Below are 286123 nucleotides of genomic sequence, written 5' to 3' on the forward strand. Positions count from 1 at the left end.
ACATTAACACTTAATGACGAATAGGAATGAGTCACATATCCCATATGAAGGCAAAGCAGAGGCTATAAATTATGTTTTTGCACTTCTAAAATGCTTTCTTTATCTTGAGCTGCTACCCATGTTCACCATAGGCCTTGGTCTATCTCTAGTTGCTCATTTGTGTGTATGCTATAGTATACTATACACAATTGTCAAGGAACATATGTTGGTGTGGATGTTTTCTGTTTGAAGGTCATTTAGGTGTATGAGATATTCCTTTCCTGTTGCACTTGCACCCATATACAGTCAGTGTCATTAATTAATTGTATTGGCTCCAGAGAACTGGTTTCTGCAGACAACCCCATAGATGCATTTATATTGTACAGCAGATGTTGGCAGTTGGACATGCGCTTTGCAGAAGGCAAGTTTTCACTCAGAAGATGAATCGATGGAAACTCCAGAGTTCAGCAAAGGAAATTCTCATTTTAGTGCCTCATTAGTTTGGAGAATGTAAGAGCTTTAAAATAGCCTTTGTGACTCTGAGTACATATTAAATCAATTGCCCTTTGTATAATGTTCTGCCACTGTTATGCCTTTTTGTACATTTATTCTTTGTTGAACCCTTCCACGAAAAGTCAAATAAATGATCTCAGATTTTTTTTTCCTCATCTCTTCCTTCATACAATTCATTTTAGTCAGTGATTAAGTTCCTACCAATGCATCACTCTTTTGTGTGGATTGCTCAATGACATCTTGCTGCTGATAAATCCATACTTTGTTAACGCTTAAAGAATTTCCCTATTTTTTCAGATTGGATCCAACAGATCTATCCCAGCCATCAATATGCTCTAAGAGGACATACAATATATTTTTATCATTCAGTAGGCATATATGCTCTAATATATATTAGCTTTGGGCACAGTACGCCTGTTAGCCTGTAGCCCATACTGAATGCTGTAGTTATGTCAACCCTACCCAAAACTAAAATTAGTGAAAGAAAGTGTAATCCTGTGCAAGTTTCTAATTATAATTATTTATTAGAAATTTTCGGAGAAAATATTTATTTGAAAATGATTTGCAAATACAGTTATTTAAAGCATTTTTAGTCCCTTTTTAATCTCTGCCCTGGTGGTACTGACTTTTAAAATAAAAATATATAGGTCAGATAGATTGAGATTTGGGGGTAAGTTGTACAGTATTTACTGTTCTTGATACTCCTGAAATGGCAGATACATGGCTGCTGATAACAGCCCTGGTCATATGTTGGCAAGGCCGTCATAAGGGGGGCACAGGGGTGACTGCCATCACTTGAGAAGAACAAAGAAGCCACATCGGAAAAGAACGAAGAAGCCATCGCTGTAGAAGAACAAAGAAGACTGATCGCCGAGGAGGATGAAGGCCACCGGCCTAACTTTAAAGGTTAAGTTCCACGGAACACCAATGTTGTTTTTTTAACCCCCTGGCCACCAATTTATCCAGTAGGTATCCCTGACACCAACTTGCAGGGGGCACCAATAGTTTTTTAAAACTTGTAGGGGACACGGACACCAATATATTTTTTTCAACTAGTAGGGGCCCTGGCACCAATGTTTTTTTAATGTGTAGGGGGGCCTGGCACCAATGTTTTTTTATGTGTAGGAGGCCCTGGCACAAATTGTTTTTTTTTAACTTGTAGGGGACCCTGGCACCACAGTAGAGACAGTAGACCCAGCAACTGATCTCTCGATATATCCTTTTTTTCTTTTTAAAGATATAGACATTTTCAGTATAGGTTTTTTGATTGTATCTGCTTGGAATATTCTCAACTATTTAAAACAAATTTATTTATTTTTTTAAAATAATAGGAAATAATGTTATAGCTTTGGCTGTATGTTTTAGTCTCATATACCTCCACGCTAAGTCAAATATGTCTTTGCTTGAAATGGTTTCCAGAAAGATCCCATAGGAAATAAACAACTAATTTGTAAAGAAAGATATAGGTATCAGCCCTGAGATATACCGAGACATCCTCCCACTACAGAGACAAGATAATGACTACGATTATTTATGAAAATTGTGTGAAAGCACTGCATTATCTGTAAATCCCCTGTACAGCAATTCACTTTTGATTTTGCAGCCTAATTTCTTTTAAGTGCCTTTCTTTACTCATTGCAGAGGGCCAAGAGTTTAGTTCTTTTAGTTTAGTGTCTTGTATTGTGGGGATGTGCTTACCAGGTACAGCTGAAAAGTAACATTTAAATATTCAGTAAAAACAGATTGTTTCTACTAAAACACAGGCAGAAATAGATTCATGTCAAGGAAATAGGAATTAAAACTTTCAATTCCCCTATGGCTGTGGTTTCCAAACTGGGGCCAATAGGCAACAGTGACTGTCTGGAATCCTCCTAATCTGTAAATTACAACGGGAAAAAATGGCACACGTACAAATTGCATGTGCATCGGCCAATTTTTGATTGCTGCTTTGATGTCCATATTAGCAACCCGGAAACAAGCATTCACATGGCAAGGTTTGCCAGAAACCTTTGCTATTTTGTATTCTAAATATCTAGGCCCAGATTTGTGGGCAGGCCACAAAGGCCCGGGCCTAGGGCGGCAAATGGCTGGGGGCAGCATGGTGGCCGCATCTAAACTGGGAACTGGGTGGGAGATGTTATTGTTTGAATCTCCCTCCCGCCAAGTGCCCAACAATTGCGTGACACAAGAGATATGAGTGCAGGGGTAGGAGGTGCGAGCGCAGGGGGGTTTGAGTGGGTCGGGGGCGTGTGTGCCGTGATGTGCAACCAGGGGGGAGGTGCATGCTGAGTGCAAGCAGCCTAGAGGCGTGAGATTTTTTAATTGAGCCCTGTAAATATCCCCACAGATTTTTCTATACTTTGCAAACCAGGCCTGTTCCTCTTCTTTAAGATTAGCCCAGGGTACTTTTCTTCGGAGCGTCACACTATTGTTCTGGTGTCCCAGGCACCCCCTGCTCAAGCATGGCAAAGTGCATGATGCACAGAACCAAATTTTGGTAGTGCAGATGTGCCCAACTTCAGTTGGTGCAGGTGATGCATGGGAAACCAGAAAAAGACTGGGACACCAGGAGCCCACCAAAAAACTTTAGATCAGGGGACCACCCAAAAACCTTAGACCAGGGGCCCACTCTCAGTGCTATTATTCTTCCTCTCCTCACTCAACCTCTATTCTCCTAATCTCTTTTCTTTACATACTATAATCTATTATTCCATGTATTTAGCCTCTTTGTTCTTATTGAAATAGGGAATGGCCATGAAATAGGCCAAATGTTTAGCAGCATAAGGGCCCACTGACACCTGGGCCCGTCGGCATTTTCCCTGGTATCCCGGTGGGCCAGTCCAACACTGGCATTGCAAATATATCCTGGGCTGATGCATCTTTTAAAGAAAGGAGCGCCGGCTTGGGTAGGAAGTAAGTGCATTGATACTTCCCAGTGATTCAACTTTTCACTCTACTTAAAGGGATACTGTCATGGGAAAAAAATTTTTTCAAAATGAATCAGTTAATAGTGCTGCTTCAGCAGAATTCTGCACTGAAATCCATTTCTCAAAAGAGCAAACAGATTTTTTTATACTCAATTTTGAAATCTGACATGGGGCTAGACATATTGTCAATTTCCCAGCTGCCCCTGGTCATGTGACTTGTGCTTTGATAAACTTCAATCACTCTTTACTGCTGTACTGCAAGTTGGAGTGATATCATCCCCCCCCCCCCCCCCCCAGCAGCCAAATAGAAGGACAATGGGAAGGTAACCAGATAGCAGCTCCCTAACACAAGATAACAGCTGCCTGGTAGATCTAAGAACAACACTCAATAGTAAAAACCCATGTACCACTGAGACTCCAGTTACATTGAGAAGGAAAAACAGCAGCCTGCCAGAAAGCATTTCTCTCCTAAAGTGCAGGCACAAGTCACATGACCAGGGGCAGCTGGGAAAATGACAAAATGTCTAGCCCCATGTCAGATTTCAAAATTGAATATAAAAAAATCTGTTTGCTCTTTTGATAAATGGATTTCAGTGCAGAATTCTGCTGGAGTAGCACTATTAACTGATGCGTTTTGAAAAAAACATGTTTTCCGATGACAGGATCCCTTTAAATTTTCCATGGATTTCTAAAATATTTAACAAAACTGATTCAATACTCATATTTCCTACAATTTCTCAGAGGAGGTACGGGTGCATAAGCCTACCATGTGTTCCAGACATTGACCAAAGGGCTAAAGAACAAATTAGCCCAATTTAGACCCCAATTATGCGTTTAAATCATACAAGGTGAAGTTGCCAAACAAGTGGATCTAGTCTATCTTAACAATAGACAATGCTCAACTAACCATTGTGTTTCTTCAAATATATACTGAAATAAAATTACAGAACTAGTAGTTGTGATTGGTTACTGCAAAATGCAACCTCAAAACATCTACATTTCAAAATCTAAATAGATAATTCCTGAGATTAGGTAAAACGATCTGAAAAATGTTATTGAAGAGGGTTTTCCATTCAATCCATTCTACTTCTCTACAGTATTTGTAAAGAGGATTTCTATTTAATTCTAAATGAATGAATTCTAATTTGTTTTAAATGGCACCTTTTATTCTAGTACAAGAAAACATCCACTGTCTCACATGACACATTGTTATTCTCAAATTTCATCAATCCTTGCACCGTACAAAGTCCCCATTATGAAAAGCTTTGGAATTAAGGTAACTTCTCCCAATGGTGTATTATTGTATGGTCCCCTGTCAGTAACTATGAATAGCTCTAGCACCTTACTTAGAATAATCAATGGGTCACCGTATTTATGAATAGACAAAATGACAAATCCGAGATCTCAGTTTGGATGCATAAAAGACACAACGGTTTAAATGAATGCATGAGGCAACTAATTAGGATTCTCTACAAGGAAAAATGCTTATTAACAGGCAAAAACATTTGCTTTGTCAAAATCACAATTTATAATGAATCACACTTCAGGCACAATTCTGTAACACTGTTTATACCATGACTAGCACGAATATAGTTAGAATGTGCATCTACAAATAATATTGACAGCAAGAATAACTCTTATGGACTATGTTACTCAATTTACAGACACCACTTTGTGGGCGAATTCTTGTCTGATGGTATCATTTAAAGGAACAGTAACACCAAAAAATGAAAGTGTTAAAAGCTGTTTGTTTGCTTCAGAAACTCTACTATAGTTTATATAAACAAGCTGCTGTGTAGCCATGGGGGCAGCCATTCAAGATGGAAAAAAGGAGAAAAGGCACAAGATACACAGCACATAACAGATAAGCCCTGTCACATATCTGTTATCTGCTGTGTATCCTGTGCCTTTTCTCCTTTTTCCAGCTTGAATGGCTGCCCCCATGGCTACACAGCAGCTTGTTTATAAAACTACAGTAGTTTTTCTAAAGAAAACACATAACTTTTACCAGTATAGAGCAACACTACATTGTATTAGAATTACTTTGATACACTTTCAGTTTTTGGTATTACTGTTCCTTTAACTGGGAGAAGCAACTGATCCGCTTTTGCAACACATAGGGGGGAATTCACAAAAGTGTCGGTAAAATAAGTAAACCAGAAGTGGCGGTCGACAAATTTGTAAAATGTCGTATGAGCGGCAAATTCACAAAGGCAGATGTTACCATCTCTGAATGTCTCGTAAGTCTGTCAATTTTCTAAAATGTCGTATATCTTTTCATCGTACAAACGACATTTACCAAGACTTTTCAAAAGACAATTTGACAGACATTTTCGTTTTGGAGAGCCTAAAGTGTCTGAAAAATTGTCGGTAAAAAAAATGAGTTTACAAGTAATTCTTAAAAATGTCGGGAAAAGTGGCGCCGAAAAAACCACGCCCACTTTTAACGACACTAATTCAAAAGTGTCGTACATGTCGGAAAATTGGCGGAGAAATGCTCTGTGAATTTGTCGGCTGTTGCTACGACACTTTCTACGACATTTTAAAGACATTTTTTCGTTCCCGACACTTTTGTGAATTCCCCCCATAGTGATGAGCGAATCGGTCCTGTTTCGCTTCTCTGCACAGTTCGCTAAACTGTTTAGTCACGAATATTTTGTCTCTCGTCATTTTTGTAACAAACTAAAACAGAGTTTTTTTGGCACCTTGTTTCTGCTTTGGGCTACCAATATATATTGGGAGGGCAAAATCACAGGCATTTTTCACTGCTACACACGTCCTACATTGATAGAGGACCTCCTCCATGTTGCCAATTTTTTAAAAACATTTGTGTTATTTTTGACATCACCTCTGGTCAACTGGAAATGGTATCTACTACTACACTAAGTAACTGTTCAACTAAAATGTACCATCTATAGTTTATACATTACTATTAGCTTACAAACACAAGCACATCTAATAACAAATCTGAGAACCAACCGATAATGTCTGGGTGCTTTGTATCCCACATTAAAAAGAATACCTTATATCTACATGTATGTCCTTATATAGACAGTGGGACAGCTCAGATGCCTTTGGTTGATGTGAAAGGAGAGGGTAAAGGATAAAATGACGTATGCTATTTTTATTGCGCATCTTTTTGTTTTGATGTGCTAAGCAAAATGAGCAGCACTCAGTGGGGCAAATTTACTAAAGGGCGAAGTGACTAACACTGGTCAAAATTCGCCAGCGTGACGTCATTTTGTAACTTCGCTGATTTACTAACGGTCGCTGGCGTAACTTCGCTAGCGAAGGAGATATAGTCTAGTGGTACTTCGCTCCCTAACGCAGACGAACTACGCAAATTCACGAAGATGCGGATTTTACTGAACGTTACCTCTTGCCCCAGACTTGCCTTCGCCACCTCAGACCAGGCGAAGTGCAATAGAGTAGATTGGAGTTCCTAAAAAAATAGTTGAAAATGTTACTAAGTCCCAAAAAAACGCTGGCGTCTTTTCCTTTTTTCAGGGTGATAGGCTGCAAAAGAGCGCAATATTGTTTTGGGGTAACTGGCTTCCCCTCTACATTTCCTAACATATGGCACATAAAAAGTATTGCCACCTTTTCTGGAAAAAAATACCGGCCTTCCTATATATTTATCTTTTTTCCCTATTAATAACATTGGGATCAACCATAATTTTTACCTGCCAGGCTGGTGAAATACCGGCCAGACCCTACACATAAACTATACACTGGGCTCATGTATAGGGTAATACAACAACTTTATTTTATTTTATTAAGGTTTCCCGGGCTTGTGTAATGTAATGTATTTGCTGCAACATATACGTCCATTGTACTTTAACTTCACGCCGTATGCTAATTAGGCAACGCTAGCGCAACTTTGCTTTGCTTGGTGCAGTAACAATAGCCAACTCCACCAGCGAATTAGCATTGTCCTGGCGAATCTATGCCTGGCGAAATGTTGCGCTGTGAGCGAAGCCGTCGCAAGCAAATTTTCGGAGGTTACAGAATTTGCCCCAGTGTCTCGTGTGAAACCTGGAACTTCACGGCAAACCTGTACATGACAACATTTTTTGCTCATCACTATCAGCACATATGGATAAACAAATGGTTCTGACCTGACTAGCTGGGCTGTGTCTTAAAGGTTTGGATCACCCAGAGAAAATGACAAGCATGTATTGGCCAACAAGTCTGTAATCTGTAAGCTCACTGAGAATGACTTTGCAATTGTTCTATACATGTACAGTAATGATGGCCAGTTAATGTGTACAAATTGGCTGACCATCTAACTATGTACAGGTAAGTGGGAACTACATGTACGAGAACTTTTATGACACAAGTAAGGAGAAGTCCAGGGGAGTAGTACTGGCTATGGAAAGTCTAGTTTTGCGGATGTTAAATTGGTTATGACCCCCACCCCCCACCTGGGCCATGACAACAGACACTACCCAATGCTCACTAGGCCATACCTCCTTCTAGTTTCATCCTTGAGAATAATTAAGCAATGGGAGGTAATAAGGTAACATGCAACCATTCCTCCTGGAGCAGCAGCAGCAGCAAGCCTATAATATCATCATAGAAACAAGGGTGAGATATAAAAGAAATTTACAACTGACCGATCAGTTCACCGTTGTGGAGAGCTCAATAGAGAAAAAAGCACCTTTATTATTGTGGTGTCAGGTGCTGTACTGGAGAACCCATTACCTGCAGCACACTGTGTGAGTTGAATTGGTGCACCACTTTAACTCATATAGGGGTCATGTAATAAAAGGCACTAATTTTGCCCAGGAGCATAACCCATATCAATCAGCAAGTAGAATTTGCTGGTCACCTGTTTAAAAGCTTATTGGTTTCTATGGGTTACTGCTACTGGGCAAACTTAGTACATATGGGGTTTAGTGTGCTGCTGTAAATTCTTTTTTGATCAGATTTTATGATGACTATAGATTCTGCCATTTCAACTCTTATCTATAAAAATGTCACTGTTAAAAAACTGTGAAATCTACTTCCAGTCACATATTACAACTGAATATAATTGATACCCCACATATTAGTAAAAATGGCATAAAAATGAAATGAAACGTAAATACGGTAAGCTAGGATTTCTGCAGCTGTAACAAATTCTCCAAATCATGCCTTCAGTTTTTATTGTATTTTCCCATTTCCCACAATTATAGTGATTGCATAACAATTGCCCATCTTTTGAAAATAAAGGATTAATTAATATATGTAAATATATTACTTCTTGAATACAGGAGGCAGGGTCTCTTCAGTGGCAGCAGGTCTCCTCTTTAGCAGTATCAGGAAGATGATATGATGCAGTGTGTTAATATTATTCCACTCAAGGTTTTGTTACTGTCTGCTTAATGTTCATCACAAGTGGAGAGCCAATGAGCAGCATAAGGGAGAGCCAATGAGCAGCATGTATTCATTGTATCCCAGTAGCCAAATACCTGCCACAGAATGTAGGGTAGTGTCCATACTAATACAAGTAATAACCAGTAATCTCATTCTGGTCCTAAATTGAACAACTGTTTGGGTACTCATGGGTAAGTGCTACTAATCCAACCAGTTTAGGGATCTGAACATTGCCTTCTTTCAAGTGCCGAAAATAGACAAATCCTCTTATTTAATCCTAAAATACCAGCTCCCAATAACACGTATATTTCATGGGTGCATTTGAATCACTGAACAATCTGTAGTCTTTGTAGTCTCTGCCTTTCTACTAAGCTGAGCCTTGAGGCACCAACAGAAAAACGATTCAGCCAGGTGCAATAGGGATGTGAAATGAAAAAGAACTCAAGCAAGAATCTATGACACCATAAATGTTATTTCCAGCCCTGTCTCTAGGTTACAACATATAAGGCCCCCAGCACAAGGCAGATTTTGTGGATTATAGAATGACAGGATCATTGTACTGTGAGCTAAATTACACAGCTCAGTGTGAATATCCAGGCTGTGCATTTTTCATTGATTTGTGCTGGAATCCATTTGAGAAAAAGAAAAAAAAAAGCAGCAATCTGGCTGTTGTGTACTTTGCACTGATGTAATAAATGGAGTTCCAAACCCTGCTAGATACTCCAGGAGACCATAATAGGTCTTATTTACAAATACAGTGTAATATGTAAAGCTCAAACTGTGAACAAAAGTTGGTAGGTTTATTGCCCACATTGCAGTGGGTTTTTTCCAGAATTAAAGGGTAAATGTGCTAAGTTGTGGCTACTACAACATGCTTGTGATGCTCCAATAATAGCGCAAATTAGGTTCTGTATTTTTAAGCCAGATGAAAGTTGGAGTGCCCCTTTTCCACAGCTTTTGTGGGAACTGTGCGCACTGGAATTGACACACATGCTCCTATATTGATGCATGCGCGCCGCACCTATAAGAGAAATTAATGTTTCAGGGTCTCTAGAAGGGAAGCTCACTTACACTGTACTTTCCACTCAATAGACTTTAAGGATCATTTACTTATGCAATTGCGCTACAAGATTTTGGGAGTCAAGCTTAGAAAAAATTCTGTAATGTGTGTGTGCATCTAATCATCTTGCATCAAGAGAAGCTAAAGGACTCATAAAATGCTATAAAACTTAGTTATGCATCTGCCATTCTTCAGAATAGTTATTATCCATATAGACTGAGCTATACCTAATGACCTATATGAAAGGAAATTTCTATGCAAGAACACAATAAATCATGTCCTTAATTATGTTGCCCCTAAGATATTGCACCTTACATATACAATGTATATATTGTGTAGGGCTGGCCAGATATGGCATGACTTTGACATAGTTGGCCAGCTTAAATATATAAATATTGCAATATATGGACAAAAAAAATTCTGTTTTATTTAAAGGGTAAGGCATTTTTTAGTAGCTGTATGTACAAAATGTCTCAATGTCTTATTATATCGATAATGGATTGAGTGCAGTGTATTTGTCTATATGGTTTTAAAAATTAGTGGTGAACACAACTTTCCTTAGATATAGATATATATATATATATATATATATATATACACACATATATAAATATATTTTTTGTCTACAATAACTTCAACAGTGAGTCATGAAATAAATGAACTGGAAGAAAAAAAAAGACTTCTGGACAGCAGACAAGCCAATACAGATGCAAGCAAACATCGCACACACCCAGAGAGGCCTATGCAAACACAGCCAGGTAATCTTGTGCACACAAAGGATCCTAGAAGTGTAAAATTTCGCACATAAATTAAATAAGAGACATAAAGCTTTGCAGCAGAGTTGCCGCTAAGATAATATACAAAACCTAGAAACACCATAAATCACAAAAGTAGCTCTAGAATCTTTGATTTTACCAAACTGGGTGCTGCTAAGCTAAAAAGCATAAAGTGGAGCAACCAATCATATCTATTCATATCCATTATCCATCCAAAAAAAAAGGATAATGCCCAGTCATAAATCCCAGCCAAGAAATACAGATACAGGTATTACAGCATGCATTACTGGTGCCACCCAAAAGGTAGATCATGATCTACACCACGGTGGCCAACAGACCTGAACAGTAATGAGATAACCCAAGTTCCATTACATATGCCATCATGATTCAGGCATACACTGGACAGCAACAGCTTTCTAGGACATGAACTTAGCATTCACAATGGCCTTGATCCTCATTCATTTGGCTCCGTGATTGGGTCCAGCCAGGGGGAAAGGGGATGGTACTGGCGGGTGAGCAGGCCTTAGTCAGTAGAGCCCATGAAAACTGGGGTTTTTTCCTGGTATCCCATCAGCCCATTTGTCCATTGTGTGTACTGTAAATATAGTTACAGTTTCAGTTGCCGTCTTAATAATACATTTATTTCTATATGTTGGGGGCAAAGCACCTGCTTAATAATGTCTGCAGGGTGGTTAAAGGGGGTTCCAATTCTAAGGAGGCCCCGAACTGGTTGATCGTGAATAAATCAGCCACTAAGGGCTAACTGGCAAAAAGTTACCTTTTTGGCTGTATTTTGCAAGTAGAATGTATCAAAAAGTTCAAAAATTTTGCATTTGAGCTCCTTTAAACAAAACAATTGTCCTAAAATGTTTTCTGCTGCATCTAACCATGGGAATCACCTGAAAGCACCAGCTCTAAGTATGCGATTACTGGCAGTTTTACACCTCTGGGAAAGTTGGATTGGTTAAGGCACAATGCATTCATCGGTTGCCCCCCATATTCCACACTACATTTGGGAAGGGTTCTTAATTCTACACAAAAACAAGCTGAATGTTAGAGGTCCTTGAAAACATCTGCTTTATAGGGTCTTCCTGTTTCCAACGCGTAACTTTGCATAAATGTACACACACACACATCTTATTTGAATTATTCTCGTAAAGACTACATCAAACTTTTTCCCAGTTTAGTTGGCCTTTGACCAATGATGCAGAAGATGCATTTCTTGTAGTAACTGGACAGAGCCTTTTTAATGCAATTTGGGTTGTCACGCTGAACAGGGTGGTCTTTAAGAAAATTCACTACATATCTATTGAATGCTTCATACGTTTGTGTAGAATTTGTGTAGAATTACAGCAAAACTAAATAAAATAACTTAAGTTCCGATACAGTTGCAAGTATATTTTATATATAGATATATATATAGTCCACTTGCATGGTACACGCCAGTAAACACTTGTTTATACCAAGGTGCTGTCCCAAAACGTTGACAATAAATTTTTAACTTTTTTCACTGCATTATGAGTCCAGGAGTGCATTAATTTTTGCTTTTCATTTTTGCAGTACTTATACCATACTTGCATTTCATTTTTGCAGTACATATACTATATAAATTAATATGCTGGCTGATTTCAGCCATACTGCAGGCAGTAGCCTACTCTCTTTTCCTCATTCAGAAGTCTTGAGTTGAAGCAGCACAAACAGACTTTGGCGGATTTCGACTCAAAATGCAGAGACTTGCGGTTCTTCACCAAAATCCATTGAGTCTTTTTGTGCCGCTTCTGATTCAACACTTCTGAATGCAGAAGAGAGAGGAGGCTACTGCCCACAGTAGGGCTGAAATCAGCCAGCGTATTTTAGCTAGCTAATTTTGGCCCACGTGTGGCCCAAGCTTTAAGGGCTCATACTCACAGCATTTGTAAGCACATTTGTAAGCACATACCATTCCATGTTCTGCAGTTCAGTATATTCACAGCAACCCTCAAGTTAATTGATTTGATTGCAGCAAATTACTACCCTCAGTGGAAGCATTCTTCATGCAGTCTGTATTGAGTATCAGGTGTCAATAACTCACTTTATAAATTAAGATTATGTAAGGGATCCAACAGGCTAAGGAAGTTACTGGTAACTGTAACCTGTGTAGTGTGTGAGAAAGTATCCTTTATTGTCCCAGGGCTCTAGTTGTCCATAGCCTGTATAATAGGAGGGAGCACATAACACTTCCTCCCTTTCTGGACTCCATCCTAGCAGAGGGTGGATATGGACCAGAGGTGGAGGTAGGCCTCAGTGAAGGACTCCAGTTCAGGCTTAAGGTAAATTTAGATAAGTCAACAAAGGGACCTATTGAGCAAGTATGTAGACAGTGGATAGTAAAATTCCATCATAACACTTAGGAGCGGTGAGTTAGATAGATCAGTTATAAAAGGAGCATTGGCTCCACCAAGGAGAAGTTGTGTTGGCGTTACTCTCCCAGGTGATACCTTCTCGACTGGAAAGGGACTTTGGCTTGTTTTACTTCCTGAGAGATTTCCACTGAAGGGGATCTGGACCATTAAAAGATATTTCTCTGCTGTCTCCTACAGGTAATGGTACAAGGTTTTCTTACTTGCTCAACTGTTACTATGCCACTCACTTTACTATTGATTGTACTAATGAAGTACATGTGATTCTATTATGAAAAAAAACCCTATTAATGGTTAAGAATTACCGGCACCTACTCCTTGTCTCAAGCATTTGTATGTTGAGAGTTACAGTAAGTTCATCCCTCTTCCTCCAACAACATTGCAAGGGCCTAGCTGAGCGAGAGGGTCACAGAACAACCTGTTCTACTGGTCAGCAGCTGAGGTATTGGGAGGGATCTCATCCAACTTCCCCTTGTATCCATTACAATTGAATAATTGGCAGGTCAGAATTTAGTGTGATTACATCCCATTACTTTTCTTTGCACTTTTATAAATAGTTAAACATATATAAAGTTAGAAATTCACATTTTTAAATGATTTGCTTGTAAGGAAAAAGTTCAACGTTTGACACACAATAGGGCATCGTTTGGCAATTCTGCTTTCCTTGCCAGAGCTTCTGACACAATACATCTGGCTCAGTGTGAAATGACAATGTGCCGCAGGATAAGACTAGTGAGTCCTTTCCCAGATAGTGAGGAGAGTGCAGTAGGACCTGGTGGAATCTGTCCTTTCCTACAGAGGGAGTGTATTAATAAGTGTGTAGAAGTTTTGTTTCTTTTCGCTCACTCTACTCTCTAGAACATGTGCACAGACACAGGGCACAACCTTGGGTTAGATCTGATCTTGCCACGCTAAGAAGGCACCGGTGCTGCTCTGAATTGCCCAGAAGAAGAAAAACACATTCCTGCCCTCACATGGTTAAACCTGCAAGAAAGGGAAACTTAACTGCAGAACTGGATGTTGCTGGCTTTTGGCAGGGCAGCTGCACTGGAACTGGTGTCAGGCTTACAAGAAGAATTGAGCCTGTCTGGTTAATACCCCCAAGGGATGACTGAGTAGGATGCAGGGGAAGAGTCCCTTATTGCTGCATATGCACCCTAGAAGTTAGTATGCCTGGCTGGAGAAGTTGGAGCACCAGAGATAAAGTTACTCTGCCTGCACTGTCTCTGCTATGATTGTCTGTCTAGTACTTTATCTGCATTACCTCTTCCTGGCTGCTGTAGCCCAGTCCATACCTGATGCAGGTAAGTCCCACATAATTATCAATTATTATTATTATTATTAAATAAGCGTCCTTATTTACACAATTTCCTATTCTGGTCGGCACAGACAGCGTACAGCTGAATGTGTCTTCTACCTACCCAGCTCAGATGCATAGAAAGAGGTTGTTGATAGAATGTGAAATATGAGCTTGGCAAATATTTTCAGGAGTTTGAAGAACAAATAAAAGCTGAGTATCGATGGGCCTTTTCACTACATAGGAAAACAGTGATATATTTTTCTGCCAGTCTTCCTTAGTCCTTTTTTCTCAATTCTTCTCAGGATAAATTGACATACAAATTGAGGTTTCACTGCATATTTGTAAAATGCTTTATATTAAATGCATTTTGCAACCCGGTTGGTGAAAAGATCTGATTTATTTCAAATGTACAGGCAGAAGTTCCCTTGTGGCAGTGTTCAGTTTATTTGCTACACTTCTTATATGTTTATCTTGGTGCCAAATCTGTTTCAGTTCAGGTTTGCTGACTCCAGAAGGCACTGGACTCTTTAAAACTGCCACTTCAATGTAGAAGCAACACATTAGTTTAGGTGCTACAGTGATACATTCCATTACTTTGAATGTAAAATTGTTAATGTGCAGTGAACCAGAACATAAAAATCACCCAAAACTATCTCTAAAGGATGCCAAATGCATGGTGAGACACATGTTTCTAGGGATAATCCTGGGTTTTGCCTCTGGGGCTAATTTTCCAACATAGATGCTTATTCAGATGCCCAAAACATCCAAGCCAATTGCTTCAATATTATAACTTGTAGCACAGTAGCACATACCTCCCAACTGTCCCTTTTTTGGAGGGACAGTCCCTCTTTTGACAGCTCAACCCACTGTCCCTCATTTGTACTGGAAAGTCCCTCTTTTCTCTGCACTGAACAGCCAGAAAAAGAAACAAAGTTTCTCACTTAATTGGCTTTTAGCAGAGAGCCCAGAACAGCTAACAGGTGCAAATAAGATACTTTGTAACAATTTTGAGACACAAAAACACAGTTTAGATAAGGAGAAATATTTTCAAACTTTCATAACCTGCCAAATTTTGTAAAACAAACATGGTAATTAGGGGGTGTGGCCACATAAAGGGTGTGGTCAAAAAAATTGCTGCACTACGTGTGGAAAACATTTGTTGTCCCTCTTTTTACTTCCAAAATGTTGGGAGGTATGCAGCAGCAGACTAATCAAAACAAATTGATGAATCTTTGCTACTGGTGTTAGTAAACTTTATGCATATAAATAAGTTTCCAGTGTCTGCAGGAAGCAGTAGAAGGTGCAGCAAGGAGAGAGCTAACTATAGTGGCAATGTGATAAAAGTCTCTAGAAAGTGACTGTGGCATTGCAGGTATAGTAGGGAGAGATGGTGCCTATAGTAACAGTGGGATAATAGTCTCTGGGAAGGGAGTGTGACTGTGGGATAGCAGGTATAGTAGGGAGAGATGGTGTCTATAGTAACAGTGGGATAATAGTCTCTGGGAAAGGAGTGTGACTGTGGGATAGCAGGTATAGTAGGGAGAGATGGTGCCTATAGTAACAGTGGGATAATAGTCTCTGGGAAGGGAGTGTGACTGTGGGATAGCAGGTATAGTAGGGAGAGATTGTGCCTATAGTAACAGTGGGATAATAGTCTCTGGGAAGGGAGTGTGACTGTGGGATAGCAGGTATAGTAGGGAGAGATTGTGCCTATAGTAACAGTGGGATAATAGCCTCTGGGAAAGGACTGTGGCTATGGGATAGCAGGTATAGTAGGGAGAGATGGTGCCTATAGTAACAGTGGATAATAGTCTCTGGGAAGGGAGTGTGACTGTGGGATAACAGGTATAGTAGGGTGAGATGGTGCCTATAGTAGCAGTGGTATAATAGTCTCTGGGAATGGACTGTGGCTATGGGATAGCAGGTATAGTAGGGAGAGATGGTGCCTATAGTAACAGTGGATAATAGTCTCTGGGAAGGGAGTGTGACTGTGGGATAACAGGTATAGTAGGGTGAGATGGAGCCTATAGTAGCAGTGGGATAATAGTCTCTGAAAAGGGACTGCAGCTGTTTGGTAGCAGGTATATCATTTAGAAATTATGCCTGTAGTGCAGTGGAGACAATAACTTCTGGGAAAGTATTGTCGCTGTTGGTTGCAGAAATAGTAGGGTGAGATTGGGAAAAGCCTCTGGTTGGGCAATGTGACTTTGCGATAGCAGGTATATTAAAATTTTAATTATGAAATGAGGTACAAACTGTACAGTGGCGGAACTACCGGGGGAGCAGGGGGTGCGAGCGGGCCAGGGCCCCCCGGCAGTCCGCTCACCGCTGAAAATGTTGGCAAATGCGGCGGTACGGAGGGGGGCGGGGCCCGGCTTGCGCGTCACGCACCAGGGCCGGTCCCCCTCAACGAACGCTACTGAAACTGTAATAAACACACACTGCCTGATTTCTTCAAACCCCTGGCCTTTCCCCTACCACTGCCCCATTCCAAGTATGTGATGCGGGATCTCTTGTTTTGCAAAATATGGGATCAATGAGAGAAACAGGGAGAGTGGATGTGGGATATTAGGGTGAGCAGGTTGTTATAGTAGCAATGAGGGTCACAGAAACTGGGATAGGACAGCACCTGTGTAATAAGAGGTATAACAGTGAGATGGAAACAGCAACACTTTATGACAGTATTGCTCACCCTGTAGCCCTTCAGGTGTTGTTAAAATATAACAACATTGAATGAGGAATCAGAAAGCTGCAGTTGAAGAACAACTGAAGGGCTACAGGCTAATAAATATACATAATGGGCCTGCCACTCCTTTCCCCAAACCTCTTCACCACTAATGACATCCCTGGTGCTGCCTTTCCTTAGACTCACGCATGGACTTCAATTTTCAGGCGCAGAGCAAGGTTGTCTTATAAGAGAAAAAAGGCTTATCAACACAGAGCAGTGTACCATCTGTAATCATATACTTGAGGAGTTTCATCCGGAAACTTCTAGCAATCTTTCTGTTACTAAGTGCCATATACTTCAGGGAGTAGCTTTACAAAGTCCACCATGTGCAAACAAGGTATGAAAACTCAGCTTCAGATTGTCCTGGGAGTCTGCATTTCCTGCTGTAACTTATACAGTATGAGGCTTCTTTTCTTTCTTTCTTTCTTTCTTTCTTTCTTTCTTTCTTTCTTTCTTTCTTTCTTTTCTTTTCTTTTCTTTCGTTCTTTCTTTCTTTCTTTCTTTCCTGTAAATTAGAAATCCACCCTCGCCCTTGGCATATAAAGCAAAAAATAAATATCTTGAGCTTTATCATGAGGCATGAATCCTAGAATTTGCCTCTGTGTTCCGTCCACAGCATATCTCCCAACTGTCCCATTTTCTGCAGGACAGTCCAGATTTTGACAGCTCAGCCTGCAGTCCTGACTTTTTATTAAAAAGTCCCAAGTTTCTCTTTGATCTCCTGCACTGACACCAAAAAAAGTTTCTGAAATGTACTTAAAATATGAGCCTTTTTTGGCAGAGCCCAGAAAACTCAGATACAGATACATTTGTAACAATTTAAGCTAAGCAAAGAAACAATTGTAACTATTTAAAATAAGCTGGTCTCTTGTGGAAACTGAAACTGACAGCTTAAAGGCCAAGTTCACCTCCATTAGCAAAACTGGCTCTAGAACTCCCAGAAATGTGTTCGAACTTTCATCACCTGCCAAATTGTGTAAAATGGACATGGGAATTAGGGGGTTGGGCCATGAAATGGGCTTGGTCAAAAAAATTGTCACTCATAGCTCAGATCTTTTTGTCCCTCTCTCCATTTTTCAAATGTTGGAAGGTATGGTACACCGGCAGACAGAACCGGGTAACAGAATATATTCATGGAGTACATGAGGATAATTCTAGGTCCAAAGCAGTGGCTACTTTCTTACATCATCATAAATAACTGATCCACTAAATGTCTGTGAAATGATCTAGGTGTGAAAGAAAAGATGACTTGTCTCCCAGGGGGCTGCTATGTTTGCATCCAGCAGTATCATATGTTGGTCCAGTCTTTACAAAGTGGCATGAAGGTTTGTCTTTTGTTTGGCAGTTCAAATGCTGCTATTAGTGCCAATTTATATTCCAACTGCATTGAATTCAAAGCAGCAAGTATACACTGGTTTATAGCAGCTGCCTTTGATCCTGCAGGTGTATATTCATTATCAGTGTTTTTTTTTATAGTGGAAGATGTCTCATACAGATTAGTTTTACAAGTGTCTGATACGCACACACAGACATACGCATACATATGTTTATATGATATCTGTTTATATATGTGTTTATCTTTGATCACATAAGCCCAACTGAATGATCATACATAAAAGAGAAGTAGGACATGTAGAGTCTACTGAATGAGCGTTATGGCAAGCAGCAAGGCACTGGTTGGCCCTGGACAAAGATCCCATTTGTGCACCCTAACAAATTTGTCTCAGTACTGCCCTGACCCAACTTAATTAACACACATGTTCATGCCGCCCAACATTTGAAAATAGAAAGTGGGATTGGCAACAATAATGGACAAAATCACACTCCTTTTTAACATCAATAGATTTCAAGCATCAGGAGCAGCGTCAAACAGTGGGGTGCTGGGCTGCCACCTAAGGGGCTAGCATACACCCCAGGCCAGGCCCCATCCCACATGCATTTCCCCTCCACTTCTGGGCTACCACCCCAGCCTCAACCCCCCCTCCACCTCTGGGGCCTCTGCCCCAACCACAACCCCCCGCCCCGCCCCCCTCCTGTGCACACCTTAATTTATCTTGTTGCAGCCTTGATCTGAACTGGGGTGGAGGTAAGGGTGCAGCACCCAGGGAGGGGAACTGCTCTCTGTGTCCCGGCAACCCAGTCCAACCCTGATCAGGAGTAAATAGGCACCAGGGTCACCAATATTTTAAAACACTATGGACCCCACATTTTAATTGCATATTGTAGCCCCCGGCCTCATCTTGGCCCCTGGAGAATCTCTCTAATCCCTTTCCCCACCCTGTTGCTATTGGGTGTCACCTCCATTCTTAGGGCTCTTATACACTGGCTTTTTTAAAGTGTTTGAAGCATGTTCAGGATGCAGGTTTAAGCACACCTAAGGGCTCTTACTGACGAGCGTTTTTACCTGCGTTCCATTTTTCTGCGTTTGGTTTTTCTGCGTTCAGCCGCAGGGGAGCGCAGGAATAGACGCATTACATTTTTTCCAATGGAGCTGTACTCACACAGGCGCGTGTAGGCGCCGAACGCAGGGAAAATGCAGCATGTTGCGTCGGCTGAACGCAGAAAAACAGAACGCAGGGGAGCGCAGGGGAGGTAAAAACGCTCGTCAGTAAGAGCCTTAAATGCACCAGCTAATTTATTCCATTATATTCTGCCTGGTTCCACTCATCATAGCTTATTGCATTCACATTTCATTGAGTTTTTAGACATCTTGTGCTTGACACTCGTTCTGAAGACAATAGAATAGAGAGTTGTAATTGGAACTGACATAAATGCTCATAGGCGTGTTTAAAAAACACATATACCGTAAGCTCAACAAATGTATTTTTCCAGTCTCAGCATTCATTTGTAATCTCATAAAAAACGCCCATGTGTAAGGGTTATTAACTATAGATAAACTGATGGGATTCAAGACAACATGGCGTTACTAAGACGATCATGGCAAACAAATATAATTGACTTTGTAGGAGTGGTAATTGGTCTTCGCATGTATCTAATCTGGACTTCTGTAAATATCTCTGCACTGTTCTACATAAGGAGTTAATGTTTAAATTGCAGCTCATTAGGAATGGATTTTAGAGCTGTGAAACACTGGCAATGACTGTGGGTTGATTCCTACTGACAACACAAGTAAGGGTAGAACTCCACAGGCTATCAGTCCCGATGCGAAAAAACGCAGGCGTCAAGTTAGATGCGACGGAAATAAGGTAAGAGATGGAAATGTCGGATGAAGTCACAGCATTCATCCGACATGACACGAATGTAGGAAATAAGGTAAGGAACATCCGATGTTCCTTACCTTATTTCCGTTGCATCCCACTTGATGCCTGCGTTTTTGCGCAGCACGTCGGATCATGCCGAAATCACCCGTGGAGTTCTACCCTAACCCACAGCTCATGATTAAATTTGAATGTGAAAAATCTGACCACTCAATTATTCCCAATTCTTCTCTGCCAGATATAAGTTCAGTGTGCCATCAGCCTTAAAATTATTATCTACATTGAAAAAGCTGTGTTTGTTTGGCTGGATGACCTGGGGTTTGAGTAAGTTAAAAATATTACTAACGAATAATTGCTGTTTATTAAGTTACACAATATTTAGGGGCAAACACTGTCTTTTATCAAGTGATTAGTTACATAGTTAAATCGGGTTGAAAAGAGACAAAGTCCATCAAATTCAACCCCTCCATATGAAAACCCAATATCCGAACACACACACCCCTCCATACTTTCACATAAATTACAGTATATATACCCATATCTATACTAACTATAGAGTTTAGTATCACAATCGCCTTTGATATTATGTCTGTCCAAAAAATCATCCAAGCCACTGTTAAAAGCATTAACTGAATCAGCCATCACAACATCACCCGGCAGTGCATTCCACAACCTCACTGTCCTGACTGTGAAGAACCCTCTACGTTGCTTCAAATGAAAGTTCTTTTCTTCTAGTCTAAAGGGGAGGCCTCTGGTACGGTGATCCTCTTTATGGGTATAAAAGTCCCCTGCTATTTGTCGTCCATCCCTCTAACCAGTTTAGTTGCACGTCTCATAATAATAATCCCAAAACTGCACTGCATAGTCCAGATGAGGCCTTACCAAGGACCTATAAAGAGGCATAATTATATTTTCATCCATTGGGTTTATGCCATTTTTTATGCAAGACAGAACTGTATTTGCTTTAGTGGCCACAGAATGACACTGCCCAGAATTAGACAACTTTGTTGGAAAACAACAGATATTGTTCCAGTGGCTGTCACTTAATGCAGGGAGGGTCTATTGTTGCTTAGCAATGTGATGTCATGTTTGACCTGTAACCCTGTGTGTTTTTCGTCTTCCTCTTCCTGTGTATGCTCTCTATGAAAAGTTGAGAAACTCGCCTCAGGCGGCAACGCTGGAGAGGTATCCAGGGGCGGCAATTGCGCTCTTCGTATTAGTGTTCCTGCCGGCGAGGGGGGGCGGCATTGATATATTGCACTGCTCTGCCCGTCCTTACGGTTTTTGCGAGTTCGCAGTGTGAATAAGTTTTCGTAAATGGTGCACAAACGAGACGGGAGTTGTTGCGGTTGTTGTGCGCGAAAATAGCATTGACAGTAACTTAAATTTGCAGTTTGCAAAACTGTTTTGCGAATATTTTATCCACCACCAAAGTTGTGGGGTAATTGTATTTACTAGATACTGTTGAACACAAGGCTATGTTCAGACTGTATATATTGATGTATTTAACGTATTTTTTCTCTATGAATTATTTATTTATTTAGTATATTGTAATTTTAATTGATTATGTTTACTCACCCCACAACACTATGACGTCACCACTTCCTGTTTCCCGGCACTGGGGGTTTAAATGGTTGGCATTTGTTTATGTGTGCACTATGAGAAAGGCTAGAGTGCTAGCCGAAACATTAGTCGTTTTTTTGATTGAATAAAACACTTAGGGGCCCATTCACTAAGCTCGAGTGAAGGAATAGAGGTATATAGAGGAAAAATAGTTCGAATTTCGAATGTTTTTTTTGGCTACTTCGACCTTCGACTACGACCTTCGACTTCGAATCGAACTATTCGAACTAAAAATCATTCGAATACTCGATAATCGAAGTACTGTCTCTTTAAAAAAAACTTCGACCCCCTAGTTCGCCACCTAAAACCTACCGAGGCCAATATTAGCCTATGGGGAAGGTCCCCATAGGCTTTACAAGGTGTTTCTGATCGAAGGATAATCCTTCGATCGATGGATTAAAATCCTTCGAATCGTTCGATTCGAAGGATTTAATCGTTCGATTAGAAGGATTTAATCGTTCGATCGAAGGATATAATCGTATATATATCTATAAGAACCAACATTCCTGTAGGGGCACATTTAGATGTCTATATAAGAATATTTTATGGTCCCCAAGCTTTTTAGCCATGAGCCATATTCAGATGTACAAAGGAGTTGGAGAACAACAAAAGCATAAAACATTTTTCTGGGTGGTGCAAAGAAAGGGCTGTTATTGAACATTTGGTAGACCCTATGTAGACCGTCAGCCTACAGGAGCCTCTGTTTGGTGGTACACCTGGTTTTATGCAACCAAAACCAAGAATTCAAAAATAAGCACCTGCTTTAGGCCACTGGGAGCAACAGCCATGGGGTTGGGGATCAACAACATATTGCTCTCGAGCCACTGGTTGGGGATCACTGGTCTACCAGATGCATTGGTCCCACACAGCCTCTCCCTTCAGGGTATCCTATGTTGTTTGTCTCTAAAATAAACTATGGAGAGGCTATCCTGAAAACTGAATGTAGAGAAGCTGCACAAAGAAGAAAATACATTTTGCATGTAGCAATCTCTATGTGCATTGCTCTAACACATAAAAGGTGCTCTAGGCACTTTCCTGCTGTAGCAGAACAGAAGCAACTTGAACTGATTAGTTTATTGGCCATAGTTTGCTTTAACACCACACTCTACTATGCTGCTTTTATAAACTCCGTGATGTGATTGCATTCTTTGTCACTAGCAGTTCTTTAGCTCCTTGGTGATATTGCATAGGAATTTGCTGCTGTGACCAAAGTACATTTCAAAATAAATCAGGAGTATTGACAGTGGTTTACTAGCACAGCTAGCTGGCACCTAGACAAAGACCAAAGATCCTCTGCACACAACCTACAGTATATTAAGGAGATTAGACATTTTGAGCATTAAGCTACTTAAAATGCCCTTCCCTTTAAACAAAATAGGGATTTTTTTGTCCATATATTTGCAATATATTCAAGTGGCCAACTACTGTATGCCTGTCATCCCTGATTTGGCCAGTCCTTCACTCGCTTTCATCTGGTCCATTAAGAATTGTATTATTTTTTATGTGAACGATATCAGAGATTCATAATGTAGATGTGTAGCGTTTTGTTTTTTTATCTTCCTTTAGTCATGTAGTCCTGTGGCAGTCCCCATTTGTCATTTTCAACTAAAAGCTCAATTAAGACTAAAATGGTTAGGGATTTCCTATTTTTAAAATGTTTTTATATCCAATTAGAAGATTGCTGTTTCAACAGGAATTTGAGCCACTTGACTATAGGTAGAGACACTTTTCATGTCAGCGGAAAATGCTTCTATAAGCTAAAATGCTTCTAGGCATGGAATGTTGATTGTGTCTCTGTAAGTAAAGTTATTAGGAGAGAAATTCCTTGGCAGCCATGCTTTGTGGGAAGGCAAGATTTATTATTTTGTCACACAAATATAAAACTATTGCTGGGTTAATGTATAGCCCACAGGTTAAATGCATTTGTCTTTGTAACTTCCAAGCAGTGGATTGCCAAGCAAGAGTGAAAGCTCATACTCCCAAAATGTGCCTTGCCCACATATCTGCTGATTCCATTTCAGAGAGATTATCTTGTCACTGATACTTTCTCTTAACATAGTAACATAGTAACATAGTAAGTAAGGTTGAAAAAAGACTCATGTCCATCGAGTTCAACCTTTTTTTTCTTTTTTTTTTTCTTTTTATTAACTACCTATCTGCCAGTTGATCCAGAGGAAGGCAAAAAAACCATCTGAAGCCTCTCCAGTTTTCCTCAGAGGGGGTAAAATTCCTTCCTGACTCCAAAATGTCAATCGGACCAGTCCCTGGATCAACTTGGACTATGAGCTATTTCTCATAACCCTGTATTCCCTCACTTGCTAAAAAGCCATCCAACCCCTTCTTAAAGCTATCTAATGTATCAGCCTGTACAACTGATTCAGGGAGAGAATTCCACATCTTCACAGCTCTCACTGTAAAAAACCCCTTCCGAATATTTAGGCGGAACCTCTTTTCTTCTAATCGGAATGGGTGACCTCGTGTCAGCTGGAAAGACCTACTGGTAAATAAAGCATTAGAGAGATTATTATATGATCCCCTTATATATTTATACATAGTTATCATATCACCCCTTAAGCACCTCTTCTCCAGCGTGAACATCCCCAATTTGGCCAGTCTTTCCTCATAGCTAAGATTTTCAATACCTTTTACCAGCTTAGTTGCCCTTCTCTGTACCCTCTCTAATACAATAATGTCATGTTTGAGTGATGGAGACCAAAACTGTATGGTATATTCTAGATGGGGCCTTACAAGTGCTCTATACAGTGGAAGAATGACCCCCTCCTCCCGTGACTCTATGCCCCTTTTAATACAGCTCAAGACCTTATTTGCCGTTGATGCTGCTGACTGGCATTGCTTGCTACAGCCAAGTTTATCATCTACAAGGACTCCAAGGTCCTTTTCCATAATGGACTTGCCTAGTGCAGTCCCATTAAGGGTATAAGTGGCTTGGATATTTTTACATCCCAGGTGCATGACTTTACATTTATCAACATTGAATCTCATTTGCCACTTAGCTGCCCAGATTGCCAGTTTGTCAAGATCATGTTGCAAGGATGCCACATCCTGGATGGAATTAATTGGGCTGATAATTTTGTGTCATCTGCAAACACTGATACATTACTTACAACACCCTCCCCTAAATCATTAATGAACAAGTTAAATAAAAGTTGACCCAATACTGAGCCCTGGGGGACCCCACTAAGAACCTTACTCCAAGTAGAGAATGTCCCATTAACAACCACCCTCTGTACCCGATCCTGTAGCCAGTTTCCTATCCACGTGCAAATGACTTCATAAAGCCCAACAGACCTTAGTTTAGAAAGCAGTCGTTTGTGGGGCACAGTATCAAACGCTTTGGCAAAATACAATTAGATCACATCTACTGCCCCCCCCACTGTCCAGAATCTTACATACCACATCATAAAATGCAATCAAATTCGTCTGACATGACCTATCCTTCATAAAGCCATGCTGATTGTTGCTCATAATGCCATTAATTAGGACAAAATTTTGAATGTGATCCCTTAACAAGCCTTCAAATAATTTGCCCATCACAGATGTCAAGCTTACTGGCCTATAATTGCCAGGCTGAGATCGTAATCCCTTTTTAAATATTGGAATAACATCAGCTTTTCTCCAATCCATAGGCACCATACCAGATGACAGTGAATCTGAGAAAATCAGAAATAAGGGCTGGTCTAAAACTGAACTAAGCTCTCTTAGAACCCGGGGGTGTATGCCATCAGGCCCTGGAGCCTTGTTTACATTAATTTGTATTAAAGCTTTTTGAATCATATCCTGAATCAGCCACTGACTAGATTGAGCTGAACCATTCGTGCAGTTATTAAGTGAGCCTGTGAACCCAGACTCCTCTATTGTATACACTGAAGAAAAGAACTGATTAAACACATTTACCTTTTCTGTATCTGTTACAACCATACTGGTACCATTATTTAATGGAGCAACACTCTCAACCTGCATCTTTTTACTATTAATATACTAAAAAAACTTTTTAGGGTTAGTTTTCACCTCCACTGCAATTAACTCTTCATTCCTTTTCTTAGCCTTCCGGATTGCTAATTTACAACATTTATTACAGTGTTTATATTCATTAAATGCAGCTTCTGTCCCTACAGATTTGTAGTCTTGGTAACACATTAACCCAGACAGTTTGGTTTTAATAAATAAGAAAATGCGGCTCCAGTCAGGTACTTGGTACACACGGGATTAAGGCTTTCTACACACAGGATTAGGGCAGAGACACACGCTCAGATTCGGGTAGATTAGTCACCCCAGGGACAAATCTCCTCCTCTTTGGGGCGACTTATCTCCCCCAACTGCTTCCCGCCGGCTAGAATGTAAATAGCCGGCAGGATTGCAATCGGTGCGCTTCATTTTCCAAAGTCGTCTGAAGTTGCCTCACGAGGGCAACTTTGGAAAACGAAGCGATCTGAGTGCCATCCCGCCTGTGATTTACATTCTAGCTGGCGGGAGGTAGTTCGAGGAGATAAATCGCCCCGAAAAAAAGCTGATTTATTGATGGGCGACTAAATCTCCCCAAATCTTAGCATGTGTCTCTGCCCTTAAGGCTCTCTGGGCTCCAGATACTTGGAAAACAATTTATTAGAAGAGCTGTTTGCTAGTAATGGGGAGTGCTTTGGATATATATATATATATATATATATATATATAAATCATATCTTTTTTTAGACATGCAAGGTGTATAACTGTATATATCTGTATACCCCACCCTTATACTGGGAACAACTTTTCCTGAATCTGACATTATATAACCAAATATATTAGTATATATTGTATGGATGTGATAGGGACGTTAAATTGAAATCTCCACTAGGCAGAACCGAATGAATGTAAAATGCTGAATTCATAAAGGATAATGATAATGGCTTGTATACATATCCCATGAATATCCTGAGTACAGGGTACAGGAGATGGTTTTTAGACTTTCTGCCTTTTGACTAAGATGTGCTCAACAACTGGAACTACAAGTCTATTAGATACTTACAAACAAATGAATTATTTGTTAATTTAATTCTGTTCTTGATTAGGCTTTGTGTCCACTTAATTCCTTACCTTATGCATTTCCAATAGTCATTCCTTTTTTTTTGTCTGACTAATCATACCCATTTGGCTTTGATCACCAATCTCTGCTTTGGTCCTTCATACTCAGAATTGTTCTCTTGCTCCCTTGGATTATCAGGAATAGATTAATGAAAAGGAGAAAATAAGTTGAGTCAAAAACTATCAATTGTGATGTGGGGCACCAAACATTAATCTTTAATGAGAAACACACTTTTGTTGAGGTCTGTTAGGTCTTGAGTCTTAACTAATGCTGCTGACCGTTGCCTGTATACTTCCCAGTCAATAAACTATGCTGCATGGTTGTAATGCCAAAACTATAGCCCCCAGCTATTGTGGATTATAGGTTCCAGCAGAAAGATTTTTCAACCCCTCTTAAAATAAAATAAGATTTAGATAACTTGTATAGATTATCTATAAAGGAACGTGACAAAAAACACTGAAAATGCCTTCTAGATCTCTTTCTAGTTTCCTTGGTACAGCTGGAGAAAATTTTGTACATTTTATAGAAGTTAGTGCTGTTCAACTTTTTAGCTGTAATTGGCAAATTATTACTCATACTGTATATTCAAAGGCTAGATTATAGTAAAACGACTGAGGGAAATAAAAATTTCTTGGGAAGCCATGGAGCATCAAGTTAAATAGGCCTATGTTTATGGTCTAATGGGTCCTTGTGAAGAATAAAACTGGGTAGACAACACTACATGTCTCTGCTGACCATCACATCTGTTCTTTGCGCTTCATTATTATTACCATTATCAATGACATTATGATTATTATTAATAATAAAAATTAATTGGTATTGTACTAAATTACTATTGTATTTCAGATTTTGGACTGATTCTGTACAATTATTATTATGTTATCCAGAATGCTGGGGGCCTGGGGTTTTCTGGATAAACTATCTTTCCGTAGTCTGGACCATCATACCTTAAATTTACTAGAAAATAATGTAAACATTAAATAAACTTATTAGGCTGTTTTTGTTTCTAATAAGGATTAATTATATCTTAGCTTGGATGAAGTACAAGGTATAATTTTTAAATATTTGGATTATTTGTGGGGATGCACTGAATCCACTATTTTGGATTCTGGCGAATCCGCAAATCCTTCGCGAAAGATTCGGCCAAATACCGAACCGAATTCACAATTTCGCTCCCTGTCCCTAATTTGCATATGCAAATTAGGATTCCAATTCGGTTCGACCGGGCAGATCCAAATCCTGCTGAAAAAGGCCAAATCCTGGCCGAATCCCGAACGGAATTCCGGATTCAGTGCATCTCTAATTATTTGTTTATAATGGAGCCTATAGGACACAAACTTTCTGTAATTCTGAGCTTTCTGGATAATGGGTTTCCAGATAATGGAACCCATACCTGTATTATTATTATTATTTTAAATAATAATAATAATAACTTGGTATTATAGTTAATTGATATTTTATTTTAGACCTTGGACTGATTTAATGTCAGCTTGAAATTTATCTGTTTTGCTTTAGAGTTCATTCGGTTTAGAGTTCATTTCCTGAGGCTTTCCTGTGATCCCAGAGTTTGTACACATGTCCTCCATCACTTTTGATGGGAAACCAAAACATGTAGATAGGAAACTTGCTTTTTTATAAACACAGAGGTTTTTATATGCCCCAGTAGACACTAAACAAGATTATAGGAACTTCCTTACCAATTGGGATACCAAAAGCTCCCTTATGCTTCTGCAATATGAAAAAGCCATAAATTAGTTTGGCTCCTTTCTCCATATCTATCCCTACACTTAAAAAGCAGACACAGATAATAGGAATAAGTATATAGATAATTTAATTATCTTACAGTCCCATTAATTAATACCATTCTCTGCAGGGGAAAAAAGTAAATAGTAATTTGCTATGGCTAAACATAAAATGCACCAAATTCAGCCTTTTTTTTAATTAGGCGGAATACCAAGTCCTCCACAAATCATGCACCCAATACCAAAATGAATATGATTCCAGGTATGCATTTTCAATTTAGGGGAAATCAGTCAAATAAAAGCCCCAAAAACAGAGACCATATTTTTCCAATTCATATTTTTACTTAATTCCCCCTGCCACCCAAAATCGAATTGAACTGAACCTTGGATTTGATGCATCCTTAAGCTAAACTACAACTTCCTCATCCCATAGTTGCCTTTAGCTGGGAAGTTTGCAAGCAGAATTTAGAAAACAGAGGAAGAGGCATACAGTATATTGGAATACTTTGCAGTAGGGTATAGAAAGACATGCTTCATTGCATCCCAAGAAGGCAGTTGTGATAACAACATACTTGTAATAAAGAAACATCTGGACAGAATGGCACATGCCCATTTACATACAATGACCTTCGCATGGCCTTGCATTGAAGAGGTTAACTCTGCCAGCCGTTGTATCATCAGCCTCACAGACGTGCTTTGTATTCTGGGCTTGCCAGCACAAGCAGTGACTGAAGGGTACTTTTCACTTATAATGAAAAAAATGTTGCTGGCATTTGCCACTGTTCCGAAAAGGCCAGATGCTTTTCACATGGAGAGCTTTAAAAACTGTCTGTTGGGATGACATCTCATTTATAATAAATAAGGCTCTGTCGAAAGACCTATAGGAATCACAATTTAAATAAAGAATTGCAGCAATAACTCCATACAAGGCAATATTTTTAAATATGTATTCATTTGTAACTCTATATTGTCAATATAGCCAACTAACTAATTTTTAATGAATGTGCAGCACACCACCACCAATTAATCAAAAATTAATTGAACGCTTTAGTATTTTTTTTCCATATCTTTAGACAGACAGAGAATATGTTTATGGCATACTAAATTAAAGACAAATAATGTCCTCCAGTGTTTGTTTTTATATGCAGTATTGCGTTCTCCTGCGTGGACCTGTCAACCAGACATAAACAACTGTATAATAAATGTCTTTTTCAAATTAAACATGAAACCCAAAATGTTTTCTTTATTAAAATATCCATATTTCTTATAACAAATTTAAAAGTCTCCACTGTCACGCATATATTGCTTGCCCCTCCTCTATGGAGGGGTAATTAATTTCATTTTTCATTTGCACTTTCTAGTTGTCACTGTACTCCCCACATTTCCCCTCCCTCCTCACTATCTAATTAGGTAGCCAGTGCATGGGCAGGGGTATCAGGTCCCCAATTCTGATAAACAAGATTTTGGCATGATGCAAAGCTTACCTTAATAACAGTTTCTACAAAATGGCACCTGCCTTTTTGCTGTTATTGTGAATTCCAAGACTAAAAAAACAGTATTTAAATAATTCTTATGCTGTAAGTTTATTTTGCTTAACTAACATCATGAAGTAGGATTTGGAATTATTTCTTAAGGTGACAGGTCCCCTTTCAAATAGACAAATGGCATCATGTATTTGTATGTATTTTAGTAATACTGATTGTCTAGATGACCAATCGATTAATACGTAGATAATGCAGTTGAGTTGTAGCCTGACTTTAGTGTCATGGCCAGTGGTGTAATTATATAGGAAGCAGACCCCACAGTCACAGGTTGGACCATGGGATCATGGGATCTACTTTCTCTATAGTTGTTAGAAATTCCACTCACCAGGCGCTCTCTTACCTACCCCAGTGCGAACAGGCGGAAAGCAGGAGACGCAAGCGGGCTCGCAGGTGGAAGGAGGTTCAAGAATGGGCTGCTGTGCATGCTGAGCTACATAGTAAGTTAGGTTGAAAAAATATACATGTCCATCAGGTTCAACCTTTTACCTTTTTTTAACCTGCCTAACTGCTAGTTGATCCAGAGGAAGGCAAAAAAAAACCCCATCAGAAGCCTCAGAGGGGAAAAAATTCCTTCCTGGCTCTAAAATACCGTAAGACTAGTCCCTGGATCAACTTGTACTATGAGCTATTTCCCATAACCCTGTATTCCCTCACTTGCTAAAAAGCCATCCAACCCCCTTCTTAAAGCTATCTAATGTATCAGCCTGTACCACTGATTCAGGGAGAGAATTCCACATCTTCACAGCTCTCACTGTAAAAAAACCCTTCTGAATATTTAGGTGGAACCTCTTTTCTTCTAATCGGAATGGGTGACCTTGTGTCAGCTGGAAAGATCTACTGGTAAATAAAGCATTAGAGAGATCTTATACTGTAAGTGAAGTTTTTGTTGCTTAACTAACATCATGAATTTAAGCAAAATAAAGAGATGATTTTTTTTTACAGGGGCAGGGCTGGCACATTCCTATTACACTGCTGGTCAGGGCAGCTGGGCAATACATATTAGGTTCATTGAAAATCACAAGGTGCAGTGCAAAGTGATGGGAAGAACAGTAGCTCAGATCTGGGCTCCTGTTATTTCAACTGGTGCACTGTCTATAAGAAGTATCTACGTTCTCCCTGTGTGTGTGTGGGTGTCTGGTTGGGTAGCCTTAGAGCTGCCCATATATCGTTTTCACAGTTTTTTCTGCATCAAGTTCTCCGTCGTAATTTCCAATATTAATCAATATCGGCTTCTTGTGAGGGCAGCCATTTGGCTTCCATTGCACTGCAGGCTTTATCCAATTAGCTCACCAGAAAGCCTGTTTTACTCTTTTCTTTGTGAACCAGATGAGTCTGTTCATACAATGCAATTAGAGAGCAGTTAGAATTGCAGCATAATATTGCTGCTTTCTTGGCAGTTGCTTCTTTTAGTATTTTTTTAACTGCACATCGGACTGATATGTGCTTATATTGTATATAATTGCATGATGTGACTAGTCATATCCAATTTTCAGTTTTGACACATGCTGACAGGTTAAAATATGGATTGAAAATATGGCCTTAGGCACATGACTATAAAGTTAAGTGGCAGTGACAGGTATGTACCAAACACAGGGGGCCTCCTGTATTAAAGGATTTTATCAACAGGTGAAAAAAAACTACTTTTAAAATTAAAACATTTTTGGGAAAGAAGTGTTCCTTAAAGCATTTATCACTTCCAAGGTGCCCTGAGTCACTGGTGCCATTGAAACTATAGGAAGCTTGTTTTGGGTATGCTAAAAAAGAGGGGACATTGACTGTGAAATCCTGCTCCTTCCGCTGTAAGATCTGGGACATGTGCACCAGGACCCAAATGTAATTATTGGTAAGTTCTATCCATACCTGTTGGACCATTGCACAAAACTGGTGCCCATAGACCTCTAGCTGTGCCCCTGGTTGTACCCCTCCAACAGTTATCCTCCCCTATCCATCCCCTCCTGGGATCATGACCATAAATCATTTTTTTAAATGATCCTTATGAATGCTAGATATAAGTTTATAAGTATACTTAAATATAAGTATCAGTAAAGACACTGTCATACCCTAAAAGGATGTTTATGACCAGCTGCCATGTTCCAGGTGGGTAAGGGCAAGAAAAGAGATCCATTTATTTTAAAGCAGATTTTCAAGCTCTTAAATGGGGAAAAAAATGTTGTGAGTGGGTGATGAACAAATGTCACAGATATTGCCATGATAATAGCCACCCAGCTGTGTGCTTGTGTTGATACCCTCAGACCATTTGTTGTCAAACAGAGGAATTTAAAGGGATCCTGTCATCGGAAAACATGTTTTTTTCAAAATGCATCAGTAAATAGTGCTGCTCCAGCAGAATTCTGCACTGAAATCCATTTCTCAAAAGAGCAAACAGATTTTTTTATATTCAGTTTTGAAATCTGACATGGGGCTAGACATTTTGTCAATTTCCCAGCTGCCCCAAGTCATGTGACTTGTGCTCTGATAAACTTCAATTACTCTTTACTGCTGTACTGCAAGTTGGAGTGATATCACCCCCTCCCTTTCCCCCCAGCAGCCAAACAAAAGAACATTGGGAAGGTAACCAGATAACAGCTCCCTAACACAAGATAATAGCTGCCTGGTAGATCTAAGAACAACACTCAATAGTAAAACCCATGTCCCACTGAGACATATTCAGTTACATTGAGAAGGAAAAACAGCAGCCTGCCAGAAAGCATTTCTCTCCTAAAGTGCAGGCACAAGTCACATGACCAGGGGCAGCTGGGAAATTGACAAAATGTCTAGCCCCATGTCAGATTTCAAAATTGAATATAAAAAAATCTGTTTGCTCTTTTGAGAAATGGATTTCAGTGCAGAATTCTGCTGGAGCAGCACTATTAACTGATGCGTTTTGAAAAAAACATGTTTTCCGATGACAGGATCCCTTTAAATTCCTCTGTTTGACAACAAATGGGCTGAGGGTATCAACACAAGCACACAGCTGGGTGGCTATTATCATGGCAATATCTGTGACATTTGTTCATCACCCACTTATAGTTTATCCTGGGAGACTGGACCATTTTACTGAAATACGTGTAACCATTACATGGTTTATGTATTGGAGATATTAAGCCACATACAAACAACATATGATGGGTATTCCTGGAAAACACTTGACTGTGTTAGACTGGAAACTGAAAGCTTGGCTGTCACATGGTACACAATGCAAGTATTTGTAATTCCCTTCAGTCAGGAATGTGCAAATGGATAAATAATGTCACATACAATATAAGCAGTTGTTTGGATTTCCAGAGACATCTATAGGAGTAGTTATTTCTGTAGAGACACTGACTGACGGTAAACACCCAGGCTATGACAAGAATACTCATCATAGATATTCATTTAACGTGCACAAATACTGAGCCTTTCAGCAGCAGTGGCGCCCAGACAACTTGGGAATGGACTAATCTCTTATGGGGCAGGACCAAAGTCTCCAGGAATAAATTAAGTCTTCCAGGGGTCTCTAAATATATCAGCTGAAGATAGCAGAGAATAGTAAATGTAACAGTATTGCTTATACTATACACTATATATTCATTAAAATCAATATACGTATATTTACACACAACTAACTTGTCACCAGTAAAGATTTTGTTACTTATGGAAAAATGGCGTGCAGTCTATTATATGAGATTATTTACACGCCTATTCATTCATTCATTATATAATATAAGGGATATTTTGGGGATTAGTTGCAATAAGATTGGGCTTTACCATAGTTTTTTTTTTTCTTTGAGCAAGATTGTTTAGTACTCACCAGGCTTTCCCGTTTTCCATTCCTTGGGGACTAAATGTTCCTGTTGTTGTTTATGTCCTGCAGTAATAACTGTGAATGAGTTATGGGTTTGTGACACAGTAAAGTCAACATTCCTTGTGGGCATGAAGCTTTTTCTCTGGTTACCTTAGTAATGATTAACTTGTAGAGTGTATTTCCCTCATAAATTAGCTCAGGCTAATTTGCATAGGGGGGGGGAAATTATAAAGTTGAATAGACGTAAGATTGAGGAAGATATATACACTCCAATGCACTTCACCTGGTTTGAGCTGGCGAAGGCAAGGTTGGCGAAAGAGGTAACGTTCAGTAAAATCCACATCTTCGTGAATTTGCGGAGTAACGTCCATTCGCCAGAGGGAAAAGTCGCCTGGCGATAGAGTATGAATGACCGCAAGTGTCTGTCTCTTTTGCTAGCAAAGTTACGCCTGCGCCCATTAGTAAATCGCTGAAGTGCCTGAAAGTGGTAACGCTGAAGAATCGTCGCCAGCCTTAGTCACTTTGCCCTTTAGTGAATCAGCCCCATGATGTTTAGAAATTGCCAAAAAGGTATAATGTCTGTCTCCATCTTGATATAGATGTTCTTTGTACTACACAGGATAATAATGAATGTACAATCTGCAAGTGCATAACTTGCGGGAAGCAGGGCTCGGGGCCCGTTGATCTGTACCAATGTACCTATATTAAAATAGACAAACTTCTTCTTTACATATTCTGTCACCTGAGAACCTTGCATTAACCTCTATGCTCATTGCTGTCCCCTGTTCAACCTCACCCAAAATTTCCTGCTGTCCACTGTACAACTGGGCAGTGCCTGCATTCTGCAGTATAGTACCACTAGGAATGTGCACTATATAAAACAGGTTTCAATAACATGTCAGGACAGAAAGTGTATGAACTACTCTGTGCCCCTTTTTAACAGACAAGTGTATGAGTTCTCCAGGCTTTTCAGTAGTGGGTTAAAGAATGTTACAAATGTTACAGCACGCTCCACTGAATTGAATGAAGCGGCACTGATGCTAGACAATGTTGTATTTGCCGGTCATGTTGTAACAGTTACACTCCCTAACATGTGTCATTCATTCATAAGAGGAGCCCTATCCCCCATCCACTTGCAAAATTGTAGAAATATTGTTACAATCTGCTAATTTTCCATGTTCTGAACATTTTACAAAGTTAGGTTACGAGTCATTGAGTTAAGTCTAACCATTCAGATAAGCTGCAGGTTGCCAGAATCTCTCAAAGATGGATAAGCACAACACAATTATAAAGCATGATCCAACCAACACCACTGTAGTTGTGAAGTTGTGCCAGTTTTCTGTCCATGGTAAAAACATGCAAATGATGTTGTGAGATCTAGACTTATGATAGACTTATGATAGCTTAGAACTGTTAAAGGGCAAGTAAAGTCTAAAATAGAATAAGGCTAGAAATGCTGTATTTTGTATACTAAACATAAGCATAAACTTACTGTACCACAAGCCTAATCAAACAAATGATTTATGCTTTCAAAGTTGGCAACAGGGGGCTGTCATCTTGTAACTTTGTTAAACATATTTGCAAGACAAAGACTATGCACATGCTCAGTGTGCTCTGGGCTGCTTAGGGATCGTCATAAACAAAGCTGCTTGAGTTCTGCATGGCTGGTAATTAAGGCGGGGGCTCCCCCTGCTGTTCATAAGTATGATTGTTTCCCTGCTCAGCAGTTAGGGACCATCTGACAATTCCCATCCACAGCAGTAAATGAAGGGAGAATTTCACTGCATACAGTCAGGTTTCTTATAAAAACGCTAAACATTTTTTAATTAAAGTATATTGGAGATAGGTTTCTTTTTCATTTAAGAAAGTAAAAATGGGATTTTATTTGTTTGCCTTTCCTTGTCCTTTAACTGTTGATGGAAGTCACAGTTTTTTAAGGAAAATAAGTCTTGAATTAAATTAAGTAAAATATAACAAGGCTGATATTCAGTCTGTATATAAATCATCAACCACAAGGCAGTCTCGATAGCCTTTTGGATAAATCGTGAATAAATGTTCAGTAGAAAGGCATATTATTCATACAAGAAACCATTGCCAACAATCTGCTGGTTGTTTTTTCTTCCTTTTCCTTATATTCGGTTTGTGCTGTTTCTACAACAGTACAGTACTAGGTACTTGCCATCCAAGAAACATTAATTATCTTTTAAATGCCCTATTGCTCACCTGTGTCATATTGTTTAGTTACGTGCTTCATTTTCCAAAGCACTGATCTGGAACAGAACACAATGGAACTTCTATCACTTCTATATGCTCTTCGTGTACACCAAATATTGCAGTTAAACTAATTGATAAAGCATTGGAGCATGGCGCATTTCTACGCTGTCTGAGTACAAATTGAGTTCCTGTAGGAAGAGGTCCAAAACCTTCTCCCTTCTCTGGATCCCTGTCTGGGTGCAGTCACAATGCAATTAACTGCTAGCTAATGTTTCCTAACTCCATCTGGGTGCATGCAGACAGCATTTAAAGGGGCAGTATACCCTCTTGTTCAACATGAGCTCAGTGAATAGAGCTTGTGCTGAACATTTTGACTATTGTTTTCTTATTTTTAAAGCTAAACAAGACACTTAGGTAAAACCGAAGCTACTCTTTGTGTGGTTGCTGTAAAGTAGATATTTATATAGCCAGTGCACAGGTAATCCCCATGTGTAATGGACTTTTGCTTAAGTGCGTATTGCTGTTTGCTTGCTTTCAAACCCTAAATGGGTGCAGATACAATGTATGTGATGGCCCAATTGCTGTTCAGCACCACTGTATTCATGAAGGACCACAGGAGGACGGCACGTATGAGTAACCCCTCCTGCCCCCTACATATACCTTAATGAAAGATGCAGGCCACCCTCTCCTTACTGTCTGTCCTATGGCTTGTGTCCCCAACACTATGCTCTGCACCTTTTTTTATATTCAGCTTGAGGTGCAGAGGGCAACCAGACCTGCGGAAGAAGTGCTTCTTGCATGAGCACCAAGAGGCACACTTTTATGCCCTTTAGTGCTCTTGCACTTTTTCATGGGTCTCTGTAAAAATGGCCCCTAATGAATACATAATGATAGCCATGCTTACTAACCTTGAGAATAATTATTTATAAAAAAAAAAAATGCGGGCTTACATATTAACTGTGCATGAAATAGCAATCAAAAACCCTGAAAGCTATTTCTGGGCATTAGGGTTCTGTATTAGTTTGTTATCTAGAGTGCTCACTAAAAGCATTTCAGTTATGGAGAGGCAGAAGAAAGGGATGTCTGTGCTGTCAAGTACAATCAATATTTATACATTATTTATGTTAGTAGTTTGTAAAGAATGGCCGCTCTTTCCTAACACTTCTTACTAAGTGCAGCCTTTAGTTCTTTACTCTCCTTTGTCAGAGCCAGTTCATATTTTTGAATAGTGAAGACAAATCACCTGCCTTGGGCTGTTTAATTTTCAACCCTCCAGTTGGTTTGAGCCAACACCTTTAGGATGTCAGGGAGATGCCAGAAGTTGCCATTCAATAGCTGGAAAGGCACAGAATGGACAGATTTATGTGATTATTCTTTGCCCTAAATAAGGCCTGTATTTTCTCTATCCAGGCAAGATGTGTTGGCATTACATTTTACTAGGCTTCCTATTCACTTTACTTGCATAAAAGGAGATGTCTCATAAGAATTTTCTCAACATATAAAATTCTTTCCCAAAAAGACCATAGTGATCCACTCCTTCCATGCATAATACGGCAAAAGGCCTTCCTTCCTACAGTGCTTCAATTTATTAAAATAAAAATACTAAATACTGAGAGACAGGTACATACTATTAGTCCTATGGGAAACATCATTTTGGAATATATTTCATTTTTTATCATGTTCTTTATCTCCTGAAAATCCCTGGGGAAGAACGTAAAATATTTTTTCTTCATTAAACCTGGCTACACCCAGGCTGGTATCAGATTAGGTCATTTTCAACCAAACAGGCATAACTCTGGGCTGTTTGATCATGATGCTCTATGGAGCATATGCTAAATGGGGCTGTACCAGTGCTTTGTATAGTGGAAGAATTTTCCTGCCATGAATCTATACCCCTGTTAATGCTAAACACAACCTTGTTTGCCGTTACAGCTGCTGACTGGTATTGCTTGCTACAGCCATGTTTATTATCCGCAACCCCTAAGCCTTTTCCCATCAAGGATTTGTCTAATTTAGCATCATTAAGGTTATAGGTTGCTTGCTTATTTTAATGTCCAATTCATAACCTAAGCATCATGGAATTTCACCTATCATATAGCTCTCAGTTTGCCTAGATCTTCCTGCAAGAAAGTCACATCCTGAATGGCCTTGTTATTGAATTGTGTCATTAGCAAACACATGCACAGCTTACAATGCCTTCCCCCAAGTCATTAAGAGACAGATGAAATAAAATGCTACCCAATAGGGAACCCTTTGGGACCCCTCTAAGAAACTTACTCCAAGTAGAATATGTACCATTGACAGCCACCTTCTATACATGATCATTTAGCCAGTTTCCTAACCATGTACAAAAACATTACCAAGACCAACAGATTTTATTCTACAAAGCAGGCACTTTATCGCTATGGCAAAGCATCTAATGCAACCCCTCTGTCTATTTTCCTATTTACAGTATCCTAAAAACGTCAATTTGTTTGTCATGCCATTATTTTTAAGGTAGAAATACAACTGCCAACATTCTCCTTCCATCTTAAAGTGGACCTGTCACCCAGACACAAAAATCTGTATAATAAAAGTCCTTTTCAAATTAACCATGAAATCCAATTTCTATTTTTTATTAAAGCATTCATAGCTGTTGTAAGCTCATTTAAAAATTTCAGCTGTCAATCAAATATTGTCTGCCCCTCCTCTATGCCTTAGGGATAGAGGTGGGGCATACAATTACTTTCACTTTCCATTCAGCACTTCCTAGATGTCACTGCTCTCCCCACATTCCCCTGTTCTCTTCACCATTTAATTGTGTAGCCAGGACATGGGGATGGACATCGGGTCCCCCATTCTGGTGCACAAACAAGATTCTGAGATGATACAAGGCTTGTCTTAATAACAGTGTCCACAAAATGGCTCCTGCCTGCTTGCTATAATTCTGAATTCCCAGACTGAAGGAAACAAGATTAAAATAATTTATATAGTGTCATTAAAGTTAATTTTGCTTGACAAATGTGATAAAATAGGATTTTGAATAATTTTTTTGGGTGACGGGTCCCCTTTAACTATTTGTGGGATCCTGGGAAGATTTTGCCTCACCCCCATTTGTCAATTAGAACTATCAGTGATTGATATAAAACTAAATTATGAATATGATTTTATATCAGCATTAATGATCTGTATCTGTGCAGGTAGTGTGCATGTTCAGAGTATGTGAAAGGTTAGCTATTGATTTTTCCTTTGAATGTCCCTTGGAGTAAGAAACTGTACATACACCAAAGAGACACATATAAATATGTCATTAGAAGTTCCCTTTTATTTCTGATCTGGCAGAAGTCTTTATAGAGCACATACAGCATTCAGTCTGTCTTTATCTGTCTTATAAAGAATGCAGCCTTCACATGCTGTAGCTGTGCAACTTATACTGGGGGAAATGACAGGTTAAGCTGTTGGCTTAGCTAACCATACATGTCACTAGGCATAAATAAGCAGTTAATATAGTGTGACTTTCATGGGGGATTGCATGTAGACAGGTTAATGCACATTAACATGTCAAGCTCAGTCTCCATCATGGAAGCTCTTACCACTACCGGTTTCTTGACCATAGTTGAGCCCTAAGATCTGAGCAGACTCATAAAAAGAACATATTTTTGCATAAATGGTTCATTGTACCTATGGTCCCCTTCTTAACTTGAGCGTTTCTTCCCATACACAAGCAGGCTGTAACTGCTGATTTGGCTTTTTTTTTTATTTTTTTGACCAAACTGGCTGTTGTTCATACAATATATGGGACCAAACAGTTGCCATCTGGAGGTCAGAGACATCAGTCTGACTAGGTTTAAAATCTTGCCATGCAAGTACTGAATTTAGCCATGGAAGTGTCTGGCTCCTCTGCATGGCACCTCTCTCAGCTTCTAGTATTGGGCCTGGGACCAAATTATCAGACCAGCCTGTGTCTTATGTTTCATTGTATGATCAGCTTACATGCAAGTCATGTTCTTGCACAGAGGAGTTGTTGTTATTCTATCTTTTTACTACAGATTTTAGGTTGGGACCAGATGTGTGTGTAGCTTAGCGTCTAGCTTTAAGAAATCAGATCATTAAACCACCAATGTTGGCCTTTGGCTAAATCTCCATGCATGATATTCCTGTTATCAATTTACAATTTGTAACATCTGTTGTTATTAAAAAAAAAAAAAGTGCATCCCTTGTAAACTGCAGTATTTGCTGTAGACGCTTTCCCTTCAACTTCCCACTCTTATCCATAATCACAGCTGTCATTTCTTCCCGAGGAACAACACAAAGTTTTCTTTATCTTTTAAAATAGATGCACTATAATAAAACACATCTAAGTAAAATCACCACAGGCAAACTTTGGACCACCTGGCAAGGAAATTTGAACAGGATATCAAAGAATCCATTGTGAAGACCTTCTGGCGTGTACAACTGTGCAGCGTGATAAAGAAAAACATGCAGACAAGTGAAGAATATTAAATATTTCTATTAACAGGACTGTTTTTAGAGAATGAGGCATTAGTAGCTGTCAAGGAAGAGCGGGGCTCTCATCTATGGGAAATGTATGCAAATGTGCTTTTGCACAGTTTACAGTTTGCATCCTTATTGTTGCATATAGTAGGTCTATTCGTCCTAGTTTCTTAGTGGCAAGAATAGGGATTGAGGCACAAGGTCCTCTAGATAATTACAGGTATCAGACCTATTATCCAAAATATCTTTAAAAAAAAAAAAAAAGGATATATTATGGAATGTATACAGGTTATCTCTTCTCAGTAAAAATGACTAATATTCGTAGTTGCGCCATGCGTAACTTCGCCGCACTTCGCCACACTTCACCAGCGCTTCGCAAATTCACTAAAATCCGAAGTTGCGCTCAGGGGTAGCGTAAGGTTGTGAAGTTGCGCTAGCGTTGATTCGCTAAGCGAAGCGAAGTTACACTAGAGATGGTTAATTTGCATACGGCGCCAAATTCAAATTTCAATGGAGGAATACGTATCAGCACTACAAATGCCTAGAAAACCTTCAAAACATCAAATAAAATTTTTATTTTGCCCTCCACATGTGCCCACTGTATAGTTAAGTTGCCATGAGTCAGGAAATGTAGGGGGCGAAGGAGGGGAGCCCCAAAAAAATTTGCGATCTTTTTCAGCCTATCACCCATAATGTAGAAAACACGCCAGCGTTTTTTGGGACTTAGAAAAAATTTTGACTTTTTTTGAAGAAATCCCTATCTACTCTATTGCGCTTCGCCTGGTCTGAGGTGGCGAAGGAAGTCTAGCGTAAAAGGTAGCGTTCAGTACACTGCGCGCATTAGTGAATTTGCGTAGTTACGTCCGTAGCGATAATTCGCCAGGCGTAAGGGTGCGAAGTAACACTAGCAAATCTACGCCAGCGTGCGTTAGTGAATTTGCGCAGTAACAAAAATGCCAAACGCTAGCGAAGTAACGCTAGCATTCGGCGCTTCGTCGCTTAGTGAATTTGCCCCGATTGCTCACTATGGGCTCAGCTCAGTGTCATGGGCTATTTACAAATTTTCATATTCTACCTTGTTTCAACATCTGCCTGTACTAATTCAGTATCTGAGCAAATTACGAGGAATACTCAGCTGGGAAACCATGATGACATTATTACAGAGTTTAGAAGCGGATTAATTAGTGTAGAAATTGAGAAAAGAAAACCTTTTCTTTATCTGTTATCATATTTGGCTTGACATTTTGAGGATGTAATACAGGTATGGGACCTATTGTCCAGAATGTCAAGATCTGGGGTTTCTGGATTAGGGATCTTTTTGTAATTTTGTTCTTCATACCATAAATCTATTAAGAAAATCATTAAGACATTAAGGGAGTTATTTATCATTAATATCCGAAATTCGAATAATCCGTAGTTTTCAGACTAAAAAAAAAAACTTCGAATTTTTCGGAAATTTATTAAAGCCTGATGGTCTTAAAAATCAGACTCTGAAAATCCGGCATCTCAAAGCTCTCGAGGTCCTGTATAAGTCAATGGGGAAGGTCCCAGTGTCTGTGCTGCTGTTTGTGCTGATATACAATAATGTCGGGGATTTTGGACCAAGAAGGCTGAAAAATTAGTAAAAATTCGTACTTTTCAGGCAAAGCCCCGAAGTTTTCGGATTTTTGTCAGACCCAATTTTTTCAGACTTTTTAATGATAAATAAGGTCCATTCAGGCAGTTGGAGTTGATCAGATTTGTATGTTAGAAATACTCGGACCTTGATAAATAACCCCCTAAATAAACCCAATAGGCTAGTTTTGCTTCCAATAAGGATTAATTATATCTAAGTGTGGATCAAGTTGAAGGTACTGTTTTATTAATACAGAGAAAAGGGAAATCATCATCATAAAATGGAGTCTATGAGAGACATCCTTTCCATAATTTGGAGCTTTCTGGATAACAGGTTTCTGGATAAGGATCCCATACCTGTAATTCGATTAATGTTTTCTAGCCCTCTGAGTGCCACCTTGTTGTTAGGCAGCATTCTTCTAGAATACAATGTGTAAGCAGCTAGTCTCAGGTTTCCTAAGGAAATCTACATTAAGTCATAAACTAGGACAGCCAGTTCCAAAGTGCCTCTGGGATCAAAATTCCCCTCTCCTGGATTAATTATAGAGTCCTGCCTGTCTGTTAAGCTTAAAGGGGGGGGGGTTACTGTCAATTAAAGATTAATATAATGTAAATATTTTAAAACAATTCATAAGTTGTTTTTGAATTATTTAACCTTTTTTTGAGGTTATTTTCCCTTCATTTTGTCTTCCGAATGATGTTATGGTAAATCTGCTTCCGCAGACGCAGGTTGAATATCACTTTTCAAAATTCTGTTTTCTCAACCAGTGACATGTGTCTGAGAGGTAGGGAGTGGGTCCCCCTGCCAATGTGCACCAGCCCACTCTTGTTAGACAAACACATCAAGAGACCTCCCCAGGCTCTACTGCTTAATCCACTGATGGATCCTCCCATGGCTGCTTCTCATTTTTTTGCCAGGTTTCCTGGGTGTGTCAAAAAAGGGCCCTTCAGGATAAGTTTTTATAAATATATATATCTACTATTACCTTGTACCCGGGAGTGTGTATATATATATATATATATATATATATATATATATATATAATATTCGAAAGGGACCCACACTCTGGTTTCTTCAAAAATATAAAGTAGTTTATTTAAACATCACAGTGCTTCCAACGTTTCGACCCCCTCGGGGTCTTTATCAAGGACCCCGAGGGGGGTCGAAATGTTGGAAGCACTGTGATGTTTAAATAAACTACTTTATATTTTTGAAGAAACCAGAGTGTGGGTCCCTTTTGAATATTTATGTACATTGATTTGTCCGAGCACCGGGGAAGTAAAAACACGGGACGAAGAGCGGGTACTATCTACATTGCGGGGAGCACTCAAGGAACTTTATAAAAAAAAGGTATTTATTAAGTCAAAATTTCAGTTCCACGTTCTCTGGGGGGGAACCAAAATGTTGACGTAATAAATACCTTTATTTATAAAGTAGTTCCTTGAGTGCTGCCTTTGTTGCCTTAAATACATAAAGGTATGGGGCCTGTTATCCAGAAAACTGTGACCTCGGCCTTTCCAGATAACTGATCTTTCCATAATTTGGATCTTCATACCTTAAATCTACTAGAAAAACATGTAAACACTAAATAAACCCAATAGGCTGTTTTTACTTCCAATAAGGATTAATTATATCTTAGTTTGTATCAAGTACAAGGTACTGTTTTATTATTACAGAGGAAAAGGAAATAATTTTTCAAATTAATTTTCTAAATTAAATTGTTCCCTCTACTAGTTTCATGAGATACAGCTCTTAAATTACTCACTGGTGAATACTTTGGCATTGAAACATAGTTGCAAATTTACCACCTAAAATGACAAGATTGTAATTCATGTCGCAGTGGCATTAAACATTAAAGTGTTCATATTATTGATTTTTCTTTATTTATATCGTGCCAACTAGGGATGCACCGAATCCACTATTTTGGATTTTGCATATGCAAATTAGGGGTTGGAAGGGGAAAATATTTTTTACTTCCTTGTTTTGTGACCAAAAAGTCACGCAATTTCCCTCCCCACCCCTAATTTGCATATGCAAATTAGGATTCGGATTCTATTCGGCCGAATCCTGGATTCGGTGCATCCCTAGTGCCAACACATGTACATAGTGCTTAACAGGGAATTCTCATGATTTGCATGAGCCAACAATTTAAGGTCCTGATTGTATTCACAGAACACATGCCCATTCTAGGATTTATTGTATCAGGAGCCCATTAACCTGCCTGTATGTTTTTGTAGTTTTAAGTTCTTAAATGTTATCCCTTAATGCACTACCACACATTTTGCCTTTCTCAACACGGCCCTTCACTGGCCTCCCTTCATTATATCTGAGTGATTGACCACAAAAATGTTGAGCTTTGTGGCAGCAAGGTTAGTCTGCCACTCAGGACCGCCATCAGAAATCACAGGGCCCCATACGACAAAATTTCCTGGGCCCACTGCAAGCCCCATCTACAGGTCCGCCCTCCCCACCACACAGGTTTGCCCCCCCCACAGAGTAAAAAAACAAAAAATATATTGGTGGTTTGGGTTCCCACATGTTAATAAAAAAATAAAAAGATATTGGTGGTCAGGGCCCCCCATTAAAAAAACATTTTTGGCCAGGGCCCCTCATTAAAAAATATTGGTGGCTAGACCCCACATGAGAAAAAAAAATTGGTAGCCAAAATTGGTGGCCAGCCCCCCCCCCACATTATAAGAAAATTGGTGGCCAGGGCCCCTTAAACGTCCATGCCTTCCCGAAGTCAGCAGCGCTCAGAAAGATGGGGGGCCCGGCTCAAGTAAGTGTGGCGTGGCCGGGCCCCCCTTACCCTCGGGCCCCCTACAACTCTCCCCCCTGTCCCCCCCTGATGGCTGCCCTGCTGCCACTGCTCCAGTATGGTGGTTTGTCAAGGTTTCTTTTCAGGTGCAGTAACATTTGACTTCCAAGCAGCACCTGTGCCAAAGCCCTTATGTCAACCCATTACACATAAAATTATTTCTTTGATGCAGAAGCTGTAATTATATTGGAGTGTGTAATTAGCTGTTCCAATTAGCTGTTCCCTGATGAAGGAAATCCTTCATATGTTCCATGAACAATCCTCTATCATTCATTTTGAGTCTAATTGATTTTTGTAAATAAATAAGGGGGTTTATGGTGTAGGTTTTGCTTGATTCTACCATGACACCAGTAATTATCTCTGTGAAATTCAGGAAATTGGACATGGTGGTTGCTTGCAAAGTTAGGCTGGAGAAAAATCATATTTTCTAAAGCTTCAGGCATCTCTGCAGAGTGTCCACATCTTATAAAAGTTGAGCAGGTGTTATTATTGATGTTTCATCACATTCAGTTTATCAGGTGTATATTGGGTATGAGCTGCTATTTTAATAGATTCATTTCCCCCCCTTCGCTTCAGTAGAGGCCCCTGTGCGCAAAAAAAAAAAGATGCCATCAGATTGAACTTAAGAACCGAGCGAGCCTGTCCCATCTGTTATGTCTTTCAGTGACAAAATGTGCTACGATTGATTGAAGCTTAATGAACTGGAATTCAGTCTCTAATATCCTCATGCTATTTCAGCTGTAATGGAAGCTGCTTTTTTTAAAAAAAAAAAAAAAATAAGGTTAAATAGACAGTGAGGAATGCCACTTTCTGGGGAAAATGTTGTCCTTCCTATACCTGATATCTATCGTTTCTATTAATAATATTGAAAGCAAGTATCAGTTTAATTCTCTGGCCAACAGTCTTTAGGGGGCAAGCCTATAGACAGTAAGCAGAAGAGAATACATGTGCAGTAATATATGGGGCATATTTAAAAAATATTAATTTGTATTATTAATTAATGTCATTCCACTTATATAAAGGAAGTGTAGCATTTATCAAAGAAATTTGTGGACAATTTTCAATCGCCTCTTTTATGAACAAGCCCCAGAATTAGGAACTGCAGAGAAATTAGCACTGTCTGCAGCATGCTATAAATTGGGGGGCCTTATTTATCAAAATCTGAATTTTTCTGAATATTTAAATTAAAAAATGTCAGGCTAAACTAGAATTCATGATTGGACCTTATTTATTTAAAAAAAAAACACACAATTTAATCAGATCAGGGACATACTCAATAAAATCGAGTGGAAATTCAATTTCCGAATCGGTCGATTTTTTCTGGCTTTTTCCCAAAACGCCCCGAATTTTTCAGATTTTTGCCTGAAAAAGTACAGACCACAGAAACTTCTGAAATGCCATCTGTACCTGTACCAGACATGTCATCCCTTAAAGTTCATATATATATACTATTTTCACTATTAAACTTGCAGGATGTGTACTTTTATACATATTTTTTAAATTATATGCACTTTGGGGTCAACTTAATGTCATAGGCTTTTACCACACATACAATGCAGGCAGTGTGTTACCCTTGCATGTCAGCTATGAAAATTTGTATCCACTACAATCAATTTGTGGGACACGATTTGTGGCATTCATATTTAGACATTTGAAGAGAAGGGTCATATGACGTTCCTTTGGTCAGTAGGTAGCAGAGCAACATTTCACTTTGATTTTAGATGGAGCACTGACCCACACTGTGAGTAATAATGATGAGTAATACAGAAGTACTCAGATAGTGATAGTAACTTAATATGGCCACACATAGGGGCAAATTTACTTACCTTCAAGTTGCGCCAGCGTTTGCTTTCGCCAGGGCACCGCTAATTCACTAAAATCCGAAGTTGCGCTCAGGGAGGCGAAAGGTAGCGAAGTTGCACTAGCATTAATTCGTCAAGCAAAGCAAAGTTACGCTAGCGATGCCTAATTTGCATACGGCGCCAAGTTAAAGTACAATGGACGTATTTGTAGCAGCAAATACATTACACTACACAAGCCTGGGAAAGCTTCATAACATAAAATAGAGTTGTTATTTTGTCCTATACATGTGCCCACTGTATAGTTTATGTGCCATATGTTAGGAAATGTAGGGGGGAAGGAGGGTACCCCAAAAAAAATTACGATCTTTTTCAGCCCATCACCCTTAAAAAAGTAAAAGACGCCAGAGTTTATTGGGACTTTGAACCAAGCCCTATCTACTCTATTGCACTTCGCCTGGTCTGAGGTAGCCAAAGCAAGTCTGGCGCAAGAGGTAACATTCAGTAAAATGCGCAAGTTAGTGAATTATCGTAGTTACGTCCCTTCGCCATATTGCAACTTCGCCTGGCGTAAGGGTGCGAAGTAGTGCTAGAGTAGGTCCACTTCGCTAGCGAATTTACGCCAGCACCCGTTAGTAAATCAGCAAAGTAACTAAATGACATCACGCTGGCGAATTTTCACTAGTTCTAAATCGATACATTTAGTTGATACATTTCTTAACTTTGTCCCTGCTGAGCAGAATCCCTGAGTGTGAAGAAAACTTACCCAGGTGGGGTTCGGCAGGGACGCCCGCCTTCTGCCCCTTCTGCGCTGGTCTCTTAGGGCGTGTGCGGCGCGCCTCCTTGTAATTTAAAGGCATGGGCGCACTGGCGTGATTATGCCAGCGCGCAATGGCGCGAAATTCAAATGGTATTCAAAGGTACATTTTCTTACACACTGTCCGTGATAGGATCTTGTTCCTGGTGCCTTCTGAGCCTTGTGCTATTGTTCCTGATCCCTGCTCTGATTCTGATTCCTTGTTGTGACCCTGCCTGGCTTTTTGACGATCCTGTTTTCTGTAACCTGACCCTGGCTTGACATTCGACTCCGATTCCTGCTTAATACTTCTATTTGACTACCTGGTTTGACTCCTGCCTGCCTGATTATATTTGCTCTCAGCCTGCCCCGACCCGGCCTGATCTGACTAGGATTCTTCTATACGCCTTGAACTGTGACCTTCTGCCCAAACACTCTAGTTTACAGTTGTGCCCCCCTGCTTGTCTAGAACCCCTCGCCTTGTACCCCTCGTTTTAAGACCTGGTGGCATCTGAGTAGCTGAGGGCTCTTCCCGAAGCCAAAGGCAGCTGCTACAGGCAGAAGCACGAGCCGAGACCAGGGTGCCTGGCATCGGTTCTAGATTTAGAGTGCCAACCGTTACACTGAGTTTCATTAAAGGCAGCTGTTAGAATTGATACAATAGTTGCCAATATTCAGCAGATACTGCTGAGAAATGTATCAACTAATTGTATTAACTAAATGTAGCAAATTGTAACAGTTCAGATGCTCCTGGATCACTGAGCTGCCAGACTGAAACACCAGAGACATGAACATTAATCTTTAAACTTATATTTTGGGAGAACAGTAAAAAATAAAAGATGGAAAGCAATTGGAAAAAAAGTATTTCTTTATGGTGAACAATCTAAACAAACTGAAACAACTAAATTGAAAAAGTGTTTGAAAGGTTAACAACCCTTTTTAAACGGAAGAAGTAATCTTGGATGAGTAGCTACAAGTAAAAAATGTGTTATGGGCTAGGGATGTCGCGGACTGTTCGCCCGCGAACTAGTTCGCGCGAACATCGGGTGTTCGCGTCCGCCGGATGTTCGCGAACATCGCGCGACGTTCGCCAATTTGGGTTCGCCATAGATGGCGCTTATTTTTGACCTCTCACCCCAGACCAGCAGATACATGGCAGCCAATCAGGAAGCTCTCCCTCCTGGACCACCCCCACACCCCCTGTACCACTCCCCTTCCATATATAAACTGAAGCCCTGCAGCGTTTTTTCATTCTGCCTGTGTGTGCTTGGAAGAGCTAGTGTAGGGAGAGAGCTGTTAGTGATTTGAGGGACAGTTGATAGTAACTTTGCTGGCTAGTAATCTACTTGATACTGCTCTGTATTGTAGGGACAGAACTCTGCAGGGATTTGAGGGACATTTTAGGTTAGGTAGCTTTGCTGGCTAGTAATCTACCTTCTACTGCAGTGCTCTGTATGTAGCTGCTGTGGGCACTGCTGCTGATCTCTCATCTGCTGACTGCTGCCTGTAACCCAATAGTCCTTGTAAGGACTGCTTTTATTTTCTTTTTTGTTTTTTTACTTTGCTAGTTGCTACTATAAGAGCCCAGTGCTATTAGTCTAGCTGTGTTGGGGTGGGGAGTGGGACTGGTGTGCTGCTCCTAGTAGTTCAGCACCAACCAGAGTAATTTTTTTTTTTTAAATATTTATATATTTTTTTTTATTTTACTTATCTCACTGTTCTTTAACGTGTCCAGTGCTGTTTGCTGTTCTTCATAGTAGTGCACCAATAGTAGTGCACTTGCAGGCATTATTTGCCCAGTGTGTTCTTCAAACAACTGCCACTTAGCTGTGTGAGCTTGTTCACATTCTGTCTTAATATCAATAATAATACCGTCTCCAGAAACACCACCTGAGTGACGTTTTTCAAGCAGCAATAATATATTCCGTATCCACTGCTGTAGTGTATACGTTGACCTTGCAGGCATTGCTTGCCCAGTGTGTTCTTCATTTTTCAAACAACGGCCACCTAGCTGTGTGAGCTTGTTCACATTCTGTCTTAATATCAATAATAATACCGTTATTGGCAGAAGAAGATGAAGGAGATGAGGACGTTACACCAGATATAATTCTGGCAGACAACACAACAGAGATGGACATAATGAGTGATGAGGAGGTCCCCGCTGCTGCTTCCTTCTGTGAGCTGTTAGAAGAAATTGATGCATCTGAGGAGAATGATGATGAGGAGATTGATGTTTTGTGGGTGCCCAGTAGAAGAGAGCAAGAGGAGGATAGTTCAGATGGAGAGACGGAGAGTCAGAGAGGCAGGAGGAGAATAAGACTTAGAAGAAGCAGGGAGGACAGCTCGCAGGGAACAGTAGGGCAACAACATGTATCGCCACCTGTGGTCAGCCGGCCAACGCACCCGCCATTGCCGCCAACTTCTACTGTTACCGCCAGATTGCCAGCTTCAAATAGGTCAGCAGTGTGGGATTTTTTTAATGTGTGTGCCTCTGACAAAAGCGTTGTAATTTGCAATGAGTGCAGTCAGAAACTGAGTCTTGGGAAGCCCAACACCCACATAGGTACAACTTCTATGCGAAGGCACATGAACGGCAAGCACAAAGCACTATGGGAGCAACACCTCAAAGGCAGCAGACAAACTAAAAGCCACCCTCCTTCTGGTCCAGCATCTTACTGCTCTACCTCTGCTGTCCTTGACCCGTCTGAACCACCCTCCACTCCGCCTTCCACCTTGACCACCAGTTCCCAGTCATCTGCCCCAGCCAAGTTTCTGTGAGGGCCATGTTTGAGCGTAAGAAGCTAATGTCTGCGAGTCACCCCCTTGCCCGGCGTCTGACAGCTGGCTTGTCTGCACTCTTAGCCCGCCAGCTTTTACCATACCAGCTGGTGGACTCTGAGGCCTTCCGCAAATTTGTAGCAATTGGGACACCGCAGTGGAAGGTACCCAGCCGCAATTTTTTCTCCAAGAAGGGAATACCACACCTGTACCACCATGTGCAGAGCCAAGTCACCGCATCTCTGTCACTTAGTGTTGGGGCAAAGATCCATATGACTAATGACGCATGGTCCTCCAAGCATGGTCAGGGCAGGTATGTCACCTACACTGCCCACTGGTGAACTTGCTTATGGCTGGGAAGCAGGGAATGCGTGGCTCAACAACAACAGTGGAGTTGGTGTCACCGCCACGGATTGCACGCGGTTCTGCCACCACCTCTACTCCTCCTTCGCTCTCTACCTCGTCTTCTTCCTCTGCTTCCTCCTCCTCTGCTGCTGGGTCCTCCTCCTCCACACCTGTGCACCCCCAGCTCCCCTAGGCTATTCGACGTGCCAGGTACGCCGTTGTCATGCTGTCTTGGGGATGACGTGCCTGGAAAGCAGAAACCATACCGGATCTGTACTCCTGTCATCTCTGCAGTCACAGACCGATCGGTGGCTGACCCCACACCAACTGAAGATCGGAAAAGTGGTGTGTGACAACGGAAGCAATCTGTTGGCAGCACTGAGACTGGGCAATTTAACACATGTGCCCTGCATGGCACATGTTCTGAATTTAATAGTCCAACATTTTATCTCGAAGTACCCAGGATTCCAGGACATTCTCAGGCAGTCCAGGAAGGTGTCGGCCCATTTCAGACGTTCCTAAACAGCCATGGCACGCCTTGCTGACATTCAGCAGCGGTACAACATGCCAGTCAGGCGTTTAATTTGCGACAGCCAGACTCGCTGGAATTCAACGCTCCTCATGTTTGAACGTCTGCTGCAACAACAAAGAGCCGTCAATGAATACCTGTTTGAACTGGGTGGTAGGACTGGATCTGCAGAGCTGGGGATTTTTTTCCCACGTTACTGGGTGCTTATGCGCGATGCCTGCAGGCTCATGCGCCCTTTTGAAGAGGTTACAAACATGGTCAGTCGCACCGAAGGCACCATCAGCGACCTAATACCCTTTGCTTTCTTCCTGGAGTGTGCCGTGCGACGAGTGACAGATGAGGCTGTAGACCAGCGTGACGAGGAGCAGGAAGCGCACGATTTCTGGTCGGAATCACCAGAACGAGCCCAGGCACCTGCTGCAACACAGGGAGAGGTGTCAGAAGTGGAGTCAGAGGAGGAAGGTGGCTTTGTGGAGGAGGAGGACCAACAGGAGCAGGCTTCCCAGGGGGCTTGTGGTGACCGTTTGGGGACCCCTGGTCTTGTACGTGGCTGGGGGGAGGAGACCGTGGATGATGTAGTCCTTGATAACGAGGAAGCGGAGATGGATACCTCTGCATCCAACCTTGTGAGAATGGGGTCTTTCATGCTGTCATGCCTGTTGAAGGACCCCCGTATCAAGAGGCTTAAGGAGAAGGACCTGTACTGGGTCGCAACGCTACTAGACCCTCGGTACAAGCATAAAGTGGCAGAAATGTTACCAACGTACCACAAGTCTGAAAGGATGCTGCATTTACAAACCAGCCTGCAAAACATGTTGTACAATGCTTTTAAGGGTGATGTCACTTCAGGAACTCATCAACATTCCAGGGGCAGAGGTGCCAGTAATCCTGCCATGAGCGCACCTGCAAGGACAAAGCACTTTGGCCACTCTGTAACGTCAGACATGCAAATGTTTTTCAGTCCAAGGCAGCGCCAGAACCCTTCGGGATCCACCCTCAAAGAACGCCTCGACCGGCAGGTAGCGGACTACCTGGCATTAACTGCAGATATCGACACTCTGAGGAGCGATGAACCCCTGGACTACTGGGTGCGCAGGCTTGATCTGTGGCCAGAGCTGTCACAATTTGCCATGAACCTCTTGTCTTGCCCCACCTCAAGTGTCCTCTCAGAAAGGACCTTCAGTGCAGCAGGAGGGATTGTAACTGAGAAGAGAACTCGCCTAGGTCACAAAAGTGTGGATTACCTGACCTTTATTAAAATGAACGAGGCATGGATCTCGGAGGGTTACTGCACGCCGGAAGACTTGTTCTGACTCCCCATGCAGCTGTCCTTCTCTGCACGCCGCATGACTCCACACACAGCTGTCCTTTAGCGTCCTCCTCCCTCCGCCACCATTACAAACTAGGGTGCAAACCCTACTGGTTTGGTTTCATTTGAATCAAAACTTTTTGGACAGGTAAATCCTGAGTTTTTCTGGCCTCTGTGCTTCAGTGGCTGCGACAAAAAAAATGACTATTTTTAGCATTTATATGGCATATTTTTTCTGGCCTCTGTGCTTCAGTGGCTGCGACCAAAAAAAATTCATATTTTCAGCATTTATATGGCATATTTTTTCTGGCCTCTGTGCTTCAGTGGCTGCGACAAAAAAAATGACTATTTTTAGCATTTATATGGCATATTTTTTCTGGCCTATGTGCTTCAGTGGCTGCGACCAAAAAAAATTGATATTTTCAGCATTTATATGGCATATTTTTTCTGGCCTCTGTGCTTCAGTGGCTGCGACAAAAAAAATGACTATTTTTAGCATTTATATGGCATATTTTTTCTGGCCTCTGTGCTTCAGTGGCTGCGACCAAAAAAAATTCATATTTTCAGCATTTATATGGCATATTTTTTCTGGCCTCTGTGCTTCATTGGCTGCGACAAAAAAAAAAGACTATTTTTAGCATTTATATGGCATATTTTTTCTGGCCTCTGTGCTTCAGTGGCTGCGACCAAAAAAAATTCATATTTTCAGCATTTATATGGCATATTTTTTCTGGCCTCTGTGCTTCAGTGGCTGTGACAAAATTTTTTTATATTTTTAGCATTCATATGGCATATTTTTTCTGGCCTCTGTGCTTCAGTGGCTGCGACAAAAAAAAAATCATATTTTCAGCATTTATATGGCATATTTTTTCTGGCCTCTGTGCTTCAGTGGCTGCGACAAAAAAAAATTATATTTTTAGCATTCATAAAATATGGCATATTTTTTCTGGCCTCTGTGCTTCAGTGGCTGCGACAAAATTTTTTTATATTTTTAGCATTCATATGGCATATTTTTTCTGGCCTCTGTGCTTCAGTGGCTGCGACAAAAAAAACATAATTTTTCAGGAAAGTACACATGCCTAATTTTTCAGGGTTCTGCAACAGTGGCAAAATCGCATCTTTTATGGTCACCGCAGGTGATCAATAAAGTAGACCAAAACTGGGCCCACACTGCAGAATCAGTGTTTTTTGGTTCACTTCACTGTACATTGAATTACCTCTGCCTGACCGTGCACGTGCGCACAAGCACGGTGACTGCTAAACACACCACTACAGAAATATTGCCACCAACAGGACGAACATCCTGGAGGTGACAAGCAACTAGTAATTAAAAACTATTATTTGCTCACTTGACGGTATCATTCATGAAAGCTCTTTGCGTTTTTTTGCGTTGCAGTAAGCGCCGCGTTTTGTCTTTGCGTGTGAACAGGCTGTAACCTTTACACGACTTGATTGGCATGTAGACGCTGGACGTTTTAAAGCAGTTTATTACACAAGTTTAGAAATGTAGTGTGATTTCTGCCCTTTACAGCACAAAATGCAGCGCTGTGTCAACAATGTATTTTTTTGATACATTTTTGCCCTTGATCCCCCTCTGGCATGCCACTGTCCAGGTCGTTGCACCCTTTAAACAACTTTAAAATCATTTTTCTGGCCAGAAATGACTTTTCTAGCTTTTAAAATTCGCCTTCCCATTGAAGTCTATGGGGTTCGCGACGTTCGCGAACCGTTCGCATTTTTGACGCAAGTTCGCGAATATGTTCGCAAACATTTTTTCCGACGTTCGCTACATCCCTATTATGGGCACAACAAATATTAGGATAGATTTTGCAATAGTTTATGGCTAGAAAGCCACAAAGTGATGCATTTTTATGCCATTGGGGTGAACCACAACAAAACTGGAAATTATGGGCATTAAAAGAGCATAATATCCTACATGGTGTATTGCTTCAAAATCTAAATTTAATTTGGGACAATTTTAATCCTTAGTCCAAAACAGATGTTGCAGCCTACTCCGACGGTCAAGGATCGCTCAGTTCAGCTTAAGTTCAAAAAATATATTCGCCTTTATTGTTACGTTTGATAAAAAATAAAACACAGTATCCAAGGTCTAACGTGTTTCATAACAACGTACTTCCTCAGAGACCTCAGCAAGTACATTGTTACGAAACGTGTTAGACCTTGGATACTGTGTTTTATTTTTTCTCAAATGTAACAATAAAGGCGAATATATTTTTTGAACTTGAGCTGAACTGAGCGATTCTTGACTGTCGGAGTGCACTGCAACACCTGTTTTGGACTTTGTGATTTGACTGCCTCCCTTAGGGACAGACTCAGGGCAGCAGCATCCAGCTCAAACTACATATCGGGTAAGCCAACAAATCTTTAATTCCGTCAGTGAATGATTTATAAGCAGGCCAATGTGAGGGTGAATTAATTTTGGAACATTTGTGCAGGGCTCGGGGCTACTGTATATGCACCCGGGCCACGGATTAAACAGTGAGACCCAAAGGTTGAGTTAATAATAATTATCAGTGGGAGCCTGGTACATAAAGAAAATAGAAACCCGCAAAAGAGTGCTGGATATTTATGTGTATAAACAATTTTAATCCTTCCCTTGTATGTACATTATCGTTAAATGTGCATAAATCCCTAGCAATGTTATATTACTGGTCTATTGGTTTTGCAGTTAATGCAATTTTCTTTTTTTTTTCTACATTTTAGACCACGCCGGCTTTGTTCCTGACTCAGAAGGTGACCTTATCTTCCTCTTAGACAGTTCAGGAAGTGTTTCATATTATGAGTTTGCCAAGGTCAGAGAGTTTATTGGTAACCTCCTGCGACCATTCAACTTTGGCCCAAAAGATGTGCAAGCCAGCATTGTGCATATCAGCACCAAACCTGTTCTGGAATTCCCCTTCAATCAATATGCTTCTAGCCAAGAGATCCAAAGAGCCATACAGAATATCAAGCAGCAAATGGGAGACACGAATACAGGCAAAGCTCTTTCTTACATAAAGGAGAACCTCTTTGAAGAGAGGAGCGGGTCTAGGGCAGAGGTTCCAAAGGTCATGGTGTGGGTTACAGATGGCTTGTCCACTGATGACATTTCTCAACCCATGCAGCTCTTGAAGGATATGGGTGTTACAGTATTTATTGTAAGCACCGGCAGAGGGAACTATTTGGAGCTGTCAGCAGCAGCCAGCAAACCATCTGACACTCATCTTCACTTTGTAGATGTTGACGACCTTCATATAATTACCAAGGAGCTTCGAGACTCTATCATTGGTATGTTGGTAGCTTCTCCACCTGGCAGCAGCCCTATTTATATCAAGCATGGATATGTAGAACTGTTCAGTATAATCTGAGTGCACAACTTCACTGCTGCTTTCTGCTTTAGTTAGGTTTTCCACCTTCTTCCATTTAGGAGTTGTAAAGCCGTATAGCCCTTGTTTAAGGTCCGGATCACTGTGCTGTGAAACAAATATCTCTACACAGAACAGGTCAAAGCAGTCAAAGCCATTCTGATGAACTGACACAGAAATTGAATTGGATAAATGTGACCATCTGGCAAAACGTCCTTGACTGTCTGGAAAAAAAAGTTTTGTTAATTGGGGAAAAATATTTTACTGCATGGGTTTCTTCAGAACTCCACAGGTTGATATTGTATAAATCAGCCCCTGTTTGTAGGCCTACTTCTATATTCATGGGTGTAGGATACTACAAATAATTCCATAGAGTGGTCATTACCGTATGTATATGGAGAGACCATATAGTCCAATGATTCTCCACCATATGAGTTCATAGAGGGATGTTGGGAGTTTGGATGAAACCTGTCCATATTCTAATGCTTTGCAGGGTTTTCCAGAGCCACAGTTTGTGTACATATCTTTTGGCAAGTTAATTATAGTTTGAATGCGCTTTGGGTTCTAGGTATGACTCAATGATGTAAGATTACATTTTATATTTAGGATTCAGTGACTCAGTAAAACAAGCTTCTCCTTGCTAGATATAGCTTCTGTTTTATAGTACTAACTGATAAGCACATAGCTGTGACATAGCAAACATAAATCTACTTCTGAGTGACTGAGATGTGATATGCCCCAGCCTGAATCTGAAATTCCTGCTCTAATGACCCATTACATTACACCATTAGGGAATAGCTGTGGGAACCAGCTCTCTGTTGGGTCTGAATAAGGGTCCTTTGCTCTAAACACCAGCATTCTGGGCAGGCATGATACTGAATTCCTGTAACAAGACTCAAATTAGCAGGTCTTGTGGCATTGGCATCAAAGCTTTTTATCTTCTCTGCTGGCACAGGGACATTTCCATGAATTCTACTACAAATAAAGACATTGGTTGTATATTCAGAGAGTTTCTAGTGCCAAGGAATGCAATTGGTCAGGCTGTCTGCCATCTCTTATGACAAGATGTCCTAATCATGTCTGGAATCTGTCTGATGACTTACTAGAATAAAGAGACAGAGATTTCACAAGAGAAAGAGTAAAGAAACGAGAAAAAAAGGAGGGAGGAGGTTGAGCAAGTCAGAAAGGGCATACCTCCCAACATTTTGGAAATAGAAAGAGTGACAAAAAGACCACGCCCATTTTTGTGGCCACACCCTATAATTACCATGTCCATTTTACAAAATTTAGCAGGTTATGAAAGTTTGAACCCATTTCTATGGTTTTTAGGTGTTATTACAGTTTTGCTAATGAAGGTGAATTACTGATAGACTCAGTTTTCCCCAAGAGACCTGCTTATCTTCAGGGTCGGAACTAGGGGTAGGCAGAGTAGGCACGTGCCTAGGGCGCAAAGCTGGGGGGGCACCAGGCAAATACCTTCTCTGTCGCCTACCCCAAGTCCAGTTCCCTTCTCTGCCCGACTCTCTGTACTTTCTATTGCTTTTTTATCGATTCTGTGCATGCGCGTGAATACCAATTCAAGCATGTGTACGCAAATCCGCGCATGCACACGCGCCGCGACTGGCCGGCTTGCCTAGGGCGCCTGCCCAGCGTGGCCTGGCTCTGCTTATCTTAAATAGTTGATGAAATTAGGGATGCACCGAATCCACTATTTTGGATTTGGTCGAACCCCCGAATCCTTCTCGAAAGATTCGGCCGATTACCGAACCAAATCCTAATTTGCATATGTAAATTAGGGGTGGAAGGGGAAAACATTTTTTACTTCCTTGTTTTGTGACAAAAAGTCACACAATTTCCCTCCCCGCCCCCAATTTGCATATTTAATGGGGCATAAGTTAATTGGGAGCACAAGCCTACTGACCATTTTGTTGTCTGAGGGTTTTTATTTTGCTTTCATTTGTTAAAGCATAATTTCTTAACATTAAAATAACAGCACCACCTGTTAAAACCCCGTATATCAGCCCTAAATCAGTCTGCAGTTTTACTTTGAATTCATTGTATTTTGTAATTTTTTGCTTCCTCAGCTGACAGTTTTAAAATTCTGTTGTTATCCAATGACCCCCTGTGATTAGGCAGTGGTTTGACCCATTGCATCTCTTGTCTTTTTGATCTTGCCATGTATTCCAGTAAACATATTGCACAGCATACATTAAGGGGCAGATTTATCAAGGGTCGAAGTACAAAAAACTTCGAAATTCGACCATCGATTTGAAAAACTTCGAATTCGCATATCGAATTCGAAGTTTTTTCACTGAATTTGGCAATCGTACTATCGAATAAAAATCGTTCGATAGAATGATTAAATCGTTCGAATCTAACGATTTTAGCGTACGATCGAAGGATTTATATGCGATGTGTGAAGACTTTAAAAAAGTTTGTAGAAGGTCCCAATAGGCTAACATAGCAATTCGGCAAGTTTAATTTGGTGAAGTATTGAAGTCAAAGTTTTTTTTAAAGAGACAGTACTTCGATTATCGAAAGGTCGAATATTCGAACGATTTTTACTTTGAATCAAAGTCGAAGTAAATTCAAAGTAGTATCCTATTCAATGGTCGAAGTATCCAAAAAAATACTTTGAATTTCGTATTGTTTTACTTCGAAAATTCCCTCGAATTCACTTAGACCCTTGATAAATCTGCCCCTAAAAGTCAGAATCCCAGAAAGGTAAAGTCAAGGCACTGGCACAATGGTATATTTGTTGCATTGCCATAAGTTCTATGTTACCTGGTACTTAAAGAATCATGGAACTCATTGGAAGAGACAGAGCCTAAATAGAACGGTTAGTAATACAAAATAATCAAGGGAAACTTAATAATCTGCTTGTTGCCAGGAAAAGTTCATGTTCAGGAGAGGAGAAAAAAATGGGTAGACTAGAGGCAAATCATCTATTTTCAGAAAAATCAGCTTTACAGAAGAAAGATGAAGTTACATAAACAATGTAAAAATCAATGAAAATGTAAATATCAGTGAAGACAAGACACAAGCAGATATCAAAAGAGAAATGGAAGAAGCTAGGAAAACAAAACATTAAACAGAACAACAATTAATATGCATAGATGAAAAGGTTCTAAACTAAAATAAGTAGAATTAAAAAAACACAAATTAAATAAGCAATATTTTATGTAAATGTTCTTTGTTCGATATATAGGTCTCATCATCTGTAATAAAACTGCTGCTCGATAAGTAGGACCAGATGAATTTCAAACAAAAATGCACTGCTGCCATCTAGTGGGCACAAATGTTATTTGCACAGATGCAATGTTGAGGTCGATCTTACTGTTATTATTATTCCTAAAGGGAAAATACAAGCATAAATACTTGTAGTAGCCACATCAGATTATTTTCTATTCTTTATTGAGGTGTGTGTGTATGTCACTCTTTCTATTTGATCAACAAGCCTAAAAAAAGGCTGCATCACCCTTTATAAGGATTACAGTTACAAAGCAGTGTATATTTCTCTAGTTAACAATCAGTGCTATGTGTTTTATTTGGTATCTTTCTCCCTTCACAGAATTGATACGAGCAAGGCGACTGCATGCTCAGGATATAACAACCACAAGCTTTAGGCTAACGTGGCCAAGGCTCTTGTCCAGAGAGACTGGCTATTACCTGTTGGAGCATAAACTTGTGTCTAACCCAGAGAGGAAGTTAAGCCAAACCTTGTCTGGAGATCAGACTGGTATTACTCTTCATAACTTAACCCCAGATACTGCCTATCAGGTGACACTGCTCCCTGAATCTAATGTTCAATATATCCAACCTCAGACCATCCAGGTCTCCACTTTGCCAGGTAAGTCTAACATTTATTATCAATTAATCACTCGATACTATTCTTTGTTTCATTGTTTAATATTTAACTTTTTTGCATATATATTTACGTATACTATATATATATTTATGTATACTATATATATATATCTATATATATATATATATATATATATATATATATATATATATATATATATATATCTCCTAATCATTTATTTGTCATAATGGCTCAAAATCCATAGTTTATTATAAGTGAAAATGATTGTTGCTTTTAACTTGCATGGGAAAAAAACGTGATCCTTCAGCACCCAAGAGCAACTGTAGTGTGAAGTGGGGCCATGTACAATGTCTCATTCTGAGGCTAATTAATATAGGTAGGAACAAAATAATGGGGTGAGGATTGCATTGGGTGGACAGGAGGGTTTGTAATAAAGTTAGTGTTACAAATAGAGAGAGGGGTAATGCTGAGGTTGATAGTGGTAGATAGATAGAGCGATTGGAACTAACTGGGGACTTGCATGGATATTTTGTGGTAATAAAAAAAGGGGGTCCTGTATCATATACTGTAATGCATTTTGACTATTGCCCTTTAGTTACATTATGCTGTGGTCATTTGCAAATGGAAAACGAAGTGCTATTTCCTTAACACTGCCGCTATTCGCTTTGCTTCCCAACTCACGGTAGCACTATTCAAATTCAACGATACCTTTGTATTAACAAATAAATTCCCTTTAAACGGCAGCATTGGAATGGTACAATCTGTGGATCCCTAGCTGCTCAATGTGGAATCTGCCAGTCATGGATACATTCGAAAGATAACATATGCCTTTTATATGTTACTGTTTATAAATAGGGTGCCTTGCGCATGTATAAATTGGGAATAGTATACCCCTGTTGTAAATGAAAAGGTTATTATTAGTCACAGATGAGTTTCATAACCATATAAAAGCATGAGGCCAAAGGTCTATAATACATAAGTAGTGACTGGCAAATCTGTCCCAAAAAAATTGCGAAACGGTGAAAAATTTGCCAAAGCCATTGAAGTCACAATAATTTTGATGCGATCGACAATTTTTACACGTGCAACTATTTTGTCCAACTGCATTAAAGTTAATGGACGTCTGAATAATTTTGACGCGCAACAATTTTTTGGCACAGCAAATTTTCTACCGGTTAATTTTTGCAGTTTGTGCGAATACATGCGCAGAAAGCCAAATGTGGAAATTTGCCGTGAATTCATGCCTGACGAATAAATTCGTCCATCGATATACATAAGTTCCAATGAGTCATGTGATAGAAATTGCTTCACTAAGCACCATTTATAAGGGTATATTCAAGATATTCATGGCTCTTGCATATTATATAGACAGACAGACAGACTGACAGATAGATACTCAATTCACAGTTGGCTTGCTGGGGGTGTAGTTCACAGCAGAAGGGTGGCTGATAGTTTGGCATCCTTTGTACAGGGGCTCATTTATCAACACTGGGCAAATTTGCCCATGGGCAGTAACCCATGGCAACCAATCAGATTGCTGCATTCATTGTACTGCTTGCAGCTGGCTTTAAAAAGCTAATCACTGATTGGTTGCTATAGGTAACTGCCCGTGGGCAAATTTGCCCAATGTTGATAAATGAGCCCCACTGTCTTTTAAAAAGTAACATTCTGAGCTACTAATAATCAGACTGGGAGAACTTGAAAAGCTCTATCACCACTTTCCCTTGTGAGGCAGTCAACTGGCTATCAATAAGACTTTGGAATAATTGTTACTATGCTAAACTATTGCACTGTTTATTTCTTTGCAGAGATGATTAGCCCAACTCAGATATTAATATCCGAACCAAGCAGTCACAGTTTTCGTGTAAGTTGGGGGCCAACCCTTGACAGCGTGGCTGGATATGAAATCCAGTATGGCCCGCTTCCGAGCAATGCGGTTCAGACAGTGGATGTAGACCGCAGCCATAATAGTACTGTCCTGGAAAACCTCAAATCCAACACCACTTACTTGGTTACTGTGACTGCCTTGTACAAATCTGGAGGGGAGAAGGCATTATCCGCCATCGCTTGCACAGAAGAAAGTAAGTTCTAATGCAATACTGGAAAATGCACTGAAGAAGTGGAAAGCTAAGTGGCAAATGAGATTCAATGTAGATAACTGTAAAGGCCATGCACCTGGGATAGATAGTTATATAGTTAAACACTAAAAAAATTTTATCAAAAAATCCATTCTACCCTACATTAATAATAGATCCTGCATAAAGTTTATTATTATCAGTGCTTTATATAAAAAATTCTACGAGAAAACCGGAGGAGTCACAGTAGGACTTTTACTATTGAGAGTAAAATAGTAGCTGTTATCTTGTTACCTTCCCATTGTTCTGCTGATGGGGGTGGGGGTGATATCATTCCAATTTGCAGCGCAGCAGTAAAGAGATGACTGAGATATGATATCTATGTATATAATAATAAAAAAGAATTTATTCACAAGCTGTCTTCCAACAGACACAAGAGCATGCACTTAGGAGGTGCCATCCCAGCATTAAAAAAGGGGGTTTAGATGACTTCAAGAAGGTGTTTGACGGCTTTCTCGCAAGTGAACAAAATACAGAATTACCGAAATTCACTCTTAGTACGAAGTTACTATAGCACCTGACTATAGTTGGGAAGGGTGGGAGCTACAACATGGAGCTGGTCACTGCTCCTATAAAAACTATAACAAACAAGCGAAAGTTGTGCTCACCACTAATTTTTAAAACCATTAGGCGGGGGTGCAATGAGGCTGTGACCACAAAATACATATAGTCAAATACAAGAGTCCTCTGCACTCAACCCATTATCAATATATTTAAGACAGAGACATTTTGTGCATACTGCTACTAAAAAATGCCTTACCCTTTAAACAAAACAGGGATTGTTTGTCCATATATTGCAATATATTTAAGCTGGCCAACTACGTCAAAGTCATCCCATATCTGGCCAGTCCTATGCTCAATTTTATCTGATTCATTAAGAATTCTATTGCTTCATTATACATTTTACAAAGGGACTAAGTTGATATATTGATAATGGGTTGAGTGCAGAGGACCTCTTGTATTTGTCTCTCTCTCTCTCTCTCTCTCTCTCTCTCTCTCTCTCTCTCTCTCTCTCTCTCTCTCTCTATAGGATTTACTCAAAGGCCTTAGAGGCTTAGACTAAAGGTTTATGGTTTCTTATCAGTATCCTTTCGTTGTGTATCCCAAGATGCAACACCTTCAAGTAAAATCCTAAATAATCAAGGAAATCCTTTTAATGGACACAGACAGGAAACTTAGTGGCCAACAAGCCAGTAGTAGATTAAAGGACATGTGGGGCCCCTAGGCTACATCCACACAGGCCCACCTTCTAGACTACTGCTGGGTCCACATATGTGCAGATAAAGGCATGTGTGTACCTGTGCTCTCTACACCAAGTCATGTTGGGCGCATGGCATTGACATCACTGGATCTGCATACACAGGGCTGTTCCTGCCATAAAGCAAGGTGAGCAACTTGCCTCAGGCGGCAGTGAAAGGCCAGTAACAAGGGGCGGCAAAAAGCCACCTCCTGTAACTTTAAGAGCCGAATTTCCGGTTTTTAAACTGGAAATTCGTCTCTGCTAGTGCAGAAAGCACAGTACGCCCTCGTTGCGCTAGCAATGCAGCCCATTTTGACCCGCTCCGAAGCTAAACCTTGTTTGAGTAGTTTAAAGTGTGCACATGTGACAGTGATCACAACAGGTGCTGGATGCCAGTGGGTATTTTGTTAAACTGTAACTCCCATCCTTCCCTATGAGAATACATTTAGATTAATGGTATATTCAGAGTTCTATCAGATTAAGGTATACGTTTTTACATGGTGTATGTACCACCCTAGAGCAACACACAGCAGAAGGTATGAAGGCCACATGCTTCTTGCCTATGATAGGGTATTTGTTTCATGACAGTTCTGCACAGTGTCGGACTGGGGTGCCAGGGGCCCACCTAGACCATGGGCCCACTTTTCAAATTATTATTCCTCCTTTCCTCATTCAATCTCTTTATTCTCCTAGTCTTTTATATCTACTTACTATATTCCAAGTATTTTTTCCCCATAAAGAAATGGGGAATGACCATGAAATAGACTAAATGGTTAGAAGCAAGAGGGCCCACTGAAACCTGGGCCCACCGGGAGTTTTCCTGGTATCCAAGTGGGCCAGTCCAACACTGGTTCTGCAACTGCATTGCAACTCAGCACATAATATATAGTTACTGCATATGTTTTGGTGTTAATTGCTGTGGCAAATAGGACTTTTTAAAATGTACAGTTTCATGGGTGAAGGTGGTCTACTCTTACCAAGTATTAGACAGCAAAGGACTTTGAATGCCGAATCTAAGGAAACCTTTCATGTTCTCATTATACAGGTTAGGTAAGGGAATGATTTATCAAGCAGCCACTTTAACGTGAAATACTACTGTACCACTTTTAGGGCTTCTAAACAATACAGTTTCATGTGATTTAGCTAGCTGAGTCCACATTTACTGCTGGACAATAAAAATAAATGTGTTTTCAGCTTTTATCAGTTATTTATAGCTTGCCTGTGGGAGTTCACCTGCAGTGACTGGGTGGGAATGGAACTTGAGCTGACTTAGGATATCCATGATATATCACTGATACAACCTAGATGCCTATATTAAAGTTCACCTTACCTACTAGTAGGTTTGAGGTCTATAAAAATTATTGTGGTATAGTGTATTTTTCCAATAATAGAGGAAATCTCTAATATATGAAGTATTGACCCCACTTGTACATTTCCTAAATCCTAGGTTCCCACCTGGGGACTGGACGTGGAGGGGTTGTAAATTGTTATTTTCCTTCTAGATATTCTTAAAACAACAGGAGGATGACCAATGTGAAATGGAGGGCAGCTACATACAGTGTTTAATGGAGAACTAAACTGTAAAAATGAATATGGCTAAAAATGCCATATTTTGTATACTGAACCAGGGGCATAACTATAGAGGCTGCAGAGGGGCCCAGGAGGTATAAGGGCCCCACAAGGCCCTAATTCATATACAGTTTCAATAAACATTGGTAAAACAAGTCAACCGCTAAACATTTTGGGGGGATAAAAAATAATCTGCTGTGGGGTGCAGTATTAACTAGTTACACCACTGTACTGAATTTATTGCACCAGCCTAAATTTCCAGCTTCTCAATAGCAGCAATGATCCAGGACTTCAAACTTGTCACAGGGGGTCACCATCTTGGGAAGTGTCTGTGATAGGGATGTCGCGGACTGTTCGGCGGCGAACTTGTTCGCGCGAACATCGGCTGTTCGCGTCCGCTGCAAGTTCGCGAACGTCGCGCGACGTTCGCCAATAGGCGTTCGCGTCAAAATCGTTCGACCATTCGATCGCTAAAATCGAACGATTTTCGGATGTTCGAAGTTCGCGAACTGTTCGCATTTTTTGCCGGTGTTCGCGAACGGCGTTCGCGAACACATTATCGGCGGTTCGCTACATCCCTAGTCTGTGACACTCACATGCTCAGTGGGCTCTGAGCAGCTAAATTTAGGGGCCGTCGCAAATTATCCAGCAGAAAATGAGGTTGGCCTGTAATATAAGCCTATGCTACAAGGCTGATTATTACATTCTGATGCTAATTGCACTGGTTTCTGTGCTGTATTAATTACTAATCAGCCTTATATTGTGACATTTATATTCTATGTGTACTGTATATTGTGAGTGGGTCCCTAAGCTCAGTAAGTGACATCAGCACAGAACATGTGCAGTGAATCAGCAGAAAAGAAGATGGGGAGCTACTGGGGCATCTTTGGAGACACAGATCTTTACTGCTAAAGGGCTGCAGTTGCCTTGGGCTGGTACAGAAGGCCAAAACATAATGAACAACATGTCTAGCTACTACTTTATTTAAGCTGTAGTTCTCATTTAACACTAGTCCTGAATTGGATTCCAATAGCAGAATTCCAAAATAGCTTGGCCAGCTGTTCCAATATAAGATATATTAAGCAGGACTTTAATTCCATTCCATTACATATCTGTTTTTAATGTTAATGGTTATAATCTTGACTGAGTAATAATTCCAGTTTTCATTTCCATAAGATGACAACATCCGGTATCTACATCTGGAAGACCTCGGTTCTGATAAAGTAAAGGCGACATGGAGCACTGCTGAAGGAGAAGTGCAGGGTTACCTTATAAAGTGCCAGCGACAAGTTGGCTCTTTATCAGAAGTTAGTGTGGGGCCCCAAGCTGATAGCGTCATTCTAAATGATATGGAAGCAGGAACTACAAGCAAGATCTGCGTTATACCAGTTTATGCAAATGGATCGGGAAAGAACTTGTGCAAGACTGTTAAGACACAACCAGGTATGTTGAAAAGTCATTTGTAACGGCCTAGAATCATCCTCCAAACCAAAAGTTGTGACAATAGGTCACCAGAATACACTCTTTGCCGGCCTCTCTGTCGTGGTAGGTGCTCCTGTCTGATCCTGGTATCCTTCACTGTCTGAGTCTCTGTGTGAATGCTGCTAGCCCTGATCCTTTGCCTGACTCTTCCTTGTTCCTATCCAAGTACCACCATGGGCCCCTGAAACGTTGTTTTGGCACCACTGCAATGAAATAGAAGCTGAATTTATGAGATGTACATGAGCTTATATTACAGACAAACCTCATTTTCTGCTTGGTAATTAGCAACAACCCCTAAGCTGATTTAGGCTGGTGCAATCAGGGCTGTATATACTATATGACATTTTTAGCCATATTCATTTTTAGGGTTTAGTTCTCCTTTAAAGAAACCTCCGAATAGAAAAACTGTAAGTATCTCTAGCTCAATGTTACAGAATGTATCATACATAGCTCATCATACACAATTATATTTGGTCATCGATCTACAGACATATTGCAGCATCCTTTTCACAGGAGCCATCCATCAGAGTTTTAGAGATGAGATGATTTGTCCGAAGCTCCCAGAATGAAAATAATCATATCTGTTCAAAAAATGAAACTGAGAATCAGAGTATAACCCAGTCGCACCCAGTGCTGGAGGTCATTATCAGTCAAGTAGCCACTTCAAGAGTCGCTGAAAGATCATGAAATTTGATTTGAGTTTTTAGCTAAATGAGATGACAGAGCTCCTAATAGTGATTGTATCAGACACACTTAGTTCCCCTCTGCAGCGTTTTGTTTTTAGAAAGTGAAGAACACAAAAAGAAGATGAAAGCCGTGACAAATCAACCCCAAAATCAGAATTATGAATTAGTATGCCCGTAAAAGCAAACTGGTGCCGAGAATGGACTGAAAATTAACTATAACTGATACGGAGGACACTTAATATTATTTGTTACTACCTGTGAAATATTCATTGGGACGCAAACCACACAAATAGGTCTTCATTGGGAAAATATGACAATAATTGGAAGGAGCACTAATACCCAATAATAATTAGGCTAGATTAAAGTACTTTCTATATAGGCCTTATTATGCCAGCCAAGGGGTACTACACCTCTAGGACAGTAACAATCACTGCCTCTACAGCTGCACAATACATATCTCTCATGGCAAGACATTTCCATCTGCCCTGTCATTTAGGCTTTAGATTGCCTACAGGCTATGTAGCAAAATCTGTCACACCATCACCCTTATAGTTATATCACTTATATCCTAAGGCTACAAAGATATTAATTAAAGGCATAGGGTTACCTGAGCTGTACACAGACCAATAAAAGCTGCAGACTCAAGTCTCCAATGTCAACAGCATAGTGTAACAATCAGTTATTCCCAACCAGTGGCTTGTGAGCAACATGATGCTAACCAACCCATTAGATGTTGCTCCCATTGACCTCAAATCAGGGGCTGATATTTGAATTCCTGCCTTTAAGGCAAGTTTAGTTGCATAAAACCCATGTGTACTGCAAAACATTTCCTCCTGTAGGCTGCCAGTCCACACAGAAGCTGCCAATCACAGCCCATATTTTACACCCCAGGATCTTTTTGCATGCTTATGTGCTCTCCAACCATTTTTACATTTGAACGTGGCTCATGGGTAATAAATGGTTGGGGGCCTCTGCTCTAAGTAAGGACAGTCCAACTGATATATGGCCACAGTTGTACAGATATCTGTTGGCAGGATTGAGAAATGCTTGATGCAGACCTTATGATGGGGCTTGGTAGGTCTGTCGTATAATTCAATCGCCAGTCCAATGATCAGCAAGACTAGGTCCAGCAGGCAGGTGGCCAATCTTAACAGAGATCCGCTTGTGTGGCGACCTCTTCACCATGTATGGTTAGCTTACTTCATTAGTGGTAGATTACAGTATGCCTTGGAAATTAGTACTGTAGTAGCAATGCATCATGAGCAAGCTGACCAGATCAACCCTGAGCGACTCTTATTCAAAACTAAATTTGGAGGTCAGCACCTAAGAAAATATTTCATATTGTTTTTTTTCCAGCTAAAGCAGCTATATATATAAATGTAAGCTACCTTGCTTATTTATTTATGACTAAATACAACTAAATATGAATATGACTTTTTCTTTAAAATTGTGCTGAAACCCTCAACCAACCAATGATTGACGATTTTCAGCCACACTTCCCCTCCCCCCCTTCTTCTTTCTCTATCCCTTTCCTAACTTGCTTTTCTTCTTTCTATTCTTTATGTTTGTAAAATTCAATAAAAATTAATCATTAAAAAAAAAATTGTGCTGAAACAAAAACCGTTTATATTTCTGTTTCTTTATTTCCAGTAACACGTGCAAAGGACTACCCTAGGACTAAGTGATGTTAGGAGACTATTGCATCAATATCCCTATAAGCTAAAGATCCTATGAAGATGTAGGTGCTAACAAAAGGAACAAGTGAAGAGGTTGCTGCTGTATCTTTATCACTCAGAAAAGAAAAGCATGGCACTGTGCCACAGGCCTTTCCTGCTAGTTGGGTTCAATTGACCTGAAAGTCTTGACACTGCACATAATGTCACACTTGCAAGCAAAATCTGTGATCTCTAGGGAGCATCTTGACCAAAATATGTTGATAAGGAACCTATAAAGTTGGATTTGTCTGAGATTCCAAACAAGCGCATTTCATCTTTGGCGCAAGAACTGGGATTGGAATGGAAGGTCAAGGCTCCAAACACATTTCATCTTTCCCTTTTGTGCAAAAAACTGGGAAGGGAATGGAAGGAAATATAAATTTTTATTTGCAGGAAGCCATAGTAGGGAACACTACTTTATGACAGACTACCAACATCCCTAATATCATTCTTGCCTAGGAGAACACTGTACTTGTACATGACCAACTGCAAATAAGTATTTTAGTATTTCATTCCAATGGACAAAGTTCTCTGTGCCTGCCTCAACTTCATAACTAGAGTTACAGAAAGGAGTGACACAGTTTGATTGTGATAAGCTTATAAGCATTTGTCATGGGCACAGTGTACTTTAAGATGAACAGTATGTAATGCACTGGCTCAGGGGCAGAGGATCCCAGGTTATGAATTCCAGATGTTTGCAACTTTTGAAGTTTTATAGGTCTGTATAGATGCTAGTGCACATGGGGGAGGAAGGGCAACTTGGCACTGTTGGTGAATCGTGACAGAGAATCCACCATTTTTTATAGAACCCCACCCCTACAATCAGACAGGCTAAAAGTAAAAGTTCAGGCTGAGATTCCAGATATGTTTACCCATCAGTGTGACATATCTGTTTGATGACCTGAGCTTAAAAGATATATTTGGCAAGTAGTGGTTGTCATCACTGCATATAAGTAGGTGTATTAGAGGCCATACACCTTACATACAGTAGCTTCACTTATTCACTTGTACAATGATGCTTCAGCCAGAGAGCTAGAGTCAATTGAACTGGTCAGGTCACTGAATGCTTGTGAAGGCCTGGATAGGTAAACATATTTATGTAGGATGTGGAAGACCAGTGGTGTAACTAGATGTTACTGGGCCCCACAGCAAATTATTTTTCAGGCCCCCAAAATATCTAGAGATTGACCTGTTTTACCAATATTTATTAAAATTGTATATGAATTAGGGCCTCATGTGGCCCCAATACTTCCTGGGCCCCCTGCAACGGCAGGGTCTGTAGAAGACAATAGGTTGTAGAAGACAACATGAATGTGTCTTGAAGGCAACTGGCCATTCCAATTAGAGGCTATATATCTTGACTAACCACCATCTTGGAAAAGAAAGGGAAATTGTTCTTTTTCCTCAACTCTGTAGCTAGAGCTGAACTTTGACCAGCAGGAGAAATTTCTCAGCTCTAACATGCAGGATGCATCACAAGCTAAATGCCTCAAGTCTCTTCAGCTCAGTATCATCAATTGTCAATAACAGGAGATGCCATTGATCTCTTTGGCTCACACTAGGTTCAGTGTTACTAACAAGACATACTCAAACTCTTATTCCTGGTATTAATTATTTATAAAGGAAAATAAGCTTCACTGGACTCATTGGACAGACACAAGTGGGTAGTTGATCAAGGAGGTGCATTATTAATGTTTACACAAAAATGCCACTGCTGTTAACACTTTTCTTTTGCCACTGTAAGATATTTTCCACTCAGAAATAGTAGTTTCTGCAAGGCCTCAAAGTTTTGAGGAGCGGCACCAAGCAAGCACTAGGTGGACGTGGATTAAATGGACACACAAGTATGGTTTGATGGTGACGTAGCTTACCGTCTCAGACTGTGGTCCTGTATGTACGTACTTGCAGTTCTAGCCTTGTGTGGCGGACTGTGTCTTTTTGTCTCATAATGTATAGTTCAGAAAACAAAGAGCCTATATTAATGCTAATGTCACAGCCTACTTGCATTCTCACTGTTAATAACACACAAGATTATTGTTAATTTTGCTTGATATTATTGAGGCACATCTCCTTGCTTTTATTAGACTGACTGTATATTCCCTTGCAGCATTCCATTCATTGTTTTCTATTATGACTTTTTTATTGCTTCTAACCCTGACATTTTATTATTTCACAGCAGAAATAATATTGTGGGTAGAAAAAATAAATGCATAAATAAAGCTTGATTGTCTTTGCTATGTTCCACCTTTACTTTAGCAATGGGGAAATGAACGGATTATCCATGTAGGCTCCTCATCTTATTGCTAATCTGCTCTTTATAAAGAGAGAAATGGAAAAATGGTGCTGTGTCTGCAGTGAGGATACAGTCTATGATATATTGCATTGCATGTCTTGATCCTGTATACCAGATGTGAAAGAAACCTTTAACCCTTTCTCTGCCAGCCGATTTGTCCTAATTGAGAACATCAACTGCCAAGCATTTTTTAGACATTTTGTAATTTTTCACTTTAAGGGGGGGGGTCTTTTAGTTTACTCAGGAACAACCTGAGCTTTCAAAATATGCTAGAATTTTTGTGTAATTCTACTTCTGTAAAAAGATATAGGCTGCTAAGTGTCTAATAAAAAAATATCAGAAATATAATTAATTTTATGTATGAGAACACAGCAGATTTGGAAAGGTATATGTCTCCTTTACCGCCAAATATATATAGTTTTATGTTGAATCTCTAAGCAGTACACTGCCAAATTTCCAAAGCACTGCTCCACAAAATGGCATACTTCTGATTTCAAACACCAAGTTGCAATTATTTCCTAAAGTTATAATTTTTTTATAGAAATTGGTGAATTGTTTGAAAAATAACCACCAATCTCCCACACATCATTAGGTCCCAATGTAAATATGATTGCCATGAGTCCACTGAACAGTTTGATGCCCAATATGTGTATTGATGCGCAGTAGGATTGTTTTGCCTCCAATAAGGATTAATTATATCTTAGTTGTTACTGTTTTATCATTATAGAGAAAAAGCAAAAATTTTTAAAAATTGGAGTTATTTTATTAAAATGGAGCAATTGGCTTCCCGTAATTCTGAGTTTTAGGGATAACGGATCCCATACCTATGCTCATTAGGGTAAACGCAAATAAACCCAAATCATATAAACCCAAAATCTCATTTACATTGTGCGGCGCCATTTGCAAATGTCATGAGACAATGGAAAGCAGAGAGTCTATGTGCAAACTAAATTTTAGTTACAGTTGAGCACAAAGTCTTACCTTAGACACTCCGGCTGTATTGAAACATACAGTACCTGCTGCTTCTTACTATCTTACTATTCTTGGAACATCTCCTTCTCTACTAAGCAAACTCAACATGGTTAGAAGGGAGCATTGCATCTGGCACACGCGCACTTGTATTTTCCTGACAGCCAACAGTTAGAAACTTTAAAAATTGTTTTTCATGTTACAAATAGTTTAACATTTCTTACAATTCATGTAGTTATTTTATTCTCTTGCACTATTTTCAACACAATTGCACCCCACAGTCTGTCACCTTAGAAACATTACACCAGTAAAGCCCAAGTGATACATCAGGGCTCATCTTTTTTAAACACAAACAGCTTATTGTTTGCTATGGATTATTGCAAGAAGAACAAACGTAGCACCTTTTATTACATATGGTGGTTTAGAATATTACAGAATGTTCTATTCAGAGCAGTTTTTCATTGTCTTTGAATTATTTACCTCCCTCTGCTGTTGATTCCTAGCTTTCAAACAGGGGTCATCAACTTCAGCAGCAGGACACTGCGAGGATACTACTTTGTTATTTTTTATTACTTACCTTTCCATTCACACCATCTTTCCATTTTTACCAGTTGAACATTATATTGTCATTCATTGAAAACACTTTTTTTTTTCTTTTTTACAGTTACTGTTCCTTTAAAGTGGACCGGTCACCCAGACATAAAAACCTGTGTAATAAAAGTCCTTTTCAAATTAAAACATGAAATCCAATTATGATTTTTTATTAAAGCATTCATAGCTGTTGTAAGCTCATTTAAAAATCTCAGCTGTCAATCAAACTGTGTGTGCCCCTCCTCTATGCCTTAGGCATAGGGGCGGGGCAGATAATTACTTTCACTTTCCATCAGCACTTCCTAGATGTCACTGCTCTCCCCACATTCCCCAGTTCTCTTCACCGTTTAATTGTTTAGCCAGGGCATGGGGGTGGACATCGGATCCCCCATTCTGATAAACAAACAAGATTCTGAGATGATGCAAGGCTTGTCTTAATAACAGTGTCCACAAAATGGCTCCTGGCTGCTTGCTGTAATTATGAATTCCCAGACTGAAGGAAACAAGATTCAAATAATTTATACAGTGTAATTAAAGTTCTTTGTGCTTGACTAATGTGATAAAATAGGATTCTGAATAATGTTTTTGGGTGACGGGTCCCCTTTAAGACTGTTATACTTTAAAACTGAAACAATATATGATTCTGTGTCCTTGATGTAACTGGTGGTATAATGGAGTAAGATCATTTCACCAGGCACAGCTTTTGAAGCTTTTTCCATAAGAGGCTCCCACCATACCTCGTCTGTGCTACAGCACTTTAATTTTATATTGATTTGCAATTATTTCAAATGATGACAAAAAAAATGGTACAAAGAGAGAAACGTGCAAATGCAGTTCATCATTTTATTACTAGTGGTTTAATAAATTAGGACACTCATATTCAAAGTGATGGTTACAGATACAAATAATAGATAAAATAACTGTTAATATTTGTACATCGGGCAGATTTAAGCTGCCGATTTGGGCCCTTTGGACCAATTCAACAGCTTATCTGCCATGTATGTGCCCTTCCAACAATTATCTGGAACAAATAACGGCCAGATATCAAACAGGCAGGTTTGTTTTTGCAGTCAGATCAAGGTCTGCATCTGCTCGTTGATGTGGTCCTCAACTTGACCTCTGGCATAGTAGCAATTATAATTACATTGTTGACCCAAGGGCCAAATGAACAGATCAGCCCAATATTTCCTACCTCAAGGTGGGCATATTGAGGATAGATCCATTGTTTTGGCCACCTCCTCTGGTGTCTGTAAAGCCAGACAAACTATGGGAGTAGCAGTGAAAGAAACAAGTATGATTTGCACTCATGCCCCAAACAGCTGATACTTTTATAGTCTAAAAGTACCCTCCCTGAATTGATTTTTCTGCATATGGGAATACAGGTATGTGACAACTGCTAGGGTATTACAATGATAAAAAATACATGTAATGTACAGTACTAATAATTTCAGGTCACCATAGTCATACCCCTGAGAAACCCTCTGAAGCATTCACAAACATGTATCATCCATTATCTCGAGTACCTCAGTCACACCAATTATGCTTTTTCCACATAAATATCTTCACTCTGAACAGAGATAAATATTTTAACAAACAGAGGGTTGTTTTTAAATAAAAAAAATTTTCATCAGCCATTCCACAGACAAAGGCACACATACACAGACAGGCTAACAATAGAAGAATCCACTGTGCAGCAGGTGGCCCACAACCTATACAGGATCCAAGTGTGTAATTTTAAGGTGTTCCTTGAAGTTGCGGGAAGCTGCAGTAAGTTCCTGGCGGTAGTTATATATGGATGGATACTCCTTGCTACTTTTTAGCAACTCATTATTTTTCCATGCTTCATAGTGAAACTGGGAGTTTTTCATCTCATACCTGCAAAGAAGTACATGCTAATATACACTAGAAATTTAGTATGACTGTGTGTTTTTCTAATTAGAAAATTACAAAATGATTCAGTAAAAAGGGAAGGAGGAAGTAACTGTAGGAAGGGGTTTAATCTCCCCATGCTCACCACTTAGGCCTTGGCCCTCTGGTTCGTTCCAACTCTTGCTGCCTCTTAATCTCTAGTAGCAGGTCTTCTTCCACCCGAAGCCGCTCTAGTCTTAGCCTTGCAAGTTCCTGTTGATAGGGTGATGCTTCCAAAACTGATCTTCCCACACCACCCTCAGTTAGTGTCTGTAAGAATCTAACACAAGAATATGGACCACAATAAAACAATACTGTAGGGTCTTGATTTCTAATTGCACATATATATTTACAGCATGGATAAATCAGCAATATGTTATTGACATTTCTGATTGACATTTCTATAGTTACAGTGCAGACTGCAATCTAAAGGTGGCCATAAACGGGCCGATAAAAGCTGCCGACAGACCGTGTCGGCAGCTTATTGGCCGTGTATGGGGCCCCCCCGACGGGCTTCACCGATCGAGATCTGGCCGAAAGTCGGCCAGATCTCGATCGGATGGGACAGAAAATCCCGTCGGATCGCGGCCACATCTATTCGTTGATGCGGTCCCGCGATACGAACGCCCGTTAAGGCCTCGTTAGGATCCGATCGTTGGGCCCTAGGGCCCACGATCGGATCAGCCCGATATTGCCCACCTCAAGGTGGGCATATTGGAGGGAGATCTGCTCGTTTGGCGACATTGCCAAACGAGCGGATCTCTCAGTGTATGGGCACCTTAATTCTCAATCACATTTATACATACTACAAGCTAGCAGTGCCAGCCACTGAGCCATGTAAATAGACACACATTTCTATATACAGTTATAAGAATAACATACAGTAGGCATGTGTATATAGTGCACAAAATATATACTGTATTTAATTATATACAGTTTTTAGCTATATATTAAAAAAAGTAAGCATGCATTGCACCATTGTCTACATAATATTTATATAGAATCTAAAATTATTTATTATTCAATAAAATGAATCCCTTCTATTGCTTCTCACGGTTTAAGGTACATACAATAGCATGCATGGAACATGGATCTGAGGAGGCCCACACCTATTCCTACCCGGCCACTGCCTATCCATTCGCCATCCGCCTGTATCCCCAGCTTCTTGCTTGAATGTAGAATAGCGGCTGGGATGGGCTGGGGTTGCCTTTGCGACTACAGAGGAAGCAGACTCCACTGGCCCCCATACGATGGGTCATTTTTAAATAGTTACATTTAACAGGGTTGCATTTTTTGTAGCGTTGACCCTTTTAAAGTCCTCATGATCCAAAAGTTTTTTGGAAAAAGTATGTAAAAGGAACAGGAGTGCCAAAAAACTTTCCTCCATACAATAATAATGGATAAAAATTAAAATGCTTTACATGCATGTTGAATTGTGTGTAAAATATTATAAGAATTTACCTTTTTCGCAGCTATGAACATAGCTCAAGATGAATGGGACCTATAACAGTTTTACTTTGCGTATAGGGTTGCCACCTGGCCGGTATTTCGCCAGCCTAGCCAGTAAAATTCCAGCCAAAGCCGATATTACAAATTTACCGTCAATGTTTAAACCGTTAAATTTGTAATCCCTATTGTTCTGCCCCTGGCCTGTCTCAAATCTGACCCATGTCCGCCTCAGATCTGCCCCTTTCAGATCCCCTACTCCCCTAATCCAAGCCTGCAGTTCCATCCTGGCCAAACCGGTATCGAAACTTAGTGACTCCGTCTCTGAAATGTCACAACCCCGCCCCGAAACATCACAACTCTGCCACTGAAATGTCGCAACACCGCCCCTTTCTGGCCCATCACGTCACCGGGAACTAAAAGGCGGCAACCCTTTTTGCGTACTTACTGGATGGCTTCTCTGTTGGAGAGAATTACTGCAAAGACCTTAAGTCAACAAAGTGAATCTGATGTGAAAAGGACAAAAAGGCAAATGCCTTATCAAAGCCTTATCTTACTTACTTTTCGCTAATTTCCTCAGCACTTGGTGCAGATATTGAAGCTGATGGTATACTATAAGGGCTCCAGGAATAACTGAGATTACTCTTTGATTTCCTGAATGGTGTAACAGATCTTGTAACCACAGAACCAGGCCTGTAGAACCTTGACCGCGATTGTCTGTTGGAGGAAGAAGTTTTCCCACAGTACTTTGGTCGTGGTGCTGGTTGACCACAGGCATTGGCTTTGGCAGAGTTCGGCCTCCATACAGGTTTCGGCGATTGTGAGCGTGATCTCGGCCATCTTGCTTTTTTGTAAACAGGTGAAAAGGAGTGAGATCGGTCTAGGGATTGTGACCTTCCTCGCACAACTGAGGCTTTTGATTTTTCTAGAGAGCGAGAGCGGACAGGAATTTTGGGAGGAAGAAGAGATTTGACTCCAACCACATGAGGTGCTCCAAGCTTCACAGGAATTTTTTCACTGTAGGCAATATCAAAAGGGGACACTGCTGAAGACACTGAATCCATCCCGGAAATCTCTCTTCCCACTGAATAAGGAGATGATGTATATGTTGGCAAACCAGTGCTCTGAACTGGAGAGTAGTTTTCCTGTGATTTCATAAAGTGATTTGGCTTAAAAAAACAGTCCGAATCCGGTATTGGTTTTACTGAGCTACTACTGTATATTTCAGAAGAGGTACCATTTGTATGTGTCGCCCATTGAGGTCTGTTTACAGCTTTAGAGCTATAGGGCTTGATATTTTTCTCATAGTCCAAATTAAGACTAGAGGCCAAGCTGTCTACTTGTACTCTAAGCTTCTGTAAACTATACTCTAAGTCATCGATGCTTGGATTTTCTTTGGTGTACTTTGATACTGGACTGTCTAAAATAGATAGGAAAACTCAGTTTAGCTGTTTGTTTACAACAAATCAACAAACAACATCATTTGTTTTCAAATCGCCATCTTGCTTAGTAGGGAAAATTATAACACTCAATGCTTGCCCAAAATCCCATGAGTGGCAAATTCTTACTTACTGGTGATCGCTTTAGACCTGTCATGGCTGGCATGTAGTCTGCGGTTAAGGGCTGCTCCCTGAAAGCTGAGGTTGTGGCTGCTGGTGGTTTTCTGTGTATTGCTCAGGAATTCATATGGCTTTTCACTAAGAGTTAAAAAAAAAAAAAAAAGTTTTAGTATGTTTTAAATCAAAAAATGACTATTCCACATTAACCCAACTTATCTATATGCAGTGCTAACTGAACATGCCCATTGTTCATCCACGAACTTCGGGTCTATAAAAGGAAGGTGGAAGTCGGGTGCGGTCGGGCTTGGATCTGGGGGCGCGGGTCCAGGTCAGATGTGGGTCGAGTTTTTCTCGACCCACACATCACTGCTGCGCACACTTCTGAGACAGGAAGTATAAGTCAGCCGATTTTGTATGGGATAGTTCTGTATCAGTCATTCAAGTTAACTCCTCCCTTGCTGCCTTCTTATAGATGCGGCTTTTGAAATGTGTTTCTCATCTTATGTGCTATAGCAGTGGTGTCCAAAAGGTAGATCAGGATGTACCAGTAGACCTTTAGTTGGTGATCAGTAGATCTCAAGACACTGTCAACAAAAAGCTTGTCTAAATCACCCTCCTGTTTCATGCTTTTCATACAAATATTTATTATGTTATGGTTACATAAGAAATAGTTGTTTGTTAAATATAGCAATATAAATGTTCTCAATAAATCAATATTTAAACAACATTTTCCATGGAACAGAATGCTAACAAATCACTTAAAGTAGACCCCACATTAGCAAAAAATGGGCACTCCTGTGCTATAGAAAAGTTTACTCTGATGGTTTGGGGGAAGCCTTTATTAAAATACACCTATGAGCATTCCCTATGAGACCCTATGCCAGTGGAATTTACAGTGTAATGACCCCAGCTCTCTCACACACATATAGAAGTTAGTTTCCCACATGAGGAAAAGATTCAGCTCTATGCAGATGATACACGAATTTACCTCTGGGACTGGGACAGCTCCGTCAAAGAGCTGCTCTACCTGGTAGACCGGTTTGGAACTGTATCTGGGCTGATAGTAATCTCAACTAATTCAGTCTAGTTCCTAATATATCTCAAAGGGCCGGATGAATCCTAGGATGATATATCTCTACTTAGAGCCGCCTCATTACCTATCTGGAAGTCCAGATGCAACTGCACAAATCTACCTTCTATGAAATAAATCTGAGAAATTTGCGAAAGACAGAGAAATGTCTTGGCAAGCCTTTCACTTGGGACTCAAGGGCAGAGTTTAGCTGATTAAAATGATTATCCTCACCAAGTTCAACTATATGCTGCTTCAGGCCAAAACCAAAAAAAAAAGGAAACTCGCCTGAGACGTATTGTATGGTCACATAGCAGGCAGGGACTTATGCAAAAGGCCCTTTAAAGACCTTGGGGGGGAGATCATGATCCTAAATGTATAAACGTATTATGCACACCATCATAGCAGACCCAAATACCTCTGACTTTGCCAAGCTATGGGGCCATATGCTCTGGATGTAAAAGTCCCAGTCCTTATGGATATCTGCAAAACCCCCCCCCCCCATCCTGGCTGTCAACTCTATCATTGCTGGTTTTATACATGCAAGAAATAGTCTGTAGCAAAGAACCTGTTACATTTTCAGGACTATGCTCCTTTCACCTTCCTGTGTTATGTTTCCTGAACTCCAAACATTAGTAATGCAGGAAATAACAATGCAGTGGTGGGGTTTCCAGAGCTGAAGCTCCAATTTAAACCTGACTAGTGGTTCATGCACTACCAAAAAAAGCACTACCAATGGTACATAATTGCAAATCCTTTATAGTAGTAGATTTTGCACCCCAACCATGATACCCTTGCAGTTAAATTCAAAAAGAAATAAAAAAATACATTTCTCTCATGGAAATTAATCTCCAAGAAAATGTGCTGAAATTGCTGTTAATCATAGGGCTTCCGTGTATAACAGCTGTACCCAACCAGGTTTGACATTCCCTACATGCCCAGTGCATCTCCACCTCATGCCATCCATGTCTGCATGTCTATGTCTGTCTTTCTATGTCTGCCTATCTGTCTGTCTATGTCTGCCTATCTATGTCTGTCTGCCTATCTATGTCTTTCTGTCTGCATGTCTGTCTGCATGTCTGTCTGTCTGTCTGCATGTCTGTCTGTCTGCATGTCTGTCTATCTGCATGTCTGTCTATCTGCATGTCTGTCTATCTGCATGTCTGTCTGCATGTCCGTCTGTCTGCATGTCCGTCTGTCTGCATGTCCGTCTGTCTGCATGTCCGTCTGTCTGCATGTCCGTCTGTCTGCATGTCCGTCTGTCTGCATGTCCGTCTGTCTGCATGTCCGTCTGTCTGCATGTCCGTCTGTCTGCATGTCCGTCTGTCTGCATGTCCGTCTGCATGTCCGTCTGTCTGCATGTCCGTCTGTCTGCATGTCCGTCTGTCTGCATGTCCGTCTGTCTGCATGTCTGTCTGTCTGCATGTCTGCCTGTCTGTCTGCATGTCTGTCTGCATGTCTGTCTGTCTGTCTGTAAACAAAACACCAATGGCACATCCAAAGCTTTGAAATCAGTTGTGGGTTATTTATTTAGCTCATAATAGTGGAAACGTTTCGGGCCTATACAAGACCCTTTGTCAAGCCTTGACAAAGGGTCTTGTATAGGCCCGAAAAAATTGCCAGTATTATGATAACCCACAACTGACTTCACAGCATCGGATGTGCCATTGGTGTTTTGTTTGCGAATACTGTTTTGGGCCCTTGGCAGTTTTTGGGGCCATACACCTAGAGGCACCTGATACTAAACAGGTAATACTGGAAGCAGCACTCAATTTCGGTACTGTATCTGTCTGTCTGTCTGTGTCTGTCTGTCTATCTGTGTAGGTCCTGCAGCATCAGTGGGCACAGGGCTCCCCAACAATTATGAGCAGAGGAAAGCCAGTATGAGAGCTGCTCGTCTATTTATAGTGAAACGATAACATGGGGATTGTTAGTATCGTTTACAAAAGAGACACGTATATCTCTGACCATTTATCTATTGCCCCCACAAGAGGCATCTGTGATATTTGGGGGGAGGAGGCAAAACGTGTTCTTCTGTCTGACACCGGCCCTGATTTACCTGCAACCTCACCCTTCCAACTGCACCTTTATCTATGCACCGACCAGGTTAGCAGACAGACAAACAATACTATTAGCCCTTCATTTCCCTCTACATTCACATTCCTCATACAGGACACAACACGTCTAATGAGATGGGCTGAGTGAAGCGCCCGGAGTGAAGACAGGTCACCAGGCTGCAGGAGTCATTACCTGAGCGCCGCTTTCCTCCCGTGAAGAACGAACGCTCCATTCTCCCTCTGAGCCATGTTGCTTTCTCCGCAGCTTCGCTACTTGGTAACCATGGGAGGAGCCAAACAAGGTGTTGCTAGGCGGAAGTATTTTTTCACTTTCGTAGACACTCCCTTACTAGCAACGCAGACGTCTTCTTGCTTTTTCATAATTTTTGACTCTACTCGGAATCCGTCGGAGTTAGAGGCGTGAGGTACAGAGTCCGATGCCGGTTGCCTTTCTACCAATGAAATCGCCAGAGCGTGATAAACGTCACAGAATGGGCAGGGTGTGTAGAATGTGACCTTGTGTTGAGGGTGACTGCGCATGCGTGTTTCCTCAGTGGTGAACCCACGTGTGTCAGTGAGAGGTTAAGAGTTGATTATCTGACATCGGTGCACCTCTCATTTCATCATGTCCTGGTTATTTGGTCTTAACAAGGGGCAACAGGAACCTCCCGGCGTTCCAGGCTTCCCCGAGCCCCCCAGCCCTCCTGGTGGCAGTGGAGATGGAGGGGACAAAAACAAACCCAAGGACAAATGGAGCAACTTCGACCCTACCGGCCTGGAGAGAGCTGCCAAGGCAGCCAGAGAGCTTGATCAGTCTCGTGAGTAAAGGAATTAATATATGTCCTATATGCTCTAATGTTATAATGTAGGTGTTTGTGTATGTGTCTGTGTGTGTATATATATATATATATATATATATATATATATATATATATATATATATATATATATATATATAGATGTGTGTGTGTATATATATATGTGTGTGTGTTCATGTTTAAATATTATATATATATCCTGGTGGTATGAATGGGCTCAAAAAATTCAAGGTAATGTGTTATCTACAGCTCTCCCGCAACTTCTCTTTCACTGCAATGGTGGTGCTGGTCCTCCGTCGACCCGGCCAGGTCCCTTAGCAACAGCAGTGAATTCGCAGATCCGCAAACACACTATTATCTGCAGTCGGGGACATGGCCCCTCTTTTTATTATTATCATACCACCAGTAAGATAAACGTTTTAGGGGGTTTAGCCTCCCTTCATCAGGATCAATGATGAAGGAAGGTTCAACACCCCGATATGTTGATCTTACTGGTGTTCTAATAATAAAAAGATGGGCCGTGTCCCCGAGTGCAGATAATAGAGTGTGTGTGGATCAATGAATTCAATGCTGGTGTGAATGGGCTCCCCAGACTGTCTTACATTATACAGATCACCATCGATTGATGTATTAATAAATGGATTAAAGTGATGACCTTTATTTGGTAACAGAATAGCTTTTTAATTGAAAGTTTTCTGCAAGTCCCATTTATTCTTGCCAATACATATTTCTTAAATTATCCAGTAAGACAGTGATCCCCAACCAGTAGCTCGTGAGCAACAAGTTGCTCTCCAACCCCTTGGATGTTGCTCCCAGTGGCCTCAAAGCAGGAGCTTATTTTTGAATTCCAGGCTTGGAGGCAAGTTTTGGTTGTATAAAAACCAGGTGCACTGCCAAACAGAGCCTTAATGTAGGTTGACAATCCACATAGGGGCTACCAAATGGCCTATCACAGCACTTATTTGGCACCCCAAGAACATTTTTCATGCTAGTGTTGCTCCCCAACTCCTTTTACTTCTGAATGTTGCTCACGGGTTCAAAAGGTTGGGGATCCCTGCAGTAAGATATCATTTTTAATTCCCAATATTCCCCTACCAGAAAGCTCTATTAAGCCATTATTAAGAGTCTTTCATTTCCTCTGCCCTTGGCGTAAACGTATTGCTTATTTTAGTGGGATCTTTTATCGAGGATGCTTGGGAGCCCTGGGTTTTCCAGATAATGGATCTTTTTAATTTAGATCACTTTACCTTATATTTGTTTAAAAACATGCAAAAACATTTAAACCTTAAATACACCTAATAGGATTGTTTTGCTACCAAATGTATGCAGCTTAGTTACCATCAAGTACAAGGTGTTACTTTATTACAGAGAAAAAGTAAATTGTTTTAAAACCTGGGATGTATTTACTTACAATGAACACTTTGGGAGATAATAGCAAATTTCCAGGTAAGGGATGCCATACATGTACCTCTTAAACATAGCTGGGAAAATACTTGTCCATTAGTGATGTCCGGGTCGGGTAAAACCCGACCCTAACCTGCCCTCCCTCCACCTGTGCCCGCCCAAGCCTGATTTCCTTTAGCAGACCCATGCCATCCCGCTGATGATGTCACAAAAGGGGCAGGGCAAGCAGGCGCGTGGCTGTGGAAGTTGGAAGCTGGCAGTGTAAGGTGGCGAGCGGAGAGAGCAGGACGAAGAGCTGGCAAATGTGTGTGCGAGGTTGGCTCGAACCCAACCGACCCGCAGGTATTGGCCCCGTACATCACTATTGTCCATATATGTGTTCTTAGGAAAACAGTCATTCTGTATTTTGCTGTACTCTTCAATGTGTTTAGGACTTTTTGGTTACATGGCCTTTGAACATTGTTGCATCATTCATTTGTGTAAAGAAAAAAAAAACCAACTTCAGCCAAGGATCTCCTGATAATCCAGACAACATATGTGCTGTATCATTCAACAATCCTGGCAGTGTTCATTTCATGCATTTACCATCCTCACAAGTACATACAGGCACACACAACCTTTACCCTGTTTGTGCTGAAATCTCTTTTCCTGCAGTACTGTCTGGCATTAAAAGGGAACGGTAATTGGATAATGAAACCTTATAATTCAAAGCAACTTTCAAACAATACATGAATTCCAAAATTTGAGTAATTTTAAAGTTATTTGAAAATGTATTGTTCTCCCAGAAAATGATTGGGTTGAGGGGAAAATATACGTATGGATAATTTACCTGATATTGCTGCTTTCTAAAGCAGCGATTTTTAGGCCAAAAGCTCAAAACATGGTTCCTTTCATTGGGAGAAACAAGCAGAGCCTGTTGGTTTCAACCAGAAACGTTTCATTTAAAGATCATCCTGCAAAAATCCACATACAGTATGCTCACAAGAAAATGCTTTTAGATTTATTATACATTCAATGATGTTTGAGCACAAACCGAATTTCCCCTTATTTCTAAAAAAGAAGAGGTTATGGGTATACATGTATTTATCAATAGAGGTTAACTGCACAGTATGTCCACAGCCAGTCACCTGCCTTGAAGTTCTACTACACAGTAGTGATGTGCGAGCTGGGCCGATACCCACGGGTTGGTCGGGTTTGGGCCGACCTCGCACCCCCGCGGGTGGCGAGTCCGGGTCAAGCTGTTCTTCCTGCTCTCCCCGTCCGCCACCTTACACTGCTGGCTTCCAATTTCCAGGTTCCACTTTTATAGCTGCTCGCCCCGCCCCTTTTGTGACATCATCAGTGGCGCGGGTCTATAAAAGGCGCAAGGTTGAAGGGCGGGTTAGGGTCGGGTTCAGGTTGGGTTTTACCCGACCCGCACATCACTACTACACAGGGAGAAATTAAGCCCATAGCTGAATACTATAAGAATTTTCATTTCAGAAATTTATGAGCTAAATGGGTTTTTGTCTGCATTCAGCTTTATTATCTGGCATAAGGGATAAAGAGGATGCTCGTTAAACTCTTATAGCTTTTTTGTTCCTTTGGAGTTGGTTTAGAGGTAATTTTATTAGGATGCAGAAGAGAGGATATTATTACATCTATACATCAAATATTTCAATAAGAATAACGGATTCCTTATGTTGGAACAGTACTGTGTAGTAGTGATGTTTAACTTAAAGTAGGCGGTTATAGGATAAGTGCCTATTAAATACTGTTGACATTTCTTCAGTATTAAGCTATTCTTTAAACCCCACACAGAAATCCCCGACTTTAGTTTTGCTTCACACCTCATTAAAGTGAAGATTGTTAAGAAGTACACAGGAACAATTGTTTTATTTGACAAACATCATTTTAATCTTTGTGTGAAAGTCTTTTATACCAATAGCAACTTCACATAATGAAAGATTGCAATACTGAAGCATGTGAGGCAGTAATGAACCCATATGAATTATTTATAAAGGAATAGTATTGACCACTGGGGGATACGTGGCCTGGACACAATGAATCCCTAGTTTCAGAAGAAGGGGATCATGTGCTCTTAGGAGAAGGTAAGAAGAAAGCAAGCCAGTTAAAGTGATTGCTACATTGTCACCTTTATGAATTGTAACTTTAGCACTTGAGGCTTGGAAATACTGACCCTACATACTGCTTATTAATTACTGCTTACTTTTTTTTCTTTTTGTCTTATTCAAGGCCATGCCAAGGAAGCTATTAATCTTGCAAAAGTGCAAGAAGAAACACTGCAGATGGAACAGCAAGCCAAGATCAAGGTTAGTTGTTAATGCACCTGTTGTATTTTTCAATCCTTCATTGTCTGATGAATTTGGACTCGGATTAACATTTTAAAATATGTGTATTGAGAAAATATGCAGTGCATTTGGTTCTGCATTGCCTGGCCGACATGTATCTGGTAGCAAGTTACATCAAAGCAAAATTGGGCACACAATGTTTCATTAAAAGTTATATCTATACTGAACCCCTTATTGGGCATTTGCCCTCGTTGGACATGTTGCACCGTTATGTAGCAGCACAATGTCTTAGACCTATTCCATCCATCTCTCCTTCCATTTTTTTTATGGTCATTGGACAATGTTAAGCATGGATGTTGTTTGTGTGAGTGCTTTGTTATATGCCCCTTCTAATTTAGCAAAACCGTACTGCTTGCATAGCTGATTGGCTACCTGTCCACGTTTGTTAGAAAACTGCTTCCAATGTACATGGAGGAAGAAGGCATAAAGTTGTTTAAAGCATTGTTGGTTGCTTTAGATACTGGGGTGCAAAATATTTCCTGGCAAGCCTTCAAATGAAAGCTCCTCCTACACACTAATTTAGTATGGAATGCAATACTATGCTCATCATTTAAAGCTAGACACAAGACAGCTGCCCCCCAATGTTTTATGTACACAGACAATCAATCCTTATCAGAGTGGCCAGGACACTGTAGTTTTTACCTACATCATTGTTAACCCAGCCACATAGTTTGTATAATACTTAAGGCCTCCTGCATGTATACAGAAAACAAGGTGAAATGATCAGGCAGTAGAAGGTGGAGTAAAATGGGTGCATGGATACAATAAAAGACCTATGAAATAAGGATTCTACAACTAATTTCTTTGTATTCCTGTTGCCTTAACTGGTTATTATATACTTTCGTGCTAAAGGTTTTGGAGAATGCCACTTTTACACAAACATCTGTTTTCCTAATTGCTAGGAATATGAAGCAGCGGTGGAACAGCTTAAAAACGAGCAGATCAGAGTGCAGGCAGAAGAAAGAAGAAAAACATTGAATGAGGAAACAAAGCAGCATCAAGCGGTAAACCAAGCCAAAACCTACTGCCATCTCTAAATGTTGTCTTTGTCAGTCGTAGAAGTAGACTTCTATGCATCTTTGTAAACGGGGTAAATAGAACACATTTATAAAAAAAAAAGACCTCTAATGCAGGTCTTCAGCAATCTTTCCCTGCCTTCACCACAGCTTTTTACAATCTGCAATTCCACGAATACAAGCAACTCACTATGGGGCAAATTCACTAACCTGCGGTAATTTGCCAGCGATGGCTTCGCTCACATCGCCATGCTTCGCCACGCATAAATTCGCCAGGACAACGCTAATTCACTAAAACGATGGCGTAGTTTCGCTAGCGTTAATTCGGCAAACTAAGTGAAGTTGCGCTAGCGTTGGCGAATTTGCATTCGGCGGGAAGTTAAATTTCAATGTACGTATATGTTGCAGCAAATACATTACGCTACACAAGCCCAGGGAACCTTAATAAAAGAACATAAAGTTGTTATAATGCCCTACACATGTGCCCAGTGTATAGTTTATGTGCCATATGTTAGGAAATGTAGGGGGGAAGCCAGGTACCCTAAAAAAAATTACGATCTTTTGCAGCCTATCACCCTGAAAAACTGAAAAGTCGTCCGCATTTTTTGGGACTTAGAAAAATGTTAAAATTGTTTTTGAGGAATTCCTATCTACTCTATTGCACGTATCCCTTGAGTCTCTCTCCTTCGCTAGCAAATTTACGCCAGCGCCCATTAGTAAATTGGCGAAGTCCCGTAATGACATCACGTTGGCGATTTTTTGTCAGAATAGCAGGGAGCAAACGTATACTGATTTTAGATTTACAAAGAACTTTAAAACAACTAAAAATTATAATAAACATATAAATGAAAGCTGTGTTGATTTATTTTTAGCAAAGCGTTTGAGGCAAAAGCCCATTAATTAAGTTTCCACATTTCTCAGACACATGGATGTCCTATTTATGTCAAGAAAGGGCTGTGTAGATTTGTATCATGATCTAGTACACCAAAATGTTAGTTTTGTTTATTTTAAAGAAGGTTGCAGCTTAACCATATCATTCACAACTCTGCTGACTTACTTTATTTTCCCTTGTTTTACCCTAGAGGGCTCAGTACCAGGATAAACTTGCCAGGCAGCGCTATGAGGACCAGCTGAGACAGCAAGTAAGTGGTAATATTTTAATATCAAAGTCCCTCCCTTGTGGAGTTTTGGGCTATTAAAAAAAAAAAAAAAAAAAAAAAAAAAAAAAAAAAGGTTATAAATGTATCTGTCTGAGGCCAAACTTCTGAAACAACATGACCTCCTGTGCAATGAGAAGAGTGACAACAAACATGTTGACCCAGCCCTGATTTTTGCAAGCACTTTTTCAACAGCCAGCAAAGAGATTTGCATTATTGTTAACAAAAGAAGGGAAATTGTTAGGTCTGACAATTCTTGCCATTTGGACATATTAAGAGACATGTTTGCTGACAGACATAGCAGGAATCTGGGAGATCTTTTGATTAAAAAAATAAAAAAGATATTTGTTACAAAATGCTTCCGCCTCAAAACCCACCTGTTGGATGCATTTAAGAGAAATGGTGTTTTTGTTACACATGCTGCCTTACACCTGCAGAGGCATGATGCAAGGATGCTCTTTGTCATCCCATGCAGGACGTAGATTTGCTATCAAACACCATCTCGCATGCACCACTACTTGTGTTGTTTATTTAGCTTGTCCCTGTGGTTTATTTTACGCGGGTAACGTCTCCACCACATACCTTGAACTTATGAATAACTATCAATGTGCTATCAGAGCTGCTTTGCATTTCGAAAAGGCCAATTAATCTATAGCAAAGCACTTTTTTAAGGCCAGAGGCCAACTGTTCCAGTTTACACAAATGCTAATTGATCATGTCCCTTCTCTCCGGAGAGGTGCTGATTTGCTACTATTGAGATGTGAGGCTTAATGGATTTTTAAAATGCTCACAGTGACTCCCAAAGGATTAAATTAAACTTTACCCATATGAGTGTTAACATAGATTGTGATGCGACCATTATTTTTTTGATTTGTGACTGCGGCAGTATTTGCAGCGTTTACTACTTGTTTATGACTGTATTATAACTCTCTGCACAGAAAAATGGGAAGAGATTTGTATTATCTATGAACAGTTAAGGTTAGGATCACTGCATGGATCATACTGTATTTCTTTACAAATCTTGTTCCTAACTATTGAACTACAACCTTTCAGGCTACATTAACTCTTTGCATGTTAAATTTCTCTCTATTACTCCTTTGGTTATGCTTCAGTCCTCAATTATTCACTTTAGTTAACTGTTCATTAACCATGCTTTCTCACTTAGTATTTGGAAGCCTCTTATTTGCCTCTTGGATATGTACCATTTGATTTTTGTATACCATTAATGTAGTCTGTAACTTGGTACACCTGATGTTTTATGTGGAACTGTTGTTATGCTTTTATATTTTCTTTTCAAGTTCTTTAGTGAACTTTAGATTGAAAGTCTGTGTGCTACCATTCAATCTTCTGTAAGATACTGTACTCCCCAGTTTGCTTCTGCTAGCTTAATGATAACTTGAGTTATCGGGCAGCCAATATCATCTTGGATAATGTATTAGGTGTTTCCTGGTGCTGTGCAGATATAGGATATTGGCCTATGAAGCTTGCACTTTTTTCCAAAATCCTTTTAAACATTTAACCTGTAGTTAAGCAAGTTACAGTACACTGTAACTGTACTTCTTCCCTTTCAATTTTCAAAGCAATTACAAAATGAAGAAAACTTGAGAAGGCAAGAAGACTCTGTCCAGAAACAGGAGGCCATGCGTAGAGGTGAGCATTTTGTGTGATGTTGTGAGAGGCTTTGGATTAAAGTGATAAGTGTAACACTTGGACTGCAAATATTCTTTGGTTTGCTGAAGTATAATATAACTACTGCCAATAAGGAGCTCATAGCAGAAAACCCTAATAAAAACATGTTTTATTTTGTAATTCCCACAATGCCACTGTTCTTGCTAGGATTCATGCTTTTGTGCAGAGACAAACATGAATTTGCAATTGGTCCTATAAAATCCTTTGAAGAACATCCTTGTCATAAGTTGTCATGATATTATTACTTGTTTCCCGGCTTTATCTGCAGTTTGATGTACCGTATATACTCGAGTATAAGCTGAGGTACCTAATTTTACCTCCAAAAACTGGGAAAGCTTATTGACTCGAGTATAAGCCTAGGGTGAGAAATGCAGCAGCTTCTGGTAAGTATCAATCAAAAAATTGCGGGTTTCGGCTCCCATTGGAGGTGCCGGCGTCTCGTTTTTGGACGCCGGCGACCATTCTTGGACGGCGACCATTTTTGCGCTTGACCCCAGTATAAGCCGAAGTAGAGTTTTTCAGCATATTTTGGGGTCTGAAAAACTCGGCTTATACTCGAGTATATACGGTATTAGGTTGGTCCAGCTGTCCATTTGTTATAATTAAGTGTTCATGATCGTTAAGGCTAGTGGTAAGAAATTAATCTTGACATACTATTTTTTTTTTCTTGCTTGTTTCCACTATTCAGCTACTGTGGAACATGAGATGGAACTACGGCATAAGAATGAGATGCTCCGCATTGAGGCAGAGGCTCGTGCCCAAGCTAAGGTGGAGCGCGAGAATGCAGATATTATAAGGGAGCAAATCCGACTAAAAGCCGCTGAGCATCGGCAGACTGTTCTGGAATCTATCAAGTATGTCTAACTTATTCACTTATTTGATACAAGGGGCATATCTAATAATATAGGTATAGTTTACCTGCATAATAGAAACCAGACCTTTGTTTGCAATTTTATATCTATTACTGTACTGTTTCATTCCCTCTAGTATCCATGTATAGTGCTGTTTGATGCCCTGACTTATTGCCACTACCTGTCAAACACTCTAGCCTGAAAATAAAATTTAAAAAAATTTCTATCTGCCAAGGTATTTCATAGGTGCTTTTAAAGCATGTGAAGACTTCTCTGGTGTCCTCCAAAACTGTTACTCAGTAAGCAGAGTATTTAATTGTTGAAGCATAGTATGCCCATGTTTTGTCCATAGCTGTCTTCGTGTTGGCTGGGCCCAGGCTAAAACAAACTTTATGGGTCTCAAAGTGTTGACATTAAACATGAGGTGCAACTATGTACCACCAATAAGCTTATATGAAAAATGTTGTCTTCTATGTGTTGTATCCTCGAAGAACTGTGTATACGAGGCTTTATATATAAATTTTATGCGTATGATAAAATCCTAGTGCATCTTTTTTGCAGGACTGCAGGAACAGTGTTTGGAGAAGGATTTCGGACTTTTATCTCAGATTGGGACAAAGTAACAGCAACTGTAAGTACTTATTCACAAGTTGTGCGGAATTGTAATGCTTTTAATGCTATGGGACATGGCATGTTTGTCAGTTACTTCTTGTAGCAGTAATCAAAATGCCACTACCTACTGCTGTAGCAGGGAGAGCCACAATTAGCAACACACAAAATACTCTGTATATCTGAAATTCCATTGTGAAATGGAAATAAATAGGATCCTTATTATGGAAGCCTTGTAACTAAAAAGCTCTGAATTAAGGAAGGTCATTTCCCATAGACTCCATTATAATCAGACACCCTTACTGAGTTAGTGATCCTGCCTCCTGTGGATTACGTAAAACACTGTAGAGGCTGCAGCCCAGTACTACTCTGCTTTGAAAGGGTAGCACACCGGAAAACACACGCCATCAGACTTTTTGAATGCAGTAAATCATTATATTTTTCCATTTGAGAACTCTTTGATTTCTCACAATTTTTATTTGTATTTATTTTTTTTTATTTTTTTTTACTCTGCTGATAACGGTTATAAAAAAAACCATCTATTCACAAATGTATATAATAAAGCCTGCTGTGAGTCTTTCCAACCACAAGGTGGCACTGATTATTGAAATAGTGTCTCTGCAGATATCTGCAGCTTTGGAAAATTGTAAACGCTGTGTTGCTAGGGTGATTTTCATATGTAGTGCAATGCAGAAATTGTCTAGCTCTGACATATCATCACTATAACAATATAATTATATTATGTTTTCTTTGCACACACATGAGCGAACAATATCCAGACAGTCTTGTAAACTGAGTAGCTAAAATAAGTTGTTTTTTTTTTTTTTTTTTTTTTTTTTGTACCTTTCACTTTTGGACATAAGCAGTGAAAAGCTGAAAATTGAATGGGGAAGAGCAAAGAAGGCAGAAAGGGGTGGGGACGATTTGAGAGGGGAAATTGTTACAGTAATGAGCAATGGTAGATTGCTAGACATCAGCTTTCGTTTCCAGAGTCATTTCCCACTACTCAAGCTTGTTGATGAACCAAAGACAGAGGCAGGCTTTAGAGAGAGAATGTCTGCAAAATCTAGCCTTGGCTGTTAGCAAGATTTCTCTGTTGCTGCAAACACCATTGACACTCCTAGTAAGATGTCAACTCTCCTTAAAGGGATACTGTCATGGGAAAAAATGTTTTTTTCAAAATGAATCAATTAATAGTGCTACTCCAGCAGAATTCTGCACTGAAATACATTTCTCAAAAAAGCAAACAGATTTTTTTATCTTCAATTTTTAAATCTGACATGGGGCTAGACATATTGTCAATTTCCCAGCTGCCTCCAGTCATGTGACTTGTGCTCTGATAAACTTCAATCACTCTTTACTGCTGTACTGCAAGTTGGAGTGACATCACCCCCTCCCTCCCCCCCCAGCAGCCAAACAAAAGAACAATGGGAAGGTAACCAGATAACCGCTCCCTAACACAAGATAACAGCTGCCTGGTAGATCTAAGAACAACACTCAATAGTAAAAACCCATGTCTCATTGAGACACATTCAGTTACATTGAGAAGGAAAAACAGCAGCCTGCAGAAAGCATTTCTCTCCTTAAGTGCAGGCACAAGTCACATGATCAGGGGCAGCTGGAAAATTTACAAAATGTCTAGCCCCGTGTCAGATTTCAAAATTGAATATAAAAAAATCTGTTTGCTCTTTTGAGAAATGGATTTCAGTGACAAATTCTGCTGGAGCAGCACTATTAACTGATGCGTTTTGAAAAAAACATGTTTTCCCATGACAGGATCCCTTTAATGATTATTCTGTACTGTGGAGGCCTTGGAGAGAAAACAAAAGTATAAGAAAAAAGCCACTTGGGAAAATGGAAGGCTCTCATGCTGGAAATCCCAAATGTATTGTAGTAGCTGAAAAAAGGAAAGCTGCTGTTCTAACAAATTAGTGCTCATTCACAACCACATGTCTCATAGCAACTATTCAGCTATTTGTCTTGACTATGCTACTACTAATTACAAAATAAAAGCATAAATCTGGTAGCATAAATTTTGCACCCATCGGAGTAAATGACCCCCATAGTATCTAATAATGCATAGATGTTACAAGACCAATTAAAGAAATAATGGGGTTCAGCAAAATGCAGGGTGCAGTAGTCTGTGAAAGTTGCATATGCAAATTAGGATTCGGTTCGGTATTCGGCCAAATCTTTCAGGATTCGAGGGTTCGGCCGAATCCAAAATAGTGGATTCGGTGCATCCCAAGTCTCTCGCTCATACCTGATTGTCATCTCATTGACTGAAATAACCAGATTCAAATTATATGATTAAGGGTACAAAGATATGTTATTGGATCGTTTTTTCAATAAATACATTACCAAATATAATTTTGTTTCATTTGTGTAACTAGGTTTTCCTCTACTTTTAGGACTTGTTTGAAAATCTGATGATGTTTCAGGTCTAATTCATATAGAGGCTCACGAAATAAATGTAAATGTAGTATGAGCTACTGGACTGCAAAGAAAGTGTACACCCAAGAAACAGAAAGTGACATTTGTCATGACTTTGAACAGTGCCCCTCAGACCCTGCAGTTCCCTAGTAGCGCATTCTCTTAATAGAGACCTGACTGCAGAATGGCTGATTGAAACGTTCATTTGATGAGCACATAATTGCTAATTTGCTCATGCATGCACAGATGTCAGATGCAAAATAAAAAAGCCCCCCCCCCCCGTCATCTCCATAGGATGCTAGAAAGGAAATCACTTGACAACACAAAATGCATTCCTTTTAGAGAGACAAGCAAATAAATTGGGTTTTTTTAACAACAAAGGAATGAAATTAGTTAGAGTACTGTCGGGGCACAGGTGTCCTCTGTGCATTGATTCATGTGCTAGAAACTATACCATGTTGCCTGGTCACTCTTAAAGTAAGACTGGTGAGGGCAACATACTTGATTGTCATAAATGGATTGAAATTATTTCCATTACTCATCTGCTATTTCTGAAATGGCCTGGCATTGAGGGCAAAATGTCCTTTCCTCTGTGTCACGTAAAGCATGGATTGTGACCAAGTGTAGGCTAGTACTCATGACCAATCATGCATATCCAAAATAATCTATATGGCTCTCTGTGTCTCCTTCAGTATCTTTTTTTTTATTTGAAGTTGCGGTGGATTTTGTTGCTGCAGTTCAGTAGGCAAGGATGAAGAGATCATCAGTGTGTTCTTTAAGGTTATGGAAGAGCTAGAAAAAAGCAGGGCACTTAGCAGCTATCTGTCCATTGCATATAAAAGACATCTATGGTGCCCTTGCTCAGTCTCAGGAATGGATATTATATAGTGAATAAAGTACCCCCTCTTGTAAAATATAAGGATATTATAAGTTACAGAGGAGTTTCATGACCATATAAAAACACAAGGCCGAGTGTGTTTATACAGGTCATGGAACTCCGAGGTAACTTCTAATATCCTCATATTTTACAACTGGGGGTACTTTATTTATTATAATACACAAATTTCAATGAGTCATGTGACAGAAATGACATCAGAACTCACCGTTTATAACTGATGACATCAGAACTCACCGTTTATAAGGATATAATTTACAGGATATTCATGGCTTTTGTGTATTATAAACCTTTCTAACAGGTTTTCAGGTTTTTTTTCTTTACAAAGAATGGGTGGATAGGGAATTGTGACTCATTCCTCTGCTGCTTTGGGGTAATCCTGAAACTGGACATGTTCTGTTCTCAGGACATGGTTCACGCCACTAATAAATTTAAGGGCAATTTCTATTTATTCTTTATATATAACACTTGCATATTCTATAGTGCTTTACAGATGTTCTGTATCGTTCACATTTGTGCCCAGAAATATAAATGACACCTTTACTTATTTCATTCATGTAAAATGAAAAGTTATATTTTTGTAGTGAATAGATTTCCTTTCATTTTGCTGGTATGTAATCTCCGTAGTAGGTGGCTTAGTGTCTGAATGGCTGAGTTGTTTCACTAATTGCCTGATTAAATTAGGTTTTCCCTTTCACTCTATTCATCTTGAAATCTGCTGCTGCTGAATGATGGAAGCATATTGTGCTTCTTTATTTTTATCTGCTCTGGAAATGGTCTTATTTATATACTGCCGGTCAGGGCAGTTGTTGTCCTAGTGGCATCAGCTTTTTGAGTTTCACATCCAACCTGTGGCTTTGATTTACTGTTTCCCAGGGGATATTTAGCCTATTTATCTGTTATGCAAGTTCTATATCAACCCACTCTTCACTTACATATGGACAGCTGTGGGTGATTTTGGCCTCCCTTTCAGAGGCAGGTATCCAAATGCACTGCAGGTGTTCCCTTTACATTTTGGATTTATAAGGGCTGAACTCAACGGTGTGGCTTGGTCTGATCTGACGCGATGAGAGGAAGTGCATGCCGAGACGGATGCGCTAAATATAATGTAAGAAATAGAAATGTCGGACCTTGTAGCTGCATGCATCCAACACGACTGTCAGTTGGAAGACGCAACGTGAATTTGGCGCATCTGTCTCGTCGCATTCACTTCCTCTCGCGCGTCAGATCAGACCAAGCCGCACCGTGGAGTTCAGCCCTTAAAGTTCATTAAAACCACAAAATAATGTAAGTGCTTTCAGTTTCACCATCACTGTTTACTGAAGGAAAAAAATTAAGTTGCCTGTTATTTTAGACACCCTCCACTAGTTATAATTCCATATCTGATACTCAGGTCCTGTGCTCCGGGTAGCAAAAAACTGCCCCAACCCAGGGTACTATTGTCTGACGACCACAGAATGTTGTTCTTGCAACAGGGCTAGCGCATGCGCAGTAGTGTGAAAAGACCGGATTTTTGCTTAGGATTCAACTTCTTACTCAAATATTCATGTGCACCCAACGTGAGAGAGGAAGAAGCCGAAGATAGATCTGTGGTGATTCCACATAAAGTATTATAAAAATAAAAAATCAATTGTTTAAATCATTTTTTTTAGTAGACTTAAGGTATGTAGAGCCAAATTACAGAGACCCCAAGTCCTGGGTGCCATACCTGTACCTTTAATAGAACTATGTTGAAGTTCTGTCACTATTTATTACACACACACACACTAAACACAGAAGTGGTGTGTGGGGTCTTCGAACTAATGTATACATATTACTTTTGACTGTGCACCCGAATTTATCTAGAGAAGTCCGGATTCGATTATGATTTACCACTGATTTTACTGGGTCAGCATCCTGTCTTTCTTTGTGAATTTATTGTACATGTATGGATCCTTTATCCAGGAACCCGTTATCCAAAAAGCTCCGAATTATGGAAAGGCCATCCCTCAAACACACCATTTTATTCAAATAATCAACTTTTTTTTTTTTTTGTAATTATTTCCTTTTTCTTTCTAATAATAAAACTGTACATTGTACTTGATCTAAACAAAGATATAATTAATCCTTATTTGAAGCAGAACCAGCCTATTGGATTTATTTAACGTGTACAGGATTTTCTCGTAGACTTGAGGTATGAAAACTCAAATTACAGAAAGATTCATCCGGAAAACCCCAGGTCCAGAGAATTCTGGATAACAGGCCCCATACCTGTACTTGATTTGTTTTTAGTACCAATTTTTAATCATTCACATATTGCATTTTCATTTGCAATTGTATATTTATATTATATTGGACCACTAATGAGAAGCGCAAATGCAAAAGGTTATAATCACTGTGTTAGAGGAATTCACCATTCTCCTTCCTTTCTGAAGGGTATTTGCAGGATCTCGGAGCTGTATTGCTGTCTCTTAGTTTATTGACCAGAGGTGCTGACCACCAAGCATTAGGTCAGAGGTTAATTTATCTGGCTAAGTGCTGCAATCTCAACAACACATTATTCAGCAAACAAAATGTACTGATTTTAGTTTATCTGGCTGGTGCCAATAAAGATAATAGTCTTGAGTGTTTCAAACATCTTCTTAAGATCCCTTGCATGCAGCAACGCTGTGCTGAAATAAAACCGCCTTACTGCAATTTATAAGACTATATATTTGTTACTAACTAAGCTGCACAAATCCATATTGCTGGCAAAAACAATACGTTTTTTATTGATTTCTTTTTTTAAGTAGAAATCCAAGTTTCCAGATTATGGAAAGAACATGGATATGGAAAAATCTGTGAAAAATTAATAAAAAGGAATTGTTCAAATACAGGGACATTCTGAGTTTTGTAGATTACATCACAAAGTGTTGCTAATTAGTCAGTTTTGTTTAATGATTACTTGTACCTTGATGGCAAAACAAGCCTATTGGGCTTATTTAATGTTTATTTTTTGTATGGTGTTTAATATAATACATCTGGCTCTGTATTTAGGAGCTAACATGCTTAAATAATTCCCATATATTCCTTTTCTACATGAATTTAAGCTGGATTCCTGATCCTTCGCTATCTGGTTTTACTGTCTGTGTTTTGCACTGTAATTCTTTAAACAGTATCCCCACATAAAACATAGGTGTCTGCCTATATATAGCTAGCAGCATGATACTGGGAGCTTTGAGAAAGAAAGCACGCTCTTCTAAGTTCTACCTTGACATCTTTGGTGCTGTCAAATTAATTTGGCCATCTCTTGCACTGTGGATGCAGTCTTTTTTTATTAAAAACAAGATTTTTTTTTTTTAAACACTATGTAGCTCATAATAAGCACAAGTGAATACTTGCCCTTTAAGAGTAAAAATAATTCTGTATGGCAAATTTGTAAGTTATTTTCCATGATTATTCCAGGTTGCTGGACTGACCCTACTTGCTGTAGGTGTCTACACTGCCAAAAATGCCACTGGCGTGGCTGGTCGGTATATTGAAGCCCGTCTTGGAAAACCGTCTTTGGTCCGAGATACTTCTCGAATCACTGTGGCGGAAGCAGTTAAACATCCCATTAAGGTAAGGAACTACTGAATGGTGCTTCTGCAGTACCATCTTTATAATGACTACTCTTCCTGTGCAGTTCTAATGTCTTTTGTTTCCCTAAAAGAGAGCTGTAATGTGACACACTTGGTGCTTCACCTTTTGTAGCCTTTTTGTTTGATGTATCTACTGTAAGAATGGCTTGTGTTATGTGCTGTTGTAAACGTATTAAAGGGGTTGTTTGCCTTCCAAACACTTATTTTACAGTCCAATTGTTTTCAGATTTTTCACCAGAAATTGACTTTTTTCAAGTACTTTCTATTTTTTAACGGTTTTCCAAAATTAAAGTTTAAAGGCATATTGTCATGGGAAAACATGTTGTTTTCAAAATACATCAGTTAATAGTGCTGCTCCAGCAGAATTTTGCACTGAAATCCATTTTCCAAAAGAGCAAACTGATTTTTTATTTTTTTTATATTTAATTTTAAAATCGAACACAGGGCTAGACATATTGTCATGTCAATTGTGCTCTGATAAACTACAGTCACTATTTACTGCTGTACTGCAAGTTAGTGATATAACCCCTCCCCCGACAGCCCATCAGCAAAACAATGGGAAGGTAACTAGGTAACGGCTCACTGGTAGATATAAAAACAGCACTCAACAATCAATTAATCCTATGTCCTACTGCAACTCCTTCAGTTACATTGAGTAGGAGTAACAATAGTCTGAAAGCAGTTCCATCCTGAAGTGCTAATCCAACGTGTTTGGAAAAAGTCTTTATTTCTGTTGAACTGTCTGAAACCAACTGAACTGAAAAAAAGTGTTGGAAGGTGAACAACCCGTTTAAAACGCATTTCCTATAATAATAATAATAATAATAATTTGCTGGATGGAGGGGTTTAGCTAAGTAACACACTGGTGCCTTGAGGCTGGACATCCTTTAAACTGGCCAACTATGTCAGTCATCGCTGTTCTGGCCATTCCTACACTCGCTTTCACTGCTGCTTCATTATGCAAGTATGGGATCAGTTATCTGGAAACCCGTTATTCACAAGCTCTGAAGGCCATTTCCAATACACTACATTTTAATCAAGTAATTGTTAATCTTAAATATTTCCTTTTTCTCTGTAATAATAAAATTGTGTACTTGATCCCAAATGATTGGTGGCAAAAGAATCCTATTGGGTTTAATTGTTTAAAGGAGAATTCATCCCGTAATAAAAAAAAAATTTTAAAACCCTTCCCCCTACCCTGGGTGCTCCCCCCGGCAAATGCCTTTAATTTTTTACTCACCCCTCTGTGCAGATTCTGGCCTCAGAGTTCACAGCAGCCATCTTCTGTCTTTTCTTCCGGTCCTGAACCACTGCGCATGTGCCAAGTTTCCGTAAATTTTTCAGAATTTGACTTTCGGTGCATGCACAGTTGTTTGGGTCCGGAAATTTATTCCAACTGCGCATGGGCCTAAAATGCCGTCAATACTCGAAGATTACTGGAGAAGAAGATTATGGCTGCCGTGAACTCTGAAGATAAAATCTGCACGGATCGGTGAGTAAAAAAATTAGGGGCATTTGCCCGGGGTGGCAGGTAGGCTGGGGGGCTGGAGGGAGGGGGGTCTATCCCGGTTAGGGGGGAGGGTTTTTTTTTTATTACATGTTGAATTCTCCTTTAAAAGATTTTTTAGTAGACTTAAAATATGGAGATACAAATTACAGAAAGACCCCATATCTGGAAAAATCCAGGTCCCAGGAATTCTGGATAACGGTCCCATACCTGTACATTTTACACAACGACTACGTTTTACCTGCAAATTGCTTGCTTTCAAGGCTAAGAAAAGCCCAAATGTTTGCCTTTTTATTGGACACCTGGGAACTGTAGCTGTGAATGGTGGGAGCTACAACATGGAGCTGGCCACTGCTCCTGTATAAAGTACAGCAATAAAAGGAAAGTTGTGTTCACTGCTAAATTTAAACCATTAGGCGTGGGTGTAATGTGGCTGTGACCATAAAATTCATAGAGACAAATACAAGAGGCCCTCTGCACTCAACCCATTTTCATATGTTAAGGACAGAGACATATTGTGCATTTGCCCTATTTTAAAATGAGTTTTTTATTTCACCCTCTACTTTTACCTAGAAGCTGCTCATTAAAGGGATACTGTCATGGGGAAAAACATTTTTTTCAAAATAAATCAGTTAATAGTGCTGCTCCAGCAGAATTCTGCACTGAAATCACATGACCAGGGCAGCTGGGAAATTGACAAAATGTCTAGCCCCATGTCAGATTTCTAAATTGAATATAAAAAAATCTGTTTGCTCTTTTGAGAAACGGATTTCAGTGCAGAATTCTGCTGGAGCAGCACTATTAACTGATTCATTTAAAAAAAAAAGAATTTTTTCCCATGACAGTATCCCTTTAAGTCAAGTATTTGGCAGTCTAAACTTTTAGAATTTGATTCATTATCCCCAATTTCTCAGCAGCAGCTTCAGCCTCTACAGCCTATGGTTCCTGATATGAACCATTATCCAAGTCTGATACTGAGTATCTCTTAAATTTAAGACATTAGTAGGCGGACTTTAAATAACATTTGGAAGACCACTCACAGTGCTTGTAGGTGAGAAGTGCTGCCAATCTCGATGTTTAATTCACACATGGCCTCCAGATATGCAAGTTAAGTTTACATTTTCAAAGATCCCAGTGCAAGCAATGCAACTAATTACAACTTTAAAGGAAGGTAAAATGTAATTGTTCGCACCTTTCCAATATACGTTGTTCATAATTGCTAAATAAACTAAATGTAGTACTGTATTTTTTTCTTTCTGTGATGATGGTTCTGTCTCTTCAGTGTAGAGAGGTCCCTTTACTGTACATACATTTTTTTGGTAATCGGCTGCCTTTCGGTCCATTGTTTTAAAACCCCTATAAATTTATATAACCAATAAATTTTAAATTGCACATGTTCAAAATTTGCTTAGAATTCATGATTTCTTTCATTAGACAAATGTATTTTTGGGTTTACACCCCCTTTAATTCCATGCCAGTTTAATTTTGTAAATTTTTCTGTGCTTGCTAATGCTTATTTATTTATATCTGCTCAGCAAAGTATTTATGTAGTAATAGTTTGTATTTCCTTTAGATCACCAAGCGACTCTACAGCAAGATACAGGATGCCCTAGAAGGCGTCATCCTGAGTGTAAGTATATGTAGCTCTGTCTGTTTACTTAGGATGATATGTAGAATGGAGACCTGCATTGGGTTACCCCCAAAGCGTTTGGGTTTTGGGCAGAAAGTCCCCAATTCCCTGACCATTCTGGCATTCCGTGGGTACCTTTGCCTGGGTACCCAGCATGTGCGGCTGTGATCCCCAACCACCCCGGATGATGGGGCTTTTTTTTTTCACTTACTCAATTGATCCACCCTGGTGTAACATCACTTCCAGTTTTGGGGGTCCCATGGTCAAGGAAAGTTTACCTATTCAGGGTAAGTTTGGGTTGCAGGTCTGGGTAAGGGGCATAGTGGGGTTGCAGGTCAGCAGGTCCAGGTTGGGTACTGGTCTACCTGATTGGACCTACACAGAACCTGCTGCTCCTTTTTATTATTTTATTTCTGAAAAGAATACATTTAAAACACGTGATGCCAAGGCCATGGGGGACCACAGGAACTTTGGGCCTCAGTGTCTTCCTCAGTATATAGATTACAGGAAATGGGTGTTCTATGTTAGTTAGATATGAAGTCCTGTTGTACACTCCTAAAAATTTGTAAAGAAAAAGTTAAGGAACATCTGACACCAGGTCCGGACAGGCAATCTGTAGTTTCTGGCAAATGCCAGAGGGGCTGCTATAAGGTCCCATTGAAAGTCAGTATTTAGTGGACTGATGGGGGGCTGTTTGGGCCTCTATGTGGGCTGATTGGGCTTCTGTGTACCTGAGAGGCCAGGGCCTATTTTAATTCTCAGTCCGGACCTGCCTGACACCGTTTTTGTGTTTATTTTTAAAAACTTTGCCCCTTTTTCACTTAGCAGTATTGTTCTGCCTCCCTTCCTAACCATTGATCAAGTGTTATCTCTTTAACTTATCAAGTTTTGAGATAGCAATAACCTACAACCTCAGAAATTTCAGCAGACAGTTGAACTCAATCAGAATGGCACCTTGAAGATCGTTGAATAGTTTATTTCAAACAGAGGATCTTGAACATCCAAATAGGTCAAAAGATTATAATATGATCCACTCCAGCCATATACATGCTGTTTAAAATGGAGCCTAGCATACTACTGGACAAATGGAGTAAACCAACAGACAGAAATCAGAGGGGACAACAGGAGGGGAGATGGGCCAAACAAGGAAAAGCAAACCGTAAAACAAATAATGCATTTGTAACATGACCAGTATGAACTGGATACTGGGTGCCAATTTTTGTTATAGAGAAGAAACAGACCATGCCCAAATTTACTTGTCACTGCCCAGTTCGATTGCTTTATGTAGCACTGATATCCCATTCCTGAGGTGGTAGACAACTGCAGGGACCATGGACTGACCTCTCTGCATTTTTTTTTTTCAGCCCAGACTGGAGGAGCGGGTGAGAGATATTGCAATTGCCACAAGAAACACTAAGGCGAACAAAGGCCTTTACAGAAACATATTAATGTATGGTCCTCCTGGGACTGGAAAAACACTTTTTGCAAAGGTAATGTACACTCAATACAAATATTCAGGTTAATATATTTTAGTATGAATCTGTAAAACACTGGTTATGTTTTCTTCTGTCGATATAGTATAAAGTTAGGAGAATACATATATCACGGAGCTCACCCTTCCAGCGTATCCGCATTGCGTCTCTGCCCCAGCAGCATCCCGCAAGACATCAGCAGCCACACAGACTCCCATGTGAATTCAATGAAACAGTCCTCGCTTGGGCACTCAGCCTGAAAATATTCAGAGACGCGTAAACTTCATGAACTTGTGGCTTTTATTGTGGCAAACAATGTGACAAGGTGCCAATGGCAGTGCAACTTTGCCTACGCGTTTCGTGCCCATAACAAATGGCACTTCTTCAGAGCTTTGCACTGCCATTCCCACCGTGTCACATTGTTTGCCACAATAAAAGCCACCAGTTGATGAAGTTTATGCGTCTCTGAATATTTTCCGGCTGAGCGCCCAAGCGAGGACTGTTTCATTTTATTTTTTCTTGTGCTCTTGGAGTTTGTGGTATTTTTGAATTAAGAATCTTTTATTCTTGGCTCTGCAGTTTGGAAGTTTAGCTGAATTTCCATTTAACCTAGCAACCAGGCCATGGATTAAATGCCAGACTTGAAAATTAAAGAATGAAAGTACTAAAATATAATACAAGCAATAAATATATGGCCTAAGGATTAATGTACTTTTCGCCTGCTTGGGTTAGTGACCCTGGCAAGTAAATGGTTAAAAAAAGTAAACCAGTATCTGCCACATTTTTCAGGGCTCTTCTGTTTGTAATGGCAGCCCTCCCAACATTCTAAAAGCAAATTTCTATTTATGTGTATGTGTCTGTTTCCAAAGTTCCAAAGTAATCAAAAATGTGTTCGATTTTTATCTTTATTGTTAACAATGCAACATTGCCTTTTACAATATTTGAATCCTTTATGGCTATGGACCCTCCCCTCCTCTGACACCCTGTAGCTTCTCTCGTGACTGAGAGTTGATTGCTGTAGGAGAATGGAGGCTGCTACTATTGATTTGTGGTTCCAGATTTGCTGAGCGATGTTAAAGCTCAACCTTGTTTCCTTGTTAATTGAGAAATGGACCATATTTATGTGACATGCACAGCCCGTTGCTTTCTGGAATTGATGGACCAATTCCCCAAAAGCACAATATACACAACTGCTCCCTTGTGGGCCTTCTAGAATCTTTAACAAGATCGTTGATGGAAAAAGTAATGGATGCTTTCATGATACAAGAAAAAGGAAAGCGCTTCCACAAAGTTGCTTCACTGTCAGATTTAAATGAAGCAATGGACACTCACTTGTCTGCCAGTAAAGGTAGCATTGCTATGAAATGGATGCGTGTCGGTCAGACTTTTCTAGTGTTCCTCTGCAGTAAAAGGCCTGCTTAAATGTATGACCTTTAATTTAGGCACATGGGCCATATAGTACACCAGCGTTTATTAGATGCTTAGAAACAGCTTGTTGTTTATTTGAATGGAATCCACCTATCATCACTGGTGACGGGGAAAACTGATTCATAATTATTGCTCATTGGCACATTCACATTTTAAATTTACACTTGCACTGTTCAGAATGTTTGGGCAGCCATTATGAAATGAAATATCACATTTTTGCAAACCTGCATTACAGTAGAACCCCCATTCTACGTTTTTACATTTTACAGTTGCATTGTCTAGTTGACAATTCCCAGATTGACTATTGGAAGCAATCTTCTGAGAAGAAGCACAATTCAGCAGGCTGGTAATTATTTCAGAAGACATGTATGCTCTTTTTAGATCATGCATTCACTTAAGGGCAGAGACTCACGCTGAGATTCGGGGAGACTAGTTGCCCGGAGACAAAACTCCTCTTTTTCGTGGGGCGACTAATCTCCCCTGCCTTTTCGCGGGCTAGAATGAAAATCAGCGGCGGGGTGGCTTTCTTAAGCACTTCGTTTTCTGAAGTCGCCTGAAATTGCCTCATGAGGTAGGCCCTTCCACAATACCAAGCCGCACTGTGTATCTTGCCTATACACTGCCGCAGGATTTACAACTGTAGACACAATGTAGTAATGATACAATGTTGTTAAACTTGAACATTGTTTTCTTTTTCTCACCTTTCCATGCAGAAATTAGCCATGCATTCTGGCATGGATTATGCCATCATGACAGGTGGTGATGTCGCCCCCATGGGGCGTGAAGGTGTTACTGCAATGCATAAAGTCTTTGACTGGGCGGGAACTAGCAAAAGAGGGTAAGTTAAGACACATGCAAAAAAAGTGTAAATCTACTGAAAAAAAGATGCATTAGCTTGTCAGGATTTACCAGGCATTCCTTTATAAAGGACGATGCAGCAGTCATGCAGAATGTTTCTTTAAGTGGATATGTTGCTGTGACCATAAACCTTAGAGCAGGTTTGAGAATCTCGACAATAGACTCCATTTGGCCACTTTGTAGGGAGCAAGGGCATTTTCCTGCAAGAATAATCCGATAATATATACACAGTTAGGCACTTATTTATATACTAGTACTAGTACTAGTATACTAGCTTTCCTACAGGACGACACTCGGTTTGATGTGACCGTGAAATACATTACATACATTTATATGGGTTAGTTAAGCTTCACACTTTGCAGCCTCTTGGCCTAAGCAAGCCACCCTGCATTGTCTACAGAAGACATGGAAATATTATCAGCTCGTTCGACAAACTTCTGATTCCTCCAATGCAGATAAAAGCATCCTCTGGCTCACAAATCCAGTGTTGATATTGACTGATAAAGACATCTCAAACACACGGATCATGTGTGTTTTCTTTCTGAGTAACAATATCAGAGTAACAGAATGTACTTTAAGGATTTGTCTGTACTAGCCTGACCCACATACTGAAATTCAAACCAGGGCATCATCCTTAGGGAGCCCATAGAATCTTTCCTGAAATAGATGCTGATAGATGTCCTACTGTGTCTGAAATATACATGACTTGTATTCATTCAGTTTCCTTCAAGGGTTGTGGCACATATTAATATCTGTATTTACTGCAAATGCTGCTGCTAGTTTGAGAGGCAAAATAACCAGGATGAAAGGCCAGGATTCCTTATGCATTGCACTGGAATTGGTTTGTCTAATTCTAATCCTACACTGTGTGCTGCTCACATCACCCATTGTAATTACAGAAAATTCTCTGTGTTTTTCTTAAAAACAGAACCAACTGTGCTACAGATTTGTGTTTCCTTGTGAATCTCAAAACTGTAATTGTCTCATGTGACCTAACATGTATGGTTTGTTTATGTGCACTGTGAATTATAGGATATCAGGGGCAGCCCTAGTTCTTAAAATGGCAGTTTTCTATTTAGGATTACCCAATGGCATATACTACTAAAATAAGTATATTATTATGAAAATGGTTTGGTTATAACACGTGGACATGTTTATGGCAAACAGAAAACCGTTAGATCCTGTGAAATCCTCAGGTCTTTCACTCTAGTAATTATCTATTTATGTCTGCTCCTATGAGAAAAAGGAAACCTGCTTTTGCCAACCTCACATTATACACATCTCTTGTAATTATGGGTGCTTAGCTTGTGCAATGCATCTAGATAATTCCAAACCCATTAACGGTCAGGCTCCTTGACTCATTTTTGGTAAATTTTGTATTCTTGATTTTCATTATTTGGATTTTTTTAATTACCTAATCTTACCTACAGCTCCATAGACTTTTTTTTTTTTTTTTTTATAGCTTTCACACAGAATATTTTGATGTGCACACAATGTGGATGCTAGGTAAAAGAAATCCCCTTAACATATAATGTGTGATCATGATCGCACAATGTTTGGAATAGGTGTTAGAGCAACCCTGGAGGTGCTGGTTTTCCCCATCATTCTGGTTTATGAGAATTTGAAATTCCAAATGCTAACTGCATTTATCTTTCTATCATTTGTTTTTGTTCCATTGCATACTCCTTAACAAATAAGATTGAGATATATTTTAGATTGTATTGCAACATGACAGCAACAATTTATATATAACGATCTAGCTCTATCTACATGCCTCATATTAAAAATAGAACACATTATTATTAAATAGGGGGAAGTAACAATTTTGCATGCAGTATAGGGCTGTAAATGAAAGTACTGTATGCAGCATTACCTTATTGCAATCAATCCATATAAAATGCAGTCCAACATTTACCCTTTATTTAATTTATATTACCAGCTATTTACAGCTCATATGAATAACCAAAATAGCTATTTTATTGAATATACCCAAAAATTAATATTCTTTTGCATGCATCCCAAATGCACTTGTATTGGATGCAGTGCCTGGTTCCTTTTTTATTTTTTTTTATTTATTTTTTTAACTGAATTGTCCCTCCAGGCAGATGTGTTGCTGCAGTAACTGAATACAGCACTGTATATGACTGCAATACATTCAAGTTAATGCCTTTGGTGGAAAGGCTGTAATAAAGCAGTGCAGCGTCACATGTGCCCTTGGGATGTGTATAACAAACGCATGGAGCACAAATCATTGGCTGTAGCATTAGCTCAATGCATATGCTACATTTCAAGTGCACCTCTTTCTAAGGGGCATATTTATTATGCTGTGTAAAACAAAATTTGCTGAAAATAAAACCCGTTAAAAGCTGTGTAAAATAAATTGAGTTTATCAAGGTGTGTGTGTGTGTGTGTGTGTGTGTAATTTTATGCAGTTTTATTAGACAGCATAATAAAATATGCCCCTAAATGTCCTTTTGCTGTGCAGTAACCGTGTCACACTGGCAACAGAGAGGCACCTTGTTACTCTGTAAGGAAATCGTTTTCTCTGGCAGAAGTCAGTGACTTGTGTTTTGTGCTTTACATCTCCTTTTTCTGCTCTCTTTCATGTGCATACACCACTGAGGTGATAATTTAGCCTTTTAGCCCACACTACTGCTTCACTTTTCATTCTTCCTCTGAACTGTAAAAAGATAAATGAGGTAGGATGCTTATACCGGTCAGATGCTTCTGGCTCTTTGATGACTCATGCCTATCCTTTTTTTTTCCCGTCACAGCCTCCTACTATTCGTGGATGAAGCCGATGCCTTTCTAAGGAAAAGATCCACAGTAAGTTCTGCCTTCAAGCCTTTGTCAAGTAGTACAGAGAGATGTCTAGACTCAGTGCTTAGGTGCTTCACTGGTAAGCTGTCACGTTGTGCTGAAAGGTCTAATCATGAAATACAAGGGTAGAAAAACTAGACAATTAAAAATGCACTTCCATGAAAGTATAGCGCTTGGTCAGAAATCCCTGCATTTAAAGTTGCTTATGAAATAACTATAGTCAAAATCACAGTAGCTTGCTAAAGCTTTCTGTGAGCAACCCTGGAAGGCTTTCAATTAGTGCTGTTTAGACATCTAGCTATATGGAAAAACTGTTAAAGGGGAACTATCGCGAAAATTAAAGGGATACTGTCATGGGAAAAAAAGATTTTTTCAAAATGAATCGCTTAATAGTGCTGCTCCAGCAGAATTCTGCACTGAAATCCATTTCTCAAAAGAGCAAACAGATTTTTTTTATATTCAATTTTGAAATCTGACATGGGTCTAGACATATTGTCAATTTCCTAGCTGCCCCATGCCATGTGACTTGTGCTCTGATAAACTTCAATCACTCTTTACTGCTGTACTGCATGTTGGAGTGATATCACCCCCTCCCTTTTCCCCCCAGCAGCCAAACAAAAGAACAATGGGAAGGTAACCAGATAGCAGCTCCCTAACACAAGATAACAGCTGCCTGGTAGATCTAAGAACAACACTCAATAGTAAAAACCCATGTCCCACTGAGACACATTCAGTTACATTGAGAAGGAAAAACAGCAGCCTTGCCAGAAAGCATTTCTCTCCTAAAGTGCAGGCACAAGTCACATGACCAGGGGCAGCTGGGAAATTGACAAAACGTCTAGCCCCATGTCAGATTTCAAAATTGAATATAAAAAAATCTGTTTGCTCTTTTGAGAAATGGATTTCAGTGCAGAATTCTGCTGGAGCAGCACTATTAACTGATGCATTTTGAAAAAAAAAACATGTTTTCCGATGACAGGATTCTTTTAACATGTTTATCTAAGCGTCGTCACACTGAAATAAGAAACTTTCTGAATACAATCAATTAAATATTCTGCATAGTTTCTGAAATAATCTAGTTTATCGTCACTATCCCTCTCTCCGCATCTGTTTCTCTTCATTCTGTCTTCATGCAGGAGTTGGGTGTCAGATATTCATTGACAGTTAGATCCAATATATCTTATAGGGGGGCTTCCTTTCCTAGCAGATGATTAAGAGTTCACGCAAATAACTGATTTCAATATCATGTCAGGGGGATGAAGCTTATATTAACTTTTCATTTTCACAATCGTTCCCCTTTAAGTAACCATCTCTAACTCATAAAAGGTTTTAATTAGGGCATTTGCCTTGGGTACCCAGCATCAAAAGAAAATGTTATTACATGTACAGAGGGCATATTATTATGAAATGTTGCTATTGTTTCAAGTGCATAAATCATAGGTTTTCAACCTGCCCTCCAACTATTGTTGTTTAGCTAGAACTACAAGAATACTAGGAGGAGAGCTGATGTTCTATTGACATAATTAGGCTTCTCCCTCTCCTTTATTCTAATTCTGCTAATACCAGTGCCCTTGTAGGTCCAGTAACTATAAAAACCAGCTGTGTACTGCTAGCAGTGCAGGTCTGTTATAAAGGATGTGTCTGACTGACTGCTGCTTCCATTTTTTTTTCTTTCAGGAGAAGATCAGTGAAGACCTCAGAGCAACTTTAAATGCTTTTCTGTATAGAACAGGAGAACAGAGTAACAAGTAGGTGCTGCTGCTTTAATAGCCCATATTTCTTTCAAAATGTAAACAAGCAATTGTCTGATTTTATTTTTCTATATAATAGGACTTTACCTTGTACTTCATGCTGATGGCAATGCAGTCATGCTGTGAGGGGGGGATAGGTTTAAATGTGTAAGGGCAGAGACACACGCTCAGATTCGGGGAGATTAGTCGCCCAGCGACAAACCTCCTTTACTTCAGGGCGACTAATCTCCCTGAACTGCCTCCCGCGGGCTAGAATTTAAATAGCCGTCAGAATGGCAACCAGTGTGCTTCGTTTTCCACAGTCGCCTCACGAGGAAACTTTGGGCAACTTCGGAAAACAAAGAGCTCCGTGTGCCATCCCGCTGGCGGGAGGCGGTTTGGGGAAATTAGTCGCCCCTAAGAAGAGGAGATTTGTCGCCAGGTGACTAATATCCCCGAATCAGAGGGTGTCTCTGCTGTAAAGGTTTTAAGCCTCAAGCCATTGTGTTGTGGTTTGCTTTTCTGAAGGACTCTTCATCTGAAAAACCCAGATAATAGATACCTTACTTCTGCCTTGCAATATTTTTTATACAATAACAACCTCATAATAAATATATATATATATATATATATATATATATATATATATATATATATATATATATATATATATATATATATATATATATATATATATATATATATATATATATATATATATATATATATATATATATATATTGAATGCTATTTTTTACCCTCTCCTTGTAGGTTTATGCTTGTGCTGGCTAGTAACCAGCCTGAACAGTTTGACTGGGCCATTAATGACCGAATAGATGAAATAGTCCACTTTGACCTTCCTGGTTTGGAGGAGAGAGAGCGCTTGGTCAGACTTTATTTTGATAAATATGTGTTACAACCAGCATCAGAAGGCAAGCAGTAAGTATTCAGGAGATTATACACCATTGGTCACATTATAATCAATAGGGTAACAATACTGGCCATGTTTATAATTCTAGTCACATGGCTGCTATATAAGCCTGGATGTACTAGTGTTATTTATTGGCTATCCTTCTTTTCCACAAAAAAGTGATTTTACCAGTCAGGTTCTGGGAGAATTTTTTTCCCTTTGAATGTTTGGATATATGTTTAATATTACTGCAATGCATCAAGGTCGGTGTGTCCCCCTTGTGAGTTGGGTTATCCTTCTAGACATAAATTTGTTGGACTATCCTTCTAGACATTAATTTAATACTTTTTCATTTATGCGTAATAATTTGCATATCTGTTCCCCCCCCCCTCCCCAATCATATTAGACATGTTTCCTGTGAACGTGTGAACCTCCCCCTCATTCAAAATGGGGATTTTACTGTATGTCCATTTTGGAAGGATTATACTGGTTGCTGCATGCTACTGCTGGAAACACTGGAAGCACTATTGATCTTTGTCGAGCTTAAAGCCACTAAATCACTTTCTAATCCTATACCATCATTGTATTGTTTCACTGCTTATACAATTGTTTTGTGGCTCCAGTCACTTTCCAATCTGATAACTGCATAATTACATCACAATCACTGTAATATGAACTGGAAAGATTTTGAAGTAGCTTTCTTACCACCCTTGTACAAAAATTGACCCAGTTTGGAATTCTGGAGGAAAGGCTGTATTATGTTAAAGTGGCATAGCACTGCAAAATTTTGCATCCATAAAAGGTGCAAGTCATGCTAAAAATAACAGGTGCCCTGTAGTCATGCCTTTGGTATTCAACGTTTCAGAAATGCAGAAAGAGAACACCGTCCTTTTTGTTTGAATGGGGCTAATTTGCTATGAGTTAAATGTCAAAGGGGCATCAAAAGGACTAATGCTATGCATCCTCCGTAGATGCAGCCCCAAATGTGCAAATATAATGTTTTGTTAATAATAATAATAACAATCTTTCTGGGAAATTGACAAAACCCTGTAATTTATTGTTCAGGAACATAATGTGGATCATTTCGATCGGGCCCTACCAGCCGATGACGTAGAGGATAAGGGCGGGCCAGAGTGGGGTGGGATTGTGCTGTTCTGGGGGCGTGGTTATGTTTCAGGGTGGAGTCACGGAGTTTCGCCAGGAAGAACTGCAGCCCTTAGATTAGGTGAGATGTGGAGAGGGGCGGAACAATAGGTATTACAAATTTACCGGCTAATACATTGACCGTAAATTTGTAATAGGGGCCCCAGCCTTGGTTGTAATTTTACCGGCTAGGTTGGTGAAATACCGGCCAGGTGGCAACCCTATGCGAGTGCCATGCTAGGAATGTTTAACAAAGGCCAAAAATGTTTCTGGAGCCTACTCACAGCAGTTGCTGCAGATAATGTCACAGTACTGCTCCATAGGTCAAGAAAGGGCAACTTGTGTGTCTCTTTCTGGTAGTTCAACAATATCTATAGGTGTTCAGGTTGCCAGTACATGCCTTAAGTAGTAATAAGGCTTACTGCAGTAGCTTTATTTAATATTCAATTCCTTTCTCACTTTTTCTACCAAAGAAATTGAGTCATACTAATTTGCTTTCCTATAATGAATTGTATACAAGTCAAGTAACCATACAGGTATGGGATCTGTTATTTAGAAAATGGTTTTCCAGAAAGAGTTACGGGAAGGCCATATCCCATAGACTCCATTTTAACAAAATAATTACAATTTTTAAAAAATGATTTCCCTTTTCACTGTATTAATAAAACAGAACCTTGTAATTGATCCCAACTAAGATACAATTGAGCAATAACAGTTCAATTATTAAACAACTTAGTTCTGGTTGTACTTGTTTTATTATATATAAACCACAGTACCAGCATTTTACCAATCTTTTATAAATGTAGCTGCAATTTTATGAGGAAAAAAAGGTTCTGAATATGTGATATTTGATATTTGGTTGCTTAGAAGTGAAGTATGAAGTATGTCTATACGAAACGCGTCAGACCATAAAACTGATGTAATCCTTTTTAACAATGTTTAAATAAAAGTGATTTTACTGAAAAACTGAAGCGACCGATTTGTGGCCCTGGAAGTGCGCCCCTACACTTTGGGATTGTAGAAGTGAAGATGCTCCTTGTAGTATCACCACGGAAAGTCTAAACTGCATAGAGCAAATCTAACATGTATTTTAGGGATAGCGCACAGGAAAATCACTTCAAACCATCTGCAAAGTATACAGACTATGTGCATTTTAAAACTCATACCTTTACTCTGTCCTTTTCCTAGGCGTTTAAAAGTTGCACAGTTCGACTATGGCAAAAAGTGTTCTGAGCTTTCCAAACTCACTGAAGGCATGTCTGGCCGAGAGATTTCCAAGCTAGGAGTTGCATGGCAGGTGAGTTTAATAAGGATGTTTTTTGCACAAATTCAAATTGCCATTAGGTCTAATAGCAAAATGTATAATGTATTCAGCTCTGCCCCGTTCCATGTGCATGTTAAAATGCAGGTCCAACAAATAGTCTTTGAATGATACACTTATGATACACCATAGTGATGGGTGAAAATTAATGAAACGGAAAACACAATGAAAAGTGCAAAACACATTGAAGTGAATGGTCTTTTTGCACAACTTTTTCCAAAGTGTCCAACTTTTTTCACCCATCTCTAATGTTGGGCCAAATCAGACTGATATGATTGTTGGCCCAGGGAGTGGCCAACCCCCCTGCCAGACTCACCCTTTGTTCTAATGTGAAGGATTCCGGGACCTGGAAGCCGCTCTGCTTTCCAGAGAATCTGTGCACCACCTTTGTGTAAAGCAAAGAGACTAAAGTCCCAGAATACACCACTTCAATAGGAAGCAAGTCATGAAAAGTGTACTTTTTCTCTAAAGGGCATTAGCACACCCAGTTTCCTCTTGAGGCAACTTCAAGAGATTTTGGGAGACTGAAGCAACACATGGGTTTTACCACCAGCGATTTACATTGTTGCCAGTGGGAAAGCTTTTAGAGGAGATTAGTCGCCTGCAGAAGCAAAAGATTTATTGCTAGCGATTAATTTCCGGGTGTGCCATTGCCCTTAGGGCAGGGGCAGATTCGGGGAGATTTAGTCGCCTGTCGACGAATCGCCTCTTCTTCGTGCCCTGCCTTCCACCTGCTAAAATTAAAAATCACCTGCACCAATGCACTCGCGGCGCTTTGATTTCCAATGTCGCCCAAAGTTTCCTCGTGAGGCAACTTCGGAAATCAAAGCACTGTGAGTTCTATTGTGCTGGTGTTTTCTCATTATAGTTGGCGGAAGGCAGTTTAGGGAGATTGTCACCCCGAAGAAGAGGCGATTAGTCTCTAGGCGACTAAATCTCCCCGAATCAGCCCATGTGCCCCCTGACCTTAGGGTACTGGTACACAAGGCGATTAAGTCACTCACAAGGCAGCTTTGAGCGACTTTGGGTAAAAAACTAAGTACCGCATATGTTTTCCCACTGGTGATTTAAATTATTTCCAGTGAGAAAGCCTTCCGTCTGCTTGAATGAAGAATCGCCTGCGCTAATGCACTCGCGGCGCTTCGATTTTCGAAGTCGCCCAATCTGCCTGTCTGCCCCAACCCTTAAGGTAGTCATATTCAATATTTTATTATTTCATGTTTTGCCTCTGTGCAATATTAGTGCAACAAAAAGGGATATTTCTTCACTTTAGCCTAGGGCCACATGTGCTGAAATATGCTGATTTCAGCCCTACTGTGAGAAGTAGCCTCCTCTCTTTTCTGCATTCAGAAGTGTTGGAAGTGCAGATTTCGGTAAAAAAACATGAGTCTCTGCATTTTGATCTGAAACCCGACGAAGTCTGTTTGCACCGCTTCCAATTCAACAGTTCTGAATGCGGGAGAGATGAGGCTTCTGCCCCTAATAGGGATAAATTGTAACTCTTCAAAGACGTGACATCTGAAGAAATTCACAGAGGTGTTGATTCTGTGTAGTTACTGAAGTTACTGTAGTAACTACACAGAATCAACACCCTCTGTGAATTTCTTCAGATGTCACGTCTTTGAAGAGTTACAATGTGCCATTGTGATTGGATTAGTGGAAGAGTTTATATGCCGAGAACTTCCCACACCAGTCAGTTGAACTGAAGAAGCTGCTCGGATGAGTAATGAAACGTCTTCATTGATTACTCAGCAAGTCCAGTTGGTTTTTTTAGATTTACCTATACTAGATATTTTCGCTTTAAAAGACAAGGCACAAAAATTGTGTTGTGCTGTCCGCCTAAGCTCAGGCAGCCTCTGTGACAAATTGCACCAAATGACTTTGCTGCATGTCAGTTTAGATAATCCTCTCAACTGGGTAGATAACCATACATTAGTAAGGGCCATAGTACAGGAGGCTTCCAAGCTGCTGCTGCTGCATTGAACAAGAATGTTTCCAAGGACTGTTTACCTATGGGCTGCCTTTAGCCTTTTGTGAGGCTTTGGTTCATTGTGATGTGCAATTTATTCCAAGCTCTGCAGCAGATTGCTTGATATAGACCAGGGGTGCAACTACAGATTAGAATAGAAACTGGATTTAATGGAAATACTTGCATGTCAGCTGCTTTGGGGAAAGCACTCCAACGAAATGTGTGCCTTGTTATTGGCATCTCTTGCATATTAAACATATTTCTCATATTCTGCAGCTAATGGATACTTAATAAACACGTGTGCCACTCTAGGACTAAAAGGCTGCAGCTTGGGGATGTCTCTGTGTTAGAATGTGCCAAAGAGTTTCCATTTTGATACAATAAGGCTGTATTTTATTAAGGGGTCTGGATTGAAGTCTTTATGATGCATGGCATTCTCAAAGGCTGGGGTGTAGAAAACTGCATAAGGCAACAACGTTGGCTCCATTATGTATATACATCTATGTCTTTCTATACAGTATTGAGACCTCTCCATAGGATTACAACAGCCATGTAATTTAGATAAGCAGCAAAACCATGACAGTAGTTTAAAAACATATTTTAGGCACATGTGGTGTAATAAAACCACACACTGCTAATAAATGCATAAAACAGGATTATAAAAGAAACAGAAACTATACCATGATAATATCCCAAGCCTGGGTGTGGCCATATAGGACAACTACCAATTTATGCTCTTGTGGCAGGTTTTTGGGGAGATACCTGCTCTCTGCATTGTGTGCCCCTATATACCTTGCCTATAAATTATAAACACACACCTGCAGTATTATAATAAAAAAAAATATTATTATAATTATAAGAAATATAACTGCAATTTCTCTGGTTTCAGTGACACTGAAATTACATTTATTTGTGGAAGTCGGGTTAAAGGAGAACTAAACTCTAAAATGAATATGGTTAAAAATGCCATATTTTATTTACTAAACTTACTGCACCATCCTAAAGTTCCAGCTTGTCAATAGCAGCAACGATCCAGAACTTCAAACTTGTCACAGTGGGTCACCATCTTGGAAAGTGTCTGTGACACTCACATGCTCAGTGGGCTCTGAGCAGCTGTTGAGAAGCTAAACTTAGGGGTCGTCACTAATTATCAAGCAGAAAATTAGGTTTGCCTGTAATATAAGCTGATGCTACCATAGGCTATTATTAAATTCTGATGCTAGTTGCACTTGTTTCTGTGCTGCCATGTAGTAATTATTTGTATTAATTACTAATCAGCCTCATATTGTGACATTTCTATTCTATGTGTTCTTAGGGTTGCCACCTGGCCGGTATTTTACCAGCCTGGTAAAAATGATGGTTGATACCAATGTTATTAATAGGGAAAAATATATAAATATATAGGAAGGCCGGTATTTTTTTCCAGAAAAGATGGCAACCCTATGTGTTCTGTATATAGTGAGTGGGTCCTTAAGCTTAGTAAGTGACCGCAGCACAGAGCATCTGCAGTGAATCAGCAGAAAAGAAGATGGGGAGCTACTGGGGCATCTTTGGAGACACAGATCTTCCCTGTTAAAGGGCTGTGGTTGCTTTAGGCTGGTACAGAAGCCCAAAACATAATGTACAACATTTCTAGCTACTTCTTTAGTTAGGCTTTAGTTCTCCTTTAAGCCATTTTGCCTTCCTACACACTACATTATTGAGTCGTGCTCGTGGCATTAAGGAGCAAATGGTTACTACCGCATCCAGCAGAGAATAGAAATATGTCCAGATGAATATACTAACTATGTCACTAAAATCTCCAGCCTCCCTCCTGCCTCCCCATTAGCTGCTGAGAGGGTAACCTTGTTAAAGGGTATCGCGCCTTCCAGCTTAGCTGAAGAGTTGCTTTGTCAGCCAAGTCTGCGGAAATGGGTTAACGTGTCCTCAGGGGGAGATAAAGTAAGTATGAATATGAATGAGGAGGCTGCTGGTTTTAGTACACCAACAGCTCTCAGCAGGGACAGACGCTCTCTTCCTCCGTCATCCTTTCCCATCCCTCATTCCTCTTCCCATTCGCTTCCCCTGACAGGCAGGGACCCCGCAGCTCAGCTATTTTTAGAAAGTCATTCAGAAAAGCAGTCAAGCGCAAAGCCACGGCAGTGTTCAGCTGTTAGATGGAGGGGCCGGCCGATGGCTTGCGCTTATTAGCTACAGGAGCCATTGTTACGGCTTGTTGCAACGCTGCTGCCCATAAAGTGGGCCACCCTGAGGCTGCTGAAGTATTGGTTATAGAGTATCTACTTCCTGTCCCCTCACGACTGGATCCTGTTGTTTGTTTAGTAAAGATATTTATCCCTTCAGGCCCCTGAGTCGGACACTGGCAACCAACAAAACACACTAGTATGTTATTGTCACTTATTAGGAACACAATTAGCAGTGAAACAATGGCCAAACCCCTGTACCTTCCACAAGGTGAGCTGTGTATTTCCAACAGCCCCTTACTCAAGTATTAGCATTTGTCATATTAGCAGTCGGGTTTCGATTTTAGCACAATTTATCGTTGAACACCGGCTGCAGTTTACTTCTGTAATCCACGGAAATGTTGGACAAGGTCACTAGAAACCACATGTCCCTTTATAAGCCAGTTTTGATGTGTGAGTAATTGCTTGCAATTTGGCTGTGACTGACCACTTGACAGGCCGGCAATAACATCCAGTGACACGCGTCAAGGAGACCCTGAGCCGGAAACTGCTGCTTCCAGACTTGCCACCTCAGGAGTATTGTTTATGTGCCACTTGCCATTCCCTGAAAATGCCTCTGCCTTCTCCCGACCTTGAGCCAAGGAGAGAGTGGATTTCCCTTTACTTTTAGTGTACATTATTACGCACTGGCTACTCTGGAGAAATGGGGAAGAATTGTTTTACCCGGCAACAGCAGGAGTCATAAGGTGGCTTTGTGGTACTGGCAACCCTCCAGCTGATGGGAACTACAGTAGCCACTCTTTACTGTTGGGGGTGTTGATCAGAACTGTAGTCATAACAGGACAGAAGCCTGTGGTTAGGGTTGCAAGATTTTCTGGGGGAAAAAAAACAACCTTTCTTACATGTACATTTTTCAGTGGAACCAGAAAAAAATGGTGTAAAATCCAGGGAAATGTATTATGCATAAAAACAACAATGTAAAATGGGGGGAAACTAAAAATCAGGGGATGTAAAATTGAGGCTCCATTTGTTTTCTGTAATAATATAGATATAAAGCATCCTTTTTATATGCCGTCACTATGTTATGGATTGCAAATGTTTCGTTTTCTCGGGCGTCATGAACAAGAAGTGCGCGTCCGTTTATCGGGTTGTGTGCTCACGTCATTTATTTGATTGCTGTCACCTTTAATTGCAGTTCTAGGTATTAACTGTCCCTCGCTGATAAATAATGCACTGCATGATACACAAACGCTGTACCTTGGCCGCTCCTTGCAAGCAAACAGGTTTTCCTTTTCTGCAGCGCTGAGGTGGAGAGAAAAAAAAAAAAGGTTATGCTGCTTGAAATTGACAAACGTCACATTGATACACTGCATTGGCAACAAACACCTATTTTCAGCTTGGAAGGGCCTGTCCCATCATCTCTAGCTCATTCCTGCCTGAGACTGATCCCCCCCCCCCCCCCCCAAGCTGAATGCACACAGATAGCATTAGCCCCAGTGACAAGCAAGGGGGATGGGACGGCACTCAGATCTCTCAAATACTCCATTATTACTTTCATCCGAACATGTGATCTGTTTGGGTTCTGTGGGTTTTTTTTTCCATTGTAGAACCTTCTTTTATGCAGTTGTTCTATTGATGTTATTGAGGTTCCACTGCAATTGCATGCATGTATCCATCACCTGCCACGTCACTGCATCCACCATTGTAGCCAGTTGCCCTTTGTAATTCAGGGGCAGAGGGAAATTGAGTTAGTGCAAGACCCCATCTTATCATCTGTCCAGAAACTGTTATAAAGTTACCCACTGCCCGGCTGCTATGTTGCACCGCTATACAAAATCTGGTTCTTTACTGTTGCATATGCTCCACATTGATTTTATATATTGACTTTTTTTTTTTCATCCCTAGGCGGCAGCTTACGCCTCTGAAGATGGAATTCTGACTGAAGCCATGATTGATGCTCGCGTGGCAGATGCGATACGACAGCACCAGCAAAAGATGGCGTGGTTAAAGGCTGAGGGCAAGGAAGGTGCTAAAGAGATTGGGAAAAACCCACTGCAGCCACTTCTGGAAGGCACCCCAGTTTGATAAAGTACAGATGAACCTCGCAGAAGATTACAGCGGCCATTTATCTGCCTCTGCCCTGCTGTCCCCACACAGCTGCTGGTGATGTAGGATTCACCTCATTGACTCTACAGAGAACTGTGTCCCCCACGCAGAACTCTCTGGGGCAGAGGTTATAGGCAGCAGGGGTGCAGGCTCATACACTCAGGAGACCTCCCTGCATTCTTGCCTTTCTCATTCCCTCTCGAACATTCTTTTTTTTATATATATTCTTTTAGAATAACCATTATTGTTAATATATTATTAAAAGGAGTAATTGTTTTAAAATGAAATGAAGATGCTGCATTAAACCGTCCCTGACTAAAGAGAGAGAAACTCGGCCTGTGTGCTATTTATAAAACACGTTGATGTAATATGTTTATAATACACAAAAGCCATGAATATCCTGTAAATTATATCCTTATAAACGGTGAGTTCTGATGTCATCAGTTATAAACGGAGAGTTCTGATGTCATTTCTGTCACATGACTCACTAAAATTTGTGTATTATAATAAATAAAGTACCCCCAGTTGTAAAATATGAGGATATTAGAAGTTACCTCGGAGTTCCATGACCTGTATAAAAACACTCGGCCGATATGGTCATGAAACTCCTCGGTAACTTATAATATCCCTATATTTTACAAAAGGGGGTACTTTATTCACTATATATAGGAACTAGCCTGCGTCCCTGAATCAGTGCCTAGTAAAACTGAAACTTTGTATTTCCCCTATAAATGCCAACCTTGGCATATCCTTGAAAAAAAGAATAAAGTTCGTAAATGGGCCCCTGAGGCTATAGATGAACTACACCTCCCATCTTAAAGGGGTGGTTCACATTTTCCATTAACTTTTAGTATGTTATAGAATTGCCATTTCTAAGCAATTTTTCAAAAGGCCTTTATTATTTTTTTTATAGTTTTTGAATTATTTGCCGCCGCCTTCGGACTCTATTGAGCTTTCAAATGGGAGGGTCGCTGACCCCCATCTAAAAAACAAATGCTCTATAAGGTTACAAGTACAAGGTACTGCTTTATTACTACAGAGAAAAAGGAAATCATTTTTAAAAATATTGGATAAAAATGGAATCTATGGGAGATGGCCTTTCTGTACTTTGAAGTTTTCTGGCTAACCGGTTTCCAGATAAAGGATCCATACCTGATTTAAAAAAAATCCTATCTTGTTCATTGGACAATGTCTAATAATCATCATTTGATCAATTCAAATGAGGAAATATCATATTTCTTCGTTTAACCTTAAATTCTAAAATAGTTATTGCCAAATGAGCCTGAATTTGAAAGCCAAGAATGGATAGTCGTTTATCATCTTTCAAATTGAATGCAATTGGTGGTTGCACTGGTTCAGTTTAACATTTGAGTCACCTTTTAACTTTAAATTCAAATATGAAGTGGCTAGGGTCACCGTTATGCATACAGCTGTGCACATTTTGTGTAAGAAAATAAAATCCTTTAATTCATGCTTTGTTCTTCAAAATCAATCGCTCAGCAGCCTATCCGAGCTGTAGCTTTCATTAGTCTAGCAGCAGATCAGAGGGAATTGTTGGATGGAATGCCGTGGGTTATCAATCTAGAATGGATTCATGACCATTTTGGGAATTCCTTCATTAGTGCATAACGCAGACAAAACCTTTCACCAGTTCGGGAAGACGTTCGCTGTGGCTGACCTAATACAGTTCAAATAACACCAAATATTTTTTCTTGGTCTGTGGGTTACTGTACTATGGCCAACTTTTTCTGAATCGTACTTTATTTTACATAGCACTGACTTGTTTATGCAGCACTTTAGTGTCTCTGCTTTACAGAGACTGATCATAATTCACATTGGCCCTGGCCCAGGAATGTAAGGCAAAATGAAAAACCATGTAGACAAAAAAAATTATTTTGTGATCTATTGTAACGCTCTTTGTGTTACTTGTGATGTCACCTTCAGATTTTCAGAGTAAGAATGAAAATTGGCAAAATCATTAGAAAAGATGCTTTGCTTTGCTGCTGTAAAATTCTACTGATCTGTTTCTATAATTAAGGGGATTGTTCTGACTAGAACCTGGGGACCACCCTGAATATTTGACTTCCTACAGCCTGGTAAGGTTTTTCCATAATTTACACCCTTAGTGGTTTGAAAGATGACATAACCGAGCAGAACGACCCTGTTGTCAGACAGACCTTCTCCCACTAAAAGCTGCTACTATTTCTGTTTGATGAGCATTCTCACTTACCCTGTCTGGTTTGGGCTTTTTAAAACAGGGGCAACAAATGTCAGTCAATGCAAATAGCTTGTGATGTGTTCCACCCTGTTACCACTTAGTGTTCCAGGCCTTTTGGACTGAACTAATATGGCATTAATTATACATCATTTAAACTCTGTTAGCCAGGTAGGTGAGTTACCTAAACACCTGCAAAGTCTTCCAGATCTGTGTTGTAGAGCTGGGGTCAGAATCACAATATCTAGTGTTTGGTGAAAAACCCCGTTAATGCACAAAATGTCCTTGATAATGAGTGAGTGCAGAAGATCTCTTTTCCTTGTATGAATTTTGGGGTCACACCCACAACTTTTTTTTTTTTTTTCATTCTGCTCTGTTTTTTTTTTGTTTTTTTTATGGAGCTGATGCTTGACTGTCCTTGTACACTGCCTGCCCTGGCCTCTGCCTGGACTCAAAAAATTTAGCTTCATCCCTTGCTACCTTACTTTTGGACGCTTTGCTACTTTTTCTGCCTGTCTGTACCTGCCATGTCTATGCCTGGATTTGCAGTGAGTCCTCAAAAGCCCAGGCCTTGGACTGGCCGCGCGGGTAGTTCACTTGATTCTGGAGCACTAGGTGCTTAGTGCTCTGGTACAGAAAGGATGCACGTGATCCTGTAGGAGGGAGTGGGGCTTTCGGAGGGAAATCTATCCCTGGCCATGTCTAACCTGCCTGATTAAGGGGCATGTTTACCAACATTGGAGATAAATATCTGGAGATGTTGCCCATGGCAACCAAGCAGCAATTGGATTTATAAACCGCAACCTATAAGTTAAAAAAAAAAAAGCAAAGATCTGATTGGCTGCTATGGGCAACATCTCCAGAAATCTCTCCAGATATGTATCTCGAATGTATCCCTTTAACAGCACCTGTCCTGTCTGCATCCCATTCCCTGCTTATTCCAGACGTCCAGCCTTGAGGTCAAAGGGACATCCATTTTTTTTGGCATCAGTCAATGATACCCAACTTGCAGTCCTTACACCTACTTGAATTACATCTACTATTCACTCTTAGATTGGGGCCATGCCTTACTACAGTGTTTAGTTTCCCAACTTTGTGCCCTGGTTTAACTTTTCACATATCTCCCTTTTACCCACAGTAACTGTGTCAAAATTAATTAATTAGAATGTTTTTAATGAAACAAAGTTCTACTTGAGAAACTTTCCAGGTGTTTTACTCTATGTCCTCTGTGCTCGGATAGAATAATTACTACTGTTTTATCCACCTGGAATCCTTTGTCTTCTATATATGCGCCACAGTGGACACCACACTACAGGTCTTGCTCTTTATCTCAGATAAGCTTGATGAAATGCACTGAATCTCATACCTGATAATGTACTGTACAAGATGTATTTCATTTACAAGTAGGACTTTTTGCTTAAGGAACTAAGACACGGCAGGTAACTTACACGAGTGCTTGATGTAAAAATATTCCCTTTGAACCATGTTCCCAGTCTCTCTGGAAGTGCTTAGTAAAGTGATGGTCTATGGGGTGTTGTCTGGTGCTGGTCAGCATATTTTGTATAAACATGAGTATTAGAAAAGGCCCAATACAGGTGCAGGATCGGTTATCTGGAAACCACTTATCCAGAAAGCTCCATAGATTCCTTTTTTTAAAAGCGATTTCCTTTTTTTCTGTAATAATAAAACAGTGCCTTGTACTTGATCCAAACTAAGATATAATTAATCCTTCTTTAATGTTTAAATTATTCTTAAGCAGACAAAATATGGTGATCCAAATTAAATAAAGACCCCTTAAACGGAAAACCCCAGGTCTGGGTAACAGGTCCCATACCTGCACTGTAAATCCACCCAAATCAAGCAGTATCAAATACCAAAACTATTAGGATTACAGTCATGGGCAGGGAATATGTTTTAGACTCCCCAAAAAATATAAGCAATTCGCTTAAAAAGCACATCTGAGTGTTGTGTCTGCTCTCAAGCCAGACTGTTAACCTGTGTCAGTTACTGAACCACCAGATGGTATAGTCAATTTGAATGCTATTCTGAACATTTTTGTATTATTTTTCTTTGTTTAGTGGTGGGTAAGTCAACAGTGTGGATATGAGTATAGATCAGGTATGCATCAGGGCTGTTACTTGTAGCAATACATTTAATACAGCTTTGCCTTCAAATGAGTTAACAGAAACATTAGAGTACTACAAAATCCTGAGACCCTGCAATTGCTTCCTATTCCTTGTGGAATTTTCAGGCAAACGTCTGCCTAGATAATCAATGGCAGTTTCTTCTCATATGTACTCATAGTTATAAATGTAGATTTGGTGAGTGAGAAGAAGAGTTATTGTATGTATTGTTTATCAAAAATAACCTACTCTCATGGAACTGAGAGAAAATAAAATGATGTATATGCAAATTCTCCTGTGAGCCCCCCCCCCCCCGACTTGGATGGGCTCTATTTTCAAGATAGCAACGGTCACTAGTAAATAAAGAGAAAATCAGGGCAGAAAGCCCACATCAAAGACTAAAGTGGGGGCATCACACCAAATATTCAATTATAAAGTAAAATTGTCCACCCCAGTCCAAGGGTGCATGCTATCAACAGATAGCCAGTATATAGTGTGGTTTGCCAAAAAGTATATTAAAAGTAAAAAATCATTTATTAGGACATAAGAAATAGACAAAGCGCATTTAGTGCCTTTTTGAGGCACTTACTCATGAATACATTTTCCATTTTTAATTTACTTCTGTTTTGGAAGTTTTGGGAAATCTCGATTTGCACTTTTTTCTCTTGGTCACTAGTACCCTGGCCTTGATTGGAGAGCCACTATGCTGTCAAGTGATATTTCTGTGCTCTCACACCAGTAACTCCCTATTTACAAGGCTATAAAAACTTTCTTCAGTGTTCCGACTCTTTGTGAGTTCAGAATCCACAAAGCTTTTGTCAAATCAACTTTGTCTTTTACTTCAATTTATCTCTGGTTTCTGAATTTCCATGACAGAACTGACTCATAAAGGGGTATTCGTTCACTACAAACTAACTGTGCTAACACTTTTTATTCAGAAAGACAAAGCTGAAACTGATCAAATACATTTATGGTTCTGGCAGCACTCTCTGTTGTAAAGAGAAAGTCATCTTGTGTTTGTTATAAAAGCCCAGTTAAGAATCTCCTATCTCCTTTAACCACATATGTATTCCTGCAGAAATTTCAGCTGCCTTGTTGCTAGACCAAGCCCCTCATTTCTTAGACTTTTGTAGGAGCCCATAGAACCCCTCCTTCACATATTTATCCACATTCAGACAGCTCTGCAAAATGAAGACAAATCTCTTTATTAACATTGGTATCTGGAAGCCTGGCCTTCAACCATGCACAAGCCTTTCTAGAATGTCATTTCATGCCCCAGTGGCTACTGAACAGCAGATCTTGTTGGTCAGTGTGACAAGGCAAATAAGCCTGCCCCTTAGTCTTTGAAAAATGCATTGTAGTCTTTCTTTTACATAATAATAACAAAATGATAAAAATGATAAATCCATGTTATTCAGTTTCTTCTGTAAAAGTAAATGTGATCCTTCGACTAATGCAATCTCTTTAGCCATTGTATTTCAACACCATGTAAGTTGATTGAGATTTTTGGAAGGCTTCCTTTGCTAGTGATCAATATGGCACTGTTCTTAATGAAGAGTTAGGATTTGCTTTCTAAATTGCAACTTTATTTTAGCATTAACTTTTAAAATAATATAAACATTCAGACACTGTGTGCCGTTTTTGCATTTCTTTTAGTTGTGTCCCATTATTTCCCTCTCCTCCTCTATCTCTCTTTCTCTAACCTGAAGATATTGAACATGATTCTGGTTGCTATGGGACAGACACCAGGTAAATAGAAACAGCATTTTGTTGTTATTGCATTTGTTTGCATTGCAGTATTATTATTACTAAATACAGTTAGTGATACCGTATATAAAGGTAATTAAAGGCAAAATTCTTATTTAATTTGTTAAATTATGATACAGGGGGAATGCATGACCAAACAGGATAGTTTTATAAATATTTGTTACTTTGGCATGTAAAGAGTTTAAGCCCTTGGAGCAGGGCACTCAGGATGTAATTTTCTTATGTAACCTTTATTTATTAAATTATTGAATCATGTTTGTCTAGCAAATGACCAAACACCCACAGCAGGGCTGTAGGTAGTCCCATTGGCTCATGGGTGCCACCAGAAGGAGTCTGGTGGTGCAGAACCCACCAGAGGAACAGCCAGCTTTAGAATGGAGTCCTGTGAAGCCAAATAGCTGGAGAGAAACATTTGAGAGCATGGTTTAGAGAAATGTCTAGCTGTATAAACATAGAAAAGAATTACACTGGCACACAAGAAGTGCAGTTGCAGGGCAAGCCCTTGCAAAAACTTTTTACTGCGGAAGTGCAACTTTTTGGGGCTCCAGCCCTTTGTCAAGCAAAGCATGCTTGACAAAGAGGCAGAGCACTGAAACGTCGCACTTCTGCAGTAAAAGGTTTTAGCAAGTTCTTGCCCTGCAACTGCACTTCTTGTGTGCCAGTGTATTTATTTTCTAAGTGGATTGGGAGGTTGCCATATCCTCCCAACACTGGGCACCAAGCTTATCGATGAAGGCTAAGATGGGTGTGCAAACACTTATCTATTAGCTGTATAAACAACCACCTGTAGGGGACAGTTTTGAAGAAGATGCTTGTAGTTGCACTGAGATCCTGGATCTCAGTGCGGGTCCTGAAGGGTAAGCAGTAAGCGCAATACTCTTTCTAAGAAGTGTGCATTTATTAGATTAAATTAAATAATAATAAATAAAATAAAAATGATAGTTTCCTCTAAAAAGAAAGAATTCCAAAGGTAAAAGGACATTTCATAGATTGATTAGTTTGCACAGCCAAGATAGATTAGCTGCTGAAAGTGTATTATGTTTAAACATTTCTTTTAATTTTGAAGTTAGGTTTATTGGAGACTGTTTCAGTGTTGTTAATAGTAGACAATGGCGTCAGGGAAGGAGTTTGGGGGTGGGAGAAAGCATAGAAGTGCACTGTAGTTGAGAAGAGAGAGTGAGCATCAGGTGTGAGAGAGCTCAGAGAAGCAGGAGAAAATAGGGGTCATCAGGGAAAGAGTGGCTGGGATCAACAATGGAGATACGGCCCAGACATTGAGGAAGAAGTTGGTATGAGAGGAAAAGGCATACTAAGCAGATGTGGCAATTTTTGACAAATTTTCTCCAGCCAGGCCCTGATATCATTGTTTTGATCTAGTATACAGTAGAACTCCCATTTTGAGAGTACTGATCTTCATGCATTGAGCACCTTTTTATGTAGAAGAGCCCAATGGTGTAAAACACCTGCACCTAGACGCTGGCAGTTACAGTTTTACAGTACTTTTTCTTCAGGTTCTTCAAACTGAATCAATGTTTTGAATCCTAATTATCTTTGTAGTTAATACATTTGCATTAGGTTTAAATAACTATTACCACATCTATATAAGAATAAAGTGATACTGATATGTTATAGCTTTTTGCATGAACGTTACCTTTTTATGCTGTTCATACTTTCTAAATCATGACTTATACAAAGCATCTGGTCACCTGCCTATCCAACACCTCTTTCCAAATCCAAACATGGTGAAATGAAGTTGGCCCTACCTTTGCTGTGATAGCAGCCACAACTTACTTTCACTGCTCAAAAGTTCAGTGACAGAAGCCATTGTGCAACTCCTGCCTGTGCTATGCTTGTGTGGGGCTCCATGCCCATAGAACCTCATCTTATTAAGCTCTTGACTAATAGCTTTCGAGGTGAAGTTGCTTCTACAGACAGACAGTCTTGAACTTGTCAGGGAGCATCCCAACAGCAAACTTTTGTTCTTGGTGCCCCTGGATGTTTATGTCTCCTATGACTTTGACTTTGTTTCCATTACACACACCAATAAATTATATTCCACTGCCGATATTTATTACTATTGTGTACTTAATTATATTTACACCATGGCCAGCAATGAAGGTGACTTAAATAAAACAATTTTGCTTATGAGAAAGGGCAGCTGAATACTTTGGCTGTATACATGTAACGTGTCAGACTCAGGTAGACATTCGTTTGCAGCTCTCTTGGTTTACACTGACTGGTTACCCTGGTTACCAGGCAGTAACCAATCAGGGACTTGAGGGGGGCACATGGGTCATATCTGTTGCTTTTGAATCTGAGCTGAATGCTGAGGATCAATTACAAACTCACTGAACAGTTATGTCCCATGTGGCCCCCCTTCAAGTCACTGACTGACGAGTTATAGAGCTGAAAAGCAGGAAGTAGTGTTCTGGCTATTATGTTAGACATCCAGTCGCTCCAGCCTTTATACATTACATTTTTGGCTAACTAACTATATTAGAAACATTTTTTATTTTGCACTATTTACCCAGTTTGTTTTGTCACACTGAACTGCTCATTTAAGGCTTCATTACTCAATTGATTTCAAGAGCTAAGTTTTCATTCATTCATTTTTTACAGTTCATTTTTCTATTAATTTTTTATATTAATTTTCTAAACTAATTTTTTGGGAAATTTTTCTAGAACTTTTTTACTACTTGTTAATTTGTTACAGCGGGTATTCTCAACGTTATCAGTTCATCATGTACAAAGGTAAATTCTTACAAAACCATATATATATATATATATATATATATATATATATATATATATATATATATATATATATATATATATATTAAAATTATATTTATAAAATTCCTATAAATTAGAATATACATAACACTGAATGGCCTCCCTATTTTCCTTACAAAAAGGCTCTCAAATTGAAGTCTATTTAAGTCCTTTTGGTTCTAAAGTTTGCAAAGTATAGATCCATTTACTTTCTCGTTTTAGTGTTTCTTTTATTAGATCACCACCTCTCTATTTCCTATTTGTTTCCTCTACCCCCCAAAGCATTAGGCCTTTTGGGTATTTTTCATGATGTAATTTGAAGTGTTTAGAGACATTATGTGACTCTATTCCCTTCTCTATATTTCTAATGTGTTCTCTAATGCGGTCTAGTCGTTTTCTATTAGTTTTACCAATATATTGTAGGCCACAAGGGCACTGTAAACAATATATTAAGTTTTCTGTACTGCGCTTTATATACTGTGATATCTTAAATTTCTGTTTTGTTACAATTGAGGTGATTTTTTTCTTTTTTTGTCCATATTTACACGCCTTGCAGAATGTACAAGGATAAAAGCCAGCCCAGATTTCTGGCTTTATTTTTGTTTTATTTGTCTCTACATAATTCTTTGTGAGTAACCTTTTTAAATTATCAGCTTTTCTAAAAACTATTGTAGGTTGTAGCGGGATTAAGTTTCCTAAGTCTTCATCCCATTTCACTTCCCAATGTTTGTTTATAATTTTCTAGCTAGGGGATTGTATCCTATGGAGAACACTATGGGGCAGATTTACTAAGCTCGAGTGAATAATTCGAATGCAAAAATATTCGAATTATGAAATATTTTTTTGGTTACTTCAACCATCGAATTGGTCAAATTCGATCGAATCGAATGATTCCAACGATTCGAAGTAAAACTCGTTCAACTATTCAACCATTTGATAATCAAAGTACTTTCTTTTTTAAAAAAAACTTTGACTTCATACTTTGCAAGATTAAAGCTACCAAAGTGCAATGTTAGCCTATGGGGATCTTCCAGAGCACTTTTCTACGTTTTTTTTTGATCGAATAAAAATAATTCGATCGATCGCTTAAAATCGTTCAAACCGTTTGATTTGAAGGATTTTATCGTTCGACCGAACGATTTTTATTCAATCTTTCAATCAAAGCTTTTGCGCTAAAATTCTCTGAATTCGAATTCGAAGGATTTTACTTTGAGGGTTGAATTCGAGGGTTTTTTAACCCTCAAAATTTGACCTTTTGATAAATCTGCCCCTATGTTTACTTTTTGTTCTACAGTTTTTTCTTTTTTTTCTTTAAGAGTTATTTGCTTTCAACTTTTTGGACTTTTTCATAGGATTTCTTTATTATTCTCTCACTATAGCCTCTCTCTTTTTTTTTTTTTTTTTGAAAGAATATTTTATTGATTTTAAAAGGGGAGAAGGGGGGGAAGGGGAAGGGAGTTTCAAATACAACAAGAAATAATAAAATAAAAATATAGTCCAAATATACAACGTAGTCTGCATTGATTTCTCTGTTTTACAACATTTTCAATATCATTTTATGTATACAGTAATTGCCCTTTTTACATATTAAGTGGAATCGCCTGGGATTTGAAGGTGAGGGATCTGTGGTTCGTGCTCTGGGTGTGCCTCTAACCAGGAGGACCAAATTTTCTTAAACTTATGGGGACATCCTCTGCCTTCGTAAGTCAGCTTTATATGAACTAGGCTTTTATTTATAAGGGAGAAGCAGTGCTGTAGTGTAGGGGGATGAGGAGACATCCATTTCATTATCAATGATTTTTTAGCATAGAATAAGACAGTTTTTACACATGTTCTGGATTTAACTCGTGGGCGCAATCCCTCAACTATGCCCAACATACATACCTCTGGAGTGACTGTCCCTGGGAATGCTAGGTGATCACATAGGTGTCCTATTACTTCAGTCCAGAATCGGGAGATTAGGGGACACTCTCAGACCATATGATAGAAAGTTGCACCGGGTTGCTGACATTTGGGGCATTTAGCTTCTGGGGATCTACCAAATTTTTCAAGAGTCATTGGGGGGACATATAGCTGATGAGTAAACTTAAATTGAATGAGTCGGTCCCTGGTCGAAATCAGGAAATCATATAGGCCTTCGGTAGACTCATCCCAGTCATCTGGGTCTAGTGATGGTAATATTGCTTGCCATTTCTGTTGAGCTCTATCAAAGGGGGCCTGGAGGCAGACTATTAGTGACCTGTACAGCCTAGAGACCAGTTTTTTCTTACTCACCAGTTTTTTCTTCTTAATCCCAAAGGGATTCTTCAAACCTCGGGGAGTCATATGTAATTTGCATGGAAGAGAATTGTGCACGAAAGGCATCTCTGAGTTGGAGGTATCTAAACCACTGAATGTTTTGCTGACCTAAGTTCTGCTTAAGCTGGTCCATAGTAGGAAACTTAAAGTCGACCAGGAGGTCAATGAGGAACCTGACTCGTAGTTGGGGCCAGTAGTGGAAATCTTGCAACCGTTGGAGCTGGGGAAGGTAGGTATTCCTACAAAGAGGTAGATGGGGGGACTTAAGGGGTATAGACCTGTGCGAGATTTTACATGCCAATTTCCATGCATGATGTGGGGTAGTAACCGTAGTTGGTAATGGGCCATAGTCCCTTAGATGCCTGTAGGGGACATTGCGGAGCACTTCTAGTGAGCCTAGTAGCATGCCCAATAGCATGCTGTTAGGGTTGTCCTCTTTCCGGTGAAACCAGGAGTGAATATGATAAAGTTGGCCTGCTATATAGTAAAGGAATAGATGTGGGAGCCCCAATCCCCCCGTCAATGGGGGCAGTTAAGGCAACCCAGGACATTCTGGATGGTTTGCATAGGAATGGAATAAGCAGCGAGGTAACCTTCTTGAAGAAAAGGGGCGAAATCTTAACTGGTGAGTTCAGCAGCACATATAAAAGTCCCCATAGTGTCATCCATAATTTGGACCATGTTAACAAAGCTTTTTTGAGATGAACTACAATTGGCTCTAGGTTGTTTGCTGTATATGAGGCTGTATCTTTAGTAATACCCAGGTATTTAAATTGTGGGACTTATTTCAGACCTTTAATTGTATCAGTCTGATTTGGGAGGTGGTCTATTGGCATGATTACCAATTTTCCTCTATTTATAGCTAGTCCAGTAAAGTCCAGGAATTCGTCTAGCACCTGTAGGGTATGGTCTAGAGAGTGATCAGGGTCAGCTAGAAACAAGAGTAGATTGTCAGCGTATAGAGCCAATTTGTCCGCTAGGGCCCCCAACCATAGTCCATGTATTTTTGCTGACTGGCAAATTCTAAGAGCTAGTGGATAGCCTCTCTCTCTCTCTCTGTAAAACAACCACTCATAAAATCTAGTTGTTTAGATAGGACTCCCTCCTCTGTGCAATTTTTCTTTATCCTGCACATTTGTCCAAAAGGGATATTATTTATCCATTGTGGATGGTGGTTACTTGTTGGAATTACATAATTATTGGAGTCTACCTTTTTGAAAAAAGTTTTAAATTTAATGTGTGAATTTTTTACGTAAGTCCAAAAAATGTATCGACTCTTTAGGGTAAGGTCACACTGGGCGTTTGGGGAGATTTAGTCGCCTGGCGACTAATTGCCTTGTCTTTGCAGCGACCAATCTCCCCCAACGCCTTCCCTCACTCTTGCGTTGGCTAAAATTAAAAATCACAGCTGCTAAGCACACGCGGCGATTCATTTTCCGAAGCCGCCCGAAATTTCCTCGTGAGGCAACTTCGGGTGATTTCAGAAAATGAATCGCCGTGTGTGCTTAGCACTGGCGATTTTTCAAGCCGTTCGGGTAGATTGGTCGCCGCAAAGATGAGACGATTAGTCGCCAGGTGACTAAATTTCCCAGAAACGCCCAGTGTGACCTTACCCTTACTGTACAGAGATAATTCCAGATTTAGATAATTTTTATTCAGGTTTTCTACAAATTGTATTAGATTTTGTTCTGTGCCCTTCCAAATTATAATGATATTGTCTATGTAGCGCCGCTATAGAGACAATTCACCTCCCAGTTCTAGTTGGGGAAGCACATAGTGTCTCTCCCAAAATCGCATATGTAAATTTGCATAACTGGGTGTGAATCTAGTCCCCATGGCAGTGCCACACATCTGGTGGTAGAAATTTTGTTCCAGGATAAACAATATCCCCTTTAGAATAAATTCCTTTTGTATATTGGGTACAGTGTCATCTTCAGCTAGAAAGTGTGATATTGCTTTTAACCCCTGGTTGTGGCTAATGGAGGTGTATTACGATTTTACATCCAGTGTTGCCAGAACCATAATTGTTATTAGTTGTGTGGAATCCCTTAGGTATGTGGGAAGTGTCACTACATATTTCTGTAGCATTGTGTCTATATATTGTGACAGATTGCTGGTTAATGAACCTATTCCTGAAATAATGGGTCTACCCGAGGATTTTGCAAATTTTTCTGGATTTTTGGGAGGCAATAAAAAACTGGCAGTCCTGGATTTTGGATTTTTAGGTATCTCCATTCTTCATTTAAAATACCCTTATCTTTCACATTGTTTAACAGGCATCCCAGTTTCTCTTATAACACTTCCGTTGGATTGCTTTTTAAAATTTATAAGTATCCCCATTTTCTAATAAATTCTGGCACATTATGAGGTAGTTTTCCTTGTCCATAAGGACTAAACCTCCTCCCTTATCTGCTGGTTTGATTGTAAGGGATTCGTCTTTTTTTTATTTCCTCTAAAGCCATGCTTTCATTTTTTGTGAGAATTATTTTTCCTTTTTTCTGACCCGATTTTTCATATCTCTCTATTAACTGGGCTAAGTCTTTCTTTACTAGTTCTTTATAGGTCTTAATGTAACTACCCTTCTCTTGTGTGGGAATGTATTCAGATTTAGTCTTTAACATGGCGTGAGTATAGTTGGAGTTTTCTTTCGTAGATTTTGTTTCATAATTCCTTTCAATATGGTTATTTTTGGAAAAAGCTTTTTTTAGCATTAATTTCCTTATACATTTTTCTGTATCTATAAACATTCCAAATGTGTCTATTTTATTTGTGGGTGCAAATGTCAAACCCTTTTCTAGTACTTTAACTTCTACTTGTGTTAGGACTTTTTTGCTTAGATTAAATATTCCTTTCAATGTTAATGGTTTTCCTTTCTTGCGTCTTTCACCCCCTTTCGTACCCCTTGGTGTGAGTTTCTCCATGTCTTTCTCTCTTCCCTTGTGTTCTCTCGTGTTTCTCCTATCTTCCATCTTGTTGCATGTGGGGAACGTGTTCTCAATGGTGCATACTGGTTCTGAGTGTATATTGGTGTTTCCCTTGATTTATTCTGTGTGACTTCTGTTCCTTGTCTTTCCAACTCTCCCTTTTGTTCCTGTGTGTGCCCCTTTGGCCCTCCTCTAAAAAATTCCCCCAGTCATTTTTGTTTTGCTGTCTTTTGTTTTTGTCTTTTTCTTTTAACAAAATTTCTCTCTCCCATAGAGGAAGTACTGTTTTAATGTATGTTTCTAGACAATAACAGTAGATGTAGGCGTGAACAGCGGGGGAATTTTCCGGTGTAAATATATAGTAGCAGTTAGGTGTGGTTGCCATGGAGACGCGTAATAGCTGAAAGATGCCAGGAATTGGCAACCACGGGTGTGACGTGTCCCCATGGCAACAAAGGCCCTTAAGAGGTAGGGGAATATGGACTGCCCAAACGAAGACTCTGGCGAAGTCCCATAGCGACGAAACGTGTAAGGCGAAGGTAGTGACGTCATCTCCAAGCACCCCAGGATTGTTACAGTGGGTGGAAGCAACGCAGGTCGGAGCTTAAACCAAAATACCAGCTTCCATAGTAACACGGAGTTTAGGGGAAAGGGGAGATTTGATGTGCCTTTTTAAAGCTTCTCAAATGTGAGTGAAATAGATGTTTTTTACATATACGTAATATAAGTTTGTATAGTATTATTTGCGCTCTACATCTTCTAACGGCATGTAGAACACCTCATCCTGACTATTCTGATGAATGAATTTTAAAGCTTAAACGCTTGTAAGTACCCAACTTCAAGTAAAACACGTGGTGAATTTAAGAAGTAATCTGACACCCTCTAGTGAGTTTTTGGGAGAGTGTGGAACTGCAACAACCAATAACCCACTACATTTAGATCTACATATTGCATTCTTGTCTCTCCTAGCTTTCTAGCGCTGACTCATACACACTTTGATGTTGTGAATTTCTACCTGAGGAGAAATGGGAACTACTGAGTCAGAACAAAAGGGGAACCATTATCTAATTACTCTTTTAAAAATCCTGCAGGGGACATGAGGAATCCTTTCCCTGTTTGCCTGCCTATGACATCATCCAGCCCAGTTGCATGCTGGATATCGATCCGATTGGCTGGGAACCCCAATGCATCCTTGGGAGAAAGGGTGTGCCTGACTTTGGAACCAAATGCACGGGGTCTCCCAGAGAGAGAGCTGAGAGAGGCAGCGTGAGTAGCTGTAAGATCGTAAGGTACAGAGAAGCTGTTGAATCTGGGGAGATTGAGCCCAGCCTGTCCCCTGCCAAGTGGCTAGAAACTCAGAAGGAGAAAGGTGCCACTAGTGAGATTGATTCTGCTGCAGAGCTGCATGTGATCTTCAGTGTGAATTCCTCTGAGAGCACCCCGGTGAGTGAGCCACCCAAGGGAGGATCTTGGCATGGATACAAGTGTGGGGACCCACAGTGAAGACAGGTCTTAACCATTTACCTGCTACAAGGGAGCTCCTGCCAACTTCAAAAGGGAGAGGTACTTTTGGGGAATAAGGTAGCGGTACCTGGGGAATAAAAGCTCTGGGGAAGGGACAATCATTTGAACTGTGTGGTTATTAACCCCTTCCGGAAAATTGGGACTGTGATATTTACCAAGGACTGTGTAAAAGCAACAGTAAAGCACCTAATAGTGGATTCGGTAGTGCCCCACGTGTCCCCAGTGTAGGAGTGAAGTGTGTATTAGTTGCCCCAGTGTTAAACTGTTTATATAAAGTTTATATTTGTTCATTTGCAAACTGTGTGTTTTATTATTCCTAGTGGAACCCCTCTGAGGTGTTTTCCTCAGTATTCACTAGGTGGAGGCACTGCGCTGTAAATCCCTGTTCCCAGTACTTTTCATATGCAAAAGGGACTCAGGGCCCTGGATTGCCAAGGGTAAATTGCTATTTAAAGAGATAGTAAACAAATTAGTGTTATAATCCCATAGAAATGAATAGAGAGTGGGGGGGATTTCACTCTAGAGGACTGTGGCGATCTCTTACTTCACTCTTTGATAAATATACCTCTAAGACTGAAGGAAACTAAATTTGAATAATAAATGTAGTGTAAGTAAATTTTATTCTGCTCAACTAACATGATAAAAAATAATTTGGAATTATTTCTTAGGTTGACAGGTCCTCTTTAATATGCCAGTTAAATTGATATAAGTATTCAACCTGGTTGGTTAAGTTTTTAAGGATTTGGTTGAAGTAAAGCCACATGAAAGCAGTTTACAGGGGAGTCCAAGGATGCTTCAGTAGGTGATAATCAAATAATTATGTGTTGTGTCACTGGAAGAGATGCATGCATCTAGCAAATAACAATAATAAAGCCATTGATGTGAGGCCAAGTCCATGGGGTTATTGTGATCATTGAAAGTACATGTTATGTCTCAACAAGGTCCTCCTGGTCTAATTATTGCATGACAAGCAGTCCCATTGACCATCTCTACAGTATGCTACTTATCACAGAAGCAAGTGTAATAGATATTGCAGAGACAGTTGTGCAGTCACAATGATTTCTGGAACCCATTAGTTGAGACATATAGTTAAAGTGGAACAGTTATGATGGAAATTAACAAAACCATTTACTTTAGTTCTTTACCTTTAGAGTTGTACATGTGTAGTTACAGATCATTTAGAGTTGTACTTGTGTGGTTACAGATTTGTAACATTATTTTGTACTATACAGGCCAAACGGGGTTAATGTACAGCTAATGCTTAGAGGATGGGTTACATGTGACTCTAACACTTAAGGCAGGGCCTTCGCTAAGCGGAAGAATAAAGGTGTGGTGTAGTTTAACTACAACTCCCACAGGCTACTGTGCAATACAAATAGAAAGAATGGACACCAGGAGGTTCTTGCAGATAAACCTAAGAGTAACAGCTTATTTGTCCAAGACAAATGGCCAACAGGGTTACTTACAATAAGGAGGCTCATGCAGTATAAAATACCAGCAGACTAGAACAGGCAGATGAGACACCTGAGAATGTGGCTCCAATGAGGATGTAGTCAAGTAGTAAGGCAGACCTCCAGGCAGATATACCTTGAAGTGGTCTGGATCCCACCCAGTGGAGTGGTCATGGAGAAGAAGCTAAGCCTGACACCATATCCACTGTGGTCCCTTCAATAAAGGCAATCTAGGAGCCTTGGGAAGCTACTCCCTGGTACAGATCCTTGATGGAGCACAAGGCTGCTCTTTCTCTCTCTCCCCTCACTATCTTACTCTCCTAGAGAGTACTATAACAGTCTAATCCTGTCTCTAGCTAACCTCGTTTACGGGGTCCCTGCTCCCCGACTTAATTTGGCCATAGATGCAAAGAACATCCAGTAGGTAAGGACACCAACAGCCAAAGAGGAAGATCCACCCCTTTCCATAAACTATATTAAAGTGTGACAGGAAGTAGTCATTACACCTCTTGGCCGAAAACTGGGATAGGTGAAAGTAAACTAGATACATGGGCTTTTGCCCAGCAACTAGGGAAAAGGAGGAAGGGTAGGGATTTAAAGTCATAGGGACATTAACCCGATGGGTCCCTACAGATTCTTTAGAGTTGTACCTGTGTAGTTACAGATTCTTTAGAGTTGTACCTGTGTAGTTACAGATACTTTAGAGTTGTACCTGTGTAGTTACAGATTCTTTAGATTTGTGCCTGTGTAGTTACAGATTCTCTAGAGATTCTGAAGGAGGGCACTAACAACTACAGTTAAAGTGCATGATGCTCTTCTATGAGGGCATTTCCCCATGTATCCTAATTTTCCTCAGGTTACATGCATACAGCCCTATTTTATAGCTGAAAACCTCTAACTTGCAAAGATGTATCCAGGGCCACAGCATAACAACATAGGAACAGGATCCTAAACACAGAATCAGATACAGTATATTTTACCAATTAATAAAACAAGATCCTGCTTCTAAAGCAGTTTTGGAAATATAAAGAACATCCTGCCCTCAAAACACAAAGCAAAAATAGAAAGGATAACAGTATGATACATAGTTATTAGGGAAATGAGGATGTTTCTCATTCTAAAAATAATGTTTCTTTGCAGCCACTCTAATGAATTGCTAGTCCTCCCCCTCCATACACAGATGATATGAAAGTACCAAACTATAGGAAATTCTAAAGTCTGGCATCCTAACAGTCCCTTTCAGGATTGACTCAGAATTGTCCTTTAGGAGTTGTCTCAACTGAGACTGAGCTATTGGGCTTTTGGGTTGGAGCAGGGAATTATAGTATCGGTATGGGATCTGTTATCTGGAAAGCTGTTTTCCAGAAAGCTCCATTGCATTTTAATAAAATAATTCATTTTTTAAAACATTATTTCCTTTTTCTGTACTGTACTCTGTACTAATAAAACAGAGCCTTAAATAATCAAAGCTATAAATAATCTTTATTGGAAGTCAAACAATCCTGTTGGGTTTATTTCATGTTTTAAATGTGTAAGGTTTACGGTACTAAGTCCCTATAACTTCAAATCCCTACACTTTCTTATCTCTCTAGTTGCTGGGCAGGTGCCCATGTATCTAGTTTCTTTATATATTCATGTTATTGGCCTACTGGCCTATGGCCACTTACTGCCACCCTTTTCATAATGTCTGGTTAGGGGTGGATCTCTTTGGCCTTTGGTTGCTGACCCATCTGTTCCATTGACCCTGGGATCAACATGGCCTGCACCTCTAGTAATAGTTATTGATGGGAGGGATCTCTTGAATGAGGCCAGCCAGAGCCAGGTTCACTGGCTTTCTAGGAATGTGAGATAGAGAGGTTACAAAGAACAAGCAGCCTGTGCTCCAATAAGGATTGTAGTAGCTCTCTCCTAGGCTTTGAGTCTACCTAAAGTGAAGGGGCTGCAGTTGGATAGGGAATCAGGCTTAGATTTATTCTCCCTGATCATTCCTCTGTATGGGATCCGGACTACAACAGGACATTCCAACCTAGAACTGCACTTCCCTCACTGCATCTGCGTGGTGTCACAGTGTATTGCATCTTCCTAACTGTCTCTTTAACATCTGGTAATACCTTACCACTGTGGATCTGTGAGTATAACCCTGTGGATCACTTCTTTTGTCCACATCTTGGACAAATAAACTTTAAAAACATTAATTATTTGTTTGATTAGGCTTGTGGTGCAGTAAGTTCATGTTTATATTTAGTATACAAAATACATCATTTCTAGCATTATTCTATTTTAGACTTTACATGCCCTTTAAGGAACTTTGTTTCTCAGGGACTCACCTGCCATTTACTATGCCTGGTTGCTAAACAGAGACAATTGCTTCCAGGGTCTTACAGTTAACAATTTGACCCCACTGATTTGGGCATTGTTTTGTTTGTTTCTGATAGGACTCAGACCCTTAAGGACTTTGGGCTGGACCTACAACCCTGCATATAGTTGGCTCTAAAAAGACTGTTGAGCTCCCACCACAACTCTTTTACCTCTATCTACTACTTGGTTGAGTAGTACTTATTTCATTATGGGGTAGGGTGAGGGGTGGAAATCCCTACACTTCCTTATCTCTCTAGTTGCTGGGAAAATGCCCATGTATCTAGTTACTTATTTTACATATTTGTGCTATTGGCCTACTGGTCTATGACCACTTCCTGCCACACTTTAACATAATGTCTGGTTAGGGTGGATCTTTCTCTTTGGCCTGTGGTTCCTGACCCAGCTACATTTGTTCCATTGAGCCTGAGGTAAACACGGCCCAGTAAAGTTGTTCTGCCCTAGAGGGACCTCTAGTGAAAGTCGGGAGTCAGGGACCCCATGGATGATGCCAGCCACAGACAGCTTAACTCTTTAACTTTCTAGGAAAGTGAGATAGAAAGGCTAAATAGCCTGTGCTCCACAAGGATTGTAGTAGGGAGTAGCTCTCCCCTAAGCTCTGAGTCTGCCAGTAGTGAAGTGACCACAGTTGTATAGGGAATCAAGCTTTAGATTATTCTGCCTGATTATTCCTCTGTATGGGATCCGGACCACGTCTGGGCATTCCAACCTGGAAGTGCACCTTAAACTTACCTAGCTGCATTCACAGGGTTGCCAGGTCAAGTTTTGAAAAGTAGCTAAAGTCAGCTACAAAACCGGCCCAAAACTAGCCAAGAGGCACTTCAAAAGTAGCCCAAAAATAGCACAATATGTGAAGTGAAAATGAATATATGTGAAAATATACATTCTTCACATTTTCACTGTTTTGCAAATTTTTCCATGAAGCAAAATGGAACAAATTTGCCGGTCACCAGGGGTATAACTACAGAGGGGAACCCAGGAGGTATAGGGGGCCCATATGGTCCTATTACATAAACAATTTCAATAAATATTGGTAAAATAGGGAAACCTCTAGCTATTTTGGTTGACCAGCAGATTTTTGCCCCAAATTTTTCTGAAATTGAGGAAAGTCACCGGAAAATGCAAGAATGCTTAAGAGGGATGGGAGACTGGGGTACAGAACCAAAAATATGGTAACTCCCGACTTCTTATTGTAGTCTTACATTAAACTTGACTGTTGGCAAAATGTTAAACAAAAACTACATTACCCAACATGCATTGGGAGACGCAGGCTTGGCACATTAGCGCAAGAAAAATTTTGGCTGGTTTCCAAATTACAAACCAGCCAAAGGCCCAAAAAGTAGCCCAAATCCGTACCTTGACTAGTTTGTAATTTCAAAACCAGCCTGGGCTTTAAATTAGTAGCCCAATTTGGCTGTAAACCCACCAACCTGGCAACCCTGGTCACAGTGTATTGCATCTGCCTAACTGTCCTGGCTCTCTAACATCTGATAATACCTTACACCTCTGTGGATCTGTGAGTATAACCCTATGGATCATGTGTGTTGGACCAATGTGTGCCTTCACCATGCCAGTTTGCTGCACTCTGGCAATAGATAAGCAGAAGGGAAACTCAGTCCAGTCTTTCAGTGTAGATCAAACAGTCTGGACAAGTGTTTCTGATAATGGAATATACCCCAGTGCTCTATTTTAGAAGATTAGCCTAACACATACAGTAGAGATTAACTAGAGATGCATTTTAGGTGGTCAAAGGGTTAATGCTACCCAACAGCTCCTTCCACAGAAATCATCTGTGACATGATCTGACTGAAAATAGAAATAAATCTTTAACAAGGACAACAGCTTTAGCAACAGCTAATTATGCAACACACAATACAGGTCTCAGTAAGGAAAAGAGGAGCGGTGGAAAAATAATAATAATAGCAATAATAATGATGTCCATCAGCGCCAGGCTTTGCCAGATATTGTTAGACAGCATTGCAGCAAAGTGCTTTTTCACTTCATTGTGTATGTGACTTAAATGAAAAGAAGCAGCAGCATTCACTGGGTCTAGTATTGAGCATGGAGGGTACACAGCAATTGGCTGAGGCTGTTGCCATGGATACGCCGGACCTGCATCCTCATTAACTTAACAACATCCCGTTTTAAAATATTCTCATTCACTTTCAATTCTCAATTTTCATTTCAGACTCGGCTATTAGGACAAAGCTGTTTGTGTAAGAATATTCTGCAGAAATTGCTTTCGAGCTTCCCTTGTGTCAGAGTTATGGAGATTGGCTTAAAGGAAAAGCTATTTTTTTTTAATGTGACTTTTATCTTTTGGATCTGATTTTTAAGGTACTGGATTTTGCACTTGGGGACCACGACAAATCGGTGTAAATTCGGAGAAAGTGTTAAATCCAGGAAAGAAAAAAAATGCGAAAGGGATTGTTTCTGGGAACACGTAAAATTGGGTGACGTAAAATTGGGTTCTACTGTATTTTTATTTTCCTAGACACTGTAGCACAGAAAATGCTATTTATTATAAAGGACAAGTAAAGAGCATCCAAATGAGTGGACTGCCAAGTTTTACATCATGCATAGCACCTATTCGACCAACCTAGAGGAACAGCAGGCATGTCAATATATAGCAAAATATCCTTCTGATTCTGTTGGTATGGCACTTATTATTCTCAGCGAGCTTGGGCTGCTATTGGTGGTTATTGGCACATTGAGTGAATGTCAACACTGGTGAAACAAAACCTCCATAAGTATCAGAGCCATGAGGAGTTAATGGTTGGTATGGAACTTCTGGATTAGAGCATACCTCCCAACTGTCCCGTTTTTTCATGGGACAGTCCCGATTCTGACAGCTCAACCCGCAATCCCGGATCATACTGGGTGCAGGCAGTAGGGTTTAGCCCCCATGACACATGCATTGTAACTGCACAAAGTATTGTGGTGCAGTGCAAATGCCTGTATAATTGCTGTCATTCAGATACTAATCTCTGTATTATTCTTTGGCAAACACCACTGGTGACACATACTGGGGAATGGCTGCAATGCATTTAAAGAGATTTTAATGTGGGGTATGAGATTTTTGTCTGGGCCCCGACCTACAAGTAATTGTATGCAGCGGTTATTCAAAAGATGCATTTCTATATGCTGATACTGAGCTGTTTTATTTGCTTTGCAGCTGATCTTCATTACACTATTTCTGTTCCTGCTGTGTCTCTCAATGTCAACTAACCCACAGACAGACAAGCTTGAACATTCCAGCGAGTGAAAATCAACAAATCTCCGCATCCCCCTAGCAGATCAGCCAGTGGTGACTGGAGGGTTTCCAGAATCTATATTGAGTAGGAAAAACCCAAAGGTCTCAAGTCTACGGTGTACTGTCTCCTCAAAGGAGGAGGAAAAATGCTGCGTAACATTGTTTTCCAACCATACTGTCATTTCTGGAAAAATAATGGTCTTCCAATATCTTTAATTACATTGGCATCAATAAATATAACAGCATGTGGCAGCCCTTTTAAACCCAGACTATGCGGTTCCAGAAGGATCCATTTTCATTTTTTTAATACTTTTACTGGACTCTTACCGTGCTCCGCTGTTTTTTCTTCTTGTCCATTCCAGCACATACATGACATTTACAGATAAGACCAGCCTGGACCACTAATATTTTATAACTGCCCCAAGACAGAGCCCAGTTTAAACATTATGTACCCCTAACCTTGCAGTGCACTCAGCACTAAGGAAAATCCCTCTATGTGCACGACACGCATAACTGTTTTAAAGGAGAACTAAAGCTGAACCAAAGAAGTAGCTAGAAATGTTGTACATTATGTTTTGGGCTTCTGTACCAGTCCAAGGCAACCACAGCCATTTAGCAGTAAAGATCTGTGTCTCCAAAGATGCCCCAGTAGCTCCCCATCTTCGCTGATTCACTGCACATGCTCTGTGCTGCTGTCACATACTGAGCTTAGGGACCCACCCACAATACACAGTACACATAGAATATAAATGTCACAATATAAGGCTAATTAGTAATTAATACAGATAATTACTACATGGCAGCACAGAAACCAGTGCAATTAACATCAGAGACTTGTAGCATTTGCTTATATTACAGGCCAACCTAATTTTCTGCTTGATAATTTGTGACGACCCCTATGCTTAGCTTCTCAACAGCTGCTCAGAGCCCACTGAGCATGTGAGTGTCGCAGACACTTTCCAAGATGGTGACCCCCTGTGACAAGTTTGAAGTCCTGGATCATTGCTGCTATTGACAAGCTGAAACTTTAGGCTGGTGCAATAAGTTCAGTATATAAAATATGGCATTTTAGCCACATTCATTTTTAGAGTTTAGTTCTCCTTTAGCAAAATAATATATACTGTAATAATAGAATTGGTTCTTGTTTTTCAATTTTTTTATTCCATTCATTGCCAAAACGACTAAACATTTATGAAAATACAAAAAAATGCTGATGTTTTAAAAGGAAAATTGTAATGCATTTATTTTACCATAGGCTTTACTCTTGTTTAGTATGGGATCCCTTATTAATCAGAAAGCTCCAAATTATAGGAAGGCCATCTCATATAGACTCCATTTAAAGCAAATAATTATAATTTTTTAAAAATCTTTTTCCTTTTCTCTGTAATAGCAAAACAGTCCCTTGTACTTGATGGTACTTAAGCTGCACGAATCCATATTGGTAGCAGAACAATCCTTTTGGGTTTAAATAATTTTTATCAGACTCAATTTATGGTGATCCAAATTAGAGAAAGATGCCTTATCTAGAAAACTCCATGTTCCAAGCATACCATAATCGTTCCTATGCCTGTACTGTACCTACCATACCTTGTTTCTCTGCATAAATAGTGGCTGGGAGTAATACACTCAGTGTCGGACTGGGACACCAGGGGCCCACCCAAAAACTTTAGACCAGGGGCCCACCAAAAAACTTCAGACCAGGGGCCCACTCTGAGTACTATTTTCTTCCTCTCCTCACTCAACCTCCATTGTTCTAGTCTCTTTTCTTTACATACTAAAATATATTATTCCATCTATTAAGCCTCATAGAAATAATGAATGACCATGAAATAGGCCAAATGTTTAGCAGCTTGAGGGCCCACTGATACCTGGGCCCACCGGGAGTTTTCCTGGTATCCCTGTGGGCCAGTCCGACACTGAATACACTAATATATTTGTAAATTACTACAATAAGTTGTGCACTCATTGGGGTCCACCAGTATGACCTCATTAGATAACCAGTTGAGTAAGATATATAACAATACATGTGTCCCTCACAAAGATAAGAGTGAAAATGCATTGGGTGTTGTTATAAAACAAATTATTTTGAATCATTTAATACAGGAGTGCCCATCTGTTACTAATGCGAGGTCTACTTTTAGTGATGTTGTCCAATTATGATCTACATCCATAAAAGCATTGTTAGCATTCTCTTCCATGGAAACTAATACTTAAATATTATATTGATTTATGAGAGAATATATATTGTTATATTTAGCAAACAACTATTTCTTATATAACATTAACATAAAAAATATCTGAATGAAAAGCATGAAACAGGAGGGTGATATAGACAAGCTGTTTGTTGACAGTGTCTTGAGATCTACTGATCACCAACTAAAGGTCTACTGGTAGATCCTGATCTGCCTTTTGGAGTACACTGTTACATATCTTAATTGTTTATCATCATCATAGTTTTGCTTAGCAAAAAAATGCCGACCAAATCTAACAGCTATTCCACCCTTGGCCAATCCGCTTTGCTTCCCCCTGCCATTGTTTTGACCTAAGGTCCCAAACCTGGACTTACATATTGATGGATCCCACCAAACACTTGGCAGTCTCAATAAGTAACAGTTTAAATCAAAGTACAATAAAACTACTACTAATGCTTGTAATATTTCTATTCGTTTTTTAGAGAGTAGGGTTAGCCGGATGCTCCATGGGCCCATGTTTATGTAGCTGTTCCAAATAACCAGGGACAAATAAAAAAAATATAACTGATACATTTGAATTTGAGTTCCAAATGTCTTGGCTCCCCTGCCTATTAGGTATATATAAAGCTATACCAGTTAGGAACTGAAATCTCATTTCAAGGAAACTGACGAAGACAAGTTTTTGACATACAAATGAGGTAGATTTTTGCAGTGCAGAGCCACAATTAGGACAACAAGAAAATATGAATCAGATATATCTTCCCTGGTGTTAGGTTTTTATTTTCTTCACCAAAGTCATCTGTGACACATGGAATGAAAAAAAAAATGTTACTTCACTTTCATATTAACTTTGGCTATTGTTCTGTGGCTTTGAAGGCGTACATATCCCAATCATCTGCAGCTCACTAGGTGTTTCAAAACTTTAACCCCAGCATCCTCCAACCTTTGGGGAGTCAACAGTTACAGATCCATGCACAAAGGGCTTTAAGCAGAGCAGAACATGAATGGAATGTCAAAACTGACTATTGGATATAAATAAAGTGCTTACCATGAACTATACCTTGGCTTTGACTAAAAAGGCCATAATATTAATAATGTAAAAATGATACTATAACATTGAAAATAACATTTAACATATCTTAATATGGCTTTAGCTTTCATTCCGCATAATGTCACGTACAAACCATTGTTATAAACCACCAATAAATAATGATGCGGATGTCAACTAACAGTATGCTTAGGCCTCTGGCGACAAAGGAAAATATATGTACACAGCAGTCCCATTGGTTAAAACGAAAGAGATCAGCCCTCGGACACCTCAATACAATGATAGACCCAGCAACAGTATATTCACAACACAATTTAAAAGGTAAATCATGAGAGATACTAAAATCAAAGAAGAGACTCTTAAAAGAAAAGTACATAATGGCAGAGAATCCTCATGCAATGTCCTATGAAATTCTGCCACATTCCCATGCAGTTTGTCCATCATCATCATCATCCTCATCATCATCATCATCCTCGAGCCACTTCATGTCCATGTAGGAAGTGAATAGAAGAATTATATTTAGAGAAAGAACCGACACATAACTTAAAAAAACATCTGTCGAAAGAAATATTCCTAACAGAGATCTAATAAATATTCTATGATAATGCATATTTCGTTCATTAGATTGCTACCAGAGAGGCCCACGGGGCTCTAAAAAACACAAGCATGGAACTAATGCTTCAGCCTACTAACCCTCTGGTTATATTTCTAGCATAAAGGGTTTAAAGGTGCAGCCCCACTCATCATCATATACCAAGGGTGCAAGTTCATAGCCTACAGCCAAAGAACAATTTTGGACCAATTCAGATTCAGAAATGGATATTCATATTTTGTGAGTTTGTGCCTGATCGCCACCTTGCATAAAGCACAATGACAGATATCATTTTTTAATTTTTTAAAGCAGAAACTGCTATTTTTTATATATACGGTATATTTTTGTTCACAGACTCAACATAAACTTTTGTTTTACACTGATATTTCCTCAACATAGAAAACTAGTTGCACATTTCACATCAAACTATGCTCTCTGGGAGAAAATAAAAATGATCTGTAAAAATACGATTGTTTTTTTTTTTGGATCCAGTGGAAGTGGAACTGCACTTTTAAAATCAGTTTTTTGGTGCTGCTCACAAGCACATTGTAGGACAAGGGATATAGAAAGGAGCGTTCCAATAAGGACCATAGTTCCGTTGCCCTGTACTGACCTTTACTGAAGGCTCCTTTGATCACCACAAAAATAGACACATTCATTGACTACACACAGACCTGACAGTAACTGAAGAGAGACGAGTTGCTTTCCATAGTAGCGTGCTGCCATACCAAATCTTACAGCAAAATGACTAGATTGACAGTCAGCTGCCTGTTTATCACCATTACATACACACACATAAACTAGAATCAGTTTTGAGGTTTCTACCACTTGCACTTTGAAAGTATTAACAAGTCTTTTATAATTTATCTTTACATATGTACAAATGTTCAGCACTAAAATCAGATGCCTGGCGACATGTATCAAAGTCCATTTGGTTTTCCTTGAACTTCCTCTGTAGAGTCCTCCCCTATAAGATAAGGGAAGGTGCTCAAGACATAGAGGAATATAATTGTTTTCCTACTCTCTTCCCATATTGGGAATTCATTGATTTTTTTTTCTTTTTCCTCAAAAGGAAAGACGTGTCCTATATCCCCCTGAGCCTAGAGGATACTGTCTGTGTGAGGCCCCTCAAAGATGTCTAGGACTTGGGTGGCCATTATGGTAAAGCTTCTGCTTGATGTGAACCATATTCCCACTGGTGTCATCATATTGTCGCGGGTGACGTTTTCTAAAATCCCTAAAGTTGCAAAACTTAGGAATCCAAGACCAGGAGTTATCTGTAAAGAAGAAAAAAAAGATAAAAGTTGTTAGAAAAAGATTTTCTTACTTCTTAACAAGTTTGTTTAAAAAGAATGCAGGGCTCTTTTGAGCATTTTCAAAAAAAAATTTTCACAGTACTGTATTAAGAACGATAATGTTTATGAAGTATGGACATTAAGAAAACAAAAATCAAGATATGGTCCAACACCCCCTCAAGAAAAATGGTACGGTTCAACACCAACTCAAGAAAAGTGGTACGGTCCAACGCACAAAGCAAAATGTGATTGGGATCAAAAACTCCCCAAAGAAAAATGTTAAGGTCCAACATTTCCATGGAGAAGTGGCAAACACCCCCAAGAATAAGTGGTACGTTACAACACTCCCTCAAGAAAAGTGGTATGGTCCGACACACCCACTCAAGAAAAATGGTGTGGTCCGACGCTCCCCAAAGAAAAGTTCTACAGTCTAATAACTGGTATGATATGAAACTCTCAAGGAAAATGTTGCGCTGTACTACTATTCTATAAGGAGTTTTGGAATGTACAACTTTTTCCTTGGTGATATTGGACCATACCACTTTTCTTGAGGGGGGGTGTCGGACCTTACCAATTTTCTTAAGGGGAGTGTTGGACTGTACCACTTTTCTTGAGAGGGGTGTTGGATCGTACCACTTTTCTTGATGGGGGTGTCAGACCATAACAGTTTTCTTGAGTGGTGTGTTGGACTGTACCACTTTTCTTGAGAGGTGTGTCAGGCCATAATACTTTTTACTTGTGGGTTTTTGAATCATACCACTTATCTTGGTCGGACTGTACCACTTTTTATAGGGAAATTTAGAACTGTACCCCTGTCTGATCACTATCTCCTAACACGTGCTCTTACACACTCATCTACACCACCCACTTCATTCTAACTATTGCCACAAAGCATCTACAAACTCAACTCCAAAGACAAGAATAATGGCAGGGAAAAACTATTTGTTTTAAACTTCCACAAATACAAAATTGCCTTCACAGTGCTGTATGCCATGTTGTACATTTTTACATTTATACCAATTATATGTTTTGAGGCATTAAATGGATACTGTCTTAGGAAAACATTTTTTTTCCAAAATACATCAATAAGTAGCGCTGCTCCAGAAGACTACTTCACTGAAATCCATTTTTCAAAAGAGCAAATGGATTTTTTTTTATATTTAATTTTTAAATCTAACATGAGGATAGACATACATTCAGTTTCCCGGTTGTCCCCAGTCATGTGACTTGTGCTTTGAAAAACTTCAGTCACTCTTTACCTCTACACTGCAAGTTGGAGTGATGTCATCCCCTTCTCTCCCCCCCCCCCAGCAATCCATCATCAGAACAATAGGAAGGTAACCAAGATAACAGATGCCTAGTAGATATAAGAACAGCACTCAATAGTAAAATCCAGGTCCCACTGCAACACATTCAGTTACATTGAGTAGGAGAAACAACAGCCTGCCAGAAAGCAGTTCCATCCTAAAGTGCTGGCTCTTTCTGAAAGCACATGACCAGGCAAAAAATTACACTTGTGGGGTTAGGAATGAAATTTTATATGGTAGAGTGTATTATTTGCAGTGTTAACAGTGTAATTTAGAAATAAAGACTACACCATAAACGAACAAACAAAAAGTCTATCCTAGCCTTTGATGTCATTGATCATTAACGATGGGCGAATTTGTCCCGTTTTGATTCGCTGAAAAATTTGCGAAACGCATTGAAGTCACTGGGCGTCAACATTATTTTGACACTTGCGACAATTTTAATACACTCGTCTATTTTGTCCAAATGCATTAAAGTCAACGGGCGTCCAAATAATTTTTATGTGTGCACCCAAATATTTTTTGAATTTTCGCTCATTATGCTTTGTGTGCATAGCAAAATTTGAGAGAGCTCACGTTGGACCAAGCTTCACCTAATCCTAAAAACGTTTCTGTATTGTTTTGATGCTACTGGGATAATCTATCATATTTTGCAGCGCATAGACCTTCTTTTTAATGCCCCGTAATAGATGAACATTATTCTTTTTAGGAGTTTCCTTTTCCTTTAATACATACATTCACAATGTGGTCATGTGAACATTAGTATGCCAGTAGTTGATAGCAAAGCCTGATTGACATTCAATTTAAGGTGAAAACGTATTTGCCGTCCTAGATTGGAACTAGGGTTCAATGACTGATGCATCAATAGTTTTCTATATCTGGAACCTTGTTATGGGCTAAAGGGTTTTTGTTCTTTTAAGAAAAAGTTAGACCAAGGGGAAATGTACTGCATGCGGCATGTCTACTCCAGATCCATATTCCACAAAGTAGTTCAAAGAGCCTGTACCTATAGGTTTGGTTTATGAAGGAGTATTTCTGCTGAAAGTAACTTTAAAGTGGTAATTGTATACTCATAGGGATGCTTACACCGTATATGAAACACCTCTATTTCAATCCGAATGCCTGATTTCCAGGAGTTCATTTTTTTTTTACTTAAACAAAGGATTTTCTTGAGGTACTGCCTCCTGAACTGGCAGGTCTGATTCACTTAGATATGCTGAGTGTCAGGTTTTTGACCACAATCTCCTATACAAAAGGGAAGCACTCACATGACTTTAAAGAGAAGGAAATGTTAAAACTAAGTAAGCTTGATCAGAAATGTCTATATAAATACCCCAGTAAACCCTCAAAGTAATGCTGCTCTGAGTCTTCGGTCAAATGAAACACCGAATTTCTTTCCTTTTATTGTGTACACATGGGCTTCTGTATCAGACTTCCTATTCTCAGCTGAAACCTCCAGGGCATGGGCTTGAGCATGCTCAGTTTGCTTCTCTCTCCCCCCCTGCTTTAATCTGAGCCCAGAGCTATGAGCGAGCAGGGACAGGAAGTGATGTCACACCAAGCTAATATGGCAGCTATTATCCTAAACAAACAGAGAGAGCTTCTAGAGCTGTTTACTCAGGTATGGTAAAGCATTCTGCAGAATAAATATAGGTTTGTGGCTGATCTATTTGCAACAATCTGGCTCAGTAGCTTTCCTTCTTCTTTAAAGGGGTGGTTCACCTTTAAGGTAACATGTATTATGTTATAGAATGGTCAAGCAACTTTTCAATTGGTTTTCATTATTTATTTTTTATAGTTTTATAGTTATTTGCCCTTTTCTTCTTACTCTTTGCATCTTTCAAATGGGCGTCGCTGACTCCCTTCTAAAAATAACAAATGCTCTGTAAGGCTACACATTTATTGTTATTGTTACTTTTTATTACTGATTCTTCTATTCAGCCCCTCTCCTATTCATATTCCAGTCTCTTATTCAAATCAATGTATGGTTGCTAGGGTAATTTGGACCCTAATTCCCAGATTAGTTAAAATGCAGATTGAAGAGCTGCTGAATAAAAAGCTAAATAACTCAAAAACCACAAATAGTAAAAAATGAAAACCAATTGCAAATTATCTTAGAATATCACTTTCTACATCATACTAAAAGTTATCTCAAAGGTGAAGATCCCTTTTAAGTGAGTCAGGCAGATTCACCACCAAGGGGCACATTTACTAAGCTCGAGTGAAGGATTCGAATGAAAAAAAAACTTCGAATTTTTTTTTTGGGTACTTCGACCATTGAATAGGCTACTTCGACCTTCAACTACGACTTCGAATCGAATGATTTGAACTTAATTTCGTTCGACTATTCGACCATTTGATAGTCGACGTACTGTCTCTTTAAAGAAAACTTCGACTACCTACTTCGTCACTTTAAACCTACCGAGCACCAATGTTAGCCTATGGGGACCTTCCCCATAAGGTTTCTAAGCTTTTTCTGATCGAAGGAAAATCCTTCAATCGATGGATTAAAATCCTTCGAACCGATTTGATCGATCAATCAAAGTATTTGCGGTAAATCCTTCGATATTCGAAGTCGAAGGATTTTACTTCGGTGGTCGACTATGGAGGGTAAATTAACCCTCGATATTCGACCCTTAGTAAATGTGCCCCCAAGTATTCTTTGCTTTGAACATAAAAAACAACTACATATAATTGAAGTGTTAGTGATGAGGGAAATTGAGACCAAGGTCAAAAAGAAGGAAGCCACAATACACTCCATTATTTTAGCAGACAATGTTAAATGGTAGAAATATTTATCTCATGACTGTGACACTTTCTTCCTATCCTATTGTTTGTTCCATTCATTGCCCACTGCCTCATTTCTCTTTCTGGAGGAGCTCATGTAGCTGACAATCTTTGTTATTACCTGTACTGCCTACCAGTAAAGCTCTCAGAAAACCTCGTGGGTGGATAAAATAAAAGATGGCAGATTAGGCAATTTAAATTCTTTTAATTCTGTGTAAAAGCATTTAGGGATTTGCGGTCCTCTTGTTTTATTTAAAAAGGAGAATAGAAGATTTGGAACTGAATCCGTTTTTCCCAATGACTTAACCAGCAATCACGGTTATATTTTCCATGACTAAATAGTGAATTTAATTAAATAAAGTGAAAAGACTGAACACACAAACCCACTTTACTCAGTTTCAGAAGCACTGGTCTAGATTACAAGATCTAATAGCTATATCTAGTTTTAGAGCCAGTTAGAACAATTATTTCTTCTATTTTGTAGATCTATTAATCCTTCTTTCTATTAACTCCTTTTCAACCACCCACCAATTACATCAATTGCTTTGTAACACGTTGGAAGCACCGCATGGGTACATGCGCTCATGATGCTACGACTGTAGACTGTAGTGTGTGCATCTCTTTTCCAAAAAAGAGAATGTGGCCTTTATGCAGTTCATATGACTGAAGTCATGATAACCAAAAAAGGAGGTTGATAGAGAAAAACACATATATTGTTATGGTTAAAGGGCATGTAAAGGCAAAAAAATAAAATCCCATTTTTACTTTCTTTAATGAAAAAGAAACCTATCTACAATATACTTTAATTAAAAAATGTGTACCCTTTTTATAAGAAACCTGACTGTATGCAGTGAAATTCTCCCTTCATTTACTGCTGTGGATAGGAATTGTCAGATGGTCCCTAACTACTGAGCAGGGAAACAATCATACTTATGAACAGCAGGGGGAGCCCCCGCCTTACTTCCCAGCCATGCAGAACTCAAGCAGCCCAGACCACACTGAGCATGTGCACAGTCTTAGTCTTGCAAAGATGTTTAACAAAGTTACAAGATGGTGACCCCCTGTGGCCAACTTTGAAAGCATAAATTATTTGTTTGATTAGGCTTGTGGTGCAGTAAGTTCAGCATTTCTAACATTATTCTATTTTAGACTTTACATGTCCTTTAAAGCATAGAGTAATTTGTATAATAGAAGCAAAACTAGGAAATGGCTGTAATGGGGGCATCTGAAACATTGTGCGTGTGCTCTATACCCCTTAGCAGGTCTCCCAGTTTACTTAATTGCACATTGCCTTTAACTTTATTTACTTTTGTATTTATATACATTTTGGCAAAACACAGGATCCCAGTTTCAAGGTTTTCATGTATCTCTTTAGGGCAGAGACACACATGGAGATTTTGGGGAGATTTAGTCGCCTGGCGACAACAAATCGCCTTTTTTAGGGCGACTAATCTCCCCGAACTGCCTTCCCGCTGGGTAGAACCTAAATCGCCGTCGGGATGGCAGTTGGGGCACTTCGTTCTACGAGGTCACCCCGAAGTTGCCTGACGAGGAAACTTCAGGTGACTTCAGAAAATGAAGTGCTCCAAGACCCATACCGCCATCGATCTAGCCGACGGAAAGGCATTGCGTTTAGATTAGTCGCACGAAGAGGAGGCTATTTGTTGCTGGGCAACTAATCTCCCAGAATCTCCATGTGTTTCTCTGCCCTTAAAAGCATTTAGGTCATGGTCCTATTATTGTTATTTTTTATTTACTTATGATAATCAGCAGCTATTAGCATCATTCATGCATCATGGGTCTGTCACAATGAGTACAGTGCCACTGGGTATCCTTGAAAGGGCAATACCAAATGTAAAAACCGAAGTCAAAAAATTATAAACTAATCCTCTAAGAACGCGCATCAAAATAAAATGTATTTTTATACCATCCTTCACTAAGTGGTATAAAAATATTAACTGGCAGTTATAAAGACATCTTTTGTGTAAATATAAAAATGAATAAATAATAAAATCATAGTTAATAATTTAGTAAATTCACATTTATTTTTAGGTCAACTATTCCATTTATAGGTTAAATTTGTCTCTTTTAAAGCAGGTGATGTATAAATGAATAGATACAGTAGAGATAGATAGACAGACAGACAGATGATAGATAGATAGAGAGAGAGAGAGAGAGAGAGAGAGAGAGAGAGAGAGAGAGAGAGAGAGAGAGAGAGAGAGAGAGAGATAGATAGATAGATAGATAGATAGATAGATAGATAGATAGATAGATAGATAGATAGATAGATAGATAGATAGATAGATATAGAGATAGATAGATAGATAGATAGATAGATAGATAGATAGATAGATAGATAGATAGATAGATAGATAGATAGATAGATAGATAGATAGATAGATAGATATGTAGGCCTGTTCATGAGCATTTGGGTAGAAATGTTTATATTGGCTACATGCACCACTTATATTGAGTATTGGTGGAGGGACAATGATGGTGAAAACCGTTAAGTATTGCCTATTGTTATAATTAATAATAATAATAAACAAATATCTGAATAGTAAAATATTACTTGTTAATTAGACAAGACTAAAGCAATACTAAAGAAGTGATTTTGGAATTGTTAACAGTTTATCAGTTTGTAAAGGGCTTTAATTGTAGCCGCCCGGCTCCATGCCTCCAGGAGACCCTAGTCCAAAAATCCCCAGTAAATTGCCTGTATATTACCACATGTGTTATTTAAAGGCAATAGTTATTTCCATGCCTAAATATGAATGCTTACTGTAAAGCAAAAACAAGTCACTCTCTATCTGAGTTTAAAGTTGAATCTCCTCAGTGACTGTCCAGCTCTAAAAAACATATTCATGAATTGAAGAGAGAGGCCCTGAAAGGAGAGTAAAATGCCTTCAGGGTAACATGATGTTGTTGTTTGTCAGTGAAGTGGCCGATGCATTGGCGTGTGGGTTGGTACTGTCTGTGGCCAAACAAATCTCCTGAAATCACAAACTGGCTGTAGGCTGGCCAAGAATACTTTGTAGATATTCATAGAGTAAAATAGCTAGATGATGCTATTTTTGCTATGTAATAATTATTAGAAACCAGGCCTCATTCATCTTTACAAATCTCCCAGATGTGACCTGGGATGAAAGTGCTGACTCAGGAAAGTATCACTAATCAGAACGAGTAGCTAGAGAGGTGCATTGCATTAAGTACAGGGATAGAGAAAGAAAAAAATCAGCTAACAGAACCTAAAGATCCCACATAATGATGGTTAGCTCACTAAGAATTTTTTATCCATCGATTTACACTGTTATCCAGGGGAGCAGGATGGGAGCATGTTTAGACCCTCAAACAGGAAGTTTTGGCCAGAGAAATGCACACTGCCATCCCTTGGTAGTCAATAAGATGTCATGTGAGGACAGTGAGGTCTGGTATGGAAGGGAATGTTCTCAAGCAGCTCAGGCCCATCACTAACCATCATAAGAGGGCAGCAGGCATGGAGAGATGTCTTGTATGAAGAACACAAATTTCTTACATGTCAGAGGACTCTGGGCATGTGTAGGGAAGCAAGGAGCATAAAAAGGGAAGCTGGAGAACCAGGTTCATATTGGACCTATAGATTATAATGCATAATGTAACGTCCCCTTGAAATTCCATGATCTTGGCCTGAGGTCTCATCCTTAAAATATCCTTAGAAATGACAGTACAGGACATTAACCAATTTGTGTATACAAATGTAGCTGGGAAATATATTAAAAATAGTATCCACATTTAATTCAGCCCCTTTTGATAGCTTGCTTGAGTTATTACACTAACTTTACCACAATCCATGCTTTTGCTGTAGCTCCATGCATTCCAAATAAATATTTTTATAAAACACAGAGGTTGCCAGCTGGCCTGAAAACCGTTCTTGGTATATTCCAGGAAAGTCATCTCTCATTATTTGTATGCTTAATGCAGTGTGCAACCTTCATGCCTCCAGCTGTTATTGGATAACAGCTCCCAGCCAAGAAGGAAGGGGGTCCCTGAAGATTAAGCTTTTCATCAGTACACAGATGTTCTTTCTAGATGCGTGTGTATTATTTATGTTCCTGGTAGCCATATTATACCCCTGTTGTATCTGTGCTCTTTTCTCCAATAAATCATATTACAGTTACTGAGCAAATGCAGTTCGCAAAAGTCACCAATTCTATCATTAAAGGTCAACTAATGTCCAAACAGTTACAGACATGATGCCCAGAGCATGGTTCCTCCAGTTCCAGACCAGATAGTTTATCACATTGAAACTACTCCCTTATTTTAAAAAACACTGTAACAGTTATATTGTACAGACACATGAAAGGCTTGTTATTATTCCTTTTTCTAATACTTGGGAGACAATTTCCCAGCCCTGGCTTGGAGATGCCCATCTGTATCTCACAGAAATGCACACATTGCACAGAAATTCTCCATATCACTGATATCCTGTAGATTGTTGGGGCCAGTTACAGCCCCTCATCTTTCATATACATTCTCAAATAGTTCTCTGTGTTTCTGCTTGATTCCTTTTAACAGGGCATTTCTGATCTGGCACAGCAAAGACATCTGTGAGAGAATCTGATGACTTGAAAACCAATCATTTACTTCAATAGTAATCAGTATGGATGTCATCCTACCAGGTTTAAAGCAATTATCCTTATCTCAGTCCTTAAGGCTAAAAGAATAATAGAGAATTCCTCCCATGAAAACCCTCAGGTGAATGACCTTGACATAAAGAACATTTCTTTGTGGAGTAGATGCTTTTACTTTGACAACTAAAATAATACTGCGGTGTTTAGCCGTCTCGGTTTCCATTTGGGTCTAAATGAGACAAATGATGGAGGTACTGTACATTACTACATTTATGGGATCCATTATCCAGAAAGTACCAAATTATGGAAAGGCCATCTTCCATAGACTTCATTTTATCCAAATAATCAACATTTTTAAAAATGTTTTAATTTTTCTCTGTAATAATAAAACAGTGTCTTGCATTTGATGCAAACCAAGATATAATTAATCCTTATTCTTAAATGTTTACATGATTTTCTAGTAGGCTTAGGGAATCAAGATTCAAGTTACAGAAAGATCTGTTACACGGGAAACCCCTAGGTCCCGACAGGCTGGTTTTGCTTCCAATAAGGATTAATTATATCTCAGATTGGATCAAGTACAAGGTACTGTTTAATTACTATAGAGAAAAAGGAAATTATTTCTTAAAATCTAGATTATTTGATTATAAATCAGTCTTTCCGTAGTTCGGAGCTTTCTGGATAATGGGTTAGCAGATAACAGATCCCATACCTGTATATTAAACCACATGAACTGAAACTGGCCTTATAAGGGCTGAATATCCAGTGAACTGATTATTTGGCCTGAAGGATAAAAAAAAATTCTAATTCAAGACTTACTACCATCAGCCAACCAGGTTTCTATCATTGTCTGCTAAGCAATTGCATCAGCATTTACATGTTTTTGACAACCAAGAATTTGCACCACCAATGGTCTGCCATTCGGTTGGGAACGATCCATTTGGCCACCTTTAGGGTGAAAAACAGCTAACAGTAATTAGCAATAGTGATGGGCGAATTAACGGCGTCGGCTTCAAAAACAAGATGCCGGTGCCATTTCACAAATTTTTCGCTGTTTCGCAAATTCGATACCGAAAGAGAGCATCGCTAACGAATTTTTGCGACCTTTTGCCAGGTGAATTTTCACTCTGGGAACGATCATTACTCCGCAATTTCACTAAAGTGCGAATTTTCCACTACGTTACCCCTTTCGCCAGAGATTCCTTCTCCAGGTTATACCTGGTGAACTGATAAAATGAAGCTACATCCTCCTCAATCTTATGTCAGTGACATCATATCCTGCATGCCGAAAAGTTGTAAAAATGAAAAAAAAAAAACACTGGTGTCTTTTCATATTTTAAACGTTTAAAAGTAATTGTTAAATATTTTTGTTTCAATATATTGTTTTAACAGTTTGAGGGTCATGCCATATTTGTTTTAGGGTGGACTCATGTCTAGGGCATAATTTGTCTTTATTTTGCTTAATTGGACATTTTAATAATAAATGGCATTCAATCATTTGCACCAACATCTCTAATTACGACACATAAATGACCTATATGTACCCGCCCTATTCAAATTGACCTAAGCGTAAGAGTACTAACAAAGTTTTGCTAGGCAGAAACTAACGTTAGCTATGAAATGCTTGCGCTGATGAATTTATGCTAGCGAAACTTCGCCAGCGTTTGACTGGCGAGACGTAACTTTTCAAATTGAAAAACTTTTGGGCATTTAATCCTAAAATGTAATTTTCCAAATTAGTAAAGGTTTCACTTGAGTCATTGATCCTTTAAGGACAGACTCCTTCAGTATTATCCTTGCAATAAGTCTTTCAAGGTCAGTGTCGGACTGGCCCGGCGGGACACCGGGAAAATACCCGGTGGGCCCCGACCCTCATGGGCCCCCGCCGGGCCAGAACCCCTCTCTAAATATTTATATTTAAAAAAAAAAAAAAAAATTATCGGCGCTGAGCAGCGCCGCCTGCGCATGCGCGCCAAGCGGCGCTGTTGCGCATGCGCACCGAGCGGCTTCCTTGCTCGTCCCCGGCGCGTCACAGTGGGAGGACGGGTGGCCGGAGGGGGGCCTCGGCAACAGTCCCGGTGGGCCCCGGTCCCCCCAGTCCGACCCTGTTCAAGGTCTATACAGTCTTCTTTTGTAAAGTGAAACAGATGCAGGAGAGAGATGTACATGGGATGTACATGTTTTCTAGTAGGAACCTTGGCAAGTAGCCACTTAATCGACTGCTAGAGGACAACAAAATAGCATGCAATCCATTTTTTTATGTATAATCTACACATTTACAGACAGATAGAGAGAGAGTTATTTCAGCATATTCTAAGCTATTGGGACCATGGTTTAGCCTTATTCACAACTCCCAGGGGGGGGAAACTTTTTCAGATTTTCAAAATATGTTTTTAGGATGACATTTTCCTATAAAGGGATAAATTATAGATACTGTATGTAATATTTATGTTGCTGATAGCCTCAGGAACATATTATGCACACCTTCTGCACAAAATAACTGGGCTAGGGATAACAACGAGAATCCTTGGTAACTTCCAAACTTAGCTGCCCCTGGGATTGTGAAAAATATAACCCATGAAGTGCAAATGTGATGTATACAGAACACATTTCATTAAACTCAATGCTCCTGCCATCGTCTTACTAATGTAAGCTTGGATCGGCAACATCTGAGAGGAGATGAAGATGAATGGAAAGTATAACTGGCCATCATAACCCTAGGTCGGATTCTGGACAAAAAAAAAAGTATAATATATTTAAGGGAATTCTGAGAATGTATTGCTGTCTGCATACTAAAATGGGCAACAATGATGTAAAATGTAGAATCAAAGTTTGACTATATTTGTTACTATCTAAGCAAAATGGATACAAATGGATAATCAGTACAGGCAAGCTGACTTTATGAGGTGCATGTGAAATGCCACAGAATCCTTAGTTCAAATGAGGGTACTTTCCCTTGCAGCATTACAATGCCATACATGCTGCCATCTATAGCTGGATAATCAGGCCATTTAGTTACATCACTTGGTCTCCTGGCATTAGCTAGTTTAATGCAATACTTGGGCATGTAAGTGACACTGAAAGATTACTACGGCACAGCATACCAGAACATGAGACAACTCTAGCAAATTCCGTAACCTTAAGCTTTACATCTATGGAACATTTCTGGTGGCTCTGAATTACTTAATCTCTCCATGAATAGCCAATGGACCAAATAATCCGCTCAGACCATTTTTTTTTATGTATACCCCATTGCACAGAACGGGGCTGCTGGAAGTAAAGGTCATATTAAAATGCTCATTTGCTGCGTACCACGTTCAGTAAATATATTACCTTTAGGTAATGTAATAAATTACCCAATTAAATCAACCAAAGGCTCTCAATAGCATGTTAACCCAGCTGACTTCCATTTTCCAGAATGATACCCACCATGAACCAATGCCATAATGCATTTTCCACAAATAATCATTTGAACAGGATCATGGCAAACAAAGGCTTCCTGTCAATTAACCTTAGTTCCTATCTCCAGGGTCACATTAGGGGGAAATCCAGGGGGCACAAAGAATTTTAAGCCCAGTCAATTCTTAATTTCTAGGTGAGGACCCTAATGGGCTTGGGCTTTGTGCTGCCCACAGGCCTGAATTATTGGAGAGGCCACCAAGGCCCGGGCCTAGGGCTGCAGGATTTAAGGGGGCGGCATGCTGCCTAACCACATCTACATTGGTTCAGAAACACTGGGGATGTGCAGGAGATACAATAGTTTTTAAAATTTTCTGTGCACCAATCCCCATTGCTCTGATCCCGATGATGTAAATTTGAGCAAATAAAAGGGTGGAGACAGGGCACTGAACGACAGCGGGCCTAGGGGCACCCTCTTTATAAATCCGGCCCTGGCTGCTCACATGGCAGCAGGCACTCCCATTCTTGGGTAGACAAAGCAACATTTGGTCCCCAGTGACATATACAAAGGCCCACAGTACTGGTTACAGAGCAGGGAGTCCTCAAGATTTCTGATAGTAGTCCTGTCTTTTTCTAAACATGAGTGTTGCTAATTATATTTATTTAAACTACCAATTACCAAGGTATTTTCCATAAATGCTTCTATTTATCAACAGAATTCTTCAGTTTTACAGGAGAAACATACTGAAGTAAAGCTCGGCTAAAACATATATTTTGTTCAGGGTGAGCCTTTTTTTCTGCAATTATATATTTATGAATATAAGTGGGATCTTGAAATAAAATAAAACCCACAGACCACAATGAAAGTGCCCCAGTGGCATGAATATTATAGAAACTGGAAAGAGGCTATTGCCTTCGCTACTTGGGTTTACAAAGCAATAACCACTGAACTCAATATCTCTCAGACATGGTAGTGTCACCGAATGCAAGCACTGGAAAAGTCTGTAATCCTTCATAGTTCACTGCTCCCATCAATGAGGTCATCCATTCTATCTGCACATTTTAAACCAATTTTCTTGGCACCTTTGGGCAATAGGCTAATTTATCATGGGATTCTAAATTAGACAGGTTCCGCATAACAATTGTTTTTTTTTAATATACCATAAGATAGAAATATAAAGCTATTACAATTGCAATTATTTAGAAAATAATATGTTGCAGATATTGGGTTTAATCTTTATGGGACCTAATGCTTGTAGTTATTTTTATTTTATATACCGTATATACTTGAGTATAAGCCGAGTTTTTCAGCCCCCAAAATATGCTGAAAAACTCTACCTCGGCTTATACTCGGGTCAAGCGCAAAAACGGTCGCTGGCGCCTAAGAATAGTCGCCGGCGCCAAAGAATAGTCGCCGGCATCTAAGAATAGTAGCCGGTGCCTAAGAATAGTCGCCGGCGCCTAAGAATAGTCTCCAAGAATATCCGCCGGCGTCCAAGAATGGTTGGCGGCATCCAAAAACGAGACACCGGCACCTCCAATGGGAGCAGAAACCCTCAATTTTTTGATTGAAACTTACCAGAAGCTGCTGCATTTCTCACCCTAGGCTTATATTAGAGTCAATAAGCTTTCCCAGCTTTTGGAGGTAAAATTAGGTACCTCGGCTTATACTCGGGACGGCTTATACTCGAGTATATACGGCAGTATCTGCAGTGCCTCCAAACATTATAAGTTCTACAATCCCCTCCAGTGTGTATGTTCTACTTAGACCAGGCCTTGTATGTTTTTGTGTTTGCTTGTAATCAATTCAAATAGTATAATACTCTTGATTTCTCTACCAAAGCTGCATTTTGTAATGTTTGGTTATTTTTTATAATACTATAGTACCCCGAGATCATGAAGCCATCACTGCACAATGCCTTCAATGAGATCAATTAGTATAGTAATTGAGATACGAAAGCTAACAAGGCAAGGCAACAGAAGCACAAGCCTTCAAGGGTAACAGCTGATGAATCAGATGGCTGTTTTGTGTATGAATTCCATGAGAGCACTGGTAGAGGTGATTATCGCTTCATTTGCTGCACTGCAGATGGATAAGTGTCAGCACAGAGTCTTGCTGTACATTGTATTTCCCAAGTGACACTTGCTAGTTGCTTGGAAAATGTGTATTTCTGATGTCCAAAGCAGGATGCAAATACTTGAATGAAATGTAACTAATCACTGTAAGACTCCTTTGACTACAGTAATGATGTTGCAATAGCTCACTTCCCCTGCTTGCTCATAACTTGTTTAATAAACAGGAGTCAGATAGTGCCACACTAACCCCTATCTACACTAGTTTGCCTAGGGGTATGTGTCGTACAGTGTCATCACTGATCTCCAGTTCTGGTTATAAGCAATCTGTAGCTTTGCCCTGAATGTACGTACCCCAAACTAGTGACGGCTAAACAAGCATTAAGGAGGAACTAAAGTCTCCCCAGCAGCATTGCACCGACTGCGTCATTCATAGTTGGTACAATTTCTCTTTGCTTCTGTAGTGGCAAGAGAAGTGCAGGGTTCCGCAGTGTTGTTAGTGGCTGCTGTCTTGGACGTTCTCTGCTTGTATCTATTTGATAGGTGACAAGGAGTTTGCATACTGGTCCGGAAACAGGGGTAGTGCCAAGCGAACCTCTGTAGTGCCAAGAGAATTGCAGGTAGCATCTGCAGCATTGTCGGTGGCTACCATTCTGGCCCTCATCACTTAGGATGTCTCCATGATGAGGCATGCATGGCAGTACAGAACTATGGCATGGCTTCATGCATTCGAAGAAAAGAAAGGTCTGCACTTCTCTTGGTGCAGTCATTGAAGTTCTCAACTTCTCTTGGTATAGTGCGAGAGGGGTCAGCATGATGGTGGTACATTAGAAACTGCTGATGAGACTTTAGTTCCCTTTCAAAGGAAATGTCAGATAATTCCTACCTTTGCAGTACTGCCTCAGCCAAAGCTCTTATCTGTTCCACTCTCATAACTAACTTAGAAATGCATGCTCTGTGTCTTCTAAGGTAATTGCTCTGATCTTGATTTGGACCCCTGTCACAAAGCAAGACAGGGGTGTTGTATATTTTACTTTTTGGTAAATATAAAAAATTCTTGAAGTCATCAGTTATTCCTTAAAAAGATATTTAAAGAAGCTGAAATTGTAATAGGCCAAACATTATCAAGGTGGAATCTGTCATTTGACAACCTTGGTTCTTTTGTGATGAATACTCCCTATTAAACTGCTCACTGATAAAGGTACCTACAGAATATTGCAACATAAATTGTCCCCTTTATCATACTAAGCCTTCATTCTCTCCAATATTTTTAGTCGGCTGCTCTTATCTGTATAATAAATCTTTTCACAATATTTTAAACTGCTGCACCTTTTTGCTGAAAGAAATGTTAAGTGCATACCAGGAAATAATAAAATATTTGTAGTTATGGACTATTTTTTACTTCTTCCACAGAATATATAAAAACTAACCAAAGCAGATTCATGGTATTATAAGAGGCCTTTAACCTCAGCTACTATATTGCAATACTATTATATTACAGGTAGTAAAAAACTATCACAAAGCATTCTGTTCCCAGAGTAAACAGGGCAATATATTATTGTCCTGGCAAAGTATTTACTAACATATAGGGGCAAATTTACTAAAGGGCGAAGTGACTAACGATGGTGAAAATTCGCCATTGTGATGTCATTTCGGTACTTCGCCGATATACTAACTGGCGCAGGCATAACTTTGCTAGCGAAGGAGATAGACAGTAGCGTAACTTTGCACTCTAATGTCAGGCAAATTTTCGCTCTGGCGAACGGACATAATTGCGCAAATTCACTAACGTTTCTGAACTATAGCTATTCCACCAGACTTGCCTTCGCCAGCTCAGACCAGGCGAAGTACAATGGAGTGTATAGGACTTCCTCAATTTTTTTGTTGAAAAATGTTCTAAGTCCCAAAAAACGCTAGCGTCTTTTCTCTTTTTCAGGGTGATAGGCTGCAAAAGTCTGTAAAAAATTTTTTGGGTAACCAGGTTCCCCCCCTCCATTTTCTAACATATGGAACATAAACTATACAGTGGGCTCATGTGTAGGGCATTATAACAACTCTATTATTTTTATTAAGGTTCCCTGGACTTGTGTAATGTATTTGCTGCAACATATACGCCCATTCAACTTTATCATTTTCCGCTGTATGTAAATTAGCCATCGCTAGCGCATCTTCTCTTTGATTGCCGAAGTAACGCTAGTGAAAATTCACCAGCATTCGGCACCCTGGACACAACTACGCATATTAGTAAATTAGCGTTGTCTGAGTGAATTTTTCGTGTAGCGATGGGTGCGAATCCGTCACTGGCGAATTTTCTCCACTTAGTAAATTTACCCCATACAGTTGGGCTACACGGCTACAAACAGTACATACATATAGTTACCACCACTCCTGTAACGACTCACCGTGGTGGTATAGTGGGCCGGCGGGGACGCCTGTTGCATGGTACCTCTACCTCCTAGTTCCCTGTGATTCCTAGGGCGAGCAGGGGGCGCACTTCCAGGTTTTTACATGCCATGTGCGTGGCTTCATCGCGCCTGTGGCACTAAATTCAAAAGGTATTTAAGGGGCTTTTGGGCTTGTGAGCATTGCCCATTGTTAGGTCTAATTCATTAGTATCTGGGTGTGATTCTGTCTTGTGTTGATTCCAGTTTTTGATTCCTGCCCGACTATTCCGAATTCTGCCAACCCTGACCCTTGCCTGCCTGACTATTCTGAACTCTACCTATATTGACCCTTGCCTGCCTGAATATTCTTTGAATTCTGCCTGTACCGACCCCAGCCTGATTGACCTTGCTTGAACTCCCCCTATACCAACCACTGTCTCTCTGACCCTGCTTGAACTCTGTCTGAAACCGACCTTGGCCTGCCTGACTACGCTTTTCGTCTACTCCCTGAACTGTACCTTCCATCCAAAACCATTAACCATTAACCTGTACCATCCATCATCATATATCTCCATCATTATCAGTGGATGAACCTTTCTACTCTACCCAACCAACACATCAACCAGATAAACCAATCTCACTCAACATATCCACAGTGTAAATCAATATTCTCACCAACCAGAGCTAAGTTAAAGACAGACAATCAACAGGTTCAGTTCGTCGTTGGCTCTTTGCTCCAGTAGTAAGTTTGTACGCTGGTTTAAAATGTGTCAATGAAAGTTATATGTTTATGACATGCATAAGCTCTGGGGTCATGATTGGTGCATTGTTTTAGGAGCTTGATTTTAGGAAGTCAGATGACTCAGTATATGGTGGTGAACCATATTATATAAAACAATGATGTCATGAATAGCAGTCTATGGAGCAAAACAGACAGGCAAACTGTGGGCAATAGTTATAGAGGTGGCAAATAGTTGAGGGTGAGGGGGTTGGGGGACAAGGGGTTTGGATGTAAATTTTGCCCCAGACCCGTGGCTGACTGTCTCTAACAATGCATATTCCTTTCTCCTTACTGTGTCTATTTGCACTTTTCTTTTCCTCCAGTTTCTCAGTAATCATTCAGGAATTCACAGGTTCAAGATTTTTGTAATATCTGATTTCAATATCTTTACTGGAATTCTGTCTTAGTCCCAGTTATGTTGGTTCAGAGGAATTAGTATTACTTTATGGAATGCATTCAATTGCTGAATATAGGGGATGCCATTTTCTTTCCTGGAGGTTAGTCAGTCTATGCCTGTTTACATGTAGATCAATTTTGCAAACGGTGCATTCTTGTCAAACTCTCTGGTGCTCTGGAGTTTTCATGAACACAACCCTGATTCACATTCATTGTAAGAAATAAACAGCAGCACTTCTCTGAATCCCTTTTAAAGGAAAACTATACCCCCAAAATGAATACTTAAGCAACAGATAGTTTATATCAAATTGAATGACATATTAAAGAATCTTACCAAACTGGAATATAGATTTACATAAATATTGCCCTTTTACATCTCTTGCCTTGAACCACCATTTCGTGACTCTATCTGTGCTGCCTCAGAGATCACCTGACCAGAAATACTACAACACGAACTGTAACAGGAAGAAGTGAGGAAGCAAAAGGCAGAACTCTGTCTGTTAATTGGCTCATGTGACCTTACATGTGGTTTATATGTGTACACAGTGAATCTTACGATCTCAGGGGGCGGCCCTTATTTTTTAAAATGGCAATTTTCTATTTATGATTACCCAATGGCACATACTACTAAAAAAGTATATTATTATGATAATGGTTCATTTACATGAAGCAGGGTTTTACATATGAGCTGTTTTACTCAGTATCTTTTAATAGAGACCTACATTGTTTGGGGGGGTATAGTTTTCCTTTAAGCGGTACAACCCCATCACTTTTATTGTGTTCCATTGACATAAATAAAAGCAATGGGGCTGAACCCCTTAAAAGGAATTCCGAGTAGTGCCGCTGTTTTTTTCTACAATTGTATCTTGCCTGTCAGAGATGTAATTGGCCAGGGTTTTTGTGGAACGTGTATATTACATATTATTATTCTAATACTGTATATTGTCAAGGTTATGAAATGACTCGACACAAAGAAATTCTTTTTTGTTGCCTATTTTTTATGCATTGCTGAAATTCAGTCAGATCTCCGGTCAGGTTCAGTGCTTCAGGCATGAGGAAGAGACATGCATTTATTTGAGTCATTATTTGCAGCAATGCGGGTAAGCATCAAACACCCTTACAGTATCATATTGGCAGACAAGGACTGGACAACAGTTTTAGAGTTTTTTTCCTCAAATCTGAAATTTTAATTACATTAAGCTAATAAATTACAAAAAGCTTACAGACATATTGTAGCAGTAACCATTACATGCCTGTGTTTTCTTTACAGTGTACTCCAAAGGATTTTCAACTTACTTATATGGGAACTAACAACCTGATCATTAGGGAATGCAAATGCATTGGTAAAAACATTGTGCTCCTTTATTTTTGTCCCCATTGCTCTTCTCCCTTTCTGTCCTTTTTCACGGTCTCCGGTTGGAAATGTTGCTGCCAGAGGAGCAGCTAAAGTTGAAGATCTGACCTGCCATTGGCTCCTAGGTCTATCAGTAAAGGATTGTGCCCGTTCATTTAATTCAAATGTAATCATTAAGTCCAATACAAATGCTGCAAAAAGTGCTGGAATTTAGACAAAAACCCAACCCAAATGAATTTTGTGTGTCCATGTAATGGTGCAACGGAATCGCAGCAAAAAGTGAGGTGGTGATGGAGTTCAAGTATAAATGTTTGCTGTAGAGTACCCTTGTATTTAGCTTGTGCCCAGAAATGTACCCTGCACATACAGACCAGTCATTACTGCACCCATAGCCCAGAGGTACACCTCTCCTGCAACCACAGACCACACTTTTTCCTGCTCCCAGAGCCTAGAGGTACATCTTTTCAGAACCGGCTAACCCTTCTTGAACCTTTCCTGACCTCAGAGTCCAGAGGTGCATCTCTCCTGCACACAGAGACCACACAACCATCTTTAAATATTTTGAATGATAGCAATGCTATCATAGGGAATAAAAGTGATATAAACACCCCTACCAAAACCTAGAGGTGTAGCTATCCTACAACCAGGTCAGATAACAGACAGGGATTTCCCTGCATACGTCTAACATGTATCATTTGAATAATAAGATGCTTACACAGTTTATCTCCTTGGTTCAACAGCATAACTCCCAGCATGACTGTAGCATACAGTTACTGAGAAGAATTAAGCAAGTCCTAATATAAGACTTTGCAAATATTCTTCGTTAAAGTGTGGCCTAAAGCTCACAGCTGCAAATTAAAATCTATTTGTTGTGATATACCTTTTCAACTTACTATATCCTTGATGTATTATTATTACTACTCACGACGGGCTCCAAACATTGCTGGGAATGTTGCCCTGCTATTTAATTCAACTCTGGAGTGCTGCCCATTTTCGGATTTCCACTTATCAGTATTTAAAGGGATACTGTCATGGGAAAACGTGTTTTTTTGAAAACGCATCAGTTAATAGTGCTGCTCCAGCAGAATTCTGCACTGAAATCCATTTTTCAAAAGAGCAAACCGATTTTGTTACATTCAATTTTGAAATCTGACATGGGGCTAGACATATTGTCAATTTCCCAGCTATCTCCAGTCATGTGACTTGTGCTCTGATAAACTCCAATCACTCTTTACTGCTGTACTGCAAGTTGGAGTGATATCGCCCCCTCCCTTTCCTCCCCCCAGCAGCCTAACAACAGAACAATGGGAGGGTAACGAGATAGCAGCTCCCTAACACAAGATAACAGCTGCCTGGAAGATCTAAGAACAGCACTAAATATTAAAAGCCAAGTCCCACTGCGACTCATTCAGTTACATTAAGTAGGAGAAATAACAGCCTGCCAGAAAGTAATTCTATCTTAAAGTGCAGACACAAGTCACATGACTGGGGCAGCTGGGGAACTGACAAAATGTCTAGCCCCATGTCAGATTTCAAAATTGAATATAACAAAATCTGTTTGCTCTTTTGAAAAATGGATTTCAGTGCAGAATTCTGCTGGAGCAGCACTATTTACTGTTTTTCCATGACAGTATCCCTTTAACAACATATATATGTGTGTTCCTTTGGCTAAGGGTGAATTGCACATGGACTTATAGGGATAATGCATGGAGTTTTGTGTATTAAAGAAGTGCACTAACTCCCATTCTGTATTGGCTTAAATCTATATTGCAAGGCAACAGTTAAATGTAGGAGATCAGCTTTTTCCACATTCTGCAAAAAGCCTACTCAGCAATATGGCCCCACTACATCTAATATGCAAATGTTGCAGAGAATTTCCCATATATTTCCCTGCTAGTGTTTAGCTTCAATGTTCAATCATTCAGGTAAGACATTGATGTTATTATATGTAATTGCTTATGCTGGAAATACATGGTTTCAGCAGTTTCTATAAGGAAATATGTATACATATTTAGAAAGCAACAAATGTGCTTTGTGACCATTCTTGTTGAATAAAACAAAAATGCCCCTATGTCTGAAAGAGGATTATTTCAAATGTCATTGTAAGCATTTATACCATTTGCATGGTCATTTTGCCATCAGAGGGTGCTGTAAGAAAACCATGTTTGGATGAAATGAGATATCGTGGCTCATTCAATTAAAACCAGGTCTGCCGGCTATTTATTAAATAGGATATAACTTATGAATATGCCAAAGATTCTGCAGAATCTTCTTCAAGATCAAGATTCGGCAATGAGAAAAATGTGGCAGTAGGCAGAGGGGGCAGACTAATTAATCAATATTCCTCTACTGAACTTATTCATATTACTGTTCTATAGTTCTAAAGATGAGTCTACACCTCATGGAAAAATGATAAATCGTATTAACTGGAAGACTGCTATGTCGAATTAGTGGAATGCAGTTGATCATAAGTAAGAAAATGGTCCAATCGTTCATATAGATTTGTTGAGTAATGTATGGGATTTGGAATTTGTGAATTTATTTTCATTATTTAATTTAGAAGAATTGAATTCGCTCCTTATTCCACCCACCGCCAATTCCACATCAGGGAAAATCTTTAAAGATGTTTTTTTCCTTAAAGTGCCCTATCTTGATCCATTTTTAGCAGCTTGTTAACATGGTTCTAGTTTCGTATTCGCTCTTATTTAGTATTCCCTGTAGCCTGCCCCTTGGGACATCTAATTAGAAGTTAATAGAATTTTAATGGAATTTTAAAAGTAACAAGTGTCCTATAATTGTAAGTAGTGTCAGTATGCATGTCAAGGTTCTAATGATAACTGCCATTTCCAGCCTTTGTATACCTGCTAACTGATCCTTTTTTTATATGTTGTGAATGTTTTATAGGCCCATTTTTAAATACCCTTTTAAAAACCTTTTTTTTCCTTTTGGATAGTGGAGGGCATAATGGCCGGGTGCATTTACTTTAGGGCAAGTGCTCCAAACATGGGGCCTCTGTTATGCTCCTGAGACTTACTCCAAGGGGCCCATTTACTTAGTTCGAGTGAAGGAATAGAGGAAAAATAGTTCGAATTTCGAATGGTCGAATATGGCTACTTCGACCATCGAATGGGCTACTACGACCTTCGACTTCGAATCAAACGATTCGAATTAAAAATCGTTCGACTATTCGACCATTCGATAGTCGAAGTACTGTCTATGTAAAAAATTCTTCAACCCCCTAGTTCGCCACCTAAAACCTACCGAGGCCAATGTTAGCCAATGGGGAAGGTCCCCATAGGCTTCCTAACAATTTTCTGATCGAAGGAATATCCTTCGATCGATGGATTAAAATCCTTTGAATCGTTCGATTCAAAGGATTTAATCGTTCGATCGAACGATTATTCCTTTGATCGTTCGATCGTAGGAATAGAGCAAAATCCTTCGACTTCGATATTCGAAGTCGAAGGATTTTACTTAGACGGTCGAATATCGAGGGTTAATTAACCCTCGATATTCGACCCTAGGTAAATGAGCCCCCAAGTGTCCAATGCAGAATACAGAATTTAACAAGAGCAAGAGGTGGCAATTCTCTAATGAAATATCATTGGGGGTCATTTATAAACACTGGGCAAATTTGCACCTGGGCAGTAACTCATGGCAACCAATCAGAACTATGCTTCCATTGTTTTACCTGCAGCTGGCTGAGAAAAGATAATCACTCATTGGTTGCTATGGGATACTGCTGGGTGAAAATTTGCCCAGTGTTTATAAATTAGCCCCTTGTGTTTAAAAAAAATGAATATGAGAACAAAGGAATTTAATATTCACAAAGAAGTCGCTGAGTTAAAGGGCAAGTAAAACCCCGAACACTCAATTGAGTTTCCATGCTTTGAAACAAAAATTGCACAGAGAAAAATGGCATTTGCAGGATTTGTTATTTATTAAAATTAGAGGATTAAGCAATGGATTTGACTACTTAAGCAAAGCATTATACAGTAGAATCAATATTAATCATAAGTTAGGCCCAGTCGAAACTATATAGCGTGATTTGATCTCATTTAATTTCCCAGTACGTCTAGATCAGGGGTCCCCAAATTGTTTTTACCCATAAGTCAAAATCAAATGTAAAAAAATTTGGGGAACGACACAAGAGTGAAAAGGAGATGCCAAATAAGGGGTGTGATAGACTATTTGGTAACCAATATGTGGATTGTCAGTCTAAAGCAGTCTCTGTTTGTCAGTACACCTGGTTTTTATGCAACTGAAGCTTGCCTCCAAGCCTGGAATTCAAAACTAAGCACCTGATCAACATTCACCAGGAGCAATGTAGAAAGGGTTGGAGAGCAACATGTTGCTCATGAGCCACTGGTTGGGGATCACTGTATTAGATGATGTGCCGTGCAGGCTGGGCCAGTTACAGAATAATTTATCTCAGTTACTATATGGCAGAGTTGAGAGGGACATCTGTTATTAAAAACATTAAAACAAATTACTGGTTGAAAGCCCTGGATTTGGTGAGTTACAGCATCAGACCCGCTCCACACCCAATGCTCCTGACAACCCCCGCCCGTATAATTGTGCCATTAAATCATGATGTACGCAAATCGCCACACTTTTTACAAATCATCAAAAAAAGGTTCATTCAGCTGTTGGCGATGGAAATAACTGATTATGAAACTGAAAAATATTACCCAGGTTATAAGATGAAGTGATAAGTCAGATTTGTGTACATTTTGCAGATCATTATAATAGTAGAAGATTTAAGGTGGAATGTGCCACTCAGAGCAAAGCTGGCCATATACTAAAAGACCTCGATCTGGGCCTGATTCGGGCACCCATGCACTGCACCAAATCAGTATGATCACATTGTTAGCCCAGGAGCCAATGACTGGATCATACAGAGGGGCTTGCAGGCACGTTGGATGAAGACCGCATGAACACACTAATGGAGTTATCATTGGACAGGGAAACTAAACCTGCTCTATGGACCTGCAGGCCTATTGGTGTGCCCCATACACAGGCTAATAAACTGCCAACTTGGTCTGGAAGGAAGCTTATATAGTCGCCTTAAGTCATGGCTTAAAATCCACAATTTGTTGCCGTCCTATAGCAATCAGGCAGCTACACAAGACTTGCATATGAAATGGGCTTGACTAATACACTTTGCTACAACTGGATGCAATGCTCATTTTAGATAAAAAGAAAATACTATTACAACATAACATGGCATGTCATTAAAATCTACACAGAAAAATAGGTGACCTTCACACTGCATTAGAAGTTCATTCCCTTAAGATTTCAAATAAATCAGTTCATGGTGACTGACAAGGAAGAGTCACTGGCAGACCAGGATCTAGATCAGTGTATGAATCAGACCATGCCTGCTGGCCCCTGTCATAAAGTTCCTCTGACAAACATTATGTTCTATGAGTTGTCATCTCGGAGTTAGAATAACTCCTTCAGGCTTCATGAGCAAAGCAAGCACAGACACAACATGGAATTTCTTCAAGGTCATCAACTGGTTTTTTTTTAAAATAAAAACATCTGATAAATGATCATCTGTTTATTTTAATTGCTTAGCTGGGGGAGGGCAACTGGCGCTACTTTAGGGGACTGGAAAATATTAGACCTGCACATCAGTGCTTTTTATTATTTAATGCACCAATATACAAATTCCAACCCCTATAAGTGCTCAACATAGGGGTCCACTGAATGGCAAGAGAGACCCTCAGGCCCTCTAACTCCTGGCAAGCAAGAAGATATCTGGATCACAGTGGTGCTTGCAGTGGGAAGGCCGACCATTACACCCAAGATTTCTGATGGAGGTCCATGGTTAATTAAGGTGCATACCATTACATGAGCTGATGTAGAAGCAAAGCGCCCATTCTCATAACAGCCAAAGTACTGGTGTTTATTTCATTATTTATGGGATTGTGAAGTAGTGTAGGAAAAAATATTCCACAGTTACTCATTGGTTGAGTAATGTTCATCTGCTATGGCTTGTTCATCTGCTATGACTAGTATTCTAATGATTTGTTGTTGTCATTTGCATTATTCCACCTGACTATTCAACTATGTTAAAGCAGTATGGCATGGCAATCTTAATCCATTCTTTTATCTTGTAATCTAAGTAGAGCTAATGTCTTCTACTAGATAAGTATTTTGCATTTTGCCACACCTTTGTGGCATGCTATTTGCATCATATATGTTTTTGAAGATAAAATGATCAATCCAATCAGAAAATCCATAAGACTTTGAGGTTTGATGTGTATATTTCACTGAACATTAACCTTGTCTCTCCTCTAAACAGATATTAGTGATGCACCTAATCCAGGAATCAGTGCAGGATTCGGACAAGATTCTGCCTTTTTCAACAGGATTTGGATTCAGCCAAATCCAAGTGCCTGGCCAAACAAAATCCAAACCCGAAAATACTTTGTGACTTTTTGTCACACAAACAAGGAAGTCAATTTTTTTTTAACTGTGAGCTTCATGCACAATCCTCTCCCCCCCCCCTCATTTTTCTAATTTGCATAAGCAAAAGATTGGTTCGGTATTCAGCTGAAACTCTTACAAAGGACAAATCCTAAAATGTAGTGTATTTGGTGCATCTCTAATATAATATATAATGTTAATTATATTAATTGCATCAAATCAGATTATCTAAACAAGAGTATAAGCAGGCTTGTATGTGCAACAGGGATTAGAAAAACAAACAGAACGAGTGTCACTGGCAATATAAGGTCGGCAATGCAAAAAAAAAAAAAAAAACAGATGTCAGAAAATGCTCCCTTCCAGCGCTTCTACTGCACCAACTATAGATTCTAAACTTAAACTTAACCCTAACTTGAATCCTAAAAAAGTGACCTATTAAAACTACATATCAGATTGGCATATAAATATCTATACGCCCACTACTGAATATTGCTAGGTCATGTTTTTTTCTCACAATAAACATTATTGACTGTGTTACATTATATTGCAACCACAGTTAGCACTGGGCCATGTTGTACTGACACCCAATGCCAACCCCCCCGTGCTGCTGGTTTTTCACCACCCACCCCTGCTGATTTCTCAATAGTTGCTTACTTGTGTCCCCTGCACCAGTAACAAATTAACTGACCTTCTACAAGCTGCACCTCCCCATGCCATTGGGGCCAAAGCCAAGTCTGAACCTAAATTATAAAACACTTCTACTCAAACCTCAGCAATTATACAATATGCCTATGCCTGGATTTGATCCATTTGCAGTGGGCCATCCAGGTTTGAGTCCAATAACCTCATTAACTTGGCAAAATAGGCCATTAGCCTGGTTTTCCCTTTATCCAAAATAACCACTCATACAACGGTTAGTATGGTTTGGACACATGAACAAACAAGGAAACATTCACTTTACATTGTTTCACTTAGGGATGCACCGAATCCACTTTTTTGGATTCGGCCGAACCCCCGAATCCTTCACAAAGGATTCGGCCGAATACCGAACCGATTCCAAACCCTAATTTGCATATGCAAATTAGGGGTGGGAAGGGGAAAACATTTTTTACTTCCTTGTTTTCTGACAAAAAGTCAAGCAATTTCCCTCCCTGCCCCTAATTTGCATATGCAAATTAGGATTCGGATTCGGTTCGGCCGGGCAGAAGGATTTGGCCGAATCCGAATCCTGCTGAAAAAGGCCGAATCCTGTCCGAATCCCGAATCCTGGATTCGGTGCATCCCTAGTTTCACTAACATTTATTGTGAATCCTCTGGCCCATGTTTTCTGTGAAAGAAATTCAGAACTTGCTAAATAAGGAACCGTAGCACCAAAGGCTTGTGTAATAATGTGCAAAGCATTCTATGGCTAGGATTCACACGCCTTTACATTGCCGTGTGCTAATACTTTCTCATTACAGGCCTTGCAGGAAGCTGAAATGTTTCAGTCGGTTGCTGTCAATGACACAAGAACAGAAAAGTTCTACCAATTATTGCACTTAGCTTGACAAACACCCACAGGCATCACAGAGAAGTGCCTAAACATAGTAGAAAATAAACATACTACAAAAGAGCTGACTGCACGATAAACAACCAGCGCGGTTAGGTACTCAAAGCACAGCATTGGCTTCGCATCACAACAAAACTAATATTAATAATGGCTATGCCCAATTGCTGCTGCAGTGCCAAATCCTACACATCATCTCTAAAGCATGGCAGCCCAATACTTCAGGGTTTTGTCACGTCCCCAAATTCTCAGTACTACCAGATGAATGTTTCTCTGATTTTAGAGATTGTAAAAAATGCACCTGTCCATCAAGTTTAACCTCTAATCTAAAAGAATCCTGCCTAATTCTACAGAAAGGTGAAAATGTATCTATGGGGGGAAAATTCCTTCTCCTAATAGGGAAGCAGCCAAGTCCCCAGATCAACATTAAATAAACATTACTTTTAAGTTAAACTAAATCGATATCTTCCTCTCAAATATTGTGTCACTAAATGATGTTAAAGGACATTTTGGACTGCTAATCAGGCTTTCATCTTAACAGTTCTGGAAGTCAGAGAGTCAACAGGACTCCTGTCCATGGCCGATGTCCAGGGACCCCTTCCGGCCCCCCTACTGCGACACTGCACATGCGCAAAAGGAACAGCAAATTGTTTTTTTTTGTTGGGCCAGGAGATCGGGAGAGGGGGGTCTGGGCTGGCAGGGGCCGGGACCCACCAGGTTTTTTCCAGGTGTCCCATGGGGCCAGTCCGACCCTGCAGGTGCCTTAGGCAATCTGGTGGACTACGATGCCTCCTCCCTTGCGCGCGTGCGAACGTAAGAGTGTGTATGCTGGGAAAAGCACATGTATGTGCTGATAATTTCAAAGGATATGTTAAGAGCTTCCAAGGTGGTCGACACAAGGGAAGAGGTACGTGCCTGGAGTCCCTCCACCTTTGCATCCTAGACACATGCCTCTTCTGTCTAATGTTAGTTCCAGCTCTGGTCAAGTGCAAAGCAAGCACATAGACAGTTAGGGTTACTGACACCCTGAAGAGAGCAATTGAGCTAAAAAGCCTGCTATTAGTGGTCTAAAATTGTCTCTGCTAATGTCTCAGAAACCACTAAAAATAGAAAATGAATTAACTGCAAAGTGCCCAGAGGACCACTCTGATTAAATGCGTGTTTCGGCTTTATATTCCTTTTAAAAAACTTCTGATATGGGCAAAAATTTAATAAAGTCATTAATATAAAAATATGCATAATGTGAACAGGGAAATAATTTATATTTCCGTGGGATGCAAAGTGCTTTACCGCAAGCAAAGCAGCCATTATAGGAGCACTATCTGTGCTAGGACACCAGGAGATTAACTGACTTGTCCAGAGGCCCAAGGATTTGCTACAAGGAAAATAACCAGAGTCTCTAGAATGAGCTCGTACAAAACAAGCTGATCTTGACCTCTACCCCAGCTCCTCCTCTAATGCAATGTGATGTGGACATGGCTTCTGTGGAAAGAAGAACAAAAAGAAGCCTCGAAAAGTATTTGGTTTTTGGTTGCTGGCATCAGTGTCCTTATGGTTGCCACCTTTTCAAGCTGCAAAGTTTGGGCAGGGGGACAGGCCCGTAACATCATGGGGTGGACCGGTGACAGCGTGGGGGGTGAGCTGGTGATGTTGTGGTGGCGAGGCAATGCCATAGCGATCAGCCAATCACCATGTACATCTAGGAGATTCCTACCTGGTCTTCCGAATTTTGAAAACTGGGCAGGCAGTTTTGACCTGGGCAGCCCCTCCAAAAACAGGGCTGTCTGGGTCAAAAACAGACAACCCTAAGTGTGACATTCACTAAGAATTGTAATTGCGCTCCGCAAATTCACTAAAATCCGAAGTTGCGCTCAGGGGTAGCGTAAGGTTGCGAAGTTGTGCTAGCGTTGATTCACTTAGCAAAGCGAAGTTACGCTAGCGATGGTTAATTTGCATACGGCGCCAAATTCAAATTTCAATGGAAGTATTCGTAGCAGCACTACACAAGCCTGGGAAACCTTCAAAACATCAAATACGTTTTTTTATTTTGCCCTACACATGTGCCCACTGTATAGTTAAGGTGCCATGAGTTAGGAAATGTAGGGGGGAAGGAGGGGAGCCCCAAAAAATTTTCGATCTTTTTCAGCCTATCACCCATAATAAAGAAAAAACGCCAGCGTTTTTTGGGACTTAGAACATTTTTTAACTTTTTTTGAAGCAATCCCTATCTACTCTATTGTGCTTCGCCTGGTCTGAGGTGGCGAAGGCAAGTCTAGCGTAAAAGGTAGTGTTCAGAACAATGCGCCCGTTAGTGAATTTGCGTAGTTACATCCGTTGCGCAAATTCACCAGGCATAAGGGTGCGAAGTAACACTAGCGAAGTTACGCCAGCGTCCGTTAGTGAATTTGCGAAGTAACGAATATGCCCAACGCTAGCGAATTCACGCTAGCGTTAGTCGCTTCGGCGCTTAGTGAATTTGCCCCTAAGTGTCCTCAACAACCAATTAAATTGAAATGCGGTAAAAGACGGAATAGGAAGGCATAGACCGTACTTAGAGGGATACTGATATGTTCCTATAACTACAAGGAATTTGTGATTAATGTTAGTTTTGCAGCACAGCAATCTTACTTTTAACTAGCGAATGTTAAAGGGATACTGTCATGGGAAAAAACATTTTTCAAAATGAATCAGTTAATAGTGCTGCTCCAGCAGAATTCTGCACTGAAATCCTTTTCTCAAAAGAGCAAACAGATTTTTTTATATTCAATTTTGAAATCTGACATGGGGCTCAACATATTGTCAATTTCCCAGCTGCCCCAAGTCATGTGACTTGTGCTCTGATAAACTTCAATCACTCTTTACTGCTGTACTGCAAGTTAGAGTGATATCACCCCCTCCCTTTTCCCCCCCAGCAGCCAAACAAAAGAACAATGGGAAGGTAACCAGATAGCAGCTCCCTAACACAAGATAACAGCTGCCTGGTAGATCTAAGAACACCACTCAATAGTAAAAACCCATGACAGTATCCCTTAAGGCTAAGGCCACACTAGGCGATAGCGCCGCGATTTGACTCGCGGCGACTTTTCGCCGCGACTTTTAAGCCGCAATCACTGGGGAAACTTTTGCGCTGGCGTCTATGGGGAATCGCGAGCGTAAAAACACACGCGGCGATCTTTTTTCTATTGTCGCTCGAAATCGCCTAGCGAGGCAATTTCGAGCGACAGTAGAGAAAAGATCGCCGCATGTGTTTTTACGCTGGCGATTTTTCGCGATTCCCCATAGACGCCAGCGCAAAAGTTTCCCCAGCGATTGCGGCTTAAAAGTCGCGGCGAAAAGTCGCCGCGAGTCAAATCGCGGCGCTATCGCCTAGTGTGGCCTTAGCCTTAACTAAAAAGAGAGAGAGGTAGAGTTGCTTTACACAATTCTTTAGCCTACTGAAGTACTGTGCTTTCCCTAGCCTGACTGAAAGAAGATGGGAGGCTTAGAAGTTTTGCTTTGGTGTTGTTCCCAGACAGAATTGCAAGAGCACTAAGGAGTGTGTGCTTACAAAAAGCACTTCTGTCTTGGATTGTCAGACTCATCACCTCACACTAGATAATAAATCTGACACTAGGCAGCATGCAGCATTGGTGGGTGCAGACCAGCCCTTTCTTTACCTTGTCTGCACCCGCCACTGCTCCCTTGAATGACACACAAGCTAGGGCATGGGTAAGGGGCAGGAGAGGGGAACCTTAAGTGCCTCTTTCCATCTGCCCCTCATAAATACATTTTGGAGCAATTCATACCTAGTTTGCTGGCACAATAAATCACTGCCACAAGATTCGGAGTGCTGCAGCGTGTGTTCTTTGGAGTTATATGTAGGTCCCTGGCAGGGGAACTAGCAGCTTGCACCTGATGGTACAACAAGCAGATTGGTAGCATATATTGGTTGATCAAGGTCTACATTGGGTTGGATTTAAGAGCCGTAAGATTTCTAAATCAGAAGTTCAGTTCTTCTAGTCTAGAGAATGTTATGGTAATGCGGCCCCTCCCACATAAGTTACGATACTTTAAAAGTAAACAAGAAGGGGTGGCATTGGCTAGGCTGCCTCAGGGCAGCATTAAATGTAGAAATGGCCCTGAGGTCTGGGTCTGCCAGGGGAAATGTTTCTTGCGTGTTTAAGTGCAGGGGTCAAAGCCCTTCCTGCACCTGCAATACATGAAGCAAAACATTTTTGTGTGGTCCTTTGTAAATACAAATATAAGCCTGACGCGCCAGTTTTATCTCCTTATGTGTGATATCTGTAATTCAGAAGGAAGGAAGCAGGCACTCACACATGCAACAAATGCAAGCATCACCAATAAGCAAGTGTGCAGACAAGGAGCTCATCAGACATACCAAAGGTGGAAAAAAAGTAATATAGAATTGTTTTCATTAGGTGACTTCCTTTTAATGATAGTGATGTACATTGACTATCAAAGCAGTTGGCACAGCAGCCTCCTAGTAACACACAGTACAAAGCCCAGGGTCAGACTGATGAAGTGATGTCTTTATAGAAGAGATAGGGTTAGTGCTCTCTTTCCAATTAGGTCACACACGCAGACCAATATTAAAACTTGAAACAACGTATAATAGGATGAAGCACTTGAAAAAGGATCCAGGTGATCCGAAACATGTTGTGATCAACAGAGTCGCTCCATACTATTCTACGTTGTTTCGAGTTATACTTTTATGAAAATGAAGGTAAAGTTTGCCTAAGAGCTGCAGTATCATAAACAAGATAAATAAGTAAAGATTTTCAGATAATAGTACACTTGGAGACTTTATTAGATGTATGGGGAAGCAATTTTACTTTGCACTTTTAACTGCCTTCTTGGAGTTGCAGCAAACTATAGCAAGACAAAAAATGAAGTGATGAGTATAAATAACCCTGGCGGTAATGTAGTAAAAGTCACGACATTTACAGCAGGTCTAGTAACACATCATAATCAATCCTGAAGTAGCTTTCATTGGTCACCTACTTGAAAGGAAATATCTGGTTGCTATGGGTTACTAGACCTGGTATATATAATAACTGCTAGCCAGTTCTAGTTTAGTACAAAGGCTTAATGTTTAGGTCACTAGTATAAAGCTCTCAGATATACAGTCTCTATTACCTTCTTGGCAAAATTACATCCACTATACTATGAATTTACTTATTATTATAACATTTATTTATACATGCACTTCACTTTATAATACTCAACTCTTATAATTATAATTCATCATCTTCTATAGACTTCTTGCCTCAGCTACTCACACCAAGCAAGTAACACTCCATGGACTTACCGTAACGTCTGCTGGTCCGCCATGTCCTAACAGCGTAATGCAGAACCCCATCCATCCAGACCAGGAACCAACTTATACAAAATCCTAATAAGAGTCCCAGCATCAGGTCAATCTCCTGCTTTGTTACATTGTCAGTGACAAAGTAATTCTGTGAGGAGTCCACCACTGACTGGTCTCCGTCGTACGGGATAACATAATGAACATGATACCTAGAGAAAAGGGGAGCAAAATACAGCCATGGGTAGGGTTAATTATGGAAATATATTAGATATTGCAAAATTACAGCCCTTCAGCTGATTGCAATAAATCTGTCCCACTGTGCTCCTTTGTTCTCTGAAGTAGATGATCAAAAAAATAAAATAATTCACCAAAAAAAATGCTCCTCACCAGCATACTATCAGCTCTCATGCTCTTATCATACATATAGGGATTATTCTGTTATTTTGTTTCATTGATTACATTTTAATCAACATCAAAGGGAGGACATATTGCTGTTTAATTTTATTCTACTACAAAATGATGTTTAATGATTCCAGTTGCTGGAACAAAGGATAAGGAGGCAGCTTTTATATGATAGAGCAACAAACCACCGAGAGCTGCAGGTAAAGGTTTTATGGAGTACTGTGGCTTTAAGACCATACCATGAGGTTGCTGGACTACAGCTTCCAATAATCTTTAAATATCCCTACAGTCTGATGATCTAAGTTTAGATGCACTTATTGGAAAACACAGGTTTCTTCCAACTGAACTGCACAGATTTTTGGAAATTTGCTCCTATTCAGATGTACTGTTGGACCACTGTCCCTTTACCTTTTATTTTAATGGAGAAGGAAAGCTCTATTTACTTGGGGTGCCAAAAGTTAGGCATTGTACAGTATATACTTACCTCCCACCCCGGGCCGGTACTCCTATGAGCAGAAAACTGCACCGGTCCGTGGATTCTTCCAGTGAGCACCACAGAGCAATTACCTTCCTTCTTCTTCTTTCTTTGTGCGGGTGCAAATTTTAACAAAGGAAGCTCAGTGGTGCTCGCTGGAAGAACCCCTGGAACGGTGCAGTTTTCTCCAGAGCACTCATCCAGGGTGGGAGGTAAGTATATACAATCAGTTGGGGGTCATGTAGAAGAAATACCCGTTAGCAGCGCAGGCGGACATATCCACGGGAGGCGGTAGGATTAAGATCAATATGCGGCTTTATTTAAACATACACAGTGGTAGATAGAGAGTGGGTGTGCGAAGAACTAACACGTTTCGTGCTGTCCGCCTGCGCTGCCAGCGGGTATTTCTTCTACATGAATCCAAGTACTCGGCTGTAAGTTACCGAGATCCCGTGATAGCTGCGGTGGACGAGGGTGAGAGGAAGGAGTAGGGAGAGCTCCGCCATCGACTTCTCTTCAAATACCGGAATCAGTTGGGGGTGCCTAACTTTTGCCACCCCAAGTAAATAGAGCTTTCCTTCTCCTTTAAGAGGTAAATGTTGCATTACTTTGTTCTTGCAGGTGTTATTTGCACATATTTCAGTTTGAGCCCTACCTTATCTCACTGACAGGCTGGTCATTATAGCCCATAATATGTGTCAACCTTTTAGTGCTACATCTGAACTATGTGGGGTCATGCAATGAAAGGGCAATCGCTTTGCCAATGGACTACTAAGAGATCAGATAACAGATTTCTGTGCAATAACTAATGGGAGCAGAGCCACACAGAGTTATTAATTAAAAATAGGAACGACCAGCCTGTCTAGAAAGCGCCTCCATATGGTGTACACTTACACATCACTCAGTATGAATGCAGTATTACGGAAGAGCACTGGGGCCAGCAAAAAAAAAAAAATCTGATGAATTATGACTTTTATTTTCATAACTATGACTTTTGATCTCATAATTATGACTTTAAAAAGTCAAAATTATGACTTTGAATCTCATAATTATGACTTTGAATCTCATAATTATGACTTTTAAACTCATAATGTTAAAAGTCATAATTTTGACTTTTTAAAGTCATAAATTTGAGTTTAAAAGTGATAATTATGAGTTTTAAAGTCATTATTTTGACTTTTTAAAGTCATAATTATGAGATTAAAAGTCATAATTTCGATTTTTTAAAGTCATAATTATGAGATTAAAAGTCATAATTTCGACTTTTTAAAGTCATAATTATGAGATTAAAAATCATATTTTAGACTTTTTAAAGTCATAAATATGAGATTAAAAATAATAATTATGAGTTTAAAAGACATAATTATGAGATTAAAATTCATAATTATGAGATTAAAAATCATAATTATGAGTTTAAAAGACATAATTATGAGATTAAAAGTCATAATTCATCAGAATGTTTTTTTTTGCTGGCTCCAGTGCTCTTCCTTACAGTATGGAGGTACAGCAGAACCCCGATTTTAATTCTTCCCGGATTATTCACTGATTATTTGTGGTCCCATTTTCATACGTTGCTTTCATTTCGTGCAGCCACTTGAAAAACCAAAAGCAGGGTTCTACTGTATTTAAAGACTAACATCCAGTGAAATGTTCATGAGTAAAGGCCCTTGATTTCCAAGCCAAGTACCAACCTGCTATAAGAAGGATAACAGAAATGTAACAGAAAGTTAAACCAGCATAAACAGTGTAAAATATATACTGTACGTGATTATATAGTGACAAGACCTGCAAGCATGCATACACATGCAGTCTGAACTGCAGCCACATCAACAATGTTGCAACACAAATGAAATTAACAAAAAACAAAGCAGAAAACAGAACAGCATACTGATGGCAAGGGTGCACACATGCAGCACGTAACAGCACAACAACAGTTATTAGACATAACTATAGAACAGAAAGCTTAGATGGCATTCCAGGGGTAAAGGATATTTTAGTATAGGCAAGCACATAGAGAACTGCGTTTCTATAAATACAATACAAATGGAACTCAGCAGATCTTGTTTGTGCAGCTGGGGACAATACCTGAAATTTAAGAGGCAACTTCATGCAATAGTCTGGGCCCATATAAATCTTTGCCCCATCATATACATATGTATTTGCAGTACAATAGATCTAATGAACACAGGGGAGATACAGCCATGAGTAAAGATACTTTTCCTGGGGCTCAATTTCCAAGGGAAAGCAAATCACCTTTAACAACAGCATAAGGCAGATGAAATCTAATTTGGAGTATATAAAAAAGAATTCGTCAAAATGGTTGAGTGATCTGATTAGTGGGCCCATTTTCCAGCAAGATAAGCAAGAATGGAAGTTGTAGAGCGGGTGGGCAGCAGTATGGTTAGGGTCACCTCTGAATGAATAACTATATAGTTGAGGAGTCCAATCATTTTCCAATCAATGCACTAACCATGGAAAGTTATTAGCAGCCACTACTGTATTGCAGGTCTTTTTATGCACTAACAGGCTACATACACTTAGGGGCAGATTTACTAAGGGTCAAAGTGAATTTGAGGGAATTTTCGAAAGTTCGAAGTAATTTTTTGGATACTTCGACCATCGAATAGGATACTACGACTTTGAATTTACTTCGACTTCGTTTCGAAGTAAAAAATCGTTTGAATATTCGACCATTCGATAATCTAAGTACTGTCTCTTTAAAAAAACTTCGACTTCAATACTTCGCCAAATTAAACCTGCCGAAGGGCTATGTTAGCCTATGGGGACCTTCGAGAGCAGTTTTCTAAGTCTTTTGAGGTCGAAGGAAAATCCTTCGATCGATCGCTAAAATAGCTCGAATCGATTTAATTGTAAGATCGAACGATTTTCGTTCGGTTGCCAAATTCAGTAAAAAATCCTTCGACTTCGATATTCGAAGTCGAAAGCATTTTAATTCGATGGTCGAATTTCGAAGTATTTTTTACTTCGAAATTTGACACTTGATAAATCTGCCCCTTAGAATAACAGGGAATAAACATTGCGGAGATCAGGGAAGCTATTGCTTCGTCCTTGGTGATAAATGACTCCACTCAGTACAGCTGTTTGGTCATATACGTATAGCTTATATCTCTGCATCCAGTCAGTTTTGAAATCCCAGGACATTTCCAGGTACATGCATTCCATTAAAGGACAACTAAACTCTAAAAAAGAATATGGCTAGAAATGCAATATTTTATTTGTTGAACTTAGTGAACCAGCCTAAAGGTTCAACATATATAAAGTAGTAATGATCCAAGACTTAAAAGTTTTCACAGGAGTTCCCCATGTTTGGATTGTGTTAGGAATGTCTGCGGCACTCACATGCTCCGTGGGCTCTGAGGAGCTGTTGAAAAACGAAGCTTAGGTTTTGTTGCAAATCCTCAAGCAGAAAATAAGTTGATTCCACAGAAATTATTATTAAATTCTAATGCTAATTTTACTGGTTTCTGAGCTCCCATGTTGGTTGTCTTGGGCTGGTACAGAAGCCCAAAACATAAAGCCCTTCTTCTTTAGTTAAACTTGAATTCTCCTTAATTAAACCCTCATTGTGCAAAATATACAGTTTGCCAATCAAGTTCTTGCTGAACCACATCTCCTAGAACTGAAACTGAGGAACGCAATAAAAAAAACAATATATTCAGCACATCCCAAAATGCAGATGTGTAACACAGCAGCAACCTTGTTGTCATTCTTCCTAAAAAGGCAATAGGGACATTTCTGTTTAAAATAAACATATGGGATTACAACCCCTCCTTGCTAGAGAGCAATGCAGCTATGGCTGATTTGTGCACAGCAGCCAAAGCACTTCAGCTGCTGCGTTAGTTAGTGGCGTTGCTACTGGAAAATAAATGTTGATAAACTAGCAGATTCTCTGTTCATTCTGCACTATATACGTCAGAGAGCAGACTGAGGGAGACTATAGCCTCTATAGCCTTGGCAAGGTACTTGCTGCATGATGTACAGCAGCTCTCTGTGCTCAGCATCATAAACCTCCTACACACACCTTTATAACAATAACAGATCATCCTTATTTAACATGCTCCACATACAAAACAAAAAATGTACACTTTTAAGATAATATTGGGGAATCATTGAACCAATCCTCTATAACAGGGGTGTCCAAACTTTTAGCTTGCCGGGCCACATTGGAAAAAGAAAAATTGTCTGGGGCCACACATAAAATACACTTTTAATTGTAAAAGTAAAGGAAATACACAGAAAAGAACTACAATGCCAGTTGGATAACCAGATAGAGCTATACACTGGAATATGGGACACCTGGATAATAAATAGACGTATTATTATATTATTATTACTAATTGGGCAATGGGCAGAGACCCCCCTCCTCCTATTTCCTCGGGAACCAAGAGTTTCAAGCTGGGCCGCATTCATATGCATCCTGGGCCGCATGTGGCCCTCGGGCCGCAGTTTGGACACCCCTGCTCTATAACTACTAGATTTTAACTATCAAAATATTAGGTTAATGTCACATTGGAAAGCATCCTGTAGGGATTCAGCAGCAATGAAAATCCCCAGACTTTTATGAGAGGTCCTCTATGAAGTCAAGCATGAGAATGGCATCAACAGTTGCCAATTCTTCCACTGCAAACCATGCCAAACTACAGCCCCCACTCACTGGTACAGGAAAGCTGCTTGGGTGTTGATGCTAACATTGACAGGCTAGCAAGTCTGGACTGAGAGTCAAAATAGGCCCTGTCATTCCTAACATACAGATGACCAAACAGCCCACTACCAGCCCACTATATGGTAACTTTCTATGGAACCGTACAGCAGACCCTCTGGCATTTGCCAGAACCCACAGTCCGGGCCTGCAGGCTAGCAGTTCTTTTCTTTATGTAGGAGAGAGAAGGTTTTGTTCACCTTGATGTCAGGCAGTCACCATTGAGATTAAGCCAGTTTAAAGGGCATGTAAAGTCTAAAATAGAAGAAGGCTAGAAATGCTGTATTTTGTATACTAAATATAAACATGAACTTACTGCACCACAAGCCTAATCAAAAAAAATAATTTATGCTTTCAAAGTTGGCTACAGGGGGTCACCATCTTGTAACTTTGTCTGGGCTTCTAAGGGATCGTCATAAACAAAGCTGCTTGAGTTCTGCATGGCTGGGAAGTAAGGCGGGGGCTCCCCCTGCTGTTCATAAGTATGATTGTTTCCCTGCCCAGCAGTTAGGGACCATCTGACAATTCCCATCCACAGCAGTAAATGAAGGGAGAATTTCACGGCATACAGTCAGGTTTCTTATAAAAACAGTACACATTTTTTGATTAAAGTATATTAGAGATAGTTTTCTTTTTCATTAAAGAAAGTAAAAATGGGATTTTATTTTTTTTTGCCTTTACATGCCCTTTAAGATTAGACCAGCTATGGGTTGATCTCTTTTTGCAGTTGGAAGCAGAAGCTATTTTTTTTATCCAGGTCAAAGTGCTTCCTTTGCAATTCAGTTGTTGGCCAGTCTGTTAGGTTTTTACCTAGTCTTTAAATAAAAGGACGTCACCCTGTGCTCATTCTCTTTGGACTGAAGGGGGTTGTTGGTACAAGAAGAGGTGGAGGTAGGTCTCAGCAGGAGAAGTCAATGTAAGGAAAGATCTGTAATAGCCAACGCTAGGAGATAGGATCAGGGTAGTTAATAAAGAAACCAGAACCAGAGGGTTAGCACCCTACAATTTTACCTGCCATTATAGGGACTCAAGCAGTTAATCTCAGGATAAATGTGTATCAGAAATATACAAATGTTTTCCATAAACAAAGAGTCGTAGAGCTAAGCTCATTTCAAGCAGACAATTAAGTAAATGATTTAATGTGGCACACCTGCAAAGCCAGCAGGATCTATTGAACGGAGCTTTAGAACAGCACACCAATACACTGAGAGAGACTTTGACTTACTGGAGGTAGAACAACAAAAGCATATTTCTAAATGGTTACTGATATTGGGTACTGTAGAAGTGCTGTCAGAAACTCAGCATTTCCTCTGGGGCCTAGTCAGAAGGTTATATATGGGGGATATATCTGCAGAGCCTCCCAAGAACAGGGTCTAGAGCTCTATCAGCTGCACCCACCTGAAAAAAATATACCTGTAGTGTTTTTCAGCTCTACAGCCCAAGTGTAGGCACTTAGTATTCATACTGCAGAAATAAACAATTAAATGAACACAATCCTCTGAATAATTCATGTGATATAGATGGTATGTTATTCAGAACAACATTATATGCCAGTATGGCAAACGTTAAATACAGTATAATTCAACAGTATTAGTCAGAAGTACAATGGGATGTTTATTACACTGCAAAATAATTCTACTTTGGTAAATTTTAGTTCCATTTATTTTTTGCATTCCACCCCAGGGCCTTATAAGGATCTCCAGATAATAACTAGGAGCTGTACATTTTCAAGGGGTGCCACAAAGCTCATATCACACAACTAATTTTAATTGTTAGGGTCATTGTACTGTACAGCTCAGTGGCCAGGAGCATTCTGAACTGTTACAATTTGCTACATTAGTTGATACATTTCTTAGCAGCAATTATTGTATCAATTCTAACAGCTGCCTTTAATGAAATTCAGCATGGCCAAAGATAACAAATGTATCAACTAAATGTTTCAATTTAGAACAGTTACAGAGTCGGTGACCCCCCCCCTCCCAGAGCTGCTTTAGAAGGTGAAAAAATGAAACTTAACAATCGCAAATAGAAAAAATAAAGTATTTGGAAAAAGTCTTTATTTCTGGTGAACTGTCTGAATCCAACTGAACTGAAAAAAGTGTTTGGAGGTCAAAGTGAAAATTCAAAATAAAAAAATTTAAATTTCAAACTAATTTTTGTCTACTTCGACTAGGGAATAGTCCAAATTCAATTAGAATTTGAAAAAAATCAAATTTCAAAATTTATCATGTAGTGTCTCTTTAAAAATTCGACTTCGACCATTCGCCGTCTAAAACCTGCCAAATTGCTGTTTTAGCCTATGGGGGACCTCCTAGGAATTATTTGGAGTCAATTGGTGGACTTTGAAAAATCTTCTTTGGGGAAAACTTTTATTTGTGCGATATTACTTCGATTCGTATGATTCGAATTCGATAGAATATGGACCTATTCAGCAAAAAAAAAACTTCTACTTTTTTTTTAATGAATTTCGGTTGGTCTTTTTTAATTCGAATTTCGACGTTTTTTAAATTCAAAATTCAACCCTTGCTAAATCTGCCCCTTAATGTCATTTTAAAATATTTTCTCTGGAAGAATAACCAGAGGTGAAATAAAGTTCCAGCTATACCTATACATACATGCAATGTGTGAGCTGTAATGCTGTATATGCCCTTTTTTTGCTTTAAATCCTGAGTCATCAGTAGTTGTTCCAGATCAAGAAACAATTTACAGTCCTCCTCCTTCTCCCGACCGTAATGTGGGCACATTAATCAAGGCAAAGGCTTTCATATCAGCACAGAGAATGTGGCTGAGACATGAGTATTAATTTAGATTTGGCCAATGAAGTAAACTGTATCAAATAAAGCCACGTTTAATTAAGTTAATATGTGCTGCCGCTTCTCCCCTGAACTATGTAATTGTCAGAAATGAAAAGCTCTAAATGACGCGTGTGTGTAAAAAGCGGCCAGCAGGATTGTCAGTGTTTTACAGCTAAAATAATTGCACTGCCCACTATTACAGCAAAGCAATATCCACTTTCTCTGTTTCTTTCTGCAGATATTACATGTCCAATGTCATCAGGCCCTGCTATAAGACTAACTGCCATGGCTCTATCAGTGACATGTTGGGGAACACTGGATCCACAGGCCAAATCAAAGATTATGATGAGTACGTTTTTAGGGGCCAGGCTGCCCCTACTATAAAGTGTTTATTATAAAACGTGTTATACTACAGCTGGGTGCAATATGCTGGGAGAGTTATACTGATATAACAAAGAACTTGGGTCCAAGCATCTATATAAGGTGGAATTTCTTAGTGGTCAATTGTAAAGAGGATAACTGCATTTTCTTGGCTCTTAGACATGGCAGCATTCATATATCATTTATATAAAGTTCTGACCAAGTCAGGTTTCCCATAATAAACCTTGTCAGGACAGTGCCTTACTGACAGTTATAGTTATCTTGAGTCTAGGGTATGTGGGAGTGCTCCTTTATCTGTGTGTTCCTTCTGTCCACATTTGTCCTGCATTTTTCACCTCCTGCTTTTTTAGTACAATCTGTTACTGACCCTGCCAGTCTTAGTTCTGTATGTTACCATCAGAAATGTTGAGGCTCTGCAGAAGTTACTTGTCTGGCACAACCTCCATGAACAAAAATGTATAGTACCAAAATTATTGGCCACATCACTTGCAGACACTACTTTAAATATGAGCTAAAAGTAAGGTAGGTTTTGCTAGGGCAAATAAAGACATATAAATCTTTGTACTGAGAAGCAGGGGTGTAACTATGGAGGAAGCAGACCATGCAGCTGCTGAGGGGCTCAGAACTATAGGGGGCAGTGGTACATTGACTGTTAAGCAGCTGCAATAGATGTTTTAGAAAAAAGTCTTGTTCACAAAGTTTAGGTCTTCGGACCCAATAACCGGTCAGTCCAATGCTGAAAAGTTCCTGTTGCAATAAGCAGTAAATAGACGCCAATATAAACAGTTACTACAATAAATAGATCATATAACTCGCTTCAATACTTGGTGTGCTAATACGTTAGTCAGTTCATTGGTGGTGAATGGAATTTACATTGTGTTAATTAATTGGGGGTCAGTGACGTTTGCCCTAAGTTTAAAACCTACAGTCCTGCCTGCCCCTGTCATGCTGCTCTGTGTTACCATTGCTTGATACTATAAGAGACCATATTTCAAGGGTTTCATTAGGCTAAAAGCTGGCGGAGAAAAGCCCAATACCACTCCAACCTGTGGAGAAGTATTGGCAGAAAATCATTGAATTCAGTGATTGCATATGAGGTGGATTTTGGCCAGAAATGGTCATGTATGCATTTTCTGCCTGAAATCCATCATGTGTGTGCGGTATTGGGCTCTTGCCATCAAAGTCGATGGTAAAATGTAGATCCACACACGCACACCCTGTCCTTTCAGTAATGAATGCCTGGTGCTCAATGATGGAGGGATGGGCATCTTGCCAATCTATAAAGGGCCAGAAAATTCAATGGCACACAAGTCAGGTGCAAGCAGGGACAGGCCTTTCATGTTTATTGCAGAAGTGCAATGTTTTTGCCAATGGCTCAGCATACCCTGAGTTGAACTTGTAATGTATGTAAGGAAGCAAACTAATTCTCTATTACTGCATGAAGGAAGAAGTGGTTATACACCCGAGGCTTTCTTAGTTGAAATATCCTGTATGTTCAACCATACAATTTCATGGAATCGGATCATTTGTAATAAAATATATGGCATTACCAGTGCTTGAATTGGGAACAAAAAGGTGAAGGCATGCTGTGTGTGGCGTGTGTAGTGTAACAATGGTAATTCCAACCCATACACCATGGCCTTCCAATTCTTAACTGCCCGGTGCTCAATGATGGAGGGATCAGCACCCTCTCAGTCCAGAAGGTAAGAAATTCACTGGCATACTTGCCACTTGTGCCAGTGCAAGCAGGGACAAGCCCTTGCACTTGCCATGTGTGCCAGTGAATTACTTACCTTGTAGGGTGTGTAGCAAATTTTTTAGAGGCCATGCCCACTTTGGTGGACATGGCCCCAACTAAACTAGGATTGCACAGTTGCAATTTGATGTATAAATACCCCCAGAGCCCATAGCAGGATGGCACAGGGGCAAATCCATGTATAATACCCTCTAGAATGCATAGTATGATAATACAGAGGCAAATTCAGGTATCATACCCTCCAGAACTCATAGCAGGATGGCACAGAGGCACACTCTATCCTACTAGACCTCCGTGAGACAGAGATGATTGGAGGTCCTGGGAGGAGGGAGGAGTTGGGAGACAAAAGACCACTCCCTCACTTCCTCCTCTGTCCTGAGAACAGCAACCATTGACTGGGGGCAGCTCACAGGCAAAAAAAGTTCCATGCAGGGTTAAAAAAAAGTTCAGACATATTAAAAAAAACACCAACCGGGGGGATAAAAGCTCTGGTGCTCTAAAATGTGGCATCCCATCAGAGGGGATGGAAATTAATGAAAAAAAGAGAAATAGCGGGATGCCATCCTGCCCCAATTCAGAATGGGGTAGATTTATCAAACATTTTATGCAATTTTTTTCCACAATTCAAATTTTATTTGCACCCAAACTCACACATTCAAGTTATATTTTCAAAAACTCGAATGTCGGTGAGTTAATAAGCGAATGTAAAACTTTGCCATCTAAAAGCTTGCGAGGTCATGTAGAAATCAGTGGGCATTGTCCTAGGCAAAGCTCAAGTTTTGTTGTTGATTTGAGGAGTTTTATCCGAAAACTTGATCAATTGGAGTTTTTTCGGGACATGAACTCGATCATTAGAGTTTTTCATTTGAGTTTTTAACCTTCAGATTTTTCCATAAATACCCAAACATTCAAGTATGCCCCTGAGAGTCATCATTCCTCAATGGCTTTGTTTGAGAATGCAAGAATCACACATGCATCCTTCTTAAAGTATCTATGCATTAAGCATTGGCATCATGGTTCTTGCAATAGAGCAAGGGCAGTGGCATCAATACTAAGGTGCAGGGAGTGTGACTGCAGGGGGACTTACTGGCTAGTCAGGCATTGGAGAAATAGCATTGGTTTATCAATACACAACTCTGTTCAATGCATAGCTCTGGTTCTGCTGACATCAGCTCAATGCACAGATCAGAAGCTATCCCACAGACCCCATTGATTTCTAGTTACATCGCTAGTAGTGAGGATGAAAGCATCCCAAGTGTCTTAGTATAGATCCCCCTTTTTTGGAAACCACTGGAACAATTCAACCTAAGGACGTTACACAACAAAAGGTCCTTTTTATAATGTAGCCTTAATCTATAATGATCTTTTTATTGTATGACAAATTCTAAAAAAAGTAAAATGAATCCCAATATAACGCAAATTCAAAGAATAGATAAGAATACCCCAATTTTCAGATGGCGTCCTCGTAATCATCTCTAAGTACATGACCCAACGTTTTCTCTGACCTCAATTAATTCTGTAAACTGTCTGGTCTCAGAATCAATACACCTCCTGTAAATCTGAAGCAGTCAATTGAACTCTGAAGTATTCTCTTGTGTTCTTTCATTTTGGACAATGAAGCACATTACATTTTATGCTTTTGTGATAAATCCTAAAAATCCCCCCCCCCCAAAGATGTGTATATATGAGACAATGGAGCAGACAAAGAGGCCAGGGTGCTTCTTAGATGAAGTGCAAAGAACTTCAAATGAACAAGTTGATGGTAGATGTATGTAATTCGTTAACTGGAAACCTTTTTATTCAGAAAGCTCTAAATTACGGGAAGGCCGTCTCCCGTTTTCAAATAATTGATAATTTTAAAACATATTTCTCAGTAATATAAAAACAGTTGATCCCAACTTAGATATAATTAATCCTTATTGGAAGAAAAAAAAAATCTTATTTGGTTCAATTAATGTTTAAATTATTTTTTAGTAAACTTCAGTTATGGAGATCCAAATCTTATCCAGAAAGCCCCAGGTTAAAAGCATTCTGGATAACAAGTCCCATACCTGTACCTCAAAAGCAATGTCATTTAACCACAAACCACAATCCAAGAGCTGAATTTGCTGGTTTGAGAGTCAGTTTTCATTGATGGTTCTTATGAAAAATAATTATTTCTACTGGAATCTTTTCACTTAAGTCACCTATTGCTTTAAAGTAGGTTTCTTCAGCATTAGTGAAAGCTGTTCAGGATCTCAGGGCCGGAACTAGGGGTAGGCAGAGTAGGCACGTGCCTAGGGCGCAAAGCTGGGAGGGCGCCAGGCACGTACCTCCTCTGCCGCCTACCCCAAGTCCGGTTCCCTTCACTTGCCGACTCTATGTGTATTTAGCGAATTTGCGCGCTAATTTGCACAGGCGCACACTAAACAGGCGCCGGGTCTGCCTAGGGCGCCTGCCCAGTGTTGCCCGGCACTGCAGGATCTGCTTGTTGATACTAGGGATTGTGGGTTCATTACCTGCTGGGGTTGCCTACTACCGTCTGTCCTATTAGTAAACGGATCGGCAGAAATAAGAGGATTGGGTGCAGTATAGAAATGGAGAGGAAGGGAGCTGGGATATAGGAGGGGGTTAAGAAGTTTTAATCATTGAGTGGTTTAGGTTTCAACATATAAAAAGAGCAACAAAACCCTCTCTCTACTTTATGGCAAACAAATGAAGAGCTGCAATTTTTTGTCGTGACAGGCCCGATGAATAGGGTTGCCACCTTTTCTGGAAAAAAATACATTCCTATATATTTAGCTTTTTTCCCTATTAATAACATTGGGATCAACCATCATTTTTACCAGCCAGGCCTGTAAAATACCGGTGGCAACCCTACAGATGAAGGGAGGTCGCAGCAGGAAGAAGCGCAGCATTGATTGTGTGCCTTTGAAGGCCACTGGAAAGTGCTGAATCGCCAGATACAGGTAGAATTTTATTGTTTCTACCTGTATATCTGATGATTCAGTATTGAAACGAAAGATCTTTTCCAGGAAAGATTGTAATTGTTACGTCTGTAGCCACCTTTAGTCTGGATCATGTACAAGGTACTGTTCTATTATTACAGAGAAATCGTTTTTAAGAACTATAATCATTTGTTAAAAATTGAGTCTATGGCTTCCCATAATTTGGAGCTTTCTGGATAACATGCTTTCGGATAAGGGATCCCATATCTGTACCTTCAGATTTACCATGTTTCAACGATCTCCGCATTACACTGCAATAAGTGTAGCAGCAGTGCCATATGTGCTGCTGCTGGTGTAAGAGACTCCTTCTGGCCTTTAGCACAAAGTGCTGGGAAAAACAGCGATGCAGGTAATAATTATATCAGCCTGGCACAAAGCCTAAAGCAGGGATGTTGGGTCTCATGCCGATGTTATTTCTTTCAGGGTGAGGCTAATTGCATTATTATCTGAGTACTTTCAGTGCAAGACATTACTTGCAGTAATTTATATGGGCACAAACCTATTGTTTCTAAAGAGAAATTGACCACTTGTAATGGGATAAAAGTAACATTCAGTCATTAATGGCCTAATTGATAACATTTTCAAGTTATGGGCTTTTTTTTGTTTTTAAACAAAGGAATGAGGATCTCATTCAGGCCTGTGTGATATTTAGCACATCCGGACCAGAAAACTGATTCTACTGGGGATCAACTGCATTGGTTTCAGGGAATTGCAGACCAGGTTGCCACCTGGCCGGTATTTTACTGGCCTGTCCGGAAAAAAGGTGGTTTATCCCAATGTTATTAATAGGGAAAAAAGATTAATATATAGGAGAACTGGGATTTTTTTCCAGAAAAGGTGGCAACCCTAATTGCAGGAGAGGCATTTGACCTTGCACCCCAAACTGGCCACATAATGCTATGAGGAAAGCAGAAAAAATAGAAATATAAAGACATTGTGCAGTTTTTTTTGATGTTCGTTTATAGAACCATTTTTATGGCGTTAAATTTAAACATCAGTTAAGCGCCTAATACATTGTCATATGACATATGAGGGATATTTATCAAGCTGTGTCAAATGAGTGAAGCAGGGAAAATGATTTAAAGAAAATAGCATATTTATAAAGCTGTATATTACTCTTTATTTGGCACCGCCCAATTGCCCATTGAAATTGGGGAATCAGATTAAATTGAAATGCCCCAAATTTAAAATTTTGCATTTTACTTCTGACCTCAAATAAGCCATTAAAGTAAATATGAACAATTCAGATGCCAGGTAAATTGTGGCCAATAAAATAGAAAATTCCCACCTGGCCTTAAAATAAAACAATAAAGATGAGTTTTGTTTTAAAGTCAAATAATTAATATTTAACCTAATTTGTGGTTGCTGGCAGTACTGTATTTAGGTCTGGTGCCATAATAGACATCAGAACATAACTGTAGCGCTCAGCTTGCTCAAGTGACATTATTGGACCATATTGGACCACCTGTTAAACACTCACATCATGTTCAATGTGCTCTGGGTTGCTGTTGGGAAGTAAAGCTTAGGTGGTCATCAGGAGCATTAAAACATTAGGGGGCCCACTCACTAAGTTCAAGTGAAGGAATAGAATAAAAATTACTTTGAATTTCGAAGTGTTTTTTTGGCTACTTCGAATCAAAGGATTTGAACTAAAAATCATTCGACTATTCGACCATTCGATAGTCGAAGTACTGTTTCTTTAAGAAGAAACCTCAACCCCCTAGTTCGCCACCTAAAAGCTACCGAAGTCAATGTTAGCCAAGCCTATGGGGACCTTCCCCATAGGCTATCTTTTTTTTTGGTCGAAGGATAATCCTTTGATCGATGGGTTAAAATCCTTCAAATCGTTCGATTCAAAGTATTTAATCGTTGCGCAAAATCCTTCCACTTCGATATTCGAAGTTGAAGGATTTTAATTCGCCAGTCGAATATCGAGGGTTAATTAACCCTCGATATTCGACCCTAATACATCTGCCCCTAGGTGTATACCTTATTGGCTTGTTCTGTGTTGAGCTTTAGTTCCTTAAATTCAGTGGGGCTGGATCAGGAACAATATAAAATTGATGCCACTTTATACAACTTTTTTTCCACCAGAATTTTATTCAAAGTGTAACTTGATAAGTAAGCAAGCTTTTAGTATGAGTGGTGCCTCTCATCAATTGGATAGGAGCTGTCACAGCAGCCAGGCAATGCCATTTCAGGTGGAAGACTGATGTTTACCTTCCATGATATTTTCAGCACTGAAATTAATCTCTCACATCTATAATCCCTACAGGGAGATTTTTCTGTATTGTTAAAAGTGGAATCACTTTGGCCATCTTCACAACCTGTGACATTGTAGCAAATGGGACAGAGTTCGTAAATATTATAGATAATGATTTCGTTAATTCCCTACTAAGTTCTCTAATTGCATATTGGCATTCCATGTGGGACAAGCACTTTATTTTATTATTATTTTTATTTTCAGCCAAGCTAGTGTCTAATGGAGGAAAGGAGGTCTGCTTTTTCACTAAGCATTATGCCCTAAATTGCCTATTTATTCATTCCTTACTTGTAGTAGCTTCCCAACATTGTTTAAGACTCTAATTATTGATATACTCATCTGGCGTCGGATGAATAACAGTCAGCAGTTTATTTTACATCTTAATTGAACTGATTTTGCTTTTGCTGATTCTGTCACATTTCTTATAGTTTCCAAATACCAGAATTTATGTATTCAACCCAATGTTAGACTTTTATTTCTCCCCATGCATGTATCCATGAAGGATGCAGGGATCTTTTGCAAAGCAAATGCAGTGTGCATGATACAAAGTTCTCCCATTGTATTTACTTGCAACGCAATGAAATATTGCAGCTGCTGGTAAAGTATGTGTGAGCTGAAACCTACACTCGATATACAGGTATGGGACCTGTTACCCAGAATGCTCGAGACCTGGGGCTTTCCGGATAAAGGATCTTTCCATAATTTGGATCTTCATACCTTAAGCCTACTAAAAAATCATGTAAACATTAAATAAACTCAATAGACTGGTTCTGTTTTCAATAAGGATTAATTATATCTTAGGTTGGATCATGTACAAGGCATTGTTTTATTACTACAGAGAAAAAGGAAATCCTTTTTAAAAATTTGGATTATTTGGAAAAAATGGAGTGTATAGGAGACAATCTGGATAACGGGTTTTAACAGATCCCATACCTGTACCATAAATATGAAGGGAAGCAGTTGGAAGTGCCAGTGTAAGTCCAGCTTGGCCAGAAAGAGAGGAAGAGGAGTTATACAGTCATAACCTTTGACCAGATGATGAGGACCACTGAGAGGAGCTTCAGAACAGAACAACAACAGACCGTAGCCAAGAGGGACAAGTGGTTACAGAGTTGGTTGCAACTTCACAGCCTCCTGCATCCAACATTATTCCCATGATTCACTTTCCCATGGAATTCCCTTTCTCATCCCATTAGACATTTCCAAAGGCTCCTGGCCATTAAATGCTCACTTAAAATGCACCCCTTCATCCAAGCTCACAATCTAAGTTCTCAATAAATTGCTCACATTGAACAGCAGCTTTAGGCTGCTGGTACATTCAATGTTTTCTTTGCCTGCGTAGAAATGCAGGTGGAGAAAAGGACAATCTGTTTGTCTTCAGCCTTGTGCTCTGTATGAACTGCTTGTTGGGGCACAAATAGAGTGGGTTTCAGCACACAAATACATACTTTAGCATTTTGCTGCATCAAAATCCACTCTATACATGTCATGTTCATACAGAACATTGGGTGGCAATGTGTGCCATATGCTTTATTCTTCTCCCACACACAGTAATTACAGGCTTCCAATTTACAATATACACTAGCTAGACCGACAGGACCTCTACCACAACACAGGTCACCCCCACTTTATGTCTCACTCAGCCTACCTTTGAGACTGTAAGTACTTTGGAGTAGGACCCTCCCCTTCTACCTTAGAATACTATATTATTGCAACAATGTATGTCTGCTTTAAGATAAGATGTGATTGTGTATGTGTATCAACTGTTATGTCTTGGGTATATCTTACTCTACTGTTGAAAAGCCAGGTAAGTTAGCATTTAAAGGAAAACATTATAAAGCAATTAAATAATAATGTACCACTGTTCTGTACTAGTAAAAAAATTGTGTTTTCAGTTTATATAGATGGGGCAACCAAAAGGGAGAACAGGCAGATAACAGATAAGCTTTGAATATTACAATGGAATTCTGTAGACCTTTTCTGTTATTTACTAAGTAATCTGTGTCATTTGTCCTTTTTTCAGATTGAATGGCTGCCCCCACGGCTACACAGCAATTCATTTATATAAACTATAATAATGTTTGTTGAAGCAAACACACAATATTTACCAGTGCAGAGCAGCAGTATATTATATTTTAATTTCTTAAAACACTTTTATTTTTTTGGTATTACCATTCCTCAACTCAAATGACCACTTTATAAAGCCTTAGACTTGATTAACGAGTTAGTATTACTGCTGGCTAGATTTTAAACTCACCAAATATTCCTCTAGTCATTCTACCTATTTTTGTGAAATACCTGAAATATTAATCAGTGGATAACATACCCCACTTCATGCTTGGTATGACCCATGGCACGCTACGGGTGCTCTGTGCTGGAATGGATTCACAGTAATCTCCCCGCCCAAAACAAAGCAACCAAATTCCCCATATGTATAGCATATGTTTGCTCAGAATATTCCTACAAGCCACTTCCAAGTCAGTTCTTTGTAGGAAAGTGTAGCTGTGCCTTGAGGTTAATAAATATAGATCTCTGTCCTTTGTGTTTTCATATTAAACTGCTGAGCTTAGAACTTTATCAGTTAGTTCTGCACAAATAGCAGTTAGGCACCACATTGCAATGAATATAAAGTCATATTTGCCCATATTTGCAACCAGAGATGCAGTAAAAGTGCCTGGCAGAACAACTCACTATTCATCAGGTATCACCTGCCATTAATACACACACGTCTCCATTTATATGATGTAGCTGCAGTAAATTTATATCACAAAATAAACAGGTAGCCAGCGAAATCAGCTTGAGCAGCATCTAAAAGTGAATCACACAATGAGTGACGTTACTCTGGGTTCTTCCCATAACCTTCACGGACACTGGGTACCTAGAAATCTGCTTGTTCTTGTAAATACATTGTAGACTATCTAGGTGACCTTGGGAGGGCCATTATACTGATTTTCTCCTGAAGTCTCTTTTAGTTGCAGTGTTCAGCAATCCCATACAAGCACTAAAACATATGCTGCTCTATGACAATTATTGATCTGCTATTTAAATACTACGAAGTAGCTACTTCCTTTTAATTTGTTTTCTCCCTCGAGACAAGGGATCTATTGGCGACTGTAACCACCCCACCCCACTGCCTTAAAGCTGTATACAGAATTATTGCAATGTCATGAAAGTGATCCCTGAAAATGCTGGACTAGCTGTCATAGGTGGGACCAATCTTTAACGGCTGGCATGATGACTATGATTACATGGTGTATATAAATGTTGGGTTAATGATTACAATGCCATCTTGCTTTTAAATAGGTATGTTTTTTGAGTCTTCTATGAAAGCCACACTATCGATATATATCACAACAGAGTCCCTAAATGATATATGTTGTACCATTAGGCAAAAAATTTCAGTGGTGACCTTGAGCATGTCTTCATACACTCTCCTGAATAAATGCAGCATGTCGCTAAGCTAATCAGTGGTTCACCCCCTCCCCAAGTATTATTATTGTATACAGTACTGAAATGCATTAATGAAAAGAGGGGGCAGTGCAGATAAAAATAGAAAGTGCTACATCGATTTAGTATGCAGGAATTAGCAAGTCAAAGAACACATAAGTGCACAGGCTGCCGTCTATGCCATGCTGTGTTATTATCACATAATAGGATCATGCCTTGAATCAGCTTGTTAGACCTGGAAAATGAGTCTGTGACTTACAGAATGGGCATGTTGTTTGCCACAAGAAAAAAAAAAATATTAGGCTGAAAACCATGCAGATTAAACATTAAACATGTTCAAATGGTAAGCATATAATAATAATGGCTCCTTGTGAAAAAGATTAACAAGTAGTCTTACAGTTCAGAGGGATTTTTATTGGAATGACAGCAGCCTAAGAAGAAGCCCCATAAAGACGGCACTATAACTTGGGTAATATCTGTACTTTTTTACGGATCCAGAAAAAAATGAAATAAAAGTGGCTTCAGATTTAAAAATTATGTTTCCCTTCTACCTTAAAAGACTTGCTCATAGAAGTGTACTGTGTGGAAGAATTATGTTCTTTGCCAAGTTTTTGCTTTCATTGGATATCAAAGTACTGTCACTATAGGAATGAACTGAATTCAGCTGATTGAACCAGCCTTCTGTAGAGTTATTCTGTTGGAATGCAGGCAAACCTTCTACGTGGTTGTAGCAGCCCTATACCTAGTTCTTTAATAAAAGTCTGACACAGGACTGGAACCAGGGGTAGGCAAAGTAGGCACGTGCCTAGGGTGCAAAGCTGGGGGGGTGCCAGGCACATACCTTCTCTGTCACCTACCCCGTGTTCAATCCCCTCTCTCCCTGACTCTGTTCTATCTTCTCGGCCTATTTGCACTTCTGTGCATGTGCACATTGATTCACGCATGCACGTTGAGCGGTAATTCGCACATGTGCATGTCCAGACGGTGCCGCAACCTGACAGTTTACCTAGGGCGCCTGGCCCAGCTCTGGTCTGACACATCAAAAAAACTAGTGTTGACCTTGTAGATCAATGTCCTATAGAAAGCCTCAGTGAGAGTTGTTACATTTTGGACCTTTTAATACTCCACAGTACACAATGGTAATTTAGGGTACACACAGGGCTGTATCGGACCTAAACACGCCCCTACAGCGTGCATGCTGACGTCACGCACCAGCAGTGTCGGACTGGCCCACCGGGATATCAGGAAAACTCCCAGTGGGCCCTCAAGCTGCTAAACATTTGGCATATTTCATGGTCAATCTTTATTTCTATGAGAACAAAAAAGGCTAAATAGATGTCCCAGTCCGACACTGCGCACCGGCACAATGATGGTGCACGCCATGTGCGTTGACGTCACTTCCGCATTCTTCCTCTGCCCCCCTACCCCTCACCCCCTCAGCTCCGTCACTGGATTTTCTAAGCTCTCAGCTCCGTCACTGGATTTCCTAAGGAAATCCATTGCGGAGGGTGGGGAGTGTTTTTAAAAAAATAAAAATAAAAATAGGCCTATATATAAACACGGCCCTGGGTACACAATGGTAATTGAGAACCATAGTGCAGTAACACAGGCGCCAAACAATGACTTGACAACTATTGGACAACTAAACTAATTATGTCCAATCTGAGGCCACTTAGCACCCCACCAACAGTCTTAGGCTGTATTAAAAAAAGGAGGGAGAAAAGGGGAAGAAATGACACATGAAGGGAAAAATGAAAAAAAGAAAGAAGTGTGGATGATGTAAATGTATGGGGTGTAGGAGAAGTTAAGAAGTAAAGGAGCAGTAAATGGCACATGAGAAGCAAGCAATGGGAAGGAAACGAAGGAGCAGACACACACTGGGAAATAAGAGAGTAAAGAGAGTCTGAAGAGCACATGGGGAACAGGAAAATGTAGTGTGAATTCACGTTAGGAATACAGAATAGTTAAACCATAAAAGGGAAAGGAAAAGAAGACACACAAGTAAAGATATATATATTGTATATTTTTTAGTTATTTACATTTTTGCATTGCAGACTTGGAATTTAGACTGCTATCTGGTTGCTATAGCTCAATTGTTATAGCAGTCAAGCAGCAGAATGGAAGACGAATAAGGGAGGGAATACTTTACTCCATCATCCAGCATTTTCATTGACTGACTGGGGAAAAAAACACAATAAAAATGCTAATACATAAAATGATGCAAAATGAAGACCAGCCTAAATGTTTCCAAGAAAAGCTTATCTTTCCCTTTAATGATTGACCAGCAGCAGTTGATATAAGCAGTACAACATTTTCATGGAGGTGATGGATAGTTGTCTGCCATATTTTTTTCAGTAACTCATGATTAGGCTTGAACATCAAGTCCTGCTTTCATTTATATTAAGTGGTCATAATTCACTGCTAATTCAATATTACGCTAGCAATAAGAACCAATATCTGTTTTGCCCATCTAAGCAGTGCTATACATTCCACAGGCCTGTGAATAGGAGCAAATGGATTGCCATAATTCAGTCTATGCAATATAATTACCAAGAATTAAATTTTATGGACTCTGGATCACATAGCGGTTCACATAGAACATCGTTAGGTGAGGATACCGTTTTTTTTATATCCTGTGAGTAGCAATACAGGGGATCCCCTTTAGTTTTTGTAGGGTGTTTATGATTGTTTATATTGCTAATAAAGTATGTATGCTTCAATTGACACCTTATTGGAAGCAAAACCAGTCTATTGGGCTTATTTAATGTTTACATGATTTTCTAGAAGACAAGTTATGAAGATCCAAATTACAGAAAGATACCCGAAAGAAAACCCCAGGTCCCGAGCATTATGGATAACAGGTCTCATACCTGTACTAAAATTTAACTGGACTACTCCTTTTATAATACAGGTATGGGAGCTGTTATCCAGAATGTGTGGAGCCTGGGGCTTTCTGGATAACAGATCTTTCCGTAATTTAGATATTCATGACTTAAATCTTCTACAAAATCATGTAAACATTAAGTATTAAGGGTTGAATATCGAGGGTAAATTAACCCTCGATATTTGACTGCCGAATTAAAATCCTTCAACTTCGAATATCGAAGTCGAAGGATTTTGCGCAATTCGTTTGATCGAACGATCAAAGGAATAATCGTTCGATCGAAGGATTAAATCCTTCGAATCGAACGATTCGAAGGATTTTAATCCATCGATCGAAGGATTATCCTTCGATCAGAAAAAACTTGGAAAGCCTATGGGGACCTTCCCCATAGGCTAACATGGACTCCGGTAGCTTTTAGGTGGCGAACTAGGGGGTCAAAGTTTTTTCTTAAAGAGACAGTACTTCGACTATCGAATGGTCGAATAGTCGAACGATTTTTAGTTCGAATCATTCAATTCGAAGTCGTAGTCGAAGGTCGAAGTAGCCAATTCGATGGTTGAAGTAGCCAAAAAACACTTCGAAATTCAAAGTATTTTTTTATTCTTTTCCTTCACTCGAACTTAGTGAATGGGCCCCTAAATAAATACAATTGGCGGGTTTTGCTTCCAATATGGATTCATTATATCTTAGTTGGATCAAGTACAAGGTACTGTTTTATTATTACAGAGAAAAAGGAAATCATTTTTAAAAATTTTGGATTATTTGGAGAAAATGAAGTCTGTGGGAGATGGCCTTTCATTCAGGTTTCCTGGTAACGGATTCTACTGAATTGAGTTTGTTTTCACCTAACCTACAGCTGTAATTTGAGTAACTGCTTTCCTTTTTCAAGATTCAGTAGACTGATTTAAAGCGTACGCTGTAATGGTCTCTAAATATCAAAACCAGAGGAAACAAAGTGAATTTACCAGTAGTACATTACTGGAAAATTCAATTGTAACAATGCATCACTGCTGGGATCTCATCAGCCCCACGGAATTAGCCGCTAATGAAATACCAACATATACTGCTCATTTACTAGAAAAATGTTCCTGGTCATTGAAATGCCTCTTCAATAACGGTATTTGTTTTTCCATTTGGAGGAGAAAATCTAATGTCAAAAGCAGTAAGTCAGTTGTCTTATTGGCAATTTAGTATCCGAATAGTATTAACTGCCATAGCACTGCTGCCAAACCCATATATTTATATTGAGGGCATCGACATATTTGAGAGACAAGCATAACTCATAACCATGAATGAAAAGCAAAACAGACTTGCTTAATGCTTTGGCATTTCTGTAATATATAAATGAACTGGGAATCCTCGCTTAGTTCTGGCTACCACTCTAAAGAGATATGTAAAGTGGGATTAAAGGGGAAATTTCCCTCCCTATATATTTTATATGTGTATGTGTTTTCCATTAATGTATTTTGTTCTGTAGCTCTAGATTTGAAGCGAAAACCCCCATCCCCTTCCCTCCATTGGCAACGCTCCCTGCTTTCTCCCTCCATCGTACCTTTCTTGAAAAAAGTGTCCCTTGCATTAAGGTTGACATATTCATACAGCGTAGTGCAGGGGAAATCATGTATCTTCAGTATCTTTGGATTCCTCTCGTAAGTGAGCGCTGACACTGAGTATTTTCATTGCCGAAAAAAACAAGAGGACCCGAAGATGAAGATGGTGCCTATGAGCTCAGCTGAATATGTTTAATGCCAGGGACTTTTTTCAAGAAAGGTACTATGGAGGGAGCAAGCAGGGAGGGGGGCAATGGAGGGAAGGGGATGGGGGGTTTTGCTTAACAGGAGTCTAGTTTTCCTTTAAGCAATTAAACTGCTCCTTAAAGGGATCCTGTCATCGGAAAACATGTTTTTTTTCAAAACGCATCAGTTAATAGTGCTACTCCAGCAGAATTCTGCACTGAAATCAGTTTCTCAAAAGAGCAAACAGATTTTTTTATATTCAATTTTGAAATCTGACATGGGGCTAGACATTTTGTCAATTTCCCAGCTGCCCCTGGTCATGTGACTTGTGCCTGCACTTTAGGAGAGAAATGCTTTCTGGCAGGCTGCTGTTTTTCCTTCTCAATGTAACTGAATGTGTCTCAGTGAGACATGGGTTTTTACTATTGAGTGTTGTTCTTAGATCTACCAGGCAGCTGTTATCTTGTGTTAGGGAGCTGTTATCTGGTTACCTTCCCATTGTTCTTTTGTTTGGTTGCTGGTGGGGGGAGGGAGGGGGGTGATATCACTCCAACTTGCAGTACAGCAGTAAAGAGTGATTGGAGTTTATCAGAGCACAAGTCACATGACTGGGGGCAGCTGGGAAATTGACAATATGTCTAGCCCCATGTCAGATTCCAAAATTGAATATAAAAAAATCTGTTTGCTCTTTTGAGAAATGGATTTCAGTGCAGAATTCTGCTGGAGCAGCACTATTAACTGATTCATTTTGGAATGACAGTATCCCTTTAAGTGAGAATTGCTTTCAATGACAGACCAAGAGGAATAGAGGACCTAATTTAAAGACAAGTGATAAAAAGTGACAATATTATGTATGGAATGAAACATGGATAACCACTCTTAACTTCATAATATAACACTTTTTACATAGCAGGTATAAGGTGTTTAATTTGTTGTTTTTTTTTGGTTTGTTTTGTTTTCCCCCAATTTATGTAAAAAAAACTAAAAAATATTGTAATTTGCAACAATGCTGTTGTATATTTGACAGTGTTTATTTATTGAGCAATAAAAACTCTGAAATAAAAACAATATCTAGTAGTACAATTAATCCACATTCTTGTTGCTAGTCACAGGAACCTTAGTATTGCTGCACAGGCTGGATGAGCAATACTATGGCACTATTGGGTGCAGCTTTATCACTATAATGTGCATCTACTGTAAAACCAAGAAATGGATTGATGTAAACATATCCAGGGTGCTCCCCTGAGCACTTCTGCAATTTACATTATTATGCTGTATTAGTGCTTTCTGGAATGTAGTAATATTGTATTAGACTGCTAATTTGTGTATTTCTGCTCAACAGCTGTGTTTGAAAGTCAGTGACCATGTGCTTAATGGACTATACAGACAGCACATAGTTAGTTACAGTCACTAACACCAATGACTTAAAGGGATACTGTCATGGGAAAAAAAAAGTTCCAAAATGAATCAGTTAATAGTGCTGCTCCAGTAGAATTCTGCACTGAAATCCATTTCTCAAAAGAGCAAACAGATTTTTTTATATTCAATTTTGAAATCTGACATGGGGCTACACATATTGTCAATTTCCCAGCTGCCCCAAGTCATGTGACTTGTGCTCTGATAAACTTCAATCACTCTTTACTGCTGTACTGCAAGTTGGAGTGATATCACCCCCCTCCCCCCCCCCCCTGCAGCCAAACAAAAGAACAATGGGAAGGTAACCAGATAGTAGCTCCCTAACACAAGATAACAGCTGCCTGGTAGATCTAAGAACAACACTCAATAGTAAAAACCCATGTCCCACTGAGAAACATTCAGTTACATTGAGAAGGAAAAACAGCAGCTTGCCAGAAAGCATTTCTCTCCTAAAGTGCAGGCACATGACTGGGGGCAGCTGGGAAATTGACAAAATGTTTAGCCCCATGTCAGATTTCAAAATTGAATATAAAAAAATCTGTTTGCTCTTTTGAGAAATGGATTTCAGTGCAGAATTCTGCTGGAGTAGCACTATTAACTGATGCGTTTTGAAAAAAACATGTTTTCCGATGACAGAATCCCTTTAACTATATTCTCACAGGTCACCTGCAAACATACCCCTCCCAGGCCTCCTGTATAGAGGAAACAGAGCCCTTCGCAACAATGCTTCCACTGTAATTAAACCACTGACTGCCACTCTGATTTTGAAAGAGCAATACTAAGAAGAAAGTCTGATACTAACAGTATAAAACTGCTTATATCCCAGAGGCACATTATAAGTAAGTTTACATTAATTCATTTGTTTAGGGTTTCGCATGGATGTGACATAACAATGTCATTACATGGTCTTGCCTATTTCCAGCTGTTTGAACCACACTTGGGCCATGCTGGACCCCCCATGTGTTTGCAGCATATAATCATTCATTTGCTCAGGGTTAGAAGCAAAGTACCTTACACAAAGAAAGAACATACTAAGCCAGAAAGGGCAATGTAGGGCATAGAGATGTCGCGAACTGTTCGCCGGCGAACTTGTTCGCGCGAACATCGGGTGTTCGCGCTCGCCGGAAGTTCGCGAACGTCGCGCGACGTTCGCCATTTTGGGTTCGCCATTGTTGGCGCTTTTTTTTGCCCTCTCACCCCAGACCAGCAGGTACATGGCAGCCAATCAGGAAGCTCTCCCCTGGACCACTCCCCTTCCCTATAAAACCGAAGCCCTGCAGCGTTTTTTCACTCTGCCTGTGTGTGCTGAAGAGATAGTGTAGGGAGAGAGCTGCTGCCTGTTAGTGATTTCAGGGACAGTTGAAAGTTTGCTGGCTAGTAATCGTTTTGATACTGCTCTGTTATTGGAGGGACAGAAGTCTGCAGGGGTTTGAGGGACATTTAAGCTTAGGTAGCTTTGCTGGCTAGTAATCTACCTTCTACTGCAGTGCTCTGTATGTAGCTGCAGTGGGCAGCTGTCCTGCTTCTGATCTCATCTGCTGACTGCTGCAATAACAGTAGTCCTTGTAAGGACTGCTTTTATTTATTTTTTTGTTGTTTTACTACTACTACTACTACTACTACTATAAGAGCCCAGTGCTATTAGTCTAGCAGTGTTGGGGAGTGGGACTGGTGTGCTAATCTGCTGCTCCTAGTAGTTCAGCAGCACCAACTTTAATTTTTTTTTTTAATATTCATTTTTTTTTTATTTTACTTTTTTTTATTTTACTACCGCTGTAGTAGTGTATAAGTTGACCTTTTAGGCATTATTTGCCCTGTAGGCATTATTTGCACACTGTTTTCTTCAACCCGCCATCGAGCTGTGTGACCTTGTTCACATTCTGTCTAAATATCCATAATATTACCGTCTCCAGAAAAAACACCGGAGTCACTTTTTTCAAGCAGCCATAATATATTTTACGTAATCCGTATCCACCGCTGTAGTAGTGTATACGTTGGCCTTGTAGGCATTATTTGCACACTGTTTTCTTCAACCCGCCATCGAGCTGTGTGACCTTGTTCCCATTCTGTCTAAATATCCATAATATTACCGTCTCCAGAAAAAACACCGGAGTCACTTTTTTCAAGCAGCATTCATATATTTTACGTAATCCGTATCCACCGCTGTAGTAGTGTATACGTTGGCCTTGTAGGCATTATTTGCACACTGTTTTCTTCAACCCGCCATCGAGCTGTGTGACCTTGTTCCCATTCTGTCTAAATATCCATAATATTACCGTCTCCAGAAAAAACACCGGAGTCACTTTTTTCAAGCAGCATTCATATATTTTACGTAATCCGTATCCACCGCTGTAGTAGTGTATACGTTGGCCTTGTAGGCATTATTTGCACACTGTTTTCTTCAACCCGCCATCGAGCTGTGTGACCTTGTTCCCATTCTGTCTAAATATCCATAATATTACCGTCTCCAGAAAAAACACCGGAGTCACTTTTTTCAAGCAGCATTCATATATTTTACGTAATCCGTATCCACCGCTGTAGTAGTGTATACGTTGGCCTTGTAGGCATTATTTACACAGTGTTTTCTTCAACCCGCCATCGAGCTGTGTGAGCTTGTTCACATTTTGTCTAAATATTGATAATATTATCGTCTCTAGAAAAACCACTTGAGTTACTTTTTTTCAAGCAGCATTCATATATTTTACGTAATCCGTATCCACCGCTGTAGTAGTGTATACGTTGACCTTGTAGGCATTATTTGCACACTGTTTTCTTCAACCCGCCATCGAGCTGTGTGACCTTGTTCACATTTTGTCTAAATATTGATAATATTATCGTCTCTAGAAAAACCACTTGAGTTACTTTTTTTCAAGCAGCATTCATATATTTTACGTAATCCGTATCCACCGCTGTAGTAGTGTATACGTTGACCTTGTAGGCATTATTTGCACACTGTTTTCTTCAACCCGCCATCGAGCTGTGTGACCTTGTTCCCATTCTGTCTAAATATCCATAATATTACCGTCTCCAGAAAAAACACCGGAGTCACTTTTTTCAAGCAGCATTCATATATTTTACGTAATCCGTATCCACCGCTGTAGTAGTGTATACGTTGGCCTTGTAGGCATTATTTGCACACTGTTTTCTTCAACCCGCCATCGAGCTGTGTGACCTTGTTCCCATTCTGTCTAAATATCCATAATATTACCGTCTCCAGAAAAAACACCGGAGTCACTTTTTTCAAGCAGCATTCATATATTTTACGTAATCCGTATCCACCGCTGTAGTAGTGTATACGTTGGCCTTGTAGGCATTATTTGCACAGTGTTTTCTTCAACCCGCCATCGAGCTGTGTGAGCTTGTTCACATTTTGTCTAAATATTGATAATATTATCGTCTCTAGAAAAACCACTTGAGTTACTTTTTTTCAAGCAGCATTCATATATTTTACGTAATCCGTATCCACCGCTGTAGTAGTGTATACGTTGACCTTGTAGGCATTATTTGCACACTGTTTTCTTCAACCCGCCATCGAGCTGTGTGAGCTTGTTCACATTTTGTCTAAATATTGATAATATTATCGTCTCTAGAAAAACCACTTGAGTTACTTTTTTTCAAGCAGCATTCATATATTTTACGTAATCCGTATCCACCGCTGTAGTAGTGTATACGTTGACCTTGTAGGCATTATTTGCACAGTGTTTTCTTCAACCCGCCATCGAGCTGTGTGACCTTGTTCACATTTTGTCTAAATATTGATAATATTATCGTCTCTAGAAAAACCACTTGAGTTACTTTTTTTCAAGCAGCATTCATATATTTTACGTAATCCGTATCCACCGCTGTAGTAGTGTATACGTTGACTTTGTAGGCATTATTTGCACAGTGTTTTCTTCAACCCGCCATCTAGCTGTGTGTATTATCGTTTCCAGAAAAACCAACTGAGTTTTTGTTGTTGTTGTTGTTTTTTTAAAAATAATGCCAGGCAAAGGCAGGCCGCCACGCAGAGGCCGTGCTAGGGGCCGTGCTGCTATGCAATCCTGTGGCCCTAGCAAATTTCCCAGTTTTAAAAAGCCAATGACCCTGAACTCCCAAAATGCTGAAGAGGTAGTTGACTGGCTTACACAGCACACCCCATCCTCTACCGTTTCTAACTTTACCACAACATCCTCCTCATCCTCCACTGCTATGGCCACCCCACGTAACACTTCCTCCACCACCGGTGCCCCTTCTTCACTGGGGTCAGAGGAGTTATTTTCCAATGAGTTTCTTGAACTGAGTAATGCGCAACCATTATTGCCAGAAGAAGATGAAGGAGATGAGGACCTTACACCAGATTTAATTCTGGCAGAGAACACGATAGAGATGGACATAATGAGTGATGAGGAGGAGGTCCCCGCTGCTGCTTCCTTCTGTGATGTGTCAGAAGAAATTGATGCATCTGAGGAGAATGATGATGAGGAGATTGATGTTTTGTGGGTGCCTAGTAGAAGAGAGCAAGAGGAGGGTAGTTCAGATGGAGAGACGGAGAGTCAGAGAGGCAGTAGGAGAATAAGACTTAGAAGAAGCAGGGAGGACAGCCCGCAGGGATCAGCAGGGCAACAACATGTATCGGCACCTGTGTTCAGCCGGCCAACGCACCCGCCATTGCCGCCAATACCGCCAACTCCGCCAACTTCTACTGTTACCGCCAGATCGCACACTTCCAAAAAGTCAGCAGTGTGGGATTTTTTTAATGTGTGTGCCTCTGACAAAAGCATTGTAATTTGCAATGAGTGCAGTCAGAAACTGAGCCTTGGTAAGCCCAACAGCCACATAGGTACAACTTCTATGCGAAGGCACATGAGCGGCAAGCACAAAGCACTTTGGGAGCAACACCTCAAAGGCAACAGGCAAACTAAAAGCCACACTCCTTCTGGTCCAGCATCTTACTGCTCTACCTCTGCTCTCCTTGACCCGTCTGAACCACCCTCCACTCCGCCTTCCACCTTGACCACCTGTTCCCATTCCCAGTCATCTGCCACCAGCCAAGTTTCTGTGAAGGCCATGTTTGAGCGTAAGAAGCCAATGTCTGACTGTCACCCCCTTGCCCGGCGTCTGACAGCTGGCTTGTCTGCACTCTTAGCCCGCCAGCTTTTACCATACCAGCTGGTGGACTCTGAGGCCTTCCGCAAATTTGTAGCAATTGGGACACCGCAGTGGAAGGTACCCAGCCGCAATTTTTTTTCTAAAAAGGGAATACCACACCTGTACCAACATGTGCAGAGCCAAGTTACCGCATCTCTGTCACTTAGTGTTGGGCCAAAGGTCCATATGACTACTGACGCATGGTCCTCCAAGCATGGTCAGGGCAGGTATGTCACCTACACTGCCCACTGGGTGAACTTGGTAATGGCTGGGAAGCAGGGAATGGGTAGCTCAACAACAACAGTGGAGTTGGTGTCACCGCCACGGATTGCACGCGGTTCTGCCACCACCTCTACTCCTCCATCGCTCTCTACCTCGTCTTCTTCTTCTTCTTACTCTGCTGCTGGGTCCTCCTTCTCCTCCTCCACACCTGTGCACCCCCAGCTCCCCCTAGGCTATTCGACGTGCCAGGTACGCCGTTGTCACGCTGTCTTGGGGATGACGTGCCTGGAAAGCAAAAACCATACCGGATCTGTACTCCTGTCATCTCTGCAGTCACAGGCCGATCGGTGGCTGACCCCACACCAACTGCAGATCGGAAAAGTGGTGTGTGACAATGGAAGCAATCTGTTGGCAGCGTTGAGACTAGGCAATTTAACACATGTGCCCTGCATGGCACATGTGTTAAATTTAATAGTCCAACGTTTTGTCTCCAAGTACCCAGGATTCCAGGACGTTCTCACCCAGTCCAGAAAGGTGTCGGCCCATTTCAGACGTTCCTACACAGCCATGGCACGCCTTGCTGACATTCAGCAGCGCTACAACATGCCAGTCAGGCGTTTGATTTCTGACAGCCAGACTCGCTGGAATTCAACGCTCCTTATGTTGGAACGTCTGCTGCAACAACAAAGGGCCGTCAACGAGTACCTTTTTGAACTGGGTGGTAGGACTGGATCTGCACAGCTGGGGATTTTTTTCCCCCGTTACTGGGTGCTTATGCGCGATGCCTGCAGGCTCATGCGACCTTTTGAAGAGGTGACAAATATGGTCAGTCGCACCGAAGGCACCATCAGCGACCTAATACCCTTCGCTTTCTTCCTGGAGCGTGCCGTGCGACGAGTGACAGATGAGGCTGTAGACCAGCGTGACGAGGAGCTGGAAGCGCACGATTTCTGGTCGGAATCACCAGAACGAACCCAGGCACCTGCTGCAACGCAGGGAGAGGTGCCAGAAGTGGAGTCAGAGGAGGAAGGTGGCTTTGTGGAGGAGGAGGAGGAGGACCAACAGGAGCAGGCTTCCCAGGGGGCTAGTGGTGACCTTTTGGGGACCCCTGGTCTTGTACGTGGCTGGGGGGAGGAGACCGTGGATGATGCAGTCCTTGATAATGAGGAAGCGGAGATGGATAGCTCTGCATCCAACCTTGTGAGAATGGGGTCTTTCATGCTGTCATGCCTGTTGAAGGACCCCCGTATCAAGAGGCTTAAGGAGAAGGACCTGTACTGGGTCGCAACGCTACTAGACCCTCGGTACAAGCATAAAGTGTCAGAAATGTTACCAACATACCACAAGTCCGAAAAGATGCGGCATTTACAAACCAGCCTGCAAAACATGTTGTACAATGCTTTTAAGGGTGATGTCACTTCAGGAACTCATCAACATTCCAGGGGCAGAGGTGCCAGTAATCCTGCCACGAGCACACCTGCAAGGACAAAGCCCTTTGGCCAGTCTGTAACGTCAGACATGCAAATGTTTTTCTGTCCAAGGCAGCGCCACAACCCTTCTGGATCCACCCTCAAAGAACGCCTCGACCGGCAGGTAGCGGACTACCTGGCATTAACTGCAGATATCGACACTCTGAGGAGCGATGAACCCCTGGACTACTGGGTGCGCAGGCTTGATCTGTGGCCAGAGCTGTCACAATTTGCCATGAACCTCTTGTCTTGCCCAGCCTCAAGTGTGCTCTCAGAAAGGACCTTCAGTGCAGCAGGAGGGATTGTAACTGAGAAGAGAACTCGCCTAGGTCACAAAAGTGTCGATTACCTGACCTTTATTAAAATGAATGAGGGGTGGATCTCGGAGGGTTACTGCACGCCGGAAGACTTGTTCTGACTTCTATGCAGCTGTCCTTCTCTTCAAGCCTCATGACTCCACACACAGCTGTCCTTTAGCGTCCTCCTCCTCCCTCCGCCACCGTTACAAACTAGGGTGCAAACCCTACTGGTTTAATTTTTTCTGGCCTCTGTGCTTCAGTGGCTGCAACCAAAAAAACTGGGCAAACAATGTCTACAAGGTCAACGTATGGCAAAAAATGACTATTTTCAGCATTTATATGGCATATTTTTTCTGGCAACTGTGCTTCAGTGGCTGCGTCCAAAAAAATGCATATTTTCTGCATTTATATGGCATAATTTTTCTGGCAACTGTGCTTCAGTGGCTGCGACCAAAAAAATGCATATTTTCTGCATTTATATGGCATAATTTTTCTGGCCTCTGTGCTTCAGTGGCTGCAACCAAAAAAATTTATATTTTCAGCATTTATATGGCATAATTTTTCTGGCCTCTGTGCTTCAGTGGCTGCAACCAAAAAAATTTATATTTTCAGCATTTATATGGCATAATTTTTCTGGCAACTGTGCTTCAGTGGCTGCGACCAAAAAAATTACTATTTTCAGCATTTATATGGCATATTTTTTCTGGCCTCTGTGCTTCAGTGGCTGCGGCCAAAAAAACTGGGCAAACAATGCCTACAAGGTCAACGACGTTGACCTTGTAGGCATTGTTTGCCCAGTTTTTTTGGCCGCAGCCACTGAAGCACAGAGGCCAGAAAAAATATGCCATATAAATGCTGAAAATAGTAATTTTTTGCCATACGTTGACTCAACGTATATGGCGAAAAATGACTATTTTCAGCATTTATATGGCATATTTTTTCTGGCAACTGTGCTTCAGTGGCTGCGACCAAAAAAATGCATATTTTCTGCATTTATATGGCATAATTTTTCTGGCCTCTGTGCTTCAGTGGCTGCAACCAAAAAAATTTATATTTTCAGCATTTATATGGCATAATTTTTCTGGCAACTGTGCTTCAGTGGCTGCGACCAAAAAAATGCATATTTTCTGCATTTATATGGCATAATTTTTCTGGCCTCTGTGCTTCAGTGGCTGCAACCAAAAAAATTTATATTTTCAGCATTTATATGGCATAATTTTTCTGGCAACTGTGCTTCAGTGGCTGCGTCCAAAAAAACTGGGCAAACAATGTCTACAAGGTCAACGTATGGCGAAAAATTACTATTTTCAGCATTTATATGGCATATTTTTTCTGGCAACTGTGCTTCAGTGGCTGCGTCCAAAAAAACTGGGCAAACAATGCCTACAAGGTCAACGTATGGCAGTTGTTTAAAGAGAACAGTAGATTACTAGCCAGCAAAGCTACCTAAGCTAAAATGTCCCTCAAATCCCTGCAGACTTCTGTCCCTCCAATACAGAGCAGTATCAAGCAGATTACTAGCCAGCAAGCTTACTATCATCTGTCCCTGAAATCACTAACAGCTCTCCCCCTACACTATCTCTTCCAAGCACACACAGGCAGATTTTTCAGATACATTTTTGCCCTTGATCCCCCTCTGGCATGCCACTGTCCAGGTCGTTGCACCCTTTAAACAACTTTAAAATCATTTTTCTGGCCAGAAATGTCTTTTCTAGATGTTAAAGTTCGCCTTCCCATTGAAGTCTATGGGGTTCGCGAACCGTTCGCGAACCGCTCGCATTTTTGCGCAAGTTCGCGAATATGTTCGCGAACTTTTTTTCCGACGTTCGCTACATCCCTAGTAGGGCATTGTTTAAACATCTATATTTTGGCCCATAGTTCAATTTCATCAATTTCTTCAGTTTTAGACAAAAAAATATTAATTCAAATATTAATTTGCTATATGGAGGTATACTAAGTTATACATTTGGGTTTAATGTGACATTTGAAGATTAGCAAACACACACATCACAATACTTAGCATCTAAATGACTTAGGGGCACATTTACTAAGGGTCGACCATCGAAGTAAAATCCTTCGGCTTCAAATATAGAAGTCAAAGGATTTACCGCATTTACTTTGATCGAACGATCAAAGGAAAAATTGTTCGATCGAACGATTAAATCCTTTGAATCGAACTATTCGAAGGATTTTAATCCATCGATCGAACGATTTTCCTTTGATCAGAAATTGCTGTCCCCATAGGCTAACATTGGTGCTCGGTAGGTTTTAGGTGGTGAAGTAGGTAGTCGAAGTATTTTTTAAAGAGACAGTACTTCAACAATCGAATGGTTGAACAGTTGAACGATTTTTAAGTCGTAGGCGAAGTAGCCAATTCGATGGTGGAAGTAGCCAAAAAATTTTTTTTTCATTCTAATCCTTCACTCGAGCTTAGTAAATGTGCCCCTTAATGTGTCGGAAGTTTATATCGGCCTGCGTACGGGGACCTTTACATGTTTCTTACACTGGGTACTTAATCATAGGTTCGGATCTGTTTACCACAAAATCACAGGCCTTCCCACCTGACCACTGCCATTGCTCCATCCCATAGTAATGGAAAACTACTGAGCAGTTGCAGGACAAGGCTTATACCTAGAAGTCTTTAAAGGTGATGAATTTCAATCCTAATTTTCATCTACCCTCAAATCACAGGACTGCCAATCTAATTACATCTTACATTACACTGTACTTGAAAACTACTCTGCACTAGAGTATAAATATAGCTTTTAATTCCCTGGATATGATTATTGTTTATATAAACTGAAATCCCACATGCCAACAAACCCACAACACATAATATCTGCTTACAAGTCTCTTTGCTCTGCCCCTCCCAAAACATCCATTGTTCCAAGTATATTTATAGCTGAAGGTGTTGCCACTTAGTGTAAAAACAAATCTGACACCATAAAACATCTCTTCACATAAACCACCAAATGTTCCACCTTCTTTCATCTGCTCTGCTGGCCCTGCCATACATCACCTCTCCCTGTGACAGGAGGTATCTAACCTTGTCCCAAGCACAGACCCTACAACCTATTTTCTAGAATACAACCTATCATACCTCATTTGTCTTCATTTCTTGATTCTCTCCCAAAGTGGAATTCATTTCTGCAAGAACGTTCCTCTAAACACTGTAATGCACTGTTTTCATCTCATTGCCTTACAAGTGCAAGAGGAACCTAGTTACACCCACAGTGTGCACCATCTCTCTCTACCTACAAATATCACTTTCTTTAAAATGCCACTTTTGCCCTTTACATTCTTTTGAGACTGTATTGAGGGACATAAATGACATACAGTGTGACAAGCCTAAAGGTCATATTGTCCACTGTAATACTTCTAGACATCGCCAACATAGCTGACTCATAATAAAACAAAGCTACATTTGGATATAAGCTGTGATTACCCATACATTGCGCCTCTAGAAGGGGATTAGCATTGTTAAAAGGAAAATTAAGGGGCCGATTCACTAACTTCGAGTGAAGGATTCGAAGGTAAAAAACTTTTCGAAGCCCATTCGAATTTCGAAGTTTTTTTTGGGCTACTTCGACCATCGAATGGGCTACTTTGACCTTCGACTACGACTTTGAATCGAAGTATTCGTAGTAAAAATCGTTCGACTATTCGACCATTCGATAGTCGAAGTACTGTCTCTTTAAAAAAAACTTCGACCCCCTAAAAGCTACCGAAGTCAATGTTAGCCTATGGGGAAGGTCCTTCGATCGTTGGATTAAAATCCTTTGAATCGTTCGAAGGATCAAACTATCTGCGCTAAATCCTTCGACTTCAATATTCGAAGTCGAAGGATTTTAATTCCTAGTCGAATATCGAGGGTTAATTAACTCTCGATATTCGACCCTTAGTGAATGTGTCTAATTTAAACCTCCGTCAAGGTTTTGTCCTTGAACCACTACTCTTCTCATTATACATTGCATCTCTGGGTCAACTCATCAGCTCCTTTGGTTACCCAAATCTATCCCTCTTGTCCTGATCTTGCCTCATCATATCACACTTGTCATATCTCAAGTGTTTAGCTGCATACCCGCAATATCCTTTTGGACGTACCAGAACTGACTGTATTCCTACATACACACCCCTACCCTGTTGTCAGTTACTAGTGCAAACAATGTTATCATTCATTCCAGTACACAGGTTTGCTGTCTTGTAGTTCCCATTCAGTCCTTATATCCAATCCCTTTAAAAATCTTGCCAATTATATGTTAAAAATATTGCAAGAATTAATACGTCCCTTTCTCAGTCAGAAAACAGCAAAAATAATAGTCCACTCATTGATCATCTCCCACTTAGACTATTGCAACCTCCTCCTTATTGGCCTGCTGTTCACTCATTTATTCACTCTATTTTCCATCTAGAATACAGCATGACTCACCCACCTCACCTTCAAAGACGCCTATTCTGCACGTGCCTCCAAATCCCTTAACTGCCTACTAAAACATTCTCGCATCAAATTTTAATGCTTCACAGTCCAGGAGCGTAACTACAGAGGAAGAATACCCTGCAGCTGCAGAGGGGCCCAGGAGGTATAGGGGCCCTAATTCATATACAATTTGAATAAATATTGGTAAAACAGGTCAACTTCTAGACATTTTGGAGGCCTGAAAAATAATAATCAGACACATACATAGTTTTAAATGTTCCCTTAAAATTCAACTCTTTACCAATGTAGCTAATAACACATGTATAGGATATAACCTCATCACCTCCTCACCAACACTGTCAAAGCACTGTCAATATTTTCCCAACATATACCTCTTTCATAGCTAAATAGTTTTATACCTTGTGTATCAACTATTCCCACCTTGTAGATTGTAAGCCCTCGCAGACAAGGCCATCCTTACCTAATTAATCAGTTTGTAAATTATGCACCCTTATGTACAGCATTTGAAAAATGGGCAATTTATAAATAAGTGTAATAATAGGGTTCATTTATTAAGCCCAAGCACAGTTGTGGTCGCATAACTTTTGCCACAGTCATTCCTTACCTACTGATGTGTGGAAACCCTGGAGCTATTACCATCTAAAAGGTGGTGATGGCTTCAGCAGGCTGCATCAATATTGTAGATGCAGTGAACTTGGGCAGGTGAAGATGTCTGATTCATGTCAAGCACACGTGCACAATCTTGTGCGTTTTGATGCACTAGCCACAATTGCATCAGGCACATAGCCACCTCGCAACGATTATTACAGAGTAATTGTGCAAACAAACGCTGCATTCTGGATTAAATAATGGCAATTTGCACCCTAAAATACATTTGTAGTTTCTGGTTATAAGGGCCACAATTCTTGTGCCTATAAATGCTTGTCTTATAATACCTACCCTCTGGTTTAGCACAAAAATGTCCATTTCCACCATCCCTTTTTAACATTGTAATAAAGAAAAATATCAGAATGATCAAACCCCTGACAAAAATGTTCAATTCTCCCATAAGGATTCAAGTTTCTTGGTAGAATAGCCTCAAAATGTATAAAAAACCAGCAAAGCCTTCTCTCCTGTATTAATATTCTCTTTTCAATCAAATTAAAGTTAGTATTAAAATGTATCAAAGACATACAGTAGATGATGATAAAGGTTCATTACATTGAGCTTTACACATGACCTTTATTAGGGTGCAGTCTATATTATATTCTATAACATTCTATAATAATCAATAAAAGTCTTTCCATAAATAAAGAAGTTCAGATTACAAACTGAAATGACTGGAATTAATATTATTTTTTTGAATTTGGCACATTCCAAATAGTAATTTTGCTGTTGTGACACATTGATATCATACAAGAAAATAATCAAGTCAGCTGTAGATCGGTGAGTTCTTTCCATGAAATTATATTCCAAGGGCCATACAGCAGATGTTCAAAGGCAGTAATTATTTCTTTGTGCTACTCATTTTGCTGTGCTTAGGAGTTTGAAGACACTCTCTTATACTGAATAGGTTATTTTTGTAGTGTCCTACTTACAACTCCATTATGAAAATGTTTTGTTTTTTCAGCAGATGATGGGATGCCAGATTCATTATATCTCTAACTAATATAAAAGCTTATAAACATAAATCTATTGGCTGCCTTCCCTTACTAATCAGTGCAATTCAGCAACACTTTAGGGTCAGTCTATACGAGCAGATTCGGGGAGGTTTAGTCGCCTGGCGAATAATCGTTTCTTCTACTGGGCAACAATCTCCCCGAACTGCCTTCGCGTTTCTTCCCATCCATCTATAATGAAAAGTCGTCTGCGCTAAAGCACACGCGGCTCTTTGTTTTCCGAAGCCTCACGAGAAAACTTCGGGCGACTTCGGAAAACGAACGCAGGCGACATTTCATTATAGCGGACGGGAAGGCACACAAAGGCAGTTTGTGGAGATTGTCGGGCAGAAGAAGAGGCGATTTAGTCCCCGAATCTGCTCGTGTGGACTGACCCTTAGATCCAAAAGTTCTGCTTCTCACTAACAGCATCCAGATATTTCCAAGAAGCATTGTCTGTTGACCTGCATCAGTCACATTTATTTAAATGTCCCATCTATACAAGGAAAGATTTCATTATTGATAAACAATAGTCCTTGTGACAAGACTGGGTTCCAGCCAACGATACACTCAGTGTTTTACAAATGGTCAACTTCTTCCTTCTGCCCTCTCCCCCGGATGCATCATGTACCTGCTACTGGCAATTATAAAACTAACTTTGAGTCCAAATGCATTTGAGACAAATGCATTTCTGAAAACGATGATATGAAGTTCAACCACAGTACTGTAGTATTCAGCCAGATCCTCAACTAGAAGCATCCATAAATATTATCAGTGCTTAATAATTCCATAATACAGATTGATTTAACCATTGCAGATCTATATATCAGAAATGTACTAACACCCAGCTCCTCTGGCAACAATATTAAATGAATGTATCAATTCCTCATATTGTAGCTAAAATTGAAACTCCCCACAGGTCCAACGATTAATTTCTTCCCACTGACTTTACTTAGGAGTGAACGAAGCTGTAATATTATGTTCTGGGTATAATCTGTGACAGGCACATTCTGTCTTTCGGTACAATAGGAACCATTAGCAAGAAACATTAGCATAAAAGTATTATAGCTTGAAAAGCAAATGGAAAATCACTATTGCCACCTTTCTACTTGTATAAACATTTGCTAAAAAGTATTATGACTTAACAGATCTGTTTCCAAAGGGGAATAACAATAGCAGCTAAGCACCAGATAGTAGGCCTTCAGTATAGAATACTACTAGAAGAGATCAGTAGCAAAGGCCTCTCTCTCTTTCCTTTAGTAGCACTGTGCTGAAAAGGTTATAGGAAAAGAAAACCCCTTTTAAAGATACTGCTGCAGATACGACAGCAAAATGCAGTGATTTCAAGTAAGGGGGCTGTACCCACTTAAAAGATCCATTGTCACACTCGGCGGACTGTGAACCCTCTTGGGAATCAGAACTCTGAATCCCAGGCCTTTTCACAAAAGAACCTTCATGACATCTAACGGTGGGAGGCAGTTTGACTCTTGAATTTGTAATGCCCATGACCTGAGAAAATCTAGCTACCTTTCAGTTTTTTTAATGTTTTCTGGCACCTGGGCAATTAAGACTGAAATCCACACTGGCCAAGAAAGCTATGTTTTTTACTATTTTATTCAATATATCATATAGTCCATGCACTAACCGGTTACTCAGCAATACTTCTCCCTTTCCCCTTGGCTGTCCAATGTAGTGGCTATGTGACCATTATTCCTTCAAGCTGAACTTGAAGAAACAGAGAAGGATATGAAGAGAGAAAGCTGAAAATGTGAGCTAATGGACTTAAACTCTATAGGCTGAAACTGCCTACTAGTTTTAAGAAAAAGGGCAATTGCCATCCCATGGTCAGTTTTAACTCAGAAGTGCTGGTTGCCGGTGTCTGCACCACTATTATGATACATATATAAATACATACAGGTCGACCACTATTCTCTGCAGTTTCAGCTTAGATATTCCCTGACATGCTGAGCTCTCTGTCTGTAGTTCCCGCCCTCCTCCAGCTCCCTCCTCCCTGCACTCGTTTCTGTGTGAAAGAAGTGCTGTTCCTCGTGCAGACCATTCTAACTGATTTATGCAGATGTCCTGCACTAGAGCTTTATAGGGACCAGGACCCTGCTGATTTGGGGTGGGTAAGCCAGCCCAAGCCTTCATTTATTCATGTGCCCATGGGGGTAGAGCAGACAAATGCATTGCGATCATGCATAGAAAGGAGCTGGTCCCCAGATGCACAAACTGAATACAAAACACAGAGCACCTGAGCTCTCCATGGTGCTGATTTTTTCGCATTCCTATTGACATGGTTCAAACATAGAGATGTAAAGAAATCATGGAAAAAATAACGCAGGCGACTCACCTCCCACAGTTGCAGTGACAAACGCGGTCCTCCCCTCTTAAATGCGGTAAGATATAATTGTGAAATCGGTCCAAAAGAGCATTCATGTCCATCAAGCAAGCTATTGCCTGTAAGAGCCCATAACCAAGGCATCTGGTCAACTCTAGATGATGGAATAAAACATTGACTCTAGTTTGTTTGCTAAAAGACTGGAGCAGTCTTCACAATGCTGCCACATTCTACAAAGGACACACAATGCACACAGCCACACACAACACTCACACTGGCACACACACACAGGCAATATGACTTTGCTAGAATTAAGCATGCCAGGGAAAGGGAGATGATGTCTTACCATAACAATGGACGCCCCCAGTACCATAAATATCATGGTGTTTGCGCTCATGTGCATATATATGCTACTGACAGGGATGTGTCTATCTCCCCCAAATATGCAGCTTCTCTTCTTCTATTTCCTCCCTCTTCTCCGCAAAGGTCAGAATTGGTCATCTCCCCTCTCCCTCCCCCCCCAAAAAAATAACTGCAATTCTTGATGTTGGAACAGGACCACAGAATCCAGAACCATAGCAACGTATAGAATGTATAGCTATTTGTGTACTACCTTATCATCCTCCCTACGGTTTAGCAGAACCCCATTCTCATTCTTGCCTTGGGGGAGGGACTGTACAAGGAGGGAGTGAGGAGGGGGATAGTCTTAGTCCTGATCGCTTGCCTTCATTCCCCACCTTACAAAATAATATGACAAGTATAGCCCTTCCCTCTTGTCTCTTAATTTTAGGACTGCCACACTGGTATCCTTGGAATACCCCCTTTTCTGTACCAATTGGGAACGGATCCAGCCGATGCATAAAAAGTCAATCAATAAACCAACAATCCTCTCTGGAAAAAAAAGAACTGGAGGTGGTTATGTAGAGAGCAGCAATAGCAGCAGTTCAGATCCAGTGGGGGCATCTCTTACAGCGTCGTGACGGCTGATCACTTCCTAATCGTCTCTGTCCCCAACCAAATAGAAAATGCTCTGCAGGGTCTGCATACACTGGGTGGAAGCATGGGTGGATTGTAATGAACGTTTCACCTCCCCAAACAAGCAGGGTCACATTTCCTGTAAAGCACAAGTGCAGGGCATCTGCATTAATCATGCAATCAGTTAGAATGGTCTGCACGAGGAACAGCACTTTTTTTTCCACACCGAACGAGTGCAGGGAGGAGGGAGCAAAAGGAGGGCGGGAACTATAGACAGAGAGCTCAGCATTTCAGGGGACATTTAAGCTGGAACTGCAGAGATTCAGTGGCCAACATATAGGTACTTATACATGTATCATGATAGTGGCACATCTAGCTGAAAGGAAAGCGTTAGCATTTGGAATCTGCATTTTGCCAGGTGTTTCCTCTCACCTACAGGCAGATAAAACTGACCACAGTGTGTGTGATTGTGATAGGGATCTTAGATTGTTAGCTCAGCTGGGGCAGGGAAAGATATAAATCTCTGTACAGTGCTGCAGAATATGACACTGTTATATAACTAAAGGATAATAATCACGAGAATTATATATGGAATTGAGTACATTTATTCTGACACATGTTCACGTTGCCTGGCTTTGTGCACTGTTTGGATCAAGTTAATATTGCATACATTTCGCCTGGATGAATTTTGTGCCATTTAACTAAAGCAAAAAAAACAACAACAGTGCAGAATAATGCTTTAACTCGCCTTCCCAAAGAAATAGATGGAATGTTTGGAAGCAGCACAGCCCTGGGGTGTCCATAGATACAGTTATGGTGATATAGAGCAGCCTGCACGCCCTGTTCCCTCTCAGTGACTTTGCAGCCTGCATTTGTATTCTGCACCACACACACCTCCTATGGGCTCCCACTAGAACATGAGCCATTCCTTTAGGTGAATAGGAGGCATGTGGGCAGTCTTTCTAGTAAGAGGAAGTCAGAGAAAGAGAACATTTCACATGTGAAATAATTTTTTCCTTGATAAATACCTGTCTCCAGTCTTCTTATTTATCATTGGCTCATTCGTCCAGACTGCATTTCCAGATGCAGGGATACTAGACAACAAGGGGCAATCCTGGGGATGCAGCCACCTGAGGCAGCAGACCCGATGCCACTCCTTTCTCTCACCCCTTAAGCTCAAAATTGTTGCCACTGTAGGCCCCGCACTCAACCCACTCTCTCTGCTGCTCTCTTGCCCGCCTTCCTCTTTAACTGTCCCAATTAAGCAATAAACCCCTTTATAAACCTGTTGTAAGCAACTCCTAGTTTCTTGATCATTCCCTACCTGCTGTGTGTGGATTCCCTGGTATCAACCTTGGCCTGCTTTCTGGACATTCCCACTGACTTCTGCCACTCCAACCTCCGCCTGTTTATTGGAACTTCTTTGCTAGTTGCCTGTCCCGAATTTTTGCCTGTTTACTGGACTCAGCTTCTACCGGCTGGTTACCACAGTCATATTCTGTTTAATCATTATGGCTCTGTTTTGCACCTTTAAGTTATTTTCAATAAAACTTTCACTTTTTTTCGCTGTTCTCCTATTTACAGTTATACATCAGGTTACCCAGCATACAAGCTCCCTTCCACTTGCCTGTCCTCAGTGACAGACCATAACAATGAACTATATATTATCTCTGGTTTCAGACTATAAAAGAAAGGGGCATCAGCAGATACTGCATAGTAGACTCAGTCTCTTCTTCTTGAAGTAGCAATAATTTATATAGTGTTAAACAATAATTTATATAGCAAATTAAATTGCTATATAAATGTTTTGTCCCGCACAAGTATCTTCATCAGGTTGATAAGTATTATTTATTATTATTGATATGAGTTCACTGTACAAGGGAGGAAGAACACAGACGCAAGTCAGCTAGAAGTGTTCAGGCTGTGGTGCATCAGCATTACCAGAGATGAGATTATGTGCAAAATACTTGGCGGAAGCAGCTGGAAATTCATCCAGACAAATATCAGAACTGATGTCATAGATGAAGGAATCCTTTAAAAAGTTTATGTTTACCATGGTGGAGAAAGTGATTTCTTCATAACATCAAACAATCTGAAATCACAGAATCCTAAGAAGCTTTAGAAGGTGAAGAAGTCCAGACATCAGATCAGAGTCAGAGGGTGAAGCTTCTGCTTCAGAGGATTCTGAGGTGGAAGAAATTAATTTTGATACAGATATGGTGGAAACCTTAATTAAAGCTCTGAGAAAAACAGCAGAATTAGAAGAAAAAGGTCCAGACTTTGCTAAGCAAGATAAAATGTTCAAAAAATGTTCAGCAAAGAAAAAACACCTATTTCTAGTCCATGAAGTAATCATATTTTAAACTCAGAATAGTTATTACAAAGGTACTAAACTGGGCATAGGATATGCATACTTAGGGTTACATAGAGAAACAACGTGTATTTGAGTGATACAACATATCATAAAGCAAGGAACGCATATGTGAAAGGGGGAATACATCTATCCAAGGACCCCAAATTTTATGGAATTTAGTAGGGACCACCCCCTTTTAATATACACCAGTTGTTCAAGATTACAGACGTCCTGCATGCTTTGTTTTCAGTTAGCAGACGTAGGAGGGGCAATATTCCTCCAATTCTGAGTTATAAGTCTCTTTGCCAGTAACAGTGCCTCATGCAAGAAAAGCAATTGATACTGATTCAGATTAAGGTCCTGTAGTATAGCCAAAAATACACACTTTCTGTGACCTATCGATTTTAATTTGCACAATAGCTTCCAAAGTATCTAATATGGATCCCTAATACAAAGTGATCTTGCTGCAACTCCACAACATATGTATGAAAGACCCCTTTTCTAAGGCACATCTGGTACATACCATGCTTCCGGTAGACGAAGGCGTGTCCCTAAAGAATTCCAAAAGGGGGCAAGTTGCCATCCTCAAGAAAGCTTATGCAGTAGGAGGGACCACAAGTAAATCTGCTATTACTATTACATCAGCAACTAAGCCAATACAATTTGGATATATGGATAAAATTAGAAGAAGCTATGAAGCTGGGAGAATATAGATCTAAATTGTTAGATAGGCTACAAGATATCAAATTGGCAAATGAATACTCTGCAGAAGCCTCTATCAATACGGTTAAATTGGCAGCTACATGGACATTTCAGTCAGAATGACCATGAATTTAGATACACAATCTAAACAAAATGTATGCTCTTTCACCAATAAAGGGAAATTGCTGTTGGGAGCTGAGCTTTAACAAATCATTTTAAATGCGTTAGAAAATTCTAATTTCTACCACATGATCATAAGAGAGAAGAAATGTATCTAAAAATCCCAAAATTGCATTTAGAAAATCTAGGCAGTATAGCCCAGGAAAGGTCTTTTCTAGCAATGGAGAAGTAAGTTCCAGCTCTTCCAGGTCAAAAGAGGGGACGAAAGATTGGATAAGAAGTTATGAGGTTGCAGGAGGGCAACCTGCTGACTCATCTGTGTCCAAGCAAACTGGCCTTATAGGCTTGGCTTTTAAAAATGTTTACTGCACAAAGAATTGTTGTTAACTTGTTAACTTTATAGAAGCATGCTCTGGCTTGTGGTAGACTCTATCATACTGTACCTTACAGAGCTTTAGACCTTAATTTGATAGGAAACAAGAAGATACTTTTTTTAATAAGACAACTTGTTTCCTTCCGGAGTCTTTCTATATATGTGAAATGTTTTTCCTTGGCCTCTGCCAGGCCCAGATTTGTGGCAAGGACACAAAGGGCCCAGGCCTAGGATGACAAGATTTTAGGGGCAGCATGCCACCCAGCCACATTCTAAAGAGTACTGGGGATTTGAATCTCCTGACCTTAACTCACCTGCACTCATAATCCCCTGTGCTCCGGAGTGAACCAGAGCATGCGCTCATGGGGTGGTGCTTTATGGCGAGGGTGGTTTCAATGAATCTGTGGCCTAGGACCGGCCAAATAGGAAAGCCAGGCTTGGCCTCCACACACTTAGGGGCACATTTATCAAGGGTCGAATATCGAGGGTTAATAAAACTCGAATTTAAATCCTTCGAATTCGAAGGATTTAGCACAAATCCTGCGATTGATCGATAGAAGTAAAAATCGTTTGATCGAACAATAAAATCCTTCGAATCGAGCGATTCGAAGGATTTCAAGCGATCGGTCAAAGGATTTTTCTTCGATCAAAAAAAGGTTAGAAAAGTGCTGGGGAAGGTCCCCATAGGCTAACATTGTACCTCAGTAGGTTTAAACTGCCGAAGTATGAAGTCGGAGTATTTTTTAAAGAGACAGTACTTTGATTATCAAATGGACGAATAGTCGCACGATTTTTAGTTTGAATCGAAGTCGAAGGTCGTAGTAGCCTATTCGATGGTTGAAGTACCCAAAAAAATACTTTGAAATTCAAAGTATTTTTCATTCAAATCCTTCACTCGAGCTTAGTAAATGTGCCCCTTAAGGTAACAAAAATGTTATTACACAAAACAGGCCTGTTGTGAATATCTGTGAAATTGCTGGGCAAAAATAGACAATATTTACTTACAAAGACTTTTTCATATTTGCTGTGACTGTCCAGCTGCAGGACAAGCTGTTTATCCCATATAATTTGCTATCTTATATAAGGCAGAAATTTGACTCCATTGTGAGTCACTTTTGTTTGTGGTGGAGGTTAAGTGGTTGACAGGCCTGAATTTGTGAAAAGGCCACCAAGGCCCAGGCCTAGGGTGGCAGGCTGCCCAATAGGGTTGCCACCTGTCCGGTTTTGACCCGGACAGCTTGGTATTTTGAAGGCCTGCTCAGGTGAAAACTTCTTGCCCGGTTTTCCAAATTGATTGACACGGTAATCGGCCAATCTCCGAGTCATGGCCCCGTCCCTCAACGTCATGACCCGTTCCACCGTGGCCCCGTCCCCTGTCTGGTCTCCACTGGGGGGAAAGGTGGCAACCCTACTGCCCAACCACACTCTCATTGGTTCAGAAACACTGGGGATGTGCAGGAGATAAAATAGTTTTTTAAAATCTCCATTGCTCCAACGTCATCGGGCCTAGGGGTGCCTGCTATGTAAATCCGGCCTTGGTGGTTGAAGGAGGGGTTTTATTTATATGGGAGTCAACTCCCTCCCACCAGGTTGTGGCTACCACCTAGGCACCCACTTCAGTTTTTAATCTTAGTTCCAATTTTTGTGAGAGTGACTTTTTCAGTTGAAAATTTAATTTTTTTTTTTGGGGTGGTTCACCTTCAAGCTAAATTGTAATATTTTATACAATGACCAAGTCAAAGCAACTTTTAATTGGCCTTCATTATTTTTTAGTTTTTTTTTTAATTATTTGCTTTCTTCTTCTGACTCTTCCCAGCTTTCTAATGGGGGGGGTCAACCAAATGCTATGCAAGGTTACACTTATATTGTTATTACTTCTTTTTCTTACTTTTCTTTCTATTCAGGTTATTCAGGCCTTGTTCACATTGCAGTCTCTTATTCAGATTGATGCATGGTTGCTAGGGTAATTTAGACCCTAGCAACCAGTTAGCTGAAATTGCAAACTAGAGAACCGCTGAATAAAAAGTTGAATAACTCACAAATAAAAAAAATGAAAACCAATTGCAAAACGTCTCAGAATATCCCTCTCTACACCATAGTAAAAAGTAACTCAAAGTAACTTTAATGTGCTGCACTGGTAAATATGTTGTGTTTGCTTCAGAAATGCAACTACATTTTATTTAAATAAACTACAATGTAGAAACAACTAAACAACTATAAATAAAGTAAACATTTTTTTCACTTTTTAAATGTACTGGTTCTTTATGACTCACGGCACAGAGCCAGAGCCCAGAAAGAGAGAACCGCAATGGTTACAATGACCTATCTTGTCAGAAGCCACTTCCCATTACATTGAATAGGAAATGCACTTTAGTTGCCAAGACAATGAAGTCTCATGTGGGTATTTTCTGGTACACTAGACTGCTCGAGCTATCCCCATACAGCGTGTTTTCTGATTAAATGAATGGGAAGTAGAAGCTTCCAAGCAAGGGCTTTAAAGCATAAGTAAACCTTTAAAATAAGTGAATGTAAAATTGATGAGAGTGCTATTCTAAGAACCTTTGCAATTTACATTTATTATTGATTTTTATCTTTTAATTCCAAGATATTAAGGGATACATGTGCTGTTATGAATGGATTTTGTTTCAACAGTGCCGCCTGCTGGTCAGTTTCCACCCAGTCTGACCAGCAAGTAGTGAAGGAAGTTGTTAGGAGAAAGAAAGAAGCTGCACCCATGTTCTTCTGCTTAGGAAAAAAAATAGAAACCTTTCTCTAATATTAACAGAATCAGTCATCACAACCTCACTGTGAAAAACCACCTATGCTGCTTAAAATCAAAAAAAATCTCTAGTCTAAAGGGCCAGTTCTTTGACCTTTTCTATATGAATAAAGGTCCCCTTCAATCTGTCTATATTGTCCCAAGTCCCATCAAAGGCATCTTTTTTTCCCCTGGCCCTCTCCATTTCCTCTCCGGGATAGCTCCTCCCCTCACCCCCAGGAAGAACCCCTCCCACAAAGTAATTAAATACCATCCATAGGAACTCACCTGCATCTTTTTTAGTTCTTCTTTACCCACTCCTTTGGAAAGGAGTCTGTTTCTTTTTCCCTGGAGGGTAGCATGGGCCTGCGGAATGCGGTCCGGAACAAGAGGTTTTTTTGGCTGGAAAGCCTTTATCTTTGCATGGATGTTTACTTGCAGTAGGGTCCGATCCCTTATCTGTCCTCGCGTCTCTGAGATCTGGTGGCAGTCTGCATAATAGCAGCATCTGCATGGTGATTAATGCGGTGCTGAAATGCTCCATGTTCCCCCGTTCGGAACCCGATACGTGGAAATGCTATCGGCAGCCATTGCATACCTGGTCCTAACTCCTGCCCGCGAAAGCACAGGAGCAGGATACGTTATTTTTGCCAGACGGGGAGGGTGGCAGAAATTAGTGCGGTAGTTTAAGAAGGACAGGAAGTTGGCTGCGTTGAGTATCTGGCGTTCGTTCTTTCTGCCAACACCCGAGGCCGGAACCGCTTCCTTCTCTGTAAGAAAGGTCGCTGGAGTGATGGCAAGCCAGGTTGAGGTAAAAAAAAAAGAGAGAACCGCCCCCTATTGGCCGCTTAACTACTTTTGTTTCCTTCATTGGCAGTGATGAAATCTGCTAGATCCAAGGCAAAAGAAAAGAAGGCCTCTTCTCCAGGGCCAAGTGCATCTGCTGAGGATTTGGGAACCTGCCTAGCATATTCGGAGCCTCTTCTGCCAAATAAAAGGTTGTGCCAGGCTTGTTTGAATGAAGCAGCCGGAAGTTCGACCTTTTCTAAATCCGACGTCATGATTAGTCTATTAATCAAGGCTGTTAGAGACACTCTGGAACTGGCTGATGAAGAGCAAGCATCATCTTCCTCTGCCTTTCTCCCTGGAATTAAAAAAAAAAGTCAAACTTTTCCTTTACACCAGGATGTTTAAGAGCTCATTAAGGCTGAATGGGAATTAACATCTACGAGATTGAAAGCCCAAACTAAACTTAACAATAGGGATGGGCGAATTTTTTCGCCTCGTTTCGCGCGCGTCAAAACAGTTTCGCCGTGCGACAAAATTTTTTTGACGCCCATAGACTTTAATGGGCGTCTGCGACATTTCGCCGGCGGCGAATTTTTGGCGAAGCGAAACGGGTCAAATTCGCCCATCCCTGCTTAACAAGCTTTATCCCTTTAAGCAAGAGGAGGTCAATGATATCTGCACTGTTCCTCCTGTAGATGCTCCAGTAGTCCATCTGGCTAAGTCTACGCTGCTTCCTATTGAGGATGTGGCTACACTGAGGGACCCTATGGACAGCAGAGTTGATCCGGACCTGAAAAGGTCTTTTTTGCTCGCAGGGGAAACAGTCAAACCAGCGGTGGCAAGTATTTCAGTCACCAAAGCTATGATTTGGTTCGAGAACCTAGAGGCTGCTATAAGGGAAGATCGTGAAAAGTCAGATATTCTGGAAGGTCTTACAAAACTCAGAATGGGAGTTTCCTTTCTTTGTAACACTTAGATTGATGTGACATGTCTAGCCTCTAGGTCCTTAGCACTCTCGGTTTCTGCCAGACGGGCTTTGTGGCTGAGATCTTGGGAAGCAGACGCTACCTCAAAATCAGCCTTACGTACCTTGCCCTTTCAGGGACAAATGCTTATTGGTAAAAAATTGGAGGAGCTGATTTCTAAAGCCTCTGGGGGAAAGAGCCAATTCCTACCACAGAAGAACGAAAACAGCAGAAGAAAACCTTTTGCAGCAAGTTTTCCATCAAGTCTAGAACTAATTCGGAGCCTAGACCCTTCAGGGGTAGGAAGGAACCGGTTAGATCGGACACTTTCTCTGGATGTCAGTCAAGTTCCTTTTGGCAGTTTAGTTGAAAGCCTTTTACCCCTTCCTCATCCCGCAAGTCCTTCTGAAGGGAGTGGTCCCCAGGGGCCAGAGGTAGGAGGACAGTTACAGCATTTTCTGGCCGCCTGGGCAAGATCCACAGAAGATCATTGGGTTATCAGCATTATAAAAGAAGGGTACAGACTGGAGTTTAAGGGTCCTTTGCCTCCTTTCAAGGGTCCTTATCTCACCATGGCCAACATCTGTGGAAAAAAGACGAGCCATGCAATTTTATTTGGATCAAATGATAACCAAAAAGGTCATCATTCCAGTACCCAGACAGGAAAGGTTTTTATTCCCAGTTTTTCCTGGTTCACAAAGCATCAGAGTCGTGGCACCCAATACTGAATTTAAGGCCAGTAAATTGTTTTCTCCGTAAGAGCGGAGATTTGTCGAAATGACTGGATGTGTACATTGGACATTCAGGATGCCTACTATCACATCCCGATTGCAAGATCACACCAAGTGTTTCTAAGATTCAAGGTGCAGGATCGCCATTTCCAGTTTGTTTCTCTTCCCTATCCACAGCTCCAAGGGTATTTTCCAAGGTCTTGGTAACCCTGGTGGCACATCTGAGATGGCAGGGTATAAGAAAATTCCACTACCTGGTCGATTTGATTCTTTTGGCTTAATCAAGAGAGCTGGCAATATCCCACTGGGTAAGGGTAATCCATTTTCTACAAGATCATGGATGGTGTCTCAATTCCGAAAAAGGCCAGAGGGAACCGGCACAGGAAGTGTCTTTCTTTGGAGCCGAACTGAATTCAAAAAGCGGCCTGATAAGATTGTCCAGCCAGAGGCAGCAGGACATTCTCTGGTTAGTGCATCAGGTTCGCCTGTCACTGGTCATTAAAGCCAGCATATTGGCCTGCCTCCTAGGGATTATATCATCAGCAAATCACTTAGTGTCCTGGACACATTGGCATATGAGATTTATTCAGGTTCTTCTGATTCGGTCAGGAGGTGTTCTCAATCCATCAGTACAGATTCCAGTCAACCAGAGTCTCAGAGAGGCCCTGTCTTGGTGGATTCAGCCAGGGCGTCAATCAGCAGGGGTTCCTCTGTTTCCAAAAGAATGGGTTATTCTCACAACAGATGCCTCCGGTTCAGGATGGGGGGCTGTGTTAGAAAGAAAAGCAGCTCAAGGATCTTGGCTGCAGCCCTCATCAAATGTTCTGGAGTTAAGAGCCATCCTTCAAGCTCTGCAGAATTTCCAGAAGGATCTAAAGGGTTGCAGAGTAAAAATCAGATGTGACAATACTTCAGCAGTCACCTATGTTAGGAGACAGGGAGGGGCAAGAAGCCTTTCTCTATTGTCTGAAGCAGAGCCATTATTTGCCTGGGCAGAACAGCATGTGGCAGAGATGACAGCGGTACATGTTCCAGGCAGATTAAGAAGGGAAGCAGACTTCCTGATTCGGAGTTCATGGATCCTCACAAATGGCAGTTGCATCCCAAGATTTTCAGCCAGTTGAGGAGGATGTGGGGGATACCTTGTATGGACATGATGGTTTTGCTGGAGAAATTAGTGGAGGTGAGAGGGGTATTGCTCCAGCATGGTCAAGGCATCCGTGGTTCCCAACACTGATCAGACTGATCAGTGTGTCCTCCATGGAAGTTGCCATATTCCTGGGATCTACTGATTCAGGGACCATTCATACACCCGGATTCAGCTCCCTTAGCCCTGATGGCTTGGAGATTGAGTGAAAGGGTCTAGAGGCTCAAGGTCTTTCAAGCAGAGTAGTTGAGGTGCTAATGAAGTCTAGGAAATCCTAGATGGATTCAAGATATTGTAGCATCTGGAAAGCATTCATCAAAGAAAGAAGCAAAGAGTCTTTACATAACAATTATTCTCTCAATAGGGGAGATTCTCGGCTTCCTTCAGAAGGGATTAGACAAAGGGTTAAGAGTTAGAACCCTCAAAACCCATGTGACGGCCATTTTAACCTTCTCAGGTGTCGGTTGGGCTATGCATCCGCTAAAAATAACAATTTTCAGAGCAGCTATCAGGATCCTTCTTCCTAAGAGACCTTCCTGTCCACAGTGGGATATTCCATCAGTGCTGGAGTTCCTTTCATTTGATCAGTTTGAACCAATTCAAGGGTCATCCTTGTGGCATTTAAAGTGCATGTAAAGGCAAAAAATAAATAAAATCCCATTTTTACTTTCTTTAATGAAATAGAAACCTATCTCCAATATAATTTAATTTAAACATGTGTACTGTTTTTATAAGAAACCTGACTGTATGCAGTGAAATTCTCCCTTCATTTACTGCTGTGGATAGGAATTGTCAGTTGGTCCCTAACTGCTGAGCAGGGAAACAATCATACTTATGAACAGCAGGGGGAGCCCCCGCCTTACTTCCCAGCCATGCAGAATTCAAGCAGCTTTGTTTATGATGATCCCTAAGCAGCCCAGACCACACTGAGCATGTGCACAGTCTTAGTCCTGCAAAGATGTTTAACAAAGTTACAAAATGGTGACAATGGTGACCCCTGTAGCCAACTTTGAAAGGATAACTTATTTGTTTGATTAGGCTTGTGGTGCAGTAAGTTCATGCTTATATTTAGTATACAAAATGCAGCATTTCTAGCCTTATTCTATTTTAGACTTGACATGCCCTTTAACTTTAAAAGCCGTTTTTCTGGTAGCAGTGACTTCAGCTAAAAGGCTTGGGGAGCTGCAAGCCCTAAAATGTACAGAAAATTATTATACTAAAATATTATATTAAACATATTTCTTCAGGATAAAGTAATCCTAAAGTTTTTCTCTTAATTCAAGCCTAAAGTGGTTACAGATTTCCAAATTTTGAGACAAACTATCTCTTCCTTCATTTAGAAGAGAGTCAGAGGAAACAGAAGATCATCCTTTACATCTTCTGGACGTGGGAAGGACAATTAAGGCATACTGCCAAGCAACCCAAACCTTTAGAAAGACGGATAGACTTTTTCTCCTTCCAGGCAGCAAAAGGAAAGGAGAGGCGGCTTCTACTCCTACCATTTCCAGATGGATTAAGATGGGTATCATGAAGTCATATACTGCAAGAGGCCTACAGGTGCCAGCGGTGAAAGCTCACTCAACCAGAGGTCAAGCGGCTTCCTGGGCAGCAGAGATAGGAACTTCTCTAGAAGTGATTTGTAGGGCGGCTTCCTGGGCATCAATTCTTTTATCTTGCACAATCGCTTGGACGTGGCTTCAGAGGAACGTGCAGAATTTGGTCGTAATGTGTTGTCCTCTGTCTCCTATTTTCATTAAAACATTTTGCATTCAATTGCATGGAGAGGGCCAGGGAAAAGGGAGAATTGTAACATACTTACCGTGATTTTCATTTCCTGGTAAATCTCCATATCTGCAGTCCCCTCCCTGGGGTTCTTACCTGGTTCAAGCTTTTAAGGTGACACGGGTGAGTTCCTATAGATGGTATTTAATTACTTTGTGGGAGGGGTTCTTCCTGAGGGTGAGGGGAGGAGCTATCCCAAAGTGTCGATATGGAGAGGTACCAGGAAAGGAAAATCACGGTAAGTTACATGTTACAATTTTCCCTTTTCCCAATAGTAAACAAAATAATTAAGTTCCCCTAATATAGAAAAGGGAGACCAATTCGAAATTGCCTCAGAATCGCTATAGCCCACCAAAAGTAAATTCTACAGCATGCATATGTGCATGATATTAGTCCAAGCCTTTGTGAAGCAGTCAGAAGTTAATTAAACTACCCAAGGCTGCCATTAGGGAAACAGGTGGGAGTCCTGCCAGGAAATCAGTCACATTGGGCAACAGACACATACCTTCCAATGGTCCAGATATGCAAAGCCCAAAATGGGGTAGGTCTTGCAGATAAATGGAGGGGGTCAGAAGGGATCCTCTGGTTGTATGCCCCAAACACAAGTGCTTTCTCATTGAACACAAAGAGACAGAATTGTACACCTCTTACGGGGGAATGTAATAAAAGTCGGTAATGGAAAAACTATTCGCAATGAGAAAAGTTATGCCTTTGCGCGAACAAATTTTGCTTTGTGCGAATTAAATATGGCTTTTGCAAACCGGGAAACTGTTTAACGACCACTTCCGACAGTGGAAGACCGTTTGCGAATTTTATAGTTTGCGCCAATGCGCAGTAAATGTAATAAAATTTCTTACTGAAAAAGTCGTTATGTTTGCTCCAAAAGATTGCGACACTTCAAGCACTTCTTAAGAGTGCGCAATTAGAATTCACAATGCAATAACAGTTTAAGGAACTATATTACTATGTGGATTTTTATTCTTATTGGTGCGAATTGTTTTGCTCTTTGCGACTTTTATTACATTCCCCCAGTAGTGTTCTAGCACTTGCACCCCAGGCATTAATAATAAATGTACCCCATAGTGCCCTCATAGTGAACAAGAAAAGCCTAGGCGAAAATATGCTTTGGACTCTGCTCTTTAGATTGTTCCATTAAGTGTATATGACAATCCCACAGATCATATTACCCAATGCACCCTACCATTCTGCTCGGATGAACTGTGAGTAGTGTGCCAACTGACACAGGGGAACTCTGGAGCAATTACGCTGAAATCGCTGGTGGGGGGGTGCTGCATTGAGGGTAAAAAAATGGCAAACTGACCAAGATACAAGCAGTTTGCAAATGGCATCCATCCATAAATTCCTTTGTAAACTCCATTCAAACCATAAAAGGAGAAAGAAAGTCGTTTCATACTTGGGGGTGCCAAATGTTAGGCACCCCCAAGTGAATGTATTTACTCACCTGAAACCCCGGGCCAGTGCTCCTATCAGCAGAAAACTGCACCGGCCCGGGGTTCTTCCAGCGAGCACCACGGATCGATCCTCTTCCGGCTTCTTCTTGCTTCAAATTTCCCGGGGCGGACGCATGCGCAGTAGAATGAAAAAGCCAACTCTTCGTTTGATTCTAATGCACATTTGCAGCTGCGAGAAGAAAGAAGAAGACAGAAGAGAATCGCTCTGTGGTGCTCACTGGTATAACCCTGAGCCTGCGCAGTTTTCTGCTGATAGGAGCACCGGCCCATGGTTTCAGGTAAGTCAATACAATCACTTCAGGGTTCCTAACATTTGGCACCCTCAACTGTGAAATGACTTTCCTTCTCCTTTAAAGACTGCCAACTAAAAAATAATTCTAATCTTAATTCTGAGCGAGAGAGAGAGAAAAGTAATGAAATTGCAACTTCTTTTTTAGAGCTTTGACAGCACTGAGGATACGGGAACCATAGCTGGAGGAGAGTCGGACTGTTTCAATAGGAAAAGCAGTGCAGAGTATAGAAAAAGACAGACATGCTCTTAATAGCAATTACATACACAAAGATCTATGATACACTGACATTTTGAATTGATCAGTATTTGGAAAGTTGCTTAGAATTACATTTTCATTCTTTGGAACTAAATGAAGCTTTTTTAGTCGACATGCTAAATTGCCATCAACCTAGCATGACTCACCCCAGTGCAGCTGTGTATGGAATGTGTAATGTTAAAGGAAAACTAAAATCAAAAAAATTAATATGGCTAAAAATGCAATATTTTATATGCTGAACGTATTGCACCAGCCTAAAGTTTCAGCTTCTCAACAGCAGCAATGATCCAGGACTTCAAACTTGTCACAGGGGGTCACCATTTTGGCAGCTGTTGAGAAGCTAAGTTTAGGGGTCATCACTAATATAAGCTGATGCTACAGGACTGATTATTAAATTCTGATGCTAATTGGTTTCTGTGCTGTCATGTAATAATTACCTGTATCAATTACTAATCATCCTTATATTGTGACATTTCTATTCTGTACTGTATATTGTGAGTGGGTCCCTAAGCTCAGTATGTGACAGCAGCACAGAGCATGTGCAGTAAATCAGTAGAAAAGAAGATGGGAAGCTACTGGGGCATCTTTGGAGACACAAATCTTCCCTGCTAAAGGGTGTGGTTGCCTTGGGCTGGTACAGAAGCCCAAAATATAATGTACAACATTTCTACCCTATTTCTTTAGTTAAAGAGGTTGTTTGCCTTTAAATTAACTTTTAGTATAGTGTAGAGAGTGATATTTGCAGCCGTTTTCTTTATTGATTATTTTTGGTTTGAGTTATTTATTCAGCAGCTCTCCAGTTTGCAATTCCCGCAATCTGGTTGTTATGATCCAAATTACCCTAGCAACCATGCATTGATTTGAATAAGAGACTGGAATATGAATAGGAGAGGGGGTTCAAGGCAAGAGATGTAAAAGGACAATATTTACTTAAATATATATACCAGTTTGGGAAGATTCCTTAACCCTTTAAGTGCCACAGAACGTAGAATCTACGTTCTGTGGAAAAGTAACTTGAAATGCCACAGAACGTAGATTCTACGTTCTGCAGCACTTCCGGGTTCTGGAGCGGAGGAGCGGCTGTTAGAGCCGCTCGCTCCGTTCCGCATCGATCCCCTGCCCCTAGGCAACGAGCAGAGCAGGGGATCGAGTGGCCCCTGGGGCGCGATCGCCCAGGGGCCCAAAAACAGCAGCAGGCACGTGTAACTTACGTGTCCTGCTGCTGCAGCCTACACCGCGCTGGATATCTCCTCCCCCACAGCACAGGCACACAGAGGACGTCGCAGATCTCTTCCTGAGGCCCTTCCAGATCGCCTGCAACAGTCTCCAGCGATTTTTTCAGGTTAGTGCAACAATTACACACACAAACACACCAACACACACTTATTACAGTAATACACACTTAGATTCACACTTACACACACTTACACATACATTTTTGGGGATTGGGGGGGTCACTTACACTCACTGCACTTACACACATGTGCACACGCACACACGCGCACATAACATGTAATTTACCATTTGTACACACGCACACGCACATACATGGCATTGTGGCTTTTTTTTTTTTTTCTTATCGCATCGTTTCTTTTTTTGGCTGAAAAAAATGTTTTATTGCCATTACGAATAGCGTATTCGCTAACCGTACTGTGCAATATCTTTCTTATGTTATTTCGGTGATTATATTGCAATTTTGGGTATTTTGGTGCATTTTTAGCCATTTTATTGAATTTTTAGCCATTTTATTGCATTTTCAGCTCTGCATATGTTGTGTTCACTTGTTTCTAGCCGTAGAACCTGTTTGGCCCAGCTAAAATATTCAAACTGTGATTCTGACGGCCGATAACACTATTCTGGAAAAAAAACATTGATTTTTGTGGTTTTATTGGATTTTTTTGCATTTCACTCTTTACTGCCTTATTTTGTTTTGCCTTGTAAATTTTATTTACTATATATCCATTTGGGGGTCTCTGTGCGCCACATAGTTTGGTATATCTATGCATATTGGGCATCAAAGTGTTCAGTAGACCCCTGGCGTTCATATTTAGGATGTTTTATGCTGATACGTTACGAAATGTGGGGCATATAATGGGGTAAAATTCAAGCTTTGTGACGATTTTCAGAAATTTCATAAAAACCGTTATGTTCAGCATTGCTTTGCAGTTTGGCAGTTTACAGTAGAAACATTTATTTACCCATATTGTATTTGTCAGAATGTGTACTTTCTGAAAATATATGGTTTTCTGGGGTCTCTGTACTGTTAGGGGGGTCTAATGTCGCATAATACACACTCCAGGTGCTCAAATTGAAGCAGCCAGCGCGTCAGCCGTGAAAATGTATATACACTATTGTCATTTGGGGGTCTCTGTGCGCCACATAGTTTGCTATATCTATGCATATTGGGCATCAAAGTGTTCAGTAGACCCCTGGCGTTCATATTTAGGATGTTTTATGCTGATAAGTTACGAAATGTGTGGCATATAATGGGGTAAAATTCAAGCTTTGTGACGATTTTCAGAAATTTGATAAAAACCGTTACGTTCAGCATTGCTTTGCAGTTTGGCAGTTTGCAGTAGAAACACTTATTTACCCATATTGGATTCGTCAGAATGTGTACTTTCTGAAAATATATGGTTTTCTGGGGTCTCTGTACTGTTAGGTGGGCTAATGTCGCATAATACACACACCGGGTGGTTATATTGCAGCAGCCAGCGCGTCAGCCGTGAAAATGTCTATACATATTGTCATTTGGGGGTCTCTGTGCGCCACATAGTTTGGTATATCTATGCACATTGGGTATCAAACTGTTTAGTAGACCCATATGTTTATATTTAGGATGCTTTATGCTGGTAATGATACATGGACAATACGATGCTGGAAAGTTGAAGCTTTGAGGCAATTTCCAGATATTTCACCAAAACCGACAACTTTGGGAAAGCCTTGCGACTCAGTAGTTTGGAGCAATAAGGCATGGGTACCCATTTTAGATTCTGTAGAATGTGTACTTTCCAAAAATGTATGGGTTTGGGGGGTAAACATATATTTCTGTGTTTTTACCCCACAAAAATGCAGTCAATTTGTTGATTTTTCATTAGCTGAAGTTACCCACGGGACTGTTTGTATGCACTAACTTCATTTTGGGGCCTCTAAATGCCAGATACTTTGGTAAACCTATGAACAATGGCCACCAAACTGTTCGGAGGAACCCTGGCAATCATATTTAGGGTGCTTTTTCTTGGTGCATAACGATACATGGGTGATATGGTGCTGAGAAGTTGAAGCTTTGAGGAAATTTTCAGATATTTCCCCAAAACCGACAATTGTGGGAAAGCCTTGCGACTCAGTAGTTTGGAGCAGAAAGGCATGGGTACCCATTTTAGATTCGGTAGAATGTGTACTTTCCAAAAATATATGGGTTTTGGGGGGTAAACATATATTTCTGTTTTTTACCCCACAAAAATGCAGTCAATTTGTTGATCTTTCAGTAGCTGAAGTTACCCACGGGACTGTTTGTATGCGCTAACTTCATTTTGGGGCCTCTAAATGCCAGATACTTTGGTAAACCTATGAACAATGGCCACCAAACTGTTCGGAGGAACCCTGGCAATCATATTTAGGGTGCTTTTTCTTGGTGCATAACGATACATGGGTGATATGGTGCTGAGAAGTTGAAGCTTTGAGGCAATTTTCAGATATTTCACCAAAACCGACAATTGTGGGAAAGCCTTGCGACTCAGTAGTTTGGAGCAGAAAGGCATGGGTACCCATTTTAGATTCGGTAGAATGTGTACTTTCCAAAAATATATGGGTTTTGGGGGGTAAACATATATTTCTGTGTTTTTACCCCACAAAAATGCAGTCAATGTGTTGATCTTTCATTAGCTTAAGTTACCCACGGGGCTGCTTGTATGCGCTAACTTCATTTTGGGGCCTCTAAATGCCAGATACTTTGGTAAACTTATGAACAATGACCACCAAAATGTTCAGAGGAACCCTGGCAATCATATTTAGGGTGCTTTTTCTTAGTACGTAATGATACATGGGTGATATGGTGCTGGGAAGTTGAAGGTTTGAGGAAATTTTCAGATATTTCACCAAAACCGACAATTGTGGGAAAGCCTTGCGACTCAGTAGTTTGGAGCAGAAAGGCATGGGTACCCATTTTAGATTCGGTAGAATGTGTACTTTCCAAAAATATATGGGTTTTGGGGGGTAAACATATATTTCTGTTTTTTACCCCACAAAAATGCAGTCAATTTGTTGATCTTTCAGTAGCTGAAGTTACCCACGGGACTGTTTGTATGCGCTAACTTCATTTTGGGGCCTCTAAATGCCAGATACTTTGGTAAACCTATGAACAATGGCCACCAAACTGTTCGGAGGAACCCTGGCAATCATATTTAGGGTGCTTTTTCTTGGTGCATAACGATACATGGGTGATATGGTGCTGAGAAGTTGAAGCTTTGAGGCAATTTTCAGATATTTCACCAAAACCGACAATTGTGGGAAAGCCTTGCGACTCAGTAGTTTGGAGCAGAAAGGCATGGGTACCCATTTTAGATTCGGTAGAATGTGTACTTTCCAAAAATATATGGGTTTTGGGGGGTAAACATATATTTCTGTGTTTTTACCCCACAAAAATGCAGTCAATGTGTTGATCTTTCATTAGCTGAAGTTACCCACAGGGCTGCTTGTATGCGCTAACTTCATTTTGGGGCCTCTAAATGCCAGATACTTTGGTAAACTTATGAACAATGACCACCAAAATGTTCAGAGGAACCCTGGCAATCATATTTAGGGTGCTTTTTCTTAGTACGTAATGATACATGGGTGATATGGTGCTGGGAAGTTGAAGGTTTGAGGAAATTTTCAGATATTTCACCAAAACCGACAATTGTGGGAAAGCCTTGCGACTCAGTAGTTTGGAGCAGAAAGGCATGGGTACCCATTTTAGATTCAGTAGAATGTGTACTTTCCAAAAATATATGGGTTTGGGGGGTAAACATATATTTCTGTGTTTTTACCCCACAAAAAATGCAGTCAATGTGTTGATTTCTCAGTAGCTGAAGTAAAGTTCTGAACAATTTGGATGTGCTAACTTCATATTGGTGTCTCTAAATGCCAGATACTTTGGTAAACCTATGCATAATGGGTATCAAATTGTTCAGTGGACCCCTGGCAATCATATTTCAGGTGCTTTTTCTTGGTACCTAATATAGTTTGGGATATGCGGAGCAGCAAAATAAAACCTTTGAAATGATTTTTCAGAATTTTGAATTTTTTGTTGAAAAACCGCTATGTTCAGACAAGCTTTTATGTTTGGTAGTTGGGAGTAGAGAGACATAGTTACCCATTTTGTAATCGGCAGAATGTGTACTTTTCAAAAATGTATGGTTTTCTGGGGTAAACCTACGGTTTCAGGATTTTTTGCCTTGGAATCTAAAGCATGCCGTTGCTTTCAAAATTCGGTAATATACTGCCGGGAGTTTTTGCTGTACAGAAATCCTAAATCTCCCTAAAACTATACATATCTGGTATTGGCACGTTCGAGAGACATAAGTCTTTCCAAATCAGTTGGATTTTCATCCGTAAAATGAAATATTTTTCTGGTATAAATTGATATACGATGAAAAATGGTAATTTTTCATTTTTTTTTGGTATTTAGCACTATAAATTTTTTTGCACAGGTGGAAATACATGAAAACTCAGGCAGATTTAGAAAGCTCAGTTTCTACCGAAAAAAACAATGTATAGTTTTCCTAGGTAAACTATAGGTTTCCCCTCAGAAAATGCCCCTAAAGTGAGAGAGCACAAAATGTTTCAAAAACGGCTGGCATTTCGCGTAACCAAAATGTGAAATTCTGCTGGCACTTAAAGGGTTAATATGTAACTTTCAGCAGATTTGTTCAAACACCTTCACCTGTGCAATCGTGCTCACTCTCCAGTCAGGCCACACCAGGAGACCCAAAGGCAATTTCAATAAACAAGGGTATGGATGGAGCACATCAAACGCAGTCTCTGCCGCAAAACATTCTTTATTGCATCACAACATGTTTCGGACCCCAAGGATCCTTTATCAAGTGAAATACAAAATTACAAACACACCTTATAAAACCAACCCCAGTTTACAGCTCTACCCCTGTAAATTAGTATAATTAATTTGTAAGTGCTGCCAAGTGCTTCCTTCTTCCCCTCATTGGGTATTCCAAAACACGCATCCAAAAAATGGAAACAACCCTTGAGAATGTCCAAACCACTGTGAATATTCATAGCTGCCCAGATAAAAATAAAATATATCCATTTTTAGTGAGAAGCAACTTAACACACTGTAGCATAAAATGTTGCACATTAAAATAGCCAAAACTTTTTTTTGACATATAGCAACAAATGTTGCATTACTAAAACAAGCTGCATACTGCAGCCACTAGAATAAACTTAGGTACTACTCATATTAAAGTCTACCTACCATTGTTATCCAGAAACATGTTTATTTAAAAATAGGAATTATACCTAATTCAATAGGGATTATACCCAAATCCATTGTGGAAACACTATACACCACAACATTTTTTTAAACAATTTTTTAAACATATTATATATACTATTGTTTAGGGTCAGTACAAAAAAACACACCTTACCCCAACTTTTAATTCAATTGACTTTGTAAGGTAAATGGGCCAGTATCAAAGAATTCTGAAAAAGGAAAAGTTTTAGTATTAGACACAAATTACAAAAAACATTTTATGCTCCAAGCTTCGTTTAATCCTTTCGGAGCCAAGGAATTTAGTTTTAAGATCCATTTCACCTCTCTTTGTAACATCTTTTGTTTAAAGTTACCTCCTCTGCTCAGTGGTTGGACTACCTCCAATACAGCCCATTTTAGTTGCCCATGTGTGTGTTTTGCTGTGAAAAAATGTCGAGCAACTGCTGTGTCTGTATAAGTGTCATGTTTAAAATTACGGATGTCACCCTTGTGTTCCTTAATCCTTGTTTTAATACTCCTCGCTGTCTGTCCCACATAAACTAACCCACATGGGCATTTGAGCATATAAATGACACCTTTGGAATCACAGGTTGCATAATCATGCAGTCGAATCTTAGTACCCTGCGTTGGATGATCGATACTATCACCCTTTATAATGGAGGCACAACAAACACAATTTAAGCATGAAAACGTGCCAATTTTAGGCACTCCAAGAAACCTATGCTTACTTCCTTTCTGGTGCACTGCTGGACACAAAACATCCCTGATACTAAATTCCTTGGCTCCGAAAGGATTAAACGAAGCTTGGAGCATAAAATGTTTTTTGTAATTTGTGTCTAATACTAAAACTTTTCCTTTTTCAGAATTCTTTGATACTGGCCCATTTACCTTACAAAGTCAATTGAATTAAAAGTTGGGGTAAGGTGTGTTTTTTTGTACTGACCCTAAACCATAGTATATATAATATGTTTAAAAAATTGTTTAAAAAAAATGTTGTGGTGTATAGTGTTTCCACAATGGATTTGGGTATAATCCCTATTGAATTAGGTATAATTCCTATTTTTAACTAAACATGTTTCTGGATAACAATGGTAGGTAGACTTTAATATGAGTAGTACCTAAGTTTATTCTAGTGGCTGCAGTATGCAGCTTGTTTTAGTAATGCAACATTTGTTGCTATATGTCAAAAAAAAGTTTTGGCTATTTTAATGTGCAACATTTTATGCTACAGTGTGTTAAGTTGCTTCTCACTAAAAATGGATATATTTTATTTTTATCTGGGCAGCTATGAATATTCACAGTGGTTTGGACATTCTCAAGGGTTGTTTCCATTTTTTGGATGCGTGTTTTGGAATACCCAATGAGGGGAAGAAGGAAGCACTTGGCAGCACTTACAAATTAATTATACTAATTTACAGGGGTAGAGCTGTAAACAGGGGTTGGTTTTATAAGGTGTGTTTGTAATTTTGTATTTCACTTGATAAAGGATCCTTGGGGTCCGAAACATGTTGTGATGCAATAAAGAATGTTTTGCGGCAGAGACTGCGTTTGATGTGCTCCATCCATACCCTTGTTTATTGAAGATTCCTTAATATGTCACTTAATTTGATATAAACTTTTATCAGTTTATATCTAATACTAATCTGTTGCTTAAATATAATTTTTACAGCTATAGTTTTCCCTTGATATTAGCTTTACAGGCAAAGGATATTCAAGAACACACCTTTTCAAGAGTCCATTACTTTAATGCTGATTTGCTGGGATTAGTAATTTAGTAATGGGATTAGTAATTACATGTAAACGTATACATATAAGAAATCCATAACAATTTCCTGCCGAGTAGGGCAACAATTTCTATATTTCCAATCTGATAATATATAATTATATATCTATATAATATATTTATTTCACAATAAAATAGTATGCATTCATATATATTAAAAATAGAAATAACTTTTTTGCTCATAGAAAACTATACCCCCAAAATGAACACTTAAGCAACAGATAGTTTATATCATATTAAGTGGCATATTAAAGAATCTTACCAAACTGGAATATATATTTAAGTAAATATTGCCCTTTTACATCTCTTGCCTTGAGCCACCATTTCGTGATGGTCTGTGTGCTGCCTCAGAGATCACCTGACCAGAAATACTGCAGCTCTAACTGTAACAGGAAGAAGTGTGGAAGCAAAAGACACAACTCTGTCTGTTAATTGGCTCATGTGACCTAACAAGTATAGTTTGTTTGGTATATTTGTGTGCACAGTGAACTGTATGATCCCAGGGGATGGCCCTTATTTTCTAAAATGGCAGTTTTCTATTTATCATTACCCAATGGCACATACTACTAGAAATGTTTTTTATTATGAAAATGGTTTATTTACATGAAGCAGGGTTTTACATATGAGCTGTTTTATGCAATATCTTTTTATAGAGACCTACATTGGGGGATATAGTTTTCCTTTAAGAAGCTAAACTCTGGATGCATCAGTTCAAGAGGGTTCCGACCCATAAATCATATCCAAATGTAACATATAACAGAACCACACTCCTACTTATTGGATTGATTGTGAGAGGTTCTGGTTTATCTTATTTTTTCTACATGTTAATAACTGGCAATGTCCTTTCCATTAGCCTTGATACCACAAATAATTCTTTCTTTCTGGAAAGCCACCTAGCATGCTCAGCATAAACACCATAATGCAAAACATATTAGCTAGAGAAAATTGTGCTTTAAAAATGAACATTCCCACTTTACAACAACAAGATTTCAAATGAAGTAGCTCCTATGAAGAAAAAAACCAAGAACCAATGTATACATTTCCAATTTATTACCTATTATATTATAGATACTGACAATAGTCATCGTATTCAGGTTCTGCCATTACAGAATTTAGAGTCAGTTTTAACCCCTTTACTGGAAAGATACAAAGTTATGAGAATCCTTACAGAAAAGGGGTTAAAGGGGACCAGTCACCCAAAAAAAAAAAATATTCAAAATCCTATTTTATCACATTAGCAAGCAAAATGAACTTTAATTACACTATATAAATTATTTAAATCTTGTTTGCTTCCATCTGGGAACTCATAATTATAGTAAGCAGGCAGCCATTTTGTGGACACTGTTATTAAGACAAGCCTTGCATCATCTCAGAATCTTGTTTGTGCACCAGAATGAGAAACCTGATGTCCATCCCCATGCCCTGGCTACACAATTAAATGATAAAGAGAACAGGGGGAATATGGGGAGAGCAGTCACGTCTATGAAGTGCTGAATGGAAAGTGAAAGTAATTGTCTGCCCCGCCTAAGGCATAGAGGAGGGGCAGACAATATTTGATTGACAGCTGAGATTTTTAATGAGCTTACAACAGCTATGAATGCTTTACATGTTTAATTTGAAAAGGACTTTTATTATACAGATTTTTATGCCTGGGTGACAGGTCCACTTTAAGAAAAGCAAATAGAACCACAACAGAAATAATCCACATCTGAAAGGAAATATGTAAAAAAAATTATAATACTTTATCCAGCACAATTGCAGGTAATCTTGATTTTGCTTGAATATCTGTTGTAGTTTACATGTTCCTTTCCGTATATACACAAACATTTATACATCCCTGCCTTTTCCAGATAAATTATCTGAAGGAGGAAACACTTTGTCAAAGAAAAACATAAGAAATGGGTGGGGGGGAAAAGTAACGTTCGTCATTTATAAGGCCTGAGAGGATTTACATCAATAGAAGCAGATAGTATGGAGAAAGGTCCTGCCACTTTTATCTTCAAAATCCTGCAAAAGTTCATCTATTTCATTTTCCATGTCTTCCGTGTGCTGTATCTGTGAGCAATCAATCAAAACAAGAGAGTATTACAGAAAGGAATAACTTCTGGAGGGCCAAAATAAAATAACAGCTTCCAATGTGGTGCAAGTCGGTAAGGTTTACTGGTACAAACCTACAAGTGGAACCCTGGAACTATCACCATGTCCAAGCAGTAATTGCCGGGATCCCTAGCATCAAAACATACACTTGCTAACTATTGATCAGCCGGACACTTGCTTGGGTACTTGCAGGTGTTGAAAGGGCGTATAGGAGCACGCACTTTTTATGAAAGGCATCAATATATGATCAGTTTGGCATACATTTTAGCTCTTCAAATTTGTGAATGCAGATGATGCCTAATGACTTATCCATCCAGGGAATTTTACAGGAAAACCTTAAATAGTAGCCGGAACGCTGCTGCCATTACTGTGGGACGCTAGAATCAACAACAGAATGCGCTAACAAGGACATCATTCCATTCACCATTAAAATGATTCTGCCAATTGTATGCTATACTTGGTGCAATCCTGTGTACAAGCCCTAAAACAGGAATATTTGCCCTAAAACGTGATGCCTTTCATTGAAACTTGCCTGTGCTCCAGTGTGTCCAGCTCGATAGGAAATACAGACGTGTTTTTTTCTGTGTTCCCCTGAGGTCGAACACATGAAAGATCCTCCTCAGAGGAATACAGGTAAAATTCCTGTGTGTTAGGGGTAAAAACCTTACTTAAAGGAACTTTTCAGTTTAAAAATAAAAACTAGGTAAAATAGTGCAAAATAAAAAAATTTGTCTTATATAGTTAGTCAAAAATGTAATGTATAAAGGCTGGGGTGACTGGATATCTAACATAGCAGTACAGAACACAACTTCATGCTTTTCAGCTCTCTAACTCAGCGACTTCAAGGGAGGCCACATGGGACATAACTGTTCATGTTTGCCCCCCACTCAAGTAACTGATTGGTTAGTGCCTGGTAACCAATCAGTGGAAACCAAGAGAGCTGCAAAGTAGTGTTCTGGCTATTATGTTAGACATCCAGTCACTCCAGCCTTTATACATTACATTTTTGGCTAACTATATTAAAAACATTTTATTTTGCACAGCCTATTTACCCAGTTTTTATTTTTATACTGAACAATTCCTTTAACAAAGAGCCACATGGGTTATTTTATTTAGGCCATTAGCTAATTCTGCCAAGCCTACTCCCTTATAAGCTTCATTTCTCAGTTGGTGTGCACCCCGGAGGTGGCACACATAAATAAGTGGGAGCAGAAAACCGACTATTAATGTAAAGTGTATTTTCATTATTTTGCAGATCACTCAAAAACTTATTTATTTAATTTTTTTGTAATTTTACTGCAGCCCAGAATAACCATTACTCAATATAACAAAAATAAAGTCATACTCATGGTACGTTTCAAGCCTCCATGAGTATTTTTCATATGCTGTTCCAAATAAAAGAATGTTTTGGGGACCATCCTGCCCTCTTTGTCAATGGACAGCTTATAAGGTGGGGTAGAAGCTATGTAAAACTATGTACAGATCTTGTGTATATCTGAGCCTGTTGAGTCCCATGGATTGGACGAATAGTGTTAGAGTTCAACAAGAATTAGAAGTTTATTGATTATTATTCTTGTATATTGACAGGTACTTACACATTGGCAAAGTTCACAAATCAAAAATGCTCCTAGAGTTGCTTCTTCATGGTTATCTTGAATATCAACATTGATTACGTGAACTGGCTGGCACGTCTCTTGCTCTCTAGAATTCAATTCTGTATTAAAGATGAACGCGTTAGGAACACTACATAGCAATCACTGTAACTGTTAACAGACATTTTTATTGTCGCCTTTGGTCTATGTTTCCAGACTATTTTGAACACTAGTGAAAGCAAATTTCTAACTAGGGTAATTCGGAAAAGCAATGGAACATTCTTTACTATGAAACATGGTAATATTTCATTATTTTGCATTCTGGACAACACTGCCACCTACTGCTAACTTTAGGTTTTAGGTTTAATGCGCCTATGCTTGTCTGCAGTTTAGGCTAAATAATATGGGGCTAAGTGGTATAGCAACTCTCTAATGCCCAATTTCATTAGCAGCTTCTTCAAGGGCTCTGACTAAATTACAGGGGTGTTTCACCTTTAAGTTAACTTTAAGTATATTATAGAATGGCCAATTTTAAGTAACTATTCAATTGGTCTTCATAATTTATTTTTTTTTTATAATTTTTTTAACTATTTGCCTTCTTTTTCTGACTCTTTCCAGCTTTCAAACGGGGGTCACTGACCCCATCTAAAAAAAGGTTAAACTAAATCTAAATGCTCTGTAAAACTACAAATATATTGTTGTTACTTTGTATTACTCATCTTTCTATTCAGGCCTTTCCTATACATTTTCCAGTCTCTTATTCAAATCAATGGTTGCTTGGGTAATTTGTACCCTAGCAACCAGATTGATGAATTTGCAAACTGGAGAGATGCTAAATAACCCAAAAAATGAAAAATAAAAAATGAAAGCCAATTGCAAATTTTCTCAGAAATCTCTCTACACCCTACTAAAAGTGAATTTAAAAAGGTTCAACCCCTTTAATAACATTTGACTTGGGCAATATCTACATTAGCATTATAAATAATCTAAAAAACAAATGTTCTGTGCATATAAATTCCCAGGTTTGACTTTCATCAAACAGATTAGTAAAATGGTTGATATAATTATAAAAAGGTATCAGAAAATTAGAACATGACTTATCTATATTAGAGAAGCAGGGTGGACGATTGCTAAAAACTATATTCCCATGCCTACAGCTGTTTACATTGTATGTGCAGTTTATGAAATTTAACCCAGAACGATACTTACCTTCTACAACTTGATCATAGACTCTTTCCTCACAGGTAATCACTAGGTCAAAGTAGTCCTTGCAGTTCTGAAATCGCTCAGGTCGTGGTTTAACCCGTCTATTTCTGTCCAGCATGTGCAAAATACCATTTTGTGTATATCTGAATTTACCAATATTAAGGAATTTTTGAATTCGCATAAAATTCATTACAGCCGAAATTAAAGACCTTGTCATAAATGTTGCCTGCAGTACAAGGAATCATTGAACACAACTAATCCTGGTCTCCACATTACAGATCAATACTGAATGAGACATCTCTGAGCGCATGATGCTAGGCTTGACCCAGTGGATAAAACACACTGGGGGTTCATTTATAAAAATTTGTGCAGAGCATATTTATTCACAAATGGTTATATTGCCCATGTTTTTTTCTGAACACTGAAATATTGCACTGCTGTGCTCATCTTTTTGCTCATCTGGGTTTTTTTTTTTTTTTTGCAAATTCGCATGGCGCATAAATATTTCCAAATGGCTCGCAAATGACAGGGGTGTTTGTGTGGTCACTGTGCAGGGTCTTTGTGCGGGGAAAATTAGTGGTACTCACAATTTGCGAAAACCAAAAGTCGTGGCGTAACTCAAACACAGTTTTTGCATAAATATTCACAGTTTGTGAGCATGCCATATGTATGCACATTTGCAGCAATAATAAAAAATTTGCAATTCTGTTTGCACATTAAGGGGCATAGTTATCAAAATGTGAGTTTAGAACTTAAATAAAAACTCACCATGTTCTATTCATTCCTATGGGATATGTATTAGCACATTTCTCAATGGGTGAAAGTTAGAACTCACCTTTAGTGATGGGCGAATAAATTCACTGAAACTGCGGCGGCGAAAAGTCATCCTCGTCAGGATAGTCACGCGCATAAAAATTGTCGCGCATCTAAATTATTCAGACGCCCAATGACTTTAATGCATTTGGACTAAATAGGCGCGTATAAAAATTGTTGCTGCCATCAAAATTTTGAGCTAAATTCTCAAATTTAAAAGGGACAAATTTGCCCATCGCTCACCATTTGATAAATATGGTTCTAAAGATCCCATAGGAATGAATAGAACATGAAGAGTTTCTATTGATTACTGTAAATTCTAAACTCACATTTTGATAAATCTGCCCCTTAATCTCCACTCTTGTCCAGCTTTATAAATATAACCATGTGTAGGACAAATGTATTCAGTGTGTGAATCATTCTGAGCTGCACAAAGTGTATACAGTATATGAGCCCCACTGTTCATATTGGTTCTCCAGCTTAATGGAACGTTGTTCAGCCCACAAACTCAACATCAAACACAGTGGCATAACTACCGGGGGAGCAGGGGGGTGCGATTGGGCCAGGGCCCGCCCCGCCCCCGGCAGCTCGCGCGCCACTGATTCTGGGACTCCGGCAGCAGAAAAAATGGCGTACGGAGGGGCCCGGCTGCACCCCTCTAGTTACGTTACTGATCAAACATCTGCAGCCATGGGAGTAATGCATGAATGTTGGTGATTGATGGGGATTAGTAAATGGTAGTCAGTGGTAGGTGATGCGTAGTATTTTTTTAAAATCCTATCAGCCTAAGGAAAAAGCTTAAAATTAAACAGACACCTGCAAAAACATAAATGGGACAGGATTACTTTATATTGCGGCACGCAGATGTCAAAGGAACCCAGAACTTAATTTATACACAGATTAGGCAGTTAATACAGGTCCCCAGTGCTTTGTGCTTTTTACTTGCACCTCCTGAATGCCCTGCAGGGATGATTGCTTCACATTCCAAACCTCCCATAAACAGTGCTTGCAGACACAAACAGCACTGCCATTTAAACCCAAGTGCAACTCTCTGCACTCCATTCTGGGAGCCAAAGAAACTGCACCTTTCAGCATTAGACGCCACTACTAAGAGGGCAATTGCATCATTGGTAAAATATGTATTTTACCTCTTTATTTGCACCTTGTTTCCCCTCCAATTATGGCGTCTTGACTGGTCAGCCCACAGGACGACTTGTTGAATATCCCTATAAAAGCCTGTATATGAACAGACATCAGATTTGTCAATTAAAAAAGTATTAAATGATTGGAAAAAGTAATATAAATGGATATTTAAAAAAAAAATAGATATTCCTGTTAAGTAGTGGCATGATCTGATATATGGCCATTTATGAAATGTGTAATTCAAAGATATTATTGAAACGAGATTCAAGTATACTCCCTCATAAGGAGATGGAAGTCAGAGGCACCTGAGGACCAATAGGTAGTTGTATTACTCCAAGGAACCTCCAAGGCATAGGGGATACTTTAAGGAGAGGTGTAGGAATAAACTGACCTAGATGTGCAATGTCTCAGTGAAATTGCATCTGGGGCACTTTCTGAGCCCTGTGTTAGATTAAAAATCCAGACAAGGTGCAGTACTGTAAGTTGTAGTTTAGTCCTGAACCTAATGCCATAGGCAGGCAATACATGCTGGGATTTCTTGTGCCTTGTAGCCTCTAAAGCTTCCTAGCATGTACATCTGAATGACGAGTGCAGGGTGCTGCATTACCCAACGCAACCCAAAGAGCAGTGTAGTGTCTTATTATTGCTGCAGACATGTCTTGTTTATAATGCAATAATGTTTTAATTGCAGCAGCTACAGCATCAAATTTTAATATTTATCAAACCTATACCCATGGAATAATTTTGAAGATGAAGAATAAATTTGAAGATGTTATTAGGCTTCCTGACATTCGAGTTTTTTCTGAGAAAATTCAGTTCGAGTTTAGTCAAATTCTATTCGGATTCGATTCAAGTTTTCAAGCCGGTAAAATTAGTTCCAGTTTTATATATATTCAATTTTTTTCTTAAATAACCTCCCAATTGAACTTTGGAGTATATTCAATATTTATTAGAGTTTAAAAAAAACTCACATAAATTAATTCAACCTTTGATAAATGTGCCTCTAAGTGTGTGGGTGTCCAACTTGGGTAGAGATTGGCTTGTTTTAAAAGGTCTTGCCATGTATGGCATTCTTAATACTGTGCAGTACACATATTCTCTAAAAAAGAGGGACTTAAAAGTCCCATAACCCATAGGGTTATATTTATTAAAGAGTGAAGTTAGAGATCAACACAGTCTGCTAGAGTGAAATACCGCCTCTCTGCATTCATTTCTATGGGATATTTAAAGGAGAATTCAACCTGTAATAAAAAAAAAAAAAACCCTCCCCCCCCTACCCTGGGTAGACCCCCTCCCTCCTCCCCTCCGCCTACCTGCCCTCCGGGCAAATGCCCCTAATTTTTTACTCACCCCTCCGTGCAGATCCTGGCATCCGAGTTCACGTCAGCCATCTTCTGCTTGTCGGCATATTCAGAAGTTTCGGCACATGGGCAGCTGTTCGGGACCGGAAATCCACTCCAACTGCGCATGTGCCGAAACTTCCGAAAAAGACAGAAGAAAGAAGATGGCTGCCGTGAACTCCAAGGGCAGAATCTGCACGGAGGGGTGAGTAAAAAATTAGGGGCATTTCCTTGGGGGGGGTCTACCCAAGGTGGGGGGGGTTTTAACAGGTTGAATTCTCCTTTGAAAGCGTATTTATCAAAGGATGAACGTGAAAGTTCCCCATTTGATAAATACGTCTATAAAAAATCCCATAGAAAGGAATGGAGGGAGGCGGTATTTCACTCTAGCAGACTGGATGCTGCTCAGAATAGGATATTCTATTCATCACTAAAGTTAACGTAAAGAGCTACCCATTTATAGGCAATTTATACTTGGGGTGCCAATAGTTAGACACCCCCAAGTAGTTATATTTACTCACCAGACTCCTTCTGCCACTGCCTATCAGCAGAAAACTGCACCGGCCAGGGTTTCTTCCAACGAGCACCACGGAGTGATCCTCTTCCTGCGTCTTCTCACGGCTATGCATGCACAGTGAAAAGCCGAACTTTAAAGGAATTGTAACACCAAAAAAATTTGTGTTTTAAAGGAATCACAATATAATGCAGTGGCTGTGCAACCATGGGGGCAGCCATTTAACAATAGGATAAACAGATACTACAGAGCTTATCTGTGGTGTATATCGTGCCCTTTCCAGCTTTGAATGGCTGCCCCCATGGCCAAACAGCAGTTTGTTTATATAAACTAGGGTTTCTGAAGCAAACCCACAGTGCAAGGCAACAGAAAATTATATTGTTATTCATTTAAATCACTTTAATATTTTGTGGTTACTGTTCCTTTAATGAAAAAAAAAAAACAGCTTTTTTTTCTACTGTGCATGCATCTGTCCCAGGAAATCTAGAAAACCCAAGAAGCAGGAAGAGGATCGTTCCGTGGTGCTTGCAGAAAAGCCCCGGGCCGGTGCAGTTTTCTGCTGACAGGAGCACTGGCCCAGGGTGTCAGGTAAGTAAATATAATGAGGGTTAAAAGCACTTTTTTTATACGATGCAGTTTTTCCCCCCCAATTTATCCAGACAGGAATATGCAAATTAGGACTCTTATTTGGTCTTTTAAAAAACGTTTTTTGTGCATTTCGAATTTGGTTGAATCAAAACAAACTATAGATTCTGTGCATCCCTAGTTATAACAGAATATATGACCCAAAAAAATGATTCAAAATCCTATTTTATCACATTAGTCAAGCAAAATGAACTTTAATTACCGTATATACTCGAGTATAAGCTGTCCCGAGTATAAGCCGAAGTACCTAATTTTATCACCAAAAACTGGGAAAGCTTATTGACTCGAGTATAAGCCTAGGGTGAGAAATGCAGCAGCTTCTGGTACGTTTCAATCAAAAAAATTGAGGGTTTCTGCTCCCATTGGAGGTGCCGGCGTCTCGTTTTTGGATGCCGGCGACCATTCTTGGACGCCGGCGAATATTCTTGGACGCCGGCGACCGTTTTTGCGCTTGACCCGAGTATAAGCCGAGGTAGAGTTTTTCAGCATATTTTGGGGGCTGAAAACTCTGCTTATAATCGAGTATATACGGTACACAATATAAATTATTGAATCTTGTTTCCTTCAGTCTGGGAATTCATAATTATAGCAAGCAGGCAGGAGCCATTTTGTGGACACTGTTATTAAGGCAAGCCTTGTATCATCTTAGAATCTTGTTTGTGCACCAAAATGGGGGAACGGATGTTCATCCCCATGCCCTGACTACACAATTAAATGGTGAAGAGAACGGGGGAATGTGGGAAGAGCAGTGACATCTAGTAAGTGCTGAATGGAAAGTGAAAGTAATTGTCTGCCCTGCCTCTATGCCTAAGTATAGAGGAGGGGCAGACAATATTTGATTGACAGCCGAAATTTTTAAATGAGCTTACAACAGCAATGAATGCTTTAATAAAAAATAGAAATTGGATTTTATGTTTAATTTTAAAAGGTCTTATTATACAGATTTTTGTGTCTGGGTGACAGGTCCACTTTAAACACAGAATGTAACATTATATATATTGAAAGTGTGTGTGGCACTGTGCAATGACTCTATAGTTAACTATTCTGTAAAATATGGGGTGCAGAAAGTACATGCATGTGACAATCCAAAGACTCCTACCTTGGCATATCAATTCATGAATCCTTGAAGATCTCTGGCAGATATTAATACTGTATTATTTCTGTTGGCAGATTAGACAAGGCACTTCTGGGGACTCCTGTTTTCTGCTTCCATTATAAAACAAGAACTGCAAATATTCAAAATGTGTATGCAAAGTAATACTCTTCATCTGGAAGAGAGATTTAGTTTCTATGCTTATATTTAATGGCCGACTAAACTGAAGTCATTTGCACAGGCAAAAAAAAAAAAAAAATCTAATTTTAAGAAAATAAAAGATGTTTTAAAACTCCTCACTATTTCGTCTTGGGTTTACAAAAAACTAGCATTTAGGACTGCGACTAGGGACAATATACCCCCCAAAAAATGTAGCTACCGGCTAGATGGAGAGTCTAAAAACAGGTAGAAATTTCAATAGAAATTTAAAATCAACTTACAACATTGTAAGCTCTTTAAGCAATGCCCTCCAATCACATTTTTATTTTGAGAGTGTTATTTTGTGAATTTTGAAACCAGTTTGTTATACAGGTATGGGACCGGTTTTCCAGAATGCTCGGGACCTAGGGGTTTCTGGATAACGGAACTTTCCATAATTTGGATCTTTATACCTTAAAGGAGAACTAAACCCCCTACAGCTAAAAGGCACATTCCCTTCTCCACTACCCCCCCCAGCTTTCTCTCCACATAGTGTTTAAAAAGAACAACAACACTGACCTAAATTTGCAGAGTAGCAGAGCTCAGGGACACCATGTTCATATGATTCGATTACTTCCGGATCCTCTTCTTTCTTTTTGGTAATTTTTGGAGCTCTCAGGCTCTAACTATGCATGTCCGTCCGAACATGGCACCCCCGAGACCTGCTGCACTACTGTGAAAATTTAGGTCAGTGTTGCCAGATGGGACATGTATTTTTTTTTAAACACTCGTAGGGGAGAAAGCATGGAGGGGGGGGCCCAGCGGAGAAGGGAATGGAATTTTTAGCAGTGGGGGTGGGGATTAGTTCTCCTTTAAGTTTACTAGAAAATCATGTAAAAATTCTATAAACCCAATAGGCCGATTCTGCTTCCTGTAAGGACTAATTATATCTTAGTTTGGATCAAGTACAAGGTAGTGTTTTATTACAGAGAAAAAGGAAATCATTTTTAAAAATGATGGGAGAAAATGGAGTCTATGCGAGACAGCCTTTCTTTACTTCAGAGCTTTCTGAATAACAGGTTTCTGGATAAAGGATCCCATACCTGTATATATTAATGTAAAGCACTGTGCATTTTGCTGGTGCTATAAATAAATGAGGATGATGAAACAATGATCCTATTAGAACTATATTTCATATGCCATTTAGCTGCTTCACTGTTGCTCCTCTATTTAGTGTGGTCAATGTTCCCTTAAATTCCTTTTTGGCTATGAGCGCAACGAAATTACTATTTAAACTTGTGTGCTCAGCTTTTAAAAACTAAATGCTCAGGTCAGAATTCATACAACATTTTATTGTTTTTACACAAAACTCTTTGTGCACCTTACAATTTGTGTGCGCTGGCCTTAAAGTTTGCGTGCACGCACCTTAAACGAAACATTGGTTTATTTTAATAAGTAATAGTTCTTTATTTCAGTTATAAATGGTTCAACTCACAGGCCCACTGAACTAAGATATAAAACAATCACCTTTAAATCTAAACAGTAGCTCTCCAGTGAGGGTAACTTACTATTAGCAACTTCAAACAAACAATTGTAATAAAGTCTGGGCAATGTCATACATATTTATATAACCACATTCCTCTCATGAATAATCAAAGCCATCAGAATATACTAAAATGGAAAGGTCCTGCCTATGGCACATCTAAATGACTAATGCTTGAGACGGCGAAAGAAAGTATTACATTTGAAATATTTACAGTAAATCCTGAGCAGCACCCAACATTCTTTAGTGGATAGGGAATGTTTTCCTCCTGATGATACTTTGAACTGCTCACCAATATGCTCAATACAACGCCAACACTACCTATAGACCAAGCCCTTTTGGGTTTAGCCATTTTTGACTGTCCTATAGATTTATCTGCAAGTACAATCTCATTAAGCAGACTGCACTCACAATTATGGTGTTAAAGACTCCGGTAACTAAACCTGGCCATGCATGGCCAGATTTAACTGGACAGTTTGCCTGAAATTTTGCCAAAATGACACAGACTGAATAAATAAGCCAGATCAGGGAATTGGCTCACAGACGTCACCGAGATCCTATCATATAACATACAGGTTAGAAAATATTCTCCTAGTTGAATCCTTTTGGTCAAGTATGCCTTTCAATATGCCTTATTAATAATAGCAGCAAAACATTTAAGAATATAGTCCATTGAGACTGTGGACATGTTCTGCATCACTTGCCACTACATTTCCACAAAGCAAGTTACATACAAATAATTCCCATCTTTATACAACCTTTACCACAATAACCCTTTAAGAAGTTAGTTGTAACTTTATCACTCAAAGGAAGTGCAGAAGAGGCAAAAAGCATCAGCAGCCTTAAGGGACAAGATTCTCAAAAAGGTGTTGGCCTTGGTTAATAAAGGTTATTTGACCCCCATAGGTCAGGCTTGATTGTAGAGGAGACAATATGTGATAACAGAATATTACTTGGCCTCAGAGATAATTTTGTCATACTCACGCAAGGCAAATTCAGTGAGAAGGAAGCTCCATTAATGCCACAGACTATTCATTTGGTGCATTTGAAAATTTCAACAACGGACTAACCATGTCAGAAAGTGCATGGTGCACCGGTCAAACAGGCCTTATTTTATAGCTGGAACTAAATTATGGAAATAAGAATGCATAAAATCATTTGATCCAACCAAGGGAGGTACCTTAAAATGTGGCAGAACAATCAACACTTATGGATCATAAATTTTACATGTAACAGATCATTGTCCACAGTACTGGTCTAAATACAATCAAATCCACAGAATTGTGGCTAGCTTTACTTTCTTTTCACAGCTACGTTCTTTAAATCTGTTAAAAAAAAAAAAAAAAAGATTGAGTTAAAACACCTAAGCTGAGCAGTTAAAGCCACAGAATTAAAAAGCAGAAAAAAATTAAACCTAAAATCCTTTTTTCAACATACGATAAGCATAGCGAGAGCCTGAACATTAAAGTACACAATGAGGTAATGCCATTGAAATAAATCTATTTACCACTACCATAGCTAAAGATCTTAAACAACACTATTCCAATGAAACAGTCATGTCACATCAATGATTGAGACGGAATATCATTAAGACAAGGCCCATCTAAAATGTGACTTTTACTTGTCAAGTGCAAATTTGTAAGAAACGCAAGTTTATTCCATGAGTAACGGACTGGACTACACCAAATACTGCTCGATATAAAACTCATGGTGGACTAACTGATGTCCAAAGAAATGCAACTGGTCTGTCGGAATCATCTCCCTATCAATTGGATTAGAATCTTAACAAAAAGAACAAACAAAACAACATAAGTTGAGTGGGACACAGGGTTTCTCTTTAAAGCCTTTAAATAAACACTAAGTTTCAGGCTGTTCATTGGTGACACTTCAGAAGCAGTGCAGAATCTGGAAGCTATTTTGTTTGTTGTGAATTAATGTATTATACCTATGAGAACAAGCTTGAACACAATGATCAGCAGTGTTTGTTTGATTACATCTGCTCCATCTAAAGATGCCATAGATGCAAAGATCTGATCGCTCGAATCCTTGAAGGATCGGACTAACCCATCTCCCGACCTGCCACTAACCATTCCGATCAAATAAAGTAGTAAAAGAACAGATCAGCCCATGTTCTGCCCCTGACAGCAATCGTACAAAAGTTATGTCCGACTAAAGCTGGTGACAGTCTCCCACTGAAAATCGTCAGATCAGCAATACATGCAGAGAAATTATTGGCAGCCGACAGAAATCTTTTAACCTGGCCGATCGATCAAACGACAGATATCCGTGGGACGAAAAATGTCGGGACTCTCCACACAGGGTCCAAAAATCGTACCAATTGAGGATTCGTACGAACGGATCTTGAGTCTATGGCCAGCTTTACTTGTTGAAGGACTAAACTGCAATATTTAGTAAATTCTTGTGGCAGGGAGGGACTTCAGTATACCCACTGAATATTACACTTTTGCTTTACAGACTGCTTATAAAGTTTTAGACATTTGGCGTCAAGGCCACACCTCTACATCAAAAAATTTAAATGGTGTGACAGACTGCAGAGGCGACGGTCATGGGTAATAGGGTAGTTTGCAGCTGCTGGAGTGCAAAGTCCAGAGTCAAAAAGTCCTAGAAATCAGTGGGGGGCAGCATCATGAAATGCTGCACATTACTGAAAAGTTTACATTTTTTACACATTACTTAAAAGTGGTTGGTCTTGCAAGTGAGTGTGACTTAAAAATCCATCACTCCACCTTTTTAAGTTACTTTAACTAGTATGGGGGATTGCCTGCATTTGAAGCACCAAAAAGGGAACTTAAGTGACAAAGGGTCATAACCCTCTGCTCCAAACTGTGTAAACGCAATTCAGCTGTTCCATTGCCCTGCTAATACAGTTTTGAAAAAAATAATGTTCTCATAGCTGACAAGAAACTGCAAAAGTATAGTGCGGATTAGCAGTAATCAGGGGGCTAAATGTACCTCCCATATAATATGGGCTTCACACATCAGCAGGATTAAATGAACAGGAAGTATAAAATGTCAACTATATTCTTCAGGGTTGGAAGGGAAGACATGGCCAAAGCTTATGTTTTTAATGTTTGCAGACATATAGGCTAGTTAACCATTAAGACTATGCACATTAGTTCATGTTTATCTCCTTGTTGAAATTCATAGATACCCTTCAGTAAAATCCGACATATATTTTAGATAAGTTACCCAACTTCCCCCAAAATTACATAAAATAAATAAATAAACCTAAACCTGTGTATCATTAGATTCACAAAGAGTATTAATATGAAAATGGCCTCTCCTCTTCTGCAAAAGCATTTCCTTAGATTTTTTTTTTTTATTGTTGATAGAATTTGCTCCATTGTGCTTAAACAGTAAACTGTTCTCACAAAGTCAGAGAAACAGAATTATCAAGAATATAATTGTAAGCTGCTGTAGTCTTTGGTTTGCCTTTAATGAATAACCACAGAAGAGCCTTAAAGGAAAACTATACCCCCAAAATGAACACTTAAGCAACAGATAGATCATATCATATTAAGGAATCTTACCAAACTGGAATATATATTTAAGTAAATATTGCCCTTTTACATCTCTTGACTTGATCTACCATTTGTGGGGTTTTTTTTCGTTGTATATTAAAGAAATTTTAAAAAATAAATAAATTTATTGCTGCTCACTGATCAGCAAGATGGATGCTGGGAACAGAAGGAACACAGCTAAATGTGGGCCAACAATACTGAGCAGCTCTGTAGTTCTGAGCATTTGCCAGGGTGGCTTCATTTCACCATCATATTATGTGATATATATATATATATATATATATATATATATATATATATATATATATATATATATATATATATATATATATATATACACACACATATACATACATACATACATACATACACCTATATATATTTACTCAAAATGCTAGAATTGCCTTATTCATTTAGCAGAAATAAAGAATTCATACTTACCGAAAATTACTTTTCCCTCAGTCCCAAAGGCAGCACTTAACGAGAGAAAAGCTCTCCTCACCTGTAGGTAGGATTAGCCTGCACCAATTAGAAGTGGCTCCTCCCCTATAAAACTCCCAGCAACCCCCAAGCTCTTCAGTGAATTTTCCAAGCAATAACAAGACATTATTTCTGCTGATAATTTATTATGTACAAAAGAAGGGGGGGGATATATATGCTGCCTTTGGGACTGAGGGGAAAGGAATTTTCGGTAAGTATAAATTCTATATTTCCCTCACGTCCCTACAGGGAGCACTTAACCAGAGTATGAAAAGCAGTTAAGAGAGGGCCGAATTAAAAATTGCTTTGGCAAAAGCGGATTGCTTAGATGCATCAATGTCCAGTCTGTAGTGTTTTGCAAAGGTTCTACAGCTTGACCAAGAGGCTGCTTTGCAGATCTGGTGAAATGTAACACCTGTTCTATCTGCCCAAGAGGATAACATTGCCCTTGTTGAATGTGCCATTAATTCCTCTGGCACTACTTTATTTGCCTTTTGGTAGACTAGGGAAATAGTTTGTTTAATACATTTAGAGATGGTTGATTTTGAGGCTGCTGGATTTAAAGCTCCATTCTGTTGGTGAGATTTCCTGGCGACTTAAAAAAATCTGCTGTTGTATTTGTGGAGCCTCTTATAGGTCTTGCTGTTCATTCTTCCAGATTGTTTTCGGACCAAGAACATATTTTTGTTGCCAATTATAAAAGGGCTTGGCTTTTTGAGCCTCCTTGGTGATTCAAGTGGAATACTTTTGCTATGTTGTCTGTGTGGATTCTTACTGAGTGACCTCTTATGGAATCCTTGAAGGCCAGAATTGACCTCCAGACTGCTTCTAGTTCCAGAACATTTGAAGGTTGGCAAAATAAGTTTGGACTCCAATGACCTTGTCTGTAGCAGCCGTCTAAATGTGCTCCCCAACCCCATTTGCTTGCATCCGTGGTAATTAGCTTTCCCTAAAAACTTTTCAAGTGGAAGGACTGGACCGAGTACACCCTGATTTTTGAATGGCTTCTGAGAGGGCTTGTTTTTGACAACGGATGAGTGGTCTCTGGGTCAACTTGTACTTGGTTTGGTTATAAACTCTATGGAGTAACCCTTCTGGATTGTTTGAAGGACCCACTTGTCGTTTGTCATCTTTTCCAAAGCGGATACAAAGTTCTTTATTCTGCCCCCTACTGGCCTGGTGTCAGGAGGAAAAGGGTCTTTGGTTGTAGCCCGGACGTCCTCTGCCTATTTGCCGTTTTCCCCTGTAAGAGGAAAATTTATCCCTACTGGATCGGATGCCTCTTCCTTGTGGTCTCGTTTTATATGATGGACCTTGTGTACGAAAAAATTGTTTCCTTTGTTTTCTATCCTGGGTAAGACCCCTGATTCTCTCATCAGATTTCTTCCCAACAAGCAGATCCAATTCTGATCTAAATAATTTTTCTACTTCAAATGGCACATTAAGACGACGATTTTTGGAAGCAATGTCTGCTGCCCAAGGCTTCAGCCATAGTGCACGGCGGGCCAAACTAGTATAAGCAGTAGTTTTAGCAAGAAAGTCAATATTAGTCAATGGCTAATGAAAGAATTGCTAAATCTTCCAGGAGACGTTGTCTTGAAATTCCCTTTTTAAATCCTTTTTGCAATTGATTGATCCATATTTTTAGGGATCTAACAACTGAGGCCGCTGCAATTACTGGTTTGAATGAGGCTGCAGCTGCTAGATATGCCTGCCTAAGGGCTGCTTCAGCTTTCCTGTCTATTGGATCATTTAGCCGTGAACTATCTTCCAGGGGTAGTGTGGTTCTTTTTAACGTCTGGGCCACTGGGGGATCTAGCTTTGGTGTAGCATCCCAATTCTTTGAGTCCTTTGTGTCAAAGGTAAAGAGGGATTCAAATCTTTTTAGATAGTTTCCTATCAAGTGTTGACCAGTGGCTTTTTATTCTTTCAGATATGTCTAAGAGAAAGCAAAGCTTCTTTTTATGGATTCCTGCAAAAAGTTTGTCTTTTTGGGTGGTTCTGTTGCTTCTTCCATACCAATGGTATCTCTGACTGCCGATAGAAAAGGTTCGACTTCCTCAATAGGAAAAAAGTAATCTGTTTGAGGTAGTTCACCTTCCTCCGATTCTGATGACATTTTCCTTTTAGAGGGACCTTCATCTGCTGAACCCTCTGATGAAACGTCCTCAAAAACCGACTCCACTACGGAGGATGACCCTTCATTATGTTTAAGAGAATCCAAAGTTTCTTGCATAGCTCCTTTCATCCAGGTAACAAAATCTTGCATAGAAGGCACAGGACTTATTTTTTTCAGCACGTTTGCATAGTTTTTAATTTTCCAAAGGGACACTGCATCACAGCCTGCACAATTTACAGGGTGCCGTTTCTTTAAATCCTTCATGTACTCTTTTTTACTACGTTCTGAAGGCAGATCTTTTGATCTTGGCTTGTCTATACTTTTTGCCTGATCAGCCTTTTCTGGAGTTTGGCCAGCCATATCTACAACAAATTGAGTATTCCATAAGTTACTGAATAATACAGCCTTAGTTACATAAAGTGGCAGAGTCTTACCAGTGGAGAAGCAGGATAGCATGTATGGACCCAGCTCTGTTGCATCCAGGAGTGGAGTCTGTGCGTCAATTTTGCGCCAAAAATAACATGAACAAACAGAAGTGACGCAATTGCATCCATTTTCGCAAAAATGATGCAAACAATTACAGAAATTATGCACGTGCATCAATTTTTCGCGCCCATTTTGACGATACGGAAATTTTTGCAGATGATATGGAATGACACCTGTGTGTCAATTTTCACGCCAAAAAATTACGCAGGCATGATGCCAATGCGTCCATTTTGCACCAAGGCTTCCCGGAAGGGCCCGATACCTGCTGAGAGGGACTTTGCAGTGAGAGAAAACAGTAGGCCGGTGCCCTTTTGTAGCTGGGTTATTTTATGCCAGTCCCTCACCGCTTGACAGTCATGTCACCTCACTCCAAGGGGCATAGGCAGAGTCTTGCACCCTGGAGACTGGTTTTGGATTTTTTCTTTCTGTTGTCCTTGGTGCGGTCTGTATCCTTCCTAGCTAGGAAAAACACTGAAGAGCTTGGGGGTTGCTGGGAGTTTTATAGGGGAGGAGCCACTTTTAATTGGTGCGGGCTAATCCTACCTACAGGTGCGGAGAGCTTCTCTCTCATCAAGTGCTGCCTGTAGGGAGGTGAGGGAAAATAGCAGTATAATGCAAATGTGAGGTAAAAACATTTTTTCACCTATTTTATGTTGCCAATAAACTACTTTTATTTATTTATAAACCTATTGTCATTCACTTCTGATTATACAGAAAACAGTGTTGTCCCCTGACAATAGGCTGCTAATCGCCATAAATATGCTAATTAGTCCTCCATGCTGTACCTAAAAGTGGGGTGAATGGAGATTGGGTGAAACAATGCAGAGCAGTGGGCAGAGTTGCACTGAATTGTACTCCATTTTTAAAAATGTCATGAGAAAATTACATTAAAAACTTTTTGTGAATAGAGATTGTATGTATAGTTTTAACACCACTTTTACACCGAAAAAATGCTTCTTTCATTTTGTGAATTCACCCCCTATGAGTTTTGTGAGAAGAACTGCAAAGTATTCTTAAAACTATTTTTTGCAGCAGTTAATACTAGAAAAATGCAGAGTATGGCACAATTATTCAGTAAGACAAATGTCTATGGTTTCCTTTTACTGTGTTTAAAGTGAACACAATATAAAAAAAAATGAATGTTTTAAAGTAAATATAGCGTGTTGCTGCACTTCACTGGTAAAACTGCTTTGTTTGCTTCACAACCACTACTATAGTTTATATAAATAAGCTCCTATGCAGGCTAGGGTAGGGCTACAGCCATATTTTAATTACTGTAAAACACCTTTTTTTGGTTGATCTGGTTCCTTTTATTATTTAATAAAACCTACAGTGGGCTTACATGGAACCCAACTTATAGGTTTGTATTTATTTTATTTCAAGGATATTTAGTTCTTTGTTTTCACTTAACGGGTCCACGTCATACTGTATTTGTTCTGATTTCTGCGGTCATCACATTGAGCCATCAGTGGGGTGCTGTAGCAACTAGGCACAGTATTAATACGGATAGCTTGAGAGTGCATGCAAACGAAGTCAGCATGTGGGACTGGGTGAGAGCTCTATCCAAAACATCCAAACGTTCCACTCTGGTCACGTGGGTAAGGCAAACACTAAACTGAAGGCGCATGAGTTTGATTCTTGCTTGGATAGAAAAACTGTGTGAAGAAACTGTATAAAAAGTATACAGTATACATACTGCTATACATTATTTCAACAAGCATGTGTTGCCAAGATGTGATGGGCAGCAATAAGCAAAACAGCAATAAAAGCATAATGCTCCTTTATTTACTCTATGGCAATGCTCTTTTAAAGAAGGATGATCAGCCAGCAAACAAAAAAGTATATTATGTTTTCCTTAAAAAACATTTTATTCACTGAATGTGCAAGCATGTGTCTGTAGTAATTTTGCATGTGGCCAGAAAATTGCCCACAGAAACTGCAAAATGTTAACTGTAAATACCTTGACAGACTATCATGATATCCTCTTCATCTGACAAATCAAGTATGTCTACCACTAACTAGCATTTGCCCACCTCTACAGCTGACATGGACTTTCACTCATTATAGGATTCTGGTCTTCCCAGAATCCATTGTATTAATATAGAAGGACCGACAACCTAAGGTGGGGATAGGGCAATGGCCTGTGTGATTAAAGCAGCTATACACACATTATTGTGTGAAACAAAAATATCTCTAACGTGCGTGTATGGTGGCCTGCTGATATCTATGCACTATGGATATCAGTTGTATTGGGCAGGTTTGAAAAGGTCACCTTGCTATACACTGTGTCAGCCATTGCATGTGCTTTGGCTGAAGTGTCGGAGCTCGTTCTGGCCATTTCAACAGAAATATACCTGTACTATGTTCAGCACCTTGTACTCCCTCCTCCCATTCAGCTTGTGGGACGATCAGTGGAAGAGTATACCAAGTATACTATAAAATATATGTCTGTAAAAAAATATTTATTTTTTGTAGTATAGATCGTTTTTCCTTTTTTGTTTTTTACATAAGCCCAACTGAATGAGCAGATGTCACAAAGAGGGTATTGACCAAATCTTTCCAAGAAGCTGTCCTCCCAGATAACAGCAGTATAATAGAGTGAACAAAACAGTCATGCAAAATGCACAACATAAAATAGGTGTTGTATAACAAGAATTGCCATGGACAGGCAGAATAAATGTTTAGGTGAAGTACTTACCCTTAAAGAAAAAATAAGCCACCCCCACAAAACAGGATTTTTGTTACTCACCGTTAAATCTGTCTCTGTAGTCGAAAAGGGGACACAGGGAACGATGAGGTTAAGATCCATCCTCCGGGAGGCAGGACACTTGGTGGGCGTGCCAGGTCAGGCTTAACCCCACACACTAACACTTATTCAGTTTGTTCCAAAACTGCCAATGAAATCTCTAACTTGAACTAAAACTGTAGGCAGGTCTGGTAACCCAGTGAATTATTCACACAACCAAACGGTCCAAGTTCGTAGCTGGGTGGGAAGCCCTGTGTCCCCCTTATATAGAGAAACAGATTTAACGGTGAGTAACAAAAATCCTGTTTTCTTTGTCGTCTCAGAGGGACACAGGGAACTTACCAAAGCAGTCCCAAAACAGCAGGGTGGGTATGAGCTGCACCGGTGCTATCACCAATTTAGATTATTTTAGTACAGACTGTAACATCTTACGTCCTGCGATGATCTTCCCTTTGCAGAATAGATTGTCTCTTTCATCCAGCGAGAGATTGAAGTCGTTGAGGCTGCCTGGCCTTTTCGAGGTCCAGTTGGCAGAACAAAGTGACTGTGAAGTTCGGAATGACTTGGAATGCTCTATGTACCATCTAAGCGCCACAACAACATTCATATTGTGTAGCCCGCTCTCCTTAGTATTTTTAGGCTCCAGGCAAAGCGAAGGAACTATGATCTCCTGATTTACATGAGAGCTTTGGCAGAAAGTTTGGTAGTGTGTGCAGTACGGCCTTGTCCCTATGGAAAACAAAGTATGGTGGCTCACAAGACAAGGCACTAAGTTCAGAGACTCTTCTGGTGGAAGAAACTGCCACGAGGAACACAAACTTCCAAGTTAACCATTTATCTCAAATCAAACTCAAGGGCTCAAATGGAGGGTCAAATAGAGCTTCCAACTCTAGGTTAAGATCCCATCCAGCCGGTATGGAGGGACTATGTGAGACACTCCCTATAGAAGTGTGCATATAGCATCCTCATTTGCCAACTGAAATTAAAACAAGATCGACAGGGCAGAAACTTGAACCTTGAGGGACCTAAGTTCAAGTCCCAGTTGTAGGCCTCGCTGCAGGAATGACAGAATCAGAGGAATGTCCAATTCAGTGAACGGAAAATCTGCTCCTGCATCACCTTGTGCACTGTTGTCCTCTGGCTGGACAGCAGAGACTGAACCTGCTCCCTGATCCCTGACTGTTTGTCCTGAGAGAGAGACACAATTTGTGTGATTGTATTGAATTCCAGCCCTAGGAACATCATTTGATGGTTCGGGATCAGGTTGGATTTCGACCAATTGATGGTACATCCGAAATTCTGGAGAAGGACTGCATTGTCCAGGTTTTTTTTGGCCTTTTCCTGAGATCCATCCTTCAGACGTAGGTCGTCCAAATAGGGTGTCACGGATATCCCTTGAAGCCTAAAGCTGGCCATAGACGCAAAGATCCGATCGTACGAATCAACGTACGATCGGACTTTCCCATCTCCCGACCCTCCACTAACCATTCAGATCAAAGTCTTTACCATTCTGATCAAATAAGAACAGATCACCCAATGTTCTGCCCCTGACAGCAATCGTACGATACTTATGTCTGACAACACTAGTGACAGTCTCCCACTGAAAATCGTACGATCGGCAATACACGCAGAGATATTATCGGCAGGCGACAGAAATTTTCTAAGCTGTCCGATCGACCGATCTCCGACGGACGAAAAATGTCGGGACTCTCCACACATGGTTCGAAAATCGTACAAATCCACGATTCGTACGATCGGATCTTTGCGTCTATGGCCAGCTTTAAGGTCGCTGCTGTTACCGCCATAAGTTTGGTAAATACCCTGGGGGCTGAGGAAAGGCAGAACGGTAGTGCCACAAATCGAAAGTGCTTGTTCATGAAGGCAAACCGAAGGTAGCGGTGATGAGGGGGCCATATTGGTACATGGAGATAAGCGTCCTTGCTATCCAGGGACATCATCAGCTGACCCTGTTCTATACCTCGTATCACGGACCGCAGGGTTTCCAATTTGAACCGCACTGGTCGGATAAATTTGTTCAGGCCCTTGAGGTTGAGAACTGGTCTGACCGTGCCATCTCTCTTTAGGACTGTAAACAGATTCAAGTAGAAGCCGGAGAAAGTGGTACTGGTTTTCTCCATACTTTCTATGCAATCTAGAAAGGATTTTGCCACAAATTTTTTTTTACCCTGTCTGTTATTTGCAGCAGCTCGGTTTCTGGTCTGTGGGAGGAAGGTACTCTTCCCCCCCAGTTGCCTGGGAGATAATCTTTTCAAGTTAGTCTACGAATAACCTTTGAACCTTGAATGGTAGACCGGTTAGGGCTTTCTTAGAGCCAAGGTCTGCCGACCAATTTTTCAACCAGAGCGTTCTGTGAGCAGCCATGGACAGTGCCAAAGTGTGGGCTGCTAGCTGGGAAGTCTCTAATGTAGCATAACAAAGATAACTTGATGCCTCCACGATTGCTTGTGCGGAAGAGATGAGATCCGCCCACGGAACACCCTCTTATATATCCCTACAAAGTGTTTCAGACCATGCTTGTATGGCCCTTGAGACCCATGCTGAAGCCAGGCAGGGGCGTAGTGAAGATCCCGCAGAGCAGTAAATTGCCCTCTAAAATCCCTCCATCCTTCCGTCTGAGGGGTCCTTGAACGCTGCTGCACCAGTGACCAGCAGGGCTGTAGATTTAGACAGACGAGACACTGGTGCGTCTACTACTGGAGGGTTTGATCATTTGTCAACCTGTTACTTTGGAAATGGATAAGCCTTAGTGAATTTCTTTGCAGCCTGGAACTTATGTTTTGGTGAATCCCATTCATCTTGAATAATACCAAGAAGTTGTTTATTGTCTGGGAAGCAAACTGTAGATTTTTGCTGTCTTTTGAAGAGACAGATGCTTCCCCCTGCTTTTTAGGCTTCTGTGAGATATTTAGCATCTCAAGTACACCTTTGATGATGTTATCCACATTGTGGAGGCTCTCTCGATCTCTACTCTCACCTGTTCATCTTTTTCAGACGAAGCGCCAGATGAAGGAAGTTCCCCTTCTGAATGTGAACAGAGTTGTTCAGGGGCCAACTCCTTGGATTGTGTGTGGTCGGCAGCATCCCCTTTACTGTCAAGACGTTTTCTATTACTGCTTGACTTGTGGTGAAATTTAGCTAAAGCTTAACCCAGGTTATCTGCAATGGCAGGAAGCCCCTGTAGAGAAGCCAGGGATTGGAAGAGCTGAACTGCCCATAGGGGTGGTGGTGGCTCTAAAGATGCCCCTGCTGTCTGGTCTTGCGGAGCAATGTCTGACTGCCCTTTGAAGCATGGGTTGCCACTTGTCCCATTGAGCACGAGCTGCAAAGCAGTTCACCTTGTGTCGCCTGAAACTTTTGTTGCCATTTTGTGCAGGCAAGTTACCTGACCTTGGCTGTGGTGGGAGCTCTCGTCTCTGCCCTGGTGAATTGCCCCCCTAGCCTACCTTCTGCCATGAGAGAAGTGTAAAGGATTGGCCTGGACCTGTGCGCCTGCTTTAACCACAGAGGATTTGTGGCCTGCTGCCTTCTGTGTCCCTCAATGCTGCTCAAAATGGCCACTGGAACGCAATGCGTTCCACTTGGCACATCTGCAGAAGTGTGCCGCCAACGTCTGGATGGTCGGTGTAGCCAAAGGCTAGAGAATGACCCGGCGGGGCTCGCCTTGTAGGGGGTTAACCATATTAAAGACAGGTATTCCTGCTTTAGGTATCGCCACTGGTGTCCGCCTGTAGCTGACCGTAGATTCAATCTATCCATCCTCCCGGTAGCAGGACACTTGAAAAACTAAATCAATAAGAGTTACAGTGTGTGGGGTTAAGCCTGACCTGGTATGCCCACTTTAATTAAAAACCAAGTTTCCTGCCTCCTGGAGGATTGATCTTAACCCCATCATTCCCTGTGTCCCCTGAGACAACAAAGAAATTACAGATATTGTACTACTACTACTGCATTCCCTAGCAAAAAAAAAAAAAACTTAAAAAGGTGCAGATTAAAAATGTAAGTTCAGATTTTAATAAATAAAAACTCACTCACGTTCTATTCATTCCTATGGGATTTTTGGAAGTGCATCTATCAAATGGTGAGTTCTAATTTTAACCCATTGATAAATATCCTTCTAAGAATGACCCCAAGTTTACATCTGGACCAGCATCCTTTTAGAAGGCCTTATTTTTAGGCACAGATAATAGACCAAAAGGTCGATCACATCAATAAATATTTATTATTTTACTTTTTACAAATTCCGTCAGTTTTGGATTTTTGCGGTTGCGTTTCACAGTGTTCAGGGCACCAGGAAATCTTTACGTTTGGTCAGTGCCTTCCCCATTATGAGATATATAGATATGCATGCAAACATGCACAATGAAGGTGGTCCGCACACTAAATATCCATTTTTCATTTTTGCCATAAGTTACACGTTTCGGCTCCTGCTTGGGCCTTTAAAATATGAATATTTGGAGTGGGGACCACCATCATTGTATGTATTAAATCTTTTTTTTTTATATAGATATATAGAGAAAATGGTAAAAAAGTCCAGGTGCTGCAGCAAAAAATAATAGCATAAAGAACACGGTGCACTCATGGGACTACATATATGCTCAAAACTTTAATAGTGTAAGTCAACGTTTCGGTCCTGCACAGAGTACCTTTGATGCGTTGATAAAGGTCCTCTGTGCAGGACTGAAACGTCGACTTACACCATTAAAATTTTGCACATAAGTTAAGTCGCATGAGTGCTCTGTATAAATATAATAAATGGAGGAATGTCGTCCAACAAACCAGCCCCCCACCCCAAAAAAAGAAAAAAAAATGGATCAACTCATGTGACAGCTAGTCAATCCTTTTGGGTCCCAAAATTATCACATACCTTTTACAGGGAAGACCCTTGCTTATAAATGTATATGTAAAATAAAAAAAGTTGCACGGTGGCTCTAGGGAATATAAAAGCATTAAAAAATGTTTTAAATATTTTCAGCTAAAAATAAGCATTTTAAAAATACTGTTGGCATAATACAGCTCCACCTTTTGCAAATGCATTATATGACAATGACACCTGGTCACAGGACAATGCCCACAAAAGGAACCAACACTGCCTAATAGAAAACAGTTAACATTTGAGCTGCAAACTAGAATGTTACACCTTTTAAAGTTGAAACCTTTTTGATTTTAATAAAATGCATTCCACTGGGATACAGTTCTTTGTCTTTCTTAAGTAGATCGCTGTACATCTGTTCATATGTAGTTTTGAAATCATAAACATTTGGTTTGTCTGGAGCTGGTCCTGGAAGTTTCACATGAGTTCCTGTTCCAAATGATCGAACATTGATTGATCGTTTACTGGAAAACAAAGAAAAACAAAAGAATTTATTTTCTGCATGGAGAGTACACTGTACAATATGCATTTAACACATAAAAGTAGACATTAAAAAAAATTATATAAAAAATAGACATTGTTCTGATCCTTTATTTATAGCATAGACTTATTCTGCAGTCCTTTACAGAAATTATACATTATTCACATCTGTCCAAGCCCTAGTCGGGCTTACAGTCTAAGGTTCTTAATACAAATACACTATTGGCAATTTTATCAGAAGTCAAACCTTCCTGAATGAATAGTTAAGGTACAGCCATTGTACTTTATATTACTATGTAAACCCCATGATTCAATGATTTGTAGAACCACCTTTGTTAGCAACAACTTTAAGTATAATCCTTATCTGTATGGGTTTCAGGCTGTACCTAGAGATTCAAAAGCTTCTCCCTACTTCCTGATAGAGATAGATAGATAGTGAATAAAGTACCCCCTTTTGTAAAATATAGGGATATTATAAGTTACCGAGGAGTTTCATGACCATATAAAAACACGAGGCCGAAGGCCGAGTTTTTATACAGGTCATGGAACTCCGAGGTAACTTCTAATATCCTCATATTTTACAACTGGGGGTACTTTATTTATTATAATACACAAATTTCAATGAGTCATGTGACAGAAATGACATCAGAACTCACCGTTTATAACTGATGACATCAGAACTCACCGTTTATAAGGATATAATTTACAGGATATTCATGGCTTTTGTGTATTATATAGATATATGTGCCATACAAATTCAGTAGTTCATTATATCCAGAGCAATGTATGCACCAATAAAAAAAAAAAAAAAAAAAAAAGAATTCTGTGAGTGCTTAAAGTTTCTACTAATTTGGAATTTCAAGAAGTAATTTTATTTCCAGTACAGCTGTAGTTACTACAATGAAAACAAAATTCACTTTCAGAGTAAAACAGGAAGTATATATACTAACCAAACCAAGAAAATGCCAACTAAGCAATGGACCTTAAATGCCATCATAGTTCAAATTTAAATGGTAACATAGTAAGTTAGGTTGAAAATATAAAAAAAAAAAAAAAAAAAAAAGACGTCCAAGTTCAACCTTTTAAGTCTATATAATCTTCTAGTTGATCCAGAGGAAGGCTAAAAGCCCTTCTTAAGCCTTTACAATTTGCCCAACTCCAAGATGGCAATCTGACCAGTCTCTGAATAAACTTGTACTTTGATCGATCTTCCATAACTTGGTAAAAAGCCATCCGACCTCTTCTTAAAGCTAATTAATGTAAAAGACAGAACGACGGATTAAGGGAAAGAATTCCACATCTTTACAGCTCTCACTGTGCAAAAAAAAAAAAAAATATTCCAAAAAAAGGAAGCGCCTTTTTTTTTTCAAAATTGGTGCCTCGTGTCATTTGGAAGTACATACTAGTAAATAAAGCATTAGAGAAATTATATAATCCCTTTATATATTTATCACCACTTAATCTGCAAACATTGATACACTACTTACTATACCCTCCCCATAGTCATTAATGAACAAGTTAAAAAAAAGAGTGGACCCAATACAGAGCCCCGATGGACCCCAAGAAGAACCTTTGCCAAGTACAGAATTTACCATTAACAAGCACCCCTGTACCGAATCCTGTAGTCAGTTTACTAGCCATGTGCAAAAGTCTTCAATAAACCCAGCAGTCTTTAGTTTAGAAAGCAGCAGTTTGTGGGGCAATAAGAGATAGAGGCCAATCTAAAACCAAAGCTCTCTTAATACCAGAGGTTGTAGTCCACCTGGCCTTGGCGCATTGCTCCCATTCATTTTTAGTAAAGCTTTAAGAACTATAACCTGAGTCAGCCCCAGACTTGATTGAGCTAAACCAACAGTGCAGCTATGAGGTGGGTCTGGGAACTATGACTATGATTGAACTGATTTAGCACATTTGCCTTTACAGTATCTGTTACAACCATATTGGTACCATTATTTAAAAGGTACCAAACTCTCAACCAGCATCTTTTCACTATTGATATACTTAGAAAATGAGGAGTGCATTGCAGCAGTAGCCAAGTCTAACCCCAAAAAGTCTTTGCCTTCCGGATTGCCGTTTTACAACATTTATTATAGTGTTTATATTCTTTAAATGCAGCTTCTGTCCCCACAGACTTGAAGTTTTTTAATGCCTCTTCTTTCCTGTTAACTTCTGTATTAAACCACATAAGAGTAGTGATGTGCGGGTCGAGAAAAACTCTACCTACAGCCGACATAGCTCCCTCCCAACCCATGCTCGCCTGCATCCAGCTTCTCCCCTCCTTTTATAGAACCACCCAGACTGATGACATCACAAAAGGGGCAGGCTCGAGTCTATAGAACGGGAAGTCAGCAGTGTAAGGTCATGGGCTGGGAGAGGAGGCGGAAGAGCTCAATCCGCCAGTGACCTGCACCAACCCCAAAAAAGGTGTGAAGTCAGAAAAAAAAATCAGAGCAATTATACATTAGGTTCAGATCTTCGTATGTATAAACTTAAGTCCCATTTATTCTGTGAAAGTGAAGTTTTGTTTTCATTTTAGTAATAACTGGAAATTAGAGTGCTTCTTGAAATTCCAATTAACTCTTAACAGACAAATCTTCCTGCATGGAAAGCATGAAAGAATGCGCAATCCATGACTTCCAGTTGGATGATAGTAGGTACTGGAAGAGCCCTTGTCAGTTACTGCAATTTCTTTACATACTAACCAAACTGGGGATTCCCTGCTTCAGAGGAAAATTCCCTGAAGCTTACAATATTTCAAGTTTGAGTTTTTCAGCATCCAAAATGTGCAGAAAAAGTCTACCTCCGCTTATACTCGGGTCAGCGGTACCCGACCCGAGTAGCTGAGATTGCAGTCACTTTTAATGATTCCTATACCAACAGTTCACTTGGGGAGAGACTGCAATATCCCACAATGCCCTCTGTTGGTTATATGAAAGAATAACAGTGCGCCCTCTGTTGGTTATATGAAAGATTAACAGTGACTGCAATATCACACAGCGCCATCTGTTGGTTGTATGAAAGAATAACAGGGACTGCAATATCACACAGCGCCATCTGTTGGTTGTATGAAAGAATAACAGGGACTGCAATATCACACAGCGCCATCTGTTGGTTATATGAAAGAATAACAGTGACTGCAATATCACACAGCGCCCTCTGTTGGTTATATGAAAGAATAACAGTGACTGCAATATCACACAGTGCCCTCTTTTGGTTATATGAAAGATTAACAGTGACTGCAATATCACACAGCGCCCTCTGTTGGTTATATGAAAGATTAACAGTGACTGCAATATCACACAGCGCCCTCTGTTTGTCATATGAAAGAATAACAGTGACTGCAATATCACACAGCGCCCTCTGTTGGTTATATGAAAGAATAACAGTGACTGCAATATCACACAGTAGTGGGACAGTGGGACAATGCACACAGTAATCCGTTTGGCAATTCTCTGTCACCATCAACTTTGCAAAGAAGTCCGGTTGATCGCTGGGGGGGTCGCTTTGGCAGAATGTGCGCTGCTGGGAGACAGGGCTGTAGTTGTGTCTAGGCTTATACTAGAGTCAATAAGTTTTCCCAGTTTTCGTAGGTAAAATTAGGTACCTCGGCTTATACTCGGGTCGGCTTATACTCGAGTATATACGGTAGCTTAAATATCTTAGTTCAACTTAACATAAAATTGTAGTATAATGCATATTTTCAAGTGCAACTTGCCTACCTTTTTATTTCTGAATTATTTACATGTTTTTGCTCTGCAGCTGCTAGGCTTGAAATTTAGCTGCTGTCTATTTGCTAGATTTATGTACCATACCAACCAGGCAGTAGCTGGGAAGTCAGAATAGAACACGAATAGGATAAAGAAATGGGACACGATAAAAAAATAAATAAAAAGCAGGACAGGGACACCAGCCAATCACCAGCCAATCAAGAACAATTTTCAATTCAATCTGTATAGGGATGCACCGAATCCAGGATTTGGTTCGGGTTTCGGGCAGAAGTAAAGGGCTCCACCCCGAACCTGCCTGTGACCCACAGATGGTGTGTGGGGATCAGCCTGAACCTGCCCAACCCTGCAGGTATCTGGCCGGCCCAACACATCACTAATAAGTAAATAAACTCTCAAAGGAGAACTAAACCCTAAAATGAATATGGATAAAAATGCTATATTTTATATGCTGAACTTCTTGCCCCAGCCTAAAGTTTTAGCTTCTCAATAGCAACAATGATCCTGCCTTTTTCAGCAGGATTCGGGTGAATCCTTCTGCCCGGCCAAACTGAAATCCTAATTTGCATATGCAAATTAGGGGCAGGGAGGGAAATTGCGTGACTTTTTGTCACAAAACAAGGAAGTAAAAAATATTTTCTCTTCCCCCCCCGATTTGCATATGCAAATTAGGATTCGGAAATCGACCTAATCTTTCGCGAAGGATTCGAAGGTTTGGCCGAATCCAAAGTAGTGGCTTTGGTGCATCCCTAATTCTGTACACAGTAAAAATATAAATGCTAATTAAAATCCATTAAAATGATGATATTGAAAAGTGTATAAATCTCCATATGCTGACCCCCTTCTAGTGGTTCTTGGTCTACAGCAGGTATTTCATAGCCATGACAAAACATGGGATACAAATAGTATATCATTGTGCTTAAAGGAGCTTCTCGACAGCTGCTTAGAGCCCACTGAGCATGTGAGTGTAACAGACACTTTCCAAGATAGTGACCCTCTGTGACAAGTGTCAAGTCCTGGATCATTGTTGCTATTGAGAAGGTAAAACTTTAGGCTGGGGCAAGAAGTTCAGCATATAAAATATAGCATTTTTATCCATATTCATTTTAGGGTTTAGTTCTCCTTTGAGATTTTATTTACTTATTAGTGATGTGTTGGGCCGGCCAGATACCAGCAGGGTTTGGCAGGTTCAGGCTGACCCCCACACACCATCTGTGGGTCACATACAGGTTTGGGGTGGAGCCCTTTACTTCAGTTCCTCATTAGCATAGATGTACCTGTTACATGACAAAACAGAACATAAAATATAAATGCAGGGAGTGGACTGGGTAATAGGAAAGTTGCTTCTATAACTACATATAGTAGATGATTTATCAGATCGTGGGTATTCTCAAGAAGCAAGCTTTTATGTTACTAAGGGATCCTCGATTACCTTGGTTAAATCAAGCCCCTTTTAATTTACAGCCAAAAAAAGATAGCACAGCTAGCGATTGATAGATTGCTAAGAAGTTTATCTACTAACAACAGAACTTCTATTTTTTCCCACAAATCTCGAAAAGATTTCCAATATTTTTTTAAAACTCTTAAAAATTGATATTTATTAAAAGGGTTGTTCACCTTCAAACACTTTTCAGTTCAGTTGGTTTCAAATTATTCACCAATCACTTTCTATTTGTGATCATTTTTTCTAATATTGAAGTGTAAAGTTTCATTTTTCAGCTTCTAAAGCAGCACTGGGAGAGGAGGGGGGGTCGCAGACTCTAATTGTTCTAAATTGATACATTTGTTATCTTTGTCCCTGCTGAGCTGAATCCCTGAGTTTCATTAAAGGCAGCTGTTAGAATTGATCTGCTAGGAAAGGGAGCCCCCATATAAGATATATTGGATCATTCTTCCGACACCCAACTGCTGCATGAAGACAGAATTAACAGATGCTGAGAGAGAAATAGTGAATATAAACTTGATTATTTCAGAAACAACGCAGAATATTTAATTGATTGTATTTAGAAAAGTTTCTTACTTCGGTACGAGGAAGCTTATATTAAATTTTCATTTTTGCGACAGTTCCCCTATAAACTGATATTTTGGCAAACCAGTAAAAAAAAAAGATGCAAAGTAATTTAATAGAGTCTTTGTTTACGGTGAAAATTATGAAAACAACAACAACTGAAAAAAGCATTTGGAAGGTTAACAACCCCTTTAAGAGTAAAAACCACAAAAAACTATTACAAAAATTTGCCAGGTAAAAGTTGTTGAGATCCTATAGAAGTTAATGGGAGCTGCGCTGATCTTATGGGACCACTTTTTATCGATTCAGACTTTTTCAGGTTTTCTTAATTGTCTGGGAAATTTTTTGTGATTTTAGAGGTATTTTTTAGTGCATTGTTCAGCATTATTTAAAGTGGACCTGTTATCTAGACATAAAAAGCTGTATAATAAAAGTCCTTTTCAAATTAAACATTAAATTCAAATTCTTTTTTTTTATTTAAGCATTCATAACTGTTGTAAACTCATTTAAAAATCTCAGCTGCCAATCTGCCCCTCCTCTATGCCTTAAGGAGAGATCCGCTCGTTTGGTGATGTCGCCAAACGAGCGGATCTCTTGAGGTGGGCAATATCAAGCTGATCCGATCATGGGCCCTAGGGCCCATAGATCGGATCCTAATGGTGGCTTTACGGGCGGTCGGATCCCGGGACCACGTCAACAAACAGATGCAGCCGCAATCCGACGGGATTTTTAGTCCTATCCGATCGAGATCTGGCCAAATCTCGATCGGGGAAGCCCATCGGGGGGCCCCATACACGGGCCAATAAGCTGCCGACTCGGTCTGTCGGCAGCTTTTATCGGCCCGTGTATGGCCACCTTTAGGCATAGAGGTGGGGCAGACAATTACTTTCACTTTCCATTCAGCACTTCCTAGATGTCACTGCTCTCCACACATTCCCACAGTTCTCTTCAACGTTTAATTGTGCAGCCAGGGCATGGGGATGGACATCAGATCCCCCATTCTGGTGCACAAACAAGATTCTGAGATGATGCATGGCTTGCCTTAAAGGGAATCTGTAGTCATTTTAAACTTTTTTTTTTTTTTTGCATTTTTATACAAAACACACATCCATAAGCACTGTCTGGCAAATAAAATGTTAATCCACAAATCCATGCATAAGTTATTTTAGTTTGTATTTTGTCATGGGGGCTTCCATTTCTGCTCATTACACATTCATCCTGTGCTGCTCTAACAGCAGGCACAGCATTACCTGTGTGCTTGGAGGCAGCCACTCTGTAATGAAAAGCCAGGTCCCTGCACTACGACATGAGAATCTAGCTGTACCCTCCCCCTCCCCTCTCTGCCCATGCGTGTGATGTTTGGAGGAGAGACGTCACATGGTTTGCATGGAAGCAATTACTTTCACTTTCCTACGTCCTGCTCTACAGCTGCACTAGCAGCCCCTCCTCCCACAGACACTATCAAAGCTCCTGCCATTCTGTAAGTTTGATCTTTGCTTTCCTTTGGAGGGGGGAGCTTTCTCTCCTTGCTGCCTTCCTAGTTTGTTTTACTGGTTACTAGATGAGGTAAAGGAGCTGTGAGTTCCCTCTGCTATCCACCTCACACACACTGCGCTCCTTTCCTGCCTGCAATTTCTTTTTTCATTAACTACTTACTGCCTCCTTTCTCCTGAGCTATTTTAACCCTTCCTAGACTTCCTCCTAAGTTTTCCTGGTTTTCAAGTATGTCCTCCTTATTTTATCCTTTTTTCTATTCCCTGTCATCAGTCCTGGGAATGTACTCCTGTGTTTCATTTTTGTGTAAACAAATATAAATAATCTATACAAGATATTTTTTCCAGTGCCGAAAATGGAAGTGTGTGTGTGTGTGTGTGTGTGTGTGTGTGTATATATATATATATATTAATTTATTTATTTATTTTTGAAACGTAAGTGGGGGCAGTGATCAAAGGACTATATTATTATTATTTATATGTTTGTATGCAGGATTTCAGTCTAGCCCCATAGCAAATTTTAAAATTAGATATGAAAAAATCCATTTCTTGTTTTGAAAAACGGATTTCAACGCAGGATTCTGCTGTAGTAGCACTATTAACTGATACATTTTGTAAAAAACGTGTTTTTCCACGACAGTATCCCTTTAATAACAGTGTCCACAAAATGGCTCCTGCCTGCTTGATACAATTATGAGGTTCCAGATCGAATGGAAAAAAAAATAAAATACTTTATATAGTGTAATTAAAGTTTAGTTTTCTTGACTAATGTGATAAAATAGGATTTGAAATTTTTTTTTGAGTGACAGGTCCCCTTTAAAATTTGTACTTTTTAAAATTCAGATTTTTTAATAAATTTCAAGACATTTGTGGTTTTAGAGAAAGTGTTTAGTTGTGGTTTCAAAATCCTCTAAAACGAGGCCTCCATGGGTTAACCAAGAGTTAACCTGCAAAATGCTTACACAGAGTGTTTCAGAGAAATTGAAATAACTATGTTCTCAACTCTTTCTTGGACAGTAGATAAATTACCAGTGCAAAGATAATTCCACCTTGAATAATAGATTTCTGGGTGTTTAAACATGGATCATTATCTCCAGTTAAAATAAGCCATTTTTAAGTATACTGTATTATAACAATGCATTTGTTTTAAATAAAATAAAAATAACAGGCAGAATGTACAATCACCATTTTCTATAACTATAGGAGGCATTAGCAATTGTGTCACTGCACAGTGGCATAACTATAGAAGAAGCAGACCCGCAGTCGCAAAAGGGCCTGGGGAACAGGGGGGCCCAGACTATAGCTAAACATAGAAAAGGTGTCAAATGTAAAGTTGTATTTATATTGCACAGTTGCCCAATGGCTAGCCAGCAGTTTATATATGTTATGAGTTTCTGAATCAAATACACAGTACCATTAAAGGAATTGTTCAGGGTAAAAATAAAAACTGGGTAAATAGATAGTGAATCAATGAAAACCTCATTAAAATTATAGGATACAGACATAATACAGAGAAAAAAAAAATCACTTGTTATTAGTGCAGCCACTAGCAAATAAAACTGTATATGAGAGACCAGATGCACTTAAGAACAAAGTCACATTAGCCACATTCCCATTTACATTCAGGAAGTTCTACAAACGAAGATATAATTAATCGTTATTGGAAGCAAAACCAGCCTATTGAGTTAATGTTTACATGATTTTCAAGCTATGAAGATCCAAATTACGGAAGGATTGGTTATCCAGAAATACCCAGGTTCTGAGCATCCTGGATAACAGGTACCAAACCTGGATTTACAACTGCCATCAGGGACACAGAGGAATCTGCACCAATGAATGCTGAAAAATGCAATGATGCCTATTAAAATGACTGCAGAATTAGAACTCTCAGGCCACCCCCACTTAAAGGGGTTGTTCTCCTTTAAATTATCTTTTAGTTTGATGTAAAGAGCAATATTCTGTTTGCAATAGGTTTTCATATTCTATTATTTTTAAGGTTTTTGAGTTATTTATCTTTTGATTCAGCAGCTCTCAAGCTTGAAGTTACAGCAATCTGGTTGCTAGGGTCTAAATTACCCTAGCAACTCTGCACTGATGTGAATAAGAAACCGGAATATGACTAGGATACGGCCTGTATAGAAAAATGAGTAATAAAAATTAACAACACCACCACCACATTGGTAGCCTTACAGAGCATTTGTTTTTAGATGGGGTCAGTGAATTTGAAAACTATAAAAAAAATAAAAATAAAGAACCATTGAAAAGTTGCTTAGAATTGTCCATTCTACAACATACTAAAAATTAACTCAAAGGTGAACCTTTAAAGCCTGCAGGCTGCTACTCTCTTTCCTATATACCTTACTTATAAGCTACAGGACATATCACCATATTAACAAAACAACATTTTAAGGGTAGATTCTATCTGCTCCAAGGAATGAAACTTGCCACGCCTCTTCAAAAACAAAACTGGTTTCTCAACTTAAGGCTAAGGCCACACTAGGCGATAGCGCCGCGATTTGACTCGCGGCGACTTTTCGCCGCGACTTTTTAAAACTTTTAAGCCGCAATCGCTGGGGAAACTTTTGCGCTGGTGTCTATGGGGAATCGCGAAAAATCGCCCGCGTAAAAACACACGCGGCGATCTTTTCTCTACTGTCGCTCGAAATTGCCTCGCTAGGCGATTTCGAGCGACAATAGAAAAAAGATCGCCGCGTGTGTTTTTACGCTGGCGATTTTTCGCGATTCCCCATAGACGCCAGCGCAAAAGTTTCCCCAGCGATTGCGGCTTAAAAGTCGCGGCGAAAAGTCGCCGCGAGTCAAATCGCGGCGCTATCGCCTAGTGTGGCCTTAGCCTAAACAGCTTTAGTACTTGGTTAACTCACGGAAACTAAGAATTATACACGACTTACACAACTCCAAAGGCATTTTCAAAAACGGCATATATAATAAATTCCATGTACTTCCTGTTCAGTTATATTACACTATTAAGGAACTTTATAAACAACTTGTTCCAATGTATTGGAGAACAAATCTGCCCTCCAGATGATCAGCACTACCATAGATAAGATGATAATCTGAAACTAGACAGTCACACGATGACTTGGCTGGCAATACAGGTATGGGATCAGTTATCCGGAAACCAGTTATCTAGAAAGTTCTGAATTACGGAACGGCAGTCTCCCATAGACTTCATTATAATCAAATAATCCAAATGTTTATTTCCATTTTCTCTGTAACAATAAAACAGTAGCTTGTACTTGATCCCAACTAAGATATAATTAATCCTTATTGGAAGCAAAACCAGCCTATTGGGTTTATTTAATGTTTAAATGTTTTTATAGTAGACAAGGTTTGAAGATCCAAATTACAGAAAGATCCATTATCCACAAAACCACAGGTCCCAAGTATTCTGGATAACAGGTCCCATACATGATATATACTTGTATCAACTCACAGGCGACTTTCAACGTGATAGTCCATTCTGTCGCTCTGAGACTAATCGCAGGCGTCGTGTCGGAAGCGCAGAATCGAAGGTAAATAATAGGAATGTCGTATGTTGTTGTTGCGTGCAACAGACACGACTGTTGGATGAAGACGCAACATGCAGTGTTCACTTGAGACAGTGGTGTCGGATGCACGCAGTGACAACATCTGACATTCCTATTATTTACTTAAGATTCGGTGCATCCGACACAACGCCTGCGATTAGTCTCAGTACGTCGGAACAGACGGTATCGCAGTGAAAGTTGCCCATGGAGTTCCATCCTTAGACTACTGCCACACAAGGAACAGCTGATCTGCCGACAACAAATCTCCTCTTCTTCTGGGCGACTAAACCCCCCCGAACTGCCTCAGCGCCGGCTAGTTCGAGCGACTTCGGAAACGAATCGCGCTGAGTGCCATCCCGCCGGCGATTTGCATTTTAGCCGGCAGGAAGGCAGGGGAGGCAGTTCGGTGTGCCCTGACCTTAAATACTAACCCACACTCACCCAACACAAATCCAGCCATGAGTTTTTGCATATGCTCACCTGACCCAACCATCTATAACAGTGATCCCCAACCAGTAGCTCGTGAGCAACATGTTGCTCCCCAACCCCTTGGATGTTGCTTTCAGTGGCCTCAAAGCAGGTGCTTATTGTTGAATTCCAGGCTTGGAGGCAAGTTTTGGTTGTATAAAAACCAGGTGTACTGCTACCAAATGGCCAATCACAGCACTTATTTGGCACCCCAAGAAAAAAATTTTCTTACAGGACATATCACCATATTAACAAAACAACATTTTAAGGGTAGATTCTATCTGCTCCAAGGAATGAAACTTGCCACGCCTCTTCAAAAACAAAACTGGTTTCTCAACTTAAGGCTAAGGCCACACTAGGCGATAGCGCCGCGATTTGACTCGCGGCGACTTTTCGCCGCGACTTTTTAAAACTTTTAAGCCGCAATCGCTGGGGAAACTTTTGTGCTGGTGTCTATGGGGAATCGCGAAAAATCGCCCGCGTAAAAACACACGCGGCGATCTTTTCTCTACTGTCGCTCGAAATTGCCTCGCTAGGCGATTTCGAGCGACAATAGAAAAAATTTTTTGTGTTGCTCTCCAACTCCTTTTACTTCTGAATGTTGCTCACCGGGTTCAAAAGGTTGGGGATCCCTGATCTATAATATCAGGGGAGTGGGCAGTGCAAGCATGGGACACGGTTACAAATAAAGGCAGGGTGTCAGCAAAGTGGTTTGAGGGGAACCAAGAAGTTGGGCTAAAGGAGACTCATGCCCAGAGGCGGTTCTAACAGATAACCCTGCAATCTTCATAGATTATCATCTGAAACTGATCAAACATTTCCATTATTGAGCTAAAACAGAAATTACGAACATTCAAATAGAAAAGAAAATAGAAGAGTCATCATACACCCCAGTTAAATTAGTTGCTATAGCAATTCCCATAGCTGGAGTAAAATATGTACAGGTATGGGATCCGTTAGTCGGAAGCCCGTTATCCAGAAAGCGGTGAATTATGGTAAGGCCGTCTCCCAGAGAGCCCATTTTATCCAAATAATCCAAAATACCTTTTAAAAAATGATTTCCTTTATCTCTGTAATAATTAAACAGTAACTTGTACTTGATCCAAACTAAGATACAATTAATCCTTATTGGAGGAAAAACAATCCGATTGGGTTTATTTCATGTTTAAATAATTTTTAAGTAGACACGGTTATGAGGATCCAAATTACAGAAAGATCTGTTTTCTGGAAATCCTGGTGGGGAAGGAGGGACTAAAACACTGATCTTACAAATTGTAACAACTTCTCCACAGCTCACAGACAGCATGCAGGAACTACATAACCCACAATGCATTGCACTATGATGTTCAGTTCCTTATTGAAATCACATGTGCAGGGAATTGTGGGGTTTTGTGGATACAGGCTAAGGACAGCTGACTGTTGATACAAAGTAACAGTAGTCAGCCAGCTCAGCAAAGTAGTCCGTAAGATCAGCAGAATAGCAAGGGAACGGTCAGAAATCATTAAAAATCATGAAAAGTCTGCATATTTTTTAATTGATGTATAATGCAAAGTTACTTGAAATTAGGTTTACTTTTTTTTTTAAAAAAAAGCTTAAGTTTTTGTGGAGTTCCCCTTTAATATCTGTTCAGAATCAAGCAAATATCAGGGTTGCGTGGAATTTCAGATCAGCTGCCAAATGAGGTTCTTGTGGCTGAACTGGCCCCTGATGCAGCCAGATCTTACCAGTGTATTGGGGATATTATCAATATATCAGAATTTTGAATTGAATTTAAAAACAAACTAAAAAGCTTTCTTAATCCCAGTAGTTTACACATTACACATGCAACTGGAATATTGTAGCAGCTGTTTAATTTCACAAACTGGCGCTTATGTTTCAGAATAGCAGTGACTGGAACACTTAAAGGGGTTGTTCACCTTCAAACAACTAGTTGTTTTCTATGATCACCAGAAATAACTTTTTCCAATTACTTTCTATTTTCTATGTGTCACCATTTTTCTAATATTGAAGTGTAAAGTGTCATTTTTCAGTCTAAAGCAGCTCAGGGAGGGGGGTCGTCGACCCACTAAAATGTTCTAAATTGATACATTTAGTTGATACATTTCTTATCTTTGTCCCTGCTGAGCAGAATCTCTGAGTTTCATTACAGGCAGCCGTTGGAATTGATACAATATTTGCTAATACTCCAGAGATGCTGCTGAGAAATTTATGAACTAACTTTATCGACTAAAGTTGCAAAATTGTAAGTTTAGAGTCTGCACCTGAAATACTGAGCTGCCAGACAAGCAACACAGACAGGAAAATTCAACTTTAAAATTAGATGTTGGAAAAACAGTAAAAAATAATTAATGAAAAGTAATTGAAAAAAGTCTATTTCTGGGGAACAATCTGAAAACAACTGAACTGAAAAAAGTGTTTTGAAGTTAAACAATCCCTTTAAAAGTTAGTCTTTCTTTATGTTTGTTAATGGGGAACTGTTGCAAAATTGAAAATTTAATATAAGCTTCAGTATACTAAAATAAGAAACTTTCTAAATACAATCAATTAAAAATTCAGCATTGTTTCTGAAATAATTAAGTTTACGTTCACTATTCCTGTCTCAACATCTGTTTTTCTCTTCATTCGCTCTTGGGTGTCAGATATTCATTAGAGCCAATATATTTTATGGGGGGGGGGGGTGCTCCCTTTCCTAGAAGATCAAAACCCAAACAAAATCTAACTAAATAACTGCCGTCTGCACAAATACTGCATGTAGAGAGACAGGGTTTCTGGTGATTTTAATAGAGTGAGCTCTAATAAATCTAGGCAGAAGGAGCCCCCCCCATAAGATATATTGGATCTAACAGCCAATGAATATCTGACACCCAACTGTTGCATGAAGAGAGAATGAAGAGAAACTGATGTTGAGAGAGGAATAGTGAAGATAAACAAACGACTATTTCCGAAACAAATACATAATTTTGAATTCATTGTATTTAGAAAGTTTCTTATTTCAGAATGATTAAGCTTATTAAATTTTCATTTTCGCCATAGTTGCCCTTTAAAATTTGCCTTACTCTGGCTCGACAGGTTAAAAATTAAAACACTGTCTGGTTATTGGGGATGGGGGGTCAATGCCTACATGAACACCACAATTGCAGTTAATTTAGATTACGCATATTCCTATTCAGGCCCTTTCCCCTCCATATTCCAGACTTTGATATACTAGCCTAACCACTGCCTTGTTGCTAGTGTAAATTAGAACCTAGCAACCAGACAACTGCTGAAATGGTAAACTGGACAGCTGCTCAACAATAAACCAAGTAATTAAATACCACAAGAATAAAAATATGAAGACCAATTGCTCTGTAGTATACAATGGGATTCTCTAGAACTTCTGTTGTCTACGGGTATCATGTTTTTAAATGGCTGCCCCCATGACTACACAGCAGCTTGTTTATATAAACTATAGTTGTGTTTCAAAAGCAAAAACATCAGTTTTACCAGGACAGAGCAACACTACATTATATTATCATTCTTTTTAAACCTTTTCATGTTTTGCTGTTACTGTTCCTTTAATAGTGAACGCAGTTTATAAAGAATCCCTGTAGACAGACTGAGAAACTGCCCAAGTCATGGAAATATCCAATTTCCGGTTGTTTTTCACATAAAGTCCCTTGCCAGATGGTGTCTTTAGGGTCCACACCGCTTTGAACATTACCTGAGAATATTATGCGCTTCCATGCTGCGATTTTGATTGCTGGAACACACCACAGCCACCCGAAGCGGAGCAGTCGGCATCCTATCGGCTTTTATGACGACTATCAACCCCCCTTGTGATGTTAGTCACGCCAAAGCGGAAACGGGACTAAAGACGAAAATCTTCGATCTCTGATAGCGATCCTTCTTCCCGTTCCCTGACTACACCGTAACTAAAATGGCGCCGGAGGAAGTAACAGGGCGGAAACAAAACGTCAGCAAAATAGCGTCCGTACGCGGTGACGTCAAACGTTCTAACTAAACGCCGCTCATGATTTGCGCAATTTTCGAAACTTTTTTTACCTGGGTGAAGAGGAATGTACAAAGGATACTTAACCTATGGGAATACGGTTGCCAGCACCTAAACCCAACACAGGGGGCGGGGCAGATAGCATTGCGGGTGGAGCAGTAATGACATAAGAGGCGGGCACAATGAAGTAGGTGGAGTTATGACCCCAGGGTGGGTTATTGCATCGATTTTAATGTTGTAAACCTGACAGAAAGTTTTGCTGTCCAGTTCAGAACCACAGTGGTGGCAACCCTATCTCTTATCTATATTCTGCCTGATGAGTAAGCCCAATCCTTTAATAATTGGTATGGGATCTATTATACAGAAATCAGTTATCCAGAAAGCTCTGAAAGATATCAATTCTAATTTAGAAAAACTATTTCTATTTTTGATTGATTTGCTTTTTTTTTGTTTCTGTAATAGGAAATTAGGCACGCACCAAATCGACTATTTTGGACTTGGCCGAATCCTTCACGAAAGATTCAGCCGAATACTGAATCCGAACCCTAATTTGCATATGCAAATTAGAGGTGGGAAGGGGAAAACATTTTTTACTTCCTTGTTTTTTGACAAAAAGTCACACAATTTCCCTCCCTGTCCCTAATTTGCATATGCAGATTAGGATTCGGTTCTGCCAGGCAGAAGGATTTGGCCGAATCCTGCTGAAAAAGGCCGAATCCCGAACTGAATCCTGGATTTGGTGCATCCCTATAAGAAATTAACCTCACTTCATAATTCCTTTATTGGCCAGATTAGTGTTCGGTTTGCACAAGGCTGGAAACCGATCAGAAACTTGAAACCCCAACAAGCCTCAGAAAAACCGAACTGTTCGGGTCAAAACCGAACAGGTGGCAACCCTATATGGGAAACAATCGTTTTTTGCCTTAATTCTACCTTCAGTTATCAGTGGTTGCTTCCTGTGGTTTTCTGCCCAGGGTTGCTAGCGGTTATTATCCATACTTCCCAACATTTTGGAAGTAAAAAGAGGGACAAAACCCCTTTCGGTGGCCACACCCCCTAATTACCATGTTCATTTTACAAAATTTGGCAGGTTATGGAAGTTTGAAAATATTTCTCCTTATCTAAACTGTTTTTTTGTGTCTCAAAATTGTTACAAAGTATCTTATTTGCACCTGTTAGCTGTTCTGGGCTCTCTGCCAAAAGCCAATTAAGTTAGAAACTTTTTTTTTTTCTGGCTGTTCAGTGCAGAGAAAATAGGGACATTTCAGTACAAATGAGGGACTGCGGGTTGAGCTGTCAAAAGAGGGACTGTCCCTCCAAAAAAGGGACAGTTGGGAGGTATGTATTATCGAACCCATTACTACTATATTACTAGCATTTTCCAATGCATACCTCCCAACATTCTGGAAACAGAAAGAGGGACATAAATATTTGCAGCTGGAGCGTGGGGAAAATGTTGGCCACACCCATTTCATGGCTGCACCCCCTAATTACCATGCCATTTTACAAAAT

General features: G+C 39.9%; 5 protein-coding genes across 6 annotated transcripts; 2 read left to right on the forward strand and 3 right to left on the reverse strand.

The window, feature by feature from the left end:
• The first annotated feature begins 13780 nt into the window (after positions 1 to 13780).
• vwa1.S (von Willebrand factor A domain containing 1 S homeolog) lies at positions 13781 to 70964 on the forward strand. Its single transcript, XM_018227892.2, has 6 exons — positions 13781 to 14316; positions 55435 to 55998; positions 59647 to 59925; positions 61713 to 61985; positions 66025 to 66291; positions 68667 to 70964. The coding sequence occupies exons 1-6, from the start codon at positions 14244 to 14246 to the stop codon at positions 68699 to 68701; spliced, it is 1491 nt and encodes a 496-aa protein (XP_018083381.1). The 5' UTR covers positions 13781 to 14243; the 3' UTR covers positions 68702 to 70964.
• A 3236-nt stretch (positions 70965 to 74200) lies between these two features.
• LOC108697646 lies at positions 74201 to 81023 on the reverse strand. The gene is made up of 5 exons (XM_018227895.2): positions 80817 to 81023; positions 77511 to 77635; positions 76500 to 77358; positions 74599 to 74772; positions 74201 to 74459 (listed from the first exon to the last, which is right to left on the reverse strand). Exons 1-5 carry the CDS (start codon positions 80870 to 80872, stop codon positions 74294 to 74296), a joined length of 1380 nt encoding a protein of 459 aa, XP_018083384.1. The 5' UTR covers positions 80873 to 81023; the 3' UTR covers positions 74201 to 74293.
• A 158-nt stretch (positions 81024 to 81181) lies between these two features.
• Positions 81182 to 118842, forward strand: atad3a.S (ATPase family, AAA domain containing 3A S homeolog; the record flags this gene model as incomplete). The annotated part of the gene is given in 16 exon segments (NM_001095861.1): positions 81182 to 81441; positions 85081 to 85157; positions 86099 to 86200; positions 87295 to 87354; positions 88950 to 89019; positions 89747 to 89912; positions 90471 to 90540; positions 97270 to 97425; positions 100526 to 100582; positions 101947 to 102072; positions 104196 to 104320; positions 107115 to 107166; positions 108838 to 108908; positions 109662 to 109829; positions 112132 to 112240; positions 118322 to 118842. Coding segments are annotated over 16 exon segments (1782 nt in total). The 3' UTR covers positions 118502 to 118842.
• A 25330-nt stretch (positions 118843 to 144172) lies between these two features.
• Positions 144173 to 220735, reverse strand: tmem240.S (transmembrane protein 240 S homeolog). 2 transcript variants are annotated; one of them, XM_041571441.1, is made up of 4 exons: positions 219874 to 220735; positions 219540 to 219646; positions 178733 to 178941; positions 144173 to 146334 (listed from the first exon to the last, which is right to left on the reverse strand). In XM_041571441.1, exons 1-4 carry the CDS (start codon positions 219928 to 219930, stop codon positions 146186 to 146188), a joined length of 522 nt encoding a protein of 173 aa, XP_041427375.1. In that variant the 5' UTR covers positions 219931 to 220735; the 3' UTR covers positions 144173 to 146185. The 2 variants fall into 2 exon arrangements, with proteins under 2 accessions (XP_041427375.1, XP_041427376.1); XM_041571442.1 differs by having other exon boundaries at positions 219540 to 219681; positions 219874 to 220729.
• A 22810-nt stretch (positions 220736 to 243545) lies between these two features.
• ssu72.S (SSU72 homolog, RNA polymerase II CTD phosphatase S homeolog) lies at positions 243546 to 284498 on the reverse strand (the record flags this gene model as incomplete). The annotated part of the gene is given in 5 exon segments (NM_001096103.1): positions 243546 to 244567; positions 246205 to 246323; positions 247411 to 247550; positions 269221 to 269364; positions 284324 to 284498. Coding segments are annotated over 5 exon segments (585 nt in total). The 3' UTR covers positions 243546 to 244465.
• Positions 284499 to 286123: the final 1625 nt, after the last annotated feature.

The sequence above is a fragment of the Xenopus laevis genome, chromosome 7S, assembly GCF_017654675.1.
Source record: "Xenopus laevis strain J_2021 chromosome 7S, Xenopus_laevis_v10.1, whole genome shotgun sequence".
Classification (NCBI taxonomy): domain Eukaryota; kingdom Metazoa; phylum Chordata; class Amphibia; order Anura; family Pipidae; genus Xenopus; species Xenopus laevis.

Excerpts from the sequence above, each read along its gene's own strand:
- vwa1.S (XM_018227892.2), top strand. The coding sequence starts at position 14,244 with ATGATTGTCTGTCTAGTACTTTATCTGCATTACCTCTTCCTGGCTGCT. Across the intron at positions 55,999-59,646 it reads GCTTCGAGACTCTATCATTG|AATTGATACGAGCAAGGCGA; the intron begins GTATGTTGGTAG and ends CTCCCTTCACAG. Across the intron at positions 66,292-68,666 it reads GACTGTTAAGACACAACCAG|TAACACGTGCAAAGGACTAC; the intron begins GTATGTTGAAAA and ends CTTTATTTCCAG.
- LOC108697646 (XM_018227895.2), bottom strand. The coding sequence starts at position 80,872 with ATGGCTCAGAGGGAGAATGGAGCGTTCGTTCTTCACGGGAGGAAAGCG. Across the intron at positions 77,636-80,816 it reads GGGAGGAAAGCGGCGCTCAG|TGAAAAGCCATATGAATTCC; the intron begins GTAATGACTCCT and ends TTTAACTCTTAG. Across the intron at positions 74,773-76,499 it reads GCTGAGGAAATTAGCGAAAA|ATTCTTACAGACACTAACTG; the intron begins GTAAGTAAGATA and ends TTCTTGTGTTAG.
- tmem240.S (XM_041571441.1), bottom strand. The coding sequence starts at position 219,930 with ATGCACATGAGCGCAAACACCATGATATTTATGGTACTGGGGGCGTCC. Across the intron at positions 178,942-219,539 it reads TGTCACTGCAACTGTGGGAG|GTATCATGTTCATTATGTTA; the intron begins GTGAGTCGCCTG and ends CCTTTTCTCTAG. Across the intron at positions 146,335-178,732 it reads GCGGACCAGCAGACGTTACG|ATAACTCCTGGTCTTGGATT; the intron begins GTAAGTCCATGG and ends TCTTCTTTACAG.